The following is a 288,358-nucleotide window of genomic DNA, read 5'->3' on the forward strand; positions in this document are numbered from 1 at the left end:
TTTGTTTACACACGGCACCTGCATGCTAGTAAAACTTTCTCTTCCCTAAAGAGATTGTTTTGTTTTGTTTTGTTTTGTCTTGAGCAGGTTGGGGGCATCTTTAATATCAAACCTTGAATGTATGGTTCAAGACCTTACTACAAGCACTTTAACCACTGACAGATGAGGAGTAAAATCCACAAGTGGATTGTTTCACAGTACGACACAAAACACAAATGCTAGGGGAACCATGGGGCTACTGCTTTGTGTTAGTATATCTAAGAAAAAGAGGGTTTATTTCCAAAATCTGTTCTCTCTTTACTGTGACGTCCTTCAGCTAATGCAGAAGTTACTGCTGCTTGTGGAAAACAGAACAAGATTATTTTTTTTTAATTCTTTTCAAGTATGGCCCTATCTCATTCATTTTGTTTCAGGAACTGAAGTCAACAGCCTGTCTCCAGCAGGAATTTATATGAGAATACATGACTGTAAGCATTTGTCAAGGTTAGCTAAGGTGAGGTGAAGGCTTCCTCTCCTGGCCTGAGGGGAGGGTTGTATTTTTGCAGTGGGCAGGACTACCTGCAATCTTGCAGCTGATCTAAAATTAACCAGGATTCAACCCTGTTCCTGCCTGCTGCAGCCTACTCCAGTTCAATACACTGGTAGGACTGGTGCACCAGCTGGTGTTGGAGGCACAGCCCACTGTTGCAGGCAGATCTGATAAGGATTCCCTCTCCTGGTGCATAATTTTGGGAGCCTGCAAATACCAGGTGAGATCAAGGTAGAGGGAAAGACACTCTTGGAAACAGCAGGCTTTGTGACTGATGGGCAAGTGGGTGACTGTTGTATTCCTAAGCTTTGCTTGTTGCAGAGCACTGGAAAAGAGAGCTGGAGTCTGTTCATAGGGCTTATGATCAGTGCAGGGATTCAAGCAGAACTTGATGCATAGGCCTGTCCTCTTCAGAAGGGTGAATGTTGCTTGGTGGTAGAGTTTATGCCTTAAGCTGTTCTGTTCTGTTATCACACAGACACTGCGGGTATTGCTCACAACGAAAATTCAGTGTCGTATCTTGAACAAGCAAGTCACTGAGACTGAAGCTGCCACAGCAGTGAGGATAAATGCTGGCTAAGTGCAGCATTTCTAAATACTCTAGAAATAATGTGGCATGCAAAATTAAGCACAGGGAGATTTATGCATCAAGCATTCCCCCCTGTTTAACAAGGATGCAGTGAAAATCCATGGCACTGCAGTTAGGATTACATGACTGGTTATGATACAAATGGAGAAAACTTCAGCAGAGGGACTGAGAACTGTTTTGTTTCCTGAAGCTGAACAATGGATCAGTGGAAATGTAACAGGCCTACTGTGGCCAGGAAACGAGGGTTGCAGAGGAAACTTCTTCTGTAGATGTGCTTTACAAATCTTTTTCAAATTCTTAGAGCAGAAAGAAACTTATTCTCTCCTGTTGTTATGGGAGAAAATGAATTCCCTGAGTTAGATCCTGAAGTTCTTTTTGTTTACTATCTGCCTGAGGAAAGGCTAAGTGAAAAAGGGGTATTAGGACAGTAGGATTTTACCCAAGTTTCAATAAAGCAATGTTGAGGATCATCATAACTGTCTGAAAAAATTCTTGCCTACCTTGGTCTGGGACAGGCAGCTAAACAAATGGCACTGGCACCAGAATTTATGTCCTCTTTTCAAGGTCCTCGGGGAACAGGTACATATGCTCTTACGCATTTCCTGAAAAAGTGCATTCCTGGGTGCGCTTCTGACTAATGGCTCCAGAAAGACCACCGGGGTCTCCACAAAACTCATCTGACGTGACTCAGGCTGCCCACCTGACTTAGACTGCTATCGTCTCCTCTGCGGTGCTGTGCTCCTGCAGCCTGACCTGCCAGTGTAGCCTCAGAGGGCATATCCGTGCTTGTTCTGTGCTAGCCCTACCCCGCTTCTCCTGTTTTATGGTGGGTTGGCTATTCGGCAAGGGCAGTTAAGCAAGGCGGTATTTCTGCAAAATAGTATTGCTCCAAAGATACCATATTTTACTCTTGCTTCAAGCCACATTTTCAATATTGTCCTTGATGCACACAGTTCCACCACCATGCCTGAAGGAACCTCTGTCTTGACCTCCTTTGTAGTGCAAGGCTGTGGGGAACAGACACGTAGCATGCTGAATATAGTTCCTTAAGGCTAACACATTGGTAGGGTTACTGGACTCCCCAGTCTTCTGCAGTTAAAGAAATGCAAAAACTCACACAGTTTTGTTGTGTTTTGGCTCCACTTCTGCAACAGATGTGTAATTGAATTGTATTCCCGGTGTGTCGGATTGCTCCAGCTCTCTGCCATAAGATATCTTAAGGTTTTCTAAGTACCTGAGATAGACATCTTAGATGATCTTTCCACAGACAGCCTAAATCAGGCCTGCAGAAATAGTTTTCTAAGTCCTGTGTCATAGCAGGGTACTGGAGTTTATAATAGGTAGAGACTAGTGGGACAGGAGCAAGCCGTTACCTCGTCTGTGTTAGGCTATTTTCAAACAGCTGGGATGCTGGCTTTTTAAGGGCTGCCAAATTTTGTTCTTCTTAGAACTGACCTTTCAGCCTGCAGTAAGGAAAATGGAGATGGTCCTTATTCCTGCCTTGGGCAGCACTGCGTCTCTTCAGGGCTGGGTCCTGCTGGAGGGGAAGCCGGGCACCAGCTCTGCGCCCCTTAATTTTCCCTTGTTCCCACATAGAGTGTTACAGAGGAACACAGCTGCCTGTGAAGCACTATTTTTACAATGCTGCAATCAACAAGGTACTTTGAAGCTGGGAAAAAGCAGTCACCCCTGGCTTCCCATTGTTCCTTGGGCCTTGTGCTTTGCCCAACGGGTTACTTTGTGATTTTGCACTGTTTCTTGACAAAATGTACTAAACACCTTAATAAGGAGCAGACAGACCATCTCTTTTTGAAGGGCTTTTATTCCTACTGTTGTAGCGGCAGCACAGTTATCAAAGTGCAGTTCTTGCTGCTGTCTCGGACACTTAGTGCACTGCAGCATCGTTACAATGTGGTCTGTATTTTAGGGTAGGAGATATTGACAGAGCATCAGTTGCAGGGGAACGCAGTGAAAGGACAATATCCTGTTCAAAATTAGGTTTGTTTGTACAACACAAGGAAAAAGAACCATTAAAAAAATAATAAGCACAGCTGGTGCTGAACCACTCTGGCGTGCGTCTTTCTCTCTTTCTTCTGGAAACTGCTCTTTTTAGTGAGCCGCAGTGCAGTGACACTCTGCGCTGCTATGCCCTTCTCCTTGTGCAGATGCACACGTATGTCAAGCCCTCACTGCCGCCGTGCAGAACAGAGGCAGTGCTGACCTCTTCTCTTCCTTCTGTCTTGCTGCAGCACTTCGGTTTTCCTTGTTTTCAAGACTTTTGCCCTGTTCCTTTTCTGTCTTTTCATGCTTCCAACACTGCAACCTGTTTCAGGATCTCCTGGTTTCAGCTTCCTCATCTGATTGTTCCTTTTAACATTATCTTCTCTGCAGAAAAGGTTGAATTCTGTTCATCTTGTTTTAAAGACTGCCACCATTCCCTCTCGTCCCGAGGATCACATCTCCCTTCTCTGCTCAGCCTTCCCCCTTTATTGTCTTCCAGCATCCTTCCATCAAAGAGGAGTGGCTCTGGCCTCCTCTCCGTTTCTCAGTCCCACCACTTTTATTTTCTTCCTAGCATCAGGTTTAAAACATAGCTACTGAAGCCAGTGCCTTGTTTTTTTTTAAATTTAGCCATCTATGCAGAGAAATCCAACAAAAAAATAAAATCATCCTGGTTGTTTCCTCCTCCTCTTATTTTCCCTGGGGCATGTAAAAAACTATTTCTATAACTTTGTGCTACAATGGAACCTGGCTTTTTTCTGAAAGAGTAAAATGTGTGGATGCCTGTGCCACAGGCTGAGCCTGGAGATATGGAACACAATCAAGTCCTTAAGGACATAAACCTTTGAGGCAATCTGATTGTAGCTTTTATTTCTCAGCCTTTTCTTTTCTCTTTTCTTTTCTTTTCTTTTCTTTTCTTTTCTTTTCTTTTCTTTTCTTTTCTTTTCTTTTCTTTTCTTTTCTTTTCTTTTCTTTTCTTTTCTTTTCTTTTCTTTTCTTTTCTTTTCTTTTCTTTTCTTTTCTTTTCTTTTCTTTTCTCTTTTCTTTTCTTTTCTTTTCTTTTCTTTTCTTTTCTTTTCTTTTCTTTTCTTTTCTTTTTAAAATTGTCTGCAGGTGTTTTATCCTTATTCCTAAGTGGTAAAGAAATGTTGAAAATCTATCTTTATAGCGAAACAAAAATGCTGATAGATCACATCTACCCTAGCTCTCAAAAGCAAAGTAGCAATAGTGGAACAAGATTATTTTTTAACCCCATCTTTCTGCTGCATTTATAAATCAGAGCAATATTACTGCTTCTGCAGCTAGAGAAAGGCATTACAAGATTGTTTTCCTCTCTGCTTGATCACACACTTTGGTGCTGAACAAATTGTAATGAGCAAACTACCCAGTGAAAGCAGTCTTTTGTTCAGTTTGCAAATGATGTATGCACTGGCTTACATTCTGACAGATTGTTTTGTTCAGAAGAGTTTGAAATACACTTTGTAGACATATATAAGTTCATGATTTGCCTGCAAACAGTTTGCTTCAACTGTCTGTAGGTTGATCATCCCTTACTAGTGGATCAGCAGAAAAAATGCAGACAAATAATTTGTTTTCTTATTCAGAAAGCAGGAAAGAATAGCAACCATACACAGTACTGCTTAAATATCCAGGTATCCATGAATACAGCTATGAAAGGCCACTTCCAAAAAACCATAAGCTGTGTAGAAAAGTGAATGTCACAGAACCATTGTGTAATTCAAGATTTAAGAAAATCCTCATGAATAATTATGCCTTCTCTTTTTCACCCTGTTTTAGTGTACATGACACTACCTTTCCTCTGATCTGCTGACCATCTCTGCTGGACCTCCCTGGTAAGCCCTGCAGGATGGCGTTCTTGGATGGAGCACAGAAAAAGCCCTCTTTGAATAATAAAAACAATGTGAGGGAGTCATTTATTGGATTGGCATGTTGTCGTTTTTGCTGCTTGAATGGCAGATTTACAGGCCTTTGCTGTGTAGGTATTTATTGCTGAGATGGGGGAGGAAACAGAATCATAAACATCTCAGTGACTTTGAATAAAAGCTAAAGAAGTGCTGAGGTCATTCTAGCAGCTTATGTTTGCAGAGTGCAACAGAAGGTGTTCAGCAGTAGACAAATACTTGCCTCAGCCAGCTACGCTAGAAATCTGCTCAATTCACATTATTAGCTCTTATTTTTTTCTATAGATGAGGTACAGAAAAACAGTGCTCTTCTCAGTAAGCTACTTCACCTGCAATTTACTCTTCCCAGAAAGATCCTTGTGATTACAATATTGAAAAAATGTGGTGGCCAAAGTGTAATTGAGACCTTGTCCCACTACCCAGCCAAAAATGTTATTTTGTATAATTAAGTCGCATTTTGAGAGCTATAAAAATCCCTATATTATGTTGCTTACCCACTCCAAATACTAGTGTAGGAGGTGGGATTAGGACAGGAATGAAAGGAAGCCCATTGAAGTCAGAAGCCGCTCTGCACGTCAGGCTTGTGTGTGCCTTCTTGGGGCACCCTCCTTGCCCACCAAGACGTGTCTCCCAAGAGACTGCTGCACTAAAAGCAGAGCACAAACCTTTCTTCCAGGCTGAATGAGGAGGCTGGGGAAAAGGCTAAGGATTTTGATGCAGTATTAGCCCTACATGAAATAGGAACAGCTGCTTAGAAAATGGTTTAAAATCTACAGGTAGCTAATACATCTAACTGTAGGAAACTAGGTATTTTGCCAGCAAACATAAACACCTCCAAATATTCTTCTATGTTTCTACCAGGAAGATAACAAAGTTGAGGGCTACACGTTACACTTGGACTCTCAGAGCCTTCACAGCAGAACTTATTATCATCTTATGACAGCAAATGTTATCACCAGAGAAAAAAAAAATTAAAAATTACAAGAATGTTCATTTTTGCTTACATTTTTAAAATTGTGATGCCCTCACATACACGCATCTCAACTAGCTTTAGTAAGTGCATTAGCACAAATACTCACACAAATACTGGCAAATAATGTGATGTGGGCCCATCACCGAACCATGTTTTATGCACTAAGGAGAATACCCCTCCCTGCAAACACAGGTCAGAAAGATGCTTTGCATAACTTAAGAAATTACTCAAGCTTGTATTTATTCAGAAGTTGGTGTACAGTATGCTCATTTTGTACTTACTGTCTGACCAATGTTCACCTTTAGCCCTTCCTCCTCCTGATGTAAACCTGATATAATCCTATGTAAGGATTATAATTTCAGTACATTCAGTAGCTTCAGTTTCCCATAGCTCCCCTACAATAGTGATAACATATTCAGTTTCTGCAAAACACCACATGAAGTCCATTCCTGCAGAACCCAATCTTCCACTGGTTTTGTGTGAAGGTTCTGTATCCCAGCACTTCCCACACTTGTACCGATATAGGAGAGCAAATACAACTTTCAAATACAGGATTTTTTTGCGGCTATGCTGAAAGTCTATTTCTACCTTTGTCCCATTCCTCACTGATGTTGCAAAATTAACCTTTCCATGCTGAATTCACTGGGGCATGGCAGCCATGTGTCCCCATCACATCACCAAGGATAAGACTCACACACCAGAAGACAAGAAGATTCCACAAAGATGGTATCTTAGGGTTCCCACGCCTGATTTCAACTCACCTTAAAATCCAGTACGTGTGCAGCCTTGACTACTAGTAAAGTACCTGACGAAACCTGATTCGTGAAGCTCTCATCCTCTCTTGGTGGCTGACACCTGATGTGTATGAACTGCCATCTCAGCCAACTTGTTCTTTCAGATTGGAGTATCTTTGCAATAGCCCTGCTTTGAGCAGGGTCTGGACCAGATGACTTCCAAAGGCGCCTTCCAGTCTAGAATTTGCATAGCAGTCCAAGGGAAATGCCAAGTTCTTGTGATATGCAGTGTTACGGTACCACACTACTCTTCTCCCACCTGTGTGTCACCATAGTAGCCTAAACTGACATAGCTACCCTGAAACCAGCAGCAGTAGGGAGTTTTAACCATGTAACTCAAGTGCCTTCTGTTCACTCTAGGAAAGAAATAATTTATTTAATTAAGTCCTCCTTCCAAGGAGCACCCCATGCTGTGTTGGGGGGGGGGGGGGGGGGGGCGGAGCTATCATTTATTGATCAGCAATGGCATCTATGGCCTCCCTGAAACCAGTATATCATTAAAGGATGGACCTGTCAAGATTTGCAGGAACCGCCTGTTGCGTGTGATAGGTAATCCGCATTTGCCGTAATGACTTTGAGGAAGCCTGTTCAGCAGCTGCTGTGTGACAGTCATGTAAGAGAAAAGAAAGCAAGGAGAGAATTCTCCCCATTGCTCCCATCTCCAATCAGCCCTCTCAAATCCCCAACTGTCTAAAACAAGAAAGTGTCAACCTGAGTTGCTTTCGGAGCCCTGGGGATCTGAGTTTGCCTGCTGGAGAGATAATTTGTTCTCCTCCAGGCAGAATGTATCACTCACACTTTGCAGTACAAGTGGTTTTTTAACCTCTTTTTAAGGGAAAAATATACCAATTAGCTCAGTTTGTGGTTTGCCAGGTCTTAATCCATGAGTGGAGACAGGTAGCTCAATGCCTGTAAAAGCTGATTTATTACATAAAAAGCTGTATGCTGGACTCAGAATCACGTATTAAGGTTCTCGGGCTCTATCCACAGATTTGCTACTGTGTCCCAGGAAACATCTCTTGTCCCTGCTTCTGAGATAAAAATAATCCCGGTACCGACTCCTGAGGTGTTGTTGAGACTTGAGGAGTGAATTTCTATAGAAGCGCCTCTCTTGACCGTAAAACTTGTTGTGCTCAAACCAAGCTGAAAGAGGGTGCAGCAACCACAGGAGGAGCACAAGTGCACCATTACTACACCACATGTCCAGCAGGATTGTCCCCAAGAGCAGACACGTGCTTATACCACCACAAATGTGTGTGTCCTGAGCTAAAGCCAGCCTACCACTCCCACACCACACCAGCTGCCTCCGGGCACGTAGTGATGAGTCATGGTGTTGTGCTGCTGCACCAGGCATAGGGGTTGAGTCTCACTCTGGATTTGTGCCCATGGAGCTCCCAGTCCCCACCACAAATCCAACTGGCCCAACTTTAAGATGTCTGAGGTATAGATACAGTGTTTCCCCTTTTGCTTTTGTAGAGTCTGACCTGTCTTACTCGATGCTGGCTTGGTGTCCTGTCTCTCATGTCTATGGAAAGAGTTAGGTTTCCTGGCACCAACCCTGCAGGACTCTTGCTCCTCTTCAGAAGGACACTCCTGAGAATCTGAAGTTTTGCCAGGCAATTCAATCTGGAGATAACTGAGGTGACACTTGGTCATTCTCAGTCTCCAAAAAAGCCTGACACCAGGCAAGTACCAACCCAGGCATTCTTGTTCTAATATTTCTTGGCCCACAGCATGTGGAAGCTCACCATCGTCCTGCCTTTCCATTTTCTCTGACACATACAGAGCAGCTGCCAGCCTTACAAAGCTGTAACTCCTTAATGCAAACTTCTCCCATGGGGACTCATCTGTACAGAAACTCACTGTGCAAGTGCATGTACTCCCATTGCTACTTCTGTAATCTTGGTGTCCTTTCAAAAAAAAAAAAGAAAAAAAAAAAGAGGAAGAAAAGAGGACCACTGGGGAAGCTGTTTAAACTTCACTGAAAGAATTCATATGATTTGTGTCAGACATTCTCTTTGGGTGGCAGACAGTTATATGGCGGTGAAGTCCCTACAAATATTTTGTGTTTTGAAGGCCATGGCCTTCATCTAGAATACAGGAGGCCACGTTCAATTCCTCCATCTACTGAAATGGACTTGAAAGAGGTTGTCATGGAGAGTGTAAGTATATGCTCTAGCTAAAGATTGCCCTTTGAGAACACATCTCTCCATTGCGAGAGAGTAGATGGAAAAAGGTATGAAAATCATGGACTTCTGACTTAATGTGAAAGAAAACTAAATGAGGGCAGCTGACTAAAACTGATGAACAATGCTGCATCTGATATTTACATCCACAGCTATTTCGAAGGGTGCGATCAAAAGAGGTGTTGTTATTCAGTGGTATATCTAGCAGAATTGCTCCACCGCAGCTACTGCCCATTTGGAGCAGCAGATCCAGATATGCCATGGGAACAACCTATGCCATGTCTGCTGCAAACCGCTAACCCAGAGCACCCAGGGGCAACTGCAGAAAGACAGAATGAGAAAGGCACTGGGATAAGACCTCTTGCCACATGCTATAGCTTGGCACAGTGGGTCACACAGGCAGGGCTGGCTCGTCTGGTGGCTAGCCGCCTGCTACCCATTGATCTGGTGTCCTTCAAATGCCCTCTAGTGGCTGTGGCTCTGCCTGGGGGCCATGTCCCTGTGGCGCAGCTGGAGCAAACGAAGCACTTTGCATGAACATGCAAAGCATCACCTGAAGGCACATGTCTGGAAAACGTTTGGTGCTCAATGAAAGACCCCAGCTCCCCCACTTCTGGTGGTGCTGTACACAAGGTAGCGTCCAACAGCGCAGCTTTCTGCTTTGCCAAGCAGAAGAGCCAGGCTGGGAGGGAACTGGCATGCTAACAGTGGTAGATGCTCAGCAGGCTCTCCTTGCGTTTGCACAAGATGCAGTGTTGTTTTAAAGAACGCTGTCTGAGGGTAAATTGTCTCTTCTGAATCTCTGCTTAAATGGATATGTAGCACTCCAGGCACCCGGGAAGGAGTTGAGGCTCCATGTCATCCCCTGAGACAACATGGTAAGAGGGCGATGAGTAAAGAAACCTAACATAAACATCTGTGGGGTCTGCCACAGACTCAGAAGAGTCTTTGGACAGTGAGGGTCTATTGCTGAAGGTCCTAAAGGGTAACTGGGGGATCTTATGCAAGAGGTGCAAGCTGGTGAAGGAATTCAAGGCGCACTGCAGATTTACTGTTTATCATTCCTTAAGGGAATGACAAGCCCCTTTCCCTGTCATCATGGAGCACAGTGCTGGTTTCTGAGGTCTCCAATATGGCTGTCCAGTCTCCACTTTCAGGCAGGGGCTCTGTCTGACCTGCATCTGAATGTTTTAAAGGAGAAGAGCATCTTGGCTTGGCTTCTGCTGCAGAAGATCATGAGAAGTCAAATTGCTGTGACAGTGAGAGTCAAAACAATTGACAGGGAAGCCAACTGGAAATCCCTCTCACATTATCTCTTGATTTTTTTTTAAGACTTTTGTCCTCTTATTATTATAGAGCTGCTATTTTTATCTTGCAGACCAGTATTCACTGCCTGCTCCTTGGTTGCCCCTTGCTTAGATAATGTTCGGGAGCAACACAGCTCTTGCTTCGGTGTGTCTGTGACTGCAGGGTGGCTTTGTAATGCTGGGTTTGGTATTGCTAACTTCTCACACCTGCTGCAGACCTCCATATATGATTTTAATCAAGTCATTTCAAACAGTTGCGCGGTCTGTGTGTGAAGTGGCAGAGTTAAAGAAATACTGTCTCCCACCCTGGTTCTCTGCAGCTGTATAGAAAGTGTAAGCTATTTGGGGCAGGGATCACCTTTTAGGGCATTTGTGCAGCACCTACCACAATGAGGTCCAGGAGATCTAATATTTTCCTGCCCAGAAAAGTAGAAAAGATGAAAATAAGGCACTGCATCCTCATGTGAAGACTGCCCTGATCTATGCTGTGTGTGGATGTGTAAATTACAACAGATGATGCACTTAGCAATTATGTTCTTTGCATACATAAGCAGGAACAACAGCTCCCAAACTGCCAATATCTCTCTCGATTCTCACTGAACGGCTGTGTGTCACACGGTCACACAGCAAGGGGGCTCAAGGAAATGAGAGAAAAGAATGACAGAGGAAGAAGCTTCAAATGGGGAGATACATCCCTCTCCAACAGGGAAATGAACAACAGCATCTTTTTTTAAAGAGACTGAAATTCACCTTCATTTCAAGCCCTCTCTTGTTTCAGGGAGTTTGGTGTGAGCAAGAGACATTTTAAACTAGCTTTGAAAGCAGAAAAGTGTCTTCAGCTAACCATGCTGCAGTGTGCACAGCCTGAGGCTGTTTGTGTGGTGGGCTGCCTTTTTGATCAGCTCTGTTTTCTGCTCTTCCTTGTGTGTCTGCTGGATCTTCACTTAAAAAACCCCCCCAAAACAAACAAACAAAAAACCAACCACCACACAAAACCCCAAAACCAACCCAAACAAAAGGGAACAACTCTGCCTTTTCTTTTCTTCTGGTAGACCACTCCACTTCTGAGAATTTCTGCGCTTCATCCCCTACAGTGAGCTGCACCATGCAAGACAGTAAGCACTAGTGCAGAAGAGGTTACCCTTCCCATCCATACTCATTATCTATTGACCTCTTCCTGCAAGCTCCCAGAAAGTTGGAGAAGGAGTACAGGAGCTGTGTGTGCCTTAGGACTCCCAGGCTGGCTTCTCTTAGTAAAGGGTTACTCCAGCCTTCACACTGACATGCTGATGAAGGAAGACTGCAGTTTCTACAAATGTGTTGATAACCAAATAATGTTTTACATCACCTGACAATGTTTTACATCACCTGACACACAGCCTTCCCTGAATCATGGTGTCTGCTGTGTTTTCAGCTTTCCTGCAGGCTTCAGGAGAAAGAAACTCGGCTTCGCCTGCATGTGAAAATAGGTTGAGACCTCCAAACTCAGACATTTGGAAGATGACATAATTCGACACGAGTCAGCACGATTGGCAGGTCAAAGCATAATGCTGGCTCTTGCAGCATAAAAGCATGTGATAAATTGGCAGACCTGTGAAGCTCACTGTGCCACAGCCTATGTGGTGCATCTCTTGATATTCCCTCTCTACATATACCCAGAACAGTTATTTGATAGTTCATATGATTCAGACCACATCAGGGCTCAGAAAGGGAGCAAGAAGACAGAAATGCAGGTGACCTGAGCCTGTGACAGGTAGCCAGTGAAGCAATAACCCCAGGTGCGAAGTTGCTTAGGGCAAGCTTTTGAAATGACACAGCCTGAGCTGTGTTGAGCTGAGCTCTGTTTAAAAACTGGGCCAGAATTATTGCAATGGAAACAGCTGGATACTGAGGGATTTTAAAAATCTGGCTCTTGTTTAGCTGCCTCCATGGGAACTGAGCTAAATTGAAAACCTGGCCCTGACTGGGCATGCTGAGCACTTTAAAATTGGACCTTCTGCTCTTTGGAAATTTCAGCCGATGTTGTGTTCTGCCAGGAGTTGAGATTTCCTTGTTTTCAACGGGAAACTTTCTGAAATATTACTATTCTTTGTTCTACATTTTTTGTTGCTGCTTTCTTTTTCAGCTGACACAAACATCCGTGCCTGTCAAGTTCAGAGTCTGTTCCAGGCTCTGTATGCCAGCGTGGTTACAGCCTGCTAATTCCTTTGCTTACATACCAGAAGGCAGAAGTAGCTATCTGTCACCTTGCTATTTGTTGCCTTTGAATCCTAGCCTGAACGAGTGTGTGCATCTTTCAGCCTGAGTCCAGAATAATGCTAAAATTCAAGCCTTATCTGCGGGTGGAACTGTCTCCACTCTCATGCAGTGTTGTACTCACTGTTGTGCAAATAAAGCCTGTATGTTCTCTGCAGAGTAAACAGACCATATTGACATGGAGCAGCAGGAGAAACAGAAGGTATGAAGTGTTGAAGCAACTTAGATAAGGGTGCACAAAGCATGGACAGCCAAGATGAGAACAATACTTAGATCAAATTGATACCCTTGTGTTTCACAAACACAGCTGGACAAGTGTGTTTGCTGCATACCATCAGCTTTCAGCAACCAGTGAAGGGTTATTAACAATTCGCGATAAAAACAAGATGGGGGATTTCAAACATAGGCAGAGGAGCATACGATAAAAGTATTTGATAGGGCTGCACTCAGTTATTTAGCATGGGTGGCTGCCAGTTGACAAGTGAGCTCTTTTGACAGCATGCTGTGATGCTCTTGTGGGAATGGCAGAGGTGTCAGGACAGAATACGTCCATCACCTGTGTCAGCTGCACACTGCCGGGAAATGGTGATCGGTCCTGTGTAGTACATTAGTACATTTGGATGCTCTTGCCTCCAGCACAGGGATATGAAGGTACCAGCAGTGCTGGCTACGTGATTATGATGTGACTTTGGGGCATAGTATAAAATCCATGGAAACACGCTGTTGAGTATTTTCAGCAATCTGAATCCAAAGGGCCAAGGTAATGCAGCAGGCAGCAGGCTAAATCTGTCTTCCCACAAAGCCCTGGTCTTTGTATGGGCAAGGAATCATTTACTGCTTCTCTGAAGCTGAGGAGTGACGGTAAATAGAGACCTGACGCCAGCTGGAGAGTATACAGATGTTTCTGCTTTCATATAAAAGGTACAAGGCTGGTCTGAACCGCTTGACTGTCTGGGTAGGAGACAAATCTCTCTGCTGCTAACTCCCTGTTGGCTTCCTGAATCTGAAAATATCTCCTACTGGGCAGTAAAGTCAAAGCTAAGAGTTTGGCAAAAGCAGGAGTGATACTCCTCCTGCTCTCACTGAATCTGTGAACCTCTCACTGTACCACTCGGATCTGCTCAGAAGAGAGCAGCCAGCTTCTCCTCGCCCCATACCTCAACAGACTTCATTCCTGTGGTAACACTGTCTTTGCATTTGCATGCAAAGTATGATTTGCACTGCACTGAACACTATTTAGATTGGCTATTATGTGATAAAATCATTCCGGTGGGGTGGGGGGTAGGGGAGGGAAATCTCATCTTGTTGTTTTGCTTCTGTTGTCTGAGTCCTGAATAGGTTTCCAAAAAAAAAATCATGACAGAAAGAGGAGAGGGAGGACCAGCATTGATTGCTGCTAGGGACAAGAGCCTTTTGTTGGATAAACTTCATCATGAGTTACACACTCTTCTTCTATTAAAGCCCATACTGCCTTTTGATCTTGTGCCTGTGACCACAAAGTTGAGTGCAGGAGAGGATGTCTCTCTCTCTCCTTTGCAAGAGCTGCCTCTCATGGCGCAGGGTCTGTTCTTTCTCCTCTCTCTGGGTGGTAGCGAGGACAGGCTGCACCCTCTGCAGGGCAGATGGTGTCTGAGTGTCTTTTGGGGATCTGCACTGTGCCCACTGTCGGGAGTCGAGCCTAATACTTAAAAATGGAGCACTTTTTGTATGAGACACTAAATTCACTGTCTCCTTGATATTATAGTCTTACTACATGTCTTGTTTGTGACTGAATCCTAATAAAAGCCTGACATAGATTAGAAGCTGGGCTCCAATACTGGGCATTGTTAATAGCCCCGTTCTGATGAAAGCTTTGCTGTGTGTAGCTTGGTTCCAGTTTGAAGGAGATTTCCCCTTCTGTTTCTTCAGTATCTCCAGGGCAGGGGAGGAATGTGCTCCCCAATGTGCATTCTTTCCCACTGCTATTTCTGGCTGTGCACAGTCCGCTGCTTCACAGTGACTGGACCAGGGCGTTTAGTTAGTGAATAGTCTGTTATGGGAGATTAAACAGATTTCCCTACAGTGAGAGAACAATAATCTTGTGATCGTTCAGTGGTTGGTTGTTGTTTTTTTTGGTTTGTTGTTTTTTTTTTTTTGTCCTGAGCAGTTACATGCTACTAGAGTTACATGTATGTTAAGCAAAGAGAGATCCATAAAGTTCAAAACATGCTTCTGGTTTTGTGCAACTTTCTGTTACAGCAAGAGGTCCACTTGGGAAGATGGAAATACAGAGGTTTGCTGCATATGCTGTGGAGAAACAGGGCAATGTGACATGAAACGCAGAATCCAAGCTAGGGAAGGAAATCTCTCAGGCACAAACATTGGCCTTATGCTTCATCTTCATGCCTTCCTGTACTTAGGTGGTAGCCATTAGATGTGTACACATGGGACCTGAGAGCCTACCCTATAGATTTCAGTAGGATAGATGCAAGAATGAGCCTTGGGGGACTGAGAGGTAGCAAACCTCCCCCAGAAATGATAGGAAGCCATGAAACAAAGGATGGAAAAATGAATCCCTTCATCTTGAGAACATTTGCCACTCCCGCTCTTGCGGTGGCTGATAATGAAATTTTGTTTGTCCCCCTCATTTTGCTTTTCCACCTACCGTTTTGTGCATGTGAAAAAAATGGCCATCTGAAAACCCTCCGAGGCACAGTTGTTTCCACTGATCCACATTCAGCACTGCTTCTGCAGTGAACCCTCCCATCAACACACTAAGTAAGGCGCCTTCTGCTCTCAGACGACTGCTCCTGGGACAAGAAAGGTGGCAGAGCCTGTATGCCTCTTCAGCCTGCACGCTGCTGACAGAGCATGCTGTTGAACACCACATGAGCAATCATCAGTGTGAGGTGAAGGCCTGTCCCGCAGAATCCCCAGAAGCTCCTTTCATGCCCCCCTCCCCGAGCTGTCCTCATGCACGCACACACACGCTGCTGCTGTTTCATCCCAGTTAAACAGGCACCGGTGCTATAAAGCCAGACTCAAACCAGACCTGGCAGTATCCAACAGTCAGTGAGGAGGATGACTCATGGATGATGGCAGGTCTGCAACTTAAAAGCTTCATCTAAAAAACAGTTGTTAAGACAGTTCTTAATCAGCTGCAAAAGCATCCTCATGAGGACTGTGGCAATCAGGAATTAATCTTTCTTTGAAAGAGGAAAATATTTTCCACCAACGCATCAAAACCTGCATGTAAACTAGGCAGTAGGTGGAGAGACTTATTTTAATGACCTCTCTGTTGCTGTTTGCTCTTCTCAGGATATAGCTAGCACCAAAGAAAATCATGAATCCATGAATCAGCCAACTCACTGCTATTACAGAAATTAAAATCTCCTGTCTCTACGGTGCAAGCAAATTAGGGGGTGAAGTGCATAATCCAGGGTCTTCACTCCAAATTATATGAGGGTATTAGAAATGATATCGCCAAATCATTGGGATCCGGAGACACACAAGAGCAGTCACCACAGTAGATCTCACAGATTAATAATCTTTCTGTACCTAGCTGAGACGCAATATAACAGCAAGAACATAGCTTCATGGATAAATAAAATGGTAACAAATATGTCCATGCGATGAATTAACAGGGAAAATGAGGTTTGTGCATATGCAGTAAAATAGGCATACGTTGCAAATTTGTCTCTCTACACTCTGTTACTGCCCAGAGAAATGTACTTATATTTAATCCAGCTCTGGTGCACATGACAGGAATTCTGCAGCTGTCAGTGATGTTATGTACTGCAAACTCCACACATCCATTGTAAAACCATGCCCTTTATAAGAAGTAAAATATGGTACCTCAATCTTAACTGAAGTATTAATAATGAAAATGGATTACATGCATCCTGTTTACTGAACAATTATTCCAGGGAAGGGATTGATTTTAGCTTTTGCCTCACTGACTGAATGGCAGAACAGGTATTTGCATGCAGTGTCTCTGACCTGGAGAAAATGTCAGAAACTTTACAAGCTTTAAGGAGAAATGCAAGTTTTTTTGGTTTTTTTGCTTTAGCTATGTGCAAGTAAAACTTCATTCTCTGTGTTATTTCTCAGAAAAAAGAAGCTCAGAAAAAAAATATATAACTTATTTAATCAGAAGCCTGCATAATCATAAAATTCTCTACACTGGAACATGATCCATTTTCAAAAGTGTATCATTGAAGCTTTGTTGACAGGGCTGTTAATGAGAACCCTGATTCTGTGTAATGAGCACACATTTAGGTGATGCAGTAGTGTTTAATTTAACTGCAAGCTTCAGTTGTAGGCTGCTTGAATCACTTAAAAAAGCCCATGGTTCCTGCTTAGCTGTTCTATGTGCAGAAAATGTGTGAAACACTTCACTCTTACCTGTGGGCAATTCTGGGCCTCTATCTATGTCCCAGCCATCGGCACTGTGCACAGGACATGCTCTGTGCAAATCCCGGTGCAGGCAGGCTGATTTCTTCAGCCTCTCCTTTGAAGACCCGTCTTGCCTAAACAAGAATATTGAAATAGTGCATCCTCCTACCTGGGAATCATGCTGAATCAGGACAAAGAGCATCTTTACTATACAGTTTCAAGGGGAATGTACCCTGAAGCCTTGAAAGTTATCCCTTCAAAGGAAACTAGCCTGCTTTAAAAAGCAGGAAATATAAAAGCCAAAACCTCATGACAATAGCTGATTGCAAGGATCCCCTATTGCACCCCACGAGAGCCAGAATCTACCCAAATTCATTGCTGGCATTTCTTGTTGTGGAAGTTGTTTTGGATTTTTTCTAAACTTAACCCCAATTGTTTTTTGAATCAGAATCCTTTCACACAGGGTCAGGAAAAGTGCGAGGACTTTCCTTCTGTTCACACTTTCCTGGTCTGAAGCCACAACTGCAGAGCAGCAGCATGCTCCTTGAAAAGGACCATTCGCATCTGAAGGAGCAAAACCTTTGAAAGCGGGAAGGAGAAGCGCCGTTCCAGTGCTCGCTGCCTCCCAGGTAGGGAGGACAGGGCTGGCAGCGGAGCGTGTGCCCGTCCCTCCTGCGGTCAGTGTCTCCGGATGCGCCCCGCGCCGCCTGCCAGCAGGCTGCCTTATCCATGGCCATAGGCACCTCAGCCACCAACTCTTCAACACATAAAAAAGGGAATTACATTATTTCATACTTGATGTGATGACTGTCTGGTTGGACAGTTACAGCCAATAAATAATAAGCTTGAGGTCAGGTATTTCTTGGCAGCTAATGGCCACCTGTGCTAAAAGCTGTTGGCTCCTGCAGTAATTCATTAAGCAACAGGAAATGGCCTCTACATCAGTCATTATGGCACCAAAGAAAAGTTTTGTTTCAAACGTAATCAGCTTTATGACACTAATGCCATTTCTAAGTGAAAACAGGAGTAGCCTAGTACGTCGAGAAATGCTGTGGACACAGCCAAACTTGCGTTCTTGCAGGGAAGAGACCCAGCTTGTGTGAAGTGTGTTAACGTGTTAGAGCCAAAAGCAGAAGTTTGAAAGGGAGAACTACTATTATCTTTCTAGATAGAAAGCACTACATGTCCTTTACAACTTACACTTTTTCTGGGGAGCCAGGGGAAGAGGGAAACACAGGACCTCTCTTCAACACTTACCACATTAATTCCACTTTTATGAAACTATGGATAAAGTATAGTTCTTATCAGGGTGTGAGAAGTCGTAAAAAAGCAAAAGCCTTTCTGGCAGCCAGTGCATGATGCTGATAAAAACACATGTATGAAGTTCTAGTCAAAAAACATTAAAATGACAAAAGTCGTATAAGTTTTCACATTTGCCTGAACCGTATTTTTCTGGGTGCACAATTTGTAGTGATAACATCCGCTGAGAGCCCCAAACTTGGTACACATCAAAAGGAATCTATTTTCAAATTTTAGTACATGCCTAATCTTTGCTCTCACTTGCAAGCTATAAACAACAATTGATTTGTACGTGGATGAGAATTTGTAATAAAGAAGGCAGGAAGATGGTAATCCTCTGTCCTCTTTCTTCTCCAAAACCCTTTCTTCTGCCTTGATGAGGAAAACACTGCACTTAAATGGAGCTGTAGACTAAACATAGGCACTGTGTGGTGCAACTCTTAGGCCGAGGCTAGCCAGGAGGTCAGAAAAGAGGATCGTAACAGACTCTCCAGCAACTTTAAAATCTGTGTGTTGACTGTTGGTGTCGAATTCAGAAGCTACTCATCCCTCAAAACCCATGCAAAGTGGACCAGATACCAGGGGGCAGAGCAATTCATGCCACCTCTATAGCTGTTTGGATTAACAGGCAATTGCACAGCTGACAAAGTTAATGGGAGCCATCGCATCTGGCATGTCTGGATGGTACCTGACCTGAGTGCTGGAGGAGGCCCCCCTGACTAGGGCAGCCAATGTTTTCCAGCTGCAGCTTCCAAAGGGACACTGCCACCCAGAAACATCCAGGCTCAAGCAGGCTGCATCCCCAGGGGTGGACAGCAGCAAAGCAGGGCACAACTGGGCAGATGCGCTGTATAAAGGAAATAGAAAGACAATTCACTCGTTTCTCATTTGTCTTTTTCTGCTCCCCTTCAAAAAAAGCTCACAGAGGTACTTTTCTGCAAATAGAAATAGTGCTGATTATTTATGTTGAGTAGCCAGTGTCCTCAGGAAACAACTGAAGGGCACAGAATTCAATGGGAATTTTATCCCTAATCCCAGCTGCCTGGGATGCTACCAGTGTGTCCCACCTGCATAGCATAATGTTTATCATTGACATGCACATGTGAAAGGAAAAAGGAGGTCCAGCAAGGATAAGAGTCATGAAGGACCAGGAAAACAATCACATTTGCACTATTACTTGACCTCAGGCTTCTTTCTTTAGTTCTATTACCTTTTTTTATCATTTGAATCAATGGAAAAGCTTTCACCCTTGTTGCCAAAGGTGAAATATCAGGCAAAACTCTCACTCCCTGAAAGTTTTGCAGCAGCAAAGGAGGGATCTTTACTTTTAAATACAGAATGGCAGGATGGAAAAAAATAGGGATGATCATGCAAGAAAGAAAAGCAGCAGAACAATGAGGTAGCCACACTGGCAAATGGAAAAGAGTAGGTAATTTGAAAAGAATTACATTACACAAGGTAAATTAAAAGATTGAACTTGCAAACAGAAGCCAATGGAATGACAGTGTAGAAAGAATTAGAGAAAAATTAAAAGACAGAGGTGGAAGGTGGTAAAATATTTCTTTAATCTCCTAGTGCAAAACGTGTATTAATGTTTCAATAAAGGCACAAAGGGTGGAAGCATTACCATAACTTTGAATGAATCAGGGAGCTCTTACAGTGAATTAATATCTATTTTGTGTATGTGTATGTAACAAATATGTGTAAATTCACCCCCATTGCAGAAATTCCTGTCAGATTTACCTGCTTTGCAGAATTGTTTCAAAGTCTGTCCTGTCTTTACTACCAACGATGTTTCTAGTGCTCATAGTTTCTAGGATGAAAATGAAAAGGTGAACAGTACATGAATCACAATGTCTTTCAAAGTTTGCTGACAGCCTGAAAAGACACTGAAAAGATGTGAACTTCCTGAATTCTGAAATCTGAAGTTAATAGTCTGCACCTTATTGAAAATAAGAACATCATAAAATTAAATAAAATACCCCATTATTATGAGATTTACTGAATGCATTATTACTCTACTGCAGCATTTCTCTATCTTCCACAGTGTTTTGCAAACTCCAAAAGAGCCTCTATGAAGACAGAACTGGTTGCAAGTGGAGCACATTGAGACCTGGCTGTTTAGCAGACAAAGGTTGGCAATTTTTGTCATTGTGCAAGGTAGTGCCTAGTTACACTCACTGAAAACTGTGACCTTGAGAAGGGTCACATATCTGCAAACTCACGCTCCTTGTCTCCTTCAAGATGATGCACCAGATACTTTTGCAGGGACTTTAAAATACAGAGAAAACCTACTCCGACTTGACATTTGTTTTTGTTTCCTTCACAAAAAAAAGGGACTTCAAAGGTCATCTAATGGAGGGACATGTCATCCCACCAACAAAGAAAATGACTGAAGCAAATTATAACAGTTATTACAACAGTATGAGGTCAAGAAGTGCCAATGTTGTGGAAATGACGTATGTGTGAGTCATTCAAAGCGAAAAGTTTGACTGAAAAAGGAACTATGGAAGGAACATAAAATGTCAGGTTTCTGAAACCCTTAAGACCTATTTATTTTTAGGCACAGATTAGGATTAATGTTTTAAATGCAAGAAGGAATACACAGTTTTCGTCTCCAATTTTTGTTCAAGGGAAACCACTGAAAAATAAGGTAGCCATTGATTTTAAAGCAAAATGGTGCTCCACACAAACTCAGTGTATGGAATCATATCTTTTTCTAAGTGCTTAGTGGTAACTGGGATTTATCCACCTCTGAAACAGACAAAGCTCAGCCCATGGAAAAGTCCTTCTCATGAACATCCTACAAACGAACATATCCAAGGAGAAGAAAATGAGTGCATCTGCAAAAAATTATTATTGCGGATTAGGCACTTGGGTTAATTTCATGTGAAGACAAGGGTGGTGGGGCCATCTGTGCTCTGCAAATAAAAATTAATCCTAAAGCAGATTAATCCTCCAGCACCTTTAAAAAGGGAAGTATTTTTTCATGTTTTGGAGTTCAAAACCGGGCTCAAGCTGTATTACCTAATGGGCATTATGCACTACCTAGTAGCCAAAAATGCGATTAAGTCTGAAATCCCCCAAGTCTCTGTGCATTGTTTTTAGTGGCAAGAACATCCTCCCTCTCTCATATCACTGATAGCACCAATTTCACAAAGAAAAGTAAGTAACGAGTCATTTTGAACAGCAGGTAATGACAGTATTGGTCTTTATTCTCACTTGTGCCAAAACCCCTTTCACACCAACTCAGGAGACTAGAATCCTAAAAGCAGCACTTTACCAGGTGTTGAGCAACCTTAATGAACATGAAAATCAAACCCATTACTTGAGAGAGGGTATGATAAAGTGTCTGGCTGCCAATAACCCCCACACAGGTACCTCACTCACTGGGAGACAGAGAAAGAAACACATCAAAGTAACTAGGAAGGGAAATTATTCCATTAGCTGCACAAGTCAGGGAAAACCACTTCCAAGTCAGGTGGCACTGTGGCCTTGGAAGGAGGGAGAGCCTCTCTCCCACTCCGCAGTTGGTTTTACAGATAGTAAAAGATGGAGGAAAAAAAAAAAGGAAAGAAGAGGTCTTTCTACAGCTTTCTACAGCTTGAACACTGGTCATCTGAAGCATCTACTAACTCTGCAAGATAGTGCACTGAGCAGACAGATGCAGCTAAAGATGCCTGGAGGGACAGGAGAGGAAAAGAGAAAAGAGAAAAAGAGAAGACAAAAGCTGAGAAAATATTACTAGAGGAAACTTAGAGGGAGGAAAGAATCAACAGTAAAAGGGAGAAAAAGGAAAAAAAAACCCAAACCAAAACACCAAACAAATAACCCTCCAAACTCAAAACAGATGTGTCTAATAGGAGTCTGGGCTGCCAATACAGTACAAGTCTGAGCCTAAGAGAAAACACAAAACAAGACACAAGGGGATAATTTTTCTTCCAATTTGTCCTTATTTGTTACATGTCCTGATTTTACTTCTAAAAAGGGAAACTCTCTGGCTGAGAAAAAGCCTCACCTTTTCTCTGCTGTTGCCACTTAACGTTCTCATCTCCTAACCCCATTATTGGAGTTTTTTCCCTTTGACTATTGACATTTTCTCTATCAACAAGCAGCTGCATCCAGAGTGCCTCACCTGAGTACAGCCGGATTTGGGGGATGGCACTGGGGAGAAAAGGGTGGTAGTGACACTCAAACCCCACAGTGGTCTCAGAGGGATACTTCCCATGAGAAAGGCATGCAGGCATCATGCACCAGCATGGAGACCACCAAAGAACAGGGGTAGAAAAGGTGCTGATTTCAGTTGCACTGGAACTTTTCGTGGATGTGCCTTACACCCAGGGCATAGAGGCAGTAACCCTGGGTAACTTTAGCAACGCTTTAGCAACCTGGTGCAGCACAGCACCCCTGAATCTCTGCTGTTCTCCGCAGCCTCCGTGGCACCAAGCCTGGCCCTGGTGGTGTTTCAACACCCTGCTCCACCGCCCTGCTTTGCCTACAGAGGGCAAGGGGAGTTCGGTCCTGCAGGGTCCTCCAGGTTGCCCCAGCCTCTGTCACTGGAAACCCTCTGAGTCTGACCTTGGAAAATGTGCAGCACTCTTCTCCTCTGCAGGTTTCCCAGCTGTGGGGGTGGCCTGAGGCCGTGGTTTTTACTGTGTGAGTAATATTCCCCACACTTGTAAAGGACAAGCATTTAATGGACCATCTGTCTATGGTCTTCTCATGGTCTACTGTGTTCCTGGCAAAACCATGTCTCCCATTACGTTTTTAGCTCCCTTTCCCTCAGATTCATTAAAGCACTACGTGTGTGATGTCAAAATCTTGATGCAATAGGATGGGATAGAAATGGCTGCAAACTGAAAGGAATTATACATATTTCTGAAATGGAAGCAGCTATTGCTTTGCATAATGCCTACCCAACCCCAAATCGATGCGGCAGATGGAGGAAGGGAAAACAGGTTACATGCCTGCAGTGTTAGTGTACTGACAGGCTTTGCCCTGCCAACTAGCTTGCCATGCCTCTGTTAGAGTGGTTTCTAAGAGGATGTGAAATTGCAGTTTAGATTGTAATTTATGAGTGCTTTTCATGTCAGAAGAGTGTGTTAAAGCACAAGTTTAGCTGCAGGTATCAGCCCTTGGGTTAGAAAATAATTATTTTGTAAAAGGCAAAATATTTATCATTTGCATATAGAGAGCAAACAGTAAGCCTCGATCTGAATCTCCTAATATGAAGCACCTTGAAAAATCCCATTATTTGTTATAATCATGTTATTTGTCACTCTGTGACTTTAAAACAAAGAAAATTCAAATCAAAATTGCTCACTTTTATTGGCCTCCAAACTAATGTTGCCGTTTGCTATTTTATGACTTCATATGCTGATCCGTTCTGAGCTTTCACACCAGCACACACAAGACTGGGCTATCTTAATTGCGCTAACTACATACTTAAAATCAGATCTAGGAACTTAGGAAACTAGGTGTTGAGTTCCTCCAAATACAGATCCCTTAAGGACTGCCCTGGGAACACTGAATCGTTTACTCTGAACAGTCAGCAGTCAATGCGGTTTTCAGTCCTACTATGAATACTGGGCTGGATTTGAAGAAACTACATGTAAGAGCTGCATAGTTTACTACCAAAGCCAGATTTTTGTGTAACTTATGCATGACCCATGGATCTGTACCTATGTTTCACTGCGGGCTGCACATAAAAATAATTTCTACAGTATCTAATGAGAAATTATATTTCCCATTACACAGCAATAATTACTTCAGCAGACTTTTTCATTTCAAAGGCAGGTATGAGAGAAGATAACTCATGGCTGAAGCTGTGTGAAACAGGCTGAGGTTCAGAGTTCACAGAATATTGGCCTAATATATGTTGGTTTATACCTGACAGAGTCTGTAGCTAAGCATGTACAACTAACACAATTTAAAGGTGTGAAGCTCTGACTAGCCAGGAGCCAAGCTGTTTTAAAATCGTCTTGATGAATGCATTTTCTAAAAAAAAAACCCCACCGGTATTCAAACCTAGACAACTCTATGTATGGCTAATTTAGGCAAGAAGAAGAAAATGTTTTTGTCCCACCTTGAATTTCTGCTTACCAAGAATCAGTTTCTTTCCAGTGTCCTTGACTGTAATCATACCTACACTCTTCATCCCAGGGCTGTGAAGCCTGTCCTCGCTGACAACTGCAATGCACTATCAGGCAGGGGGTGCCACGTCCCCATCGAAGCAGTGGGAACTCAGGCACAGGGATGCAGCTGCAGCACCTGGGAAAGCTTTTCAGACCCTAGATGCATGTCCTGGTGAGGTGTCTATTTCTTGGGGAATGCCGTCATCCCATACCACCACGGTTTTCACAGAAAAGAAACTGAGATGAGAGGGCCTGAAAGGAAACAGTCTGTTCAGACCTGGACAATGAAGGATCAGGCCTTCAAGGCTCTTTGAGGTATGTACCCAGTACCCACCACCCAGTGCAGATGTGTCCAGAGAGACCAAACACATGCTGATGCCACATAGCGCTGAAGTGTTCACGTTAGCTCCAACCCCTGTTGTCACACCTGCCTGTTATCGCCCAGAACAAGGACTTGCAAGCTCCATGATGAACATGATGAGGGCCCTTGTCTGAGTTAATAAGATTTTTCCTGCTTCTGATAGTGCAAGCAGCATAATAAGTAAAGGGGCTCCACATCCCATCCCAAGACATGCACATCAGCATGTTCACACAGGAGCTGTGCGATGGAGCAAGGAACTGAAGGTTGGTTCAACTTGTCTTAATAAGTTGCAGTTCTGGTGCATTTTGGATGTAGCAGAACTGCTCGTACCTCTTTGACCTGCACCTGAAGTAATCTGCAGTTCATTTAATGATGCAGTCCTTTTGTGAGATGATTTGAACCAGCATTACAAAGAAGCTTGTGCTTGTCTGAGGTCTAAATCACTCGCTAGTACTAGAATGGGGTTTTGGTATGTACCACTGCCTGCCTCACTGCTGTATGCCCACAATAGCCTTGCCACAGCAACATGACTCAAGGACTCAGCGCCTTCCTGCCTGCTTGCCCGGTCACAAACCCACAATCACCATCTCCTTCTCCTCCAGCATTTCTAGATTTCTGCTGCCGCTCCACACAACCTGACAGTAAAGATGACAAACTGTCACCGTGGGACCAAGGTTCAGAAATTTCATCCAGGGTAGTAATATACCGTGGCCTCTCCCCAGTCTCTGGTATTTCCCTCTCATTACTGTTGCCTTCACTGATCCTTTCCATGTCTGCCCTTTCATCTGCATCATTGTCAGCCTTCGGTGACACGGTACCAGCCGCAGTCCCTTGCAAAGCCAGTGCACCGGCTGACTGTAACCTTTCCTCTCCTGATGTACCCTTTGTCCTTGTCAGGGATTTTAAATTCAAATTAAGTATACCTTCATCAGCTTTCCCACCTTTGAGGGGATACTAGCAAGTGCTGTGGCACCAGCCAGGGGGTAGGTAGACAATTATGGGGAAGCAATGCGTCCTAACTCTGATCCCTTGGAAACACTGCTTCTCTTTGCACTGTGTGTCACATTTAGCTCCTTTGTGTGTGTTTCGAAGACCTCCCCCTAAATTAAAAAAAATAAACCCACTGGGATTAAAGCATCCTGCTTTTGCAGACCTCTGGCTGCTGTACTGCCACTGCAAATCAGTAAGTCACACTTCTTTATTCCCACACATTAACTCAGCAGCAACAATGGAACCAAATGAAGCTTTTCTACTCATTTGGTTTCTGTGGTCTAATACCTGCCAAGCGTTTGACCACAGCTCTTTGGCTTGCATCTACAGCCTCCAGGATCCTGAGCTGGCTTGCATCCAGCTACTGGCTGAGCCTGCAACAGCTTAGCTGCCATGGGCAGCACAGGCAGTGTGCATTTGATTCCCTGAGGCCGTAGGCACATTACATTCAGGCTGGATCTCCAGCTCTCAACAGGTCTTGGGGGAAAAGGGAATCCATTTGGGGATTGGTTTGTTTTTGCAGAGATACATAACAGCTCTTTTTTCATTTCTGTTGCCTTTCCCGCATAATGATGATTTCTTTTAGGGACATTCATAAAAACACTGGCATACTCGAAGGTGCTTTTGGAAACCGGGAGACCTAGCATAGACAGTTTAACAGGCACACCAATGCACCAAAGGTATTGAACTGTGAAAGAGTAAAATTTTTTAAACTGATTTTAAATAGTTTCCAAGTCAGTGGAGCATACTGCAAACAGAAATATGAAAAAGCAACAGAGCAAGAATGGACTTTTTGTCTTGCGGAAACCAGTGGTTTTTTGGCTGCATCCACATCAGCCCTTTAGTTTGGATCAGAAGTATGCAGTTCTCCATCACTCCCGCTTTGGTTTGCATCACAGAGCATGGATCAGACTCTCCTTCGATGAAGCCAAACTGGAAGCTGAACACCAAGAGTGCAGCTAATACACTCCTGCGCCAAATGTATCAGAGCAGAGCAAGTCCAAAGCAAAAAAACCCCACCACCCTGAAATATGCATGTTGTGTATGTGGGTCCTTGGCACCAGCTGTTTCACACTGTGGAATCTCTCCTAAAGCATTAGAAGCAGTCCACACCACTTTATAATACAAACATAGGCTATCACAACCTCTTCTGTAAAACTGGAAAGCTGAGAGTATAAACTGAGCAGTGCAGGAGTAACCTGTAGCATCTGCTATCCATGTGGGAAGATACAGCTAGCTCACCGCTGGCATTCCAATATTATTACTACCATGTATCAGAGTAGCACCTAGAGGCCCTTGACAGCGATTAGGCCACTATTACAGGCACTGCTCGGACTTAATAAAGTAGTCCCTATCCCAAACAACATGAATAGAATAAATATACTGACTTACAGTCTATTTGTAAGGGGAGCAAGACAGAGTGGTTACTGCTGCAGCTATATACTTCTCCAGACTAGGCATAAATGGGCTCACAAGTGAAAAATTACGTTGGTCTCATCCTCAGATTCGAGCTCACCACCAAACTGCAAATAATCTGGCACAATTAGTCAGCTCATCTCAGCTGAGGCCAGCCCTGAGAATGCAGAAATGCTGGAGGTCGGGAGCAAGGTGGCATGGCCAAACGGGGCAGGGAAACCTCCTGCAGCCTCTCTCTGCCAGCTGCTGGCTCTGAAAGCCTCTGCCAGGAGACCTGTGCCTTCCTAAGCACTAAATCCACCCCTGACAGCAACTGAAAGTCTTTGATTTGTATGAATAAATTTCAAAATGTCCTATGATTACAGCTTCATAATATTCTGGAAGCAGATGGCAGGCACAGCTGACAGTCACAGTAGCTGTAAGTGCAAATAGGAGGTGGCAGAGAGGAGGGGGGAGATACCGAGCTGGCTTAGGAAAACGGTGTCAGAAAAGGAACTCTTATTTTGAAGAAGCAACCGAATGATGAAAGCAGGTAGGGAGGATTCAATTGCCACTGGGAGAAAAACATCCAGCTCTGTTTCTTGAGCATAGTACAGTGTGTGCTTAAACGCCTTACTAAACAGACAAGAGAGGGACAGAGAGAGAGAGAAAAAGACATTAATACATTCAACTGCACTTGACCCTTAGGAGTGCCACTCTGCTCTCCTAGGAAATAAACAGCAGTAGGCATTTCAGAAACTAACACTCAGCGCCTGGATAAACACACACAATAAATCCCAGCTCCCCCAGGACACCTTCTTACTTCTGGGTCAGGTGATAAAGTTCACTAGTCTGAGATAAAGCTCTTACTTCTATAAATCATGTCAGGAAACAAAGTAGCCTGCATTTATCAGCTGATCCTACCAATGCTTTAAAAATCATTAATCCGTCACTGCAATCCTTGAGGTGATGCTTACTTCATTAAGATGCAAGAGGGAATCTGAAACCATCCATGGTGCAAGATGAAGTTCTTACAATGTCTCTTCAGAATACACCCATTCTCACTCCAGGTAACAAGGGGAGATTATTTCCTTCCTTCTATCATCTAAAGAGTTAAGCAATAGAGAGGAAATCTCAAGGAAGACAGTCAGTGCACCTTTTTCCTCTCCCCCTCCACCCTGGCTTTTTTTAAACATAGCATACATCAAAGTGAAAACTGACATGCGGTGCCCTGAAGCTCTCTGAAGCATGCTTTTAGGTTTTGGAAATTTCATTTTCTACCTTATGATGATTACATGAGAGCGGATGAAATGCTTGCTTTGAGGTTCATCTTAGACAAGGATGTAATAAATGTTGTGGCTTCACACTGCAATGGAACAAATTCTTTTGTAGACGGTCAGGGGGAGAGTATGTGGTTTAGTTTATATTTGAGCACTTGGATATGGGTGGAGATGCCATATGGGGAGTATTTGGAAGAGCAGGAAGGGGGAGAAAGAGAAGAAAAAGAGGGATTGGTGGCTTAGCCAGTGAAGTACTCACTTTTGCTCTAAATGCAGTCCACCCTAGTTGAAAATTAGTTTCTCAGTCCCCACTGAACTGCAGCTGTCCATACACACACACAAATAAAATCCCAACCCTATAATAAATAATTAATCATATTTTACAGTTTCTCCTCAGCTAACTCCCAAGAGTGAGACAGCATGAAGACTGAATTACACCTGCCTTGTAACAAAAAGTTTGTTCCTCCAGGTACCCAAGATGGAGATCATTTTAATCATGCCATTCTGTGCTGGATTACTTATTTGCTTTTTGTCTTTGTGGGCTGCTGTTTTTCAGAAGGGACCACAATGAGGCCAATAAATTCACCTTACTTCCAGCTGCTAAGTAGGAAAATATAGCTTTGTGTTGCCCTGATGTTCCTTTCATGAGGTTTATAAAAATTCCTAAGTGCATCCTAAAAAAGAGAAGGCCATCTGGTCAAAATCGCTGACTTAGACATGTTTTCACACTGATCCCTGAGTGAAAGATCCTGCTCAGGTTTATTTATCAACAACATCCAGTGTTTTGGCTCTCCTTTAAAAATATCTTTTAAATTACTTTGGTGTCTCGACATGTAGGTTCACCCAGTGCATGAATAGCCTTCCTCTGCCCCATCAGAGTGGGGAGGCATTAATCCCAGAGGTGCTGGGGCAGAGCCTGCCTGAGAGCACAGTGAGGTCTGGGATGGGGCTGGGACCAGGACACTCCTCTCCTGGTCTGGGACAGGGCTGGGACCAGGACATTCCTCTCCTGGTCTGGGACAGGGCTGGGACCAGGACATTCCTCTCCTGGGCAGTGCCACTCGTTACCCTCCATCATGCTCCTCACTTGCTCTGGCTTACCCAGTTAGCCCAGTTAGCCAACAAAAATGCCACTAGACCACTGACAGTGCAGAAAGCAGACACCTGGACTACAGTTGCTCTGTCCCCAAATGTGCTGAAGATCAGAGCAGCTCAACCACTGAGAGCAGTGTGCAAATTGAGGGACAGGGTACAGCAAGGCTGAGCAGGGCAAGCCTGTCTAGGTAGGGATGACATGGAAAAGTAACTTGTCTGGTTCTCTTTCAAAGCCATAAGCTGTAGGATTCATGACAGGCTCATTCTGAGTACCAAAACCTGGCATTGATGCTGAGCTCCAAAGTGGGCACTCAGCTAGATCCACCGCACCTAGGTCTGATGAGCATCTGTGTGGGCATTAGCAAGGTATCATGGTGACAAGTATGGGTTAGCCTCCCACCTTGTCCATTTCATATGACCCATGATCTTTTGGGAATTTAGTGATACTGCTCGAGTGTCTTTGTAGCAGACATGTGGCACTTGCATTGTATAGGCTGGTTGGTCTGCAAGACTGGAGCCCCTAAATGTGCTGTTTAGCTTGGCTGATGGCCACTGCAACCTGTGCTCTGGTGCTATGGGCCACCTATCTTGGCATTTTGCCCATCTCTGTGCAGGATTTGGGTTATGGTGGATTGATTTCATTTTTTTCAGTTTATATCCCAGCTTTGACCTTTGGCTGTTGGCAAATTGATCCCTTCCCAATAGCTCTGTTCATCCAGCATTTAGACTTACATCCTGGCAGTAAAGGTTAGGGACCTCTTCTTTCAGCTACTCGTACAAATAAATAGCAGTATCGTAAGGTGGCAAGAGCACACTGAAAAAACTTGAATCAACCCTGAATGCAGCCAAGCGTTTCACACAGCGAGGCCTACTTCCATCAGAGCTGAACACAGCCTTAGCCAGTGAAAAGCCCCTTCATTTCACCTCCACTTCTCCAGCTTCTCTAGCATCCTCAGTCACACCTTGGGAGTGGGGGGAAGAAAGAGATAAAGCCCATTTCAGAATGGATGTATTTGTATGATTTTAGCAGCTACAGAGCTGGCAAATTTGAGGAAGATTCACACGTGGCCCTTCTATAACGTTGGAAAAATGTTGTCAAGCACCAGACTGTCAGAGCCAAGGGGTTATTTGAATATGAATTGTCCCCTTTATCAGTTCAGCTGGGGACTGCTGTATCACCTTCTGAACAATCGGCAATGTCACCTACACTGATTATAGCAGGGAGTTGAAACTGGGGCTTCTACTTGAACAGTTGTACTGAAACAGAGAAAAAGGGATAGCTTCTGGATATGAGGACATCACTAGGCTTTAACCTGTGACCCAAGAGCTGTTTGGTGCATATTAGGGAAAGTATTGAGTGTACCGTACCTTTGCCACATGAAGGCTTAGGCTACTTCTGAAACACCTATTTCAGTTCAATTTGTCCTGGAAATAAAAGGTTGTGAAGTAGTTAGCATTCTACCTCAAGATAATTGCACTGTAGCTGCTAGTGATTCAGGAGCTATTTTACACACAGCTGAGCTGTCCATGGGGAAGGAAGGGGATGGTTAGCTGAAGAAGGTCATCTTATCAGCTCTCCCATCAATAAATTCACCTTACACAGGTCATCCTTAGCCATACACTTTTTGCTTTCCAATGTCATTTTTTCAGTTAGGACTATGATTTTCCTACAAAAACAGTTTGGTCAGTGCAACTGCTATGTGAATGTCTTTTCCACACCATATGGCCTAATAACTACTTGGGCTGAAGCAGCTTAATAAACTAAGTTTTATGTATAAGCACTGCCTTTTTGAGGCCTGACAAAGCCTTATGAATAGAAAGATTCCTCAAGTGCAAGCAGGGCCATGGCCTAGGCAGTCCTGAGGAGTGGTGTCAGCCTAAACACTTTAGGGAATCCAGACCTCAGTCTAGTTATCATTTTAAAAATGTATATCTCCATTTCCTGCTACTTCTGCATCTCTTTACAGGTGCAGAAAAGCTTTCAAGAGTTTATAATTCAGCCAACATGAATGCCGTAATGTCCTCAACTGCCTATTTCTTTGCTTTCAATGACAACTTAATCTGTGAATTCTAAAGCTCTTCCTTTGCTTTTCAGAATGTCTTTTGTGCTCTTTCCCTAAGACTTTATTTGGGGCATATTATGAGTAAATGTGGGGAGAAGAAGAGAAATTAACTGTGGAAGTTAATCCTCTGTCTCTTCCACCCTGCCTCAATGTCTGTCTCCTCTACCTGGGCACAGCAGCCTGGATTTCTCCTGGTTTATTTCAGGTATGTAGGCTGGCCTTACATTCATATGTAAATCAGCGTTGTTAATGTAGCATTAGAATATATATGCCTGGTTTAGCAGAAGAGTTTACCTCTAAAAACTTAAATGTTACAAAAGCAGTAAAACTTCAATATTAAAACCCCACAGCATACTGCCTAGTTAGAAAGGTAAAATCTTATGCTGGTTAGTGTGAGTGTACACGAATAATAGTCATATCCCCTTTACTCTGACACCTTGTTGGAGTTATAATGGGAATTGACAAAATAAGGAGCCTCTTCTTGTTTGCCACAGCAGAACAGCAGTATCACTATCTTTTTTCATGCACTCCCTATACATTGTATAAGGCAAATGGTAGACTAACAGGAAGGAAATAATGACTAATAATTTCATGTTTCATTAGAGGATTATCTGCCTTGAATGACTTGCCAATAAAGTAGAATGGAAGCTCTTATGTGAAATTTTATCTCTGTCAGGAATAAATGAATAAACAAAACAACTTTTGCATGAGCAGAAGATGGGCACCTTCAACACCAAGAGAAATGTCAGGTGGTTCACTGTACGAATATTTTACTGTCTATCAAAAATTAATCCAGAGTCTTTATTCAAAGTTATAAAGTATTAGGGCTCAGTCTAAGATATCAGCTGATGTCTCTACTTGTCAGCTAGGTGAATCCTCCAATGTATCCTTTGTACCCTCAGCCACATTATATGCTCCCGTATGCGTATGAGCACACACCCATGTGTGCTTTGGACTGCCTGGTTTAGATTAATTTCTTAATGTTCTAATTGTTAACAGAAGAGCCAGCTTAGTCTATTTTTTCATGTTTGCTGGTGACACCATGTGTCATACAATGTTCTTATGTTGAAAGGAGTTCTTACTCATAATAATGGGCTTGTGAGGTTTTCTGCTGCCCTTCTTGCATGGTACTCCTGTGTCTAACAGCGAGAATTTAATCACGAGGTTTTACATCAAGGTAAGAAAACCACAAAGAGCTGGGCTAAGCTGAGTAGAGTCAAGCTCAACCATTTTAGACGATTCCTACTAGACATACCAGGCCTTAGCCTTGAATTAAATCACCTCAATGGCATAAGTATAGCCTGAAAAAGATATTATTATAAGGAGTATATTAACATATTCCCCATGCAGGTATGTGATTTTTGTATTCTGTTATTTCGGAGCCCCACAAAGCCAAAACGACATTAAAAATATATTGGACTGAAATGATGTAAATACAAATCAATGCCAGAGCCCTGATCTATTTAAATAGAAAACCAAGTTAATTTTAAAATAGAGGGGGAATCCATCATTTAGGATATTTTGCAGTGTCACTTCTTATTTTGTCACAAGTTCTCACTAGAATCATCACTAACAAAGATCTCTTAAAACACACCTTCTGTACGCAAGAAGCCATGCCAAAAAACCAAAGCCTTGAAGCACAGTCCTTAGAGGAACTCTCTTTGGATTGTGTAGCTGACCACAGCGAGCAACATGGACCTTGCAAAAAAAGGGAACAGTCTCAGCTTCCTCATTTGAAAGTGAGCTGTAGCTCTGGAGAACCAGAGGAGCTGTTCATTTCAGATGTCTGTATATGGAGAGCAATTTAGTATCAAGGCCTCAAAAACATCTGACTGAGGCCATGTATAAATTGGTTCTGAAGAAAAAGTGACAGTAATATCAAAAAAAGGTCAGGAATGTAATTTTCTTGTTCCTTTCATGATAGGAACTTCCATGCCTTTTTATTTCAAATTCAGAAGGAAACACATCTTGGGCTGCAGGTTATTCCCTCTGCCACATTCCTCCCAAAACAGTGTGGGCTTTCAGGGACACGCCACACTCCTTTGCAGATGTTTTCAAAAACACTTTCACCTTTAACACCTAGGCAAGGTGGCCTGAGTGGCTTCGTCCACACATTGTTCCCACAATAAGCAAATAATCACCAATGCACTCATTGCTAAAGTGCTCTTTATGAATTAAGTCCCTACCAATGATTGTGATGCTACGTCATGCTGTTTCCAGCGATGAAAGAGATACAAGCCCTTACCCCAAACATTTTAACCGTTCGACTCTCATTTACCTGCAACGTTAAGAAATCTCGATAGCTCACCCAGGTAGCTGGGATAGGCGAGGGTGCTCAGCATACTCATTGCTATGCAAAGCATACTGAACAGCGATGGTCATCACCAGTTTGGTAATTATTCCTCCATTTTGTCATTTCAATATGCCTCTGATGTTGCACGGAAAGCTCTGCTTCTCAACTATATTTATGGGTATTCTCAGCTGTTTGCAGTTATTGTGTAGCTCTGATTAATACTTCCTCCTCTCTGACACAGAAGGAGCTGCATTCTAATACTGTCTTTATTATTTTCCATCAGATTCCATACTTGTGCATTAAAAAAAAAAAAGTGTAAATCAAGGAAGTAGTGTTGGAGGTCCATAAAATGTGAGACCATGAAAATGTCATCATTGTACACTTTATTTTCCTGTCTACTCTGAATCTCCCAAATGTTGTTAGTTTATTTATGGCTGCATTGTTAATTTGAGATACCTTATTCTTAAGAGGTAGTCTGGCCCAGACCTCCAGCTCCACTTTCATGGTTTAGGTTGTATTTGGAATGGTTATTTCAGCTTCCCTCTTCATATGCAAGCTCATGTCCATCCGTCAGTCCCTGTGGTAAGCTTAGAGCATGCATTGACTATTGTTAATTGTGTTTTTCTCAAATCTAGCAAAATCATTATACCTTGGTCACGGTATTTCTATGTATTTTAATTTTTTTCAATGACCTATGCTATCTTTCCTTTGACCAGAGCAAGCACTAAACAGGCTTCATAGAAGACCTTGGCAATGAAAATCACATTGTACAATTTATTTCAGTCCAGCCTTGTGTGAATGATTTGTATGAATCAGCTTGCCTTGCAAAAAGGTGGAACAGCTATCACCTGGGTCTTTATTTTCTTTTATAATAAAATTTGTATTAATTAATGGCCAGGGAATTTTAGTCTCCCCTTAATGCGAAGTTGCAGCCTAGTTCTACATTGGCCTTCTCCTGTTGAATCAGAGTGCAATCAATACAAGCATAACTTTTGATTTAGCCTGCAAAAAATAATGGCAATTATATCAGTGCATTTCAGTAATGAAAGAATTGCTTTTTCTCTTATTCTGTGGCCCTCAGCTTAATAACAGCCTGTAGGACTTATAATTTCTGACTGCGAGTCCTTTACAGGCTGAAGGAAATAATCCAGATGAAATTTAACAGTTCTGTGATGCCTCCATGACTAAAACGCTGCTTTCAATATTATATTAAGACAAAATCTTTTCAGATGTACGTTATTGTGTACTGCAAGGTTATAACTCACCTTCTTTAACAGGAATTGCCACAGATTTATTATAATTTATCTGAAAGAAGGAAAAAGTGTTCTTGTCCAGCAGCTGAGGAATGCTCTGCATGTGTGTGCATGTGTGTGTGTAAAATATGTCTTTTTCTACATTTCTGTGACAGAGGGGAGAATGAAGGGAACGATTAAATCAGACAGAAGGTAGTTCCATCAGGGTGCTCTTCAAGAGGTGGACAGAGCCTTTGCCAAAGCATTCTGAGTGACTCTTCCAAACCCATCTATTGTGATAGCCAAGACAAATATCACAGCTTAGATCTAACATCTGAAATGTCAGGCCAAATAAAATGATGGAATAGTGAGGCCATGGAAACAATAGTAGAGAGAAATTGAAATATAATGATGCCAGAGCCAATCCAGTTTGCAGAAAACGAAGCTGGAATGGAAACAGCACGAAAGCTTATCATAGATTCTCCAAATGGGGAAAAAAGATTCATCGTGCTGTTTAACATAAGTATTAGTGTTTCATCAGTTCTTTGTTGGTGAATGCAGTGCTATCTAGATTTTTATCTTCAGACAATTTGAGCTTTCGTTTGTTATCTGTACTGTAACTTGTATTTTGGGAATAACCCATGAAACAACAAACAATGTAGTATGCACCACTGTAACTATTGGTAATTATATTCAGCATGCATATATTTTCCTTCCTTATTGTGGATATGATAAACTTAATCCAGTACTTTCTGCATGAACTGCTATAATACTCAAAGCAAAAGTACAATACATTCTCAAGCATAAGTGTGCTGACAGAAAATCTGGCATTGCAGAGTTCATTTATCAGAATATGTCACCTGGTGGGTGGTATAAATACAGAAGCAATTGTGACAAAGGCACTTGTCACACTGTCAGAGTTATGTCTGATCCAACACACTACATTTTGAAATGCAAGGAGTATATAGTAACGATGAGTCACCTTATGTAATGTGTAATAGAAAGGATATCATCAGAAAAGATTTATACTATTACCATAAAAAATAAAAAGTGTCTTATTATTCATACTGTGTCTTCAAATCCTATCTTGACATTTTACAATGCATGATGCAATAATGACTAAGGAGGAAGAAGCAGTGATTAAAACAAAAATCACAAGGCAGCAGCCAGGTAACGTTCAGATGCAGAGGATGGGAGGAGGATGTGCAGATGGAGAGAATGGGAGGGGGCATGCCCATGAGCCAGCCCCCACGCTTCGCCCACCCTGGAAGGAGAAGCACAGGCAGGACAGCAGACATGAGCAGGCTTGCTCCCAGCACCCGTTCTCTTTCCAGGAACAATGCTGTTGGTCAGCCTGGCAAAAACTCAAGACTCCAAGACACCCACGCTATTGTCTGAAAAATTAAAGCTTTGTACAGCCTTATGTGGACTGGTCTGTGGCATGAACATGTTCAGTCCTTCCGGATCACGTAAAGGAAACAGCTCACCTAGGCTAATGCATGCTACAGGCTCACACTTTTTCGTTCAAGTATGGTGGAGGTTAGTCTAAATCGACATCTTAGCACTACCTTACAAATAAAATGCATTTGCTGAGCATGCCTGGGCAAAAAGCACAATGAAGTCTATGCTGAATTCATAGCATGGATGTACCTTAGGTCAAAGTGCACGATGCTACACCCTTTTCAGTGCCAGCTTTCAGTGCCTGAAGCCAGTTATGCTTCAGTTACATCTGAAGCACTGATGAGAACAAGTGTATTTCATCTTGTTTTTTCAGTAATTCTAACCTTGCATGGAGGAGGAAGCACCTTCTTCATGGCAGTGCAATGGTCACAAGTACACAACATTGCTTGGAAGCCCTGAAGAAATCTGACAGACATTGATCCCCTTTCCTGGTGATTCAAATTGCTCCATGGGACTCCCTTATACCCCTACCAGACCTGCCAACGGGCTAACCTTGTCCATAAACATCTACTGAAACATCCAAAAAACATGGAAAACATTTCTATTGTGATTCTCCACATCTCTTTCATGCATCCTAACAATAAACAAACAAACAAACAAATAAATAGCCTGGGAAGGCAAGTTCTTTTCTGTCATGGCATTTACAAGCACAGCAAGGGCCAAAATACCTATTTTTTAAGATGACATCCTGTCCTGGTTTCAGCTGAGATTGAGTTAATTTTCTTTAGAGTGGCTGGTATGGGGCTATGTTTTGGATTTGTGCTGAAAACAGCGTTGATAATACAGAGATGTTTTAGTTGTTGCTGCACTAGCCAAGGACTTTTCAGCTTCCCATGCTCTGCCAGGTGCAGAAGAAGCTGGGAGGGGACACAGCCAGGATAGTTGATCCAAACTGACCAAAGGGCTATTCCATACCACATGACGTCATGCTCAGTATATAAAGCTGGGGAAGAAGAAGGAAGGGGGGGACATTTGGAGTGATGGCGTTTGTCTTCCCAAGTAACCATTACGCATGATGGAGCCCTGCTTTCCTGGAGATGGCTGAACACCTGCCTGCCCATGGGAAGGAGTGAAGGAATTCCTTGCTTTGCTTTGCTTGCGTGCGCGGCTTTTGCTTTCCCTATTAAACTGTCTTTATCTCAACCCTTGAGTTTTCTTACTTTTGCTCTTCCGATTCTCTCCCCCATCCCACCAGGGGGGAGTGAGCGAGCGGCTGCGTGGTGCTTAGTTCCTGGCTGGGGCTAAACCACGACACATCCTTAAAGCTATTGCCGTCTTAGCTTCTATTGCATCATCAGTTTAGCAGCTTTCTTCACAGTTGTTAGAATTAGTGATAGAGGTCTTAGCCCAAATGAGCACATGCTTTAAGTCTCACTGAGTGCTGGAGGATTTAAGCACATACTTACAGTTAAACACATGCTTATGTCTTTTCACAGTGCCACATCCATCACTTCTGTAAGCAGGTATGTCTTCATTAGAAAAAAATAGATTTGCTTTCAACAGAGAGGATTTGAAGTTGCTCTTCTGAGTTTTTATACCAGCATTGATTCCTAGCTTAAGATGCTTTATCAAGAGTGACTGGTAAAAGCATCATATGTCACAACTGAGTGGGAGGGGACAGAAAGAGTAAGCAAGTAATCAGGAAAATGTGATTTTATAGATTTACAGGCTGCTGTGACAGGGAAGTGAGACCAAAGTTGAAAACTCTTTCTCAGCATCTCCACCTCTTATGAACTGGAGTAGATTGAATGTAAGTTTGTCAGCTGAGCTCAGCTGACACAGGAAGGCACAGAAGGAGATGCATCTTGCAAGTGAGAGATCATGGATCATTTTTATCTTGGCAAGTCAAGACAGAAAACTCTAACTTCATCACAAGTTCGTAACCAAGTTCAATTCTGAACCCCTAACTAAAACCAGTGCAGGATCTGCTGAACAACATGCAGCTTGGTCCTGATTGCTTTTGCATATTCTGATCTTGAATGCAATCACAAAACCCATACAGCATCACTGGTTTATGCTATAATTCATTTACCTGTCGTTTAACTGCACTATTGTCCCAAGGTTATGTCTAATACTGTCTGGTAAGTGACAGCCATGTCCAAGTAACCCTAATTCACCATATGAAAGTAATCACTGATATTAACAGATCTGTGTTTGCCGCTCCGAAGAGGTATTTCCCATGCTTAGTATCTGTAGTCTTTGGTAAACTATTAATATCCTATCTCTTCTCAATAGTATTGAAATGTTTATTTACTGACATATATATGCCAGTATTATCTGCATTCAAATGCCAGCTTGACAGAATGTTGGCTAAAGCACGTTAATTGAAGCAGAATAAGGGTAAGGTGATATCTCAGCTTTCCCAAGTAGGAAATATTTACATTTCAGTATTTTCTGTGATAGCGCAACCAAGGTAAGGTATTAGTGGCTTTGTAACACACTAATGTAAGCAGTTACTGGGAAATGTTTCTTATACAGTGCTATACTATGACCTGATTGCCATTACTGAAACCTGGTGGGACAAATCCCATGACTGGAGTGTGGCTATCGATGGCTACAGGCTATTCAGAAGGGACAGGTGGGGAAGGAGGGACAGAGGTGTTGCCATCTATATCAAGAAATGGATAGAGCGTGAAGAGCGGTCCCTGAAGAATAGCCACGAGCAAGTTGAAAGCTTATGGGTTAGAATTAGGGACCAAGGCAACAAAGGGAACCTTGTGGTTGGTGTCTACTACAGGCCGCCTGATCAAGGAGAGCCTACTGATGAAGCCTTCTTCCCCCAGCTACAGGAGGCTCCACTCTCGCAAGCTCTTGTCCTACTGGGGGACTTCAACCACCTGGGGGACTTCAACCGCTACTGGGGGACTTCAACCATCTGCTGGAAAAGTAGCACAGTGAGCTGTAGGCAATCCAGGAGACTCCTGGAGTACATTGAGGATAACTTCTTAACCCAGGTAATAGACACCCCTACCTGAGGGGATGCGATACTGGACGTGATGGTCACCAATGCAAGTGAGCTTATCAGTGACATGAAGATTGGAGGCAGCCTAGGCTGCAGTGATCACGCATTGGTGGAGTTCACAGTCCTGAGGGGACAGGCGAGGAGTATAGTCAGGACCTCAAATTTTAGGAAAGCAAACTTCCAGCTCTTCAAGGAGTTAGTCAGTAGGAACCCCTAGGAAACGGTCCTCAGGGACAGGGGAGCAGAACAGAGCTGGCAGACCTTTAAGGATGCTTTCCATAAAGCACAAGAGCTCTCAGTCCCCAGGTGTAGGAAATCAGGCAAGGAAGGGAAGAGACGAGCATGGCTGAGTCGAGATCTGCTGGTCAAACTGAAGAGCGAGAGGGAACTGCACAGGCAGTGGAAGCAGGGACAGGTAACCCGGGAAGAGTACAGGGACGCTGCCCGCTTGTGTAGGGATGAGGTCAGGAAGGCCAAGGCGCAGCTGGAGCTGAACTTGGCAAGGGATGCAAAGAATAACAAGAAGGGCTTCTACAGGTATACCAACCAGAAAAGGAAAGTTAAAGAAAGCGTACCTCCACTGATGAACAAGAATGGTGACCTAGTATCAACAGACGAGGAGAAGGCTGAGGTACTCAACAACTTTTTTGCTTCAGTCTTCTCTGGCAACCGCTCTCCTCACCCCTCCCAAGTCAATGGACAACATGTTGGGGACCAGGGGGGTAAAGCCCCTTCCACTGTAAGGGAAGATCAGGTTCATGACCACCTGAGGAACCTGAACATACATAAGTCTATGGGACCTGATGAGATGCATCCCAGAGTCCTGAGGGAATTGGCTGATGTAGCTGCCAAGCCACTCTCCATGATATTTGAAAAGTCCTGGCAGTCAGGTGGTCTGTGGTGACTGGAAGAAGGGAAACATTGTGCTCATTTTTAAAAAGGGTAGAGAGGAGGACCCTGGGAACTACTGACCTGTCAGCCTCACCTCTGTGCCTGGGAAGATCATGGAACAGGTCCTCCTAGAAGCTATGCTAAGGCACATGGAGGACAGGGAGGTGATTCAAGACAGCCAGCTTGGTTTTACCAAGGGCAAGTCCTGCCTGACCAACCTCGTGGCTTTCTACGATGGAGTTTCCATATCAGTGGATAAGGGAAGAACTACGGATGTCATCTATCTGGACTTCTGTAAAGCCTTTGACATGGTCCCCCACAACATCCTTCTCTCTAAATTGGAGAGATACGGATTTGATGGGTGGACTGTTTAGTGGATAAGGAATTGGTTGGAGGGTTGCATCCAGAGGGTAATGGTCAATGGCTCAATGTCCAGATGGAGACCAGTGACAAGTGGTGTCCCTCAGGGGTCCATACTGGGACCAGTGCTGTTCAATATTTTCATCAATGACACTGACAGCGAGATCGAGTGCACCGTCAGCAAGTTTGCAGATGACACCAAGCTGAGTGGTGCCGTTGACACACCAGAAGGATGGGATGTCATTCAGAGGGACCTGGACAAGCTGGAGAAGTGGGCCTGTGTGAACCTCATGAGGTTCAACAAGGCCAAGTGCAGGGTCCTACACCTGGATCGGGGCAATCCTCGGTTTCAATACAGGCTGGGGGACGAAGGGATTGAGAGAAGCCCTGCAGAAAAGGACTTGGGGGTACTGATGGATGAAAAGCTGCACATGAGACAACAATGTGCGCTTGCAGCCCAGAAGGACAACCGTATCCTGGGCTGCATCAAGAGAAGCGTGGCCAGCAGGTCGAGGAAGGTGATTCTGCCCCTCTACTCTGCTCTGGTGAGACCCCACCTGGAGTCCTGCGTCCAGCTCTGGGGTCCTCAGCACAGGAAGGCCATGGAGCTGTTGGAGTGGGTCCAGAGGAGGGCCATGAAAATGATCTGAGCGCTGGAGCACCTCTCCTGTGACGACAGGCTGAGAGAGTTGGGGTTGTTCAGCCTGGAGAAGAGAAGGCTGTGGGGAGACCTTATAGCAGCCTTCCAGTACTTAAAGGGGGCCTATAGGAAAGACGGGGACAGACTTTTTAGCAAGGCCTGTTGTAACAGGACAAGAAGCAATGGTTTTAAACTAAGGGACGGCAGATTTAGACTCGATTTAAGAAAGAAATTTTTTACAATGAGGGTGGTGAGGCACTGGAACAGGTTGCCCAGAGAGGTAGTGGAGGCCCCATCCCTGGAAACATTCAAGGTCAGGTTGGATGGGGCTCTGAGCAACCTGATGTAGTTAAAGATGTCCCTGCTCTTGCAGGGGGGGATGGACTAGATGACCTGTAAAGGTCCCTTCCAATCCAAAGCATTCTATGATTCTATGATTCTATGATACTACAGCAGTATTGCAGTGTAGATATTGCTGGCTTCTCTACAGAACTGGAAAAGTGCAGTTAAATTCCAGTATTTGCTCAAGTTCAGCATTGAAGTTTTCTAATAAATTATAATGAAAATCTTTTATTTAAAGCCAAGTTAGTTTTGTCCATTGTTGATACATGGTCCTTTTGTCCAGGAAGAAGAAAATATTAAAAGCCTTTAACAATGTAGATGTCTTGATGCCTTTTGAGATATCAGTCCTTTAGACATACAGCTGTTAAAAAATGCTGTCATTATAGAGATACTGGTCACAATTCAATAGACAAGGTTTCAAATAAGACTCTCTTCTGGGGAGAAAAGAGTGAAATCAGTACTGATGGCTACATGAAAATCAGAAAGCATCTGTATAAAAGTAGTTCTATAGATACACCAACGAAGATTTGCCAGTTGTCACAAAATTGGTTTGGCTGAATATTATAGGACTCCTCTGTGCCATCTTCCCTCTCAGAAGGCTCAATGACTCTTTTCTGTTTTGGGGCCTTACTCAATAAACGCTTTTGCCATTAGTAACTTTATGTGTGTGAGTGAAAATCAGCTTGTGTGTGAGCTCTGTCTGGCATGTGCCACAGATTACTAGTACTTTAGGCAGGATGTGTTGTGGGTTAACCCTGGTCAGCAGCTCAGCCCCACCCAGCCACTTGATCACTCCACCCATCGTGGTGGGATGAGGGAGAGAGTAGGAAGAACAAAAGCAAGAAAACTCAGGGGTTGAGATAAATAGTTCAATAAGTGAAGGAAAGAGGAAGAAAGAAAACAATGAAACAAAAAACCCAAGTGATGCAAGGGCAGTCACTCACCTGCCACAAGCAGACTGATACCCAGCTAGTCTCCAAGCAATGGCTACCTTCAAATAAAAAAAAAAAAAAAAAACAAACCTCAATTTTTATTGCTGATCATGACGTTATATGGCATGAGATATCCCTTTGGTCAGTTTGGGTCAGGTGTCCTGGTTACGTCCTCTCCCAGCTTCTCATGCTCACCCAACCTACCTGCTGGGGAGGCAGAGCTGGGAAAAGAGAAAGCCCTGACGCCATGCAAGCACTGCTCAGCAACAACCACAACACTGGTGTGTCATCACCACTGCTTTAGTCACAAATCCAAAATACAGCACCATCCAGAAGTAAATTAACGCCATCCCAGCCAGACCCAGTATAATACGTTTACCTTAGTATCTGTGCTTCCCATATTTAATCCTTTGCAAGTATGGGACTTGACCCTGCAGTCAGAACATGCAGAGCGGAGCTGCACTGCCTTCAAGGAAAGTGCATCAGAGCAGCTTCTTACTGCAGGATCAGATCCTTGGGGTGTGAACATCATATAAATAACATTTCCTACTTCCTTAATCAGCTCTTTATGGGCGTGGCACTTCCCTCCAAAAAATTATTTTTTCCCCAGCTAAACAGAGCAAATATTTTGAGTATTTGATATTCAAAATGATGGTTATTACAGTTTTCCCCACATTTCCATCTTTCTCTTACAAAGGAATGCAACTCTTCCATGAAACGGGAAAACCACAGATGGGCAGTAAAATTTTTTTAGGTGGGAAAGAACACAATGGGTTTGAAACAAGCAAGCAAACTGCTATTAGCAGCCCTCATCCCTCTTGACAGATGTCTTGTCAAGGTGACTGCAGTTTAAATGCTGTCTTGTCAGTCACCACCATTAACTAATGAAAGACAAGGAAGAGAAGCCAAGGACTGGAGGGAATCAGTGGTGCTGCTTCACTCACACTATGCTCTCCAGACAATGTGGGGAATTTCTGTGCCTGTTTAATGCTCCCTGCATCCATGGGCTTTATAGCATAAAACTGTGATCCTCGAAAAGATTCAACTCCATTAGTCCATGGGTTTTAGGCACACACCTAAAGCGCTGTCCTGTAAACTGGTATTTACACGAGTTACATGAAAACACTATTGTGGGTTAACCCCAGTAGGCACCTAAGCACCACACAGGCACTTGCTCACTTCCCCACAACCAACCCCAGTGGTATGGGGAAAGATAAAAAGAAAGAGTAAACCCAAGAAAACTCATGGGTCAAGGTAAAAATAGTTTAACAGGTAAAGGAGAAGTGGAAGAAGAAATAAAGAAAACAAAACAAAGCAATTGATGCAAAGACAATCACCCACAACGTCCCATGCTAGACCAATGCCCTGCCAGTTCCCGAGTGAAAGGCTAACCTGCCTAAACCCCCCTCTCCTCCCGTTTTATTGCTGAACATGACACTGTATGGCACCAAAAATCTCTTTGGTAAGCTTGGGTCATCTGCCTGGTTACGTCCCCTCCCAACCTCTCGTGCACCCCAATCTATTCACTGGGGGGCAGAGTGAGCTGAGAAGGCTTTGACGCTGTGAAAACACTGTTCAGCAGTACCTGAAACATTGGTGTGTTACCAGCACCACAGGAGCTGCTGTGGAGAAAACGATCTCCATCCCAGCCAGACCCAGTACAAATGCTTTAAATCAGTAACTGCCCACTGGCAGATGAACCTAACTCTGGCCTACCTGGCAAAGGCACGAGTCCTTTCAGTCTGCCCTTTGGCAGTCCCGTGCTTTCCACTGTTATCATATGTTACGTTTTCAAAACAAAGACAAATGCCACTCTTCTCTCCATGTAGTTACTGTAAGACAAATTGCTTTTGCAACGAACAGATGTAAATTGCTTGAAATTAATTTTTCTAATACAGCCTGATCCTGCTTTCCTGGATGGGATCTTCTGTTTCTAATGGAAGCTCTCTGTAGGGATTTACCTGTAGTGGAGCCATGTCCAACATTCACGTCTTAATAAAACAGTAAAATTAGATTGATTTCCTGTCTTCAGTTCACTTACCATAGCTATGACAAATAGGTCTAACTTGTCCAGTTAAATTCTACCCAAAAGCTTCTCCGTAAGTAATTTGCATTTGATGGGAATTATTTCACTGACACTGAAATGGTAACTTCAGTGAGGGTGACAGTGGGACAAACTCCTTTGAAGTCACTGGAGTCGCAGTTGCTCACATCAGACTTAGTGCAACCCCTAATGTTTACTGGAACTTGCAAAGCTTCAGTAGCTCTGGGCAATGCGATGGCTCAGGGTCTTGGGTTGCTATCTGTCTATTTATAAAGTGTCAGTTGCCATGGTATCTGAGCACCACTGGAAAGGCAGCTTGTTGCTGCAGGCCTACAAACAGCATCCAGCCTGGCTGAGCTCTTAAAAGCACTACCATGCCAGGGCTGTTCAACAGCATGTATGCACTGGCCTGAATATAAAATGAGTTAATTTGAACTTGGGTTTGCTGAAAGCTGTTATTTTGAACTTCCCGAAATTGCCAAAACCCAAGAAGCTGGGTTCCTCGTTTGCTGGGCAAGTCCTGTTGCAAAAAAAAGATGGATGTTACCTGGACTGCCAGCCATGTTTAAGAATGAAAATGACCACAGCCGCTCTCTTTTGGGATGATTCATTGACAGTATACATTCAGGTGCATGATATAAACACAGTCACAGCACTGGATCCCTTTGGAGTTGTAGGCACAGCACCACTTATCGAAGAAGCTCTGAACAGGCTCAGGCATGACCTGGAAAGCAGAGTGCTCAGACCTGTCAGGCCAGCTGCAGCCTAGGCATGGAGAGGTACCTAGAGTACCTTATGACGAAAACTCAGGTGTCTATGCGCTTGGATGGGTCTATGTACAAACTGGACATACATGAGTCCACCACACAGGGGGGCTACACACAGGGGGCTGAACAGCTGAGGAACAGCTTGTCAGAAAAGGTGCTGGAGGTCCTGGCAGACAATGAGTTGACCATGAGCCAGCAGTTTACCCTTGTGGAAAAAAAGGCCAATGGTATCCTGGGCTGCATGAGGAAGAGCATTGCCAACAGGTGAAGGGATGTGATTCTTCCTGTCTGCTCAGCACTGGTGATGTACGTGCAGATGCTGAGTCCAGGTCTAGGCCACCATGAACATCCTGGAGTGAGTTCAACTCACAAATGTGATGAAGGGACTGGAGCACCCTTTCACAGAAAGAGAGGCTGAGAGAGCTGGGACTGTTCTGCCTGGAGAAGAGAAGGCTCGGGGGGGTCTTATAAGTGTGCATAAATACTCAATGGGAGACAATAAAGAAGGTGGAGTCAGACTCTTCTCAGTAATATCCAGTGAAGGGAGAAGAGGCAGTGGGCACAAACCAAATTAAAAGACATTCCATTTAACCACAAGAAAAAAAGAAATTTACTGTGAGGGTGATCAAACACTGGAACGGGTTGTCCTGTTGCGTAGTCTCCATCCCTGGAGATACTCAAAACCAACCAGACACAGCCCTGAGCAACCTGCTGTACCTGACTCTGCTAGAAGTGCCCACCAGCCTCAGTGACTGTGGTTCTGTTACCCTCATGGATTGCATGCTTTCATTTAGCTCTACGTGCCTAAACTCTTCCATGTTAAGAGACTTAGCTATTCTGTCCTGACTGCCAACCTGCAAAACAAGGGCAATACTTGCTTATTTTATAAAAATTAAAGGGAAAGGGCAAAAATGCTAGTTAATATCATATTTATCCCAATCTGTGAGTGAAATTTTACTGCGGAACAAAATTAATATTATGGTTGAACATTTGCAAAAGTTAATGAAATAACTGCTCAGCATACAAAACAAGATGTAGCACAGAGTTGTACTATGTCACATGATCAAAGAGACACTGTAAGCTGGATATACTTTCTATAAGGAAAGCTCGCAACAGAAAAAGTTGAACAGTACCTGAAGCAAATTCTCACTTTTCAACATTACAAGAAAAAGAACCTTTTGAAAATCTGAGGACTGTGGAAAAAAATCATCCCAGCAGTGGTGAAGAACTTCTAGGGAAGGAGAAAAGGCAGGGTTTCAGCTAAATTTAGCTAACACATTTCAATTAACCCAACCTAAAGAACATACTCCCCCTATTGAAAGTGCAAGTTAGCACATTTTATTTCATTTTCACTGGGTACAGGCTAATCTTTAGAGAAAGCATAACAAGTCCGGCACCTCTATCACTTCTCCTTTCAAAAACCTTAGACAACTTGTGTAACAACTCTAAGATGAGCACCTAGAAGGGTTGTTTTTCTCTGTTGAGAAAGCACTTCAGCATGATGCATGCCCAATTTTCAGCACTTGCAGACTTGCCAGTATTTTACCTTAGAGCTTGTTTATACATGCACCTTCCTCCAAGCACCACCGAATCTGTCATAAACAATGGAAATAAGATGAAAGTCTGCTTGTTTTCATCTACACAGTTTGCCAGCGCAATTTAAATCACTCTGTGGGAGGGAAACCTTAAACAGCCAGTGAAAAGGGGAACATGTGAGTTCTGGTCAGCTTTGAATTTGCTCCCAAAGCTTCGCACGAAACTGTGCTTCTAAGCCCAAGTATCTCCCTGGTGGCTGAAGAACGTGAAATGAGACATTTGAAAGATTTGTCAGCATCTATGAAAGGATCACTTTTAGAAACATTATGAATAATGTAACTGGAGCTGTAAAAATCCTGGTTAGCCATTCAGCAGCAAGGAAGTCTGAGGATTATTACCACTGGTAGGTCATGGCATAGGTACGCTATTTTTAAAAGTAGTTTTTGCCTCATTAGGTTGCTTCTCTGGAAATGAGAAATTTGCTTTAACTACATTGTTTTGAATTGCTGGGGGAAGAATCTATCAACCACAAGGTGCCCTGCTGCTGAACTCAGCCAAAAACTGTTAATAACTCCAGCAGATGTTTCTGCTTTTTAGGCAACAGGACTCCCATTCTCCCACTGCTCTCTTTTTCAAAAGCAGACACCATTATGACTGAATTCCAGCATCCTCCACAGCTACCGCTAAAGCAAAATCCAATGTTAGGCAGTCAGCGGTGACAAAACTTCTGTGCACAAAGTCAGTGTGAGAGCAAAATTTGGTCTCAGTACATTTACTATGTTGAGCACTGTTAGTGTAGCCAAGAAAACTTTCCTAGCGAGAAAGATTGTAAGATTAGGCCCTGTATTTCCATGACTAATAGTTTGCACTTTTAAAAATGTTGACCTTGATTATCAGTATTAAGAAGCTGGCCTTACTTATTTATTTAGGCATTGTCTATTGTTGAGCATGTGGTCGCTCATTCAACAACTTTCTTACAAAAGAGAACGGGCTCTGTTAGATGCTCAGCACACTATTGCTTCCATTCTTTTATTTCCAGATGGTTTTTCATGCTCTGGCCTTCAGGGCTTTGCAGTACTGGGAATATATTTTATAAACACTACTACATCTCTGTGCTGTACTTAAGCAAGCCTTGGCACTGAAGTGCTCAGACACTTATTGTCAGCATCTTCGTACTGTTGTGAACCTAAAATCTTAAACTAAGTATCTGTTGTATGCTTTTTCTAATGAGAAGGAAAAATGATATAAGAAGTATCTCTCTGTTTCCTTCTTCTTGGAGTACGGAGTTTAATAGACATTCTCAAAGCAAGATGTAGTGGCCAAGGAAATACAGGTGTCAACATATTAATGGGAAAAACATATTGCATACTTCATATCCATAAACAAGGAAGCAGTGTCTGGATGTTTCAAGAAGGGCAAAATGAATGACTGATTCCTGACTCAGTATGCATTCTGCTGTTATTTAATTAAAAAATAACAATGGTCTGGGCTCAGTAGCACATCATCATTCACCAACCGTACTACTTGGACACAAAAGTGCTCATCTTATAATATCTTATCAGAGGTAAGAACTGTTAGGTTTTTTTGGATTCTCTTTCATACTCATTTTCAAAACTGATTGCCAAACTAAGTAAGGACCATGATTCTGTCAGAAAAGATACTAAACCACAGAACAGTACTTCTGGTGGTTGAAGCTGTGGGAGTAGTAGTCTCTGTCTCATAAAATGACTTTGTTGTCTTTTTTCAGAGATTTCTGCTGAGCACCTTGTATTCAGATGGTGCTCAATGTCATTAATACTCACAGTTTCATGCAAATCAGTGTTCTTTGCTGTAGTCATACCACGTTACAATTCCAATCATAAAGCTCAAAAAGGAAAAAAACATGTGCACAGCTATAAAAACTTCCGTTTCTTGTCCAATGGCAGGTGTATCAGAAAAAACTAAATTACATAGTGGATCAAAACCTATTGTTTTAGGCATATTCAGTTCTCCCCTTCATTCGCAATGCTTAGGAAAATGTGAGAAAAATGCTAAGAAATGACTGAGATTAGGGAAAAATAGCATAGATCACATTCTAATTATATTTGGAGGTGTCATATCTGGAAGCTGAAAAAATCTTCTTTTCTAAAAACATCTTCAAGCTTTGAGAAACACACAGAACAACATCTTACAATTTCTCTTACAAGAGTGCAAATCCAACTTTTGAAGAAGATGGAATTACAGTTTCTGGACAAAACGTGAACCCATTATGGGCAAACCACTTACACCAGCTGTGAAGCATTACAGTTATTTACACTAAAGAACTACTTCCAAGCCATTGTGGGAAACCAGCAGTAGCCTTATTTTATCAGTACACTACCTTACACCACTTCAGTGATACACAGAATATGCTGAACCACCAAAACGCTAAAGTAGTCGGAAGGAATAACTTCCGCCTGCAACCAAACCTGTCATAAGGTGAAGAAACCAGAAATACAAAAGGGTTTGTAGCTCAGCTATGAATATTTAATATATAAATCCAGTTCCAGGAGGGTTCGAAAAGCTATATGAGCACCTGCTATATATCGGAAGCTTCTTTGACTTTCTGCTTGCATTTAAAGCATGCCTTGCTGTTTTTCTTATTTCAAACCATCATGAAGATTAAAACAGACAGATTTCAGCACTTCTTTCAAACTCCAACTATTTCTAGTATTTGCAGCATATTACCTGGGAATGTCTGAACTACAGGAAGTTTCAGGAATGGCTAGGTGACTAGACTGAAGAACTATCAATGAATTAAATAATTGTAGCATGCTGGAAAGAATAAATTACGTTTAGAATTGATTATTTTATGCTAATATTGTTATTAACGTCATATCAAGACTGGCATCAGTTCCTACATCATGTTACATAAATGCAGTTCCTAAGATTGTATAGCATCTAGGTAACTTAAAAGAATACTGTGCTTTGATTCAAGCTATAGAGACTGCTTTTTACATCAACGTGATTTATAAAAGAATGATAAACAAGCACTTCTGCCGTAACTTTACTAAGAAATCATGGGAATTTTCCCAAGCAATTTCCCATGCATTGTCTGACTGTGGTTTGTAAGCTAGCACAAAGAATGTTCTTGTTTGGGGACAGGATCATGCCGTTCCTGTCACTTCTATGAGCTAGAAAGATGGGTCTGAAGTATCAATTTCTTTACTCTTATTCTTAGAGAAATTGCGAGAGAATACTGTACAAGCAGATGAATGAAAGGAGAATACTACAAACAACTAGACTACCCTTTTGGAGAACAGCAGGCATTGCCAGCAGAAAAAAAATTGTTTGGATGGTGCTAAATTCCATTTTTTCTAGCAGGTCAAATACAATTTTAGCCTCAGAGAAAAACGTTTTTGATGCATTTCTGGTATATATACTTCACATTCATCAGGTATGATTCTTCATTGCAGAATGCAGAGCAGAAACAATTTTATTAGGGATTTCAGGGTCTCTTCTCTTTACTATGTATGATGCAAGGAACTTATCTGCATGCATTCTGTAACGTGCAATAAATCAATCTATCTGCCACAGATTACAGCAACCCCACCACTATGATGTCAGTGGTACCATGACACCTGCTCTCATTCATGTCAAAGGCGTCATCTCATTTCCTAACAGCTCTTTATACATCCTCATTATTCCTGGCTGCAATCTGCATATCAGGGGAATCTTCTCAAACGAACAGCATATAAAAGGGGTGTTAATAAGAGACTGAAGAATATTTCTCAAAGCACTTGTCCGAAACCAGACCATTTGAGAATTATGGCCCTATGTCATTAATACACATCTTCTTAAGCATTCCTTTGTATTAAAAAATGCTGGCAATTTATGGGTGAAACTGTAGACTCAGCTTTGCAAGACAATTATTTTTATTTGGAATCAGGTGAAGAGGAATCTGGTTTGGGCAAACTCGGTGCAGAATGGGCTTCACCTCCAAGCTAGTAGCTGTGAGGACTGCAAGATAGGAGAGGATGAACTGCTGAGAGGGAAGCAAGGAGGTGTGCTGCATATGATCATCCCCATGACACATTCTCCCAGCAAAATGGAGAACGTTCTCTTGGCAATTAATAGACTTTGTTTAAAACATGATAAAGAAAAGCCAATCACGCTTGAAGGGAAGGAACCTTTATAATCAGACCCTGGGTTCACCCATATTCCCTACTGAGCATACAACAAAGAGCAGATCACTCCTCCAAGGAGGATCGCTGTGGGGAGATCCTTCATCAGTGGACTTGTAGAGAAGCTGTCCTAGTAAGAAGTTGACTGTCTGCGTGTATGGCACACTGGAGTTTATAGTAGTAGCTTAGTGCAAATTTCTGTCCTTAATGGTTGTACTTGGAGGAGTTCTTAGACAAGTTATACCAGGAAGACATGGAGCGTAACTCAGCTCCAGCTGTTGTAAAAGGAAACAACAGTTATTTCTACTGAAGAAACATAAGTACAGTAGTGAAAAGCAAATTTATATTTTTCCAAAATAATAGTGTTAAGATATTTTGTAAACCTACTACAGCAAGACATCCCACATTCTAAAATTTCTACAACTTCAAAACTGAGTTGCAAAACTCTACAGATATTTTGTAAACTTATACATAAATATTTGCTGAATAACATGATTTGACTTCCATGACAGAGAATCATACAACCCTGTTGACTCCCTGTCCTGGTTTCAGCTGAGATAGAGTTAATTTTCTTTATAGTGGCTGGTGTGGGGCTATGTTTTGGATTTGTGCTGAAAACAGTGTTGATAATACAGAGATGTTTTAGGTGTTGCTGCACTAGTCAAGGACTTTTCAGCTTCCCGTGCTCTGCCAGGTGCACAAGAAGCTGGGAGGGGACACAGCCAGGAGAGTTGATCCAAACTGACCAAAGGGCTATTCCATACCACATGACATCATGCTCAGTATATAAAGCTGGGGAAGAAGAAGGAAGGGGGGGACATTAGGAGTGATGGTGTTTGTCTTCCCAAGTAACCACTATGCGTGATGGAGCCCTGCTTTCCTGGAGATGGCTGAACACCTGCCTGCCCATGGGAAGTAGCGAATGAATTCCTTGCTTTGCTTTGCTTGCGTGTGTGGCTTTTGCTTTCCCTATTAAACTGTCTTTATCTCAACCCTCGAGTTTTCTTACTTTTGCTTTTCCGATTCTCTCCCCCATTCCACCAGGGGGGAGTGAGCGAGCAGCTGCGTGGTGCTTAGTTGCCAGCTGGGGCTAAACCACGATACTCCCTTAATGACTCTTCTTAATAGGTATCTATCCCTACTGAAGCTTCTTCCAGTTTAGGAGAGAATGACCTCGTCCAGCAGTATTAAAAACTGCGGTCTGTGTGTTATACAGACAGTTACATGCTACGTACTCAAACAAGTTTTTAAAAAGCTCAGTCAGCTGAGTTAATTCTCTAATCATACACCTGCTTCACTTAGGCTCCAAGTTGGAAATCTGTAATTGTCATGAGTGTTACGTACTGCAAGCAATCCTACTGAAGTCACAAGGACTGTCTTGCGTGAGCAGCAGTTCTACATGGGCTCAAGTCTGAGGCCATAAGACTGCTTCCACTTGCAAATTTGGGTGCTTGGTGTAGTCTAGGATAAGATAATTCAAACTGCAACAGTGTGCTGGTTTTGACTAGGATAGAGTTAATTTTCTTCATAGCAGCTAGTATGGGGCTATGTTTTGGATTTGTGCTGAAAATGGTGTTGAAAATACAGGGATGTTTTAGTTACTGCTGAGCAGTGCTTACACAGAGTCAAGGCCTTTTCTGCTTCTCAACCCACCCCACCAGCGAGGAGGCTGGGGGTGCACACGGAGTTGGGAGGGGACACAGCTGGGACAGCTGACCTCAACTTACCAAAGGCATGTTCCATACCATACAATGTCATGCTCAGCATATAAAGCTGGGGAAGAAGGAGGAAGGGGGGGATGTTCGGAGTGATGGTGTTTGTCTTCCCAAGTAACCATTATGTGTGATGGAGCCCTGCTTTCCTGGAGATGGCTGAACACCTGCCTGCCCATGGCAAGGAGTGAATGAATTCCTTGTTTTGCTTGCATGTGCAGCTTTTGCTTTCCCTATTAAACTGTCTTTATCTCAACCCACAAGTTTTCTCACTTTTACCCTTCCCATTCTCTCCCCCATCGCACTGGGGGGGGAGGGGGGGGAGTGAGCAAGCAGCTGCCTGGGGCTTAGTTGCCAGCTGGGGTTAAACCACAACAAACAGAAATATCTGGAAATGAGAATTTCAAATATCGTTTAAATGTAAGCTGTTGACTTCAGATGACAGTTTTGTTTCTCAGGACAGGGGTAGGTCCATGATTTTAATACGCAGTACCTGTTTTAGTTATGTCAAAGACCATCACTAATGGGAAGCAGAATTTTGCGTTATATTTCAACCTTGACAAAATTTGTCAGATTCAAGCCAAAGACAAGCTCCTTTAAATTCACACTTAAAAAAAATTCCAGCAAAAACTATTGCACTTTCTAATCCCATGATCAGAAAAATAACATAGCACATCTTGTTGCTAGATCAGGCCTCCAAGTACCTGCGCAACAGGAAGGAAGACAATGCCTCCTTTCCCTCAGTTCAGTGGGACTTCTCAGACACAGCACTTCTGAAAATTAGACTGCTATTCAAATAATGGACAAAGAATTCCAAAGCCTTATTTTAGAGAATGATGTCCTCTTCAGTGACAGGCAGTAACTGAAATGTATTTTTAATACTGAATCACATTAGCCCTAGCTGTATCTAGACACATGAAACTGGCTATTGGCTCAGCCTTACTTTGGGTCAACCTACCCAAAAAATTTTGCTGGGGCAAATGTTTGTAAAATTAAAGAATTTGGAATGGAGTCATTATAAGCAAATAATTTATTAAAAATAACTTTTTTGAATAATATTGAAGAATATTTGGAAGCAAGTGAGGGATTCTCACTTTTTTTGTTTTAGAAGATGAAAAACTACTTTCAGAACAAATAGTCTAGTGAAATAACTAAAAAATCCTTGCACCAAACATAACATTTATTTTCATCTATTTTGACTCACCAATAGAGTTCCAACACATAAGCACTTTCAAAAGAAAATATTTCAGGAAGGTCATTTTTTTGTGGGTTTGTTGGACTTTGAGAAGAACGTGTTCTAAAGTGTAGTCGAAGCTTTGAAAAATTAAAAAGAAAAGAAAAAAGCTTGTTGGTATTCACCTAGCTTTAGAGTACCAGCAAATTAAGCAACCTTGGAAACGTGTAGAACACTACAAGAAAGTGGATTTAAGTATAAGGATGTTTGTCACTACAGGATTTCACCCGAAATATGAGGAGATTTAAACCTTTTCCTCTTCATTAGATCTGTGAATGTTGCTCTTCAGATGGATCTGCAGCCGACTGTGCCACCAGTAAAAATCACTGCTGGAGCTGCTATGACAGACAAGCCAGTCTCTTGGAAAGATTTTATTAGTTTTGTGCTCTTGGCTGAGTAAGAGGCATTACAAGTGTTAAAGCAGAGTAGTCATTAAGATTGCAGTTGAGACATGATTATCTCCCCTCTGTCACCTCTGCTTCTCCATCACCCTTCCTTCTGACCTGTTTCTATTCCTCTTCCCCTAGCACTCTCTGGGCCAGGTCCTCATTGGTGACATCAGTGATGCTGAGATCAGAAATTGGCTCCTTGCCCCTATTTTTCCCTTGCCTTCCCTTTAATTTGCCTTTTCCCTTCAAAGACTCTTCACTGCAGCTCCCAGTGTTTTGCAGGTAACCTTGACTACAGCTCACATTCCCCTATCTCCAGCCAGCTGGAGCAGCTCCCTGGCATGATATAATCCAGATCAAAGGCAGGTGGCCAATCAGCAAACGAGCAACTTGTTGGCACACAACAGAAGTGACTCAGCCACTATTTGGTCCCCTCTTTTCAGTCTTAAATTTGGCTAAAAAGTAGTTGTGGGTGGTGGATCTTGAAGACAGTGGATTGCAAGTCATGGTGAGCTGTACCAATTAAAAACAAAAAATGGCTCTTCTGGAACTGGATGTAGTCACAGACTTACCCAATCAGCAATCCAGCTGCAAGGCAAAACCAGCACAGCCTGATACACAGCAGATTTGTAATGTGCTTTTTGGAGATGGCACCAAAATAACTTTGCAATGCAAAAATCTATAATCAGATGGATAGCAGAATTTCTATGGGATTGGAAAGAAAATTGCAAAGTATCTTAACAAACCTTTAAAGATGTTAATTGCATAATACTGTAACTGTAGCATGAGGTTTGTACTCCATTTATATATAACCCATCTGGAGTAGGTTCTAGGCGCAAACAAAGCCGCTATGTGCACAGCGATTTCAATGTGTTTACAAAGCCCTGCTTGTATTTGAAATCAAAGTACATCCTCCTACAAACATTTCCACCCCATGAAGTTACTCAGCAAGTTGTTACAAGGATAAGTCACTATTTATTTTCACTATCTATTCTTGGAAGGCTTGTTTTTTTAAAGATTTTTTTACTGAATGGAAACCAAATTTAAAACCACAAGTTTTTAAACCTACCTGTTGTAATTCGTGTTGACAGTGGTAGTTTCACAGAATGCCTTCAAAATATCCCTTTTCTTCCCATCAAGGAATTAATGCAATTTATTGAGCTGCAAGGGGAAATTCACCACATCAACAAAGATTCAACATTTCTACCAGTTAGGTCACTGGATAAAGACTTGACCTCTGTGTGCTGTCCATATCTCTGCCACTAGTTTATTCTTTCTTTCAGGGAAATTGCATGCTTTCAAAGTGGGGATTGTCTATCTTGCAAGAATTTTGGGTGCCTGGCCAAATTACATTTGCAACATAAGAATATTATTCTCCACAGTACACTTGCAGACATAAGGAAGCACTGGGGGAGAAAATTCACGACCGTGGCATGCTGAGCCAGAACTTCTACCATCATGTGTCGACATGGTTCCATATGCCAGGAGTACATAATAAGAAGGCCAGTGCTAGGGATCTGAACAGGAGTGTTGATACAGTTTACTAACTCGGTTTAGCATCGAATGCAAATTAACGCTGCTTTCTTTAACCCAAGGTACAAAATAAATGAAAGCAGTATTTCTCCGGAAGAGAAAAGTGTGGTAGCTTTGTGCAGTATAGTTCCAGAACACTTTGGCAGCAATTCATTTGCTGTTATTTAAGTTAAAAATGAAAGAATTTCCGAAGAGGGACAAACCAGATCACACACGTGTACTTTCAGGAACAAAGCAGGAAAGGTTCCAGCCATGACATCGAGTCCCATCTGCACTAACGTCTTTGCCAATTCTTGAAACCAGTGCCTTGTTTTTCCAGAGGGTCTCTGTCAAAGCCTGGTCATTAGACACAAAACCCAATATAGCTGCAGAGCTCCATTCCTGACTGTTTGATCTGTGGCTTGTGGAAACTATCACAGGCCTTTTCACAACAAATTTTCTGCTCAGCAGTGCCTGCTAATAGCCAGAATGTTTCTTGAGTAAAATTACCCAACAATGTAAAAGAAACAATCTACCTACATGTTGAATAATCTGGCCTGGAAAATGGCACTTTCGTAGTGACTGGAATTTGAGATCTTCTCTGAAGGCTGACTTCCTTACTCCTCAGTTCAGCAGTAACTTCTCCACAATCGCAGCAGTGTTCCTTAAATTAGTTACCACTGCTTTAACTGTAACAGAAAATAACGAAGTGTATGTGAGCCAAGGTAGCATGTTAAGGGGGTCACTTGTTTACAATCTCTATGTGGTCTACTTTGTCTCTGAGATCATCTTCTAACCAACTACGATCACAATTGCTTCCGTATGAAGTTGCTTATGCAGGATGTTCCAAAAACACCTATCAGATGAAACAATGCATAGAAATTAGTTTTGAAGTTATACACCAGATACCAGCAAAAGCTGTAGCAGCGATGAGGAGGCAAAAGAACTGTCTCAGTCAAACGTGCTTCCCACTAGCTGCCAGGAACCTCCATTTCACATTCCTTGGCCTGAATTTCTTCCCATGGGTTAGTTTTAGCCCTGCTTGTTTCTCGTTTCCATTATGGCCTCTCGCTCATCATTACCTCCTCTTGTGCTTCCTCTGATCCTCACTGCCTTTCCTCTGGCTACTCCCTCAAATAAACAGAAGTCCATTTTCTTTCCAGACAGACCATGCATACCAGCTAGGAACACAGAAGTAAGCTAACAGGTTTCATATACAACTGCACATTTGAAGGCAGATTTACCAAAAAAAAGAAAAAGAGAACACAGGAATTAGGTACAGGAAAGAGAATGGGTATTTAGGAAGAGCAACATTCTCTATTGGGATCCTTCATTTTCCAGAATGGCCAAAATTTTGCTTGTTTGGTGGGCGACAGAACAGGGAGCAGTGAATAGCTATAGATATATTAACGATGCTGATAATGGAGCCTCATCTCTAGATTTGGCAGGGTAATACAGTACCACACCCTGTGAATGTTATTCTCTGCGGGTGCTGACTACATAGCAGTGAGACCCACTGTCTCCAGTCTATCTGGCTTGTTCCTCAACAGTTCATGAGTTTTTGATAACAACTTTACTGTCAAGTTGCCCATGGGCTAAAATGAGATCTTGCTGCTATTGCTCTTACTCATGCGTATGGTCCCATTCCTTTCTTCCAAAGTTCTTCATGTGGTGACAAACACAGGTTTACAGGGCTGCTGGGCAGACCAACTTGCCAGGCAACATGAATAGCTAGAAGTCTGCCCACCCAGGCAATCTGTTTTCAAGTGGGCAATTTCTATTTAACTTTTGGGATAGTTTCAGAATCTAACATGCTGCTGGTACATTTAGGGTTAACCTTCCAGTTTGGATCTGTCCTGTGCAAGGATTTGTGCCACACCTTTGCACTCACAGCTGTTTGGGAAAGTCCTCAATGTAGCAGCTTCAGAAGCAACCATGGTTTTGCATTCTCTATTTGGATTACTCTGAATTTAGCTCTTTCCTAGGTTCTAAAATGCAGCCTGTTCACACTCTTGCAAGTGAAAGGGACTAGCTTTTGGCCCAGGCAAAGTAGGCAGCAACTTAGAACAGCAGACTACTGGCTTTGTCTGGGCTAAAACAGCAATAATCAGTTGCTTTAGCAGCCTATACAACCTGAAGAGTCAGTTTACCTCCTACTTGCATAACCTTGGCTTCTGAGGAAAAAGTAGAGGGATGCAAGGCAGCAGCAGAAACAAACACGAGCAACAAAAGGAGCAAGTCCTTTTCTTCCCCTCACTGTCCTACACAATGACAGAAGTAGCAAGCTTAGTCCCTTCTCAGCAGCCTAATAGGCAGGACAGTAGCTGGCGGTAGCGGGAGGGATGTGGGAAGAAGAGCTGAAAGAGGGAAGACATATACCTCTAATCATTACTTCAAATCATTTTTTCCTGTTGCAAGAACCTTTATCACCCCCCCCGCCGCAACAAGAGAAGGTTCTGATCATAAATCCCAATTTATTAATCAACAGTAATATACCAATAATGTATCTTTTCTAAGTACAAACAAAATAGCTCCATTTGTTTTCAGTGGTGCAGGATAACGAACGCTTTGCAAGAGAATGCTAGAGATTTCCATGTCTTTCATACCTGTTTCAGGCCTTACACAACTGCATCTCCAATTACACTGTTGCTAGCTTGCTTTATTTTGTCATTACATCCCTTACAAATAGGGCTATATCAGCATATTTTTTGTAACTGATCATATTTGTTTCTTTGTTCTTGGGGATCTCTTACACAAGAGTCCAGTACTTGTTTCCAGTTATCATTTAAATGTGACCTTATTTGGTTACTGTGGGTATGGTTGTCTTATTCCTCTTCTATCTCAGACTGCTTGCATCTACCCACTCATGAATTTGTTTTCTTCCTTTCTAATTATTCTTAATGTATCCAGTCTTAGCAGAGGTTCAGAACTTCACCAGCAAAATGCAGGTTCTCTGTGCTTTTTGAAAAGCTTCTGAGCAAGTTTAATATAATCATGCATCTGTGCTGCTTACCAGTCTGTATACCACACATAGTAACATACAGCATTAAATGCTGCTAACACACATGAACTGAAACTTCAGCATACACTTATACCCAGGCATAATCTTTCATAAAAATCTTAGTGGCTTCCACAAGCACCCAGCCTGCAAGCTTCCTCTGCTTGATGATTTGTTCACAGTGCTGGGTCGAGTGAGAAGGCAGATGGCAGTCAGAGGCAAAAGGTGCACAGCCATAGTTCTTAATGTTATCATGAGCACATACCAGAATGGATGGAGGCAGGGGATTGTACCCCTGACATCCCCAGAATAATCAATTTGTCCTGCTAAATAGGAGGCAAACACAAAAGGCCAATAAATACAGAAAACAATTAACAAAATTATGGACATTATTGACAAAATAATAATGACACATCTACCCAGTTTCATCCTCCAAGATATTAATATCAGGCTCTTTGTAACTAAGGAGTGTAAGTTTACCTAGCCCATCGGCTTCCCTGGAGTGGAATCACTCTGCTTTCGAAAACTTCTAACCAGAGATGATCCACTTAAATGCATCCCTTTATATTTACTGAAATTAGCAAGTGCGCTACAGTGAAATCCCTGCTAGACAAACACCTCTCCAGCACAAACCTACAGCCGCCTGATGGTCTATTTTCCTTGATACTTTCATATTTTACCCTGAACAAATGAATTCTGAGGTTTTAAACTTCAGGTTTTAAACTTAACATACTAATATCTGGGAGAAGGTAGGTAAGATTGTGTGGCATCTTTCACCTCAAGATCTTATAGCAATACTGTTTCAAGTATTTTCTGGTCATTTAAGACTCTTTATGACTCTGACAACTACCTCAGATGACAAAAGTCAAATTGACTTTCCCAGTTTTCCCCACCCTGACCCAGGGAGTGACCTGACATCTAAGGTTCTTTGCTTTATTTTGTTATTGCTCTTAGCAGGTCATTCTATACACGTTTTATAGAGGAAAAAGTCCTCATTAAAGTAATTTCACAGAAAAGTCCTAGGTATTTTCAGGAAGTGGTAAATTGTCAGAAATTAAGGAGGGTTGGTTAACTGCATATGTTTTATACAGTCTAGAGGAAGTGAAAGAAAGAAAATAGTTTCTGTTTCTTGACAGTTGTTAACAGAAGTATTTGAAAACCATTGATATCAGCCTGTTACACAGAAGTTAACTCCTCTGAGTATCTTCTTATCAGAAATGGGTTATTTTCACGTTGTTCAAAACCAGTGTCCAATTCTGCTCCTTTAGCCACAAAAAGCATTAAAAAAAATCAAGTTTGTAACCCTATTAACAGTTTTTTCATTAAAATATAGTTCTGATTATTCTCAGGAAAAAGGCATGAGGCTAGATACATCTATGTTTAAGACACAGTTAGAGGCTTTCAGACTGATAAAGGCTTTTAAAAGTCCTAAAAATCAAACAGGTGGACCAGAATGCAATGTTTTGAATGTGATAACGGTCTCATATATTACATTCCACCTGAGCATTAAAGAGTGCTTGGAAAGAGATGTAGGGCTCCGACTCATAAGCATTGCAGCAAACTGCTGCAGCAGTTAAAGACATTACTAACACACAGACTGTTCTGCCTTCTGCCAGCCAGGACAACGGAATGTCCTAGCCACCATGATGTGAAGTCGCTTCAGCAGGCTTTATTTTTACTTCAACAAAACAGCAGGGTGACTTTGTGAAATGGGCAGTAACAGAATCTCTTTTTTCCTTTGGGTCAGGCACCACTACACTTTAGTGGTCTCTTAGAAGAATAATTTTGCCTTTGAAGCTTCCATGTTTACTAATTTTCCCTTTCTAAGCCTTCAGCATATACATCCAGTTCCATCCTACACCTTCTCAACTGGAAAGCTATTTAACTCCAAGGAAGTCAGATCGCCAACTGATCCTCAGAACAAGCTGCTCTTCCACATCTTTCCAAGAGCACTGCATCCTGTTCCACATCCTAGACATCCACAAAGCCCCATGGCAAAAATCATCACTTTATGGTTCTGGCTCAGAAGCAGTGCCATGTCCATACCTCAGCTATCACAGGTTACACTGGAACACTGCAGCCAAGCCTCTGGCCAGTAGTTTATCCCCACAAACATTTAAGAACCTAGTAGGCCAATTCCAGGAACATGCTCTTTTCTCCTGGCCCTACATCAAGGGCTGGCAATGTGGCTGATGGGAGAGGAATCCTACCCATGGAGCAGTGTCCTATTAAAATATTTTACATGAATCTATTAGAATTTGTGTCAGAGCTGTAATAAGAGGAGCACTACTTGAGCCTACTGGAACCTAGAAGAGCTTAGTAATTTCTCATAGGAGGTCTCTTGTAAAGCTGGGGAGAACAGCTTTCATCGCCGAGTCCCACAATTTAACCTACTGCCTTTTTTTCTGCATTTATACCCAAGTTTCTGGAATTAACAACACTAGATTTTCCAAGCTATGAAGACAGTATGTAGCTACAGCTGTTCTGAGAACTTTCTTAGCTAAGGGCAGTTAGCCTGAGGCTCAGTTAGCCCAAGGCTATCTCAGCTACCTAAGTTAACATTCGTTGCACAAGACAAACTGGACAGTAAGTATCATTATCACTATCCCACCCTGAAGCTTTCAAGCACTTCATCATGACTTACACAAGTACAGGACTCAGGTAGATTAAAACAACACTTCAGTGTTTTTAAGTTTAACATGTACAGGTCACTGAACAAGATGGTAAAGGGTGAACAGGCTCTAATTCTGAGACAGAGAGGAGGCAAAGGCAGTGCAACAATGAACACAAAACCTACGCTAAGGTAGCAGAATTTACGTGTGATACAGTAGAAAACATGTATAAAGGCCGATCAACTCATTAGGGTTTCCAAAAGCAGCACACAGATCTTTTTAACACAGAAGTGTCCCTGACTTAGAATATGTGAATTTAAAATCATTTAACTGAATCACTAATCCCTTGTATGAATTCCTGTTCATGGATGGATGTCCATTTCTGGATTCAGATGTTTTGTTGGATTAAATGTCTTCACCCATCACTGCATTTCTTGTGAAGAATGAAGTCCCCTGTAATATGTTGAAAACAGTCTGTAGCAGCATTACTTTGGCAAAATCTGATGGAGTGGCTCACACCATTTACCTTAAAAGCCAAAACTAGCCTGATTTATCTGAATTTCTGGTATTAGAGATTGGTCACATGAATTGCTGTGTTGGCAGATCACTGCAGGCAATGACTATTGTAAACTGCGGTGGCAGACAGCCGACATCTACTTCTTTCATTAGCATAGCTGAATCTAGGGGTGTCCTGTACATATGGTCCCACAGTGAATGATTTATTTTGGCTTCAAGATCAATTGACTAAAGCCAAACAGAAGCAAACTATTCTTATACCCTAACCAGGGTGTGAACACTATATTAGGAAAAGTCTGCATATTGACAAGGCTAGTATATTCTAGCTGAAATAAAAACTCCACACCTTAAATTACATACCTTTCTTATCAAGCAGCTGTATTTCATGTTCATGCATCTGATTTAGTGAGGAACAAGTATAAATATAAAATATCTCCAGAATCCTACTCACCTATAACTTTACAATGAGGTCATAAGCGAACATTAACAGAACAAGGCTGTATCTTGCCATTATTCTACAAGTTGAATGGCAGCAGAGATGGCCCCAATTTATCCAGGTGTTTGACAGCATCTGGAAAAACTTACACATCCCAGATCTGCTATTTGCCTTTGGCCTTTCTGATCAAATTCTGTAACGGAGCAGATAGCTGTCACTTACCTGGGGAAGTTGCGTTATAGTACACATGACAAAACTGCCCTTGCATGCTGAAGGTATGTTTAACAAAATACTGAAAGAGATCTCTTTTCTAACCCAACTTCATACTGCAAACTAGAACTGATTCTGTAATATATGCCATTCTTTGAGTAGTAGCCTGGCTTGAGTTGAGTGTTATCAGAAGAAAACAACATGGCCCTCTACACTTGTTTTTCACTTTCACTAAATTGATTCACCATAATCTTCATTATACAAAAAAGAATGTATTTTTTTCCCAATCTAGTACATTCACAACCTTTGCTGCTTATAGGATCAAAATTCTACAATGGTCTTTCCTCATGTATTCCCCCACTGCCCTGCAATTAGCACAAACCTAATACCAGGAACAGCAGAATAAGTAAATCACCATAGATTTTACTGCTGTTTCTTGTACTTAGAGACAAACTCGGAGACTGTTTAAAGATGCATAAATTCACGTTTGCAGTAGAAGCACTATTAACCACAAGAAGAACAGCAAAAGGGACTCTCCAAGAACTACTGGCACCAGTTCAGAATTCTGGGTTTGTCCCACTGAGCAAAAGTTGTTTGACCACTTCCAGCAGGCAGTTTAACAGGCCAGTAATAGCCAAAACTAGGAAACAGATTATCCTACCAAAACCATACAAAAAGATAACTGGCTGCCAGAACTGGAACAGGTCAGCACCCAGGAATGAATGCTTAATAACTGAGGACACCTCAGAGTCCCAGAGAAATCCATTCTGGGCATGGTTCTATGCAATATTCTTTTTAATTGCTTCAGTGATGAGTTTTGTTTATAAAATCTGCAGCTGACACAAAGCCAGTGGGATTTGGTGAGCACCTTAGAAGAGAGGATTAGAACTGAAAATGATGTTCAGAAATTGCAGAGAAGCTCAGAAACCATTAAGATAAAATTCAATAAAATCAAGTGTAAAATGATACTCTTGCAAAAACACAGACACAAAATGGGACCACCTGGTTAGGAAGCAAAATGTCAGCCTGAAAAAACACAAGGAGAGAAAAAGATCAACACCACAGTGTCCTCTCCCTGAAAATATGACATCAAACCAAACTCTGGAATTTTGTGGACTACAAAATAAATAGGAACACTAACACACTATCACTGCAAGCCAACCCACCTTTCTCACACACAGACTTAATTTTGGAATGCATTCAGAAAGGCTGTTTAGACAAAGGAGATAATTATTCCCCTCTACTTAGCCTTGAGAAGATCTCAGCTGAATACTATCTTTTCGACATCACACTCACAAACACACCTTGAGAATTCAGAGAAAATGAAGCTACTTTGAAAGAGGCTCTATCCTTTAAACCTATGAAGACAGCTGGATGAGCATGTAAGTCTCCAGAAAAAAAAAAGGCTGAAGGGAAAAGTGCATGAGTACCAAGCACATTCATGAAAGTTGTATTAGAACAGAAATTTTACTTTTAAATTATAAAACAGTTACATCTTCCATGAGAGAGGGAAAAACTCTAACCAGCTCTAATAATTACTTTGTTGCCAGTCATATCAGGCTGAGATGCACCATGTCAATGGATTATAGCACACTCATAATATTACATACTGTGGATCAATAGATAGGTAGGTAAAGAGTTATCCTTCCCACTAGGATCACATAATTCAGGAAAAGCACTATTCCCAATACAAAATGGATAGGGCATGAGAAAACTTTTGTGGGGAGTACCAGCAAAACAGACACTTTCAGGGTTTCTTATCTCAATGATTTACTCCATCATCACAGGGTTTGCTTTCACTGCTTAACAACAACAACAAGCCTGCTTTTTCTATGTTAGCTACCCAAGACACATGAACTATCTTGGTGTAAAAGATAAGACACTTCCACCTTACTGCAGCAAACTCATGGAGGCCAGACTTAATTCTCCATCTGATGATGACATCAATGAACTTAGCTCACTGTAAAGCTGAAGTATCTTGCCTTCACCCATTTTCACCTTTGAAGGCTTTGATTAAAGTTCAAACAAGTATGCTTTTCCTCTTTGCTTTTTGGGGCAAACACTATCCACCAAAGCAGCAGACATAAGCAAAAACTTTATGCATTTCTGTAATGCAAGTTTGCTCACTTATGACTTTCCTGGTTATGTAAAAAATTCTTTTTGTTCTGTTTTGTTATTTATATCTAAACCTGAGCATGAAGCCACCTTCATGGAATGTTCCAGCTTAAACCCCTTTTTCACTGACCACCTAACCTAAGCAGCTGGACTTTGCTAGGAACTGGCTGAGGCACTAAAAAATACTCCTTTCTGCCATTTCTGCTGCAGTGGCTGCAACCTCTGGCAGTTGCAGCCAGCTGATAGCAAACAGAGTTGATATCAACCTCTGGCAGTTGATAGCAAACAGAGAAATACCACCACAAACTGTAACAGCAGGCATTTCGAGGTGGTAGTGGTGAGGCTGCTGTTATAATCTGCAACTCCTTGATGGTAATGACCTTCTTTTGGTATAAGAGTGTCCCTGCAACAGTTCCACCGATATATTGGTTTCTAAATAGTTTTAATTATATTGGTATCATTCCAAACAAGCTTTAGTTCCGCAGTGACACTCTAGCTAGTCAAAACGGTACCTCTTCTCATTGTGGTACTTCACCTACTTTGAAAATTTTATGTACAATTTTACTGTTGTCCGCAGCATCCAAAGCAATTCAGTAAAGGGCCCTCATCTTTTTTCCTTTTGCTAAGCTAGACAAATCAATCAGGGGAAAACTAATTTGTCCTTTAGCATGTGATTATTCACCATGTTTGCATATTGACTATGTACGAAGCTTCAGCCACCCAAGTCTCATATAGTGAACCCTCATTAATCCTACCAATTTCAGTAAAGATTTTCACATCAGTTGAATGTGCCTGCCTTGACAAAAAACATGTTTTCCAACCCCTCAATACACATTACAATGAGATTAAATGATACTTCATCAAAATACAAAACAAAAAAGCCTTCACATTGACATCAGCAACATGCCCATTCCACTGGAGTTTTTGTTGCCCTAAAATGAAATTGGCTGCTGCAGCCTTCCCAAAATAAACATAGCTGTTAACTAAACATAGGTGCATTTATCCCAAAGGCAACTGAACATTTTTTCTTTTGCCTGAAAGATTAATTTTATATTCCTTTTCTTCTCTGTATGCTTTCTACCAAAAAGAATGGCTTGACCTGGTTTAGAATGGTTTGAGTGCTGCCGAGTCCAATGAGCAGTTGAGCTGTCTTGCAAGGAAGCTTCCCCTCCATCATTTAAGGCTTCTTTTCTCTTCTGGAGAGAGAAAAGGCAAAGGGCCCTCAAATTTACTCTGGGGAATGGAGGAGGAAAAAAAAAAGACTGCCTAATGAAAGTTACAATAGGGTATGAAGAAAAAGGAAGAACCCCTTTACCTTTTTCATTTCCATTAGCATGATTTTCCAAAAATGTGAACTACATTCTTTTATGTCTAAGACATCAGTTACAACTCATAGTTTAAGACAAAGCTAAAACCAAAATTATAAATTGCTTGTGGATCAAAAGTTTTATATAATGATATTGAATATTTTGCATACACAGACTGGAATATTTCCATTTCTTTGATTTTGTTCCCAAGTAAATATTTTTCACGCAGACAACAGTGAACTGAAAATATAGTCTTTTTTTTCTATTGGATACTTAGTGCTGTCCAGTAAGCGTGTAAGAATTAGTGCTAATGTTTCAGCATTTTGGTAGTCACTTTACATAACCAGTATGATGAAGCTAACGATTAACACTTTGAAAAACTACAGGAACAGTAGTAATTAGCCCTGTATAGCCAACATTGTGATGGTGATTACTGCTCCTATTCAACCAATAAAAAGAGCCCCAAACTAAACACCACGTAAACAATAGCTGTCACTTAGTGACTGTAAGGTGCATTTGGTGTCCCCAGCATTGCTTCAGGTCCTTAACTACTCCACCTGGCCACAGCAGAGGAACTCCATGTTAAATACTCTCACCTGAGCATCTGTAGTAGCTACTGATTTTAATACTGAAGTTCCTCTTAACTTTTTTACTCCGTAGCACAAAGTGAAATCCACAGCAAGAAAGTTACACTAGCTTCAGAATGGCAAATACCTCCCATATGACAAGATAAAAAAATAATTACATATAACACCACGTATGGTAGTTGGGCTATATTTTTTTTTTTTAAAGTTGACTCTACAACTGGTGTTCAAAAAAAACCCCTCAGACTGGCGGGCTCATTACTTTAATGAATTACTTAGACGTTTGTTCCATAAACAGGTATAGCTTCTGCAAACAACGCCAGAGCTCTGCAGCGCTTGGCTGCACATCAGGGAAACGATCTACAGCATAAAAAGAAAAATACAGCACCAGCACGCGGAGTTGAGCCGTGTACGTCCAAACCGTTAAAAAGCCAAAAGGACGGAAGCAAGCAAGACGGAACAAACGCAACCGCGCTATTTACGCTCCCTATCCCTAAGAAACAAGAGATCCACCTCCGCTCTCCACACGGCCTTATGTATCTGGCGACTACTTCAACAGCCGCCTCCAGACCTGCGACGCGCAGCAGCCAGGTCCTCCGAGAGGGCACGTCGTAAATAACCGCCCGCCAGCCCCGGCGGCCGCTGGGAGCGGGAGCCCGCCTGACAGGCCGGTTCCGCTGGACTGTTCTCCGCAGCCTCCTCCCGTCCACGACGGCACCCTCTCCCATCGGAGACCGGGCACGGGATGTAAGTTTCGACACCAATGGCAACGCTCTTCCACTCCCCCCCCCCCCCCTTTTTTTTTTAAAGGCAGGGGCGCAGCCGGCGCCCCCCCGCCCCCCACCGCCAGGTACAGAGACCCCAACGCCTGTCAGGCTGGCTTCTCCCCGCCCCCCTCGCCAGCGGCGGCGGGCTCGCCCCGGCAGGCTGGGGCAGCGGCACGGCGGAGTTCCAGCACCTTCTTCAGCTCTCCCCAAACTACTCCCGCGAGTACCGCCGCCGCCCGCGCCCTGCCGCCGCCTCCTCCCGGAGGGCACTCCCATCCCTCTCTCCCCTCAGCTCATGCGAACTGGGGAGAGGTGAAGGGGGGCGGAGGAACCTCGAGCGGCAGCCCAGGCTGCCCCGCCGTTGCGCGGCAGGCACACGAGCGGGACCCTCGGCGTGCGCGCACACGCTCTCTCGCACACTCACAACACTCCCCGCCCGCCACGCTCCTGCACACCTCCTCCCCAGCCTCTCACTTGAGCGACAGTTAGCCGACGCCAATAGAGCCGCCCTTTCTGCGCAGGGGGGCGGGCACTCCCTCGCCGGCGGGCCAATGGGAACGCCGCTTCCTGAGCGGTGGCGTCGGTGAGGGGAGGCGGCGGGGGGGCCGGAGGAGGGGCAGGAGTTTAGGAAGAGGAGGGAATGGCTGTCATCAATGAAGTCATGTTCATAATCTAGTCCCTCGCTCCGGTTCCGGACCCGGGTGACTCACCGAGGGGGAGAGGAGCGACATCCAGCACGGCGCTCCTGCCGGGCGGAAGGTAAATGTAACTTACGGCTCGGTCCGCCCCCCGCCCCGCTCGCCGTCCCTGGCACGGCCGTGCCTGCGCCGTCCTTTATTGTTAGCGATCGCGCCGGCACGCACCGTGCCCACCTTCCCTCCCCTTCCCCAGGCACGTCCCCGCTGGCCCCGGGCGCCGTCGTGCCACCTGCTTCCTCTCCCCACCTTCTCCGGCGCCCGGCCCTCCCAAATATTTATATCCCCCAGTGGGTGGAGAGAAGAAAGTTTTGATCCGGTATTTCTGGAATAATCACGATGCAAATCTCCGGGGTGGGAGGTGTGAGGGAAAAAACCCCCAAGGCGTCGCTGGTGGCTGACGTGTGAGTCAGCGGCACCCGCGGGAGGGGCGGGGGAGCGGCGGGGCGCCGTGCCCGCGCGTCTGTAGCCGCCGTGCCGCGGTGTGCGGCGGGGCGGCTGGCGTTTTTCACCGGCGCGGCCGGCGGGGTCGCACGGCAACAGCCAGCAGCTCGTGGCACCCCTTGGTCTTGCCGCCAAACGAGCGTGTCACAGGCTCCGGGCGACGCGACCGGGAGAGAAGCAGATCCGGCGGAGCGACAGCCCACCCACACCCCCCCACCCCTCCGGGGCAGCTCGGCAGGCCGGGGGCGGCCTCGCCTGCTGCCCCCCCTGGTGTGGGCCGCCTGCTGGGCTGCGTTTCGGCGGCTGCCGGCGGTCGCAGGGTGAAGTTCACGGTGTCCGGCGGCGGGAGAGTGTGTTGCGGTGGGGTTGTTTCTCCGCTGTGGCACACGCTCGCGTAGACCGGGCCGAGGAAAGGGAAGTGGGGAGGCATGAGCAGGGAGAAAGATGGTGCGTGGGGGAGCGGTCTTGCCTGTGAGAGTAGCGGCGTTAGCCGGCAGAGCCAGGGAGGCCATGATCCGGATAATCGCCCTGCCTGCCTGTCACAAGCACTACACACACCGGGGAGGGGGAGGAGGTGGGGGCTGGGACTTCGCCCGACAGGCTGCGGCTCCTGTTGCTTTTCAGTCTCTGTTTTTAACTGAGCAGTCAGTCACTCCTGCTGTAAAGGTGTCGCGGTTTACTTCCCAAAATAGCTTGTCTCCCCCTACCCCCCCGTTTTCCCTGCAGAAATCATACCTCCGCCTCACCCCCCACCCCCCCCGCCTTGCAGCAGTCGGCGAAGTGGAGTAGCACAAAACATGCGCTTGCAATTTTGTAATCGCCTTCCAAGCAAAAAGCATTTTAGTTCCGGTGTGCGCGGAAATTTTTTTTTTTTTGATCGGGTCGGGCGGGAGCGAGGATGCATACACACGCGGATGCTCAGGTAGGCGCGTCTCGTCTGCCCCGTCGGGAGAGGGGGACAGCGGTGGTCGGCGCCTGGAAAAGTTCTCTCCCCTGCCGGAGGCGGGGGCAGGCAGCGGGCCGGTGCCGCAGCTAGCTCCCGGGCGGGGCAGGAGGGCAGCGGAGCCCGTCCCCGGGCCTCCGCGGGGGAGAGGGAGGAGGTGGCAAGCGCCGGTGGCGGCGGGGGTGGCCTTTCCCGTCCCTCTGCCTCTGCCTGTGCGAGCGGCGGCGGCGGAGGATCAGGAAGTCACCGCCGCCACACACAGGCGCACAGACATGTTTGGTCGGCGCGACATGGTGGCGGAGGGAAGGAGCGGCGGGGAGACGGGCCCAGCCCAGCCCTGAGGCATGCCCCGGCTGCTCGCCCGCCTGCCGCCGCCGAGGCCCCCCCCCGCCGTCGAGGTACGGGGCCCTGCGCGGCCCGCCGCCGGGAGCGGCGCAGCCATTGCTTCGTGGAGGGGAGGGGGAAGGAGGCAGCGGGGCTGGATCTCCAGTCAGGGACGTTTCAGAGCCCGTCGGCCGGGGCGAAAACTTTCCTGAAAGGCCGGAGGAGGAGAATGGGGCCCTGCTGGTTGTGCGCGCCCGCCCCGGCGCCTTTGCGGGGGGAGGCGGCGGGCGGCGCGGCGGCAAGGCCTACGCGCCGCCCGGCAGGGCCGGAAGACCCGCGCGGCGCAGCCGAGGCCGAGAGCGCTGCCGCGGCGGGAGCGGGCGGCCTGGGCCGAGCCTCCGCCGCTGCTCCCTGGCGTGCGCCCGTCTGTGTGCCCGCGCGAACACATGGTGCCGTGTCACCCCCACGACCGCGTTTCATTGAGCCCGTGGTGCGGGGAGGAATGGAGTTTCTTATTTTGTCCCGTCCGCCCCCCCCCCCGTCCCGTGTACCCGCCGTCCCCCCGATTTATGATGGTGGAACTACAAACTGCACGCGGCTCGGAAAGTTACAGCTCTTCTAAACTCGAACTGAAGTTACAGTTAACCGATTGGGTTGGGGTTTTTTTCCCCCTAAGTGTGCATTATGGTCAAATCGAGAGAGTGGTTAAGTGTCAGCATGACTACATAGATCGCACCGAAGGTGGTTTTCCTTGGTATCTGCTGCTTATGTTTGATATTTAGACTTTCAAACTTTAGGTTAACGCTGTTCTTTTTAAGATGTCTTTCGATGAATATTTTAGATAGGTAAGTAAGTAACCAACTGAAGAATTTAAGCTATAAAGATTTTTTACTTTTACCATTTTAAGTATTCTGCATGCTTTCTGTAAAAAAATTGTTATGGGATCTATGACACAGCATTGTTCAGCTTGCATTCTTTCCTGTTTTGCTTTAGATTTCTTCAGTGTTACTTTGTTTTAACCACAGCCCCTAAGACCCAGACAATAAACATTGTACTGGAATTTAATTCCTTTAGTAGTATACCAGTTATATGTTCGGGGTGGGGCAGTCTCTTCTGTGTAAGTTAGTATTGTTGTGCAAATAGAGGCACACTTTCACTTTGGGAACTTAATTGCCCTATTACTGACTTTGACTTTGTTTCTTTTGTCCTTTTGTTATTCTAAGGAAAAAAGTGGTGTACCAGAAGGATAGGATTGGAGGCAGATTTTTTTGCCCATATAGATCAGTAATAGAGAGCAAAAAAGTGTATGGATAATGAACATTTAAAAATAAATCTACAGTTAAGTGTATCATACAGCATATGTAGACTTGACAGAGGTGAGGGTAAAGCTTCATTAAATACAGTATTTCTCTCATGAGTTATGTTTCAGCTTTAGGACTGGTATTTCTGTGGTGTTTCACAGAACATGCGCCAGAAGAGTGTGTTCAAAGCAGTCTTAGATCTTTTGTTCATTTCTGAAGTGGTCTGTGAGCGTTTCTTGTCAAGTTTGAAAAATGCTTTCAGCAACACCTGAGGCTTGAAAACTGACAAGAAAAAAAGTGTTCCAGCTAGCATTCTTATATTAAATATATTCTTGACAAAGGTCTATATGAAATTAATATCTGCAGATATATTTTCTCAATTTTTGTTGGACTTTTGAAGTTGATGTCAGAATGTGCACCATAGCAACTTTAAAAAATGTCTGCGCTTTTACCTCCAATTTTCATGGTCCTGATTAGTAATATTTCTGTGAACTAGTGATCCTTTTCAGAAGGAGACTTTTCATTCTTCGTATGACTGAGAACATTTTTGCAAATTACTCATTAAAATGCCTATTATATTTTTTGTGTTTTCTGCTGCAGTTGAAGTTCTCTGTGTATAAAGAGTGTTTCCTGGACTTCCACCTCTTTTGAACTTTATCTGTTTAGGTTTTTATTTGTTTGATCCTCTAGTGGAGTAGTAATCACAACGTTATGACATAAAGATCACTTATGAAAATGGCAGCAGATTTGAACACAGCTTTGGTAGTTTGCAAATATAGCAGAATAAGAAGACACTGAAAATTGTTTTATATGTTTCTGACATATGTGAAGTCATCTCTTCTTAGGTGTAAACATTTTCCTGTTTGTCTCCACTTGGTAGAGAATATTTCCTATGTATCACTGCAGGGTTTGGGCACCCAGGTGGATCATTTAGAGCTGGGACCTTTGGGAAAAATGTTAAAAATAAGTTTGTTCTTACAGAAACAATACCTTTTTCATATCTTCACTGATATTTTACCCTAAGTAACTTTTATTTAAAACTATCTTCTCCCTCCTTCTTCCTCTTCTTCCCTGTTTAAGTAAAGACAAGGCCTGTCAGTAATATAGCGAATTCATTTCGTTCTGCCTACCTCTCATGGCTTTTGTTTTTCAGAATCTAATGTGAAGATCATGTTCAGTAACTCTGATTAATACCTGTAGTAAAGGTCATGGTATGGAAACTTAATCCGTAACCAGTCAGTGCTGTCATGAGTCAGTCCTCTGTGTCTGAAACATACAGTGAAATCTACATATGTTGCAAACATGGACTTGATCTTGGGCATTGTCTGCCGTGACTGTGGCTGTGGTGTTAAAAGGCAATTAAAGTTCTGACTGCAGCTATCTGCCCTCCTCTTTTCCTGAAGGCTACTGCCTTCTGCAGCAGTGTCATACATCTGCAGAACGGATCATACGTCTATGCTGTCGCCTCTGCATTGAAAAGTCTGGTGGCATAGCTTAGCCAAACTTGTGTGAACTGTGACTTGTGATGACGCCTTTTGACTGTTTGTAGTACATCCAACGCCCAGCTGTTAGCCAGTCATTTCTTGGTGCTGATTTTCATTTTTCATAAGAGGGTATGCTGTAGGTTAGAGTAGTTGAGAAGTTGCTTTATGAAAAACTGAAACAGCCACACAGTGGGAATAAGAATTTCTACAAGAATATTTGTAAGGGGTTGAAGATAGGGGAGTATTAGGAGTATCATCCTACAGTAAACTGTCTCGGCATGTGAAAAGGAGCCTTACGCTACATGATTCTACAATGAAGTTTCTGGTGTAAGCACACCACCCATTCTGCTAGCTCTGCTGGGGTGCATGCAGACAGTCTTTGGTAGAAGCTAGACAAGCGGCTAAAACAGTGTTCAGAGGTTTTTGTCTCTGGCCTGTGTCTGGATAAGCAATTAAGGTGCAGCATTTCTGATCCTGTGGTTTGTAGTTTAAACTGCAAATTCCCTTCCAGAAGGTTTTGAATGTACAGTGAGGTTACATACATGAGTATGCAAAGGCAGAATCTCTCAGCTGTTAGTGTGTTTGGCTTCTCTTATGTGAACTGCTTTATGTTAGTTGAAGATTTGACTCTTCTCCTTCCTGATTTTTGTTGTTTCATGTAAACCTGTTTATTGATTGAATCACTGTTTGATGAAATGACAATAGTTAAATCCTAATAAATATTAATGCAGTGTCCTGTGGCATTGTACAATACAAAACACTGATTTGCTTCTAAGTATTGTAAGTTACTTGTTCCAATTATGATGAGCTGCTGTCATTATTAATCAGTTCTTAAACTTTGAACATCTTCATTTACTTATGGTTAGCAGATTAAGCAAATACTACGAATCACTGACAGTATAATTTGATGTTTTCTGTGGTAGTGTAATAAAGATAACTCCTTTAGGCCTGTAGTGTATCACAATTTCACAGTATATCTTTTCAAAGCCACCTGTGAATCATGACTTCAGTTGGAGATGTGTGGGGAGAAGTAGAGTGTAATTATTTTTCTGTGAAAGCAAAGTTACAGTCTGGTTTGCAGTGTGTATGTAACTGTTGCGTGGGTCCACATTTCCTTCTTATCAGATCTAAGTGGTGCAGTTTCCTTACTTTCTACTACCTATCCAAGGCAGGGGTTGTGGCCAAAACGTCCTGGCTGAAGTTCAATTTAGGTTGACTCAGTTATGGAAAGGCAGAAGTTATATTGGATGGTGAAGGGAAACAGCTAGAATTATAAATACTTACTGCTCCATCTGTTCTTAGACTTGGTGTGTGCCCTGTGTCAAAGCAGTCTATAATCTCTGGATCTTTTTGGGTTTCCAGCTGGTCTTGAATTCCAAAGTAATGTGGGTGGTTTGTTACCTGCCGTGTTTTAGTTTCGGACCTACTAATATAGCATGCTTTCTTCATGTGAAGGAAATCCATGCCTTCGTTACGTTTGGGTTTGTGGCAGGTTTATGCCAAAATATGTGTGATGTGCTTGGATGCTGTGCGTCCTGAAACATTGAGCTGATGGACACCCTGTTGTACAATGAATTAGCTGTATGTACAAAACCTTCTAGGTGCGTATAAAGTGGTAGTACAGAAACATTTATGCTCAGGGAATATTCCCTCAAATTCTTTGTAATGTAGGTATTCACTGTCCTAAACCATTTGATCTAGAAATAGTTGAGCAGAGGTCCTAAGTCTTTCTCTTCAGCTTCAGCTCTTGGTTTTGTGTCTCTTCTTGTATTTGGATGTGGCTAAAGTTACCTTGACAATGATAGATTTTCCCTCTCTCTCTCTCAGCTCTGGTGTGTCCAGCAGAGGTGGAGAGATTCTCTGAGACCACAGGAAGAACTGCATGATTCACCACAAGTAATTCAATCCCTAGTTCTATTTGGGGCTGTTCACAAAAGAGATTTGGTCATGTTGATGTAAATAAACCTAAGAAGTGATAAGGGATTACAGTTCAAGAAGAGATATGTCTTACTTGAAGTCACGTGAATAACACTACTCCCATGAGGGTTTTGAGGAAATTTTAAGATTGGACACTTGAGAAACAATTAGACAGTATGTAATGCATTTGAGAATCAGGGCCAGCAACCTTATTATTTGGGACAATGAGGTGGAAATTTGTTTTTTCATTTTATTAAAGTCCTTATAATGTTAGAAGCATTTCCTTTTTTTTCCCCCTCCCCCTCCCCCTCGCTTTATAATTCTGACAGGCACTACTCATTAAAAAGCAGTCCAAACAAATGGGTCAACACTGGCTTTGGCAGGGAATTGGCTTCATTTTGCTTCTTTCATTATAAGCACCAGAATTTACCCAAACTAATACTAATGTTATCTAGATAGAGCCTGGCCACTGTTGCACCTGTTGTTTCTTTGTAGATTTTTGCTTTGACTTTAATGAGACTTTTATAAGTACCTAGAGAAATTAGGTATCTAGCTCTTACTGAATTTTAATGAAAGCAGCGTGCCTAATTTCTGTGGGTTTTTTATACAATATCAGTCTTAGTAAACTAAGCTATTTTTGAAACATGTTAAATCATAAGCTTTTTAGCAGTGCTGTTCTGTGAACAGATCCTTAGTTGGGAAGGCCGTGTATAATGTGTTCTGGTTTATGGCAGTGGCTGGTTTTTTAATTTTGTGGACTGCTATTGCCAGAGAAAATTGCTTTGTCTCTTTATGTCCATGGGTATCTTTGGACAGGATTCATTAGATTTGCATTCAGGCAGTATTTTCCAATATTTTATGGAACTAAAAGTCTTCTAAATTACTTTTTTTTTTTTTTTTGCATAGAAGTATGTTCTCTGACATACAAAAATCTCTGAATACAAATCTGTTTAAGGCAATTCACGATTATGTAAGATTGGGTGAGTTTATCTGCTCTTAAAGAAAGATAATGAAGGGACTTGGTGTGGTGTAAGGTGTGCAACATTCCCCCCTGGTAGTTATTGTTTTTCACAGGTTGGGTACTTGCTAGTCCATTAAAAAGAATTTTAAATTTTCCAAACCTGTATGCAGGACATGTTTAATGTATATGTGAATTACAGTGTAACTAGTGGAGCTGAGACTGGACCCAGTTAATTTTTATGAGAACTGCAAGTTGAATTTGAAATAGAGGTGAATAGAGGGGGGGATTTTGATACCCATTTTAATGCATAAGTGTAGGTAGAAGTCTTTTGTGAAATAGGGTATTTGGGGATACTGTATACCAATAGTAGTTTTGTAATTGATTGCATTGTGGTTCTGTATACATTTTTCTGGATAGTGGTGGTGGTGCTAGGTTCTGCCTTGTTAAGTGGACTGAATTTGCCTTATAATGTGCAGAGAGAGTCAGCTGTGAGAGTGTCAGTCATATTTTGCAATGTAATGACAGACTCGTATAAAAACTCTTTGTTGTGTGGAAATGTGTGTTGTCCTTCATACAGCCAAACTGTAGGCCTCTTATAGGAAGCTATAGCATGGTGTATGCAGTTGTGAACATTTGATAACTTGATTTCTTTTGTGGTAATGTCGTGGGGTTGTAGGGAACTAATTAGTGACTGTAGTGTTTTGTTTTGAACAGAGAAGCTTCGTAGGCATCTCCCTGTTTTACCTTGCAAGGAAATAGGATCCCAAGGTACTTATTTCAGGTGAGGATATTTTATTTTAAATGAGTTAAGCATTGTTCTAGTTTGTTGCCTTTAATCTGAAGAGAGTAGTAGCTATTAAAACATGACAAAAGGGAATTTATAAGCAAAAGCTATTAAGCTGGTTTTGATCCTCACAGAACGATTAGGTAGTTGGGGGGTAAATAAGTGAAAATGGTCTTGATATAGTAGCATTTTATCTTCTGTGTCGGTTCTGATAAGTAAAGACTCTTGCTCTTAAAAGAGGAAAGATGATCAATTCTGTAAGCTTTGAATTCCCTGATAGCTAGCAGTAAGCACCAGTCCACTTTTTTTCTGACATGTCTTGCAGGAGGGCCTTGTTTCTGCTTTGTTGGGAACCTTGGGAGGGTACTTTGTTTTTCTTGAGTGTCTGTTTCTTAATTTGACTACAAGCCAGGGTGTTTGCAGTGTTACAGTGTGGCTTTATATAAGCAGTGTCATAACAGGGTTACACCACTTACTCATGTTAGAAAGTAATTACTGCTAACTATGGACAGTGATAAACCCGGATTTGGAAGGTGGAACACTCTTCTGTAATAAATTCTATAAGCAGAGAGGCTGGAGCAGAGAGTTGTCTTTGGCCTTGTAATGTACCATTACATTGTAATTACCTTGTAAGGTACCAAATTAGGATGCTTTTTAGTAAGACTCATTTTTCATTGTATTGGCTTTATTATTATGGGACAAGTAATCATGGGCAGGTAACCTTACTATAAAACTACACCGAAAGTAAATAAAGGGAACAGGCTAAGCCCATCTAATGGTCAGCTACTACTGAAAGTGGTGATCATACTTGCTTCCTTGTGCTGGCATCTGTCCTTTCAGAACATCAGTTCAGTAACTTGAATCACTAGATGGTTTGGGGGGTTTGGTTTTTTTTTTTTTTTAATGTAGGGTTACTTTTGTGCTGGCTTAACTACTCAAATAAGGAGATCACTGTGTGATCAAACACATGAAAATGGTGCTGTTGGGAGTGCGGAATACCAAGAAACATGACTGATCTCGTTGGCGGCAACCGACCATCAGTTTTGTAAAAATATGGCAGCTACATCACTGCATTAAAATACTCTGACATTAGTAAACAAAAAGTTCCCGATATTAGACATTGATAAAAGTTCTTGGAAAACTGAAGAATAGTGATAAAAGTTCTCGGAAAACTGAGGAAGGTTTCAAGCCTGTAGCCTGCATCAATTTGTTCTACTAAGAACATGGAAATAAAAATATAGTAATAGTTGGTTTTTCAGCCTGTAAAAGCTTGTCATTTGTTCTCGGGGCACTTTTAAGCCACTTGAACTGCACTCTTCTGGTTTGTGACATCGGCAGAACCCCTCAAGTGGATTATAACTCTTCAGTCCAAAGTAATTGTTGTCTGTTCCATTTGCTATTATGATTGCATACAGATATAAACCAGAGAGGCCCTACATTAATATCTACCTTTAAAAAAAAAGTCAGAAAATAGTCTTAATAATCCTTCTTATACTTGTTTTGCTGTATTACCATGAATTTTATAAGTATGAATTTCAGTGCAGTCACATCTGTTTAGGGAGAGATTTTGGAGCACACATGTTAGAGAAGTGCTCAACTATCTTCCCTGCCTTCAGTAGTACTGTGCTTGACCCCACGTGGTACATCCAATGGTAGCAAGTCAATTCAACTACCATTGTCTCTGGTAGATGTTTCTCACAGTGTACGAGTTGCTTTGTTCTGTGAGTAACATATAAACATCCAGAAATTGGCTGAACTATCAGGATCCTTAGCCTTCTAGTTGGCTTTTAGAAGAATGATCAAACTAGTGTGCAACATTAAGGATCATTTAAGCATTTTCTGCTGATGACAGCTTGCATGAGTATGTGTGTGTGTGTAACGATTTCCAGTAGATTTTATTACATTTTTTTCAATGCCCCTAATGTCACATAGAAATTCTGTTTTTGTTTTTGTTTTGTTTTGTTTTTGTTATTAGAGCTATTCTGCTAATTGAAAAGGAGACAGAAAATAGATGTCCACGCCTACAGACCCTGGCGCCATGCCTCATCCTGGTCCTTCCCCTGGACCAGGACCTTCACCTGGACCGATTCTAGGACCTAGCCCAGGACCAGGACCATCTCCTGGCTCAGTTCACAGCATGATGGGGCCAAGTCCTGGCCCGCCCAGTGTCCCACATCCAATGCCGACAATGGGGCCTACTGATTATCCACAGGAAGGCATGCACCAAATGCATAAGGTAATAGTTTATTACAAGTGAACCTTTTTTTCCTAGAGTTCTCTCCACTGATTAAAAAACCTACTTACACGACATGTAGACCTGCATAACTGCTATTACACATCATGTATCACCTGCAAAACTGCAGCTACACTTCTGCTTCTGTCTTTATTACTCAGGATGATGCATATATCAGATTAAACACAGTTTCCTTGTTCTTAGTAGGCTGCTTTGAACTATAGAGTTAGTAGTTTCCAAATCTTCATTTGTAAACTGTACTTTTCAGTAAGATAGACGTTACTAGGGAAAAAAATTTGAATTATAGTGTTAAAACCTTATGGTAAACCATTGTAACCACCCTTTTTTTTCTTCTTTTTTCCTTCTTGTCTGTTTGGACATATCTTGAGTTTTTCTGGGGTGGTTTTTAGTTTTGCATGATTTTTTTTTTAATTAATATTTTTAACTTTTAAAGGGCTTGTGCTTACAAATTTTTTACTCTTCCACGTGCATGAAAAACCTGGTTTCCAGGTTATTTTATAAAGGATCCATCTTACTAAGGAATTTAAAACTTTAAAACATGTGAATAATTGGACTTCAGTGGTTGTTGTCATACACTTAAAATTACGTGTGTGCCTAGACTATCATTAAGGTCTTTTGCTTTGAGGAAATATTTGCTTGTGTGGAATTTCTTTGTGAGAACAATCTCTTTATGTATTGTCATTTCTATTTGGTTGTGTACCAGAGAATCAGAGCTTAGGATAATTTCAATTTCAGTGATGTTCTACTCTCAGAAATATGCAGTAACAGCTTACAGAGCCAAGATATTGAAAACATTTTGGTAACTACTGTTGATTCCACTTGGAATTGTTATATGCACATAGAAAAATACTAAATTTATAATAAAAATTTAGTTTTAAAGTAATGTAAACATATTTTAATTTTCCTCATGAATTGGCAAGTTCTTCATGTTGCCATTTTCACATATGGATCAGTTTCATTCATTAAAACAGTTAAAACAGTGTGCAGTCAGTAGGGACATGACACTACCATGTTTTGCATGAAGAACTGTATCATTAAAATTTCTAGTAGCACAAAGACAGCTGAAGTGAAGGAGGCTATGATCCAGTTGCCCGTTTCTACTGAACTGTTGTAATTTCTGAGAGGTCAGTACATTCAGTAACTAAAACTTTTGCATTTGAATCTTGAAGCATGTAATTTAGCTATTAGCCAGATTAGACATGTGCAATTGGCATTTCCTTGTTTGTGAGGTCATTTACAGCCCAAGCTTCCAGTGCTCTGGTGAATGCCCCAAACTTCACAGACAGCCAGGGTTTGTACATCCTTCAGTGCTCTTGTTTCTTTCTGATTTGAAGAAATTCTGTATCTGCAGAAGAAGAGGGTGGCACCAGGAATTTTCCATCAGAACAGTTGAATGCTCCGCACATGATGTTTTTAACTGCTATATCCTGTTTCACTTTGTGTGTTCGTCAGACATTTAATGCTATGTTAGTGTTAGAAACAAACCAACAAATGTCATCCCACAAAGTTCTTTCAGAGACTTTAGAAGCATCTCAAAAGTTCTGTGAGACAGAAAAGAAATTCTCTCATTGAGGTGGCATTGAAATGTTTTGAAAAATGCACCATGAATGTGAAGAGTCTGGATAGCTAATTCAAAGATGACCAGTTACTATAGTTATAGTAAAATTACTTTCCCTTTTCTGTACCTTGATTCTGATAATGGAACAAAGGCTGTAATTTCACAAGTCTTTATTTTAGTAGCAACAGCCTTGCTGTCTTCTAGGTTGCCACTTTGCAAGTTCCGGCATGCCTTCATGTGTGTATGACTAAGCTAGAAAATGGGTCTATTGAACTGATCCAGGTGAAAAAAAAAATTCTTGGTTAATTTTTCAGTCTAGATTAGTTTTCTGGTTTGTTTTCCTGTGTAACCCCAGAAATAGTGTATTATGACAACTGAGGGAAGTGTCTTTTTAAGAAATGCTGTGAAAGGGTGTCTCTAGACTATTTAGCAAATATTACCTGAGTGTTATTCCATGTAATTAAAAAACTGGTCAGCCACCTGCAGTTTGACGAAGTAAACATTTTCTTTCTGCTTAATGTTGTGTGAAGCAGTTTGACTTTCAAGTCGTGATGTAACATAATTCATTTTTTTTCCTAATGAAATGCAGTAAAAGTGAGAGATTGCACAAAAAGTGTCCCAGTTACACAATTGCTTGTGGGGTACACATCCCATGTATGCAATGGGATGTGGTTCTTTCTTTTAAAATTCACTAACTAAGTAGCGAAACACCATCATTCTGTGTTAGATCTGTGACTAGCTTACAAATAATAATATAATGCATAAAAAATGAAAATATCCAAAGTATCCAACAATAGAGAAAACACTGATTGATACAAATTGATATTAATAAATCATAATTACTAATGTATGTTTACTTAACAACAGTTAATATTAAAGACTGTATATTCACTTAGTAACCAGAAAACCCTTCCACAGGAAAATTTACTATTGATTTACATAATGCAGTTTTGACAGAAATGATAAATTAGCTATCTTTCTTGCTACTTTCTTAAGTAATCTTTAGACTATCGATCAAATTGCCAGGGAAATACTTACAGTTCCAAATTTTACTGAAGTGTATCTTGGATGCAAGACAGCTACATTTAAGGAGAAATACTTGGAAGTCTGTCGGCAGGGGGTACTGCTAAATGGACAAACTGTAACAGCCTCAGAGAGTCTCATGAGGTGAAAATACTTGGCAGCTGGGAAGATATTAAAGGAAAGCATTGTTACATGGTTGCCCTCATCTTACTTTTCCTCGGCATCCACATACAAGCTCCTCTGGAGGCAGAACATAAGCTTAGATGGTTTTAGTCTGAACTGATACAGCCTTCTGTATGCTCTTACACACCAGCTGGGCCACATGATTTTCATAGAATAGCATCATAGAATCATAGAATGGTTTGGGTTGGAAGGGACCTTTAAAGGTCATCTAGTCCAACCCCCCTGCAGTGAGCAGGAACAAGATCAGGTTGCTCAGAGCCCTGTCCAACCTGACTTTGAATGTTTCCAGGGATGGGGCATCTACCACCTCTCTGGGCAACCTGTTCCAGTGTTTCACCACCCTCATTGTAAAAAATTTCTTCCTTATATCTAGTCTGAATCTACCCTCCTTTAGTTTAAAACCATTACCCCTTGTCCTATTGCAATAGGCCCTGCTAAAATGTCTGTCCCCGTCTTTCATAAGCCCCCTTTAAGTACCGAAAGGCCGCAATAAGGTCTCCTCAGAGCCTTCTCTGCTCCAGGCTGTATAACCCCAATTCTCTCAGCCTTTCTTCATAGGAGAGGTGCTCCAGCCCTCTGATCATTTTTGTGGCCCTCCTCTGGACATGCTCCAACAAGGTTAACTGCTTAACTCTTAGTTATGGCAACAGAATATCTATTTAATTTGCATGGTTCTCACTTGAGGGATGGGAAGAGTACTGTGAGCTCTTGGTTTATTTTCTCTTCCATTTAATTGTAACCTGATGCATAATCACTTCTTTTGTGAATTCGTAATGAGGTATACTGTAGGTGATTACTGCCTGTGGAAAAATTATTATGATATCACGGGTAATATTACTAGTTTTGGTGAGTGAGAGAAAAAGTGAGTGACAGAAAAAATTATGTTCCTACAAAAATGGTATTTTTACTAAGTATATTATTTGTTCACTCAGATGTTCCACTAAAACAGAAGGCAAATGGTTTCCCTTTTCAAATATTGTTGGCTAACAGATCTGTGCACATTAGACATTCTGAGAACCTTAAAATTCTGTCATGGTCCTGGAAGTAATGCCTTTTTATTCAGCAGGCATGTTCCCTGCATTATTTTTGTTGTATGTGTTTATTTTAGTGAAAAAAGAAAGTATTGTGGTCAACCTTGAAAAATCAGCAGAGACCTTGTGTAAAATGGTGTTTTAGTGATTTATAAGAAATTAACAGAATTGTTGGCCAAGTCCCTACTGCAAGGACAACCACAGTCAGTCTGGTTGTCCATCAGCAATGCATTCAGTTGTGCTGTGCAGTTACGTGACAACATGTTGCTGTTTGTTCTATGTAATTTTTGTGGGAATAGAGGATGCATGTTTTGGAAGAAATCTAGTTTGATACTCGACCTTAGCCTCTGATGTCAAGGCTGGTGTTTCGTTTGTTTGTTTGTTTTAAGAAGGTGGAAATAAACAAAAAAAGACACCATAATCTGACAGTTTACCTGGAAATAGGTCAAACTGTCATGCAATGCTGTCTGTGAGAAGGCCTTAGTTACTATATTCAGAGTAAAAGCAGTGTAGGCAAAATGTTCCTTATGCGTTAGGCATTATGTAAAGTCTGTAAGTCTGCCAAGTCCGTAGGTGTGGGCTTGCATACAGTTGAAGCTCATCCCTCATTATCTTTTCTGGAAGCACTGTTTATGTATCTGGCCTGTTCTGTGCTTGTTCTTACTTACAGGGACCAATGAAAATAGTAATGTGTACTCAAAGTTGAATATGTCTCCACTTCCTGTTTCCCTTCTGTTCTGTCATATTAAAAGAGTAAAAAAAAAAGTACCTCAGCGTGGTTATAGTGTTTTATTGGTAGCATAGGTTACATTTCTCATGCCAACAATGTCATTGTGAAAGATACCTTTAATAATTTATACAGGACTGAAGAATTTACAGAAATTACGTTGTATGTAAGATCCTTTCTGTAATTTTTAACCTGTTACATAGATTTAAAGTTATCATCTAACTCTGTAACTACATAGTGATTCAAAGAAGTTACGAAAAATAACTATTTTTCAGTTCTTGTAGTCCTCTGCTGAATTGTCTCCCTTATTTTATAGGGTTTTTGCATAGACAGTAGAGGTGCTTTTAGGTGAAAAATATTCTTGGAAATACAAGTCTCTTTGCATAAATTAGCAGTATTGTGATCATTAAAACTAATTTTGTCTTCAAGAAGTTTATGCCTTCTTCATCTTTTGTAGCTTTGCTAGAGAAAAAACTGATTAATGAGTTCTACCTTTCCTAGTCTGTTTCTAATGAATTTCACTTTAAGTTTTGTCACAGCATAATTTCTGCAAACACACAGAAGCAAACCCCTTTCTTGTTATATTTAGGCTCCTTTCTATTAGACTTGAAGCATTTCAGTTTGCTACAGGTTTTGTTTTTTTGTTTAAATATTTATCTTACAAAAACCTGCTCTTTTGATCAATTCTTTCCATAGAGGCATTCCTTCAATTGATGTTCTCTTGTATGGTCACGTCTTTACCTTTCTGTTCCTGTTTGATTTTTTTTAAATTCTCTTTTTGAAAGGCCACGTATTTGTTTTCCTCTTCACTGCTTCTTTTTGTTAATGCCGGCTCCTTTCCCCATCTTCTATATGCTGGTACTTCTGACGCCCTGGGTATGCATGCTGTGTCCCATCTTAGTCCTGTCAGAGCTGCCTGCATTCACAGAGGTTTCACAGTTGCTACCCATTAGTGCAGTGAGTCCCATCCCTGCAGTCAGACCACAGATGCGTACAGCTAGAGTCCTATATTCTGGAAATCACACCCAATTTCCTGTGCAGTCTCCTCCTCCTCTTGGCGGCCCTAAAGATTTAGTCCTCAACACATACCATGATAAAATAGGAATGGACCCAGCTTTACCAGTGTTTCAGTTTCTGTAGTCTTCAGCTTCTGCGGGCAGAATGTGAACTGAGCATTCTCTTCCACGTTGGTTATCTTTGTAAGTAGGAATGAAGGGAGAAGGAGGGATCTTCATGCCTCAGAAAAGGGCATTGGGATTTACTTGGTTAGCACAGTGGAACTATTTTTAATGTGTCAGTCATCTATCTCTACATTTCTACTACATATCCCAAGTTCTTGTAATCAAAAGTAACTTCTCGAGTAACAGGTATTTTTCTGATACAAGTTCTTTTCACAAATATTTTTGTACTGTCATGACAACTAAACAATTTGATGAAACAAAAAATCCATTTTACTTCTCCTTTTCTATAACTTTTCTCCTTGTAACCCATAGTATCTGATAAGGAAAAATGATAGTGAAATCCTACAAAAAAGCTGATAAAAAACCCCCCACGTGTTTAAAGATACTTTCAATCAAATTGGATTACTGCAATGGAAAGTGGAAAATTTATATGAAGCCTTTACAAATTAAAATTTAGAATTATTTTTTTTCCTTTGTAGAAAGGATGACCTGTATTTAGTTCTGCTTAAATTGATTCATGTGCAACAAATTGCTCGAGAAGAAGAAATGTGACAGTGTCTTTTTTTCTGTGACTTGATGTAGCTTTTTGCACACTCTTTTAGTTAAGTGCCTGTATTTTCCACTGGAGTAAGTTTTCTTAACTCTCTTTTTAAAAAGAATTCTCAATAAATAGGTGTGCATTTAGATAAAACAGATCACAAGATCTTAATTCACTGTAGGGTTTGCAAGAACAGTATTTAGTGTGCATGCATGCATGTGTTACAGAGCTGGGCAGAACTGCATATTTCTGTAGAGAGAAGATAAGTAAGTGATGCCAACCTGTTCTTTCCTAATACAAAGCCTTGCAGAGCCCTAAGTTAGAAGTTAATGAGCATAATCTTTTCCCTAGTTAGGGACCTGCTGTAATTTTTGCCTTCAGGTAAAACTTTCTATTTTTCTTAAGACAACTTCCTTCTGATGTTATTTTCCCCCTATTTTCACAATCAGAGTCCTTCAGTTTGTATTATGGAGCCTTTTCCAGTGACCTGCGTGCCTTCAGCATGTTTTTCTGACCCCAGGCTGTCTTCTCTTTGCTTTCTGAAGAAGGCACTTGGCCCCCTTTTGCATTTCAAGTATGTCGGGAACTGTAGTTTTTGAGGACTGAATGAGGTGACAGGAACTGTAGGAAGCACAAATATTTGAGTAGGACTATGTCTTCCCTTCCTTGACTGTGTATCCGTGTTTTTGCCTGCAAAGAAGAGGTTACCTCCTGCAATGTCATTTGTTTGTTTTTGAAGGGAGACAGTGCTTGGGGCATTCCAGTAGAGCAGTGACTGAAAGGGCAAAGTTTGGGCTAAAAATAACTCGAGGTAAGCCACAGGCTGTACTTTCATAAGTTGGTGTGTGTTACACTGCTTTGTAATATGAGGCCAGTACAGTTTGTGTGTTTGTGTTTGGACAGTTTGCCTCCCTGGCATTGCCAAACAGTTCATAAGGTAAAAAAAAGGCAAAAAGGAAACGGAGGGGACAAGCAGTCCAATGGTGCTCTGTACTTCCCCAGATGTCTGATTTCAGGGGTAAAGGTTCCCATTATTTTGAATGACTGCTAAGGGAAGTTTGTACTCTTTATGTATTTGTTTAGATTTTAAGTTAAAGTCCTTTGGATTTTTATAGTGAACTTATATACTACCTTTATATAAATACTTATTTTGTTTTCACAGTCTATTGATGGCTTGCACGAAAAAGGAATGGTTGAAGATGTTCATTGTGGCTCCATGAAGAGTATGCGACCTCCTCACCCTGGAATGGGCCCACCTCAGAGTCCAATGGACCAGCATAGTCAAGGTTTATACATACTGTGCATGCTGTATGATTTTGGGGCCCCTTTGTTCCACAAAGAGTCGGTAGTTCCACATAACAGATTTTGAATTACTTCCTTTCAGCTTTGTTTGGAAAGGCTGAACTGATAGCACAAGGCAAGGTGAATAACTGAATCCCCTTGCTTTCTGGAGTGTCCATCAGTCACGTATTGGAAAAAAGCTAGGGTTCAAGTCTGTGGCTGGGGCAAGTAGTTGGACTATTACAGATTTCAGTTCACATCTCTAAAAAGAACCCACCTCGTTCTTTCCAATCTTATGTGGCTACTGTAAATGTAAATGCATTAGAACATGATTTATTTTAATCCTGTGGTGAAGGAATGACAAGAGAGAAGAATCCAAGCAAACCTGGAGAAACCTTCTTTAATATCTATAATGTTTGGTCAAAGGCTGATCAAAGTTCTTTCCAAAATTTTTTATGCCAGAAAATAGAAACTCTTTTTACCACATTGCTACATGCCTTCTTTGTGTCCTTTAGTTTGCAGCATAAGAGGACATGCATTCTATAAGGAGCTCATTATGTTGGAGATTTAACTGGTAACACCTGCTAGTATTAATGAGTTCAGCAGATAAGGCTTTGTATATTGCATAATTAATTGTATTACAGCAACACCTGAAGAATCCCAACTGAAATTAGGGTCCTGGTTTGACACACTCTGTACAAATCTGTTAAGAGATGGTTCTTGTTTGGTGTATTTACATGTTTATTGCATAGGATAAGAGAAATGCTGGAAGGAGAAAACAGGTACAGATCAGCAAAATGACTTAGCCTGAACTGCTTTGTGACTTTCCAGTGGGCTGTGACAAACCCTAGTCTGTAATTTGTCAGCTGAATCCCTATCTGGCACCTTGAACATTACAAAGGACTGGTTTTCCATTACACCTTTCAATATCAGTTAAGTAAAATAGAACTGACTTCCAGGGACGAATTCTCCATCAGTTAAAACTTTTCTGCTGATTTCAATGAGATGCAGGCATGATCACCCGGGAGCAAAATTTTACCTGACTTTGCATTCAGAGACACTCTTTTGCTTGTAATGAACTTGTTCCTTAAAATGAAGAGAGTGTTTAGTGTGAAGATGAAGATGTGTCTAATTCAAACATAATGTGATCAAAATACAAGAGCATAAGTTGCAAATGCTTCAAATACAAGTAGCTCTAAGTTGTTTTCTTCTTTCCTGTGCTGGCTGAGATCAGACTTCCAGGTTGTGTTGCTCTGCAAAAAGATGATTGTATTAGTAGCGGCTGCGGCAGGCTAAAGAGTACAGATCCCTACTCTCTTTTTGGTGTATGTTGGAAACTGTTGCAAGGTAAACAGAGAAGACTGGAGTTCTAATGTAAGAAGGCTTTTTAAAGAAATGGTTAACACCTGCACCGCCCCCTTCTAATATTTTACTCGACATTATCGAGGAGTGTTTTAGCTTTCTTTGCCTCTATGTCTCCTTTTTTTATTCTTACACAGTTATCTTTTCACAGAAAATGGTGATGGCATTTGAGGCTATTCTGGTACATGTTGGGGAAAGTCCCATTTGCTAACCTTGTACTTTCTTCCCATTAGTGTACATATCCAAGATAGAAAACCAGATTTCCTAGTAGCCTTTCAACCTATTGGATACTTTCAGTCTGATTTACCACGAGATTAGAGTCCTGTAAGGCAGTTGTGTTTCTACAAGTTTTGTGGAAATAGGCCATGTGGTGAAAGAGTGAGCTTACCCACGCTCACACTCATGGGAAGAGGACAGTATAAGTTCTCTTGAGAATCCATGGAAAGATGCATGGTAAATCTTCTAATCCTGACAAAATCTTCAGTTGCATTTGGTACATTGTTAGAAACCAAGACTTACCATAAGGTTCTCTTCCTTGTAGATTCTTGGATGTCTTATAGTTGAGCGTACGTTGCAGTTGTGTACAATTTTTAATGATATGCATGTCAAATAGAAATTGCACCTCATTCGTTCTAGGTCTGTTTTTTTCATGGCTTATTGTTTGTAGGCCTCAAATTGAAGTAAATAAATATATGTGCTAATTAATGTTATTATTTCCAGACAGTTGGTGTAAAATAGCTGAAGAAGTTCAAAACCCCAGGGAATGGATGACCCTAAACTTCTGCCATTAGTTTGAAAGCATAAGTAGAATGGCCGTGTAACAGTTAAATGTCATTTAGTCTAGTGCTGGTTCTAGGTAAAATCAAACAACATTGTCTATCTTTTAATTCCATATGACCTTGTGTATAATTCAGGCTATTGAGAATAGTTTTATGGAAAAATCATAGCATCATAGAATCATAGTATGGTTTGGGTTGGAAGGGACCTTTAAAGTTCATCTAGTCCAACCTCCTTGCAAAGAGCAGGGACATCTTTAACTAGATCAGGTTGCTCAGAGGCCTTTCCAACCTGACCTTGAATGCTTCCAGGGGTGGGGTGTCTACCACCTCTGTGGGCAACCTGTTCCAGTGTTTCACCACCCGCATCATAAGAAATGTCTTCCTTATATCTAGTCTGAATCTACCCTCTTTTAGTTTAAAACCATTACCCCTTGTCCTATCACTACAAGCTCTATTAAAAAGTCTCTCTCCATCTTTCTTCTAAGCCCCCTTTAAGTACTGAAAGGCTGCCATAAGGTCTCCCCACAGCCTTCTCTTCTCCAGGCTGAATAACCCCACCTCTCTCAGCCTTTCTTCATAGGAGAGGTGTTCCATCTCTGATCATTTTTGTGGCTCTCCTGGGCCTGCCCCAACAGGTCCATGTCTTGTACTGAGGACCCCAGAGCTGGACGCAGGACTCCAGGTGGGGTCTCACCAGAGCAGAGCAGAGGGGCAGAATCACCTCCCTCAACCTGGTCGCCACACTTCTTTTAATGCAGCCCAGGATACAGTTGGCTTTCTGGGCTGCAAGCGCACATTGTCAGCTCATGTGCAGCTTTTCATCCACCAGTACCCCTAAGTCCTTCACCACAGGGCTGCTCTCAATTGTTCATCCCCCATCCTGTATTGGTACCAGGGGTTGCCCTGACCCAGATGTAGGACCTTGCCCTTGGCCTTGTTGAACCTCATGAGGTTCACATGGACCCACTTCTCAAGCTTGTCCAGGTCCCTCTGAATGGCATAAAGTCAGCCTTGTCAAACAAATTTACTATTCTTTTTATGGAGATCATAAGCTAAATTGATTTATTAACGTGTAAACAGGTGTGGTACAGTACTTAGTGCAGTACCGTATTTGTACAGTCATCAGGAAAATGGATCCTGGCCCATGTATGGGGTTTCTCTATGCATCACTAGAGCCAGTAGTAGTAATGGGAGACACAACTTCATCTGCCTGATAGAGTTATAAAAGGTGCTTGGCTTGTTACTGTACAACATTCTGATTTAGGAGAAAGATAGCACTAAATAAAATCAATATAACCTATATTAAACATATTAAGCTAGTTAAATGACATTACAAAAGTAACTGTAAATAGAAGATGATCATCCCATTGTGGATTTTTCTAGTTAGTCTTGTAGGACTCTTATTTTGGTTCAGTGCTGTTCAATGCATTTCTCAGTGATCTGGAAAAAAGTGTAAAATCAGCACTGATAGAATTTGCAGATAGCACAGAGGTTTAGCAGTAAATAATGAACAAGTTGGTTACAATGCCTGATCAGGAAGCTCAGTAGAATGTGCTTATTTCTCTAGCATGGATTTTAGCACAGCCAACAGCATTGTATGTCTAGGAGCAAAGTAGTTTATTGTGTAGGTGGTATGAGTCTGTATCATACAAAGCAGAAAGGCTGAAAAGAGTTTTGGTTATTCTGGCAGACTTAAATGTGTATTGCCATGCACAGTGTTTGCAGCCATGAGGTGGAATGTACTACCTGCATACAGAAGCAGGGGCATATTAATTGAGGAATTGTACCACCTTTTCTAATGAATTAGCTGAAGGCTGTATCGTAGTAGTGTATTCCATTCTAGTATCTACAGTTCAGGAAGATGTTGAGAAATGCTTAAGGTAGTGTCAAATGTTTGAAGCATCTTTTGTATGAGGAGAGGCTGAGTGAACTGAAACTGCACAGCCTGAAAAAGAGAAGGCTCGCAAGTACCTGATGGGACAGAGTAATGAAGAGGGAGCCAGACTCTTTGCAGTGATTATCAGTGACAGAAGAGAAGGCAATTGGCACAAACTGAAACACATGAAATTCCATCAGAACATAAGAAAACATGCTTTTACTGTAAACATGGCTGAACAGTACAGTAGGTTGCCCCAAGAGGTTGTCTAGTTGCCATCCATGGAGACAGTCAAAACTTGACATGTTGCTGGGCAGCCTGCCGTAGCTGACCCTGTTTGAGCAGGGGGTTGGGCTAGATGATCTTGAGAAGTCCCTTCCAACCTTAATGATTCTGTGATTCTGTGAAATTGTGCCTTATTTAGAAAACAAATAAAGGAATGATTTGAAACTTGGAAGACTTGTTTTTTTGCTTAGAGAACATTAAACTCCACTTTTTATTCTCTGACTTGATCAGTCTCCACATTCCCAGGTGGTAGAAAGGCTTGTAATAGATGGATCCTTTATCTTTAAAAAAAAAAAAAAAAGTATGCAGTGAATTTTTATATCTGCAAATTTAAATTAGGTGAATTCAGACTGTTAAATATCTGCATCTTACTTAATAAAGATAATTAACCTTTGGGACAAGGATTACCCAAGTATTTGTGGTAGGTTTTGTGTCAAATGAAGTTTAAGTCAACACTGGATGTCTTTCTCATCTGTTCCATAGACCAAAGGGAGGAGATCGTTTGGAATGTAAGAGTCTTTTTTAGACAAGTCTGTTTTAGACAAGTTAGGTAGACTGTTGTAGCTGTAATGGTCCCTTATTGCCAGAAGTCTTTGAACCTGTAAACAGGCTCCAAGATTCTGAGGAGAACTGGTAAGCTAGAGGAGGAAAAAATGTTTTTAATTCTTTGAGAATGGGAAGATGGATAGTCTTCCTAAAATGCTGCTGTTCTTAGAGCTCTGAGTAGAACAGTTGTGGTAAATGCATAGGCAGTAGTCCTTCTGTATGCAATTTACAGTTGGAACTGATCACAAAATGTGATTTCATTTAAATGTTAAATGTTCCAATAGCAGTCTTTTTAGTAATTTCTTTAAAGAAGTAGGTCTTGCAAAAGAGTGCAACACTCTTTTGGGTCTCTAAGTACAAAAGCAGGAATTTTTATAAAATACATGCTTACTAATGTGGGTAATAAATTAGAAATAAATTGGTGAACTGCACATGCAGTTGCAGATATAATTTATGTAAATCAAATGTGCAGTTGTGAATGAAGAATCTTGAAATAAAGACCACTGAACTTACAAAGAGCAAGTCAATACAAAATTTTGCAAGTAATGATTCTTACATTCTGTGTTAAGAAATAATTAACTGACCCTTTTTTAGGTGGGATGACTTACTTCGATGAGCAAATCAGAGACATTTGTAAGCTAAGTCTGCAAGAACTTTGTCATTTTGTTCATAATTGTGTATTCACTGTTTGAATAGCAGTTACTGTTCTGAGATTTTTGCATTTTTTAACTAACAATAATTACTAAAATAAGGTACGCAACTTTATTATTTAGATTCTGGATTTTTTTTTTTCTCAGTGCTCAGTGGGATGCTAGTCATGCAGAAACAAGCTGTTACTAGCTCAGACAGATTGTCACATTTTTATTGCAGTGATACTGCAATAGGATGGTTTTCAGAAGTCTGACATTAATTTATGGGGAAAAATACTCTGAATTGGTATCTTTTTCCTTAACCGTTACTCCTTTCCACTCTTACTGCCTGCCAAATTGGAGAAAGGGTAACATTCCTGACTATTTCTGGTGACCAATTTTCTTTTCCTGAACTTATGCGCAATGATGTCCCTGTTTAGTCTTAATACCTTTCTTTTAATGCTAATAGGTTAAATGAAAGCAAAATCCATTACTTCAACTTCATATTTAGCTGTTTAAATAGTAATCTCACTACACTTAACTGAATTTGAATTATGTTAGAAATGGCCTTCAGCATCTGTGAATGAACTATGCTGAAAAACACAGTATTTATATTAGAAGTATGAAATTTACTGTAAATTGTTAAACTGCTAAACAGAGTTATCCAGAAGATGAAAATTATGTTTAGATTTAACTTCGTAAGAGGAATGGGGAGAAATTGCAAATGCAACCCAAATATTTATATAAAATAAAATATTTTTATTAGAAAGAATTCATAAAAAGATATAAATGGGCTGAAACAAACACTTTCTGTGTTTTTCTGGAATTTGGAACAAATTTAATGCAGTTACTGTGATACAGCAGTGAAATACAGACCAATTTGAACAGTTCGGCTGTCTTTGCTTGCTATGTGTAAGTTGAAACATAAGCACTGCAGGGATTTAAGGTTCTGGGACTTGATCTGTGTATATTTTTAATTATCATGCAGTATTTGTTGAACTTCTTATAAAGATACACCAATTAAGTTTAACTTAGAGAATTCACTAAGTTCACAAAAAACATTCATTGTCCCTGCTGTTCTTAAATTAGCTGCACTTCCTTTTCTGATTTTTTCAGGCTTTTAAAGATGAGAAAAGATCTGTCACCTTATCCATCTGCCTGCCAGCATAAGACCTCTCAACAGAGTATTTCTGCGGTCCTAGTTTTAAATGACTTGCACACGTGGCCTCTTTTTCTCTTTGTTGAGAGTTTCACAAGAACTAGTGTTAACCCTGGCCACACTACCGACAGGGAAATGTTGTATTTTGCTTACCTTAAGAAAGTTTGTAGCCTCAGTCCAACATGAACATATTTTCCACTGTGTTCCAAGATGTTATGCTTTGTTTATGTGTATTGTGGGCATGTACTTGATTCCTTTTTTTTTTTAAAAACTAACTTTAATTGATGGTCGAAGTGATAGTTAACATAAATGAGTTACACAACTAAATTTCTTCAATCCTATCTATATTGTCCTAGTCCAAAAACTCTCTTACAGACACATTTTTGAGTAAAAATACACCCTTGCTATCAGCTTTAGCAGAAAGATTTGACATATATGATCCTCAGACACTTTCATCATTTAAGTCTTCTTAATTTTTAGTGGGAAGTCAAGACCTCTGTTGAATATTCCAGTGTTTGGACTGGTAAAACCATGACTCTTTCTATCTAATATTTGTTACCAGAGTTTAGAATTCATGTGTTCTCCTCTGTTTAATTATAGCATTAAAAGTGGAGAAAAAAGATCTCTCAGTTTTTAGCCCTCTGGTTCTTCAGCTTTAAAATAGATGAGGAAGGTGTTCTTTGCTTTGTAAAGTGAAATTAAAAGCAATTAGAGCAGAAATTTTTTATACTGTCTGCCCTCCAAAAATACTTGTGTTTTGTAAAGTGTTAAAACTAGGATTTCTTCCAGTGTCAATACTGTAAAGAATATACATTGTTTATGACATGTTGTGATATATTTCTGGCAAATAAGTTGATACCAAAGTGGGATGAAAAGAGTGTTGCTAATTATGCATACAGTTAAGAAAGCAGTGTTTTTTAACTACTGAAAACTTGAGAAAGATTTCTGTTCTAGCCTCTTCTACAACCCATTGAAGGATTATGGAGAAGACAGAACCAAACTCTCCTCAGAGGTGTATAGCAAAAGCACAAAAAGTAATGTTCACAAGTTATGTAAGTGAAATTCTGATGGGACTTAAGGGAAAGAAAATTCACTGTGGAAGTGATTAAGAACACCATCACTGGAGATTTTCAGAACTTACCTAGATAAGACCTGGGGAAACCTGATAAAGCTTTGGAGTTACCACAGCTTTAAATGATGGGTTGGGCTGTTTAGCCTCCCTTTCCTGGTGTTGAGTGTCTTCTACTCCATATATTTTTCAGAACTAAAGATTATCTGTTGTCCTTTGCCAGCACATAGAACTCTTCTGTTGCGAGTGTTCTGCAACCTTATTGTACAGTGCTTTTACCATCTTCCATTCTGAAGGTTAAATTAAACAGAAAGGTTTATGCAGAATAGAAAACAAAATTTTCTGTGGAAAATCTAGAGGAAGGGGTACTTGGCAGTTCAGCAAGTAGCAATTAATGAACTAGGTATTTAAAAACCTGCGGAATACTTACTGTGGAAATTCCTGTATGCCACGTAAAAATGCACTTGAAGTACTTCATAGCAGATGAAAGCATGTTTGCAAGGTTCAAAAAGGTGTCTGCCTTTGCCTGTATGTTAAACATTCCTATGGACTGTGTCTTTAATTTTTTTTTTTTTTTTTTGTGACATATGCTGATTAAACTCAGTCTTCATGAGTCTTCATGTGTCCTTATTCAGAGCCCATGTGTGCATGATCACCTGTATTAGAGTATGTGTAATAAGGTAGGAAAAAAGCAAATGGTATAGAGACTTTATTAGGACAGGCTTGTGACTGCGTGTATTGTCACACCGCTAAATCTTCTGAAAGTTTTCAAACTTAAAAAGGAAAATTTCCATATAGCATCACAAAATTTAAGTTCTGTAAATGCCACATTTTAGAGCATTTACAAGAAGTCTGGAAGGCTTTTATTCTTTCTTGAGATATTTTATTGGAATTTGGTTTTCATTCTTACTCTTCATCAAGCCTAGTTTCCTATTGCCAGGAATCCTGGTGCATAGAACTTTGAGGGAGAGAGGAAGTGTAAGTAATACATGTCTAGAAAGCTCAAAAAATGCCTGCTTCTAAAAACTCCTCTGTGCAAAACATAGTCACAGACTTGCAGCTGGAACTGTCAGGACTGAAAACAAGTGCTCAGTATCTTACACCACAGTTTTAGATTTTTATAGTCCAGATGGATTTCAAGAGCCTGGCTGTGAAATCTGTCAGTGATTAAGGAATATATAATTCGGACAATATAACTTGAGGGGGAGAAAGAAACCTTTATTTGAAAAGCAGTTTTGAAAACAATGTAATTCGAAGTAGGTGCTATTTAAAGTAAATTCTGAGATTTAGAAATGGATAAGCATTGCAATAAACCTCATTTTATAGTATAAAACAACAATGCCGTTGTATATTTTGGGTTTTGTTGTGGCATAGTGGTTGTTCTTCTAAAGCAGTGTGCTCAGCAAGAGGGATTTGTAGCTTCCCCTCTTAAAAAAAAAAAGATTGAGGCAAAAGTAAGTTAGTGGAAGAAAATGAGTAAGTGGAGTAGACTTATGGTTATTTATCATAGCTTTTATCACCACCAGTGGATGTATAAACAATTTTTATATTGACCTGATAAATAACTTCAGTAATTTTAACTTTTAAAAGTCTCTTTCTCCCTTTTCCTTCAACTCTTCACCTCACTTCCCTATTTCTCTCTTGAACTGCTTAATTTTTCTTATTCTCACTAGAGTCTTCTTCCTTTCCTGTCATCATCTTCTTTAGTTACAAGATTGAACTCAGTCTGTTTCTGTCTTGTCTTACCTGGTCTTTTCCCATAACCAAACCATTTTTTCCCTACTGTACTTTTACCTCATTTTCCTTTTTTGGAAGAGCTGAAATCCTCTCTTCTTTGTCCTTTATCTCAGACATTTACAACCTTTATTGTAGAATATATTCATCCTCAGACCTCAGCATTGATGGACTTTCAGTTCTTTAGCACTCTTACCTATCTACTTGTATAAGCTCTAGTGACTTACAGCTGCTGTCACCTCAGAAAAGTTGAGACTACTTTGAGATTTTGCCTATGTTGCCCTTACTGAAGGGCGAGTAAGAACTGTGAAGCTAAAGAGAGGCCAAAATTACTTGCTACTGTGATCTAGACTATGTATAGATTAAATTGGTGTAGTTTCACTTTAAAGTGTCAGGAAGAGTGGAGGAAGAGTAGATTTGGTGTCACAGAACCATGAACTGTGGCATGAACTTTGGACTTCAGTGGTCCATGGCTTGCTAAAGAATATGGAAGTGAGCCAGAAGATTTCTTGATTTTTTTTTTAAGTTTTTTTAGGCTTTTCAAATTGATAAGAGCATTATTTATGCTCCATAATACCAGAGTGAAGTGGGTAAATATACCTCTTTTTCACTCTTGGTGGACATCTCTAAAATCTAGCTGTCTGTTGTGCATTACCTGAAGGATCGCTCTTCATATTTTTTCTCTGAAATGCCACGTATTCTTGGAAATCTCACCAAAAATCTATGCCATCTCTTTTCGTGGATGCATTGTGAAGCTCGAGGAAATATATATTAAGTGTAATTAAAATTCAAACTTAAAACCACTGCATTCACAAGTGCTATAATAAGAGACAAGCACTGTTCACTTCAGAACTGTGCTTGCTCTCCTGGAACTTTATAGTCTAATACAGTCTTCAGCAGCTTCTTCAGAAGGTAATTTTTGTACTTGCAGTTGATATTCCAAGTTCTCGAGCACCCAGATGGTAAAAGGTATTGAATGTTCTTTGTCTGTCTCAAACCTTTAATCTATATAAATTAAAGAGCAATTGTATAGAAATTGAATACCATCTGTTTCTGTTTCTGTATGTTGGTGAGTTTTGGCAAAGAGGGCCTGTAGCAGTGAATGGGTATACCTTGATGTGTGTGCTTCAAAATAAACGTAAAATATTAAGCTGTGAAATAGGCAGACTTCACTGCATGTGTTCCACATTTAAATATTCGTCCAACATTCTAGCGAAACAGTACCACATCCTGATGCTTCTGTATTGTATTTCATGTTTTAGTTTGTCTTATTCCAAATGTGAGGCTAATAGTTATTTTTTTGAATTATTGGACTATATAACCATAGTTCTTCTCAAAGAATAGCTCGTGAGGCTATCTTGATACCCCAGGGAACTTCAGATTGCACTTGTGTTCTTGCAGAACATACTACAGCTATCCTGACTTGAGAGAGACATTTTTATACTCTATGTACTGTTAAAGAAATTTGATGGAATTTAGATTTGACTAACCAGAGAGGTAAGTTTGTGATCCTCTTACCTGTTCTAGGTTATATGTCTCCACACCCATCTCCACTAGGAGCACCAGAGCATGTGTCCAGTCCAATGTCTGGAGGAGGTCCAACGCCACCCCAGATGACTCCCAGCCAGCCAGGACCCATTATACCAGGAGACCCACAAGTTATGAATCAGCCTAACAGAGGTCCTTCCCCTTTCAGCCCTGTACAGCTGCATCAGCTGCGGGCTCAGATTCTAGCATACAAAATGTTAGCTAGAGGTCAGCCTTTACCAGAAAACCTCCAGCTTGCTGTTCAGGGCAAGAGGACCCTGCCTGGCATTCAACAGCAGCAGCCTCCCAGTGCCTTCAACAGACAGTCTGGTAAGTGAATCTAGGCGTTGTGTCATTGTGCAGGTACTTATTGAAGTTCTACCTGTGGAAAATTAAGAAACGGGTGCTGTGCAGGGCTATAATTTGGGACTGGATTCTGGCATCTAAGTGAACAGCAGCCTTTGGTTTTAAGCTTGAGCAAGTGCATAAAACACATCTATTATTAAAAGGATATTGTCAAAACGGAAGTAAAAGTTACTTCACTGTGCAGTACTATGTCCGTCCTGATAATGCTTGACATTTTTTGAATGTTAATCATAACTTTACTGATGGCAATTTTACTGTTTTTGTTAGAGTGAATTTTCAGTCTCCTGTTGCTATGCAGAAAAGTAGATAAAAAAAATCTGGAGCAAGTTGACTGGTTATTTAGGTTGTTGAAAGTAAAACAAACCATGTATAGTGTGCTGTCAAGTGAAAAACATAAGGAAGAGAAAATGTTCTTACCTTTTCCTCCTAATGATAATAGATGTTACAGTGCAGTAAGTAAGCACATTTTGGTCCTAAGAAAACTGTTGTTATATTAAACGCCCTGCACCTGTTAGTTTCTGAATGCTTCCATTACTGCATTTGCATTAGAAATCCAGGGTCAAGATTATACTATTTTTAGTAATGATTTTATTAATCTCACTGGTCACTTCATTTCAGTGGATATGGCTTTGCTACCGAGTAAGGGGTTTTTTTAGGACACATGATTTTAATATGCTTCATTACATATATTTTTTCACAATAAAATCTACTTAAATCCACATTTAATGAAGAAAAATACTACTTGCCTGAATAGACTAGCATGCCAGAAAGCAAAATGATTTTTGAATACTTGGAAATGCTTTGTATCTTAGCAAGTTTCTTTCCTCTGTCAAATTGCAGGTATTGGGTTACATACAATGAGTGGTGCTGCAACTGGACCAGGACCTGCTCCAGGGATGCCTGGACATACAGCTGCCATTACCCCTAAAACTTGGACTGAAGGTATAGCAGAGTATAATGCTAATTTTATGTCATATACAGAGTAATGGTTAAACAGTGTAGGTAGAGTATGGGGAAAAGATGCAGGGGGGAAAAAAGGGGCAGGTAAAAAGGCATGCAGAAAAAATAGTGTAACCTTTATGGTGCCTAGGACTTGAATCAAGGAGAGTCAAACCATTTATTCATCCCTGAATGACTTGACCACATGAAATTACTGCAGTTGTTAGGCAGCCTGAACATGCAGCACCTTTTTACAATCAGAATGAAATATGTAAGCTGCCTGAGGGACACCCATAAAATCTACTTAATAAGTTATGTTCTGAGCATGCTTAATTGCAGCAAGCTTGTCTTTCAGCTATAGTCTTTGCTACTGTAAACAAAAGTTTTCAAACCATGGTAGAATTAGGCTGCTCTTTTTCTTTTTTTTTTAATTTGATTGCTTTGAAAGTTCAGTGTAGTCTTTGAGATCTAATGAACAGTGTAACCTTTTTTCCCTTGCGTGATAATTGGGTTTTGAACCCAATCATTCAGATTTGGGTTTACAGGCTGATCTTATTGTTTGACAGTAGAGTGGAAGAAGTACTGTTTTGAAAAGAATTAGAAATCCCTCGTGATATATATTGTTTGAAGTTTTGGTGTATTTTTTAGAGAGATTAAAAAATAAATATAATATTGCAGGCTTGCGAATAACACAGGCTTCTCGTACGGTAGAAATGTTATGCTGTGTTGTTGCCTGTGGGTAAATCTGGGGACAGTGATGACTCTGTGATAGTTGATGTCATAAAAAATTCTCTGTCATTAGTCAGCTACTTAGGGCAATATAAAAAGAAAATGAAATACTAGTATGTAATCGGATGTAGAATTGCTTTTCTTTGAATACTCCCAATGAAAACTTACAATTTGAATAGGATAATAAAGAGGGGAAAAGTGTTTCTTGAGAGGTTGTATATATGAGTTTACCAGGCACAGTGCCTTCTAGCTCAAATGCTGCTACTAAAAAATGCTGGCAGGTATACAGAATTGCTAGATGGATAATTTTATCTAAATAATCCCATACATCATGATAATATGTCTGTCCTGTTTAACTATAAGCTGCTTACTGTTTGTCTTTTTTCATTGCTGTTTTTTTAGTAAGAAAAAATTAGTCTGTCCTTGCTGTATCTGTTTGGAGGTTTTATTTGATGTATTTTTAAGGATTGTGCTTATTTCTTTAAATTTGATTTTCATTAATTATGCAGTCATTTGTGGTAGTGTTTGTTTTACAGTTCAATTTGCATGATTCCCTGAAAACTGAGACTACACAGAGGCTTTTGGTGGGCTTGCTTTCTTTTCTTATTTTTTATAAGCTGAAATGCAGCGTTGCTCAATACAGAATCTACAGCTTGTGCTTAAGTTCCTTTTCTGGAGTTTGATGCAGATGTGTGAATAACAAATGGTGATTTCTGAAGGAATCTTTTTATCTAGATTTCAGGATGTTGGGTTTGAACTAAGGTTGATTACAAGATTGCAGGTGTACTTTGTAGTTGCTTTTCCTAGCATTAAGTTACTATGACTCCTCAGATAATTAAGTGACATCTTTATTGTTGCGATGTCTGTTGTCAGTGACAATTTTTGAACATCTGGATGCATGGGTGACTTGTTGTCATGATGGCATACTGAAATCTATGACCTTTAGTGTCTATAAATGGCAGGTACTATTTTCATGTTAATTGAGGTATTAATTTGCAAGATGATTAGAATGCTGTAAGATAGAACAGTAATCGAATTCCTGGTATTTGGAGTGCTTACATACAACTAGTAGGAGATCGTAACAAAACAAAGGCTATTTATATACGACAGGTACTTCTAAGTGCAGTTGTAAAAATTTTAATATGACTATCTAGTTATGATAGAGCTCTAAAAGCAGACCTACTTGTGCTTGTTGTCAGGTTGTGATTATAGATGTCTTCTAAGTGGTGCAAGGATAGTGAACAAGAGGCAGAATTAGGTCCTACACTTGCATGAAATCAGCTCTACAGCTGTTTTACTTCTTCTAATGCTAGAATTAAAAGTCAGCAGGAATGGGAAGAGAAATGGCATTCATCATAAAGTTTCAGGTGTTTTGTTTTTCTCTGGACCACTTCCTGCAATGTATGGTATACTTGCATTTTAGTATGCTTTTTTAAATATGGAGTGTAGTCTATCTCAGTGTGCTTTTTCTGGTAATTTTGAATGTTTACCTTAGCTTCACATTCTGTCTTCAGAAACCATTTCGATTTTCTTCCTGTGTTCCATATTTCATGTTACGAATAAGTACTTTTTATGATTCAGGCCAAGCCCCAGATATGAGTGTCTCCAATGCGCAGCAAAAGCTTCCCGCACCACCCCCTAGTGGGAGGCCTTCTCCTGCCCCCCCTGCTGCCCAGCCTGCTGCCGCCATGCCTGGGCCTTCTGTACCACAGCCACCACCTGGACAGCCTTCACCCATTGTTCAGCTGCAGCAAAAGCAGAATCGCATCAGCCCTATCCAGAAGCCCCAAGGACTGGATCCCGTTGAAATACTCCAAGAACGTGAATATAGGTAAAAGCAAATAACAAGATTCAAATGCATATGCAGATTGTTGGCTTTCACTTTCCCAGCTGAAACACCTTGCAATCAACTACTGTAGTGACAATAGTATAAACTATTGAGTTTCCAGAGAGAGACCGAGTCAAAGAGAAGTATGGAAATGTCACACCAAACAATGATTTAATTCTGCCCCAAGTTATGAACTAGTAAAGCATACTGGCAGTATAGCTGCAAACCAGATAAGTTTAAAACAGGCTCAAGGACTCTACTGCATTAGTGTATTACTTGGATGCTGCAAACACTGAAAGTTAGGAAATCAAAATCCTTGTAGTCTACAGAGAGACCAATTCAGTGCAGAAAGTTTTCAGAATTATGAACAAAAGGGAAGTTAGAAGAGAACAGTGGAGGTCAAAAGGCTGATGAGTTAGCGGCCACAGCAAACCCAAATTTTATTAGTGATGATGGGGTTGGCTGGACTGCCAAAGAGTAGAGAGAATATTAAGGAGGTCACAGGCAAGATTAAAAAAAAAGGTTACCAGGAAACATGATCTTTAAAAGTTGCCTCCTGAGTGCCCTAATTAGGTGGTGAATTATATTCATTACAAAGTATAGAGGATGACATTTCTTGTTGAGTTAGAAAGAGACTTCTTCCGTCCTCCCATCAACAAGGCTATTAAACAATTGACCTTGAGAATCTGTCAGGCAGAAGGATCTTCGCCTGCATCTAAAATATGTTCCTGATCAGTGTCAGTCAGAGGAAAGAAACTGCACTTAACATATTTGCTTGTTTTGGACTGATGATGCATCTTCCAGTTGCTATAACAATGGGTTTGTAGGGGAAGGTAGCCAAAAGGGGTGGTGGTCTCACTGAAGACTGGTTTAACGACTCTCACTTTACGAAGGTAGAACACCATGAAGTGTTTTAGGTTGTGGTGCCATGCCCAGAATCCAGGCCTTGGTCCCAGAAAAGCTCTTACTTTTCACGTAAGGTAATGCTTAAGTAATTTGTTGGCATGTTGTTGTGGTCATTCTGTCAGCCTTACCCTTTTTACCTTAGGACTGAATGGCCATAGCTGTTTCAGCATGAGCAATCGCTATTTTCTAACATATTTTTCAGAAAGCTTGTAGAACACACCATTATACAGTTTCACAGTTGTTCTGAGTGAAGAATTGTAGCACTAACCTGAGCCAAGAATCATGTGGCCAGTATAATGTAATCTTTTCTGCATCAGTTAACCTCAAATTGTTACTCCTTCTGTCTTTCCAGCCCTGCTCCATTGCACTATTTGTGCCAAACTATTGTGTCTTAGTATGCATACCTGGAGGAGAGTAAGGAGTGACAGAAAATAGCGCTGTTGCATTTACTAATGTGGAGAACCAGTTGCAGTTATACCATATTCATTAGGTTCTAAGTACCCTGATGTTCTTGGCAGAGTAAGTGAGGTGGAAGTTTGATAGGGATTCTGCAGCAGAAGAGTTTTATTTTTTATTGTAGCATATAGGTAATGATCCGTGCTTTTTTAATGTTGAACTGCTGGAATTTGTTCTTTCTTTGCATACCAGAATGCTTAGAACTTCTGGAAGTCTTTTCATTATTTAAAACTGTATAAGTAACATCAGACAAAAGCTTTGAAAAAAGCAGTTTAACAGCTTTTGTGCTTTGGACAGTGCTAGATTTACCTTTAGTATAGGCAAGTTTAATACAGAAACATGATGTATTCACACTTTCTTCATAAAAAGGGAGTAGAAAAAAGACAATATAAACATTTTTATCCTGAAACCAGTGAAGTTAGCGAAAGCTTTATGAAACAGTTGTCTCTTGAGATCTCTCAGTAGTTAACTTTTTTAATAAAGGGGTGTTATACTTTGAAATACTTAGAGAACTGTTTGAATTACTCATTTTCATGAAAAGACAGAATTAGCATATAAGTATTTTAGGGATTCGTATTTCAACCATATAGATAGACCCAAAAGGTAAAATTTTGGGAAAGTGTGAGCTTTGAATCTGATTAAGTTAGGAATTCTTGAAAATTACGGATCAGGTTTACGCAGTGACTTTGCTGGTTTTGGCTGGGATAGAGTTAATTTTCTTCATAGTAGCTAGTATGGGGCTGTGTTTTGGATTTGTGCTGAAAACACTGTTGATAATACGGGGATATTTTTGTTATTGCTGATCAGTGCTTACACAGAGTCAAGGCCTTTTCTGTTCCTCACACAGCCCCGCCAGCGAGTAGGCTGGGGGTGCTCAAGAAGTTGGGAGGGGACATGGCTGGGACAGCTGACCCCAACTGACCAAAGGCATGTTCCATGCCATGTGATGTCATCATGCTCAGCAATAAAACTTGGGGGGAGGTTGACAGCAGCCTGCTGCTTGGGAACTGTCTGGGCATCGGTCTGTTGGTGGTAAGCAATTGTTTTCATTTGCATCGCTTGTCTGTCTTGGGTTTTATTTTTCTCTCTCTTTGATATTTTTTTCTTTCTTTTCTATACAATTTTTTTTTTAAAGATTGTTTTTAATTATTAAACTTTTAAAGTCAACCCCTGAGTTTCTTTCTCACTTTTAGCCTTCTGATTCTCCCCCCATCCCACCGGGGGGCGGGGGGGGTGGGGGGGGCAGGGGGAAGTGAGGGAGCGGCTGTGTGGTGCTTAGTTGCTGGCCAGGATTAAACCATGATAGTAACCTTGAAAATGGTGTTTCTGGACTAAAGGTGTGAAGTGTGCTGCTGGGGAGACAGTAATTTAGTGCTAATTCATGAGCTGCATGATAAAAAGTTAATTGCTGAGGTGTTTGACCATTTCTCCTGTTGTATACACCCCTCTAAAGTGTGTAACAGCAGACTTTTGGGGAAGAATACATGCTACTGCATACACATTTCTGTTTCTTAATGGATCATGTACATGATTTATGTATTAGAGCATGTCTTACAGAACAATATTGTAGACGTGAAACACTTTAGTTTTTGCTGTTACAAAATTACATCTAATTATTTTTTTTTCAGTGATAGCAATTCTTTTTTCCTTTCCTTGTTACTAGGAAGTTATGTAGTTTGTTTCATCAAACAATTAATCAAATAGGCACTTAGAAGTACAGTATAGCGTTCCTATTCATTAACCACGTGTTAAATAGACCAGTACAGATAGAGAAGCAGTAATGCACCTATTAACATACTGCGGGACTGAAAAAGCTTTGAATCTAATGAAACATCAGCAGAATGCTTTTTCTCCCTGAAAAGCCTTGATCTGATTATAAAAAAGGCTCCAGCATGTATTAACAAAGAGAAGGAAAATTGAGAGTTAATGTTGCTGTCAAATTCATATCATTGTGCTGAGAAGCTATTTGCAGCATATGTTGATTTGAGATGAGGTTACATGATAATTGTTGTTAATCTCTGTGTGACTAAAGGTGGATAAAAAGAAACTTAGTTATTTAAAATCCTTATCAATATAAGAAGTTTAAATTATTCGTATGTGGAGAGCTGTTAAACTTGTTGTGTTCCTTGAAATCTGGCCAGAATGAAAAATTCATATTATGCTTTTCTAAAACTCTCCTTAGCACTTTCTTCAAAATAAAGTGCTGCTTTTTAATCTCACTGAATAGATCTCTTAAAGCTAATAATGTGTGTAATTTAAAGTTGTTCTATTATGTGGAAGGGCTTTTTTCCACCTTCTTATTGCTAATTAAAAAAAATACAGTTGCTAGTGTCCTGTAGATTGTCTGTGGTTTCTTTCTGTTACCTGCAAAGTCTCTTCTTATGTAGCTTCATGGCTTACTGCATGGCATCCATGCCAGACAGGTTTGTGCAAGCGTAACCTCTGCTGTTGCTCCCCAGTTAATGAGGAAGAGGTGTGTATCACTTGTTTTGCAAAGAGATCTCTGTGTAGGTGCACTAGCCACTTTCTGCATGGATGAAGGTAAATTACTGAACTGGAAAGATTAATTAAATATATCCTTTAAACAGTGAGATTATATCCTTGTATGCTTGTAAAAAGCATCTAGGAAACTTTTTTCTTTGGATTCTGTTTACCTAATAGCTATTAGTATTTTTCCATGAAGATGGCAATAGTCCCAACAAACTGCGGTCATTCTCTTTAAAGACTAGAAGATGGCTGTGGTGAGAAACAGCTCACGTAGTTGTTGCATTCACTTAAGTTGGGATGTCTGTCATGAAATGCTTTTAAAAATCCTACTGACTACTCAAGAAAGTACTACTACTATTACCACTACTGTTAGTACCCTAGACAATATAATTAGTACTTCTAGGAAAGTCTGAAATAAAACTTCAAAATATTTTCCTTTTCTTTGTTTTATATGTAACACATCTGGCTGTCATTTTTCATTATTCTTCCATATGTGTGCTGTAGATTTTCATTAGTATCTAAACTTTTTTGGCCAGGACTTTATTTTAGTAGAGAACAGACCTGAGTTTCAGTGAGAGTTTTTTGAGGTAGTATCTGTACCACCTTAGAAATACTGATTTTTTTTCCTATTCCTTCCCTCTGGCCGGATTATAAAAGGAGGGTAATCACCCACAAAAGCGTAGAAGTGTCATTGTTTGTAGCTCAGTGCAGACCTCTGTTTTTGCAGTCATTTCAACATATGGAGGAAAAAAATTGGAGGAAAAGTTATCCTGGAAATACTGATCTGCCTTATAATTTAATGATAAAATTTCATGTGCATTTATTTCTGATCAGCCTTTTTATAAACCTGAGTTGAGAAAAACAAAGAAAATGATTAGCAGTGTGAAGAGTCTTTTATATGGGGTGGACTGCTTACTATGATGATGGGACATAATAGGCACAGCCTATAAGCTTGCGTTATGTTTAGTCATATCTCAAGAAAGTTGTATATTCGTTTTTTTATTAATAATTTAGAAGGCAGAAATATAAACCCCAACCCAACTTTGGCTATTGCTTGAATTTCTACTGTGTAAACTTGTACATCAGCAGGCGCTTTCACCTATTTTATACCTGGAGTTAAAGTAACAAGCCAATTCTGGCAGAACTAATAAGTGAACATTTCACTTCATGTTTGTTTACGAAGTGACTCATCCATTTAGTTACTCTAAAACTATCAGCTATGTTAGGAAGAACCTAGATTAATTTTTTGTGCTCATCCTCTTGTATAGTACAAGCATTTTGTTAGCACTCAATGCTAACAAAAAAGGAAAAAAAATTGAAAATATGTTCAGTATTCAGCTGCCTTACTAAGTTCACAGCTCAAAAGAGAAGTTTGGAAAGGTTGTGACTGCTCCCCTAAAGTTTCATTAAAGTCAGTGAAACTGGGAAATGGCTGTAACTGTTTTGTAGGTGATGGTTTCAGGAGAAGCATTGCAGCTATTTGGGAGTGAAATAGAGTAGTAAATCATAGTTGTGATACATGATTATATCCATGTGTGAATAAGCAAGAGGCAGAGCATCAGTGATTTAGAACAGTATTCTCTTATACATCTTGGCTTCTTTTTTGTATGGTTGTACAATAGTACATCTAATCTCCAAGAAAACCACTTAATTCTCAAGATTTTGCATCCTTAGGTGCACTAAAATCTCTTCTTAATAACTGGAATGCCCAGTGACAGGTGAAGTTGTACAAAATGTAGACTGTTTTTAGTGTAGTACATACACTTGAAAGGACAAAATAAACCAGTGTCATTTTCTGAATGAATAATTTTCCTGTGGGAATCATGAACTTCTCTGGGCCTGGACAAATACCTGTAGCTTTTAATGGAACTTTCTCTTATGAGGAAGTAACCCTTCTTGATTTACTTTTCAGTCTGTATGAAAAACTTAACTAACCTAATTCTGCTTCAATTTTTTGCTCTCTTGAGGACACTAAGTTAGTCTTCTGCAGTAATGCAGCATTATCTCCTTTTTGTTGTTCCAGGAACTTCAGAAGTCTTTTGGTAATATAAAATAATGCATAGTCTTAGGAAGTGTAGGAGTTTAAGGAAGGAGTACTATTACAGAAGAGATATTGTCTGCAACTGTACAAGTGATTCCAGTTGTTTTTCAGATTATACATAAGTCATGATGCATGCAGTTACTGTGAGATACTACTATTTTGATTTGTTCTGACTCCGTATATCAGGTGCAGCCATTTTGCCTGATGTGTGATCTACTTTCCAGCTATGAGGCTGACATGCCGAGTGTATGAGAGTTGATGCCACCATGCTAATATGAGGGGGCGAAAGGGCAGGGGAAGAACAATCACTATATGCAAAGAAGCCCTATAGAAAGTGTTTTCTTTCTCTTTTCATGGCAGTTCCAAAGTCTTCATTTCAGGAAAACAGCAGCAGACACCTTTCCCTAATGTAATCTGATGTTTTGTGCTTTGTGAAAGTAAAGAAAAGGGTAATCTTGGGACTCCTGTGCAGTACAGGGAGATGTGATACCTTCCTGTTCCTGGGGCTTTAGTTTTTTGATTTTGGGAGAGAGAGGACTGTCTGGTTTGGGGGGGGGGGGGGGCAGTGTTTGGTTTTGGTTGGGGGTTTTTTGGTTTTGGGTTTTTTTTTTTTTCTAAAGCATGTGGGAAATGGAGGGCACTAATTTAGTTGAACTTAGATGTAGCTTTTAGATAACTTAAAATTTTGGGGTCTGTTATTTTAGTGCCTTGGCAAAATTTGCAGTTCACAAAAGTACTTGTAAATAAAAACACAGAAACTATGTAACTGTTAGCTCTGTGATCTTGGTTTTCAATGTAAAAAATAGAAAAAAACAAGTTCTGTCTGGCTTGTCCATTATTCTCTCTTTCTCTCTCTCTTGAATTTGCAAATGAATGCAAAAGGAGCTTGTAAAGGAAGAGTGAAATAGAATCTGATTTACAGTGTAACAGCTATGTAAGTGTGAATACTTTACTAATGAACTTTTCATTTGTCAATAAAATAAGCAAGTAGAATTCCAGATATTAAAGAAAGTTCTGTCTGTGTCATCACTGACTACACTGTGCATAAAACAATACCCATCAAAGAAGCTTGAAAACAGAATCCTGTATAGTATGAGTAAAATAAAATTCCCAAGTTTCTTTTCACGCATATACTTTTAGTCAAAATTAAAAGAAGGGCTAAGGGATGTTTTCATTATTTGACAATTTATTTTCAAAGTGGAAAAGGATACCTAATGTCATCTCTGCAAAAGCCTGTTAGTTGAGAAGCAATTAGTAAAAGCCAAATAAATGCCTGAGATAAATTGCCTATTTTTACTGTATAATTCTGATAACCACTTAAAGATTTCTCTTGGTGTCTTATCCAATTTTCTATTTACTTAGGCTTCAGGCTCGAATTGCTCACAGAATCCAGGAACTGGAGAACTTGCCTGGTTCTCTGCCCCCTGATCTGCGAACCAAAGCTACAGTAGAGTTGAAGGCACTTAGGTTACTGAACTTCCAGCGCCAGGTAATGCCTTTTGCTTCAGGAAAATTCTCATAGAGGTCACAGTCAAATGTGTTCACGTAGCAACAAGTAAACTGGCAAGAGATTTTGCAGCAGCACTGAGCCTAAGCAGGAGATTGTGCATGAGAGCAAACTTGACCGATAAGCAAGTAACAGAAATGTTTAACTTAGATTTTATTTTCTTTTGTTAATAAAAATGTGGAAGCATTCTTTTCGCTTCCTGTTTTATCTTCCAGCCTGAAGTGTAACGATAGAACTGTGTCTTTCATAATGAACATGACATTGGCACAAAGACAGAACAAGAGCTGAACAGGCTGCGAGCTGATTTTCAACACAAATCCCAATAGACACCTCTTTCTGGACACACTTCATATTTGTCATGGGTCCCCTTGTTTTAGAAAGAGTTGTATGTTGGTGTTGTGTGTGGTACTTCTCTGTGATCTGTTTTTAGGATGTCCACTGTGGCACACAGACTTTGCAAATTAAGCATAACAAGTTCATACCTAGTATCAGCAAATGAATTTCAGAAAAGGAATCACACGGACAGACTCTTATGGGCCTCTTGCCATTGGCTTTTCCAGCTAGTTTGGAAGAGCGAAGATGTGATTTGGCAGGTCAAGCAAAAATACTTCCTGACAGAAGCCTTGGCAGTAGTTGTATCATGATGTCCAAGTCTTTTTTCCCTCTACCTGTGACACTCCTTTGTAATGAAGTTTTGTCAGAGGTCAGATGAAAAGCAGCAGGCTCTCCTCGTTGTACTGCTGGGACTGTGGCAATACTGTTCCAAGCCCTTAGCTTTTACTTCTCCCTACTGTCTCCTGTGCAGCTGGCAACAAAATGAGTTGTCAGCTATGTTCAGGTCCAGCTGTAGACAGTATGTTATGTATGTTGTTCATTCATGTTTTACTTTGATGGTGTAACATCTTGGCTAGCCCCTTTCATTGCAGCAGGACAGTCATTTGCAGCATCTTGTAAAGAAAGAAGAAATTATGATTAAGAGTGATTAAGACTTTTGGCCATCCTGTGGAGACTTAAGATTTGTTTAGAGATACAGACATAGCTGCTGCAACTGTAGATGCTGGATCTTTTCAGAACTGTAATGGAAAGGGAAGAGGAGGCTGGGACATCTTCTGGGCTGTTACTGTTTTACTCTGCCTTACCAGTGTTTAAAGTTGTTCCTCCATGTATTAAAAATGATTTTTTTTTTTTTAAGTGTTTCTTTTTTCCCACTGGTAGCTAAGACAAGAGGTAGTAGCCTGCATGCGTCGTGACACAACACTGGAGACAGCGCTGAACTCCAAAGCCTACAAACGAAGCAAGCGCCAGACTTTAAGGGAGGCCCGTATGACAGAAAAGCTTGAGAAACAGCAGAAGATAGAACAGGAGAGGAAGCGTAGGCAAAAGCATCAGGTATTTTAACTTATTAGCTGTTTGCCCCACTACAGAAATGCACTTTGGTTTGCTGTGTGGGTCTTCTTTATTACATATTTTATTTACTTTTGGAGTTTCTAAGATTAAAAAAACGCCAAATCATGTGAAAGCAATTGGAAAACAGTAAGATTAGAACTTCTGTGTTCCTGATTTCAAATCCTGTGCTTTGTCCAAGTGTCTGCACTGACTTGTTTCTCTTTCTAGGAATACCTGAATAGCATATTGCAGCATGCTAAAGATTTTAAAGAGTACCATCGGTCAGTCGCTGGGAAAATTCAGAAACTTTCTAAAGCTGTGGCAACTTGGCATGCCAACACTGAGCGTGAGCAGAAAAAAGAAACTGAGAGGATTGAGAAAGAAAGAATGAGGAGACTAATGGTAAGGAGTAGAGGAAGGAATATGGTTATTTTAGCTAAAATTACGTACTGTATCCTTTTAATATTTCATATACAGCCTCAGCTGCACCCATGTATCTCCTTTGCAGAATAAAGCCTCTGTAACGCAAAAAGTATAAATCTAAAACTGCTGCAGTTTGATTATGTGTGTTTCTGATGATGGTAGTGAATGTGACACTGTTCATTTTAACCTATAGCTACTTCTTTTTTAAGGATTTTGATAAGAATAATTGTTTTTTCTACCAGCATGAAAACTTAGCACAGCCACTTCTGTATACCATCACTTAATCTCATTAACTTCATATACTAACACTGTTATATAATTGCAGGGATATCAGTCCATTACATAAATACAGGACTATGTTTTATTTCTAAGTTTATAGTTTTGAAGATTCCATATGATTAACTTGTTCATTGTATTACTCTGCAACTTTTACATAAAGCCGATTTCACATGTGAAAATACGTAACCAACAGCAGTAATGCATGTGTCTTGAGAATTAGTAGCAGTCAGTTCTACCCATTAATGCTCCAGGACCATATTCCTTCTTCCTATTTCGTATTTCATACTTTCCCCTTCCTTGCACCTGCACAATATCAGTTGTATCATTCTTAGGACAGAGTAGAATGGGTTTATGTATAACCATGTCTTTTCAGAACGCTGTGCAACCAATCAGTGGGCTGCCTACATTTCAAGAGTTAAAATAATTCTGGAATTTAAAGTGTAGACAGATTAATGTGTATGTACAAGTATGTTAGCAACTGGGGTTGGAAAAAGTTCTTCAAGACATTGGTTAGCTCTTTTTTAACACTTTATTAACACTTTACCAACATAGAATTGAATGAGAATTGACATGCTTACTTTGAAACACGCTGTTAAAAAACATTAAGTACCTAATATGGGTGCAGATGTAATGCAAAACTTTAGTCCCTGTCCAGAATCTATTCCTACCATGGATAAGGACTGAACAGTTTAGTTTTAAAAATCACAAGACGAAATGTAGAAATAATTAAATATAAAAATGATAAAAACTTAGAAATAAAAGTACATGTGAAATGTGAATGAAGGACTTGCATAAGAGGATAACAAATATTTGGGCCCTAGAGCATTTCTTAAAATTACATAGTAATCAGCATTATAGAGCTTTTTTATAATTAGAGATAATTGCCAGCAGTCCATTTAACCAAACTCATAAAATGTTAATTATTAGAGAAAAAAGAGCTGACTAAAAAAAAGATCGTCTTGGTATTTTAGAAATATTTTTGTACATCGTGAGGCTGAGCTTATGTCAGTCTAACATGTAGTGTGGTAAATAATAAAGATGTCTACTGCTGAAAAATATGAAGTAGATTTGAATGTCCAGAAATGGCACAGGATACCAATGCTTCCAGAATATCTGCTTTCTCCTAAGACTCCTTCACCAAGGCTGTGGTTAAGCTCCTACCATAGATACAGCATTTCATAGGCATTTTCAGTTTGGGGCTTTGCACTCAGAAGTCTTTGCCCCTGCTGCTCAATTAAATCCTTCTGCAAAAGCAAACTGTGTGTTATGTTAGTGGGGTTATTTTGCCTACTTAGTTTTAGTCGTGATAAATTTTGAATTTGCAGATACGTACTAGGGGTTTTTACAAAGGTCTTCTCTCAGATGCTTGGTGTGGTCTAGGAAAATGTGCTGTGTCTAAAACTCTTCACGTATCTTTTCAGGAATGTTGAATTAATTCCACAGATTGTCCTTCATTGACTATGATTAGAAATGGTGATTATGTCACAGCTCATTAATACTAGCATATATCACATGCAGGAATGTGGCATTGATATGATTTTAAAAGATACTGACAAGTCAAGACGAGCTTGAATGCATAAAAGAAGTACCTTGGCTAGATTACAATGACTGTGTATTCAGTGATGATGATGATGATGATGATGATGATAATAATAATAATAATAAATTCTAAAAACTTAGGTTTTGAATGCTGTAGTTTAGATGGCTTGAACATTACAACTGAATTTTACAAGCAATTCTACAAACTTGATTTGAACATTACAGCTGTTCTTGCCAACTTTCTGCAGTTGTGGTGTCTCTCCAGAAAGGCAGAATTTTTTTTGTATCTCCCAGAGTGCTATCTTTTAAAGCAATCATCTTTAAACTATTTCTTACTTGTGCTTGGTTTTTGTAAGGCATTGTATACTTCCTTTATTTGTTGTTTTAGCCAAAATTGATAAAGGTGACTCTGCTGCTTTCCTTGTATTTTTCTGACATGCTCAAATGCTGCATTATATCTTCACAGCACATGAAAATAATATTTCCTGGTATGTCTTACCCCTAACAACACACTTACACAGTGCCATAAGGATGCAGAAGTTGCCAGAGTGACTCAGAGCGCTTTATCTGGTGAATCCTGTCTCTGATAGTGACCTGTATCAGAGATGAAATAACACCAGTGTAGAAATATGATAGATAATCTGCCCAAAAGAAAACTTTTTTCTGCCACCTAAAAGAAAAAAATTTGTATTCATACTGGAAAAAGGACTAAACGCAAGTTGCATCCAGCTCCCATGTTCTTCCTCTGGGTATGGGCTACCTACACTTCATGACTTTGAAAAATCATCTCTGCAGGAGACTTACCAAGCATCTCTGTTGCGGGACATTGTAATCTGTTTAATGTGGCATTACGTGATTTTTTTTTTCCCCCTTACCTGTCATAACTGCAGTAGATTTTCCAGTCATTAGTCCATGCAAGTAGGAGATACTTGGAACCATAGAGTGACCCACAGTCACTCAGGCTGACAGGGAGCTCTGTAGTCCAACCACCTTCCCAAAGCAGTGTCAACGTCGGTTCAAAGCAGGTTGCCCAAGGCTTTTTTCAGTCGTGTCTTGAAAACCTCTAAGGTTAGAAATGGCACAACTTCTCTGCCTGTTCAGGTCCTCTGAAGTGCAGTCCAGCCCTTGAGCATATTGACTGGTATCCCCCAGTTTTGTGTCATCTGCAAACTTGATAGGGTGCCCTCCATCCCTTCCTCTGGGTCACTGATAGAGATGTTAAACACAACACGCCCCAGGATAGACCTCTGTGGTATCCCTCTTCTTACTGTCTCCAGATAGAGCATGACCCTCCGCAGCCCTGTGGAGAAGGACTTGAGGGTATTGTTGGATGAAAAGCTGGACATGAGCCGGCAATGTGTGCTCCCAGCCCAGAAAGCCAATCGCATGCTGCGCCGCATCAAAAGAAGTGTGGCCAGCAGGTCGAGGAAGGTGTTTCTCCCCCTCTACTCGCTTCTCGTGAGACACCCCCCCACCCCCCCGGAGTACTGTGACCAGCTCTGGGGCCCCCAGCATAAGAAAGACATGGACCTGTTGGAATGGGTCCAGAGGAGGACCACAAAGATGATTGGGGGTGGAGCACCTCCCCTGTGAGGACAGGCTGAGAGAGTTGGGGTTGTTCAGCCTGGAGAAGAGAAGGCTCCAGGGAAACCTTATAGCAGCCTTCCAGTACTTAAAGGGGGCCTACAGGAAAGATGCGGAGGGACTCTTTATCAGGGAGTGTAGCCATAGGATGAGAAGTAACAGTTTTAAACTGAAAGAGGGTAGATTTAGATTACCTATTAGGAAGAAATTGTTGACTATGAGGGTTGTGAGGCACTGGAACAGGTTGCCCAGAGAAGTTGTGGATGCTCCATCCCTGGAAGTGTTCCAGGCCAGGTTGGATGAGGCTTTTGAGCAACCTGGTCTAGTGGAAGGTGTCCATGCCTGTGGCAGAGGGGTTGGAACGAGATGATCTTTAAGGTCCCTTCCAACCCAAACCATTCTGTGACTCTGTGATTCTATGACCCCTTAACACAAATGTATGACCCTCTGGGCCTGATCGTCCAACGAGTTCTTTATGCATCTAATTGTCCCCCTATGTCCCCCTCCTTATAACGACCTAAGATAACACATTATTATTGACATAGGAGTTGGTTGGTGTTTCTTTGGAAGTATTTCTGTCATGGCTGATGTCTGTTTTGTATTGCTAGGCTGAAGATGAAGAAGGCTACCGTAAGCTGATTGACCAAAAGAAAGATAGACGCTTGGCCTACCTATTGCAGCAGACAGATGAGTATGTGGCTAATTTGACTAACCTGGTATGGGAGCATAAACAGGCACAAGCAGCCAAAGAGAAGAAGAAGAGAAGGAGAAGAAAGAAGGCAAGTAGTTACAGCTGGTATTTTTAGGCCATCTCTTCTTCAAATCCAATTTTAATGTTGATAAATGTAGTGATAACCAATTGTCACATGTATACCAGAGTATCTAAAATCATCTGCACTGCCAGATTCTTAACACTGAGGGAACTCACCTCTCTCCACTGAAATATATAAGAAATTTGCTATCATTAATTCCAAAGAAGGTGAGAAGGAGGCAGGATTAGAAAACTGTGGGGTGTTAACATTGATTTGCTGATAAACTTTCTACAGGCAAAATTGGGCCAGACACGTAAATTAGGATTAAAGTACCCAAAAAGGATGCAATGGATCCAAAATACATTGTGTGAAGAAGATGGAGAAAAGTCTGGTTTGTGTAGCTGTTTCATACAGGGTAACTTTTTTAGACCTCCACATTCTACACTTGGTTCAGTCCATTTTGTAGGACCATTGGAAGCAACTAGAGAGAAAGAACTTGAGGAGGTTTATTATAGTAAATGGGTATTCTGCCAGTAGAATTGTTCATTGTGCGTTCTTAACATTTAATTGAAGCTTTTCAAAATTACCTTTCTTTGTATGAAATATTTTACCCTATGAGAGAGACTCATGGAAGTCGAACAGTGCTATTTTCTAAAAAATAATTCTGTGTGTGAAATAATCATTAAGTAATGATTTGTCATTTTTGTGACCTCTGAGTACCTTTCATCTCTTGCAGGCTGGATAAGAGGATTTTTATAATCCATTTCCATGCCTGGTTTGCTACTAATTACTGATACAAACATAAACATTATATTTACATGGTTTACAAGCAGCACTCTAAATGTACTAGTAAATACCAGCATATAAAAAATTCTAATTTTGGAGATTAATGGCCTAAAAAATGCTCCATATTTTCTCCTGTCCCTCTCCAAAACCTCTGTACTTTTTGTTGAGAGGATGTTCTTAACATAGGAACAATCCCCTGCCTACAAAGTTAAGATGTAACTTGACCCAAAATACCCCTTCTAGTTAGTTGTCAGACCAAAAAAAATTGTGTACATACCCAAAATAAAAGTGCCTGCATGAATATACAATCTGTGGTGCCTGGTGACACCTCTGAAACTGAGATTAAAGCACTTTAGAGGAAATTAATAGTAAATCACATGAAAATTAATTACTATTTTATTTGTATTAGCACAGTGTGTAAGCAACTGAGCTCTAGGTCTGGACCAGAAATTCAGTAGGCCAGCCACTTCTTAGATGCAGATTTATTACAGTGACTAGAGGTGTTGTAGGTACCCTGTTCATACTAGTAAATGGTTTGTGTGTGTGGTAGTAACTCCGTGTCTATCTCTGCCTATATCCACCCAACACCTTAAATTACGTGCACCCCAGGCTATTCAGAAATAGAGTGAAAAATATTCATGGTCCAAAATGCTTACATCATATAAAGTATTCTCTTTATACTTGTAATCTGACTGTGATATTTTTCACTTCTTCATTTCTTGTAGAAGGCTGAAGAAAATGCAGAAGGAATGGCATCTGGTCTTGGTCCTGATGGAGAGGTATGAATTTTACAAGGTGGTTTTGTGTTGGTTTTTTTTTTAAACTTTCTAGTCATTGTTCTGTGTGCCATTGCTATAGCTTAGAAAAAATAATGACCACAAATGTTCTAAGAAGGGCTGTTGTTTATAACCAGGAATAAAAATTATCTAGATTAACATTTATGCTAGCCCGTTTCTCTTTAGAAGGTTGAAGACTAACGGAAAAATCTATAACTGAGTACGCTGAAGAGTCCCTCTCAGCTTTGCTATATGCTTAAAGTAAATGGTTTTCTTGCAGTCTGTGTGTAGACATAATTTGCTTTCTAAAATGAGGTTGTAAACACAATATATTCTAGCTTCTCATTTTTATAAAATGCATTGTTGACACTGCATGTAATTACCTTTCAGACACAGGACAGACTGTAATATTATGATGGCTTAAGACATCTGAAAGTTCTTTCTTCCTCAAAAGCAAAAGGAAATGAGTAATTTTTCTGTCATTCTTTGAATAATATTGTTCATTCAGTAGCAGAGTATGCTGCCTCATTAAGAGCTGTTCTGTTAATGCCATTTTTCTGTTCCATTTTATTTTTATATAAAGGCTTTAGCATTGTATTTATTGTTTTACTTTTGGTCTTTTTTATACTTGCAAGTGATATTTTTGCTGATGCAGTTGAAGAGTTATAGCAAAATCCTTTAATATAGTTATGGTTGCACAAGGAAAGTGCACATAACATTCCTGTAACTTCAGTATTTATGGAAATGGGGTAAGTTTTATACTTGTCAGTCACTGTATTTATAACTGTTCAGATTATTTTTTCTTGTACATTTATATATATTAGGAAAAGATTCTTCAGTAGAAGCAGTAGTAGAAGGCAAAAAGTTTTTAAAGTAGAAAATCTGTGTTTAAATGGGGCAAAGAAATAACAGAAGTAATTATGCTATTCTGGTTTTGTTAGAGCACCAAAATAAGTAAAGGGTTTTGTTGTTGCAGGTGCTTTATGAGCATAATTGAAGAAGTCAGGACAGCGAATCTTTAAAATAGGCCTTCTTTACTTAAAAAGTTAGCTAAATTGTTATGTCCCTGTTTCTCCATATAAGAGAAAAGGTCATAAGGTCAATGTATGCTTTTTTGTTACAGATGTCCATTGGTATAAATAACAGGATTAAATGCCTATAAGTGTACTTACCTTGTATCTTGTTTCACAGAAGCTAACAGTGTATTCTTTTCCATGCTGCCCTTGTTAATCTATTTGGAATACTGTGATACATTTGTGGATGTCACATAGAATATGTTAAACACAGAAATACTGTGTTTCAGTGTTTGCTTGATAACCATATGTGAAGGTGTGGCTTCTAATAACAAAACTTCACTACTTGTTCACATCTGCTATTAGTTATGTATGACAAGCATGAAATTCAGTTGCCTTATGGTATAAAATTTCATTTGAATTTTTAGCCCATAGATGAGAGCAGTCAGATGAGTGACCTTCCAGTCAAAGTGACTCACACTGAAACAGGCAAAGTTCTTCTTGGCCCAGAAGCACCAAAAGCAAGTCAGCTGGATGCTTGGCTGGAAATGAACCCTGGGTAAGTAGTTACCATACAGGTAGGCTGCTTTTTGTGTTTGCATTGATATTTTTCATGGGCTTCTCTTAGTTATTCTTTTTTACCTATTCTATTCTTCTTTTAATTTATTATGTGTAAGCTGAGTAGGAAATGTATTGAACCTAATCCCTCTTCTTGTTGTCTGTAATTCATAATCTTTCTGTTGTCTTCGTACAGCTATGAAGTTGCTCCCAGGTCAGACAGTGAAGATGAAAGTGGCTCTGAATATGAGGAGGAGGTATGTCTCTTTAAAAAAAATACTGTGACAAGTAATACAGTAAAAAACAAGTACTTATTCCAAGTGATATTTTCCTCTTTTTCATAAGGAAGGAAGGGAAAGCGATAGCAGATGTGTAGGTGTTTTAAGAATAACACAAACAGGAAAAGTAACTGGTTTTGTAATTCTTTTCAGTTCATAGCAGTTGCCCTTTATATATGCTGTAAATACCTAACTGATAACCAGGGTTAGGAAAAGTAAATATTTTACTCTGATTATTAATAATTGTGAACCAGAGAATAAGTAAGCAGGTTCCTATTTTAAAATATATGTCAGAAAAGGCTGTATTGTGGCTTTGTGCTGAATGAAGTTAACATCTTTAATGTTTATGCATTGGAGGTTTTATTCGCAATTCTGAATAACTCAGTTGTTATATATTATGTTTATTAAAAAGTTAGGTTCAGACTGTTCAGGGTAGGCTTATTTGATTCAGTGCTTTAATGGTGATTTAAATACTATTATTACAAAAATTCTAGAAAGGATCTTGAAATTAACACACACAAAGATCCCAGCCCTGCAGGGTCATAATATTAGATATTATGAATAATCAATAACGATTAATTATTGATAAATAATTATATATTAATTATTTATTGATTATAAAAAGCAAAATGCATACCATTTTTCAGACAAGTACTTTCTAAAGGAGAGGAAAACTGAGGATTAGAGAAGGACCATGCTCAATCAACAGGCTAGTAGCAGAACTAGGTATAGAATTCAGATCTCCTAAGTCTATCAGTCTTTACAATACTAGACCAAATGACCCCTGAAACTGACTGGACCATATGATGTTAAGGTACATGCCTTTGTAGGACTAATGGCTGCTACTGTAATTCTACAAGACTCTCAGTATTAAGAGAAGGGGAGGGCCTGATACCTGTCAGATTCTAGGAGGAATGTTAAAAGACATATGCCCACATTTTTATCACAGACTCTTTAGCAGCAGTGTTGTTTGGAGCTGGGGAAATCATTCTTAGGAGAATACACTTGCAGAACTTCTTTTGCAGAGCAGTGTTTTGTTCAGCTTCAGTAGTGAGATGTTAAGTTTTTGGTTATCTGTTGCAACTGTAGCCAGAAGACAAATTAAGTTATTTTAAAAAGAGTAAAAATGTGGTCTGTTTTTAAAAAGTTAAGAAACTAGAAGCCTAAACCAGCAGTTCTTGGTAGTTTTTTAAACTTTATTAGATTATCACACATCTGGAATATGATATAAACATATACATGGTATTGGAATCCTCTCCATGAACATGGTAGACAGAGTAAGGCTTTTAAAAGTAAGATCATTAAAGGGGAAAATACTTTTTATTTCAAAGTATCATGACTTCCTGTTGGTTAATGTATGGCAAAAATTATTTTCTTCTTATACTGCAGTGCAGTTCTGTTTTAGAATAGGTGTAAGTTGAACTTTGTGGTTCAAGTTTCTGTCATAAAGCATTGACTAATGAAAGCTACCAATATGTGAATGCCAATTGAAAGTATGACTTGGGAAGATGATGTACTTCCCACCATCCCTGTTCTTTTTCTGCATTCTGTAGGATGATGAAGAAGAATCAAGCAGATTAGAAGCAGATGAGAAGATACTCCTGGATCCTAACAGTGAGGAAGTTTCTGAGAAAGATGCAAAGCAAATCATTGAGTGAGTGTTCTTTAAGTGCTGTTTTTTGTTGTGATTTCTTACAGTGATGTTTCCCAAGAGTAGCTTGCTCTAGATCATAGTGAGTTGTGGTAGCTTCTCTGGCATGAACATCTACAGGAGAAGGAACATGAACATTTGGTATTAATGGTGTACTGTTTATAAAGTAGCTTGCACCCTTTGGTGTACTTGCCACAGTTGGGGATTTGCACTGTTTCTTTAGTGCATATGTGAGCTGTGGTCAAAAAACCTGTTTGTTTGTGGGAATTCACTTTAATTCTTTTTCTGCTTTCCAGGACAGCCAAACAAGATGTGGATGATGAATATAGCATGCAATATAGTGCTAGAGGGTCTCAGTCCTACTACACTGTTGCTCATGCAATCACAGAAAGGGTGGAAAAGCAGTCTTCTCTTCTTATTAATGGCACACTAAAACATTATCAGGTGAGAAATCATTAAAACATTAAAATAATTAAAACTTGGAACTCTGCTCGACATTTCAATGTGGTATTTCAAGTGTCAAACTGAAAATTTGTTAAGAAATACAAGATCTCTAGTAGGTTAGAATTTGGGAATTATATGGACAAAGCTATGACAGTTACCTATCACAGATAATGTTTCATACATACTGCTTGAGTAATAATATCAACTTTCTGCATACATCTGTAACTTTTTCATTGCAGACCAATAATATTTTGGTTTTGCTATCCTTCTCATTGGCCTGGAATTTCAATTCTGCTTAGTGTTTTCATTTGTGCTGTGTTAACAATATTTTTCTTCTTCCAATATTTAAAAGTTTAGGATTTTATTTTTTAATTAAGATCCTAATATTTCAGTGCAGTGATAGATAAAATTTGGAAACAAGAAAAATATTTTACTATGGAGGTTGATGTCTAATACTCTTTAAAGACATTCAGTGGATTTAGTAACTAGGAACTTCTGTATTCTGCCATAAGCTAGATTAATTTATGATTGAAAATGTCCTTGGTACATGTTTTCAACACTTCTGCTATTGTACAGCTTTCTAGGAAATTCCAAGAACCTGCATCTTTTCTGCGGTCAGAACATTATTTCTACATCCACATAAAATAAAGAATAATAGTTACTCACCAAGATGTCATAAAGATGTATATCTATTTATACTTGCAGAGAAACAGGAAGAAGACTGTTTCCTAAGTGTGCAAAGCATTATGATTACAGCCCCTGCTGCTTATGCTCCTCAGCACTGCCATCTATTACAGTAGCTTGTTTAAATAATTTAAAATTCAGGAGTTAAGCTGACTTTTCTCTTCAAAGCATTTTAGTATTTTTATATTGGGCTTCTCACTGTGGCACATGGTGGGAAAACAAGAGACAATGAACAAAAGCTGAAACGAGGGTTCAGACTTGGGTGTACAGAAGAGGACAGAGCCGCTGTGCAGCAGTGGCTCAGAGGTGCTTTACCTAGGAGGTTTTCAATTGCTGACCACTTAAAGCATTGAGCAACCTGGCCCCAAGGCTGGACCTGCTTTGGGCAGGGGATTGGCCTAGAGACTGCCTGAGGTCTGTTCCAAACTGAATAAACCCGTGACCTTACTTGTTCATAGCAAAACTCCATCAGAATTTGAATTCTGTTGTGAATCCTTAGCACTTCTAGGTGTCTCACTGTGAGCCCGCGACAAAAAGAGGAACACATCCTTCAGGGACTGATTTTGAACATGATAGGTTGAATAACTTTTCTGGCATTGCTGAGGAATGCTGTGACTAAGACAAGACAGAATCCAACCATACAGAGAAATATGCCACTTTCTCAGCTATGGTGCCCTCTTTATTTTTGCTGCTTCATTGTCAATATGTTGTCCAGCTTGTGCACCCAGTGAAGCAGGGAGCTAACAGATGAAGTCAGCAGCCTTCTTTGCTGCATAATCCTGATTCTTTGTCTGGGAAGGTTTACCTGATGTACTAAGTGAATAGTAGATAACAGTACTAATTTGATGGCCCTAAAGTGCTCATGGATGGGAAATTAAAATTTTGATAATTCCTTTACTTCCTGAATTGTAATTATTTATGGAACATGGAAGTATTCTTAAATTACGCAGATCTGTGTTTTGCAATACAATTTCCCTGTGTGGCATGAAGCAAAATAATTCAGTTTGTGGAGTTACACGGACACTCACAGGGATTGCCAATTAGAGCAGGTCCTTTAGCTGCTCAGTGTGATATCTAGCAATCGAATAAGTAGATTTGTTCTCTATGGCGTCTGTTCTATACAGTAATTGCACCAGAGGTAAGAGGCACACTTGTCTTAAGGAGCTTTATGTCAGGAGCCTTGAGGCTTGGCTTTGCTTCTAGCAAGAATGTTCTGAAGGGGACTGTTCTGCGACTCTCCCCTTCACTTGCTGTATTTCCCCATCCTCTAGATTTTACATGCTTTTTTCTTATCAACTTTTTTTCTGCTTTTCCATGTTTCCTACTGTCAAGTTTGGTCAGATTGTCTCTTCCTTCATATTGGTATATGTCAGTGGAGAAAGTTCAATGATGTAGAAAAGACAGTTTTCCTATTCTCAATTCTGAAGCTACTTTGTAAGTGGGACATACGGTTGCAGAACAAATTCTGATCAACTCTTGGTGGCCTGAGTATTTAATACCTAAATATAAATCAGTCAGCAGGTACATAAAGACAGTAAATTGGCAACATTATTTTGGATACTCTCTCGCAGGGACAACAGAAGGTTACTTTAAGCATGTAGTGTTTCCTCTCTGAACTTTCTCGGGCCTCTTAATTTACTTTTCTCTTCATGCATGAGACATATCAAAAGTCTGGATCTTAGAAGCAAAAACTTACTTTGCACTTGCATGAGTAATGTGATACACACATATGCGGAAGCCTGTGTGACAAGGGAATAATCTGACTCAGTGCTTTCTAGCAGTACTCCTTAGGGTGTGAAACTCCGTTATGTAGCTACAGCACTCTGGCTTCCTTCCAGCTCTGGGATTTGATACACAAGGCATAATTGGACAAAGGAGGCTTACTCTGACATGTGGAGGTATGGACAGCAGATGCTAAATGGACATGTGCTACAAGAGCTTTAGACAATGCATGAGAGTGATGCAGTTGGCAAGTGTTAGGCTTACATGTTTTGCGCAGACTTGATGGGTTTGGTTTTGAAAGATTTTAATTGACACAGGCAAATGGCATGAAATATACACAGAAAGTTTAACATTTGACAGTGTTGAAATTGAAGAACAAACGCTTGTAATGTTAAGTATTTATCAACCTTATGTGTGAGTGCCCATGTTGCTTTGTGTGCAATACAAAAAAACCTCCATGTATGACATCTGACTTCATATTATGGGCTCTGCTAAACAGGACCGATGATCTCCATGTGGCTGTTACCAGAAATTTGTCTTGTTTTGGTTTTTTTTTGTGGAGGGAGGGTGTTAAAATAGCCAGGGATCCCCGTGCATATAGTATTATTAAAGGAAATCCAATGTCTAAGTAGGCAGGGACATCAGAACCTTGATTCTGTAGTACAGGTGTTAATTATTTGTGTGGGTTTTAAATAACTGAAACTATTATTCTTCATTTCAGCTCCAGGGACTGGAATGGATGGTTTCACTCTATAATAACAATCTGAATGGAATTTTAGCTGATGAAATGGGACTAGGGAAGACAATACAGACTATTGCACTCATCACTTACCTGATGGAGCACAAAAGACTCAATGGCCCCTATCTCATCATTGTTCCCCTTTCGTAAGTAAAGGATCTCTTTCTGCTCTTACCATTCTAAGCATTGCAGATTGGTTTATTCGGAACACACGCTTGTTTTTCATGTAATGACAAGGTGAGGTGCACAGTGGTATTACACTGAGCATGTTTACAAAAAATGTTTACACAGAAAACATTCAGTGTTTTCTTTGATCATTTGTTCCCAGCTAATTTTCTGACATTGGAAGGGTGACCAGAAGGCTGATAAAGCACTTGATTCCATTAGTTTCACTGTCCAGTCTTTTGGCAGAGTAGTGAATTTACTGTAATTCACTCTTAAGCCACAAGAGGGGGATGGTATTTCTTCCATATTACATGCCTGCAGTTCCCCATTCAAGCTTTAACTGCTATTAGAAATCTGTTGCTTAATTCTTTAAACAACTGATGTGCCATCTAATACCAAGTAATCATGCCTTAATTCAGTTAGATGATCTTTTAAGAACTGTAAAATAGCCCTGGATGTAGCCTTGATGAGTAATATTCACACTTCGGTCAGGTGTCCAGATTATGATTGTTTATTGTGCTGCCCTTTTTGCTTTTCCTTAGCTTTCCAAGATGCTACTTGTTTTATACATTTCCTTTAATGCATTTTCCTTTCTCAAAAGGGTGAGGTGTGGGTTTTAGTGATTTGAAGTGCTGTGTTTTAAATAAAAACTGCCAGGCATTGTAAAACTGATGTAGGATACTAAGGAGTTATTTGCTTATTTTTGTGTGTAAGTAGCTTGATTGATGTGCAGAAGTTCCCTGGCCTTTGCATTAGATAATTTGTCCACTAATTGTGCTGAGCGTGCAAATGTGTTGTAGGATTGGGATAAATTCTATTTGTGGCCATCTCTTTTGATCTCTTTTGAGGTATCCTGTCTTCTGGCTGTGCTGCAGTAGTAACTGGTTGACTAACACAAATACCATAGCTGTGCCTAAGTGTATGAATACAAATGATGAGCTGTAGTGTGAAAAGAAATGGCTGGGAGACGATCTGTAAAGTAAAACAAAGTTAAAAATGAAGGGAGAGTGTTATTAATGTCAGATTTCAGACAGGCACAGTAAAAAAATCAGATTTCTTTTAAGTAATTATTTTTCTTATGTTTCTAAAAGATACAAGCTGAAATGTCTTTCTCGTATGCATTTTAAAAGCCACCTTTCCCTGCCTTTTCCTAAAGCTAGTACTGCTGCCATCACAGGTCCACTAAGGAGAAAAAAAAAAAAGGAAGCAACCAAAAAATCTCAAGGTTATTTTTTGCTGCTGTATCATGATAGCAACTAGCTTAGCCATAAAAACCTGTTTGTTGTGATCAAACAGCAGAAACACAGTGCAAAAATGGACCTGCATTGTGGCACTGGGTGGCGCTATGAGTCTTTCTACTCGAGTAGAACACAGATTAATTCTATTGTGAACTTCGTGAGGCTATATTTGAAAAGTTGTAATGTCAGTTTTTGGATGATAAACAGTATAAAAGAACTTACAAATCTATTTTTTGGTCAGGGTTATCTTTCTTGTCCTTAATATGCTCCAAAATACAAAGGTGTGTGTAAAATACTACTCTGAATTGGTTTCAGAGAGGCCCCTGAATGTGAGCTGAAAGAGGGTTTCACACTTTTTTCTGTTTACTCCCCTCTCAGAGATGCTTGTATTTTATTGCAGTATATAAAGTGCATTTTTGCAAATATACTGTTAATTATGGGGGTTGCTTACATGGAATGTGTTGAAAAGTTGACAACCACTTGGAAACATTTATAAAGTTTGACCTGCAAATGATGAAATATATTACTTTTCCTTTATAATCTCTATGATAGGACTCTATCCAATTGGACATACGAATTTGACAAATGGGCTCCTTCTGTGGTGAAGATATCTTACAAGGTTTGATTTGCTTTTTATGTGATTATAGAGTTGAAGGGATGAGAATAGTGCCAGTTTTTCCTCTGCCCCTGCATGCATTTCTAATCTGTTTGCTCATGAAGTTTTGTCATATACATCAGGTACTAAGCAGTGAGAGTTAATTATACTAAGAAGACTGTAATAAACTGTAATTACTTTCACATAGTGAAATGCAGAATAAAATTGTTAATTATCACATTGCAAGGCTTCTGATGAGAGTAATACAAATGGTAACTGCTTCACATTTTATACATAGCTGAATACTGTGCTGGTTGGCTACTGTAGTAGTGGTATGGCCAAGCAATTTGTAAGGAGACTAGACCGCTAACTGCATGTTTCCAGTGCCCCATAAACAGAGCTTTACAGTCTAGCAACCATTTAGGGAAAGCACTCTAAAGAAGTCTGTAATGCATTGATATATTGTTTGCAGTACTTTAGGACTGCAAGTTCATGTGGTTGCTCTGTGCCTGCTAATTCATAAAAATGATATATTTTCTTCATCAGAAGAAAGAGTAACTGCTCACTTCTCTCTCTCTCTTTTAGGGTACACCTGCAATGCGCCGCTCACTCGTTCCTCAGCTTCGAAGTGGAAAATTTAATGTTCTTTTAACTACTTATGAGTACATAATAAAGGACAAACATATCCTTGCTAAGGTAGTAATGCCTGTCATCTCTTAACAGCAAGACCTTCAAGACACCTTCAAATGGTGCACAGCACAAAACACATTTTTGTTTTATAGGGAAGTTCTCAGTTGTTGTTCTGTCCTTCAACAGAAGTTAAATCTTTCATTTACTTTTCTATTCCTCTGCTTATGATTGGACTTCTCAGTCACAGCTCTTCTCCCTGTAAACACCAGGATTTTCCTGAATGTGGCCAGGAGACTAATTCCTTTGTGCAGTTCTGTCAGTACTGTATACCTGCTGGTCCTTGGAAAAACATGACTTTTTTCCTCTCTGCTTAATGGCATTTAACCTACTCTGCAGTCCTGACTTTAATTTTTTTCCATTGTTTCTGACCTGATGCTCACTCTTATGAAAGCCTTTCCAGCTATGTGGTCACTTTTCCCCAAATGACTAAATAGTTACCTGTATCATGAATTAGGTATCCAGACTTTTTACGACACATGGCCCAGTTCTTAAAGGCCCACTGACTGTCAACATGTATACCTCAAATGTAATGAATTAATTTGAAAGCTACTGTACTGTAAGACTATTTCATGTATACACAAAGCAGACTAAGGAGATATTTTGCCATACAGAGAAACCATGTGGTCCTATTGTCCCTTTGTTGTTCATTTTCACTTTATTTCATTCTGTTACATACTGCATATCTAGATTATTCATTTTTCCTTGCTGATACAAAGGCAGTGTATTTTCTTAGCATAATTCTGAACACTTAAGAACAGTTTGAGACTGCAGAGTTTTCCTTCCCCTCTAGTTTTTGCCCACACTTGCTAAAAGATAGGAAGGACAGCACTATGCCATTCAACCTGCCCTGGAAAATGGAATTAGTTAGCACCTATGAAAGTACAAACCGAGGCCTTCCTAGTCATATGGTCAGTGTGGCACATGTGTTGACTGCCCATGTTGTCGTTCCGGTGGTTACAGAGAGCTTGAGCAACTTTCAACATCTGCTGTGACTGCATTTAAGTTTTCACATTAAGGAATAGAAACTTTATTTGAAGATACAGTAACTGAGATGAGATGATCGTAATTATGCTGCTTCGTTCTTGAGTAAAAACATAGGATTAGCTGAAACAAAACAAAGTTCAGGGTTGCTGTTGTTTGTGAGCATAGTTATTTTGTCTGAAAATGCTTTTGTCTCCTGTCAAGGTTCTTGTTGCAGACAGGTTTATTTGGAGTTTATGTGGTCTCTTTCTTCCCGTGGGAACTATATTCTGGCCTTGAAGAGGCAATCACCCTAATCTCTTTCCCAGAAACAGGAGGAATCCGCTGTTTGCTGTTGCAGTTCAAGTCAGGATTCAGCATCAGATTCAGCATACTTAGTGTTTGTTTATATTTTTGCTGCTTGTAAGGATAATGTTTGATTTGGCTTTTCTCATAAATGAGAATGACTTATGTCTCAGGCTTGAAATATTTTTGTTCTACACGTGTTGGGAGGAGTTTAACTAAGTCTGACCTGCTCTAACTTTGCCAACTTTTCTTCTTTTTCTTGCAGATTCGATGGAAATACATGATAGTAGATGAAGGCCATCGAATGAAGAACCATCACTGCAAGCTGACTCAGGTCTTGAATACTCACTATGTGGCCCCTAGGCGAATACTGCTGACTGGGACTCCATTGCAGAACAAATTGCCTGAACTTTGGGCTCTTCTCAATTTCCTCCTCCCAACCATTTTCAAGAGCTGCAGCACCTTTGAACAGTGGTTCAACGCTCCATTTGCCATGACTGGAGAAAGGGTACTGTGGCAGTTTTTTTTAAAACATCAGAAAAAAAACACTTTGATGAAAACAGAAAGGAGCTTATACAGAAGGATTAGTGTTTGAACTCTCCCTGGTACTTAGGGATTTAATGTAACTAAGAGCCACCTTTTTTATAATGCCAGAAAATTTTAATATCAGTGTCTTTTTTGACTCAGCATCAGTTTGGTTGTAACATGCAAGTAATTATTGCACATACTTAACCTTTCATATGAGAGAATACATTACTTAATATACTGAGTTGCCTTGTAGTGACTTTTATAAACTTCTGTAGGTGGACTTAAATGAGGAAGAAACTATTCTGATCATTCGTCGTCTCCATAAAGTGCTCCGACCCTTCTTGCTGAGAAGATTGAAGAAAGAGGTTGAGTCTCAACTGCCAGAAAAGGTTTGCAATGAGAGGAGTTGTGGAAGGGGTTTAATACTTTTTTAAAGCATTATGTAATGTTCCTTTTCCAGATTTATTTTACAGAAGAGGACTTCTGTAGCAGCTGTTATTGCTGCAGTTTATTTGTTTATAACTCTGCAAAGAAAGTTGGCCACTGAGGAAGCCTGAATGCCTAAAGTTTCTGCATTCTCAAGATTCCTCACCAGTCTTACAGCTTTAATTCTGTTTGTAGTCATCCATATAAGACATGCAACTTATTTCCATAATATCTGGTTTCAAATTGTGAGTGAGTCAGCCATACACTGAGGATTAAATTCTGTCCTGTCTCATCCTCCCTGCACTAGGTAGAATCTTTGCTCCCTTAGCTAGTTCACTGAAATTCCTAAAGGACTACTGGACTTGATAAAGCAGGCAGAATTTGTTCCTGCGTTAATATTCCAGGAGTTGTGTGAAGTGTCTTGTTGAAATTGCACAAATTTATTTTAACTTGTGGCTTTTTAATTCAGAACATAAAATTCTCTTCTGATTTGAAATATCATTGTTTTTATCTCTGGGCAACTCATCTTGCCCCATCCTGTCCTCTGCAGTCCTGCATCACTTTTGCCATTCACCCTTCCCAGAATAACAACAGCAGCTAAATAAAAAAGTAAATTTGAAGGTGTGTTAGGGAAAATTTGGTGCTAATGTCAACTGGATTAAAACCATACCAAAATTAATTTTTTCGAAGTTGTGTTATGAGCTGACTAACACTGTCTGAATGAATGAAGAGCTCTGTACAGATGCTTAGTGACAGTACTTAAAGGAAAGGCTTTTTTAAAATTTCTTTCTCATCTTTATAATGTTGTGAACATTACTAATGTTGTGACTTTCTGTTCCTTCAAATGTCAGATTCTCAGTATCCTCAGAAGCATTTATTTGAGAATGAAACATACTTACATTTAAAAATATTACTGAAATCTTTATTCAAATTTCTGCCAGTTAGAGCCACAGTATTTGGTAAATCCATTAATAACAATTGGAGGAGGATTTAGAAGTTGCATACACACTGGTACTCAGAGGACCATGTTTCTTTTTGTTTCCATTACTTTGTTTACGAAAAAAGTGGTTAGTCCAACCATGAGGACTGAACTTACCGACTGAAGCCTATTAATCAGTTTCATTTGATCTTATAAATCTTGGTAAAGAAGCCATTGAAGAAATAATCACTTCTCTTTAATGAGTTTATCCTCCTGTCTTTCTGAGAAGAAAATAACCTGATAATTTTTATTCCATTTATTTATTAAACGTTAGGAAACTTACACTTCTTCTTTTAGTCACCACTTGAAAGATTTCTAGCCAGTAGTATGCCTTTATTATGTGACTGGTTTTGGTTTACATAACTTATCAAAAACATAGTGACTGTAATCTGGAAATTGGGTAATAAAAAAAAAAAAGGGTTAAATTGAGGTATGAAGTCTTTGTATTACTGGATTTAAAGACAGTGCGCAAAAACTGCTGTAATAAATATAGTTTTACAAAGCTGAACAAGAAGTTGAACTGAATGTGGGGATCATACAGTACATGATTAATTCCCTGTGTTTTTAGTTGATGTTGAGAAAATGGCATATTTCTATGCCAACCTAGGTAAGCGTAATGCTAATTAGACACTATGAGGGATGCTTATTTGCTAGGTATACAATGATGATATTTATACAATGCTTTGCTTGATATTTTTATAATGTTTTACAGACATAATAAAGTCCACAGGTTATTAAATGTAAAATGTTTTTTTTTAATTACATGTTAAACATAAAGTAAAACAAAATTAATTCTTAGTTATTTTTTGAAATTGTTAAAATTACAGAATGAGAAAAAAATATGTTTGGCAATTCTGCAGTTACATTCTTAGGATCCAGCTGTCTCAGGAGTTGTGACTCCGATAATCTTTTGAGATAATCATTGCTGTGCTTGGTGTTGGATTGCTGCTCACTGAAATCATATGTGGTGTTAGGGTATGGGTAAAAGATTAGTAGATTTTTAGTTTGTGTTTTAGGATGACAACCTGCAGTTAGATCCTACTAAGGTTATTATGTCAGTGTGTTTATGGTTGTTGTTTTTTTTTTTTACACTAGGTGGAATATGTGATCAAATGTGATATGTCAGCTCTTCAGAAGATCCTGTACCGTCACATGCAAGCCAAGGGAATCCTTCTCACAGATGGTTCTGAAAAAGACAAGAAGGTACAAAGAAAGACTAAAACATGTAGGAAACAATGTATTCCGATTAAACATGTTAACAATATGATTTCTGTTTTATAAAATTAGTATGTAGGCTCTTACTGCAGGTATCTGTCATGGGAAAAGAAATCTCTATCAGACATGCTTTTGTTTTACAAGATTGCAGTTCATGCTGTCTATTCACAAGGAAAAGAAACTATTTGTATTCACTGTAGTTACAATGCCTTCCTGCAAACAGGCAATGTTTGAAAAAAACCAGCATTTCCCTTGGCTGTGTTTAATCCAATAATGTGCCTGAATAATTGTGGTTGTGGCAATGCTGGCTACAGAAGGTTATTAATCTTGTCTTTCAGAGCTATTCATTAAGTCTAAGTCTTATTTCAGCCAGCTAGGGCTGTATGCTTGTATTCATACTTCTAAGGTATGTTAATGACAAAGTTCCTTAAGAGAAGAGTAGGATTCAAAGTCACATAGTTGGATTTAGACTACGTATTAGTAAATGTTGATTATGCCATCATGGGACTTGATCCAGTTAATATAGAGTAATCAAGTTGCCATTCATCAGCTTATTTATGTATACACTTTTCACATTATAATAAATGTGAAATATCTTGAATAGACACTGCAGAACAGCTGGTGTGTAACAGTTTGTGTTTGCACCCTGTTATGTGTCTGTTACTGATGCAGTGCGATCACATACTGTCTTTCCACCATCCTTTTGCTGGTTTGCACTGGTACAATGGGTGACTTTTTTTATTCAGTATCTTATTTTACCCTCCTTGTTTCATGCAGTCAGATTGTTTTGTTTGCTGGTGCTTATTAAAATTCCAGACAAAGCTGGTTCTTATTGTTGGATATTGATACTCATCTTCATAGTTTGAGCACTTTGTAAACATTAATTTATGTTCCTCTGTTGTATTTTTAATGTAATTTTGTAGTTTGATGTCTTTACTTTTGTCCTACAATTTTCATTTTGTATCACAGTCTTCTACTTCCTTCCCTTTCTGGTCTGTTTCCTCTTTTTCACCAGCTCAGAATCTTCTGTCGATTTTCCCCTACTTGCTTCTCCACCCAGCTTTTTGCTTAACCCATTCAAATTGCCTTTGATGTCTTCTGAACACCTCCCTCTCCTTCCCCTCTCCCCAAGGGTCTGAAGTTTTTCCTTTCTTGCTACCCTCTCGTAATGAATTTTTTTCTTTAACTGCATCAGGCTCTCTTATCCATACTACCTGTTACCAGCAGAGGGAGGTGGTTGTTCAGAACACTTGGCTTCAGTGATCAGACAACTACTGTGTTAGGAAAAAATCCTGTCTTTCTGCAGCTGTGGCCTGGAACCAGCTCAGACTAGAGAGAATTCATTAAGCTGGAAAGCTCTAGCAAATGACTCTTAAAAGAAATACGAACTGCATTTTGGAGGAAATTTGAGAGGATTTTGAAAAGAACAAACCCAACTTTTCGATGTGTGGAGTAACCCCCTTCAAATGTAAAATATCTGCTCTAGGTGGAAATTACGATTTCACTGTACTTTCCAGGAAAGAGTAGAATGTTACTAGTATATAATATGATCCAATAGTATACTTTTCCCTAGTTTTACTATTGGAAATTGCTAAATTGTTTTGGCTGAGATTTTTAAAATAAATCTGAATTAGTCATACAGTAAGCTTGGAATATTGCAGCCACCCTGATTACATTTTCATAAAATTACAACAAAGCAAAGTGGCATCTGAAAGCCACGAATGTTTGGCAATGTTACTATGATATGATGTTCTCAAACTTGTATCCACCAGTTGCAATTAGGTTTTAATCATACAGTTTAGTCCAGCACAACCGACTATTGTGTGAAGTCTGTCCTCATGCTGAAAAAAATTCACTGTAGAGTAGGTTTTGAGAATATACTTTGTTAAATATTAAGATAACTCATGAGATTTGGTTATCTCTAGCTTTTTAGCTGCCTGTGGCCATGTGTTTTACTTGGCCTGGAAAGAGAAACCCATATATCCAATTAACAGACAAGAGGAGATACTGTAGAATTGGAAAGCATCCGGCTAGAATCGTTTCCTGTTAGAAGGTTCAGACCAGATAGAATTTGTATTGTTTCATAATAAACACTGTAAATAAACAGTATGCAGGACAGTAAATGCTCTGCTTCCCACTGTGAATACTGCAGGTAGGTACATAATGCACTTCATGGATTACTTCCAGGTCTTCCTTTTGTGTTATGGAGCATCCTTGTGATAGATGAATTTATACAGCTAGACAACTGCACAGTAGCTTCTGGGTTTTCGTTGGGTTTTGGTTGGGTTTTTTTTTTATTAGTGATGTGGTGTTCAGGTTTGGGGTAGAAATGTTTTTATGCCTGCATTTTAAAATATCTTTCAAAAGCTTCATTAATAAGCTAAGAAATTAGATGCATCATTTGATTTGCATTGTTTGTACCCATAGGGAAAAGGTGGAGCAAAAACTCTTATGAACACTATCATGCAATTGAGAAAGATATGCAATCACCCGTACATGTTTCAACACATTGAGGTAAGACTGACAGGTTTGATTTTGAGAGTTGTTTTTATTCAGATGGCTAGCATAAGAGAAAACTGCTCTTGAAGTTTATGTGTGTGGGAGAGGACATCTCTGTCCACATCATTTGTGCTGACAAGGACACATTTGAAAAACATGATAATTATGGTCCCTTATTTTTAGAAACAAATGGACCAACTGCCAGCTTTTTATAGGTAATCTGAAGTTTTAAAGCATTTCATCTTGTGGAGACACTGTCTTTAAAAAATGAAGTGGTTTTTTTTTAATTTAAGACGTTCCAGAGCAAGTTAATCTCTACTTAGACTTAATTTATGATGTAGAGACACTAGTTCAAAATGCTGTGTGTAGGATCTTTATAACTATCAGGCTGCTAATCTTTTACAATAGCAACCAAAATTGTCCTATTCTATCCACCTTGTTTTTTCGGCAAAAAGGTACTATCTATATAGCATCTCTCATTAGGACCCAAAGTACATAAATATAAGGTAAAAGATAGAAAGTGTCATAAATATCTGGAATGTAGCTATATTTGTGAATGAATAATTAAGTACCTACTGTGATGTATTACCATTGTAGTTTTCACTCTTTGTTCTCTTGTATGCTAATTAATTAGAGTAATTTGCAAATGGATCTTCCAGTAACTAGTATAAATTAATTAGGTTCTACTGTATTTGTAATCTGGTAAAATGTATGCTGACAGAAGTTACTTCTGCAAACCATGAATTTCAAATAATAGTAGTACAGGAAAACATTAAGCAGAGCGCTGTTGCTACAAGGTGGATTCCAAGAGTATGAACGTAGTGCAACTCAAACCTCAATACTCATATATTTAATTTAATTGATGTAAGAATGCATAATTTTGGGTTACTGTGTAGTTTGTAATAATCTGTTTATGGCTTATACCTCCGCAGGAGTCCTTCGCTGAACATTTAGGCTACTCAAATGGTGTCATCAACGGGTAACTCTTTCAGTTTTTCCTCCTGTTCATAACGTTGTATCAGAACTAATGTATCACATTCTTTCTCTAGAAGGTGCATACTAACAAACTTGAGCAGTTTATAGAAAGGCAGAGGAGGCACAGGGCACATAGCAGTACTAGAAGTGTTACAGGAGCTTTTTATGACTCTCCATCCCTTTCAGGAGGACAGTCAGAGAAGATTGTAAACTGATGTCTTCCTTTCCCCTTATTTTGAAGTAGCTTAGATACCATCTGAAATTCATTGGAATGACTCTTCAGGGATATCAGTTGGGATTTTCTTCTCCTTCTCGTTACTTTTGCATTCAGCTTTTCCCTCTTTACCATCTTTTTTCCAAATTAAAGTAGCATTTCTTCCATTATTTGAAATGAAATAGATTTAAATTTTTTTCTTGGCACTTCTTTGTGCAACTCTCTAGAAATGGATGCTTTCTAAAGGAAAGGTGTGTATCTTCCACCTGACCCCCTTCCTGTTCAGGTGTTAATGAGATTTTTTCTTTTTTCCTTAATTAGTGTACCAGACTATTTGTCTCCTTAACCAGTATACCAGACTACTTATCTCCTAAACAGTTTAATCTTTTGCTGATTACGTAGGTACGCATATCAGAAGGCCATGTATCTTGTGGACTTAAGTATACCATTGCTAATGATAAATCGTATTTTGAGAGTACAGACTCAAGGTTAGAAAAAGTTATATGAAATTTGTTTTTGTAAAGCATATCACTGTGATGCTGATTTAGACATCCTGTTTACTTTTACTCATTTTCTCAGTTATGACTTGAATTTCAGTGCTGAGAGTCTGTTTTGCAATTCATGGCATAGAAGACAGGAGAGCAGCTAATCAAAGCAACTAAACATTGTTCAGGACTACTAAGGTTATATGGCTAAAGAGTATATCCTCTGTCAGACTCCTCCCATTATCTCTGTATATTAGTTCAGTTTGGAATGTTTCACTTTTATGTGCCTAGTAGTTGAGTGGAAAGAGAATTGTTTCTAACATGTGCCTGATGAATACAACTTACAGCTGCAATAAATGCCAGTTGAAAGCAAAACTAGCAGGTGAATGTCTTAACTGATAAAATGTTTATCTAGCTGAGAAATAATGTTTGTTTCGATAAATAATGAAACAGAATTGAGTTTCATAAAGGAAGGTATTCTGTGTGGTTGAAAGTCCACACAGTTTTTATAATTGAAGAAAAATCCTTTCCAAACATGAATTCACATGGGTGTGTATTTTTTTATTTTAATCAACGTAAACAATTTTAAAGAGAGAAAAGTGTTATTAGTCTTGTTTCTCTTAAGTAAATTAATCTCTCTGTTATAGTCTGACATAATAATGACAAAAAACTTTTCTAAATGCAGGCTCATTCTGGCATTTACTGTGCTTTTTCTCTTCAACAGAGCTGAACTTTATCGGGCCTCAGGGAAGTTTGAGCTACTCGATCGTATTCTACCAAAGTTACGAGCTACTAACCATCGTGTGCTTCTTTTCTGTCAAATGACGTCACTCATGACCATTATGGAAGACTACTTTGCCTTTCGAAATTTCCTTTACCTGCGTCTCGATGGTAAGTTAAATGGAAAAAAAAAAAAAAAATGTTAGGAAGTAGTTTGGGCATGGGAGACCTAGGTTCTCTTCCTAGTGTCTTCCTAGCACACCAGTGCTGTGATGTGACTATACAAGACCGTAAACGGGTTCAAAAAAATATTTGACAAATCCATGAAGGAAGAGTCTGCAAGGGTATTTATCATGAAATAATGGCAGTAGACCCTTAAGCTGCAGCTTACTAGAATTTTCCCTGTTCTTACAGACAAGATATTGAGCAAGATGTAGTTTTGCCTCTCTTGGTAGAATTGATCTTAAGCAATTCTCTGTCTCCCTGGCTCTTTGACTATTTTCTTTTATCTGTTTAAGCTGCAAACCATTAGGTCAAGGGATTGTTTTGATGAACACTCAGGTCTGTTCCTGGATTGCAGATTATGTAGAGATTTGATGTTTAGGGGCTGATCTCGTTTTCAAACAAGATTTAAAATCTAGGGTCCTAATCAGTTGTCACTATCCAAGTTGCGTGAAAGTATTCTCATGATGAGAGATGATAATGCCAGTGTTTTGCCTAGATTCCAGTGGCATTAATTAATTTGTACCTGTTTAAAGTTTAACTAGTGTTCTCCACAGGATAGCTGAATTTCAGTGACAGGTAAAGTAGTACCTGTAGTTTTCTTCCTGAATTTCACAGGAAGGTCAGTAGCCTCAATTACTTTATGTGTAGATATGTTTTACTACCTTTGAATGAAAAGATGGTTTAGAAACATAGTGGAGTAATATTGAAAGGAAAATAACTAAAAATAGCATATCCCATCTGAGGCTGAAGCCTGTTTGAAAGCAGTTTCCATTTTGGCCTTCTTCGGTGTTGATGATCTCTGCCTCATACTGATCTTCTTAAATATTGATTATTTTTACTTAATGTTTTATCTCACACATTGTAGTATTACCTAGGGCCAGCAGCATTTGTCAGAATACTGTTTTAATAGAAAAGCAATGATTTAAGAAAAATACACAGAACAGCATGAATAAAGTAAGAGTTTAAGGTCCTCTTGAATATTCTTTTTACAGCATTTTAAGTTGACTCTTTGCTTCATGCTTTATTTGGAAGAAAAAGTAATGCTGAGAAGTATTCTTGTCCTTTACAAATATTAATGAACGTAAACTTGAAACACTGTTGTCCTCAAATGTAAAATGGGGCAATGAAACTGAGACATAAATGAGCTGTCTCACTGTGCCACAGGATGTGTTTGTCAAAACTGGCTGAAGAACATAGTACCATGCCAACAAAACCCTCCTTGCACCTCTGGCCTCTGGTTATTCAAGGAAGTTGAATTATATTACGTTTAAAATGTTTTAAATTACCTTACACTGTGTATTTTAAAATGAATTATTTTTGATGCTGGAATGTCTGTGGCAATATGCAGTATGGTAAATACAGCTCCTTGTTGTCTTTAAGGTTTTGCAGGTAATTCATTAAGTTAGTGAGATGAACCCTTTTTTCTTCTTTTCTGGTTTTGTGATGACAGATACCTTCCATGCTGGAATGTAAAATATATGTAGATTTCATCCAGCTGTCTTCCCACATAGAGTGTTTTCTACCCAAGTCATGTGCTTCTTAAGGGAATGGGTTTCTGTCAGCCAGCAGTTTGGTTGTGTGATTGTACTGGGTCTGGCTGGAATGAAGTTAACTTTCCTCCTAGCAGCCCATATAGTGCTGTGCTTTGCATTTGTGGCTGGGCAGGGTTGATAACACACCGATGATAACACTCCAGTGTTTTGGCTATTGCTGAGCAGCGCTTGCACAGTGTCAAGGCTTTCTCTCCAAACCACCCCTCCACCCCCAAGGCCAGTAGGCTGAGACTGAGCTGGGACCCAGCCGGGACAGCTGACCCAAACCGACCAAAGGGACGTCCTCAGCAATAAAAGCTGAGGGAAAGGAAGAGGATGCAGGGACATTCCTCACTACAGCATTTGCTTTCCCAAGCAATCATTACGGGTGCTGAGGCCCTGCTTTCCAGGAAGAGGCTGGACATCTGCCTGCTGATGGGAAGTAGTAAATAAATTCCTCTTTTTGCTTTGCTTGCATGCACAGCTTTTGCTTTTATTAAACTGCATTTATCTCAGCTCAGGAGCTTTTCCATCTTATTTTCTACCCCTGTACTGGGGGCGGGGGGGTGTCATCTGGCAGCCAGCTGGGGTCAACCCACCACAGTAACAAAAAAACTTCATCTTCTGTACGTGTATCGATACCTGAACAAAAATAGAAGACTTTATTTTGCTTTCAGTTACAGACAGAAGTGTAGAAAAGATAAGGCAAGCAGTGGACCAGGCTAAGGTGATCCGTACACACTGTTGTCAAAGTACATGAAATTCATCCAGTTGCCAGAGTGCACAGGGCTTGGTTTTTACTTAGAACTTTGTCTGTTTTCACCATGATTGAATTCCTTGCCAGCTCTCCCTCAGCGATTGTACACCATCACCCTCAAGATAGGACATTTTAAGAATTTTCATCCTTTCGTATTACTTATGACTCTGAAGGCCAACAGTGATTTTTCATAAATCTCTGTATAAGTAACTTTTAAAAATATTTAGGTGCTGTTGTGGCCAGAAGGAATTAATCAAAACTGGAGCTCTCTTCTGTTTGTGTATAGTAACTTCAATTGAAATTTATGTGAGTCATAAAAAGGTGTAACAATGTTAGTCAACATTTTAAAGTCCACTTTTAAAATGTCAAAAGAAATACTTAAAAGAGGTATTTAGAAATCCGCATCTTAGATATGATAGGCAGCTGACCAAAACATTCATGGCCAGTGTTTATTCTGTATTATGGAAAATGTGGCAGAGATGGCAAAGAGCAAGTGAGCTAAAATTTCCCTTCCGCATGTACCTCTAGCAACTGACATTGTATTTATATTATTTCAATTCATATGTTTGTTACAGGGTTGTTGTTTTTTTTATTTCTTTTCAGGCACAACAAAATCAGAGGATCGAGCTGCTCTGCTGAAGAAGTTCAATGAACCTGGGTCACAATACTTTATCTTCTTGCTGAGTACAAGGGCTGGAGGCCTAGGCTTAAATCTCCAGGCTGCTGACACTGTTATAATCTTTGATAGTGACTGGAATCCTCACCAGGTTATTTTTATTTACTTATCTTCATGAAATGTGCAAAGAATTCATGATGCTTTTTTGGGTTGCTTCTTTAAATTGGGGATATAGCCTGGGGTGAAAGGAATAGATCCAGGTAAGTAATAAAATGCTCCTTTGAGAGGAATTAGTGAGGCAAACTGCTACAACCAGGAAATATTTTGGTTTGAATCAGTGAAGTAATTCTGTGTCTGTGTCACAATTTTATCTGAGTCTCAGGAAGTCCTCAGAGCTAGGGGCCTTATAGACCTGCTTCATTTGTGTAACTGTACTCATTCTTTTAACCCTTAGGACATTAATAAGTAACTCCCATTTTGAGTCTTTGGTAGGTAGGTTGCAATATTTTAGTAAAGGCTGTGCAGAGCGCTGCCTGTCTCAGGAAATTAGTGGCCATATGAGTGCAGCAGTCTTGGCCTGAGACACTGAACTTACACTGTTGGTGTGGGTGGGTAGAAGTGAGTACAGATCACAAGGAAAGGAGGGTATCAGACTGCTTTGGCTTATTTAAAAAAGCCAGAAAAGGTAACTGAAGTCTGGCTTTGTCACTTAGTGCCTTTTTATTTTTAAGAACGTAAGTTAGATATGTCTGGAAGTACATAGCTATATGTGTGTTTTCAGCTATTGTGCAAATATATGCAAATCACATCACAGTCAATGGTCACATGCAAAAGTAAGGGAAGTGAGACTAAAAAGAGTTTTATATAGAACTTTCAAGGCAGCACTCCCATAGATGTCACAGTGATCAATTTAAAGCAAGCCTTAAGAAATTCGGAGCAATTATATTTAGAGCTTTTAAAAGCAGCTCAGAAAGCACTTCATTCTTTGTCTTTTTGGTTGTCTTTAGGTCACTTTCACAGATAAGTTTAATGCAGACTACTGTATATTTCAACGGCTGGATAGCAATAAATCCTTGCAGTATAGTAAAAATTACAGAATATTTTCTGGAGTATTCAATGGGCAGATTGCTAAATTACAAAATCGTAGAATCATTTAGGTTGTAAAAGACCCTTAAGATCATCAAGTCCAACCATAAACCAAACACTGCCAAGTCCACCACTAAACCATGTCCCTAAGCACCACATCTACACGTCTTTTAAATACCTCCAGGGATGGTGACTCAACCACTTCCCTGGGCAGCCTGGTCCAGTGCTTGATAACCCTTTTGGTGAAGAAATGTTTCCTAATATCAAATCTAAACCTCCCCTGGTGCATCTTGAGGCCATTTCTTCTTGTCCTATCACTTGTTAGCTGGGAGAAGAGACCAGCCCCCACCTCGCTACAGCCTCCTTTCAGGTAGTTGTAGAAAGCGAGAAGGTCTCCCCTCAGCCTCCTTTTCAATGCATGCAGTTTCTCTTCTGCTGCAGGTGAGAGTGATTTGTTCATTTTAATGTGCGCTAAAAGAGTATAGCAGGGGAAGGGCGGCAGGTAGCACTTTAACAGCGTATTTCCAGAAATAAAACCTTCTGTTTCCTTGCTTTACCATTTTCCTGTGCTTCTGAGAATGACTATGTAAACAAATTCATATTGTAGCTTCATCTTCACTGTTAATGCAAACTTCAAATACACCTTTAGGTTGCAGCAGCTGCATCCTATCTAGTGCTTCGGAAGGGAAAGGTAGGAGGGAAGAGCTAACAACAGTAGCAAAAGCAAGGTGCTGGACTGAAATAGGCAAACTCATTGCCTGTTTTCTTTTTTTCTTCTACATTAACATTTTTTTCTCTACGTTCCCTACATTTTCTACATTTCTGTACATTCTGTGTTGTGAGGTAGCACAAAACAGTGATAGCATTTTGAGGTTAGGTACCCTTCATTATCTGACTTTGCTGAAGTAGAAACACATCATTTATAAGAGTTAATGGATTTCTCTTTTCCCCAAAGAAAATAGGTAAGATTTTGAATTAATAAAATAAATTATTTACCTTTGACCTGCAGTGTACTTTTTACTTCCACCATTTCTAAGTGCAATCACCTGACCAAAAAATAGTTATATTGATTCACAGTCTTGTATATATGAACCTTCAATCAGGAAGATCATATTTAAGCTGTTTTAACACAAATATTCCAAGTTAAAAGCTGATGCAACAGATCAAATAATTTTTAGTTAACATATTTAAGAATTAGCAATGGCCTTCAGTAGATAAGTTTATGTATGTATTTCTTCCTAGTAATTTTGTTGCTTTCTTTTCCTGCAGTCAAGAGATATTTTACTTTAGGGATCATTCTGGCTTGGAAGGCCATGAGCTTTGAATAGAAGGGAAAAAATAAATACATCAGCCCTTCTCAGTCACTGCACATGCTTTCAAGAAGTTTTTGGCTTACTGCATTTACACTGTACAGAGCATGTCCATGTTTTTCCTTTCAGTTTTCTCCCTACCAGAGTCTGACGAAGTTTTGGAAAAGAAAACAATGAGGAATGAACCATGTGAATTGTGGTGGACTGTCATTTGAGTACTTCCTTTTTATACCAAAAAGAATTCAGCATTATAATGTCCTTTAAGCAGAGGACGATTTCTGTAGCACACTTACAATATAAACCATTCTCTGTGTTCTTTGCCTAATAGGACTTGCAGGCCCAAGATAGAGCTCACCGAATTGGTCAGCAGAATGAAGTTCGAGTCCTGCGACTGTGCACTGTGAACAGTGTGGAAGAGAAGATACTTGCTGCTGCGAAGTATAAGCTGAATGTAGATCAAAAAGTTATTCAGGCTGGAATGTTTGATCAGAAATCTTCGAGCCATGAAAGGAGAGCCTTCCTACAGGCTATATTGGAGCATGAAGAAGAAAATGAGGTATGGTAGTTAGAAATAATCAGTAGGAGGATGTTTCAGGAAGTACTGAGTCATTTTTTTCATCAGTTACAAAGATTGTAATCTCCTTTGAAATTAGAAATGTCATCATATTCTTATCATCCAGTCAAAGAAACAACTTCAGTTTTCTCTCTTTTTTTTGGTCACAGTAATAGGTTATAAGGTAATGGTTATGATGTAATAGTTATGATTAAATCTTAGTGTAGAATTAGGCATTGTAACTCAAACCCATTCCGCCCTTTCATAATTTTGACAAAAAATTGTATTCAAATAAAAGATTTTTTTTGCAAAACAGATCATAAAACAGTTCCTAAATCCAGTTTATGTGTTAAACTAGGTAATCTGATTTTCAGACTTGCTGAGCAACTGGCACTACCTAGGTTCAATCATTAAAGACCCTGCTTACTGTGCTTCTTTTGGATCCTGGGAAATAGTTAAGATCTGCTTTGATGTGCTTTGAGCTTAGGGTAAGCCAGCAAAATAACTTTCTGGTGCTGTGTCCAACCTGGACTTCTGGTTACAACTTCCTCTTCAAGAAAGAATTTGCTGTTTAAAACCAGCTGTCAAGTCTTTCCTTAAAATAGAGGGAAGTGAGGCTATAGAATCACTGGCGGTATGTACCTGTCTTTTCATTGTGTTCTTCTCTGGAATTGTGGTCGTGGAATGGTGAGCCCCTTCTTTTGCTTGTCACTGCAGACTCTTATCTTAATGTGAACAAAATTCAGCATTTGGATGAAAGCTGCATTTGGGAGAGAGTGTGTAAATGTACAAATTATAGTGAAGACACACACAAAAGAATCCCATTCTGCAATGACTTTTTCCCACCTCGAAAATATCCTGTACTGGTTAAAGATGCAGAGGTTTCAAGTGTAATTTTGCCTCTGAGTATGCCTTGTACGTCTGAATATGGTGCACACTGAACAAAAAGATTCTATGGTCTGTGTTTTACAGGCATCCTTCATTATGTGATGTAAAGTTTCAAAGACCAAGGAGTTCACTTCTTCAATAATTAACCCTTTTGTGTAAACTCTTTGTCTTGTTGTGCATTTAGAAAAAGCTAGAACATCATTAAGGCAGAATTTTGTATTGTTGTTCTAGCATTTTTCATAAGAAATGAAAGAAGAGTGAAAAACAGTTTTATCAGTAATTGTCTTTTATTTAGAGTCTGAATGCAGAAATCGGATAAGGTATATGTACCATTTTTTATTAAGTAAAACTGTAGTTCTCAAGCAGCCAACACCATCTATATGAGTAGATAGATTAACTTGAAACCAATAGAAATTTTCAGTAAGCCTGTGGATTTGTTTTTAAAATTGACATAATTTTGTTATGTTTTCAAAGCCCTAGAAATCATTTATCTGAAAATGTTTCCAAAGTCAGGACTGTAGTTCAGGCCTACTTGACATGCCTTATTTCATAGATGACTTCAGAGCAATCTGCTTCTTGTGTGTTGTTCAAATACACTTGGTCTGCTGTCCTGAAGCAAGCACAGATTTAACCAAGGTTTGCTTGCCGTAACCCAGCATCAGTCTTCAAAGCAAGCATTGGTATTGCAGTCTGACTGTTAGGAGTCAGACTGAAGCTGAAGCTTTCAAGTAAAATTTCTTTGTGAACAGAGACTATGCGAAACTTTGCCCAAACACTGAAACTGCTGAGGGAGTAAGAAGGATTGAATTTGCACTGTCCTTCACTGGTCAGCCATTGCTTCTTCATTGCAACAGCCTAGAAACAAAATTTGAGTATCAAATGGGAGATTGACAAGAAAAAGTAAATCTCTCAGTTAAAAGTTATTAATGTCAAAACAACTTTGACTTGCAAATACGGACTAGCACATCTAACAAAGAGATTGTTTAGTGACCACATAGTTAAATATTCCCATGCTAAGCATGCTTTAAACTTGCATATCAAAGCTTTTCACACTTGTATGTAGAGCACCATATTCTATTTGTACTTTCTTAGTAGTTTTCATAAATTCAACATCAAAAGTCCCGTTATTTTTCTTTCTTCTTTCCTCTCCTTTTTGCTGTGTTTTTTCTTTTAGCAGTACTAGATAAAGCAAAGAGATAATTTCTGGGTATTTAGAAAGATATATTAGAACAATAGGAATGTATGACAGGTGATTAGAAGTAACTTGTTCATGGAGGCATTTTTTGTTGGCACTGGTGTTTATAAATTTTTCTTCTGTCAAGTTTACCTGGTTGGCAACGGGATTATTCAGACTAACCACAGATGATGTGGGCACTGTTGTTACAGCTTCTGCTGTGGGATCCCTTATTTTTTTCAGGTCACAAGTTGCTCTGTTTGAGATGATAGGAAGCATGTGAAACTTTAATGATGTTCACATTCTTCACTGATCATGAAAGAAGGGATCTGTATTCTTTTTTTCTCTGTGTGTGTAACTATGTAACTTCCTTTTCTTGAATGTTGAAGGAGCTCTGACTAGAAGTGAGAAGAAGTAGCTCTCTATCATTTTCCCAGTTGCTTTCTTCATGTTAAAATTTAAATTATATGTACATTAAGGTACAGAGGTGTTTGTTGGAAATTGCATTAAGGACTGTATTTTTTTCTGAGGTGTAGAAATCTTGCCCGTGGAGGGAAAATAAGATGTGTGGCTGTAGATAAAGGCCTTTTCTGTTTATTTCTGTGAAAAAAAGAAAGCTACAGAATGTTAGGTTTTTTGGGTGCTGTATGCAGCATTCTATACTCCCATTTCACTGAATACAAAACATGAGTTTTCATGAAAAATTCTAGGTCTGCAGCATACTGTAACATAGGTTCAGTAAGCCTTATGTAGGAACCAGTCTGTAGTTTTATTGTTTTGCTTGACCTGTTGTCAGATTTGAAATGCCATGTGTTTTCAAAGTAATTCAGGGAGGGAGACTGATTGTGTTAAAATGGGTACCATAGCTGTTCAGCTTTAACATTTTTAGTTGAATTCTACAGTTCTAAATTGCTTTTCCAAGGACTGTTTCTGGTTTTATTAAATAATTCATTTTGTCTGAAATGAGAGGTTCACATCTCAATTTGTAAGCAGATAATGATGGTCAAGAGAAAGAGGGATTCAGCAGGTTTTTTTTCCAGTATAATGGCGTTTCCTTTCTTTCATTTAACCAGGACTTTTTCTTTTTCCTTGCTTTGACAGCAAAGACCTCATAATGCAGAATGATATTTCTGAGGAGTACTGTAGAACAGCAGAACGGAAATGCATATATTTTAACTGAAACACTAACTGTGCTTCTGACCCAGGAAAACCACAACCCAAAATTTCCTGGTTGCGTATTTGCTCATTTCCTCATTCTCAATTTATGAAGATGGTAATAAGTCCCAATCTTCTCTCAAATTATGTCTATTTTGTGTTACTTTGAATCGCTGAACACCTTAAAAAGTTTTAGTTTCATTTTGAGTGTTTCACACGTGTTGTGACAGAAGGAGGGTCAGCGCAACACTGACCTGATGGAGGCTGTTACTTCAAGTTGAATGTAGCTTCTTTCTAATACCCTTATTGATCTGTGTAACCAGGAGGAAGATGAAGTTCCTGATGATGAGACTCTGAATCAGATGATTGCTCGACGTGAAGAGGAATTTGATCTCTTTATGGTAAGAATGATATGATTGTAAGTAGGATGTCTTCTCTTGTGTTTTTAACAAAGGCCTTAACCTTTGTCATTAAAATTTTGGAAAACTTTGTTGGAGAAATAAGCTTTATTTACTTGCATTGTTTATCTGAGGAAAGCAGGGTAGTCTCCTTAAATACAGAGTTCCTCACGTGACAGAAAGACTTCAGAGATCCTTGCGGATGGTATAGTGGAACAGTGCCAATCTGGAGGAAGAGTCTGGCACGACCTGAGAAATTTACAGTGCAAAACTGATAGTCACAGTTTGGCTTGCTAATTCTACAACATACTTTTATTTTTCAACATTTCTTCTGACTTTTGGGCTATGATATTGGCAAGGACAACTACAGGAGCTTAACAAGATAGTAAATTAGTAGACTGACAGTGCTGTTTTCTTTGTGAGTTAACAGCTAACCAGTTAGCTGCATATCTGCTGCTACAGTTGTTGAACAGTTACCGAAGTAGAGCTAGTGACAGTGGTTCAGTGATGGAATAATTGGTCCAACAGGTCCAACACTGATGGAATAATTATTAAAATGTCAGTATAGGCATGGCTCTTGCCTTTTAGTGTGCATACAATGTGAGGATTGCTGGAGGACTTTTGACACAGCAACAGGAGAATACTTAAGTACTGAAGGCAAAGCACCATCCCCTCTAATTCTACAGAGGCTGCTTTGTTCTTCAAGGTGGAACAAGTCAGACACTCGTATGTGGATGAATGGAAGTGTATCACACTTGTAAATTAAAGTGTTATCCACAGGAGCAACCACTGATAGGACCACAGGTTTTTAATCCCCCACCATCTTCTGCTCCAGGATTCATCTGTAAAACTTCAGTTACACAAGTGTGCAAGGGCCCTTTTTACGTAAGTGACAGTTGTTCAGGGGCACAGTTGGCAAAGACCATATTCCCGCACATGGCTGTGCCTTTTATCATTGCTGACTTGCAAATTTAGTCCTTTTGTGCCAAGTTTCATTTAATGTTGTCTCAGAAGAACTGAAATTCCTAAAGCTAGGCTGCACAGAAAATGAATGCTTACAGACACCCGTCCTTTTAACTTTCTTTCAGTGATTTGGGTGTAAGGAGATTTACATGACAGAAACCAAGTGGTGTCCATTTGATCCAAAACTCAAACGGAATAATTTCAGCCAAATTATTGGCTGAAAGTACCCTGAGTTCTGTGAAAGTGGATTGGCTACTGGAAAAAGCTTCTCAGTACTTCTCCTTTAGACCCAGAAGGAAAGAACCAATCCATGGATTCAAAGTAGTTGATGAATTTATGTCTGTTTGCAGGAAATTTCTACAACTCATCTTTTTGGGTTAAGTTTGAAGGCTATTACCAGCCATTCAGTAAAACAGTTGAGGGGCCTAGAGTGAAGACAGTTTTAGCACTGTGTGGGCTGAATTTATGTTTTTCATATTAATTTACATGGAAGTTTTTAAGAGAGAGTAGAGAGTTTGTAGTAGGTAATAAAAATTTGAAGATGCAAAGCTAATATGCTTTGAAAGCTGGGGTTTTAAAATACTTAAGATAGAAACAGTGAAGTTAAATATTAATGGCTAAGAAATAATTTTAATTGTTAACAAAGAATTTGTTTTTCATTTTAGTAAACTTTTTAATTATAAAAGAAAAGTCTGAAAAACAAATTTGGCAGTCAGGGTTGTTTGTCTTCTTTTTATCAATATTTTAGGTCTTGCATAGTCAGATAAAGAATACAAAGATAGGTTTGTGTTCTCCTTACCTCAGTGATACCTGTGCTGCCTCATTCCCTCTTAAGGTTGTGCATATATAATCAGAATTCAGAAAACTGCAATATCCAAGACAAATGTATTTTGGTTTGTTCATTTAACTAGGCCTAGAGGTGTAAAAGCATGTATTTTGCTTATTTAAAGTGGGCAGTTCCAAAACAATAGGCAAGAGGGCAGATTGGTTCCTTGAGAAGCTCTTCTGTGGTTGCTTTTCAGGTTAGAAGTGTTCTTTGACATAGATCTGAGATGTAGCTGTAGAACTAAATGCACTGTTCAGAAAGAGGATGTGTACGAGTGGACCTTGCTCGCCTGACTTTTAGAGGCTCTGCATATATAACTATAGGTAAAAACTGTAGATAGCCTCAAACCTCACGCTGTCCTACTTTTGCATTCAGTGCAAATGGTGGCACTTCATTGCATAGTAAAAAAGTCTACGAAATATTCAGAGAAAAGTCAGCGTATCGATGTGATCTGTACAACTCTTGCCATTTCATAATAGTGTGCTTCAACAAGTGTTACTCTTCCTGGAAAAAATTTCAAGTTATTTTTAATGTTATATTTACTTAAAGATTCCTGATGTAAAAACTGCCTTTCAAGTGGAAGAGTGGCCTTTCGAGGAAGGCCTCTCACCAAAATGGATGCCAGTACTCCAGTTGTGCTAATAACAGTTTATCTCCTTGAATCCACAATGGCAATATAGCAGCAACTGAGTGTATAAATTATTGGTTTTACACTGAGTGGCTTGGATGGGTTTTTTTTAAGGACTATTTTAATTATAATTTGCAAAGTTTAAGATAACCATTCACAGTTCACAGGACAGCAGTGCTCTGTGTTTTTGCTAAACTGGAAGTTTTAGGCCTTGAGTGTACCAACACTTGAGTGTACCAAGTAAGTTCTTCACTTACTTGTAAGCATTGGTAGCGTAGGACTTCTTTATTTCCAGCATTTAGGCCTCATTGAGGACAGTGTAAATACAATTACTTTATTAGTTACAATAAAATAAGGTAGATCTGGTTTGGAAATACATGTTTTGGTAAGACATGGGAAGATAGGACCAGAGGTTTCCCGGAGATAAAAGTAGTTTGAGTAGTATCCTAAGAAAAAACAAATGGCTGCTTGTATCTCTTACATCTCAGATTAACTGAGAGTGTCTTTAATTTTCCTTCCCAAGTGCTTTTATTTCAGAAAACAGCTATTAAAATATACTACTTTAGTGTTCAGTCTTTGTCTTAGAGATGGAAACATGGTCATCAGGATAAAAAATGAAGTTTCAGCATTCACTTCATATACTTAATATCATTATAATATGATGTCCCTGACTTCACTGAAGTTCTCTGCTAAATAATAGAGAAATCTATCCCATCTATCCTGTTTGGGCCTTCTCTCAGTGCAGCTTGCTGGTTGCCAAGTAAACCAAGCCACATGTCTGGCTTGAATGAGACATTTTTTGAAATTAATTCAGATTGAATGAGATGTTGTTTAAAAGGTGAAATATGCAAGTGTGCTATAAAAAACTAAAGGCTACACAGCCCATTCATCATTGTCTGAGGTAATGAAGGATAGGGAAAACCCACATGTATTTATAGTTGCTTCTTGAATGTAGTTGGACCTGCAGACTGAAGACACACATCTTACATTCTGCTTTTCACTGAGTTTAGAAACCAGATAGGGCACCAGACAAGATGATGACGACCACTTCTAAGATGCTGTGCCTGAGGTAGTATTTTGGGAATGCTTGTATTTGAGAAGTGCCAAGATGAGAGAAGATTCAGCATATTCAACGGTGCCATCATTAAGCCTCAGTTAGTAAATCTGGCTGGATTTGAGCTGCACCTATAGATGGACAATACCTCTGAATTTATGCATGTCTGTGTCTTGGCTAGGGGTGTAAAAGGATAATACGTCTAGTTGGCATCCTGTATAAGTGCAGCATCATGCACAGAAAGGGAGGGGTCTGCACATAATTGAGAATGCTTTTTACAAATGTTTACTGGCCAAAGCAGTAGCTTGTTCTAATGCTACAGCCAATTTTGGTGCCGGTCTATTTATGTTATTTTTTCAGATATGAAAATTAAATGCTTGGTGGCCATCTGTTTGTTTTCTCTGCTTAGCAACTGATTACTGAGTGTTTAAGTACTGTATGACTCTTCAGAAGGCCTATTTGAAAAGGCTATTTATATTATCTGATTTGGGCTACTTTAAAAAATGCAAATGAGATTCACAGGACCATTGGAGCCTAGGTCAGCATGTAGTCAATAGACAGAGGTGGATGCTTCCCCAGGAGGATTAGAAAGCACCTCACTGATGAGTCTACAGTAGGTCATGGGAGTGTATCCTGAGTATCCCTATTTGTTTTCTGAGGTAATTGCTCACCACACTTGAAATTGATTTATATGATTATTTCAATTTCAGCTTAAAGTCTTAGCATTATCTTCTAATATTCTTAACACTTTACGTAATCTTACCTGGTATTTTTGTATGTGTTTTGATTTTGGCCTAGTACAGGAGTAAGATCAGGAAAAACTCAGTGGTTTACGCGTGTTGGCTTTCTGGCACTGTGTAGGCAAGCTTTTCTCTGAATTTCTTAAATCTATCTCTTGATTCCTTTTTTCTAATACCAGCTTTTAAATTTTCTTCTTCTGATATTCAGGCTCACAAAACTAGTGTGTTTTCAGTTATTCTTTTTAGTTACATAATAATAACACCTTATGGCAATGTTTTCAAGGAACAGTTAGTATTTGCAGATCACATTTATGAATACAAAGAAACCATAAAACCTGTGCAAAAAAGGAAGAGAGTTATTTAATTAACACAACACAACACAACAGTGTTCTTGTGATCTGCTTTGTATCACTTACCTGCTGTGTTGTCTCAGTTACTTCAGTAGAAGCTAGTTACAGAGTAGTGAACTTGACTGAAAATCAACCATCAAGTGTAGCTTCTTCTTTCTATAGTTGCATTTTAGAAGTATTTAGAAGTATCGTGGAAGGAAAATACCTGTAAAGGACTTGGTTTAAAGTTTCAAGTATCATTAGATAGCCAGAAATTTCCATGATTCACTTTATATTTGACCTTAAAACTGTTTTATCCTTTCCCAACTGCCATTGCAGCGCATGGACATGGACCGTCGCAGGGAGGATGCCAGAAACCCCAAGCGTAAGCCCCGCTTGATGGAGGAGGATGAATTACCATCCTGGATTATTAAGGATGATGCTGAAGTTGAAAGGCTTACCTGTGAAGAAGAAGAAGAGAAAATATTCGGAAGAGGATCCCGTCAACGCAGGGATGTGGACTACAGTGATGCTCTCACAGAGAAACAATGGCTGCGGGTAGGTTGTCCTTTTTTTTTTTTTTTTCTTTTTTTTACAGTTCACATTTATTAATTTGTGGTGGGGTTTTTTTCTTTTTGAAGGCTGCACAGTTGCACCAGGGAGAGCACAATGTAGTGGTTAAGGCAAAGATAGTCTTATTATCCAGCTTTTGCTGCTGTGTTGAAGACATAAGTAAGTTTTAAGCTGCATTGCTGAAACTTAAATTAGTGTTACTAAAAGATGAATTAGGACTATGAGAGCTTCTTATTGCAACTATTCTATTGCCATGGATCTCGACATATTTCTTACAACTTTAGACCCTTTCATAAGTGTCATCTTCAAGATACATGAAGAATTCTTTTACGGTGGAGAAGACCAGTGATCAGTCTATATTACAGCTTTGTGTGCTACAGAAGCTTAATTTTATTATTTTTTTAAATACCTGAATTTAACCCTTTTAAAAATTTGGGAACTTTCACATAAGTCTTCTTTCTGTTGTGCTGTTTCATTTCCAAGTCCTGAGCATTTTTTGGCTCCAATGCGATCAAAACCCTTGATAAATGGTATAAGAATTTCAGACCTGAAAGTAAAGATTCTAAACTTAACTCATACCAAATCTGTGATTTTGTTGTACTTGAGGATTCTTGCCGTTCTTCTGCAAAACACATCTAATGAATTCTAATGTATGTGCCTTTTCAGAATGCTAGTAACAGGGGTGGTAAGGAGGTGTGGATTGATTGTTGGAAAGTCTTTTCAAAATGAGGAAACTTGATAATGTTATGATTTCCAAAACATATAAAGTATTGTATATGTAAAACTAGTCTACATGGTTTGACAGAGTAAGTTTTGTCTTAGAATAATTACAGACTTAATGCCAACATGAATATACAGTATAGTTTTTGGGTATAATTTGCTAAAGATAGGTAGAAATCTTACCTACATCAGTTACAAACGTGATGTTTGTGAGAGTGCATTGTGCAATACTATGAATCCAGATTCTGCTGCTGTGCGTAAAGCTTAGGGGAGCAAAGGTTTGAATTGTACATCAGCTGTAAATCTAAGCAAGTTTGTGAAACACAGGAGTTTGATACTTGACATTTTCAAGTAGTCAGTGGAGAAGAAGGACCTAAAAACATAAACTCCCATCTGGATTCTTGAACATTTACCCTTCCCTACAGTGGAAGTGCTTGCAGTATAGTGTACATCTACTCAAGGTCATTTTAAGCTAATGATTTTTAATGATGGAATACTCTGGCTATGGCAACATAGAAGTTAACTTCGGCTTGCATGTTTTGTGTCTTGAGTTGGCTCTGCTATTTGTGCTTAGTGCTTTACTGTCAAAAATGGCAGCCCTAAAAAAATCATCTAATCCATCTTCCTACTCAGGGCAGAATTGGCCAGTCCTGTGTCATTTATAACAGATGTTCATCTGATCTGTTCTTCAAGGCCTTCCCTAGCAGTCAATTTAGAAGTCCACAGGGAAATGTGTTTAACTGTTTGGCTTTCCCTTATATTTTATCTGAATTTTCTTCTTGGATTTTAAACCAATTACTTCTTGTTCTAATCAGTCTGGTCATGCAAAACAGGCTGCTACCTTTCTTTTTTAACATTTCTTTATGTCATAGAAGAGGTGTTGCCCTGTTCAGTCAATTCTCAAGGTTAACAACCACTGCTCATTCTGTCTTTTCCCATAGTTCCTGTTTTCTAGATCTCTTGATTGTTTTCACTAATTTCCCCCAGCTGTTCTACGTTGACTGACATCTTTCTGCAAGTTTGGTCAAAAGCTAGACATCAAAATTCCAGGTGCAGTCTCATGTGAATAAGGAGGAGTTCTTTTGCATAACTTCTAGGATACTTAAACCTCACTATCCAGTATTTATTTTTCTTAACAGTAAAGCTATTGATTTGTGTTAAATTTTTGATCCAGTATATGCCCTTAATCCTTTTCTCTGGATCTACTTCCTGGCCAGTTTTTCAGAATCATGTTTTGTGTAGTCGATCTTTCCTTCCTGGTAAGAAGATTTAGCATATGCCCTTGTTGAATGATATCCAAGTTTTCTTCACCAAAATTATTCTGAATTTTAAGACTGTCCTCAGGTGAACTTCTGATCAGCTTGGTGTTATTTGGAGATTTAGTAGGCATACTTTCTATTCTGTCTTCCTAAAGACACTAAAAATGCTGAAAAACACTGGACCATTTGATAAAGAGCCATTAAGGACTATTCTGAAAGCAATTTCTTACCAGCTCTCCATTTACTTGGTAGTAATTGTTTCCATTGTTTGCTTCTGAGACTGTTGTGTGAGGCCAGGTCAGAAACCTTGCTAGTCAAGATGGTATATATACTACCCCTTTTTCAACATGGCTTGTTATTCTGTTGAGAAAATTAGTCTCCCTCCTCCTCCCTATTGAGTTGTTAAGCATGTTCTCAAATTAGCTAAGTTAAAGCTGTCAGATTGCTTCACCATGCATTGCAGTCACTACTGTGACTCTTGTATACATATTTTAACTTACGCTTTCACATGGACTTGAGAGTGTGTTGAAACAAATGCAAGTGTAGGAACTACTAATACTTTTTAGACTCTTTGTTCAGAGGAATTCTATTTGCAGTCTAACACTGCTTATGCAGGTTCAGAATAAAAACTCCTCTCCATTGGGTGGAGACTGAAGTCTAAGTCAAGTTTTCTGAGTTTTTTCATTATCTTATTTTCCACGTGTGTGTGTAAAACAGAGTTCTTTGTCACACCCATTGGCCTCCCACCACCATCACTTTTATGTCTTCTTTGAGAATTTAAGTGTTCATCTTTTTCTGTAATGACATCTCTGGAAGACTGTAGAAAAAGCATAATAATTTTGTACAACATTTTCAAGGAAATCTCTAACTATATAAACAGATAAAATTGTGGTAGATAGTTTAGAAGCATTTGTATCTTGTGGCTTTGTCACTGTAACTTGTAACAGTATTGTGCATATTGCATGAAAACTTTGAATTAATCATTTCATGTTAACTTGGATGCAGTGAACTACTTATATCAGTGAAACTGGAAAAAACAGAAGAGCCAGTAAGTTCTGAATTAGGAATGGTACTTTAATTCATAAGACATCCTTTTACCCATGTTCCGTATCATGGCACCCTCCAAAAGCAACTATAGATACTCCTACTTTTATTGCAGTGTTACAGAAGAATGAGATTTATTTACCAGCAGCAAGGGATGCCCCTCATTTTTTCTCTTGCTGTGGCTGCTGTTGTGGCTTTATAGCTATCTTCTCATGGGGTTTTCTGGAGTAAAACTTTGCATTTCCGACTATTAAGTTGGTTTCATAATATGAATATCTAGTCCACATCTGTCTCTTTTTCTTTATGTGTCTTGGGGAAGTTGACTAGATCTCTTCTTTTCCAAGGAGTTTTGCCTCAATCAGCAGTCACAACTCAGACTGTGGAGATCAGCTACCTGCTCCTTTTCAGTTAGACCCTGACCCCTCTGCTGATACACCCAGTGCTGAAGAGTCTAATTAAGGTCATGGCAAATCCCCCCAGGATCTGCCGTATACCTCAAGGTCTGTATGGATGCATGTATAGTGACCAAGTATGTCACCTCCCTCCTTACTAGGAGGTCAGGTACCTGAGTTTGGAAGCAGGAGACAAAATAATTACAGAAGCCAAACCTATGGACATACACAGTGCTTAGTGAGGTTGTGCTGCTGCCCTCAACAGCCTGTAATTCGATAACAGCCTCCCAGGGAAGCTGTAAGACACAAACAGGCTTCATCACTAGCTGTCGCTGCAGCCTGCTGTTCTGTAACTGTTGGCATGACAACCATATTTCCTAAAAAAAAAAAAAAAAAAAAACCAACAAAAAAACACCCCAGGAAGGAGGAGTTTGCTTCCTGATCCTACAAAGCATTTATATTCTGGAAGTATTTAATGCTCTAGCAGATTCTGTCCCTGCACCACTTCTAACAGATCTGCAAAATACTTTGCTGGATCCCATAGCAGATTATTTTCTAGAGGGGTCATCTACTAAGGACTCCATTGCTTACGGCAGGCTTCAAGAATCAAAAGATTTGTTTGAGTAGTTACAAGACTCTTAAGACAGTTGCACCTGGATTCAGCTTCTCATTCAATTTAATTGCTGGCTAGGTGACATGAATAAAGTTTTATTCCCTAGTTGTGCTGTTCATTTGAAATAGCTGTGCATGGTGGCCAGGGAAACATATCTGAGTCCAAAATGAGCAGTGTCTCGTTTACCTCATGTGGACATGCAAAAGTCAACTGTTGTGAACTACTTGTTTTGGTGATCTAAAAATTGTAAATGAAATTCAAGCATTTGGTCTGTAATTAGTCAATCTTATTTAAATTTACAGAAAACCAGTGCTGGCTTTCATACATACAGAATATCTGGTGAATACTGTTTAACATAATCATGACATAAATTTTATTTGCTTTTTTGTTTATGTTTACTAAGGTAAATATGTTGTATAATAAATCAAACTACCTAGCAGGAAAACGTTGGGCATGTTTTCAACTATTTTCTCATCAGCTGGAACTTTACATAACTTTTTGATTTTACACACTCTCTAACAGTCTGTTAAAAGTTAGGTCTGGCATCGGAGGTCGTAAAGTTGGACCAGCCTGTCACTACAACTTGACATAAATTACAAAAAGTTTTTCCGTTAGGTTTGTGTTTTCTGAGAGGGCTTCACTTTTATGTATACAACTTAAGAATCAATACCAAGGAGATATTTTAAGACATGGTTTTGTAAACTGTGATGGTGAAATTGATCTTAACAGTAGTCTTCGTTAGATACTGAAGCAGCTGTGTGGAAAATCAGCATTACATTCGATAACTGTTTTAGCTTCACTTTTCATCTACTGGTTGTTATTTTTAATTATAATGGAGGTTTTTTATGTAGTCTATATTGGAGGCTGAGATTCTGTGAAGGAGGAGAAAAGAAATAACCTTTTACTCAGTGCATAGTTTATCTGCGTAGTTCATGTACATGATAACCCTCCACCCCTGTTTTTCTCTCTTCCTTACTCCTCTATACTATTTCTGGTTACAATTGCAAGGTTTCCTGACTTGCTACTAAACCTTTTTAACCATTGAGGAAGTGACTATTTGCCCAGGGCATTTGAAGAAAATTGCATTCTGATCTAAACTCTGCTCTGTAGTACTGAATTGCAGATCCAATTGAGTTTGTTAAGCTGCAGGAGAAAACAAGTCACATTTAAAAGACTTTGTCACTGGAGGCTTAAGAAGTCCACCATCCCAGGGTGTTGTCTGTTTTGTGACCAGCAATCATCAGGATGCCCCAGGTACTTTTTTTAATGTGCAAGTTGAGGCTGATAAGTTTTATGCATGTGGAAGCTGATTTTTTGAAGTTGGACATGACTTTAAGGCCTCACAAAGCCAAGCCATTTTTATGTTCTGAGTCTTACTATCTGTCTTTCATGCTGTTTTCAGGAAATTCAGTTCAGAATCTATTTAAGAAAAGGAAAAAAATGGCTACTTTTAAGTTGCAGTGAAATTAAAACCAATGAAGCAGTTTAGATGAAAGGGGCTTTTCTTGGCTTTTGATGTATGAGAGGGAATTTAAATGCATCTACCTGATAGCTTTGGTTCTCTACTTTGGCAAGAGATGGGTTTGTTAGTTCATAAGTAAAAGAACCTGATTTACACTCTAGGTATCTTTCTCAGAATCTGGAGGCAGGATTGAGAGTATTAATTTTGGAAACTAACAAGGTACTTTGAAATCCGCATCAATATTGGAGAGAGATTCTCAGTAAGGCAATTTTTAGTGTTCCAGAAATATTTTTTCTATGAGAGAGACCTCAAGTCAGGAAATCTGAACAGTTGTTTCAGAGGAATACGTATCAGTAAAATATCTTGCCATATTTTCATAGGATTCTTTTTTTTTAGTCTGTGATTTTGCCCATATGATGTTACATGCAAAATACCATAACAAATATTAACACAGTTTCAGTTGGAATTGTACATATATTCTCCCCTAGAAAACATTATAGTAGTGTCACATAAGTGCCCTTCTGTATTTTTAAAAAATGTGAGTAGTATTGTTAACGTTAGACTAAAATAAACTGCGTTTTCTTTGAAATAGCTTGCCTTTTCTGACATATGAAGTTTATATAGCCTGGCAACCATGAGTTAAAACTCTGGGTTTCAGGCTTGGTTATATTATTATTGTTTCAATTGCAAAATTCTGCGTGAAAAAATTAGGCCCTGTGGTTAAGATGCCTGAAATACTCTTCATGCGGAAGGTCAAAATTCAAATCAAATTCCAAAACTGAAACACAAACAACTATTAAATACTTCACAAAATCCACAAAGCAAGAAAGTCCGCATTAAAAGTTTAAAACATTACTGTTGCTAGGGGCATTTAGCAATGGAAAGAGAAGCAGCAAACTTTTTAATACTTGGGTCCACTGCATTATTATGTCCTCTGACATGCCTTGACAATAATGATGATATGCAGTATCAAACTATCAAAGTTTTGAATAGAGGCAGTACATTTTACTATGTTGATTTGCATTTACGACGTGTAAGAAGTTACCCATACCTTTCCAGGCATATATTGTGACCAAAGTATTTGTTCACCCTGCAAAAAGGGAAGCACTTAATATTTTGCCTTGTCATCAGGAGCAATTGAGAGACCATTATTGTAAAGTGCCATCTTTTGAAGGCAGACCTGAGCAGGTGATGGGAAGCTTCACACTGATGTTTTCCATGCCGGAGGCATAACAGGCAAAAGTCATCCTTTTGATAGATCAGTGTACATACTCAGAGCTCTGCTGCTTCTGTAGAAACTTGCAACTTAAATGAAAGCAATTTGTCTCTTCTTGTGTGTAAACAAGTATGGAAGTACTAACTTAGCAAATATGGAAGAACAGAAAAGTTTCAGACTGAACTTCTCAAAAATTACTCAGCCTGTCCTTAGGCATGTAGTAAGTGGAAGACCTTAGGCAGTTAGCTTCCTGAGTAATCTTGAAGTACTCTGCTTGATTAATAGAATGGTGTACTTCCTTACACTAGCAGTGGAATTTTAACTTTAAAAAAGGAAAATCCTACAAAAGTTTTCCAGTAATCGTAACCCTGTAATTTCATTTCTGTACTCTGAAATTGTTGAGTTTAGAGTGTTACAAATTACAGTTTAATGGATATCCATTATCTATTCTTTTCAGTTGGATCTGACAATGTAGTAAAATATTTTTACCTGGATTTCAAACTTGGAACCAGAGGACTTTGTTGCTGTGTATAGCCTTGCTTTAGTTTTTCATACATGCACTTACACTATACTATACATTATTCTGTTGAGAAACTTCACTTCATCTTAAGCATCATTGCCTTTCCAGGAACCTTCTTTGTATTCTTCAGTTAGCCTTTGCTTAGGTAATATTTTTTGCTTGTCAGACTGTGATTTGCATTGCAGTTTATCTCAAAAGACCAAAAAGGCCTTCTAGGCAGATACTATTCATGTTAGATTTTTACTTTTAGGCTGTGATATGCATATTAAAGGGTCAAGCTCTACTCTAAGTCCTGCCACAGTCTGATAACTGCAGCTTTAAAAGCATCCTGAAAACACAGAACTCACTGCATCACTGCTAGAAGTTAGCCTCACAAAATATTGTTTTGGTATAAAATACGTAAAAGATACAGGTAACTTAGCTTTTCTCAGCAAGTTGTCCAAAGTTTGACATAGTTTCATTTCATGCTAGCTTCCTCCAAATTCTGCGAAGTTATTAAAAAACTATATTGGAATTGTCTTAAAGGGCTGCCTCCTACTGTTTATTCTTTAAACACAGTCTGTTTCTATGAGTAAAATTTTTCCTCTGTTGGCATAGGAAGTGAGTAGTCTAATCTCTTGCCATACATTTTCTCATATCATACTCTCTTAACATAGCATGCTTCCCATTCTTAATTGCCTCAGACTACCTGCATTAGTAGCGATAGATCTCTATAACCAATTTCTCATGTTATTGGAAAAATTCTTAAGCCATTTTCTGTGAATAAGTAGATACGAGAGATCCTATGAAAAATAACAAAGCTATAATGGTTTCCGAAAGCTGTTCTTTTTTTTTTCCACTATATTTGTTTTATGTAAGATATTTTATCTGTTTTGTTTTGAATTTATTTACTCCATTTTGCTCCCATTTGGGTATCTTCCACATTTTAAACTTGGAATAAAAAATGTCTGTTTGAGAATGTGTGAATATACTTAAATATAAGGGAGAAAGAGAACATATGAAAGAAAGTACTTAATGGTATGATTGTTGGCAGAAGCTGAGTTTACTTTGACATGCATAAAAGTGCCAGTTTAAGCTTTGTACTTTAAGCTTCTTATGTTGCATAATTAAGAATGGTAGTGTTTCAGGGCACACGTAAAATTTAATGCTCACCTGTAAAATAGAAGCCTTTTATTAGTCTTTTAGTCTGTTGATCAAAAAGAGAGAAAACACTTTTAATGTTTTTCTGAGCAATTAGAAGGCATCACTGGATATCTGTTCACTTGAGAGCCAAATAATTCACTTATTCTAAGGCTAGAGATTTGGCTCAAAAAGAGTGATTTCACACTGGAAATCTGCTAATCATCCCTTTGTGTTACAGTCCTCAGCTGTGTCGTTTCCATAGTAGATGAAAAGGCGGCTTGTTCTTTATAGGAAACTTTCTACTAAGATGTGTTATCCTGCTGTTGGGTGTGCTGCAGAATGAGAGCCGGTTCTGTCTACTTACCTTTATACAGTGCTTAGAATTGTCACATTTATTTTTACCATAGAAAAGATGTCTGTCACTGCAAATGTTAGCAAGGTTCACTGGAAGCAAATGTGGTCCCAGAAAGAGCCAAGACTGCAGTTTGTTTCAAAAGGACTCATCTGGTGAGGGTATAAACCGCCTTTATACCAGGTATCTTTCTGATGTAAGAGTCTGATGTAGAGTCTCAGAAGAAAAGGGAGGCAATGCTCTCTGACTGAAGAAAGGCTAAGCCCTGGAAAGCTTTTTAAAATAAATTTTAAAATAATCCATTAATTCACATTCTGAAGGATCGAATTTTGATCAATTTTCATAAGGAAAAAAATCAAACATAAGAGTTCTGTCTTCAGTTCTCAGCATTATGAGCTGCAAAATGTTAGCCACACTGCCAGTCTGCCAAGACATGTAACATTACAAAGTAAAGATTTCCTACCATTTTCCACAACAGAAGAATATAATGTCCATATAAAACCCTAAATGTCCATAAAAACAGCCCTATTATTCCAGGAAAAAAAGATAAATTAAGATTGTGTGGTATTAAGAAACCAAAGGCCTTTGGCAACTGCAACAGTGTTTTGTGAAAGACAAGGTAAAAAGCATCAGGATATACTAGTCTCAAGGCTGGGAAGAGAAGCCATCCTACATAACTGTTTATTAGTGGTCAGATATAAACATGTTTCTGATTGTTTTTTGTATTCATGATCTCCCTTGTAAAAGAAACAATGTCTTATCTGACTGGGAGACAGTAAATCCTTGAAATGTTGTAGAATTCCTGTTTTTCCTTGCTTTGGGATCTGATCTGTATTGTTGAGTATCTTCATGACTTCACTGCAGCTTGTTTACTCCTGCTGTGTGACATTTGTCTGTGAGCCTGAATGGAATGTAATTGTTACCAGAAATACTACCACATTGTCTTAAACTTTGTTCATAAGTTCTAAACTAATTAATCAACTGTGTTAGCAAATCATTAAAAATGGAAGAAAAAATTAATCTCAGAAGGACAATAAAATGGTATGTCCCTCCAGTAAAAGATTTATTTTAGACCAAAGAAGGAGGATCTGGAAGCAAAACCCACAGTCCAAACTAAGCCGTAACAACCTCGATTTTATTTTCCTTCTAAACTGTGAGATGCCAAGGAAAATAGAACATCTCCTGTTGTAGGACACAGAAGTGTTAGGCTGTTGACTAAATTGCATGCTTGTTATTCTAAAGGAATTTAGGAAAAAGTGAGAAAAGTAATCTCCCCCACCCCTCCTGACACCCCTCAGAAAAGGTAATTTTCTAATGCAATTAATTTTCCTTGCCCCCTCTCCTATGGAAGATAATGTACTTGGTCAAGAAAAAAGCATAACTGAAGTACCGATTATCTCACAATACCTTTGTCAGTATACTATCCTCTACACTGCTGAATAGGCTTTCCTGAGTTAGAATTCTGGATAAGTCAGGGAGAAAATGCTGATAAAAATAAAAAAGGAAACCTTCCCCTTCCACTCTTCCTCACTGAAAAAAACAGTCACTAAATGCTCCAGAATCCTGTCTATACAAGAAACATACACGTCTCCATCATACTGAACAAGATAAAGGGGAAAAAAATGAGGCATCTCTGTCATGTTAGATTTTACTTCAAGATGGATTGCTTGTGAATCTGAAGCCAGGAAACATGTATCTTCCATCAGATGTTTTTCTGTGCTGGTGAAAATTGTATGTAATAGATGATTCACAAATGGAAGGACTGCAGCAGGTACCAAGAAAGCCTTATTGGCAGTCAGAACCCTCTTTCCTAAACATGACCTTTCTGTGATTAGTGTGAAATAAAACGCTTCCTACTTGCTTTCCTGATAGTGGTTTTCTTGGATTTCCTGCTCATCCATTTTACTTCAGCAAGCCTTTGGCACCTGCAGTCATCAAAAAACCTCAGACTTTTGCTGTCCTTATCAAGTTTTTTGAGAGGTTCTTAGAATTCTTCATCTTTGGTTTTTGATCTGATTCACTTGTGGCAAGGGAGACTTGAAGAAATCAGGATGTTCTGTACACAAGAAAAAGTATAGTAACTCATGACTTAATAGTGTTATTTATAAATCTTGTAGACAAAAGTGAATGTACAAAGGTCAATTGCTGTTTTTATGCATCTCAATTATATCAACTGAATATTATCTTCATGTATGCACATTAAATAATTGATCATTTTCTCCAGACAACTTAAAAAGCAAGTATGTATTGAAAAATTTATATCATATTAACTTTAAAAAAACACATGCCATGGCTTTAATCATAATTATTTCCTGTTTTGTTGTCATTTAGTTATTTGAAGTTACAATTGCAAACTAAAATTAATTCAGCTAAATCAGTCTTGAAAGATAGCTTTAGTCACATTAAGTGTATTCCTTTACAACTGTGAGTCTGTAAAGATTATTATTTTTTCCCCCATAAATTTACCTGCAATATTTTCATAAGTGATAGTCTTGTAGTGTCTTAAGTTAGTTACACCTTGTTCAGTCTGTAAATTTTGCTTCTAATTATACTTCCAAAGATACCTGCAACTACTTCCTATGCCAGTGAGTTAACAATGGTTACTCTTTGAGTCATCAGTATGCTGTAAGATTCTGAGTAATCTGAAGGCAATCTGAAATATGCAGGATACCATCTAGTTCAGAATTGCTATTATAACATCCCTTTCAGAATATGTTTGTTTATCATCTGGCAGCTTTCATGCACAATATTTCACAAGTCCATTATATATTGTTCTCCAGTCTTGAATGAGAGAGTTTTTTCACCTTATTTAGAAACAGGCTATTACTCCAAGTGACAAAGAGTTGTTCAGCAGGTGATCTAGCTTTCTGAAAAGAAGGGGAGAAGATTTGGGAAAACAAACAAACAAACAACACCACCACAACAAAACAGTTCAGTGATAAAGAGTAAGAGGTTGATATCAATAGTTTCTGGTATATAATTTGTTTGGATCCCCCCCCCCCCTCTTTCTGCTGCTCCTAGGTTAGGCTGGCTTGGTCAAGAGGCTGTTCAAATTAAATCTCCTTAACAAGACATAAAGTACAGCTGTATGTCAAATGGGAGGGGTAAATCACACTTACTTTTGAAAACTGCACAAGACAACTAGAAATAGTTCTGTAGATCTTTTAAGAGTGTGGCTGAGTATCTGTAGACCACAGAATAGTGATGATTTTCAGTAGTTCCACATTCAGTGTCTTAATACAGTGAGTATGTATTTTCTCAATGCCGATTGGTTAAGCAATTGGTTAAGCAAAGCATCTTTATATAGTCAGCATGATACAGTTCTTCCTTTTTATCACCCAGTTCCTTCCCCCTGTTGGAGCACTTCCCTTGTGCTCCCTGAGCAGGCTGTGGATCCTGGTATCATCAGTAATTATTGTGCTCTTCAGTCTCTCTGTCCACAAAGTTTATGAAAAGCTTATAGGTGCAAAATCAGTTTGAGTGGTTCCATTTAAAATCATTGCTTGCCTTTTGGGGGAGGGACGAATGAGACTAATTACTGATTTATTTTTTTTAACTGGATTTCACTTTTGAATGGAAGAAAACTTATGTCCTTGCCAAGGTGGTTTGCCATAACTTGGAGCAAGTTTATCGGTGCTAGCTCTATGTGATGCTTTACTTTGTAATTGTCACATTAAAATTAAGGTTAAGCATTAAGATATTTTACATTAAGATTAAATATTAGGATATTTTATCTGAAATAGGTTTCTCAGACCAGAAGGAAAACACTGAAGATAAAAGCTTTGATCCTATAAATATTTTAAATAGATACCTTTTTTTTTTAATGTTATACTCTGTGGCTTTGGTTGAGACCATTTCTCTTGAAAGTTAAGTATGTTCTTGCATGATTCTATCAAGTCTTTTTGGCATCAGTCTTTAAATCAAAATGCAAGGAAAAACTATTTATAATTTGCATTACTGTTTTCCTTAATGTCTAATTAGAAATAGGCACCTGGAGTTTCTGTGCAAATAATTAAGCAGCTATTAATAGTTTGCAAATGCAAAACAGAAGACAATCTATCTTCTCCCGCTTCTCAAAAAGAAGCAAGTTTCAGCGATGTGAAGATGTGGAACCTGAGTGATGAACATATGGCTGAAGGACTCAGTTTCCTTATTTTGTGGAAGTTCAGCATATCTGAGAAGACCATATATTACAAATTTATGTGGTTTTGCAATAATTGCATTTTGTTTGCATTTTTAAAAAAAAATACTTTCATTTCTACTTACATGCTGGATGGAGACTTTTTGGAATATTCCTTATGTGGAAGGGAATGAATCAGGAGTGAAAGCAAGGAAAAACTGGACGTATTCACTAATTCTTTGCCTTTGGCAGATTTTAATCTATACTTTGTTGTAGTTCAGTCCCAGCAAAACTGGTCTGGTAAATGTGTTGTGCAATACTGTCCAGCAAGGAGAGGAAATTAAGTTAAAATAACTCTTCATCAATCCTTATAATTATCTTCAGGTATTTAGTCATTGCACTCTTGATAGAGTATTTTATGCCCTTTCAGCTAATCGTCAAGTATTATGACCTTCTTCACAGTCTTTATGTGTAGTATACTGACCTCTATGCTGTAGCATAGCAAGAGATAATTAGTTACAATGTAAGGGAACTTGCTCTAGAGAGCCAAGAAATAATTACAATGTGTGGAAATTAGGAACAGTCCCAGACATCAGGAATGTCACTGTTGAGAAACTAAGCAGGAGAACTGGATTTTGAAGAGATCTCTTGGAGAAGATTAACTTCAGGTTGGAAAGCTGAATTCTTCATCATTTGTCAGATACAATCTGAGAACAAAAATGTAAAATAAAGAGGGGTAGGATTTCAAATAGAGCAAGATGGGAAAAAAAAGTGGAATTTCTCTTGGAATATTAGTATAGGACTTGAAGGATTATGCTGAAGAGAGAAATTGGTAGGGGCAGGTAGATAACATTTTAGTGCTTTTGACATTTGTTATTAGCCTTCTGTAGGGTTCTTTTACTTCTTTCTTCTCTTCCAAATTTGTAAATGGGAACTTCAATTTGCAAAGCAGTCATCTGTTGTTCATTACTGCATTACTGACATGTTTTTTGGTTTTAAGTGCTTAACAGCCCTTAAGCTTGGTGCCTCTTGGCCAGTAGTCAGAACAATGCCCAGGTAAGTTATTTGTTGTTCCCAGAAAAGCTTATTCTTTTGGTAACTTTGCATGATTGGGTTAGTATTTTATGTTCAGGGAGTTGGGAAGCTGACTTTTTTTTCTGTTCATCTATGGTTTATATGCTTTCTATGGAAACATGGAGGTTAATTAGCATGCTAGCAAATCTGTTCACATGGTAATATTAGTCACAAGAGCTCTCTTCTAACTTTGCAGGTTGGAGAGACGCAGGGCATTGATGTCTGAAGGGAAGGGGGCAAGCTATCTTAATGTTCATTTCGTTAAGATAAAATCAGAGGGGGATGCAGGAAGAGAATTTATGTTCTGTGCCCATTTTCCATTTAATCTGAACATATTTTCAGCATTATCAAGTGGACTTACTACATGGCTCCCTACCACTTTTGTTTTGTGTGTACAGTTTCTTTGACTATAAGTAGTAGCAATAGCTTTCACTATGCCTTAACTTTCTCATAACAATACTATAGTTATCTCCAATCAAAGGAAAAATAACTGCATCTTACAATGTTGTATCACCTAAATATTAGAGACAGGCCTTAGGCACCAAAACTGATTTTATGCTGAGCACCTCCATTGATTCGCTGTGTGACCCCACTTGAGTTAGCTGATTCCTGTAAAATGAATTTAGAACTATTATAAGACTAACATGATTGCTAGCTCACAGAAGGCAGTCGTGAAACAAAAGTCAGAGCTGTAGATATTAGTGCTTATTTGGGTCCGTAATTCTCAATTGAAAAGGTGTTCAGTCGTGGTGCTGTGTCATGCTCTCAAGAAGAAGTTGAGAATACATCCATAATGTCCTGCTCTTCAAATGGAGAAACAAAACAGTTTCCATTTGATCTTTACTTTGTTTCTGTGATGCTCCTGTAGCTGTATCCACGTTCACTAAGAATACTCTCACCTCAAAACAGCTATTTTCCTTTATGAAGAGGAAAATGTTATTGCGAGCAGCAAAAGGAAGGCCAACTGTCTCAGAAGTAACTTCTACTTGCCTTCTGAAAAATCCACTTTTGGGGTTTTTTGGGGGGAGAGGACACTTCTTCTTTTTGGAGGAAAGCAGTTTGGTTTCTTTAATCCATGGTCAGTATGTTCTTTCTTAAAATTCTGGTGCCCTGAGAAGCCTGTGTGCTCGTAGCTCTTTAGCAAGGAAATTGTTTTGTGTACATGGACCAGGATACAGCAAAAAGATTCAGAAAAGCAGGACGATTTTGTCAGTACTGGACTTAACATTGGGTCCTCACAGTTCCACTGCCGTCTCTGCCTTTCATGAGGTCCCCAACCCTTCGCAAAATCTGACATTAAATTTTTACAGCTTTCTTTCAAAAAATGAAGTCTCCAAACTTTATGGTACTCTTTTGTCCTGTTTCCTTAAGGGAAGGAAAGTGTTAAATTTTTATTTGTGTGCTATTTTCCTTGACTCCCTTGCTGTTCACCTCACTAATCCAGAGGCATTTGAGCATGGGAGATGTCTGTGCTATCTTGCGCTCTTGCGCAGCCCATCATCTGTCAGGAACTGGAGATTTGTGTCTGGGATTTGTGTCGTTATCGTACTGGTAAAGGTTTGGAAGGGCATTCTCTTCGGTGTGGCACTTCAGCCCTAGGATAGTAAGCCTTTCTAACAAAGAGCTCAGTCAGATTAATTAGTTTAATAAATATTTTGTTGCTCATACACACATGCATGGATCATATGTGTAGACATATGCACAGAGCGTTAATAACTCTGCTGATAACTGATTTATGTGATACAGTTTTGAGCCATCTTTTGAGGCAGCATAAATCATATAGGTTTAGTTTTAAATATTATTGTTTATGTACAAAATATAAATTTGCCACTTGAGAACTAATGTTAGGAGTCACAATAACATTTTTGGACTGCTGGTATTGTCACACTGATTTTCTAAAGTCTTAAATTAAGGAAAACTCTGCATTTATGTTCATGCGTCTAAATTTTGAAAGCTGAGTATAGTAATCGATACATTACTAGCTAAGTAGACAGTTTAATATTTGTTTGCAGATCTGTAGTATGCTAAGAATTAATTTGCTATCTGCTAGTCACTAATTTTAAGAGTGCAAGAGTATATGTTAGTTTACTTAGGTTTTATTTTTATTCTTTGTCTTTACTCCATTGCTAGATGTAATAATAAAAAAATCTTTTTACTTTTATCTTTTCTGTTTGTCCTGATTTTTTTTTTCCAAAATATTACCTACTCCAAGCAAGAATTTTATGCAGAATTCTAAAACGAGATGTTAGTAAACTCTGTGATGACAGCACCACTGTTATTTTTTTGGTGGTAGAAAATTTGTCAAGCAACCAAAAATATAAATACATTTTAGTTAAGTGAATATCTGAAGTTTTGTGAAGGACAACAAAATGTTACCAAAGTTAGCAAAATGATAATTTGGCTTGGTTTTTTAATTTCTTGTAAATCAGAATAGATTTTTTTGTCAGTTTCAATAACCAAAACCTGAACTGTTCACTGCAGAGCGATAGGAATACATTTTCTGTAATAAATGCATCTTTAAAATGCATGCAACCTATTTCAGTTTTAAAATCATACATGAAATTGTCTAATTGTGCTATTATGATTAAAATGCTAACAAGAATCAGCAGCTGCCCAGCTAAAAATCTAATTTGGATGCCTAGAATAATAAGGGAAGAAATATGATAAGTAGTTGTCAATATTAAAGCAGGCTGAAGGAGGAAGGCTTTGGGCCTTGTAGTAGGTAGAATGAAACAGCAGATTTGAGTATCCACAATCCTTTCAGTATTAAATTTTCAGTAAAATAAAATTACTTGTATATGAAAACATAGCCTTTCCCCAGCTTTCTTTTTTTTCCTGATCAGCTGATGAAGAGACTAGCAGCTCGCTGCTTTGCTGGCTTGTTAATTTTATCCCCACTAACTGTGATTTCCGATAGCCGGCCTGCTGATAGTGGTAAGGTAAATATCCTTTTTCGTTGCCGTCTTGAAGATTCAGTAGAACTACATCACAGGCATGTGTAGGTGTGTAACACATCAAAAGTCAGTGTTCTCTGTATTTCAGCATACAACTGAGTGCTTGAGGAGAGCAATGACATTAACTGTTGACAACCTTGCATGCTGTATTTATTATTAGCTTTTCTAGCTTCCAAGATATGCAGAGAAATTTCCTTTTCTTAATCTTCGTTAGCTGCAGTGGTTTTTTAGTGGGTGTCCTGCTTTAGCCAAATGAGTATTAATGAATTTGTGTGCAGATCATTATTTTTTTTTCCTTCTTTTTTCTTCCTAACTCATCAGATCTCAAGCTTCCTTCATAGGGGTTATCTGAACGCTGTGGAAGCATGATGTAAATTGTCTTTTGATTATTAAGGCCTAGTTTCAGGCTGTCCCTCAGGATTCTGTGTTCGTGTTTGTTCTGTGGATTTGCAAATCGGAGGATGCATAGGAAACAGATTTCAAAATCCCACTGGTGTTTTTAACACGCCAGGTTGTTTTGTGTTGTGCATCAGGTTTTGTTCACAAAACGTTTTTCAAGAGACATTGTACACAATTGAGAAAAATTATGTCTGGGCTGTAATCACTCTTTTTATATTGATTGTTATGCTCACATGATCATAAATATTAGCCATGTTTGGTGCTGTGGAGAAATGAAGGTAATTGCCTTATGATTAGAGCTCTTTCAGCTACGAGAAAGGATTGATTAGCATTTGCATGTACTCAAGGCAATATTGAGAGGCAAAAGGGACAAATATCAACATCAGTTATGTTCTGAGAAAGCATTAATCAGAAAGCCTAGTTTTAAGATTTTTTTTTCTTTTTTTTTTTATTATTATTATTTTTAATTTCAGTTCTCTTATGACCCAGTATTTTTATTTCTTTTCTTTTGTTGGCTTTCCCAAATCGAGAAAAGTTCAGCTTCTTGCTTTATCACATGGATCTGATAGACAGTGTGTAAACAGGTTCCCTTTATTCCTAGTTTGGTTTTTTGTAGTGATTTTTTAATCCCTCTGCAAAGTGCTGCTGGGTCTGGTTAAAAGCACACATCCAGGTAATTGAAACTAGTGTTCATTGTTTGTGACTGTGTGGGGGGTTTGGTGGGGTTTTTTTGGGTTTGCATCCCATGTTATGAGTGCTTTTTACAGTAAAACACTATACTGTCAGTGTTTCTGCCTATCTGTTGGTTACTATTCTAGAAGAAAATGACACATTTTAGAGATGGTTTTAACACTTAGGTGATTTGGAAGTTGCTTAAACTATTTGGAAGAGAAGTTGAGTCATTACTGCATAAAGTATTTGTGTGTTGTTTGTGTGCACATAGAACGGTGTGTGATCTGGCTTTGGGAGCTGAGCGCAGTTTAGACTGTCCCGTTTGAAAAGATGTGATATCGAAGTCTGTTTTGCATGGAGCTACATAAGCCAGAACTGCCACTGACTTGAACAAATGAATGTTTGTTTACACTTACTGACACAGTACCACAGGCCATTATTGTGTGTGAAACTGTGAGTTGGTGTGGAATTCAAGGTTCAGATAAACATGCATCGATTTAAATGATAGTGGGATTCTTAGAACAATTTAATGTTTAGTGTCTCTTTGATTGCCAGTAACTCAATTTGTTGTTGTACTCTTGTTTATAAATAAGCTGAACATTTTGAGTTGAGTTATCTGCATCCTGTGGGGTTGCGGTTTTTTTTGTTTTTAAATACAGTTTGTTATTTCCCTTTGCAATATCTCTTTTGTTTAAAAATCATACTTTTTGAATCCATGGTTGTCAGGCAATTGAAGACGGCAATTTGGAAGAAATGGAAGAGGAAGTCCGGCTTAAAAAACGGAAGAGACGAAGAAATGTGGATAAAGATTCTGGGAAGGAGGATGGAGAGAAAGCAAAGAAAAGAAGAGGCAGACCTCCAGCAGAGAAGTTGTCACCCAACCCACCCAAACTGACAAAACAAATGAATGCTATCATTGATACTGTGATAAACTACAAGGACAGGTGAGCTTGGAGATGGTCTCTCTCTGTTGCACATGCTCTCTCCCTCTCTCTCTTACATTTTTAAATGGCTTCGTTTTTGTTTTCAGTCTTTAGAAGGATTTGCTGACACAGCATTTCTGAAAAGTAATTCCACTTAGGGCCTGATCCTGTAAGTCTCACTCTTTGTAGAGGGTTTTTTAAAAACCCATCTGATAGGAAGTTGTTGAAAGACACATACAAAAAGTAGCCATAGAGCTCCTGCTTAGAAATTAAGTCATTCTGCTCAGGAGGTGTGCTTAAGAACATTTAGCTTGAGCAGGATTTTCCTTCCGTTTAGTGGTGCAGAGTGTGTTAAGATTAATCTTTTCAAATACATGGCTACAGATTTATTAATGCAAGTTAACATGGCCTGAAAGACTGCCCAGAAAATGTGGGGCTTGCATCATGAGCCTCTGAGCTGACAAAGGAAAAACTGTAGAAATACTAAGCATAATATGTTGTCCGCAGCTGAGATGGAAGTCTGTTTGTCAAGAAATCCCTATTTTCAGCATAAGAAAATGCTAAATAGCTGGACCTTAGGAAAAAATATTGCTTCTAATCTGGAATGTCATTTGAAGACTTCTGTTTTGTAGGTTTCAAACTGAAAATCATCTATGCTTCGTGAGGAAGAAATTCAGAATTAGTTAATAGCATTTTTGAATCAGACTTGTTAGAGAAAGTTGCATTTTTTAACTCAACTTCTATTTGCCAAAAATCAGTAAAGCCTTCTTGTGTACTTATCCCTTCTTTGCTGTACATCGAATTACTTAAGTCATATAAGGAGCAATTATAAGCTAAATAAATAAAAAATGTATTCAGAGAAAATCAAGACGTATTTGCATTAGGTGACCCGCACAAGTGTAACAATATAATTTTTGCACATAAACAGCTTTCAGTCTGTGACTTAAAAGGGCAAGTTGCACTTCTTCCTTTTTGGGAGCTGCTATTCTGGGTCTGCCTGTACAAGGTTAACTTGGGCAGTATCTGGTGAAGCAGACAGAGTTGTGATGCCTGACTTTTTTGGCACGTAAGTGTTGAAATGAAGCATTTTGTGATCTGTGGGCTCTCTCTAAAGTACATTGAAAAGTTTATTGCATCAGAACAGGATTCACAGCAATGAACACGACAAGCAGGAAGCTGACTACAAAGTCTAGTTTATTCAGCTTGCTGTAACTCTCAACTAACAGAATAGCTGAGAAGGGAGAAGTGTCTAAAGTTCAGGTATTCCAGTCAGGGCTGCAAGGAAGCATCTCTTCATTTTGGATCCCTGGCCTTCAGCCTTCTCCTGAAGCCAAGTGCTTCTGATCAGGACGCCTACTGCTCATTTTTAAAACAGGAAGCAAAGTTATTTCTGCTAGCCTCCAATAGGGGATGGCTACTGATAGTAACTGATAGTTACTGGAGAAGTTAAAGATTTTTGCCTGTCACTTGTGCCCCAGGAAGTTCATATCTGATCTCTGTCAAACAAGTTAACCACTGTGCTGTTATGTAGTGACAAGGCATACTATTCTCTCTCCCAGGAGCCCACATTTATGCAAGACAGAGTTGGTTCCCACTTTAAAAAGTGTATGGAGCTCTATTCTGTTAGGAATTAAAAATGCCTGTTAAACTGAGCTCAGTGCAATGAGCTATGCAGAAGAGTTCCAAGTTCCTGTATTCTGGGTTTTTTTGTGAGCTAGCATCAAACCACCCAATCCTACGAAAGTTGGGACAGAACAGAATTGCAAATTTAGGCATCAGGAAACTTTAATATCTTAAAATCTTTGGGGTTAAGGTTGTTCTAGAGTTTGATGAATGCTTTCAGGATTTGCAGCTTTAGAATTAAGTAGGTTTTAGGTATTGGAACCCTTCAGCTTTGTTGGGGGTTCCTGTTTGTTCAGCTCTGGGCTTTTGTGTGTGTGAAGGCAATTGGGACAAGTATAGAGGGACAGGTTAATTGGAAGAAAAGTAGGCCATGAGCTTCATCTGGGGAAAAAAAAGGTTTTTCATTTATTTAGTATTTGAATGCTTGATATCACCTTTGTCTTTAGCTTAAATTTTCAGTGCTAATAGATGTTTCATCTCTACTTTATGAAAGTCCAGAGGGCTGATCTGGACCATGGAGAGCTGATTGTATCCCAAAAGGTGGTCAGGTGATACCCATCCAAAATCTTACTGACTTTGGCCTGAGTTACTTTGTCAAAACCAATTCTACAATCTTTAAGTTTTGTGCAGTTAATAAGCCAGCAGGCAAAATAATCAAGAGAATGCATTGCTAATAAATCCCTGTGTGCTTTACCTCATTTCCCCTTGCTTTTGAGAAGAGCTCCTTGTACATACAGAACCACTTCTCTGTTCTTGTTAAAATCTTTCTTTTTAAAAAAACATTTTTCCATGGTGCCCACAAAAATCTAGAGTTCCAGTTGGCTGCTTTTGTGTGCGGATTCTGTATAATGTTGATGCAAGGAAGGAGTTTCCAAATACTTTCCTAACTGTCTTGTATTTGACTTCCGTTGTAGGCATTTGGGGACAAGTACAATCCTTTCCTTCCTCATCTAAAAAGCATCCAACACAGTAAGCTGGGTTTGCTACATCTAGCAAAGCTAGAGGCTACAATAATACAAGCAATAAGCTGTAGTAAACTGAAGTTTGAGCTACACAATTACTATGTAAAGGTCAAAATAAGGTTAAACAGACAAATTAGCAACATTTGAGGTAAATGTTCAGTGTAGAGAAATGCAGTGTATGATTCTTTGAAAAGGAAATTCAGAGGTAGATATCCAGCTACTTGCAAACCCGTTAAAGAACTCCATGCAAGACAGTGGAAGTTAGCATTGAGGTTAAATTATTGTTTATCTCTGTCATGTTCTCAGTGCAAATGCAAGCTTTTTCTTTAGATTTTCTTCTTTTATGCAGTACTGTATAGCAACTCTTATATTTCCTTTTATTCCCATCCCACATCCCAACATGATACTGATTTTAATGAAACATTCCCTTAACAATAACTTTAGTAGTTCTTACAGAGCAATTTATACCAACAAGCTGAGTTTCTTTGGATCTTTCTGGAGAACTAGGAACACTGAAGGAGAGAAAACTTCAGTGTTCATGCTGAGATTTGACTTGACTGGCAGCCTAACTGCTTAGTTTCCTGGAATTCTGGTACCTGAGGTGTCTCCCATGTAATAAAGGAGAAAAAGGACAGAAATGTGAGGCACTGTGAAAATGTTCAACTCAGACTGTTTGGACTCCTTTGGTGTGAGAGCTGTTGAGGTCCTTGTCAAGTTGACAGTACTTGGTTCTTGCAGGCTGCTGTGCTTTGGATTTCAGTACTAGGTGATGTGCTTTAAGCTTTTCTTTGTGTAGATAGGCATTTCTTTATCATATCTTTGTATTTATCTTTGTTAATCTTTAAACAAATAGTTGTACCTCAATTCAAAGAACTGTGGGGTAAGTGCCTCAAATCGTTAAGAAGTAAAAATGCTTGTTGAATTCACTGCTGCCTTTTAAACTGCACCTGTGTTCTTATTACTCAGCTTTAAGTATCAAACCATAAAACGTGTTGCCAACTGTAGGTACAGAGCATTACTGTAGATACAGAGCAGTACTACAGGTGCAGAGCCTTTTTTTCCTCTTCTACACTGCTTTGCCATCATAGGTGAAGCTGAGTTAATCTAAGTTTCACCTATAATGGCTTAGAATGGAGAATAAATCTGTAATGAAGCAAAAGTAAGATAGAAGGTCAGAATCCTCTGACTTCTAGTCACCTGATCTAGTGGAAGATGTCCCTGCTCACCCACAGCAGGGAAGTTGTACTAGATAATCTTCAAAAGTCCCTTCTGAGCCAAACCATTCTATGCTTTTAGTAAAGCATTTGTTAGGGTACCACAGGAAAATTATGAGCGAATATGAAAAGAGGAGGAGATCTAATGAGTAAGCTCTCTAATCTGAGTGAAAACAAGGGAAAAAAATCTATCTGAAGGCGCTGTTAAAAAAAGAACTATTAAACTGGAAAGCAGATACCACGAAAGTTCTTGAAGAATTGATGTTGGCATAGATTGTAATATATTACTATATTACTATATAAATTATTACTATATAATATACCAGAATATATACACTACTATATAATATATCATAACATCTTAAAAAATGAGGAGTGTCCTAGCCAAAATATAAAGTTTTAAAATATCAGTATTAGGATGGTATTCATGAAGGACTGGACACAGTTAAGTCTGGAGAAAAGAACTGGCATGAAATACAGTACCTCAGAGTTCATTTTAAGGTACTTACAAACTAAAAATAACAAACTTCTTTTGAGTTGAAAGCTCATCATGTGGAACTGGCAGAAAAAGAATGACCCGGGCAAAGAAATTATTGATCAAAGCTAACTATGAGCCATCGATACTGTCCAGCCATAAGAAAATAGGACCCTGGCCCTGACACTATTGCCTGTGTGGATGAGGAAATACTCATTATATGTGTATGCCATTATATGTGATGCCATTAATGCTTCTGAGTTGCTGTATATAGTATTTGAATACATTTTCCATTCAAGAAAGATTAGTTTACACTGAGACAAGTGTAAATAATTATTTCAATGATAAGCAACATAGGAGAGTCTTGCAAGTGGAAACAGGTTGGTTTGTTTATCTAAACACAGCACAGTCTGGGAGGGGAAGATGATTGCTCTCAGTAAATTCACCTGGGAAAGAAGGAAAGCATAAACACAGGGACAGTGTAGAAGTATGTAAAATACAGAATGGTGATCACAAGGTTATATGAGTGCAAACATTCATGAATACATTCAAGTTGTTAAATAAGAGTTCTGGAACCTTTCCATATGGAATAGTGGGGCAGAAATACCTAGATAGATTTAGGCTTTGTTCCTTGACTAAAAAGCTTTTATATGATTACTTACAATACCAAGGCCCTTGATTCAAGGACCTGGAAACACCTTTCCAGTTACACAGTTGATCCTGATTCTCCATTGTAAAGTATATGCATCATCTTTGCAGACTTCATTTGCAATAATACATTTTAATCTGGGCTTTCATTGCAATTAGTTCTTAAACTAAGATTTAGGTGCCTTTGCAGCAGTGTACCTTGTTCTAATCTTGCAGTGTAAACCACCTGTTTAGAAGAGAGCAAGTTGAAATGCATCAGTCCAGCATTATTGTTACACTTTTTTCCAGTTCTGATGCTTTTAACATATCTTTCCTTCCCTCTAAAATTAGGAATTCCCATAGAAATGGATAATTATAGAATCATGTGTAATATATATGTTATGTTTTCAGAAAGCAAAATTAGTTTGTATGTCCAGTTTAAATGCTTTAGTCTTTTGAAAGCAGGGACAATTTTACTGGAGATAGATTTTCTTTTCAGAATAAGGAATTTGTATGCCAAATTTGAGCCCCAGCTGCTGATTTTGCGTCACGCACATGCAGGCTTAGTCCCTCAAACTATCTTTTTCTTCTTTTGAAGATTTTCCTTTATTTTTTATTTCAAAGGAAGACAAGCTCTAAGTGTAGTTTCCCTTTCCTTATTGTTAAAATTAAGTGCAGAAAAAGAATGATACTTCATACCTTGTAATCCTTCAGTTTCCCCTACAAATCCACTATCCTCTTCTGCCTTGCATCAGTGTTTGATGTTTCCTGTCTAAGTGCCAGTTTCATGCTACTGCTAGTTTGTATTAGCTTTGTTTAGATAGCAACAGCTGACTCCAAGAGTCCCAGGTCGCCAATAGCTCTATTACATACAGTGATTTTCATTTGTGATCTGCTTGCTCTCTGCTCTGTTCGTGAGACTTAAAGTAAGGACTTGCATGGTGTACCAGTTAACTTCACAAAGCCTCCTCCCCATAGCAGGTGGCTGTTGACCATATTTTAATAAAGCTGGTAAGAAAATTGGAGGGTGGGGTTGTTGTGCCCTGTCCATGTTTCCTGCTTGGCAAGAGACTTCCCTTGTCTGTGGTGCTTAGCATTTTGATCACTGCATTGTTAAAGCCAAAATGTTTAAATCTGTGCCCATAATATTCTGATTTTGACAGGACATAGCTCAGGGAGAAAGTATTTTTCTCTGTATGTGAAATGGATTTTATTCAGACTATTTCCAGCTGTTTTCTCAAGTTGCCAGTTTTTAACTGTTGTAAAATGGTGAGTAATGTAATTAGCCATTACTAATTTAACTAGTAATTAATTATGCCAACTGGTACTCTTGAGTATTCAAAGATGCAAAGCAAATAATTCTTATTTATAGCCAAGCCAAAGTTATGGAGTACATAGCCATATGTTAAAACCAGGAATTATATTTTTAAGTATTCACCCACTTCCATTTCAATGATGGGGACAGGTCCACCATGTATTACTGCAGTCAGCTCCAAAAAGGAATAATAATTGAATACATTTAATGAAAATGAATCACCTCCCTACATAGCTGGGTTACTGTTGGAAGTTGTTAAATACAGAGGAACCACATCACTATGTAAGCTCTTTTAATTCCTCTCCCACACACGCTTTTTTTTAAAGACCATCCTTGTAAGTTGCATTTGATTAGCATTTGTAATTTGCATGCTGTGGTTCTGGTTGTGAGTGCTCTGACTAGGGTGAGCGTGCAGGACTCTTCATTCTACCCACTCTAAATTGAATTTCAGTATTTGTTAAAGTGTGAAATTTGCCAGAAATATGAGAACTATCTTGCCGTTTCAGCTTCATAGTTGTCTCTTCTTTTGATTTCAAAGGAGAAGGCGTCTTGATAGGAGTAATACTTTTGAACAGGTCAGTGGTGGCTTGCTTCTGGCCACATACTGCCAAGGAAAACAAATACAATAGAAGCCTTGTACAAATGAGGCCTAATTGTTCCTGCATTTAATTCTACTGAAGATAACCCTGACTAAATGGGTGGAAATATATGCTTGTATGCACTTGTAAGTAGTTTGACAAAAATGAGAGAAAATCAGAAACATTGAGCACAAATATTTTTCTAAGTAAAAATATTTTTAAAATGAGCAGTATTTCTTAATGATTTTTAACTCGCACAACATGCAAGTATTTTTTTATGTGGGCACGCATAGGACTAGCGTGTTGGGCTGATGCAGTAGCAGTGAACTGTCACTCACAGTTCTTTCACAGTTGGGTCTTTTAATTTATTCTGGTCCTTCTTCCCTTCAGCACGTATCCTTCTAGTTGCTAGGCAACCGTAAGTGATTTTTACTGCGCATGATTTTTATGTGGTAGCTGTTGTGGTTATTATTTTCTAATTACAAAAGTGGGGACAGGGATTAAAATCAGAGTTGCATTAATAATTACTAATTTTCTCCTGTTGTATCCGCAACACAGCCATTTGAGATTATGTAAGAAGAGATCACATTAATTTACAGTATAGATGCACATATACAAAGGGAGCAGAAGATAATATTTCTTTGTTCTATCATTTTTATGGAACCTCCTCTCACAGAGTAAGCTGTTATTGATCTGAGTAGACAAAATCGGGCACTAGTCTTCTGTCTGTTGCATATTTTATGCCCTTAATGCTTTTTCTTTCATTGCCTTAAATGATTCTCAGTAATTAATTAGATCAAGCAAAAGCTTGAAGGTTTTCTATGGCATTCTTAGTTTAATAGAATGTGTGAACAAATCACAGTTGGCTAGACTTGTATCTTGAAAATAGGATATTGCTGTTTAATAATTTACTACTGTTATATTTTTAATATAAAATACAATATAAGGGTGGGGGTGTGTATCTAAAAAGAGAAAAAAAATTATATACCCATGAGATAAAAAGCTCTATAATCATCAGGAGCTTTTTTAATAGGACAGATACGATAAACATGTTTTAAAATTTGATCAAAATTAGGTTATTAGTAGCTGTTACCTTTATACTTAAATCATTCTATTTGTTGTTAGACTCTGAAGTGTAGTTGAAGCAACACCAGCATCAGTGGTTTAGTACTTTTTCTCAAACAGATATTTCTGCTAAAAGAAAGCTGCTGAAGTTTAAAACATAGCAATGATAACTTAGTCGGTCTGCATAGCAAATCCAGATTCATACTACACAAAGTTTTGAAAGCAACTTTTCACACTTTTTAAAGGATTAGCTTACATCTATATCATATGTCAGTATATTGCACAGATTTATTAAAATAAAAATTATGTATTAAAATAAATCTGTGATTTATTGTGAAGTCAAGCACACAGAAAAATAGGATATAACAGAAAAAAAGGTGGAAACCTAATGTGAATCCCTCAGGAAGGTACATTACAGTATGGTGTGTAATGGCACGACAGTGTACTACTTTGCTTTGCTTTGCTTTTCGACAGGACCACTGCCTTGCATATACAAGGTGGGCACTGATCACTTATGAATGGCTGAATTCCCCCTGGGCTTCTTTATAATGTTCATAAGGAGTCTGAATGTTTTGCAGATACATAACTTCTTTCACAACATTTTATTCTTATTTTACAAATAAGGAATAGAAACTTAAGTTTTAAGACACCATTTGGGCAGCAGACATCTGGTTTCTCAAGAGTGCTTAAGTGTTCTATAGGTTCAGAACAAATTTCATTGATCTCAGTTGCAGCTGTGAGTACTCGACACTTCTCTTTATTAACAAAAAAAAAATACAGTCCTGAGTGTGCAAAGTAGAAGCACACGTTAGTTTAGTCAGTTGTGTAGTGTGTACTACTTAATGCATTGCTTTTCTTTGTATTGCTTCCAGTTTCTCTTTGAGAGGGTAGTCTGAGATGAAGACAAGTTCTGTCATGTGGCACGACATAGTCATTCACATAGATCATTAACAAGATTGGTACCTTTAAATCCATCATATAAACACCTCCCACTTTGACAGGAGAATTATGAAAGAAATGAATTTTTCTTAACAGGGTGCTAAATAAATTAGATCTGTGAAATTGCTAGTAACTGCCTGGAGTGTGAGATGCAGGTGGTCTGTTGGTGTATCTACCCCAACACCTTTATGACATAGATCGACTTCACTCTCAGCTTCCCTGGACAGAGATGCACAGTACACTGCCTTGTCTCACAGTGCAGCAGCAGCACCCAGAAGTGCGTTCATGCATGTGCCATAATCTTGCCGTAAACTAGGAGGCAGCCTGGCAGTTACTGCTAAGCAGGCAAGGGGAACGGCTTCTGCTGCTGCAAGTCAGACAAAAGTTGTCAGGATGAGACAGAGACTTTTGGTTTCTAGGTTTGTATTGAATGGAAAAATACTCTAGCTGCCAGTTGGTGCCTCAGGTATTGGTTGAACAACACTGATTAGCCAGCTGCAATTAGAACGTTTACATTATTGTCCTCTGAGGCAAGGTATATAAGGACAGCAACGTCCGAGGACTAAACTGAGAACAGTAAGAAATCTTTGATTAGGTGAGCAACAGTTACTTAGGAAATGAGGAAATTCTGTTTATTCCTATTTGTTCATTGGTCTCTCAGGTCCATAAGAAAAATAGTATCTCCTCAAATTCTGTTGCTATTTCAAGCATTAAGAAATGGCTACGATATAACAGGCATTCATGACTTTCATAAAGGGCAGAGCTGTTCAGTGCTTTTTATCATCCTTATCCTCCATGGAGGATACCATCCATCCTTATCCTTAGTTAACCTTCGATTTAGTATTAGTTTAATGTGCCTGATAAGATCCCACACTCCTGTGGAGGGTGACTGCAAGAAAGAAGCTCAGGTGGAGACCAGGACTTGGCAGCCTTCTTGCCCAACTCCTGGGAAGGTTGGGTATCCCTGCATTACCATCCGAAGATGCAAATGAGAAAACAGGGCCTTTTTGGAGTATCTGTGAGAGAAGGAAGCATGTGAATGCGGGCTGGGAAATGCTTGTGAATGCTATGTGCAGTGAATTACAGTTCCTCTCAGCAGAGCTTTTTTTCTGCTACTTTGTGAGAAAAATGACACGCACAGAGGAAAAAAAAAAAAAGGCTAAGCCAGTAAGTGCCATCTACACATTTCCTCTCCAGGCGACTTATAGCCATGTATTATTTGGGAAACCACAAATAAGAAGATTAAAAAAACCCCTCAATTTGGAAGTGTTAAAATAGCTATTAATAAAGGATGAACAATGGGAAATCTGGAAATCTTAGAAATTCTGAACACCTGTAAGTGATAGGTAATGTTCCTAGAGTATGAAAGGTTTTTAGATAACCCATCACTTTATTTCAGATGACTGAAGAAGTACAAATGGCAGTAGTGATTTTCAATACAGTTACAATGATCTTCCCAGAAACCTAACAGTCATTCATAGAAGTTAATAATTTTTTTTTGTTGTAACATCTAGTTAGTCTGATAGCAGTCAGCATCTGGTATAATGGAAGTCAGTATGAACAAATAATTTGCTATGATGAGGAAGTACAAAACAGCTATAAAATGACCAAGAAGAAGATAAACTTACAGTGACAGGAGGGAGACTTGCTAAAAATTATAAAACAAAACTGAAAAAAGGATAAGAGTGTACTTAGCAAACCACTATGGAATTCAGATTCAAATCCTCATCCTGCTTCAATAAAGCCTCCTACACGTATGATCCTATAATGATGGTGATATGTTAGTACAGCAGCACAAAGGATATGTTTTAAATTGTAAATTAATTATCTGTACCAAATTAAAAAATCAGAGCAAGGTTCAATTTCTAATTCTTGGAAAGAAAAAATTGTGATTTTTTTAATTATTATTTTTTTCTTACGATTAGATTGTATGTGTGTGTGTGGTTTTTGTGAGAAAGTTGTAGTAATTCTTCGCATTATGGGTTTGTTTTCTCAACAGTTCAGGACGGCAGCTAAGTGAAGTTTTCATTCAGCTCCCATCTAGGAAAGAATTACCGGAATATTATGAATTGATTAGGAAACCAGTGGACTTCAAAAAGATAAAGGTAAGAACCTTTTTTGGAAGCGGAGATTCTTTCATTTCTTTTTGTTATACAGAAGGGTGAGCATGAAGTTGTCATTAAAATTACAACAACATTAATATTGCATGTACCTGTATTTGTGGCTTAGATTTTACACATTGTTACACACCTTGTTAGGAATTTTGTTTAGTGTATATTGCAGTATATCAGTGTAATTTCAAAGTCAAATCAAAATGTAGCAGTGTGACATGAATGACACTTTCAGAGATGACATCTCAGTGTCTTCTTTGCAAAGACCTAATTGTGAATCTGTAAGCACATCTTTGGTAAAAACACAGTGTTTGCAAAGGTCTCATGGTTCTAGGGGAATATAGTCATCCCTAAACTAGCATCACATCTTGGAACAGCCAGGTCAGAGCCAAACACAGTTTGGCAGATGGGGTTTAGGCAGCTTGTTGCACGTTAGGTGATGTCATAACTCTATGACTGTCATTTGTGTCATAGTTTATTTTGTTTCTGTGCTAGAAAGAAGAAACTGGAACTCCTTTTACCAAAAGAGCTCTGTTTCTCTTGGTTTTGTCCCTTCCAGTTCACACAGCAATTGCTTAATTTTTACTCTATTACCCTGGTGTGTTTTTTTGAGTAATATGTTAACAATACATTTTAAGACTCTGTTTGTTCATTTTAAACAGATACTTGTCTTGATGCTTAGGTAAAATTTTTAAAGAGAAAGCTTTTAATGCATTGGAATCAAATATTAATTCAATGTCCTGTCTGCTGTTTTTCTTTCTGCACCACTGCCCATCCACACTTCTCTTCATTTCCTCAACAAATGCAACAGGAAAGGATTCGCAACCATAAGTATCGGAGTCTTGGAGACTTGGAGAAAGATGTCATGTTGTTGTGTCACAATGCTCAGACATTCAATTTGGAGGGATCACAGGTCTGAATGAACCACTTTGTGTTAAACGTACAGGTTTCCCCTACCTAATGTTTTCAGTGCTTATGGATTATTATATTATGTATATAAACCTGTGTTTTAATTCTTACTTTGAATAGAGAAAAATTCCCAGATTCTTAGAATCATCCAGAATTCACTGGACACAGCTACAGTGTGTCCATGCAGGTTTTGACTCTAATTCTGAGATCATTTTTTTCTGATTTGTGTGTAGTTTAGAGCTGCTGTAAGACTATTTGAATCTATGGTGAAAGGCAGTGCGTGCAGAGTGATACATCAGCTTGGGTTTATCACAGTGGATGATAGAAGGAGCAGATGTAACAGTATGGCTTAGGATGGGATGTTGAGGAAATTTTTTGTAGTGAACTCTTCAGTTCTGCTAATGGAAGATACAAATTCAAAGCCTGTCCAGCAGTAAAGCTTTGCGTATGAATCTTTATACTCTCTGAACCCTCTTTTTTTTTTTAATGTTGAAAGATCAGTGTCCATTTTAAGAGACAGTAATAATAAAACCCAGATGAGTCTCAGAGGTTCAAGAGGCAAAATCTCTCATCTCAAACATGTTTCACACACACGATGTGCTCAGTGCTGTGAATTCAGAACAGGAAACTGACACAAAAGAGAGACTGCAAAATCTGGATGACAGCTAAGAAAGTTGTTGCACAATACAGTGAAACACAGTCTTGGATTCTTATTTTTATAGATGAGGTCCAAATAGTGTGATGCAAACACAATATTAAATTGAAACAGAGAACATGAAGACAACTCCTGTAATGTGCACGAGGAAAAAAAATTATGTTAAAAGAAACCTAAGTAAAAGTAAGCTGAAGGCTGATGCTGCCAATACTAATGCATCCTTCATATTGCTAAACACTACTGATGACCCTTAGGTAAACGGGGGAGTTTATATTAAAAGTTGAGAATTAAAAAATAAAATGAGCATGCAATTAATTATGAAGGATTGTTGAATACAGCTCATAATTTTGTGATTATTTTTGCTATCTAGAGACACAAAATGTTTTCTTCAACATGTATGCGTGGTATGATTACTGTCTTCAGTTATATGGAAACAACCTATACACAAATCAGCTAAAAAATGTTTTAATAAGAAAATTAATGATGATAGGAAGTGTGGGACAAAATTTTGCTACGTGTCCAAATGTAAATTGCCAGTTTACTGCTTAGTCACATAGCAGTAGAACAGCTATAAATACCTAATGATATAAAATGCAAAAAAAAAAAAGAGTGAAGGAGAGCTAATACCAAAAGGTATCACTGAGACTTTAGAAAATGGTAAAATTTGGTAGAGGAGGTAAAAAGAGGCAACGAAAAAATCAGTAGCTAAATGGGAAAAATAATGAAATTGTTCTCATCAAAATGACTCAAGTTGCTAATGGGAGACTGGTCTCTTGTTAGGCAGAGGTGGTAGAATTGACAGGAATAATCCTGAGTGGGCAGAAATGTTCAGTAGATATTGCTGCTTTGTTTGGAAATAACACAACCTGTATCAAGCACTGAATAATACTGTATCAGCAGTATTAATTTTCATTCCAATGTACCAACATTAATTACCAGCGCTAGTATTACTTTTTATAGCATGAAGCCCAAATAGCTCGTATCTAAGATTTTTTTAAGTTTCTTTCTGGTAAGTTCCCATACCATTAATTTTGATTTCCAGTGAATTGTGGGACACTTCTGCAGCAGTCCTCCATTTTTTAAGACTACCTCATGTTCTTTGTAATAGTTTGGGTCCACCGTTGCTCTGACATACCAGTTCACTTCAGTAAACTAGATTATTTGCATGTGCACCCAAAACCAAAAGGCTAATTCAGGCAGTTGTTTAAGTACACAGTGACTTCAAGTGAAATTCTACGTGTTTGTTCTGTTAGTATGATGTATGCTGCTTTTCCTTGGAGCAAAGCAGTTCTGTCTGAGCTGGAACCTTATGAGGGGTTTTCAGGGAGGGACAGACTTTGTGTTTTGAGGCTTTTGTCCTCAATGCAACCTCAGCAATTTGAAAGGTTTTTCATGTTGTAATGGTCAAATGAAACACAGACATGTAAGAGGTTAAAAATAGTATGTGTCTATTGAAACAGAAGATTTGTCATGAATGTTATCATTGTCATGAAGTTCTGTTGTCATTGATTCTCCCTTTTTGAAGGAAGTTCTGCTGTCATTGGTGCTTTGTTTTTTTGAAACCTGTTGGAATTGGATTTTGGTCAAAACAAGAAAACTTTTATTTGCACAGCTTTACCTGAAGCAGCCCCAGCTTTTTTCTGGATCAAAATAGATACTGAATATTACACATAATTCCACATTAAGAAGGTTAAATAATTTTTAAAAACCCTTTCTTTCCCTAGGAAATTCTGTTTAAAAGTCTGGGTCACAGTGATACCTTAAATATGTAGTGACAGGCATAAAAAATATATATATAATGTTGTATGCGTCCTTAATTCTTTTTGTCTTAGGAAAGTGTTTGGTCTGAGAAAGGACAGCAAGGTTAGTTGAAAGAGCCATTCCTAAGAACAATGGAATATGCTAGGCCTATGCATAAGAAAAATAAATGGTCCTCAGGAGGAATTCAGGGGCTTCTATCGATAGCTGACTTGAAAAGAAGTAGATATAAGAGAAAGTCAATAATCATTTGACTTTGAGGAAGGAAGCTGTGGGGTCTCACAGCCCATTAATGTAAGAGAATAGGAGAAAAGCCTTTTCAAAACATTCATTATCATTACATATATGTCAAGAAATTTTACCATGGTCAAGAGCATGGTCAAACATGTCATAACAAGAAGCACAGCGGTACTTACAGAATGGGGAACAATCTGCAGTGAGAGGTGGTTTTTCTAAAAAGGACTTGGTCAAGTGAAAAAAGACAGATTGTGTATTTCATGTGAATTATTCTGAACAAAGTTTTTCTAATTTGTTTTGTTGAACCTGCGAAGTATTATAGCAGTTTTATCAGTTTTAACATACAGATTGTATAATGGCAGCCAAAAATCCTTCCATTGTCTTTCTTGCAAATACCCAGTGTCCTTTTATACAAGAAAGCCTGTAATTTAGCCAAAGGAGTATTATGACAGCCAAGGTAGTTCAAGTGATGATGATGATAAAAACAAATACAATCTATGACTCTTGTACACTTCTATTAACTATTCTTAATTATCTAGTGCTGAATTGTCCAGTGCTTGGCTTCTGACATTTTACAAAACAAAATGTGTAAGTCCCTTTCTTGAGGTGATTATGAAGTCCCACATACTCAGCAAGACAACAAGATTTTTATTGTGTTAATCTGAGAAATGTGTTACAAGCCAAACATAGTCTTCTCACTCTTGAGAGTCCGCTCATGCTTGAGGTTAAAGAGAAAATACGGTGTACTCAAGATACTTAGCAAGCTACAGAGCAGGTGCTAAGTTTAGAACAAGCACTGATTCGCCCGCCCCCACCCCCCCCCCCCAGTCTTTTTAGATCTGGGAGGAAGGAAGGAATGAGCTGCTTGATGTAAATTATTTTCCTTGTAGCCACTTTGGATTTCAGAAAAAACTAAGGATAATTAGCATGAGGGTTAGCCATTTGTCATTATCAACTATATTGCTAGACTATAACCCATTTTTTAATTAAGGTGCTTACTGCTGAAGTCTGCAGAAACTGCTGTGGCAGTTTTTCAAGTCTGTTACGATCTAATGAAAATACACAATAGTTCTTGTAGTAATAAAAATAATAAGAAAAACTCTCTAACTGGATATTTTATATATAATATATTTCAAGAGTTGTATTTTTGTGGCTCACTATTGACAAATTTCTTCATTTAGAGCATGAAAAATTAATGTTGGCATTTCTTGTAAATTTCATGCAACAAGCATTGTTACTCAGTATTTGAAAAGGCCATATACTCTCTGGGTTTGCACTGGAAATTAAAGTCTATGCTGTGAATTTTTGATATTGCTTGACTTTACAGTTCTGACGCAGGTTTTATTCATACTGTAGATCTATGAGGATTCCATTGTTCTTCAGTCTGTGTTCAAAAGTGCACGACAGAAGATTGCCAAAGAAGAAGAAAGCGAGGATGAAAGCAATGATGACGAAGATGATGATGAAGAAGAAGAATCAGAATCAGAATGTGAGTCCCCTGCTAAATACTGAAAAGAAAGTACATCTGGGGATGGAAGGGGAGGTTTTCGAGTTTCTGCATGGAAACTGGTTATAAGGTTCCATTTTCTGTTGGTGAAAGTAACTTCTTATTAAGTTTGCTGCTTTGGGTGAACATTCAGCTTAAGTCTTTTGGCTGTATGTTCTGGCTATACCTCTTAGAGTGTAGTAAGCTATTTTTAAGCCAGAAACAAATCACAGAGGTGCTTTGTGGAAGCAGATCTGACTGGCCATGAGTGTTTATAAACCTTTCTGGTCCTGTTCATGTTATTTGTAAATAGAAGTGCCTGGAGAGGCTAGAGACAGTCTTTATCTATGGGTGGTCAGCCTCCAGGCATGGTGTGACATAAAACTCATCACCTGGTTAAGAACCAGAAGATATTGCAAATATTTTTCAGTGCGACAAGGACTAAGTGAAACTCTGATTGTTTCAGAAGTAGGAGGTGACACTCATTCAGTCCCTGCAGACTTGGAAATATGATACAGTGGAAAAGGAAGGATCCCTTCATTCCACTTTCTGCCACCCAATACATCTACTCATATTCTCCAGCTACCCCACCTGTCTGGTTACAGGAACTGTAGTACTGGGCCCTGAGCTACTCTGCAAAGTACATCATGCAGGTGTGCAAAGCATGCAAATTTAGCAGTTCATTTGGAAATAAGTGGATATACTGGAATGAGGAATTTAACCTGTTCTTCAGAAAGGTGTTAACTCAAAATTTGCCAGTCACCTCCACATAGCATTTCTGTAGTTTAAAATAAAAAAAATTGTCTGGTTGTACAAAGGATAAACATTTCTATGTGCAAGGAAGAAAATATTTTTAGATATGTATGTTCTCACAAGACCATATACTACGTGTAGACACCATGCATTCTGAGAATGGAAAGTATTCTTTATAGTTCAATACAAGTTATTGTTAAAACTATCAAGAAGTAGAGAAATAAAAGCAAATACCTCTGCTTCGTTGTTCCACAGTCCAGATAAAGAACAGGCAGGAATATCTTTTCAGGCTGCTACCCGGGGTGAATTTCTGTGAACAGAGACAGCATTTAAAAGCTGATAAATGAAAGTTACATTCATGTATGCTGTTAAACTTTTTGCAGCAAAATCAGTGAAAGTCAAAATCAAGCTAAATAAGAAGGATGAAAAAAGTCGGGAGAAAGGAAAAGGCAAGAAGAGGCAAAGCCGAGCAAAAGCCAAGCCTGTCGTGAGTGATGATGATAGTGATGAGGATCAAGATGAAAATGTAAGTTTTGTTCACTGAGACTGTGGAATTGGTTGCAGTGATTGCATCTCTACCCTGTCCTGCTTGCTGTCAGAATTCTCAACTATTCATGCTTAAGCACATTTTTAATCTGTATTGATCATCTTGAGAGAATTGGGCGGGGGTGTTAACTGTGTCTGGGTGTGTTTGAGATCTGGTCCCAGTGCTGAAAGACAAGAAGTCTAAGAAGTTTGGAGCTTATTTCTGGGAGCTGTTCCTACTTTCATTGAACCTTTAAACCTCATGGTCTGTTTGCTTTTGTCCACAGATGAAAAACTCTTAGCTTGATATATATTTTTTTTTAATGGGTGCTTCTACTATTGCAACAAATGAAAACAGACCTCTTCCCAGTTGTTTTGAAATGTCTGGGTAGAAAGGTCTGGTGCCTCCTGACTCTGTGTCTTTCCTTCTCTAAGAAGTCTACAGCAATTAAATGAAATGTCATGAAAGAAATACTAGATAACATAGTATCTTTCTTAAGGCTATCTTGATTTGTCAGCTTAATTGTCATTTTTCTTCCTTTCTTTTTTTTTTCCTTCTTTAACAAATTCCACAGAATAGCTGGCAAAGAATTTCTGACTTGTCTTGTGTCTCTTACCTCTAGGACCAGTCGGAAGCAAGCGGAAGTGATGATGAGTGATCCATAGGGTTTATTTTCTTGGCAGAACTGACCCCTTCCCCTTCTCTTCTCCCTTCTCCTATTTTACACCCAGTGAATTCATTTTGTCGAATAGACATTGGGTTGTTTCTGTATTCTCATTCTCTATAAATTAGCTTTAGGATAGTGACAGACAAACATATGATATCATGGTGTAAAAAAGGAAAAAAATGTAACATATTGTGACCAAATGGGCCTCAAAAGATTTAAAAACAAAGCAACAAAAAAAAAGAGCTTTTGATGGAAAATGTGGGTTGATAGTATATTTCTATGGGCTGGTTTTAACTCGGTAATGGTTTGATTATGCCTGAATTTATCATTTGATAGGATGTTTTTCAGTGGCATCAGAAAGACAAAAAAAAAAAAAGTCTTTTGTAGCATTGATAACCAGGAGAAGCCATTAAAAGCCACTGGTTATTTTATTTTTCATCAGGCAGTTTTCAAAGTTTTTATTTGTTCTGTATTGTTTTTTTACACTGTGGTACATATATGCAACTTTGTTTAATAGCTTATAAATGTACAGTAGTTAGCCTTCATCCACCTTGTCCCATGTACGTTTTTCCACTTTACGCTTGACGATCTTCAGAAAAATGCTTTTTGAATTGTATCAAATTTATGTCTACTGTAAACTTTGCTTAACTTTTCTTTTCTCAATTAAAAAAGTTGGGTTAAAAAAATGCTATTGAATATTGCAATCTATATAGTGTAATGGATGGCTTCTTTCATCAGACTGATCTTCTATGTTACCAATGTGGATTATCACCTTTTCCCTAAAGTGTACTTAATCTTTGCTTTCTTTGCACAATGTCTTTGGTTGCAAGTCATAAGCCTGAGGCAAATAAAATTCCAGTAATTTTGAAGACTGTGGTGTTGGTGCTTTCCTAATAAAGACATAATTTAGCTCAATAGGTGCGGCCTTGTGTTATAAGTTTCACACAAAATCTTTTTATAGTAGAGATGAGAGGGCAGGAATGTCTCCTGTAGAGGGGTCCACTGTGGTCTGTCCTGAACGTAAAATAAGAATTCATTCAAATACCATAGAAGTATCTTCAGAGATGGAGAGAGAAGATATGCAGTACATGCTAAAATATGAATAATAAAATTGAAGTAGTAAAATAATACCTTGAAGTAGAAGTGTAGGTCGTTACCTAATTACAATCAAGTGATTAAGCAATAAAATAAACATTTCTTTTTCTTTCAGGAAATCTATGTCCATAGGCCTCAGTGGGCATGAATACAATTAGTTAAGCAGGCAGTCAGCCCACCTTTAAGTCAGTGTGTTTTAAGTGTTATGTTGAGGTATCAGGGTTGTGATGCACTAAGGTGTGGTAGTGCAAAAATTTGAACTACATATCTATAGTTAATGTTGCTACTCTGGAAAATCAAAACTTCTTAGATTTGAACATATATTGAGTAGAAAATGTGCAAGCCTAGGAGTTGATTTGTAAACAGAACATTTCTTTGTTATCTGAACCATGTGTTTCTCAGTATGTGTCTACATCACACCTCTTTATACTGCCTTGCAGTATGTTAACTGCTTCAGATTTTTCTAGCTCAGTTGGAAAGCAATTTATAAGTTTGTCTGGTGCCCATTTGTGTGTATTAGCCCTGCACTGAGATAAGTCAGCTTTGCTTAGTTTTAGCAATTTCAAACATTTCATTCCTGGTGTGTGCCCCATCTGGATGGAAGACCCTGTATTTCACAGAGAGATACCCTTGATCTCAGAGGGAGACATTGATGAGACCAGTGTCTGAAGCAGCTTTGCAGCTTTGGTGGTCCTGGTGGACACCATGTTGAACATGAGTCAACAATGCACTCTTGTGGCAAAGACGGTTAACAGTATCCTGGACTGCATTAGGAGGAGCGTTGCCAGCAGGTCCAGTGAGGTGGTCCTTCCCCTCTACTCAGCACTGGTGAGATATATCTGGAGTGCTTTGTCCAGCAGTGCCTCTTGCAGTACAAGAGAGACGTGGACATACTGGAGCAAGTCCAGTAAAGGGCCACTAAGGTGGTTAAAGGACTGGAGCATGTAACGTACAAAGGGAGGCTGAGAGAGCTGGGACTGTTCAGCATGAAGAAGAGAAGGCTTAAAGGCACCTGATCGATGTGAATTAGTATCTGAAGGGAGGGTGCAAAGAAGGCAGAGCTGTGCTCTTTTCAGTGGTGCCCAATGACAGGACCAAAGGTGATGGGCACAGACTGAAATACAGGATGTTCCCTCTGAACATCAGGAAACACTTTTTTACTGTGAGGGTGACCAACCACTGGCATGGGTTGCCCAGGGTGGTTGTGGAGTCTCCCTTCTTGGAGATACGCAAAAGCCATCTGGACATGGTCCTGAGCCCTAGGTGGCTGACATGGCTCTAGGTGGCCCTGCTTGAGCAGAGGGGTTGGAACAGATGACCTCCAGAGGACCCTGCCAACCTCAGCTATTCTGTCATTCTGTGATATGGGATAGTTTGGTTTGCAGAAGCCATTCCGTCTTCAGTGACAGTTTCACAAGACCATATATAAATGCTATTTTTTCACTGCAAAATGAACTAAGTCTACCAACCCATTATGCATGACAAGAAACATCTGGCTGTAGGCTTCAGTCACTGCTGGCCTAGACTGGATTTAAACTGGCAACTTAGATGTAAAAGGCACAGTATCACGTTACCCATCCCCAGAGTGCCCGATGACTTTGCAGTGACCCAATTTGATTTATTTTTCAAGAACTCATTATTTACGGATGAGTGTTCAGCTGGAGAATAAAAATGAACTAAGAAGACCCAACATTTCTGTTAAAAATGAAAGTAACTTTTTTTTTTCGTCAATAACTGTGAGCCATATGAGGATATCAGTGAAGAAATACATTTGAATTCTTAGCTGCAGGTTTTGTTTTATCAGGTTTAAGTAATTCAAAATATTTTCCCTCTGAGTTTCAAGAAAAACTGCAATTATTTTTATTATTAGATTAAAATTGATTTAGGACTGTTGCCTATGCCTCCACTGCAGTTGGTCCTGTTATTTTGCTTAGGATTTGAATTTGTTTCTACCCAGAGAAATTTTTTGTTATCTTGCTCTTTCTCTGTATGAATTTACTGCAAACCTCAAGAGGAGTTTTTTTTCCTGGTAGTCGCAGCGCATCACTATATGAAGAAAAAGGTTCTGGGTAAATTCTTGTCATATGTAACCTTCCAAATTCTTTACAAAAAAAGAGGAGGAAATATTTTTTTAAGGTATGTGCAAATCCATGTTAAAGATGGAAGCACACTTTCTCTTTTACAGGATTCCCGTTCTAGTACAAATTGACATGCAAAGCACTTGGAATACCTTTTGGACAATACACAAATAAAAGCACAATGCTACAATCCATATTGAGGGAAATTAACTCATTTCCTATCTTAATTTCAGAAAATTGCCTAGTAAAATCGGAAATGTGGAAATGTGTAGCTTGGGCACTGAGGAAAATAAGCAAAGTGAAGTAAATAGTGGCAGGTTTTCTTGTTGCATGTGCTTCTCCTGGGAAGTAGGCAGCAGTGTAAGTGGGCCAGATGAATAACACTTAACAGCTTTTATACATTTCAGGTGCTATTAATATTCATTCTTTTCCCCTCACACACCTTCTGAAAGCCACAAAATGCAAAACCTTTTACTCATTAATATAAATGGCTTCCTGCTTAAATGTGTCTCGTCCTCAGTGCAAAGTATTGCACAGGCTATGTTTTCAGACCCACATATATTTTTGTTTTCCTTGCCATGTATACTGCTTTTAGACTAGAAGTGTCAGGGTGTTCCCCCACCACCACGTCTCTGGCCCTGGAGGTGTACTCTTCATTCACTCAGCTCATGAATAAAGCTGGCGATTCAGGGATTGCTGAGGCAGAGAGACATGGCAGGGTGTGTCATGGCAAATACTGCCACAGCTGCTGTGCACCGTAAGAGAAAGGCACAGCTGATGCAGTAGTAAGCCTCAAAGTAGCATGCAATTATTAAGCTGTTGGTACGTGCTCAGTCCTGTCAGCTACCCAGGGAGGTTGTTAATAGCTCTATTAATAACACACAATCTACTGTCTTTTTCATTAAAATGCTTGGACAACAGGGTTTACTGAAAGTATTGTCTAGCCTAGAAAACAGGCCACAACATGTTAAAAACAAAATGAGAAGTTTTTATAAAGGTTTTTTTAGACTGGTCTCTTACTTTCCCCTCTGCTCATCCTCTGAAAAGCCTCTGAAATATTTTGAAATTCCTGCAAAAAAATCCATTTTCATTTTTGAATAGGGGCTTGAACTAAGCTGAAACATGACTGTAAATCAAGTTCTGTAGGTTCACAAAAAGGGCTAGCAAAGGTAGTTTATGTGTGTGTGTGTTGACCATAAGGAAGAAGGGGAAGTAGGTTCAGGGCAGGCAAAGAGGTGAACGATACACAGTTTTGACTCCTGCACAGTAAAATTGTGTATCATTTTAGGACTCCCCACCCTGAATCTTGCTGTACTCAACAAGGGATAGAAGATAGATGAGACAGATAGATAAGCACAGGATGTGAAACAAGTTACCAGTCAGCATTTACCTAGTCCTGTTTTACTGAAACTGGGCATCCCATTCAGTGGGGACAGAACTTTGTACTTTGGGACTGTGCAGTCATACATTTTAAGTGTTTAAACATCAAGGACCATGTTTATGCTTAGGGTACTATGTTAATTAAAATGAAAACCAAAAATGGCATGAAGGATTATCCAGATGCAGCCTGCTAATTCATTCTCTGTGAGGAAAGTCAGAAAGTCAGATTTTATCCAACAATTATTTAAACATGACATAAAAGAAAAGTTAGCTGGAGGTTGCAGCACTGCTCTCTAATTTCCCCTTAACAACCAAGAGCTCACCCTCTCCTCAAATGAGAGAAGGTTGGTGCAGGCATCTCTACTTCTTTCTCACGTGGAGGTCACACCTGCTTTCCAGACTCTAGTCCTTGTCTCTCTGTTTGCTTTTCTTGTGAGGGTTGTGAACGTGGCAATGTTTACCATACTTTTGACTCTACGTTCACACAGAGAGATGGGTGCGCTGAAGAACATGTTGAACTCTCTGCCTTGATACGACACTGTTATGAGGTAAAATATTCCCCTGCCTCTATTATAAGGAGCTTGTATTTCAATTCCTATGGTATTTTACTTCTCCCTTATTTTCATGACCACAGCAGACATAGTAAGAACAAAATTCTTCTCCAATTAGATGATGACAGCTTGTGTTTTCTCCCCATGTATGCCAAGTTGCTGTCAAAGGCTGAATCACAACAAATAACTGCAACATGAAGTTCTTGCATTTTCGAAGTGACCAGAAGACTTGTATTGGAAATTATACGTGAGACAAGGACCATTTTTATGACAGCTTCCCGCTTGGGCAGCTGCTTCCTGAGTTTGTGCTTGGTATTCAGTGTTGTATTTTCATGCACAGTCCATTGCTGTGGTGACATACGCTGATGCTTCATTACATTGAACGCTTTTGATGGCACTGACGGTTTTAAGCTATGTATTGCATAATCTGCCGCCTGTGAATACAACTGTTACATAGGCTACTCTCACACCAGGAGATGGAGATAAAAATAAAGAGAAGACCCCAATACTAAGACATGAATTCACTGCAAATGAAAGAGAACTATCTATATGCCAAACATCATTCTCTGAAACAGCCACAGTTTCTGGTGGAGGTAAATTTATATCTGCTAGTGTTATTTGTATTATGGTTTATATCCCATTTTACTGTAGTAGTATCTATTATGTGCATGGTCCCTCTGGGCTTCCAGCATAGTTGCTCTTCTGTGAATCACCTTCCATTGAAATCAATTTTATATGCACTTGGATGCCTTACAGACTTGAAGCAGTTACTGCTTCATTGTGCAGCATTACTTCCCATCTCCTTTGTCCTTCTAACATGAAATGAGGGAGAGAAGGAGGAAAAAGGCATTGTCCTACCATTCACTTAGGGCTTCTCATTTTCTGAGACCAGGACACCTTGTTGCTATTAGTCCCATTGTCTGTTGGTGCAACCCTAGGGACACGTCAGTGCTCCTGCAGTTCTTGAAGTTTCTTTGAGCAGTTCTTAAGGTCAAGGAACAAAGCAGTGAAGCTGAGCATGTCTGACATTCTGCAGATGCACAAAAGACGGTAAGTATTCCGTGTCGGTGCACTCAAGCACTTAGAAGCAGTAATTAAAATAGGTATTTAAAACTTCACAATTCATGTAACTACTTAAGGGGCAGTCTTATCAAAATAAGAGCATTTTACTTCTGCTTTGAAAACCCTTATTAGACCAGCTTCCATTGCTGCACCACTGGATGTAACTTTTTGTGCCATTTTTTCAGGCCATGCTTATATCCTACTGTTTCTGTGTGACAGTCAGGATTTAAACACTGGACATCCTGAGTGCTTATAGGAAAATCATTTACCCTGCATCATTGATCAAATTTTTCACTACTTCTTGGGAATCTGGAAGATACAGAGACGCTGTGTAGCAGGGCCCATACCAGAATCTAGGTACATCACAGTGATGATTTCCCTGAGAAGGACAGGGTTTTTTTTTTTAAAAAAAAAGCGTGTCCTATATCTGGCAAGTTGATTATTTCTGCTTAGGAGTAAACGAATCGAAAAGGATATTACTGTCTCTTTCTCCTATGTCACTCAGACTCACTTCAAAGCCTCCTCCTCATTCCCAGAACATAAATGCCAGGTTCAGCCCACTTGAGACCTAGCCACCAAGCTGTAGGTTAAAGGGAAAAGCTTGAGTTTATTCTTCATAAGCACTCAAGTGATGCATTTTTTCTTAGGAGTTGCCATGCAGTTATTCTGTCATTCTGACTACGTCTGGGGCTGGTGCTCTCAGCCTTTCCAACTGTGCCAGGTCCTATTGCAAGTTAGCACCTGAGACACTGCTGCTACAGCCCCTGGAGTAGAAACTAATTCAAAGCAGCTCTTCCACGTGAATGTGTTTCCCTGGATGGTGCACAGCATTAATAAAGGAGGCAAACTTTCGGTAGGCCCAACTGTGTGAGTGGGCAGCTCATCACCTCTCAGAGCTCAGGGCAGCTCAGCAACCATCTCAGCCCTGCCTGTGACATCCCTGCTGAATTCAGCAAGGAGCCTTGCTGCCTATTCTGCCTTGTGTCACTGTTCCTCTGATCACAGAGTGCTGCTTCCTTCCCTGAGACTGCTTGTTTTAATCGCCTAACATCTGTCTGATAAGAGATTTCTGGCCTTTGGGAACAATCCTGTTACCTGTCTGGTGACAGGCAGTCGTGGCTGGCTTTCTCACCGCTTTCCAGGAGTTCATGGCATTCTCCCTGGAGACGTCCGCATCGCTGCTTTCCTTTCTACATGCTTGCTGCTGTAGTCTCCTTTAATGTAACTCGGGGATCAACCAGAGTAACGTTAGGTAGGTAAAGTGAAGCACAGACACTAATCCTACAAAATAACAAAGGCATCGTGTACACTGCGTAATGGTGTGTCCTTCACCTCCAGCCACCTCACCTGCCTGAGGCCCATCAAGTGGTCCGTCCAGAGCTGTTCAGCCTTTGGAGTCACTGAGCAGAAAGTGATTTCTAGTTATTTTTAAACTAAATGAGCTTGCACAGAGAAGTATTTTTTAACTTGTCCCAGAACTGTTTCTGTCCAGACACAGGAAAACAAATACAGTGCCAGACAATGACAGCTTCCTGAAAAAATCATTTTAAACTCCAAAATATACCTACCATACAGAATTCACACAATTATCTTTTTTAAAAAAAGAGATTCTTCATATGAGACAACTTCACACTTTGCCACTCAAAAAGAGAGCAAAAGGTTCCCTGAGGACTTCCCAGAAGACAGTCTCCAACACATCATGCCTCCTAACCTCTTGTCATCCCTTTCAGCCATCGGCCCCCACCTCAGTCTTACCGTATACTTCGGTAATAAGCACTGGGACCCATCAGATGGCAGCCCTGTTTGAGTAAGGCTGGTCTTTATTCATCTGTCCGGGTCAAACTGCGGCGCAGGGCGCACGCTCTTCAGCAAGCACAAGGTCTGACAGTACACCATGTGATGTCACTATTGGACTTGACTACAGCATGCAGTCCTGAAAAATGCTGCAAAGATAAACATGACATTTCAGTACATGTTTTTTAACCTTAGTCATACAGAAAGCTGCAGAAAATACTCTTCTGTGAAGGCTGCAGTCACTGCAGGTGTAAACATTTTCAGGAAGGTCACGTATGTATTGCCTTTTTGCATGTTCACTGGTGGGGCCTATTTTCCCTTCTAGTTTTGCCAGAAAATACTCTCTGTGTCACATAAATGTATCAGCTGCCTTCTGATAGCCTTTACACCTAGTAGTCAGTGTCAAGGTTTACACTGGACTCAATTGTGTCAAAGGCAGTAACCTATCGACTGTGTATTGAACGATTCCTCTTTGCAGAGGATTGTATTTTGCCTTTAAGATTTTAGATAGTAAGGACAATTTGGCTTTCCTAAGGCCAAATCCTCAGGGACTTTTAAAAGAAAATGAAACTCAGCAAGTGAGGAATGAGTGGGAAGTTTAAAAAATACCGACTTTCATGACCGAGAAAGTAATTTTTGAGATCTCTATGGAAGCATCTCTTGCTCTGTAACACAGAAATGAATTTCAGCCTGATGACAGGTCTTGCAGGCATGTCTTCAGAGGGCTGTGAGGAACCATGTTAGTCCATGGAGTCTCTGAAGGCTATCTCTGGCCACGTGGTCTTTCCATTCCAGCAAGGAGCTTCTTCATCGCTGCAGGGGAGGAAGGGGAGGAGAGCCCAGGGAAATCTGCTTTCTCAAGCAACAGACCTCAAACAGGCAGGTCAAGCAGCCTATGCCTGGGCGACTCCAGGCTGGGAGGCAAGCAGGTAGAATTAATACTAAATGAAATCTCTGGTCCTATTTATGTAAGTATTAATGCTTGCAGAGATTATTACAAATTGGCAACAAAATGTTTGTTGTAGGAGATACACAGCTGAATTTGGGAGACAGTCCTCAAGGGCAAAGGGGTCCAGGAAGGCTGGGCATTCTTTAAGAAGGAAGTCTTAAAGGCGCAGGAGCAGGCTGTCCCCAGGTGCTGGAAGACTAACCAGCGGGGAACATGACTGGCCTGGCTGAACAGGGAGATTTTGCTGGAACTCAGGGAAAAAAGGAGAATTTACCACTTTTGGAAGAAGGGGCAGGCAACTCAAGAAGAGTACAGTGGTGTCGTCAAGTCAAGCAGAGAGAAGATAAGAAAGGCAAAAGCCCAGCTAGAACTCAGGCTGGCCACTGTTGTAAGAGATAATTAAAAACATTTTTACAAATACATTAACATCAAAAAGAGCCCAGGAGAATCTCCCTCCTTTATTGGATGCGGGGGGGACATTGCCACCAGGGATGAAGAAAAGGCTGAGGTACTTAATGCCTTCTTTGCCTCAGCCTTTAATAGTCAGACCAGTTATCCCCAGGGTATTCAGCCCCCTGAGCTGGAAGACAGGGACAGAGAGCAGGATAAACCCCCATAATCCAGGAGGAAGCGGTTAGTGACCTCCTACACCACCTGGACACTCACAAGTCTGTGTGGCCGGATGGGATCCACCCGAGAGTATGGAGGGAGCTGGCAGGGGAGCTTGCCAAGCCACTCTCCATCCTTTATCAGCAGTCCTGGTTAACAGGGGAGGTCCCAGGTGACTGGAGATTAGCAAATGAGACACCCAGCTACAAGAAGGGCCGGAAGGAGGATCTGCGGAACTACAGGCCTGTCAGGCTGACCTTGGTACCGGGGAAAATTATGGAGCAGTTCATCTTGAGTGCGCTCAACAGACATGTGCAGGCCAACCAGGGCATCAGGACTGGCCAGCATGGGTTCATGAAAGGCAGGTCCTGCTTGACAAACCTGATCTCCTTCTACGACCAAGTGACCCACCTAGTGGATGAAGGAAAGGCCGTAGATGTTATCTACCTGACTTCAGTAAAGCCTTTGACACAGTTTCCCACAGCATTCTCCTGGAGAAACTGGCTGCTCATGGCTTGGACGGGTGTACTCTTCGCTGGGTAAAGAACTGGCTGGATGGCCAGGCCCAAAGAGTGGTGGTGAACGGAGTTTACTCCAGTTGGCGGCCGGTCACAAGCGGTGTCCCCCAGGGCTCAGTTTTGGGGCCAGTTCTGTTTAATATCTTTATCAATGATCTGAATGAGGAGATCAAGTACACCCTCAGTAAGTTTGCAGACAACACCAAGTTGTGCAGGAGTGTTGATCTGCTTGAGGGTAGGAAGGCTCTACAGAGAGACCTGGACAGGCTGGATTGATGGGCCGAGGTCAATTGTATGAGGTTCAACAAGGCCAAGTGCCGGGTCCTGCACTTGGGTCACAACAACCCCATGCAACGCTACAGGCTTGGGGAAGAGTGGCTGGAAAGCTCTCTGGCAGAGAAGGGACCTGGGGGTATTGGTTGACAGCTGCCTGAATATGAGCCAGCAGTGTGCCCAGGTGGCCAAGAAGGCCAATAGCATCCTGGCTTGTATCAGGAATAGTGTGGCCACCACGAGTAGGGAAGTGATCGTGCCCTTGTACTCGGCACTGGTGAGGCCGCACCTCGAATACTGTGTTCAGTTTTGGGCCCCTCACTACAGGAAAGACATTGAGGTACTGGAGCCTGTCCAGAGAAGGGCAACGAAGCTGGTGAAGGGTCTGGAGCACAAGTCTGATGAAGAGCGGCTGAGGGAACTGGGGTTGTTTAGCCTGGAGAAAAGGAGGCTGAGGGGGGACCTCATTGCTCTCTACAACTACCTGAAAGGAGGTTGTAGCGAGGTGGGGGTCGGACTCTTCTCCCAAGTAACAAGTGATAGGACAAGAGGAAATGGCCTCAAGTTGCACCAGGGGAGGTTTAGACTGGATATTAGGAAATTTTACTTCACTGAAAGGGTTGTGAAGCATTGGAACAGGCTGCCCAGGGAAGTGGTTGAGTCGCCATCCCTGGAGGTATTTAAAAGACGTTTGGATGAGGTGCTTAGGGACGTGGTCTAGTGGTGGTCTTGGTAGTGTTAGGTTTACGGTTGGACTCGATGATCTTAAAGGTCTTTTCCAACCTATATGATTCTGTGATTCTGTGATTCTTTATCCTCTACATGCCATGTGATGGCACTCAGGATGAGCTGCTCCATCAGCTTTCCCGGTACCGAGGTCAGGCTGACAGGCCTGTAGTTCCCCAGGTCCTCCTTCCGGCCCTTCTTGTAGATGGGCGTCACATTTGCTAATCTCCAGTCAGCAGGGACCTCCCCAGTTAGCCAGGACTGCTGGTAAATGATGGAAAGGGGCTTGGTGAGCACATCTGCCAGTTCCTTCAGTACTCTCGGGTGGATCTCATCAGGCCCCATAGACTTGTGAGTGTCTAAGTGGTGTAGCAGGTCACTAACCATTTCCCCCTGGATTATGGGGGCTCCATTCTGGTCCCCGTCCCTGTTTTCTGACTCGGGGGGGCTGGGTACCCAGAGAACAATTGGCCCTTCTATTAAAGACTGAGGCAAAGAAGGCGTTAAGTACCTCAGCCTTTTCCTCATCCTTTGGTCATGGACAAACACTTCAGCAAAGCTGTCCCTCGACCTGGCACTCACTGAAATCCTGATGTATAAGAGTGAATTACAGCTAACTTGAAGAGAAGCTTATATTATGTGTACCATTCTGCGCTTTTGTCTTTCCTCTGTGTTGTTTGTGGACTCACACAACAGCTTTGGAAGGCAATTGTCTATAGTGGGGATTTAAGTTTGGTTTGGGCTTGGGACATACGCTGTCCCGAGGCAGATAAGCGTTGTGCTCTTGCTAGCGCTCCTTCTTCAGCAGAGTTCCACTCCCAAAACTCCTATCTGAAGTATGCCAAGGTTTGAAAATGAATATGGCAAAGATATAGGAGAAATGGGGAAAAAAGTAGCCCATTTGAAAAACACTAGAAAAAGCAATCTCTTAGGATCTTTACTGAAAGACATGAAAAATATGTGTTGCTACAATTGGAAATAGCAATTTACATGCATGTATAAACCCCATTACAGAATCATCCTGCTCCACCCTGGATACCAGATTTACGTCCTTTCCTTCCCTCTGTTCATGTTTTTGCTAAATGCCATGTGATTTAATTTCCCTTCTCAGGCTCCTGCAAACTTTTACAGACCGCAAAATCTTGACTGATCCTACACATTGACCTCCTTTTCTCCCAAAGCATCAGAAAGCAGTTGTAGCATGGTGCTAGTCCAATATGTAAGGCTTTCCTAAGTGGTCAGAAATCCTTTGCTGCTCCAGCTCCAGACTCCACATATTCTGACACAACACAGACTGTTCTGTTTTTCACTGAAAAAGAAAGCTTTCACTGAAAGCTGTGGAGTTGACTTATTCTGTGATATACATGCTGGGGAAAAAAAGTACCAAAAACCTAAAACAAACAAAAAACCCAACCAAACCCAACCAAACCAAACCAACTAAACAAAACCAACCAAACGAAAGAATTATAGCAGAACAGCCAGAAACATGAAGACAATGAACATGAGGACATGCAAACTAAGACACAGGTGGCATCACTAGATGCTAGAAAAGATACTTACCTTTTGCTTTAGAAGCACTTAATTGAAAGTTTTAAAAAGTAGTTAAAAAGCCCATTTGATCAGTTGTTAGCTTCAATGTTTTGCTTATGTTTCATTGCTTTCCACTGTCATAGAATAGAATAGAATAGAATAGAATAGAATAGAATAGAATAGAACAGAATAGAATAGAATAGAGTATTTCAGTTGGAAGGGACCTGCAACGATCATCTAGTCCAACTGCGTGACCACTTCGGGGCTGACCAAAAGTTAAAGCATGTTGTTAAGGGCATTGTCCAAATGCCTCTTAAACACTGACAGGCTTGGGGCATCAACCACCCCTCTAGGAAGCCTGTTCCAGGGTTTGACCTCCCTCTTGGTAAAGAAATGCATCTGTTTCTTCTCTGGACTTTAATAGACCAAAGAAGAGGAAGCATTTCTCCAAGAATCTCTGTACAGACCTGGTGTATCTCAAGCGTGATGGGAATCTTTGGCTTATATCAAAATGCAAACATTACCAAAGAAAATTGATTTAACCAAACAAACCAAAAAACCTTTAGGGATATAAGTTCTTAGCTTTCTTGGGTTTCAGTGGGAGAAATATGCTTTGCAGTAATACTTCCTTAAGCAATCCATCAGCTTCTTGGTTTTATGACAGAGGTGATCCTGAGTTTAAACACATACATAGCAATGGAGTATTTTCATGCCATCTCAGCATGTTGGAAAAGTAACCCAGGCTTTGGTATGTTGCAGCAACCAAAAACATTAGCAAACTTAAAAGGTGGTTATATAAAACAAAGACTACTGCATGAGGAAGGCATTTGATTAATGACCATGTACTTCAGGCTCTTTAATTATTTTTTTCTCCTTGTAAATTAATGCAGCTGTAAGGTATTACAGGTAGAAATTAAGGCATGATTTGAAGTCTCCGGGACAGACAATGTTCCTGGGCCACAGGAATAGGCCTGTCAGGGAGGGAAAAGGAAGAGCAGGGCAAGGGCAGAGGAGCTGGGAGCTATAGGTGGTGGCAGGGCAGGCCCTTGGCAAAGACCAGGGCCTGGCCACAGGGTCCGGGACATGGCCAAGGTCATGCTCAGACATCAGCTCAGTGGGGCCCATGGCCAGGCAGGGCCCACTGGTGACACAGCTCAGGCAGGGACCAAAAGCAAGAGCCCAGCTTAAAAACAGGTCCCAGGACGGGTGGGGGGATCTCCCTTGCTAAGGGTTCGACAGCTCAGGGTCTTCCAGTTTACCAAACCTTTGTTTTGGGGTTTTTTTTTCCCTTTGCAAATAGAAAAGAAGTAATTGCTCATGTTCTTTCACCTTGTCCAGAGGACCTGAGAAGATGCCAGCAGGGCTTCGCTGTGTGAAGAACAAACCATGAGAGAGCACTGATCAGTCCCCACTGCATCCACAGCGCTGCCTCGCTGCCATGCTGGCACAGGGTGGAGCGGTCTGACGGTGCACATGATGCTCGAGCTCCCAGCTACCGTGAGGCATGGAGGGTGGCACCGGTTTCCTAGGGCTCGGAGGGAACCCTGGCCACGGGCGAAAGTTCGTGACTTGCTTCTAGTGCCAGGTAGCAGGAGGGAGAAATCAACTCCAAGGTTGTCTTCTCTGTCTTCACCTTCCATGCTTTGTCACTACTAAAATATTTTGCTGGCACAAAACTTTTCATAATATCTCCTCTTGAACTCTCTCAATCACAGTCTTATCCTGGTCTGCTTAGGATGTTTATAATTAGAAGCCTAAAGTGAAGGAAAACAACAGAGTTTAATAAATTAAACTGTACCACTGAGGCTAGGGGGGAATAATCTTAATTTCTGAAGAGCTCTACCCTGCGAACTCATGCACTGACGAGTCAATGTCAATAATTTATACTGATGAAGCAGTGAAGTGAGATGCAATTGTGCATTCTCTGAACAAACCCCCACTGGCTGGTCACACTTTGAGGTAGTAAATGTCCTTAACAGCCAACTGAGAATAGCCTTTTTGAAACAAACCCTTCTGTGGGTGGCAGATGTGTGTAAAACCAGGCTGATTGCTGTAGTCCAAAATTTTACATCTCTGTGGGCAGATGGACTGTGTAGACAGAGTTTGCTGTTCAACTAGTACCCTTCTGCATAAACAGGTACCAAGAGGTGGGTTTTCTTTAAATGTCAGTTTTTAGAGCCTGCTTCCTTGTTTTCATGAATACAGTGTCTGTTTCCATGGAAATAAACCTTTAGCAGAGAGCAAAAGCCCAAAGTATCAAAAACCTAATCAACAGGGAAGTGCACAAGTCCCCAGGGTCAGTGTATGGCTAGAAATCAAATTTAGGGTCTCTTATTTGCAAACTTTTCAGCTTGTGTTAGTCTTGGGCTCTTCCTGGTTACTTTCTCTCTTCTCTCTGTTGCTTGTCCTCAGGTCTGGAAGGAGAAAGTTTTTCTCATTGCGGTCTTCTCTTGCACCAGTGGGACAGCAATGGTAATTGTAATGCAAAAGCCAGCCTGTGAAATATATTTAATTGTTAACCAAGATAGTAACTTCAGATGACCATGATTTCTCATTGGAGCAGACTTCTTCCTTTTAATATGTAGCATACAGAATGTAAACCTCGACTTCCTTTCCAAGAAACTCAAAGCTGGTTTACTATATCAACCCAAAGAAATAAAAAGTCATTTCTTTCCTTACTTACAGGTCAAAACAAGCTGAAATATTCCCTCCACAACAGAATTGCAGCTGGCGGTTGATCAAGGAATAGCACAGCAAAGGTGGCCATCGTAACCTGCAGAGATTTTGAATCTTTTGATGGTACAGAAATCTGAATATCTCAGACAAGAAGCAGAAAGGCGACCTTTTTCTGCTTCTTCTTTTTCTGCTTCTGCTTTTCCTGCTTACGTTCTCTACAGAATGTAAGAAGATAAAATCCCTGAGGACATCTCTGCCCAGGACCAGCAGCCTGCATGTGGATGTGGGTCACCATCAGCCCTGGAGTCTCACCCCGTGTGACTTGGTACAGTCTGTTGAATCCTGTGATGGGATCCCACTGCTTGAGGAAAGCTTCATTCTGCCTGTGTCTTAATTAGTTGGCATAATAAAGTTAGCTGACATTCAGATCTTGGAAGAGCCTGCTCAGGCTGAAAGAGGTTCCTTCCTGTCCAATTGACCTCGAGTCTGGAAAGAAGTAGATCTGCTGTTTCCTTTTTCTTTTCTGGCTGCAGCAAATCACTGCAATAAAGTGCTTTGTTTGTGGCAGTGTTTTTGTCCCTTAGTGGCAACTAAAGCCTTTCTGGGAGTTTTCTCCTGTATAAAGTTGGATTTCTTGAATATTTATGTTTAGAGCTGTATATATAAACTAATTAAGAAAATAAATTAAGTTCATACAAACCACTTCTGTTAGGCGCCACAATAGCCCTGAATTTTTACTATGTGTTTCTGCCCAAGTTTGGTCAGAGGTCTTGGTTTTCTTTTTTGTAAGAGTTCAGCTGAGTTGTTTAGTCGGGCATTATAAGCAGGTGTCTTTCTTTCTCCTTTTTTCCCCCTTATGCTTCCTTTCAGCCTACCATTTCTCCTGCTCTGACCTCTTCTCCCAGTTTCCCAAGAAGTGGCTTTGGGAATTAACTCATTTATTTTGGCACCTTCGGTCAGCATCACAGCCTGGGGCCAAGCAGGCTTAGTGCTAAGTCCTTGGAGCATACACTAAACATCACCACCAGACTGTGACCCATTGAAAGGCATCGTTGCATACAGGCCCCTTGTTGGTCCTGCAAGAGGGAATTGTACCTCTAACGCAGCAAATTATCAGACAGCCTTGCTTTTGCCATATCCCTGTGTTTAGGCATTTTCATTTGTAGCACAGATCTTACAATTTTCTTTCTTTGCTGTGCAGAGGAATTGGCAGTGCCTGAAAGAATGTTTTTTAGCAGTTAATGAATAAAATGGCAGGAGTATCCAGCCCATACTTCCTTCCTGGCCCTTCACCCAGCTTTTCCGTACCTATTCAATTCAGTTTAATAAAGAATTTCATTCCCAGTAGAATTGCATATGATGGTTCAGTAACCTACAGCATACTGTTGAGCTTCTGGTTTCTATCTCCAATAAGGCCTTCTCTAAGGAAGTGGCAGCTCTTTTCTGCCGATGAAGGCATGCAAGTTAGAGGAAGGATAACTGTTAAAGAAATTTAATCTTTAAGTTAAGTAGTATTTTTGGCCAGTTTAAAAAAGTAAAACTAAGGTTTAGACCCTGTGTCAGATTGTCAGACTGATCAGATGTCATGCTTTGTATACACATTCTGACAACTGATGTATACCTTTTCATTACTGTTTCACAAATCCTGACATTGACTTCCAGACTTCAGTGCCATTACTGTTTGCACTGAGAAGCACTGACCAAATTCTCTTTTCTCTCCATACCTCCTGGCCATTCTAAAATTTCTCCTCAGTTTTGCCGACTTATTTGTTAAAGCTATCAATTTTTTTGTTTGTTTTTTGTAGGTGCCTCTGTCCTAGATTCCAGTCCATATGCCATATGGATGCCTTAATTCTTCTGACTACCCTGTGTCTGTAGTGCATTTTTGTACCAAATCTATTGGTTCACCTAGTTCACAGCCAACCAGATTGAATTAAAAAGCTGAGTTTATTGTGGAATGTGCTCTCAAGAGAACCCTACACTATCTCTATGGCAAAGTTAAGCAAAATAAGTCCTAGAGTTGTTGTTTGCAACACAGAGGACAGAGAGGTTCAAAATGGTAGCTGCCATGAGTGTTACAAGACTGGCATGAAGAGATTGACTTCTAAGGAAAATGGATGACCGAACGTCATCCTACAGCTGATGAAGAGCTTGGATGATGACAAAAGCAGCTAACAGAGGGAGCCAATGGAGAGCAGAGGTTTGTGCAGAAGAGTACACAAGATGGTCCAAGAGCTTTTTTCAGAACAGCATAGCTGTGTCACTACAATGGCAGGGACACTGACATGAGCCTGCGTCTATGAAGTAACAAGCTATTCTCTCCAAAAGGAAGTGTTCTTTACCTATGGTGTTTTTGCAGCAATAGACTTGATGTTCATGACATTCCCAATGTAAGAATAAACAACAGGTTCCCAATATAGGTGATCAAGGAGCCAAGGAGCAGAGGTGCTCTGCTGGACCTGATACTTACAAACAAGGAGGAATTGGTCAGGGATGTGAAGATCAGGGACAAGCTTGGGTGCAGGGACCATGAGATGGTGGAGATGAGGAACCTGAGTGGATGGAATGGGGCAAGCAGCAGGATCACAACCCTGGACTTCTGGAGAGCAAAATTCTCCTGTTCAGAGATCTGCTTGGAAGAATCCCGTAGGATATGGCTTTGGAGAGAAGAGAAGTCTGGGACAGCTGGTGGATATTCAAGGCTCACCTCCTCCAAGCTCAGGAATGGTCCATCCCAACAGGCAGAAATGAAGCAAAGGGAGCAGGAGGCCTGCATGCATGAGCAAGGAGCTCCCAGCTAAACGCAGACATTAAAAGGAGGTGGAAGGAGGGACAGGTGGCCCACGAGGAATATAGAGATGCTGTCTGACCATGGAGGGATGGGATTAGGAAAGCCAAAGCTCACCTGGAGTTGAATCTGGCAAGAGGTGTGAACAGCAACAAGAAAGGTTTCCACAGGGACATGAGCAGCAAAAGAAAGACTAGGGAAAACATGGCCCCACTGCTAAACTGGCAGGGGGCCTTGTAACAAAGGACACAAAGGTGGCTGAGGTATTCAATGTCTTCTTCATCTCTGTGTTTACTGGTAAGACTTGCCCTCAGTAATCTCACACACCAGTGGGAAAGCCCAGGGCAAAGTAGATTTACTCTCAGTGGAGGACGATCAGGTTAGGGAACACATAAATAAACTGGACCTACAGACATCCATGGGCCTCATGCAATGCACCCACAAGTGCTGGGGGAGCTGGCCTGTGTCATTACGGGCTGCTTGCAATCATCTTTAAAGGGTATGGAGGAGAGGGGCGTGACTGGGGAGAGATGCTGAGGACTGGAAGGAAGCAAGTCTCCAAAAAGGGGAAGTCTTGCTTCCTTCCCTCCTGTCTCCAAAAAGGGGAAGGAGGATCCAAGGAACTATAGGCTGCTCAGCCGCACCTTGATCCCTGGGAAGGTGGTGGAGCAGCTAATCCTAGAAACCATTTCTAGACATCATGCAGGACAAGGAGGTGACTGCAAGTAGTTGGCATGGATTTATGAAGGGGAAACCATGCCTGACCAACCTGATGGCCTTCCTCAATGAGTTGACTGGCTTGGTGTATGTATGTACAATAGGAAAGAAAGACTGGGCAATAATTACTCAGAGCAATGACCAGAGAAAAACTAGGTTCCCGCTCTATGTAATAGATTCAAGAAATGTTTACTTAGCATAAATTTGGATGCCTGTCTGTTGGGTAATTTTTATACTAGCTCTGACAGCTGCTTGCTGTAGCAGATGAAAGTACAACGCTGCTGCCCTCTTTGTGTTTCTTCCTTATTCTGGTGCTGAGTCTCCATTAGCATTTCTGGAGGAGTAAATACATTGATTGAGAAAAGATGGCTTTCTTTTAAATATTTGACATGAGATCGTTATGGAGACATCAAGAGGAAAATGCGAAGATAAAGGAGGAGCTGTTTTGTCAGTGTCTGCGTCTTCAAACGCCCACCACGACAAGCAAATCTTCTTTATTTTTAGGAAGAACCATAATGGAGCTGACTGCCACCAAGTGACGTCTCTTTTATGAGGGGACTGTTTTCAGTAACGGAGGTGCTTTTTGCTGTAAGAGTTGAGGAAATGTTCTTCACCTTTGACCACCTCCTTTTCCTCTTTGGTCACTGTCCCTGCCTAACAAAGAAAGGGAAAAACATGAGTAAAAACTAGTAAACTAGCCACAAACAGCCAGAGTGGGTTGGACCTGTCCTGCTTCTGTCTCTGTTTCTGACAGAAGCTAGTATTAGATGTCTTAGAAGAACATGCAAGAAAGGCTTGTCACTAACTACTCAGCCCAATGGGGAAGGCTTTTATTATTTTTATCCCTCTCATAGTGATGGCACAATGATTTTTCGATTGTAATTAGTCTTCATCAGCCTCCTGTAGCAGGATGCCATGCTGCCAATATCTGTTATTCAGTCCTTCCATAATCCTCCTAAATTATTGGTTTCACTTTTAATTTGTGGCAATAGGTTCCATATGGGCTTGTTATCTGTATCAAATTGTTTCCTGGTATTGATCTAAAATGCTTTTCCTTTCAGTTTGTCCCTGTTCCATTACAAAGGCCAAATAAATAGGGAACTTTCCCCAGGCTCATCATTAATATTTTACCTTTGTGTGGATCCCTCTTGTTCATCATGGGTGAAATCCTGCCTAGGGAGAATTACTACAGTAACTTCTTTGGGCCAAAACCACATATCTTTTTCCTTCAATTCTTGAGCTACTGACTTCTGCTTGGAAAGAAACTTTGCTTAACATCCCATTGCTCTGACACTCCTTTTGTTCTTGTATTACTGCTATACCTGTCTTGAGCTACAGTGAGCAAAATCAAATGTTTTTTTATAGACCGTACCATCACCGTGGTTAACTGTATTATTTACTTGGAATAGAAAAAGCTGAGTGTGCCTGAGTGGGAAGAAAAAAAAAGATAGACTATCAGGTGAGATATATTAGGAATTGTCTAAAAAGACTAGTATTTTCAAGTCCACCCTTTGATTTTCAGTGGATTTCTGAGGTTTTAACTTTATATGCACCTAACGGTGCAGAGAGGCAGTTTCCATGATTTCTTTCAAAAGTTTAGTCTGTGCAGAAGCCCAGCAAGGTCAGATGTTTCTGACAAATCTCAGTAGGTATGGGATTTCACTACAGATGCCCAGATAACGTGCAGCATTTCTGACTTACCGGTGAGCACCAGCAAAGGCGCAAATGCTGGCAGTGCTCTGAGAGCTGCAGGTGTCTCACGCTTTCGAAAGTCATGCCGCAGCTTTTCCAAGTCAGGCCATGGGAAACAAAGGAATCAGTGTACCAGCAGCCTTTGCCTGGAAATATGCTGTTAAAAGATATCCTCAGGAGTTGTTTTTCTTTGCATGATGTTGCCTTTGTGAAACCAAACTCCCAGATGACTGGCACTCATCTTTCTCTCACCTATGTTGTCATGATGAAGGACACCTGCCACTGGAAAAAGATGATAACTTGATTTGTAGGTGGTTTCGGTCCAATTAACAAAGTAGGTTAATTCAGATTCTGGTGAATGCATTTATCTTTGTGACACATCCAGGCAACCTAAGTAGGACAAGGAAACTAATATACTTCTCTATTTTTTTACCCTGGTCCTGAGGTGACACTTTAGCCATTACATGCTTACCTACCACTATCTAGTCAAGCAGTAACAACATGTTTGGCCTTAACTGAACATCAATAAAACAGTGTTTCTGATGTGACTAGCTTGAAGTCTTCAAAACAGACACAGATAAAATTCACAGGATGACTTAGGGAAATCTTTCTCGAATTTTTCCATGGGGCTCTTTCTCTCCTCTTATGCAGTGCAGTGGTAGAGAAGACATTTGGCAGACAGAGGACCGCAGCTGTGAAAGAAGGGAATTTCAGTAAACATCTGAGGGCATGACCTTGTTACACAGTATGAAGGACAACCATTTTTTATGATCTAGGCTTTCTTAATGAGGATACGCTGTGTTCCTCAGGCTACAAGATAAAGAAACAGGAGGCTACTGGGAAGGACCTCCTTTGTGTGTGCTGCTTGAGAAGCCCCTGTCCTGATTGACGTGAGTGATGTTCTGTTTGCTCTGTTGATGATAATCTAACGAGGAGGGAGCAGGAGCACAGTGTTTCAGGATTAGAAAGTTATGTGTTGTAGCAAGGACATTGGTGGGGGGGTTGTATGGCTGTCATTGTGAGTGTAAGAAAGAGATAGCAGAGCAGTAAAAGAACAAACAATTAGGCAGTGCAGGTAGTTTACGCAGTGTCCTGATAAGAATTAGATTAACTTCTGGCTGTAATACTGTCATACAAGTAGTATTACTCCACAAGTGTGAGGTCGTTCACCTGGTGTGCGAGACACCAATATGCACACAGGGCAGAGGTATTTTATTTCATGCCTGCGCAGATATGGGTGCTAGGTGGTAGCTCCACAAAGCTAGCACAAAGTTCAGTCATACAGGTACGGTATATATACAGTCCAGTTATGCATATGCATAAGTAATTATACAAAGCAGTTTTCAATTGGTCTACATTTCTCTGATTTCAACTTAAAGCTACAGCGCTACTTTAATATTCTGCGCATGCTCAAAGGTGAGGGTTCTCCAGCTCAAGGAGGATAATGAGGATAGTTTGCGTGAGGGTGCTTCTTATCACACTTCTACTAGATGTTTCAGATGGTTCCCAAAACATTTTAATTAGCTTACATATTTCTTCAGGATGTGCTTCTCTCCCAAGGACAGTAATTCTTGTTTAGACATTCCGCTTTCCAGCCTGAATCCTCCTTATCAGCTTTACATAAGCCCTGGCCTCCCACCAGCTCCTGTTAGACTGCACTGTTAGACCACAGTAGTGGGGTAAAGGCCTGAATAAAACAAAATGAAAGTCATTGACAAATGTGTATCTTTATTTACAGCTTTGTCTCCTAGACTACTTCCTTTCTTGGGAATTTATCTCATATGCTGTGTTTAAGTCACGGTCATCTTAGACACAGATTCCTGTTGGAATCTTTTGTTTTGTTGATCAGGTGCACAAAACAGTATTTAGTTTTAGGGTTTTGTTGTTTTTTTTTTAATTTAGGGGAAATCTCAATCCAAAGGGATTTCATCCTATGCAGTGTAATGCAGCTGGGGTTTGTTACCTGCTTTTAATAGACCTTAAGCTCAGAAGGCACTACTAGGTCACTTGCAGTGAGCTGTTGCTTGATTCACACCATACAGTTCTGCCCAGCTACTCACCTGGAGTCTTGCAATTTGTGTCTAATGAAAGCATTGCCTCCAGGAAAAAGAATCCATTCTTGATCAGGAGAAAGCAAGAAATAAAGAACCCACCTTTTCTTAATAGTTGATTCTGGTAGTTAACCGTCACACTAATTGCAGCAGCTTTACTTTTACCTTCATAAAACAAGCAAAAAGGAATCCCATGTCAATGACCTTACAAATTCCGTTTTGCATGAAACTTCAAGCAACACCATTACAGGGTAAATGTGTATGATCTGAAAGCATTAGGCTGGATTCGCTCTTGGAGTATAGCTCTGCTGAACCCCGCTGAGCAACACTGTTAATGTAACAGCCTCACAGACACACACTGCCTCATCTCTTGTCAGAACAAGGTTTACCCCAAGACTTTAATTCACACTAACCCAGTTTAAGTTTGGCACAGCTGTGCAATAGTCCTTAGCTGTTGCCCAGTCAATCAGGCTGTCACTCTGTTTCTGCAGCATAACCTTGTTGATTAAAACCCCAGTTTGTGTTAGCACATATCCAATGTATATATCTTGTGATTTTGCCTTTAGAAAATTGATCTATTGATGCATCTGTACCAGTTGAAAACTAAGTCTTTCCCTTCTGATGTGTGGAGGCAGGGAAGGGAAGAAAGGATAATAGCACTAACATCCCTCAGAAAAATTATTAACGTACAAAAACAATTGTGGAGAAATAAAGTTAAACAAAACGTAGTATTATCACAGGCCTTGTGTCTTGTGCATTGCAGATAAACATTACACCTTTCCTTTTGCACTCATCTAACACTGGGGAAACATTATGCTGTGCTAACAGACTGTTGTGTTAACATTCTCCCCTGATTATGTCCACAGACACTTATAACAACATGCCAAACACAGAAAAGACTTGTACAATGTTTTTTTTTACTTCATTTCAGCTGTTTAGTGTTAGACTCACTTTTCAAATTAAGGCAGGTAGACCAGTCCTGCTCTCATTAAGCTTAAGGATAATTTAAACATTGATTTCAAAGTAAGCAGTACTGGACTTCCATGGAACATTAAATCTAAGACAAAAATTGATGATGAAGTAAGCCTCTCATTCTGTCCTGCCAGTCTGTGCAGTGCATGTATGAATAGAAGGCAGGTTATAATATGCTTGTCGCTAGGGAGAGAAAATGATGCACATCCACTTTCTTGTTTGATTTCACACACATCCTTTATGACATTTTTCGATAACACATGAAAAGATCCTGGCCCACATCCTCTACTTATGTAATAGGTGTAAAACTGATGAATTCCAAAGAACTGTTCTAGCACAATATTCTCCAGGTGAGGATACAGGCTGAGAGGTATGTTACACTACAGACGAATAAGCATTGTTGTCCTTATAAGTAACAAGCTATGTGCTTTTTTTATATAGGATTAATTTTGTTGAAAGCAACACAGCTTTTCACAGAGTCACAGAATGGCTGAGGCTGGAAGGGGCCTCTGGAGGTCATCTGGTCCAACCCCTCTGCTCAAGCAGGGCCACCTGGAGCTGGCTGCCCAGCACCATCTTCAGACAGCTTTGCTCCCTTCAGGTATTTATACACACTGATAAGATGCCCCCTTTAGATGCGTGTGCTTCACTGAACAGTTTGCTGTGTGGATGATGTATGATGCTTTTGTTCTTGTGTATTTCCTGGCAAGCCAGTGCTAACACCTACTGGTACGGACTTAATAATTAAATTAGAAAAGCATTAAATAAGCTGTGGGTTGTAACTTGGAACATCCCACATGCAGATATTTCAACACTGCAATCTGAGTAAAAAGACTGATTCACAGGATGTCTTCCACAGACAAATTCTAAAGTGCTACCATCTTTTGTGAAGAATTCACTCTCAATTTCGGCTGTCTTGTTGTAAGCCCAAAATAAGCAAGCTGATCCATTCCTTGCTTTTCTCACAGCAATTCTGTTTAAGAAGCTAAATGCTCATATAAGAGCCAAGCCCTGATTTATGTGCTAATTGCTATTATGACAGAGAGATGCACTATTCGAGGGTCCTGTCCTACCTTCCAACACATGAATGAAATTTTTCTTTGAAGTCAAGATACTGCTTTTTTGATGCCTGTCTATGAGCAGGCTCAGAGACAGTGCCCTTTCCAGGGGATTCTCCAGAAGGAAAGGCACTGCAAATGACATGGGGACTTGACAGCGGTTTTCCTAAATGCCTAAAGCTGGTCCTCGTAGCTCCATCTTACCCCTAAGACAGCATTGCAAACAGGTGCCTTGTACTTGGGTTCTGACAGCAGAGTGCATCAAGGCCGAGTGGCGTAAAGTGTTGCCAGAATTTCTTTCCTGGCCTCCGTCTCTTCTGTCAGTCCCATTAGGCTAGATTGCCTGGAAATGTTACAGTGATGCAAGCTTGGCAAACCCCCCCACCTTGGCAAACAACCTCTCTGGTTGCTGTTAGAGCTCTCAGAGGTCCCCTTTCCAGGCACGGGTATTCAGTTAATTAATTGGAGAGATTTAAATACATCATCGGACTGCATGAAAGGGGAAAGCCCACAGGACAACCCAAGGGTGGGTACAGATTGCAAAAGGAGCCCCGGTAATTAAGTTCTTCAGGGCAAGCAGTGCTGTGGTTTAACCCCTTGCTAGTACGGGTGGACTGAGAACTGTTCCCAGAGCTTTAATGTGCAAGCAGCTCGTGTAAAGCAAGGCTGAAACTGGCGGATAAACCCTTCTTTCTCGAGCTGAGCAGCTGCTGCGCTGCTGCTGCACCTGGTCCGGCCCCCCCGCACCTTCCGCGCCCAGCCGTCCGCCGCCGCCCCGCTGTCCCCGAGGGCTTTGTGGCTCTCAGTCCCAAAGAGGGCACCAAAGAACATCGCATCTGGGTAGCTCCCGGGCCTGCTCACCCCAGCCGCACACGTAACTGGCATTTTAGCGGAAAAGATAACTGTTACGGGCGGGGGAGTGTTCAAAGCGCGGCACAGGGGCTCGACAAGAGGAAACAAACTAAACCCTGAATTGCTAAAGCCTGCAGGCACTGTGCCTTTCGTAAATACCAGACAGCTAGCATGGTAAGGAGCCTTTGAGGGCCACAAGGGTTATCCCAGGAAACACCCAATTACCATAAGAAGAAATGAAGCGGGGTGGTGGGGGGGTGTGGTTCCTGAAGCAATAGTGAGACAGGGGACACAAGGCACACGGTGTGTGCCACCTGTTAGATGAGAGTGAAAGCTGGATCCTGGAATCACCGCTTCTAACTCATTTTCAGCGCTTAACAGTGTTAAGCCCAGTTTGTCGTCCTGTCCCTGGCAGGATGCCATCTGATATTCTCCTTCAGTTATTGTCCAGAAATACGATACATTTCTGTCAGCTGCTGTCATGTGTTGTTTCCTGAGGTGGTGGTATTCTGTTGTGAGTTATGGTATAAAAATCAATCTTTACCACAACTCTCTCATAAGGTACTATTTTTGATGGCTACCCAGGGCCAGTGTATGATGTAATGTCCTTGGCATGGTAACACTCTACTACCACAGCTGAAAGCTGCTAGGAGGTCTTATTACATTACAAATCCTGTGTAGACTACAATAAGCATAGTGTATATTAAAATACAATAGTTTTCTTCATAAATTACTGGATACAGAGAGACTGAATGTAGGAAGTTGATGAGTACCTTAGATGATCAACTAATATTGTTTCAATAACTGCTGTTTTGTAAGTTATTTTCTATGCCACTTTATTGATCTATTTCCTTTTGTAGTATAAGCCTCTGTATTTGGCTCTAAGCTCTTTACTGATATTGTTGTGATAGGCAAGAAAGAAATTACAGCAATCTGTAAAGAATGTTTAAAATGCTGAGGGCCAGCAATTGAGGGCAAAATCTAGTTATTTTGGATTTGACCGCAATCCTGTTACCACTAAGGTTTCTTCAGAATAATTTGCATCACATTATTCATCAAGTAAATTGCATCAAAGGTTAGAAGAACTCCTATGTGTAGGTATAAAAATCTCTGAATGCCTATGTGGAAAAAAATGCCCTTTTTTTCTTATCAAATGTCATTTAAATTCCACTTGTACTGTAGTCTTGTGCTACTGCGAACTAGCAAGTCTCTATTTTCAAATGAAAAATAAATGGTGTGGCCCTTAATGCATGCCGCAGAAGGAAACAGACCTGCTTCAGTGAATATTTGATTCAATATAAGAATGGAGCCCATTTCAAGAACTTCTTTGTCCTGGGCAGGGTGCTTACGCCTAGGGAAGCTTTCTCTTTGATGTCACAGCGACTTGTTTTCAAAGCCAAACCGAACCAGGTTAATTTCCCCTGCTCTTGTTAGCGAGGTTCCTTTGTTACATCGTGGAAACAAAAAGAGAATAGTGCAACAGGAAGGTGTTACCGCTTGCTTTTTCTGGTGCGAGGACACTGATGGGACTGTCTGAGACCTGGTGACGTGATTGTAGAACAAATTGCCACCGTTACATTTTGAGATCTCTACAGAAAACACTCTATCGCCTTCCTCTAGCAGTCTGTTTCTCATTGATGCTGAAGAACTGACCCTGCAAGGCTGAGCGACCGCGATGATTCATGTGAGACTGCAGACTCCCGGCCAGCAACGCAGGGCGCCTGTCCCCAGGCGCCTGCTGCTTTCGTGCTGGTGTAGCTCCGCTGCCAGGAGCACCCTTTCCCTTCTTTGTGCCAGCAGGAGCCAGTGAAAGCTCAGGCCTGACACACCTACCGCCTCACATAGCAGGCCAAATAGTGTTAATTACATTAATCAAAGAATCCTCTTGGAGCATAAGATGATGTTTTGACATTGTGGAGATGATGAAGCTACTTAACATTCAGGCTGCCATCCCACAGTCCTTCCCCACCCACAGAAATCCTTGAGTGTGAGCTTCGGTTTGAACACATACTATGTTGCATGGACTTACGTGTCCTGCTGTGTAGACAATTAAGTTTATGTTTAAACAGGATGGGTAAGTTTGATCTCCCCTGCTTACTCACACTAGCCTCTGAAGTTGAAGACCTGCTTTTGCAAGCAATCTGCAAGGAGCAGGGGGAGGTTGAGGTGCAGGCAGCTCTTACAGCCCATTCAGTTTGTTGGCAGTAGGGTAGTTTTGGTACCCCTTCAGATGCAGATTTTTTACGCTCCTCTCCTGAAGTCTGGTATTGTGATGGCCACAGTTTCCTGGTGAAAGCTACAGCACGGCAAAGCCTGATCTAGCTGTCTCTGATCTAGACACGACTGACCTAATTATTCCAGGCGTCTGTGCATCTTGAAGCTCTGCTGGTCACAAGTGGTAAGTAATGTAGTGTGCAAATGAAACTGGCTCTCTATCCCCTTACTGTTTTTTCAGGCAGCTCTTACCATGGCATCTCCACTCTCTCACCCTCTTCCCCAGCACGCACCCTAGTCTGTGGCTGCCATAGCCCCTCTCATTCTGTATTTTGGTGCTTTCTTATTGCATGGCTACTTTTAAAATGCTTAGAAACACAGAGTAACTTCCCCTCCATTTGAGTTTCACAGCCTTCTCACTGTCCGCTGCTATAGCTGTTAAAATAACTGTGTTGTGAAAGTCATACTCCTGAGCTGTGGGATTTGAGGAAGTGGTTTCTTCATTGAATGATGTATTTTTGCACATCTCAATACTGTTTGCATAAACGGGTCCGACATAGGGTAGTGGGCAACAGGCACATCACCAGTGAAACAGTTTCTCTTATTAAGGGCTGCACTTGCCTAGGGTATGTGAGACCAAGGTTCAGCATCTTCCTCTGATCCAGGAGATTGCTACAGAAATTCTGTGATAAAATCACTATGATATTGGTGGAGCTGGGACACAAACCCTCATATTCTGTGTCCTAGTGTCCTAACCACTTGCACGCTGCTGCTTGATAAGTAACTAAAGGTGCGACACGAAGTGGGAGGACTCCCAGCAGAGGAGAACAGCCCCACCACCCCTGCAAGAGCCCTGCCTCAAAACCGGAAAAGTATGCAGGGGTGTGAGGAAGCAGGGCACTGAACATGGGTCCCTTGTCCTCAGTGGTTAGAAAGAAGGGAGACCTTGCTTCTCTGCTGTTCTGCTCACCCTTGAGCTTAGTGCTGTTTACTCTGCTTTTGTTACACAGGCTGCAAAATCAGACATTTTGTTTTGGCTGGAATGAAAAGTCTTTTTGGTACAAAAGGGAATTTTTCACGTTTCCACTTAACTGGTAAGAATAAATGATCAAGTGAAGAATGAAATGGTGGGACAGGCTGCCAAGTTAAGGACGAGCAATTGCAGTGCCCGTTCAGCGATCCGACTCCTCACGCTCCCTCCTCCCCTGAACCCTGCTGCAGAATCATTCTGCAGCCTGCGGTGGCCACCTCTCCCCACTCACCTTCCTTGTTGTCCTAGCCCGTGGAAATGTGCTAGCATCAGCTGCCATTTCACAGCATCCCTCCTTCTCTCTCCCTGTGCTGGTTCTCCATCTCTCGGTTTGCTGCTTTACCCTCAACTCACTTTCAGATCTCATTTTTCTTCCTAGAAAGGTGCATTGCTGGACGCCCTCGCAGGTGAGCTCTGGGAGCAAAATGGGGGATATAGGTCAAGTCACCCACCCAGTTCCCTTCCTCCTACCCCCATAAGAAGCAAGTGTGAAGCAGCTGCGGACTAAAGCTAGGAATTATGTTTTTGCTTTGTGATTTTTTTGTGATTGCTTTGTGATCAGTATTTGCTCTGTGATTTGATTTTTTTCTTTGGTCTCATTTCCTAACACCGACAGTTGCTCCCTCTTTTCTGTGTCTGGCATGTTAAACATTCTTCTGGAAAAAAACCGGGAGTGTCCACAAAAACATTTAACCACCTGCTTCATGGATTTCACCTTTTTTTTTTCCCATTTTTTTTTTACTGTTTTTGTTTTATCATTCTAGCTTCTTTCTTTCCCAACATGCACCACTTGTGACCACGCTCCCACGCACCACAGTTGCCAGCTTACCACCACACCATGCCTTCAAGCTTTTGGGTTCTGAAAGTGGCAATACCCAGAACTAAGCAATCGCAGGAGAATTTCGGGAGTTGGTTTGTTTATTTGTGCAACTATCAAGTTTCTGGCACACATGCTGCAGGGCAAGCACTGAAGTCCTCACCCAGGCTAAGGCTCAAAACCAAAAAAACCCTAAGTTTAAAATAACAGAAAATAGACATCTGTATTTTTTAAAAATCTAGTGAAAAATGTGTTTGTGGAGGACCTGACTTAAGTTTTATACCTGGGTCCAGCAGTATTATATAAAACAAGCAGATCCTTTTTTCTTCCCCAATTACTATATCATCCTTTTCTTTGTTTAGACATTTTGAACTGAAATTGAACTAAAATAATCTGAAGATCTTGACATGAAGAATAAGGTAAGCCTCCTAAGGATATCATTAATAAATGCCATGGAGTCACAATATATATCTGAAAAGTTTCTGGATTCATTCTCCACTTCCTCTTTTCCTCCCTTTTCTTTCCTTGTGTCCCAGAGGCAGATAACTGCAAATTGAGATTTTCAAAGTGGTGCAGAGGATTGATTTTAATGGCAGATGCGTGGCTAATCCCATGCAATGCTTTCAGATCTCAACCCCCACTTCTTAGTAACTGGCTGGAAAAGGCTGCAGAGTTAATCTGGGAGCTAATGCACATGTCTGCTAAGCATTTCTTTTCAGCACAGACGTCTGGGCACTGTGTACTTGTGGCCCAGGAGGGCTGGGGATCTATGAGACACAGGGCTCCTGTGGGTCTGGCTGCAGCATCTCTGCACCCCTCTGCAAAGCCCTTTGGCTGGGGCTGGGGAAAGCCTCTGTCTCCAGGCTCCCAGGCTTTGGGGCTGGGATGGTGTGCACCCCGACTCTATGTGTGTGCATCAGTGCAGTCATGCTCCCTGGACAAAACCACAGTTGCTGTTAAAGGAAGGTCTGTGATGGGCCCCATCAGGGTCCCAAAACGCCTACAGCAATCTGAGTCCTCAAAGAGCTCCTTTTTTTTCCCACCATCAGCTCTGCACTGGGCTGCTTGTCCACCACATGCTGCAGCAAGCCTCCTCAAGCAGCCTGTATCCCCTTCAGCTTGTGGCCCCTCCGTTGCTACAATTTTGGCAGCAGTGCCTTTAGCTGGCATGTGCAGGTTCCACCATAAGCTGCCCCTCTCCCAGTCACTGTGTCTGTCAGAGCTCAGGAGCACCCTGGGTCCTGATCCTCTAAAAATGAGCCTTTGCTGAATTATCCTTAGAGGATGTTTGTGGGCCGGTGGGGAGTGCTGGAGTCAAGAAGAGGGCTCCGAGTCCTTGCACGCCCTGCCACAGTGATTTAAAGCTGCAAGGCAAAGTCACTGTTAGAAGCAAAGCAGCAGGAGGACAGTCTTGTGATGAAATAGGAGTTTATGTTGCCTGTTTTCAAGCATGACATTTAATTGTTACTAATAATGCCATGAATCATAATTATGTCTATTGTAGAGAGGTTTGTCTCTGATAAAGAAAAGCAACAAATGGTATTAGCTGTGGGGATATTACAGCGCACATTAATCTTGTCTTTGCAGTCTGGCTGGTGTGCAGGTGACGAGGGGTGCAAGGAGCAACCTGGGCTCCAGGGAGGGCACCTGAGCCCCAAGGGAAGTGCCAGGAGAGACCCGACGGAGGGAAATGGCTGGGGAGGGTCCTCCCTGGTGCTGCCAGGGTGACCGCCCTGCCTGCTTGCCCCTGCAGTGGCTGTGCCCCCCCAGCTCCCAGGGCAGCCCTTGGAGCAGGGCGCTGGGGCGGCTGCTGAGATGGTGGGACTGCAGGCAGTGGGTGGGCATGCAAACCTGTTCATGGGTTAGCTTTCCCAGGGAGCTCACAGGTTGCAAGGAGAGGTGAATCGAAATGAAATGCTCTCAAGGGTCACTGCAACAGTGGTTGGATCCATGTCCCCAGGGTCTTCTCCTCACCTCTTGCAGTGGGCAGCAGAAGACCCTAGACTTGAACTTGTGGGCCTCCTGTGGGGCCAGAGGAGACAGCCTCAGGGTCCTCAGGAGCAAGTTGGAGTCCCCACCTGGTGACCTGCTGGGATGCACAGGGCCATCGGACACAGCACAGGTGGCAGAGGAAGCGGGGAAAACCTGGTGTCTGTTTCCTACCCAGCTCCCAGTGCTCAGCACGCGTGTAAAAGCATCTGTGTCCTTGAGGTTCCCATCTCCTCATTCAGATGTGTTTGAATTCTGCCAGAAGGCAGAAAGTTACTGCAGGAGAGGGATTATTCACAGGCAGAAACAGCTGGATCCCCCTCAGGACTTATTTCCTTAGGACCCAGGCTTAAAATATGCAATTTTCAGCATCTGCACCTTTTTTCAGATTAAAGGGAGCAGCTATAAAGCTGTCATGGGTAGAGCACAGTTGACTGCCTCAGCAATCTGCCTCCCTATGAAATGAAACACCAGCCACCTCGGAGATGACCCTAAAGCAGGTGTGGCGGCTTGCCGATGTCTTTTTTGCATATTTTTTCACCACTGAGGGGCCACAAGTGATGCACGTTGTGGTGCAAGGACAAGCTCAGCTGCTACCATAGCTTTATCTTTTTTGTTTGGTTGGTTGGTTGGTTTTTTTTCCTGGACACTTTTTTCAGCTGTATGGATGTATGAGAGACATTTCTCTTCTCTCACATGCCCAGCTGATGGGAGTTTTTGCATGGACGGAGCACAAGATACATAAAGTGCTACAGCCAGAATTGGACAGACTCATTATCTGAGGAACAGATAACTTGCAAATTACCTTTACCCCCTTAAAATATGTTTAAGAGCAGGGAAATGACTGTATGAGTGATTCTCAAACTGCATGACAAAAGCCTCAGTATAATCTTGGAATGTTTTTTCCTGATAGTTGTCAGATGCTAATTAGGGAGACAAACAGACATTCACCAAAGATGTCTATATTTATTTCAGACTTAAATATGCTAACCTAGAAACAGGAATGGACAATCATCCAGCGGCTACCCTTCAGCTTGTTGCTCAGCTGGCAGCAGATAACTACACTGCAGTGCATTATGTAGGAATCAGAACCATCAACTCAGGCTTTCTCTTTGGTATTTTTTTTCTTCTTTATGGAGAAATTCTACCTCAGAGTTTGGAGGAGGCATGTAATCACTCACTGCAAGACAAGAAATTATTTTACAAGAACAAATGCTGGTTGCCATGGTTTCTGAGAGGCAGAAACTCCAAGGTCATTCCCTGAAAATTCTTCACAGCCCGAGCCAGCAGCAAGGATACTTTCTCACCTTGTCGTGTAACCCTCCCTTGCCTATAGATACAGTCCTTCTGTCTCCGCTGGTATGCAGCCTCCTGTTCAAGCCGCAATAACACCGATAAGAACATGATGTGAAAAACCTGCAAAGTGTCTGAAAACAAACAAAGTCAAGCCTAGATTTACAAGCCTGTGGGTTTTCCTGGTTGGCTGTTTTCTGACTCCTCTGCACGTCTGCTGGATAACCTGACCCACCTGCTGTGTTTGCCAAGCAGGGAGTTGCAGGTGCAACTGCGAAACTTTCACCTGAAGGAAATGCCAGAGTAGCCCTGCACGGAAGGGCTGACACATGGACTAGCAAATGGAAAAAGCACCAAAGATGGGACCATGCATTTGCAGTTATGTTAGAAAAAAAAAGTCAAAAGCTACATTTCATGGGTTTCTCCTCTGGGTCTGAAGTATAAGGAAAAATATGTTTATTTCTGTGACTGAGGTGTATGGCATCATTACTGCTCCTGAATGCCTCAGTACTGACCTATGTGCTAGTGACTGTAAAAAAGACGTCTTCAAACAGGCGTGCAAAATCCAGCTCTGTGACCCTTCAGCTAAATGCTAGCAGCCTTTACCCTGCTGAAATACTAACCTGCCAACACAGTGACTAGATTAAGTCTTCCCTTACACTGGAACTGCCAGGGCAAATTAATTAACAGATAATACTATTCAGCCATTTGTTTAAAACCACAAATTTTCATTCTGGCGTGAATTTACGGGGGAAGGCACATAAGCCTTTTGCTCATGTTTGTACAAATGCACAAAATTGTGTGCACATTATGCCATAACAAACTACAGTTTACTAAATTTGGCTCACGTGAAAACAAAATGCATCCTCTAAGATGTGTTCAAAGCCTTATTAGTGTAGCAAGCATATTTCTTTGCATGATGGGGTGTGTATACGGTGCCTCAGTCACCAGTGCCATAAAATCAATGACCCTTGAGTACTTACTAATTTCCATTTCTGTCAATTTAAAACCAGAAAAAATGTATCAAAGATTAGAAGTGACTCAGGAAACAGCTCCATTTAAGTGATAGAAATAACATTTTGCAGTGGATCAGTAGCTGCACTGTGTTCACAACTAAACTCTCAACCTGCCAAGCCATCATCTCAGCAAATGAACATCTTGTGCAGAGGGAAAAATCTTTGTTATTAGAGCACTGGAAAGTGTATAGGCTGTCAATGCAACAAACTCCTTTCTGATGAGATTCCTGAAGCCAGATAGGCAGGAAGTCTGTGAGTGCAACTAGACCTTCTGCTACTAGCTTCTATTCAAATCAGAAGAGATCGATGTGCAAGTTTATTACAGGGAAAGAGAAGCACAGATGGAGATTCAAGGGCTGAATTTTACAAAGGAGTTAAGGACCCGAGCTCTGCTTAAGTCCTGCTTTCAGCATCTAAATTCCCAACGACCTTCCTAACACTTCAGCACGACTGCCACCTCTACTGGAAGCCTGTTACCACCATGGCACTGCAGTTTTGCCATAAATCTGCCTAAATCCACAGAGCTGTGTAGCTGCATTTGTGTACTCTTGCTTCAGTGTAAACAGCTCTTTAATTCACTAATTCGTAACTCTGCTTGGTTATTGAGATGCCTGAGCCTGGCTCTGGGTCTTTGGAGGCTTTTATCAGAAGTGCAAATAGAAATTCCACAACTGGTAAATAATTAGAGATGCTCATCATCTGATACTGGCAAGGGAGTTGGTGCACCCAATAGCTGTGACCCTGGTCTGGAAATCTGAACACCACCACTCTGTGTTGGTCCACCTCTGACTCATTATCTGTCCTTGAAGGAATCATGTTGACCTCTCTGTGCCCTGATTTTCCCAGCTTTGAAATAACAATGACATGTTCCCACACTGAAGCTATGTGGTTGGAAAGTGCTAACAATTATTTCTCTGTGACCCCTTTGTGAAAGCCAGATGGACCTCTTCTATGGGAGTTCAGATACTGACCCCTCTTAATTTCCTCACAAAAGCTTCTTTTGATCTGTCTTATCGTCATTTTCAGGCTCAGGTCAAAGTTGTTGAGTGAGTCAGATATATGGGTTTTGACCTGTTGTATCCCCCAAAATGATTTTTAGTGGGGAAATCCACTTTATATAGGTATAGGTACTTTAACTGAATGTATGTATTCATAACATCTGTACAGGACTTATTATTTCAAAAATAGAAAAAAAGAAAAAGAAAAGGAAAAAAGAAAGAGTGAAACGATAACTGTATTCAAAAGATGTTACTGAGATATTTTTGGGTTTAGTTATGTTACCTCTGTCTGTGGGTGTGAAATACTTGAAAATCTGCTCCTCTGTCTAAAACCGAATGAATCAATATTGAAGACTAGATTATATTGTTCAGCAGTACCATAAGCATTCACATAATTTAGAAATCCTAAGAAACAAAGAAGAGCACAGTCTCAGGCTGTCCATGTAATAAACCAACAGATTATTGTAATCTAAGTATACAGAAATTACTATTTCAGCATAAACTTCCCTTTCCAAACTTTGAAACAAGCACATTTGATTTCCTTGAGGAGTCTGCAGGGAGTCTGTGTTAGGCATTGTTATGGTACCCACTATGCCAGCAGAACGGGTAATTTCCCTCCCTCTCCTGGTACACAAGTCCAAGGTGAAATTCCTGCAGTTTTGCCTTGCTACATTTAAGATTCATATCACTTTTCTGCTCAATAAATCATAACTTTTCCTATGTCTCACAGTCTGACAGAAGCTGAGCTGAGAAGGGGAGGGGCACATACAGAGGCCATCATCACAATGTAATGTTGCCACTTAATGTTTAAAATACCATTTAGGCTGTCTCTGTCTTTCCCTTCCGCCTTGTTCCTATACCAGTTCTCATTTTCAAAATCTTTATTTTCCCTTCTTCCATCACGTTTGTCATCTTTCCCTTTTTTGTTCTTTTAAAAAGCTCTCCATTTCACAGCTTAATCTTTCCCCTTGGTTCAGTCTCTCTCTGGTGGCATCTTCTCATTGCAATAGTCCCCCTCCCAGTATGTGCATGTGCATAACCCATGGCACTCCCTGTGCCTTTCTCTCTGCTTATTTTCTCACTGTAGCTCCAACTTTTCCCTCTCCTTGTCCTCAAGGCCGCTCCACTCTGCCCTGCCTGCCCAGCAGCATCTCTCCTCTCTCCTCCAAACCCCCAGCCTCTCTGCTGATGCTCGCCTGCTCACGGGAAGAGGGCTCCTGGGAAGATGTTGAAGAAAAATATGTGCCCACAAGGCTCTCTTGTCTTGTCTTCTCTGACTCCAGTATAACCCAGCCAGCTTCCTCCCACATCTCACCTGAGTTGTAGCACAACAAACTCTTGGACAGTTTTTCATCACCAATTATTTTTGGTGTAGTCTGAACTGATGAAGAGGCGTTTTTGGTTCATTTGAAATTAAGCATGTAAGTGATTTACTTTATCTGACTTAACTAACTGAGGATATTCCGAGTCCAATACTCATCTGATATCTTGTTTGGGTATGTAACTGATTTTTCTCTGGGGAGGACGGGAAGAGAGCAGTGATACAAAAAAGCAAAAATACCCCAACCAAAACCAACCAACCAAAAAAACCTTTCCAAAGCAAAAATTAAACCCTGTCCAGGTAAAGATTTATGTGTGTATATAATACGAAAAATATATGCATGTATACATACAAATAAGTAAATTTTGCAAAGAGATATATATGTATATACATACTTCTAATATTTTCCATCTTACCTCTGCCCAGTCATCATTTGCTTACCATCTATACACACTAATTTTCTTGTACAGTTTACAGCTGTTTGCTAAAATTACTCTACTATCTAGTAAACAACCATCAGTATGGCAGTTACATGATTAAAAAGAAATTGTCTCCCACAGTTCACAATAAAAATAACAGACTACATCTCCCAGCATAGGTTACGAGCAGGAAATAAGATTCTCTCTCGCCAGCCAGCCTCTCAGCATGCACTACAGAAACAAATGTGTTTTTCTCCATCCCACTAATTTACTCTTGTTCTCCGTGATGGAATAGAAGAGAATTCTCCAGATGCAAATATCTTGAGCTTAACTTCAGGAAGGTTTTATGATGCTGTCATTTTCATTCTTTAGGGTATGAGATTTTAGTAATTTAGATGCCAATGTAACTCATGCCTTCTCTGACCCTACTTTCCTCCCCTGGTGGTGGCTCTGCAGAGATGTTAGCACATGCATGTACACAATGTGCATGTGGGGAAGATGGTTTTGTGAATTTATCTGTGTTACATCTGAAAGTAAAATCAAAGGGCATGAGAGACCAGCTGGGTCTGCCAATGTTATTGTACAGGTAGTTCACCTATTCTTGTGGGGAAGGCTGGCAAAATGCCATGAAACAGCCTTGTACTAATAAATATCGTCTTATGTAATAAATAGGGAAATGTGTTTTCAGTTCCTGCTTCCTACATCAGAAAGACACATCATGTGGACCAAATCAAATTATATATAAAGACAAGGGAAGAGGAAAGAGCCAAGTCTATCTGCTTTATGTCATCCCATAACAAAGGAGAAATTCCCCCATTCCTCATCAATAAAAGTTAATTCAGATTAGTATATCATATTAATAAAATCATAATTCCCCATAGTTATTAGTTTAATCTTTTTGTCTTTGTTTCCAAACTACAGTTTTGTTCAACCCAACTTCAGCTGATTTTAGAGTCAAAAGACAAAATCCTTTTCTGCATTACACAGAAGCATTTTGGGAGTATTGGTAAGGAAGTCAGTGGAGTTACCTGGGTGTAAAGCAACAGCAAAAGGGGAGCCTATCTGTAGCCATCTCCTGTCACATCTCACGTGAAGCTTAGCCTGGCAAAGAAGGGCTGCTTCTGTGATCCAGGCCCTGAGCACTGCTGTAGATGTATGGGAACATCTTCTCTTGATATGACTTGATGACCTCATGTCAGACCTCAAAAGCATATTCTACCATTTTATCCCAGGTGGTGAATTTCTGGGATGTTGTAAAGATTCACTCTCGCACTGGTGTTTCAGTCAGCCTCTGTTGCTTCCTCTAGTAGTAGCTGGCCTTTTAAAATTATCCTTCCTGCCCTGTTGGCTATGAATACACGTGATTCTGGGGCTAGGATCCAGGAAGACAGTGGTCATGGGGGAAGGAGCAAATCTAAATCTCTGCTGTACTATTCCAGCTGCCTGGGCAGGTCTGAGGGGATGTGAACCTCTGAAGGGGAACTTGGCTGTGCCCACCAGTGTCAAATTAATTACTGCCTGTGAGGTGTAAAGAACAGCTGTAAAAGGCTGGACGGCCCAGATGCTCTTGGAGGGCATTGGCAGGGGCAACAGGAGGAAGCTGTGGAATGATTAGGAGCCTCTGGAATATGAGCAAGGACAAGGAAAAGACACTGTTTAAAACCTGTAGGTCTAGGGGTACGTGAGGCCTTCTGCTGGTTATACAGGTCTGCGGAGCCCAGGGAGTCCCCAGGTTTTCCCAAGCAGGAGAGTAGGACCCCATGGCGGATGATGGATGCCCTTCCATCAGCAGCGGGAGACAGGAAGGGGCAGGAGGCTGCATAGCAGCTGTTTGGGAGAGGCTCAGGTGATGCTAGGGTTTGGATCACAGGCTGATCAGGGCTTTAGTGGTCTACAGCTAGAAGAGGTGAAGGTAGTAACCAGCGTGGTTACTCTCCCCAGCGTGGGCATTGTGAGCAGCAGTGCGGTCCCCAAGGGTGCCTGGGCTGCGAGCTGCTTCTCTGAGCTGGGCAGCTGTGGGCAGCGGGTCTCTGGAGAAGCCAGGTGAAGAGGTCTGCTGTATGGTTCCCTTCTTTCCAGACTTGTCCTTTATGCTGAACATGTACAGAAAGGCTGCTAAGAGCGACGCTACCCTCTGGGTGCCTCCTGGGAATCCCACCCCACTGCCACATTTCACTGCTCTATGGCCTATTGCTTAGGGGTACAAAGCAGAGCTCATGGCCCAGACAATATCCTCTTGTCTTGCCCTTCTACAGGCAGCTGTTCTCCTCTTGGCTTGCAGAGCACTTAAGCTGGCATTTATCCTCCATAACAAAACAAGAAATGTGTCCACCTTGGCCTCTGTCCAGCATTTTGTCCAGTAGCAGTGAAGGGATCTGTGGTGGGTACGGCTGGAGGTCAGGCAGTGATGATGGGGAGAAAGGCCATTTCTAAAACACAAATTATACTGTATGCGACTCCCTCAGTGCCTCTGTCTTTCATGCCTGTATTTCTGAAAGGCCATAACCATCTTACTGTTTCCAACTCTACAGCAATTCCATTCTTTCTCTTGCTCTTTCTTTAGCACTTAACTGATCCACAAGCTAGAAGTTATTTGGCCTTTAGTGCTCCCTTGGAAGCGCTATTTGGTTAATGCTTCATCAGAATTAGAGGCACTGTACTTGATTTTATACAGTTTGCGTTTTTTCTCCATCTGACCTGCTTTCTTCCAGAACAAAGCCTCAACCTGAAATGCCAGAACTGGAAGGACACAAAGACCTGATGCAAATGGAGATAGTATGAGGCTGATGAAGCGGAAACAAAACCAAACACTGATCATCGTTGTCCTGGTGGTCACCCCTTCCTTGTTCTTGCAAATTACAAATTTGCCTCCTGTAACTTTTCTGCTTTTCTGCTGTCTTTACTCTTGCCAGTTCAAAAGACAATTGCCTGTCATTTGGGGAAAAAATGTTTTGACATAAATGCTGGATATGCACCCCTTGCTGCCACTATATCAAACTTCTTGTCTCAGACAGAAGCCAGAGAATAGGTTTGTATCACATGTATCTCACATCTATCTTTTGCTGTGTATACCTCCTCTGATTTCTGCCTGCAGCCTGCCATGGCTATGCAGGCCCCTATGACAGCTTAACCTCACAACCACAAAGAGACACTTCAAATTATGGGCATGGGTGTCTACAGTTCTCCACTGGACCGGCTTATCCTGAGCTGACTAAATGAGTGTTCATCATCTATGTCCCCTCAGACCACTAAGCTTTGAAATGACAATAGGTTTTGCTAAGAAGATGTACGATTCCTCAAGACACTCTGTCTTGGCTTGAAACAGAAAGCAAAGGGAGTTGAATAACTAATGTTGGCCTGTAGATCCATGTGAGGCTAGAGAGATAGGGCTGAGTGTGGAAAATCATGTCACTCTGTATAAACATTAACAGCTCTGTCATATCTGTTGGAACAAGTTCACTGAGGTCATGGATTAACTCACAAGGTTTTCCTATTCCATAATGAAGTTTTATTTAACAAGACTGTGGGTACGCATGTGTGTTTCCAGGCCAAAAAATACGTAATCTCCAGATTAAGAAATTGGAAACTCGGGAAATTAGAACCTTTGTTCTTGGACCTTTCTTACAGCATCAAACAGATGATTCCTTCTACTCTAACTTGCCAGAACCTCTTATGCAATCTTGACTCATCTATAGTCCAGTGCTTTGTCTATAAATCTTTGTCTGCAAAACCGCTGTCTAGAAAATGAGCCCAATTTTCTGGAAAATTATGTATAATATCATGAACATCCTTGGGCAAATGATCAAGAAACTGAGGGTTCCTGGGCGGAGCATTGCTCTGAGGCCAAGTGCAAATACCAAACAAGAATGCCTGTGCATTCTTAATAGCGCATGTAAACAAGGTTAGCACTTGCACCCATATTACCATTCCAGGTAAGCTTTCAATTAATACAGGTGCCTTTTTACATTGAAATCCCTAAGACAACTCTCCAGGAAAGGGTCTGTTCCTACATTCAGGTTCCCTCCTTAGTTACTGTAATGACTCTGGATTAAGACGTTATGAATCCGAAATGTCAGTGAAGTTGTCAAGCAGCCAGTTTGGGATACATTAGTGAATTTGGGTATGAATAAAACTGTTTAACTTAAAATCCCACATGCTGGGAAGAGGGTGAAAACATAGCAAATCTGCCATGCAAGAAATCCATTCCACTGTGTTACTGCGCAGAAAGAACTGAGTGCATGTTTATCAGTTTCCCTCTAAATATTAGGTCTGTTTAATTTAATATTTTTCTATGGCCTAATCCCTTTTAGAAGCCACCACTTGGTTCTGCTTTATTACTATTGATTAAATATGACTGTTGCAGCAGTCTGGAACAAGGTGTGAAGCTAGCAACGTGCCTGGAGGATGGGGACATAGTACCAGTAGCTGGAATGAATGACCACTTCCCATAGAGAATCTGCAAAAGAGGAGCTCTGTCGCAGCCCTGTAAGGTGGACTGGAGAGGTTGTCATTCAAAAGGGCCCTATCTCAAAATGTCCTGTAAATTGATACTGGCTTGTGTAAAGCATTTCACCTACAACTGCAGCACGGAAGTGAAACATGATGAAAAGCCTCAAGGGAGTGCAGGAGGGACCCTACTGCCCCTGGGACAGCAACTCAACGCACAATTGAAGTACGGCTCGGTTTCCCACACCAAACCACCTTCGCTCCAGCACCATGGGGAAGTTGCCTCTGGGAACTGAAGAGGACTATTTTTTCAGGGATTGATCTCAGTGAGTCTTCAGGTTAAGCTTGTCTGATCAGTCTGAAAATCAGGATTTTTTCAGAAAGAACATAACCTGAAAATGCAACTATGCTATAATGAGCCCCATGTGCTGTTCTTGCATCTCTTGTTGTTTGAAGGAATCAAGAGGTTTTGTGATGTATATCTAAAATTTAGCCATTACTTCAACAAAGGTCAGGTGTGTATTTACTTCGTATGCAAAGTATATGCTTTTCTGTCACCTTTCATAATAAAGGCTGAAGGGGAAGTTCTGAGTTAGGCACTTAAAAATGTCCACTCGGACTTCAGCATCAAGTTCATCATTGACACAAGCACATCACTCCATGGTTTTAGGGTGCTGTTGGTATGCTGTGTAGTTTGGTATGTGCCCAGTTCCAAACAGAGAAGCCCCAACTTCCCTGGCTGCTGGTGGAAGCTGAGTTGATACTAGTGAGTGTGCGTAGTTTTTGTACGAGTCTTGCTAGACCCATGCCTAAGAACAGTTTTATCTGCATTATGAATAGAGGAGGAGGGGAAAACGCAGCCTGTCAATTTGATGCAGCTGTGTTGTATAGGAGTCTGATTTGCCTTTGTGCAGATGAATTATACAGCCAAGGAGTTTCCAGCTCTTGACATGGGCTGCTAAAGCATGGATAAACTTAGCATTTCTTTGCTCCCAGCAAGGACCAAGGGACAACTGTCCCATCTTCAGAAGCTGGAAAAATCCAATGCACAGGGGGGACCAAAGCCTGCCCATAAGGCTAACTCACAGATTGGAACTGATTCTCCCAAAAAAGGAGAGAAATCCTGTTAACACCAAGCAATTAGCTCTCCTCCAAGAATGGTGCCCATTGCAGTCGACTAGTCTTTATGCCTCGGGCAGGAGATGTGGAGTCTGCTTCACACTGATTTTCTAGTTCACCTGTGACTTGAACTAAGACAAATACTTTTAAGCACCTTCAGTAAACTTGTGTTTTGCTAAATATTTGAGGGCAATGGCTAGCTCAATGAAGAAGCTTCATCAAAATCTACCTGTCAAAGCCTATGTATTTTGGCTGAAGTCAGTGTTTCCCTGAGAATATACTGGCTGTGTCTCCCATAAGCAGTGCAGCCTGCACATTCAGGGTGTCATACAGTGGAGGGAAAAGGCAGCTCAGTCTTGCTTGTCAGGATGTGTTCTGCTTAGCCTGCGCCATGCTTCGGACAAAGGAAAGACTGCACTGTCACCTAAAACCTTAAAGGTTGCAGAAAAATACCTGTGGACAAATCCAGAATAATTCAGCCAGTCTTGGAATTTATTATCCTCAATTTGATCTGTTATATCTGCTTCATAGATTTGAGTACCGTGCGTGAGGTTAAAGTATGTGTCACCTGTGCTGATGTCTAGATTGCAAAGGAAAAATTAATTGCAGCACACTCACAGAGAACAAAACCTCTCTGGCTCATTGATGTCAGCAGCAACTTGAATGTTGTTTGTTCTATCTGCAGGGATTTTTTTTGCCTTTTTTTTCTCTGTTAAAGGGGCCCCATGTTGAATACATCTCCTGCTGATGATGCAGATAAAGAAAAGCATCTTGTATCTTAACACAGCCTGAATTCCCAGGAAGATATTTAGATCTTGGATGACTAGGATGTTTTGTTGAAAAAGTCACACTAACACACTAATGCATGCTAACAATCCAATGAGTTCATAAAGTTTGACAAAGCACTAACAAAGGACAGATGATGCAAGACAGGAAAAAAAAAGGAGTCATTTGTTTTTCTCAATATAGTTGACAGACATTTGGAAATTAAACATTAAGTACTTGCTGGAAGCCAAAATCTTCCATTGTCCTGCTGATTTCTCCCTCTGTTTGCTTCCTCTTCATTATTATAAATTAAATGTTGGATGAATTGGTATACTTAATAACTTACTGTTGTGTTACTGTTCTACTGAAATCTTAGAAGAGTTTCAAATTCCTTTTTTTGCCTGTTGAGGATCAGGCCATGACATGCATGTGGAAGAGGGGGCAGAAAGGGGGGCAGAAAAGCATGCACTCACCAGCACCACTGAATGAGTACAGAGGTGTTTTCCAAATCCTTCTCTTTCACCCAAGACTACTAAAGCCTTCACAGGAGCATCCTTACAGAAGGCAAGAAGCCTGGCACGAGGTAGGGATTGGCTCTGCACTACATTGCTTTAGTATATGCCAGGATGAAAATTAATTTAGCAATAGGGCTTGGGACAGCTGATTGGGTTACAGATGCCTCCTCCCTGCCACTTTATTTCTTAAGGCTGCAACTGTTTCCCTTTTGGAGGCTAAGTTGGTAGAAAGTCAACAGGTGGAGTTTGCCGAGCAAACTCCCTCTTCTAAGAGAAGCATTGATTGTGTGGAAATTGTGGATTGGATTCTTTTTTTTTTCCCCCAGAAATAGGGAAGGGTTCAAATTAAACAGATTCAGCTTGAAAATTGAGTTCAGTAGATGGAAATAATGACTGAGTCAGAAATGTTACTCTAGATCAACTCAGTTATTTTTATTCAAAAAAATCTAGCTGCAGGATGCATTATGAAATAGAGTAAGAGTTGTCACAGTCCACCTAAAGAGATGAAACACACATCTAGACTAGTTTAGGGCCTCAGCCAGTTCTGACAGTGTTTAGGAAGAAACAGCATAATTTAAAACTCCTGACAAACACCAATGTCCCAAGCAGCTTGTCTATGTTGTGTGGCTTTTAAATATTGCTCCATGACTCTATACTGGTAAATAGAAGTCTGCCCTGTTCTGGCCAAAGCCTTTATAATTGATATCTTAGTGCAAAAACTCCTAACCAGGCTGCATGCTTCAGAGGCAGGACCCACAGGAGCTCATGGCTACCTATTGCAGGGCAGCATCATAGGAGGCAGCACTCTGCAGGTGACCTTCCATGGTGTAATCTCTGTAACTGCTTGCTGGTCTACATTCCCTTCTCTTAGGTAGCTGGCTTACTGGGACCAAACCTCTGTTCATTACTTGCTTTTTTCTTTTCTTCCTGATGATTAAAATCCATACACAGGACACTCAGCAGTGAAGAGTTAAGCTAGGCATCTAGTTGAGCTGCAGTCTAATTCCACCTGCCCTGCAGGAGGCTTGCAATGTATCTGGGCGAGATCAGGGAAGGGGACCTAACAGTCTTGCGTCCCAGTCCCATGGCTGCACGATGCAGTCCTTCCGTTCTTCTGTCTATACCTCCTTGGTTATCTACTTGGATCTAAGAGCTTTGACATAAACATGCTAATTGTTTAACATGGGAACATTCTGGAAGGCTGTTTTAATGGCTGCCGACTTAAGACTTGGCAGCAGACTTTCTCTATAACACAGTATACAAACCAGTAAATCTTTGAATCCATTATCCTATCCATGAGTCCTCCCATATGTCCCTTATTCCCTTTTCACCCTTTGTATGATTAACTCTTTGTTATAATTCAAGTGGTTATTTGTTGGTGGGTTATAAATCCCCACTGAGTATCCTTGCTTAAATATATGAATACGGATGTTGATGTATACAGGCAGCAGATGCTAAACTTTTTTTTTTAACTTCATGAGTCTCTGGCTGGAAATACAATGCAATACATTCAGGGCAACAAAAACTGTGCCTCTTGTGCAGAGCAAAACCTGTCTAGAAGGAGCTGCTCTTCTTCTGATGCTATTTTATTCTGCTGATTTGTTCAGCTACTCACCTCAGGACAGGACTAGATTATTTATTTTAATGATGAACATTAACATGGAAGACCATTTTGCCTTCTCACAGGAGGGACTCACTGGTCATAGCCAAGTTTTTCACTGTTCCTCACAATTACCAAAAATAATGATAAAATAAGACAGTACTCTACCTATGACTCTAGTCATTAAGTGAGTGGTGAAGGACATACACTGTATATCTGACTTAAATGGATGCCTGGACCACAGTGTTGTATGGAAAGGGTTAGAGGATATGAGGGAAATGTTTACTGAAGTTAGTGAAGTTATAGCAGAGTGGCTAAATGACCTCTGGAGCTGGAATCTATGGCAATATGGGAATGGCTCTAACTTTAGCAGAGAGTAACTTGCAACGTAAATCTCATGCACGCTACCTAGTCAAATATTTAGGGTTCATACATGAAGAGGACCAGCATAACATGTTCTCTCTTTTTCTGGCAGAAAGCAGTCAGTTCATGCTAAGCAATGTCTGTGCCAGTGAAATAAACACCAGCATTTCACATAAAGCTATGTCTAAGATCCCACTCTTGTTCACTTAAGTAGTGGGGGTATTAAAGAGTACAGAGAAGCACAGTTAAAAGGTCAGTACACTGCAGAAGCTGCTGTAGGGGCTGAACCTGTCAAGGTCTGTGCACACAGTCACAGTGCCTTTGGAGGGGGAGCTATCATGAGAAAGGTCTCTCAAGCCCTTTGGGTGACCCTTCTGGTTTCTGTGGCTTTGCTTCTCAATATTACTTAGAGGAAATATGTTTTAACAGCTTATAAAGCCACTGTTCTGTTGCTTCTTGGACATGGTGTAGAAATATGTTTTCTGCTACCATTAGCTAATATCAAATACTTAAAGTCATATAATCCTCATCAAATTAATCAAGTGTAAGTTGTCCATAATGTACAGCAGTTTCTGTGCATGTTGTTACCTGTGGTTGATTCCATGGTTTACCACTGAGCATTTATTCAGATCTTCTGAATGCCTCCTGAAGACACCTATCTTTCACTAATAAAACCAAGATCTATGGCCATATTTAGAGGTCATAAACTCTCCCTGGAAAGCTAAAGACGTCTTGAAAATGGGACTCAGACCCATACTAATAGACATGTGTGACTGGCAGTGCTTAGGAACCACCAAAATAGTTTTTTAAAGGTGGGCTTGCTGCTTGTTTCTGTCTAAGAATTTCACTAGAACATGTTTTTTCCCATGCTAGTCTGGTGCTTTACTCTCAGGATTTTTTCACAGAGCGGAAAAACAATCTATACAAATTTTATTGTGAAGATGAATACAACTTTATCCAAAATGTCAAAACTGGACCTTTCTGTGGGACAAAACTAAAAAGATCAAAATTATGATTATGGATTAGGATAAAATAAACTGGATTTAAGTATCTTTGAAATATTAAATAACTCTGCAAGTTAATGTCATATTTCAAAGTAGTTAGGGGGCCCTAGAAAGAAGTCCAGGGCCTCTGATTTCTACACAAAAAGCAGAAAGGAGGTTGCTGGGGTAGATAATCCTCTTATTACATTGCCAAAATTATTTCAGGGATTGTTCTGTGGAAAAATTTGACCTGGATTTATCCATGTGAAAGGCCTTCCATTGCTGTCTGGCTCTATCCAATTGCAGATAGTGAGATATCAAAGATGGAGAAAAGAATATAGTCTTGCATGGATTTGCTACTAATCTGCAATCAGCCATTTATTTTGCAAGCAACTGATAACATAGATGAAATGTGTAGTAACTTTGTCACTACCTCCAGAAAGGTTAATGTACAACAAACTCTGCAGAACCATGAACATTTAATAGGAAAGGAAAATATTCCAGGATATGTTAAACAACGAATCATAATCAACCTGGACCTGATAACTGTCAGAGAAGCTGCAGCACACAGGCTTTGCTGACACAGGGACATCACTAAGACATCTGGGAAACATTGCAGTGCTTAGCCATAGCAACCACAAGGTATCTATGAAATAAATAAACTATGTGGTCATTTAAAGTAAGGCTACAGCGAATAGGACATTGAAGACTGTCTCCTACCTTTACCAAATTCTCTTTCAGGGGGACACATTACTGTTAAGCAACAAGAATTTGGCCTTAAGGACTCTACAAATAAAGGCTAATTTAGAACTAGCTTGTTCTCCATGCTTTATTAATGTGTGTTAGTTGCTCTAAAGAAAACCTCCTTCTTTTGCTACTGTTGATGATTTTTCTTTTAAAATTAGGTTGATAGAACTTATTACCCTCTGTCCTCTGAGTGCCAGCATTACAACGTGTAAGTCAAGGCACTCTAATCTGACCTACTTCGGTGATCTTTGTTTGCATTAGTACTGGTCTGAAAGGCATTCCCCTCTTCTTCTTCACATGTTATACAATTATCACAGATTTATTCTTTCTCTGTAGTCTCAACCATTCATTTTTAAAGACTGCCTGAACTTATTTTGCAGACATACCTTTTCTGCACAGGTGTGTTTTTTTCTTTCTCTCCCCAGTGGTCCTGCACTTCCGTGGAGTACTGAGCTGCAAACAACCTCCAGTGAACAGATAATTATAGAGAATGGCTTACTTTAATCCTTATTACCATCTCTTTTGTTTGATGCAGTTCCTGTTACAGTGGTTTGCTCAGGTTCTTCCTGAATAGCCTATTAAATTTTTTGTCTATGTCTTCATGATCACAATGAACATACCTTTCCTCATATTTTGAGGCAGAACATGTTTAAACATGCCTCCAACATACTGCAGTTATGTGCTAGTTCTGCTCAAGGGGGCAATTTCATAGCACAAGGCCAGAGCAGCCTTTTCACACTCCATGCAAGAGAAAACCTAAACAATCAGTGCTGTCTGTTCTGAGAAGCAATAACTAACAAACAGAAATCTCCATCCACAGATGTTCATAGAATCATAGAACTCTTTGGATTGGAAGGGGCCTTTACAGGTCATCTAGGCCAACACCCCTGCAAGAGCAGGGACATCTTTAACTAGACCAGGTTGCTCAGAGCCCCATCCAACCTGACCTTGAATGTTTCCAGGGACGGGGCCTCCACTACCTCTCTGGCAACCTGTTCCAGTGCCTCACCACCCTCATTGTAAAAAGTTTCTTTTTTAAATCCAGTCTAAATCTGCCCTCCCTTAGTTTAAAACCATTGCTCCTTATCCTGTCACAACAGGCCTTGCTAAAAAGTCTGTCCCCGTCTTTCCTATAGGCCCCCTTTAAGTACTGGAAGGCTGCCATAAGGTCTTCCCGCAACCTTCTCTTCTCCAGGCTGAACAACCCCACTCTCTCAGCCTGTCCTTGTAACAGAGGTGTTCCATCCCTCTGATCATTTTTGTGGCCCTCCTCTGGACCCACTCCAACAGCTCCATGTCCTTCTTGTGCTGAGGACCCCAGAGCTGGACGCATTACTCCAGGTGGGGTCTCACCAGAGCAGAGTAGAGGGGCAGAATCACCTCCCTTGACCTGCTGGCCACGCTTCTCTTGATGCAGCCCAGGATATGGTTGTCCTTCTGGGCTGCAAGCGCACATTGTTGGCTCATGTGCAGTTTTTCATCCATCAGTAGCCCCAGGTCATTTTCCCCAGGGCTGCTCTCAATCCCTTCGTCCCCCAGCCTGTACTGAAATGAGGATTGCCCTGACCCAGGTGCAGGACCCTGCACGTGGCCTTGTTGAACCTCATGAGGTTCACACAGGGCCACTTCTCCAGCTTGTCCAGGTCCCTCTGGATGACATCCTGTCCTTCTGGTGTGTGTTGTGTTCTGACAGTTTTCCTCTAGGAGCTAGTACATAGAAATATGTCTGGAGGTCACTCACTCCAACCTCCTTGTTGAAGCATCAGTCAGGTCAGCTGCGGATTTGTCTGGCTGGGTCCTTAAAACCTCCAAGGGTGGAGGAGGGCAAAAGGATCACTTGCAGAAACTTGGCATAGCCTATTGGACTGGCATGCAAGACTGATGAGAGAAGTGGCAACTGTCGTTGCAAGAGCACTTGCTACCATCTTTAATAGGTTTCTGAGCTCTAGGCTGCTGTTTCTCAAATCACAAGGTTTAAAGTTGAGTTCCACAGCCTAAAGTGAGCTTGCTAGCAAGTCTGACACAAAAATGCAAGAGATTAGACGTAAAATCAGATTATAGTAAAACATATTTTAAGGTAAACATCCTGATGGCTTCATCTGTGATAGTTTTATCAGGGGAATTCTGTGAAAGCTGACACAGCACACACAGCTGTTGGGGTGTGACAGGGGACGTCATCAGTAGTGAATGAAAAGGATAGTTTTCCAGCTGCTGGAATACAGACAGTGGTAAAGATGGGCTAGGAAACATACCAGCAACCCTTCTGCTTTGATTCTGCCTCTGTTGCACAACGTAGCTGCCCAATCTTAAGGTGAGTGGATGTAGCTCAAGAAGTTGAAGGTTCCCTAGGGGTAGCTTAAAACTGCCTTTTAAAATGAAAGCATGGGACTTTGTTCACTCTCAACATATGTATGCTGGGGAAAACGACCGTGTGCAAAAGCCAAAAGGAAGGAAGAACATACCCATGAAATGTAAAGAGAAATAACAACATATTTCAGACTGGAGTAAGAGTTCTGGTTGATTTAATATTACAGGCATCAGGCATACCAGATACTTAGGCAATATGTCAATATGTTAACTAATGCAATGGCCGACAAACCTAACTGTGTGTTGTGATCGCTTTTGTGCTGAAGTAGGCAGTAGAGAGCTTTATGCAACTGGTGGATATGCTGCAACATAAATACAGATAAGCAAGTTGCTGGTTTTAGTAGTGCTAAAGTAGTGCTTTTAGTACTTACACACTTAGCAAAGCAATCTGAAAATGGAGACGAGTATGTCTAACAGGAGAATTTAAATCCACACCAGAACTCCATCAGTGCGAATGCTGGGTTGCCCCATCCTCTCTTCAAGGGGTCAGAACAGAGCAACATGCTGATAATTTGACTTTATGTTTGAGGGGTTCTGAATTAATTTCAAGAGTAAGAATGTTAAAGTTTATTTCCTGTCCATGTTTCTTCATTGGGAATTATATGGAGTTAGTCTTCTCTTTTGGTATTTAAAATGGCTGGCAGGAGATGTGAAGTCCCACCACTTCTGTGGGTCTGTCATTCTTCAGAACAGAACGACACACAAACACCACCATTTCATTTCAGTGTTCACCTCACAGATGTATTTGATAATGATACAGTGTAACCACTCTGTTACCTCTAATAGTTCAGTTACACCTATAATAAAACAGTATTTTTATCCTGAAATTCTTTGAACCTAGTAGAAAAAGTAAGAAAAGGTCAGCATGTCCCAGTTTGGTGTGGACATCCAACCTGAAACATTACAAGTGCGCCTCTACCTGGACTATCTGGAACACAGCAAAAAGAAGACTAAATTGGACTTTAAAAAGTTGAATATTAGTTGCAGGAATAATGGTTGACAAGACAAAGTCTGGATAAGCTTTGTTAAAATCTGGATAAATTGTTAAAATGGGCTGGTAACATGAAGCTATACAGTGTGTGTTTGTGATCAGACAAGCAATGTTATAGAAATATCCTATCTTTTCTTTTATCTTCAAAATATTTCATCTACTTTTTATTACTACATCTGAAAACACTAGTACCAAAAGGATTAAAGGATCTCATGCTTCATTGGGAGTACAAATATGAATGTCAAAAAATGCAAGCAGAATTACTTGGATCAAGAACACCTTGGTACTAGGACTACATACACTATACTTGTATTTTTTGCTTTTTGTATTATCTATTGATGGAACCTTTGATGGAAAAAAACAGGAACATCATAACTTTGGTCTGTCATCTGTCTCTCCTTTCTCTTCTTAAAGATGGGATAACTGCACCTTTCTTTCCTGAAAGACTGACATGCTGGAGGTTATAATTAAAGACTAACAAGAAGAAATGCTCCATCTAAGTTGACTTGCACAACCCATCCAGCTGACCTTGGCAGAAAGCACGGAGATCCTCTGCACTCATGGAAGATAACACAAGATGTGCAATGTGGCCAGACAATGTAGTCAGAAATTTTTAATTCACAAAGCGTCTTCATTTGACTATATTTCATACAAACATCTGTAATTCACAGAAGTGCTTTGGTCAACACAGAAATAAGATCATCTACTCAATTTGATGTATCCCCAGATGAAAATCCCTGGCTTTGTAAAAGTGAACTGAACAGTCTCAAACATCCCACACACTATCTGCATGTAAAGTTCAAGCTAAGAGTTACAAAACTTCCTTTCCTTTTCAATTTAGTCATCTAGTTTGAAATAAATCTGGACAATGCAAAGCCAAAATGCAAATTCTTGTGTGCTGGCTTCCAGCTCCACTGCACTCCAAGAGGAAATTCCATGTTCTAAGGAAAATCTTTTCCAAAGTCTTGGATTAGAAGTCCTCTAGAAAGAAGCATAGAGCTGTTTAAATTACAAAACAAGGAAAGCAGCTCTGCAAAACAATCTCTGCACTGTTTTTCATTTCCTGAATGCAATTGTTCTACAATGACATTTTCTTCCCTTAATTTGAATTTAGAAACATAGAATTATAGAATATCTCAAGTTGGAAGGTAGCCATAAGATCATCAAGTCCAACTTGAGTCCAACTCCATCGAGTCCAACTCCACTTTCCATGAAGTAGTGTAATCTGGCATCAAATGGACTTTATCTGCTAGGTCCCTGTCAGTTCTTAGGAAGTTCTGCCAGCTGTTTAAATTGGATGCAGTGCAAATAAGTACTAAAACTCCTGAAACATTTCTGTTTGACTTTTATAGAGAAATAAGATGCTTCTCCAGGTGCACAACTTTGTACCAAAACTGTATTAGGACTCTGTTTTTAAAAACTGTTAGCTATTAAACTTCACTTTGGTCTATAAATATCTTCTAGAAACTGACACACTTGTCCTTATTCACAGAAGGGCTAATTCTGCACTCCTGATACCTGTTTTTACTGATGTAAAGATGTTCTCATCTGCTTGCTCAATCATGCTTGCTGCTTTCCCCAACCTTTAAACTCTTCTTGCAGAAATGACTACAGCACTCAGGTAATATTAAAAGACAATAGCCAGGGGTACTTCAACTGAAGCATTTAAGTTACCCATCTCCCAGAGAAAGAGATGAAATGTATTTTGTTGAAAACACTGTCATGCTCCATGACAGTGAATCTCATTGCTATGGAGGAGGTACTAGTCAGGAGAGCTGGAGGACAGACCTCCTGTCAGAGTATGGGGAAGTATTAGGGTGGTGACTGCAGCTACCTGGCTGTTTTCAGTCATATTCTTGGTTATATAAGTTAGTATGTCAGAGGAGAAGGCTAAGCATGGATGGATCTTAAAGAACTTGACTAATCTGTTAAAAGAACAGCATGCATGAAATGCACCTTTTCCTCAGCTCTGACGCCACTGATAAATCTGTGGCTCTGTGAAACCAAGTCATGAGGGACTTTACTAGTTTTGTCATGGGATAACTCTGTCCTGTTAAAGAGACAACACAGATTTGATCCTTTACATGGCCAGCACCTAGCCAGCACCAAGCAGTATCAGTTTCTTGATTGTATATATTGTAACCTGTAGCTAGTTTTAATTTCCAGAAGTCCAGAAAAAATGTTTCTATGCTTTGGTTTCTATGCATTTCCCATCTCCATATAAATTCCATAATGCATACCGAGAGCTGGCTGAAAGCGCAATAAACAGGGAGAGAATGGACCCACTTCAGCATGGTGGTGGCTGAATTATGCTCCCATGAGATCTTACATGTACAATCAACCAACTTCTGAAGCATTTCCTATAGCTGACAGCTTCAGCCTTAACACTGTAGCAGGCAGGTAGTTAACATAGATAAACAGGCCACTCCTTACTGTCCCAAGTTTTTCCAGGAGCAGTGTAATTTTGTTTTATTTCCATACCAGCCTTGAATAGTAAAGACTTAACACAGAGGTCACCCTTATCTTCCATCTGTTCTTTTTTCACTGCCTTCTACTTACTTTCTGCTGCATGAAAACACTACGTCTATTTAAATAAACAAGTAAAAATAGTAATTCTACATTTTTCATTTATTAACCAAATAATTTATTAATAAAATAAAATTTGTTGCTAAAATATTTTAAGTTGTCAAACTATTGAACAAATCAAATGTATCAGTACATACATTTTGCTGCAAGTTTGAATACACTGGACTTAACTGGAGCTGAGAAAACTGAAACTGTGATTAACTTTTCTATGCTAAAGAACTTACTTGCTTGGAAAAGGGTTTAGATTTCAACTCTTTTGTTGAGCATGTGTAGTAATACAGAACCACTTCACAGTTATACAGTTCTTTAAACTTAGCAAGTGTCACCTTCTGTGTAAGAACAGGCACAGAATTGATTGTACTTTATAGCAGGAGTTGACAACATGCCAAAGGAGCAAGAAGACTTGGAAATCTGGTAAAAATGGAGAACAAAATACTTCCTGAAGGCTTGCTGGGCAGCAAAAGCTGCATTGTCATCTGCAGCCCTCATGATTCAGGGCGTTTCAGCCAACGGGATGAAAGATTTTTTTGTAAGACCATACTAGCAAGGACTGTTCCCCAAGCAGCTGTTTCTAGTGTCACAGGGCTGGATCTATTTTACAGCATTAAGACCACCCTGTAAGCCTACAGCAATAGCACTGTAAATGTTGATTTCCTGATGGCTTGTGGGATGCACTAGAGCATTCCTATCTCCCCTTTTCTGCACTCATGTTCCTTTCTCCTTTTCCTCCTCCAGCCAGGGCCTTGGAGAGCCATAAGGAACCTTTCAGTAAGTCAAGAGAGCAGACCTAATGATGGTAAAAGGGCAATGTCCCATCCCACATGGTGGTTCTGCACTCACTGAAATAAAAAGAAGACCTCGTCCCCTATCCCCAGTAAACTTGCTTCTTAAATACAGATTGGCAGACAAAACGTTCTTAGAATCTCACCATTTTGGTTTATAAACAAAACAGTCACATGATCCCCCCTGCCTCTCCTGAAAAGCCCCAAACCAAAACCAAGCAAATCTCTTTGACTATTAATGTAAGATTAAAATTATGTAGGGAGTAGAACAAGAATTAATACCATTTCACAGACCATCACTGTATAATAACATCTTTCACGGATGCACTATAAAAGTCTTCCTCGCAGCAGAGTTACTAGCACAAAAAGCAAACAAACCTAATGCAAACAGCAAATTAAATGTAGTAAAAAGAGATGGCAAATTAACATAGTAAAAACGTAAGTTTAAGGCCCATGTCATTGGGTATAGATTCACAAATCTGTGCAGTAAACATCTTTCAGAAATGCGAAGTTGCATTTATGTTTTTCTGTAATTCATAGTCCAGCAGAATATATGTCTTGCTCCTAAAATAGACAACTTGCTGACAAACTGAACTGTCATTCCACTGCTTGATGGAGTGGAAGAACTGACATCTGTGCCAATTTCATTTGAGGAATAAGTCACTGTAATCCTCAGCCCTGTATCCAAGCCTATATATTCCTGATTTGTGCAGTAAGCAAAAACTAGAGATGTGTGTTTCAGGTTGAGGCCAGCATTTACCCAGTTAGCAAAAACCTACATCTATGAAGCTACAAGCTATTATCTCCAAAAGGAAGTGTTCTTTACTTACTTTCTTTTCAGCAATAAACCTGATATTCAAGACATTTCCAATGCAAGAGTAAACAACAACTTCCTGAATCAGGTGATCAAGGAGCCAAGAAAAGAGGTGCTCGGTGGCCCAGACACTTACAAACCAGGAGGAACTAGCTGGGGATATGACGATCGGTGGCAGCCTTGACTGCAGTGACCATGAGATGGTAGAGGTCAGGATCCTGAGAGACAGCAGCAGAGCAAATAGCAGGATCACAACCCTGGCCTTCTGGAGAGCAGACTGTAACCCCTTCAGTGATCTGCTTGGAAAAATCCCATGGGAGACAGCCCTGGAGAGAAGAGGAGTCCAGGAGAGCTGGTTGATTTTCAAGGATCACCTCCTCCAAGCTCAAGAACGGTCCATGCTAACAAGCAGAGACCAAGCAAAGGGGGCAGGAGGCCTGCATGGACGAGCAAGGAGCTCCCGACTAGACTCAGACATAAAAAGGAGGTGTACAGGAGGTGGAAGCAGGGGCAGGTGACCCAGGAGGAATATAGAGATGCTGTCTGACCATGGAAGGATGGGTTCAGGAAAGCCAAGGATCACCTGGAGTTGAATATGGCAAGAGATGTGAACAGCAAGAAGAAAGATTTCTACAGGAACATCAGCAGCAAAAGAAAGACTAGGGAAAACATGGCCCCACTGCTAAATAGGGCAGGGCCCTTGGTGAAAGATGTGGAGAAGGCTGAGGTTGTCAATGCCCTCCTCCTCTCTTTCTTTACAGGTACAACACCCTCAGGTATTCCAGGCTCCTAAAACCAGTGGTAAAATCCAGAGTGACATAGACTCACCCTCAGTGGAGGACAATCAGGTTAGGAAACATTTTTTAAAAAGTGGACGTACACTTTGTCCATGATATGATGGATCAAGTAATCCTATAAACCATTTACAGACAAGAAGGTGACTGGGAGTACTCGGCATGGATTTATGGAGGGGAAATTATGCCAGGCCAACCTGATGGCTTTCTACAATGAGGTGACTTGCTCGATGGACATGGAAAGTGGATAGTGTTATTCTGGACTTTGGCAACATGTCTGCTGCTGTATCCCATAACAACCTCATAGACAAACTGGTGAAGTGTGGGTTAGATAAGTGAATGATGAGGTGGATTGAAAACTGTCTGAATGGGCAGACCTAAAGGGCTGTGGTCCGTGGCATAATGCCCACTTGGAGGACAGTCACAAGAGTTGCCCTCCATGGCAATAATGGGTCCAATCCTGTTTACCATCTTCATTAATGACAAGGAAGATGGGGCAGAGTGCATCCTCAGCATGTCTGCAGATGATATAAAAATGTGAGGAGAGGCTGATGCACTAGGTGGATGTGCTGCCAGTCAGAGGGACCTAGACAAGCTGGAGAAATGGGCTGACAGGAACCTTATGAAGTTCAACAAAGAAAAATGCCAAACTGTGCATCTGGTGAGGAATAACCCCATGAACCAGTACATGCTGGGGTCAACAAGCTGGAGAGCAGCTCTGCAGAGGACGTGGGGGTTCTGGTGGATCAGAAGTTGACCATGAGCTAGCAATGCGCCCTTGCGGCAAAGAATGCCAATAGCATCCTGGGCTGCATTAGAGCATTGCCAACATGTGGAGTGAGGTGCTCTTTCCTCTCTACTTAGCCCTGTTGAGGTACATGTGGGTTCTGCATGCAGTCCTGGGCTCCCCAGTGAAGGAGACACATGGACATACTGGAGTGAGTGCAGTGAATGCCACAAAGAGTGCTGGGTGTGTTCAGCCTGCAGAGGAAAAGGCTCAGGGGGATCTTAACTATATGTATAAATACCTGATGGGGCGGAGGGAGGGCGGGTAGAAGGTAAAGAGGAAGGAGCCAGACTCTTCTTGCTAGTATCCAGTGAAGGAACAAGAGGCAATGGGCACAAACTGAAATACATGAAACTCCACTGAAACATGAGAAAACACTTTTTTTCCCATTACTGTGGTCAAACACTGGAACAAGTTGCCCAGAGAGGTTGTGGAGTCTCCATCCTTGGAGATATTCAAACTTTACTTGGCACAGCTCTGAGCAACCTGCTGTGGCTGACCTGCTCTGAGAAGGGGATTGGACTGGATGATCTCTGGAGATCTCAACCTCAACAGTTCTGTGTTTCTTTAAACAGGATAACATGTTTATAAACCTGTGATAAGATCTAAACTCAGTGAAGGTTATTCTTCAGACCTTGCTTCAACCAATAAAATGTATGTGATATCTACTTCCCTGGAAGCTTTCTCTTTGTCTCAGAGAAAGGTGTCAAAAGCAACATTGTAAGAAACCTAGTGGAGGACAGTGGGTTGTGACAGATGTCCTGAACTCAGAGGCTTCTCATTTTCCAGCTCCCAGTGACTTTGACTAAAATCTTCCCAGGACTCATTTGATCACTTAATGAAAAGCCATGTAAGCAGCTGCTGCTAATCACAGCGGATAAAGTAAAAAATGTAAGTCTTGCAGAATCAGGGCTATACAATATTACTTGGGCCTGTAATACAGCTACTTGTCTGCTTGCAAGCTGGAAATGATTTCTGACCTGGCAAGGATAGCCTGTTACCCACAGATGAAACCCCACGTGAGTGCAAAGCAATGCTGTGCTCTGGCACGTTTCCTGTTTTTTTTCAAAAGTGTTATGGATATAATGTCAACAGAATTTCATACAGGGGTCAATTTCTGTTTTATCCATAGGAAATGTCTTCCATCCTCTTCAATTATAATATTTCACCTTACTTTTTCTAGCCCTTATATTAAAAAGGCCTGTCTGATCTCTCTTTGCAGTCTGTGGCCTAGAGGACAAAGCATTTGTTGGTCAAGGCACACATAGTCTTCACTTAATTTTGGCTATCGGCCTGCTGTGTGGCTTTGGGCAAGTTATTTCATCATCTGAATTGCCTTTGTAAAATGGGGACAGTGACACTAGCATCCTTTTGAAAGAGCTTTCAAATGTACTCCATGTAGACCCAGTGAGTAAGAACGGAACATGCTGTGCTTTAGTGCCAAAGATGCAGCTCCTCTGTGCCTGGGGAGATCAAAAACTCTCTGACGCGTGAATCAATTCCAGTAGAGATAAGAACATATTAATGTCATTATACAAGGCATTGGCAACATTTCCCCAGCACACTGTGCAAGTTTCTCGTTGCCCATTCTTAGGAAAGATTTACCTAAACTGAAAAAGGTATAGGACAGGATTAGCAAAATTATTAGGAAGAGGGGACATAAACAACTTTGACTTGCTTAGCATAGTAAAACCTTTGTTTTGTTAGAGGTTATGACTTCTCTAGAGAAATACACAAGAAAGAAGGAGGTGATCTGAGAAAAAAAAAAGAGGGAGAAGAAATCAATTAACCAACGTTGGCATGGGAACAAATGGGCAGTGCCTGCAGAACTAAACCAGAAATGAAAGGGTTCTCCCTTCCAGACAAGTGAGGTTGTGTGTGCTTAGGCTAATAGCGGAACGAGACCACGCGGAAGTGCCTGGTCGCTTTATAAACAGTATTGCATGATGTGGTTACTGGTGATACCTGGGACAGGTCTCAGTGACAGGAGAAAATGTGTTACGGGACTGTATTTTCTGTCTCCCTGCTTCTCCTGTTTGCTATTCCTTCTCACTCCCCACATCCACACCAGCCTCCTACCTTCACCTGGTGGCAGTAATGACACTGACCTGAGCAAAGGTAAAATGGGGGCATCCAGACCCATGCTGTATTAAAGACCACTATGTGGTAATGTTTTTTAATAGCCTGCTCTAAAAATGACTTGGGCAAGGAAGGCACAGAACTACTTGAATGAAGCTTGTAAGCACTATAATGTCTTGGAATAAATGGTGAAAGCTTTTAACTGTAATTAAATCCACTGGAAATGTAATTTTTAAATGTCTCATCCAGAAGGAAAGACATTTATGTGTATGTTTTTTCAGTGCTGAATTATTTGCACTAATCCTTATAAAACAGTCTTGTGTGATGACTAGGATTTTACTTTCCCAGTTGATAAAATAAAAAGCAGATGGGATAAATGTAGCTGCCACAGATGTGGCTGCTATTTCTCCATAATCTGCCTGCCTTTGAGCAAACTGTAACATAGATGGTGAGATGCTGGATCCTGTTCAATAATGAAAAACTCTCCTCAAAGCTTCAGTATGCTTTCAAGCTGCAAATGTAGTCTGGGCTCTGAAAAACCTGCTTTCACAACCTTGTTTAACTCTGTCACTGCTGGCTTTACAGTACTCAAGGTCTGTGACACATATGGAGAGAAATATGTATTTCCCTGTGCCCTCACCCCAAACAGCCAGGGCATTGGGCATCATGGCAGTTACGTGAAGCAGTGTCTGAGGAGCCTATTCACGTAACCCATGTGCTGTGGGAGACCCAGAAGCTCACAACTCCATCCCTGCCCAAAAAGACAAGAAGGTAATGAGAAGATGAGAGACTGGAGAGTGAGGGGATAGAGCAAAGGAAGCATGTTGGACATATTTGTATAAATTCAACAATAAAATGGGAAGGACAGTGAATGACAGGGGGGGCATTTTCCTTTCCAGCTTCATACAAAAACTAGAAAATATAGGAAAACTTCTTGCATACTTTCAAATTTGAAACAAACTCAGTTTATACTTTTTTTTTTTTTTCAGATGACACTTAAAGGTTTGCCTATAGAATAATCAGTCTTTAAACCTGGATTAAAATTAACAAAGGTATTTTGATATTTCCTGCACTTTATAAATTAGCAGATTAGCACCTCAGCATCCTTTCTCTAGCTGAATGCCAGCACCCAGTTGTGGGGTGCTTCAAAGGAAAGTGCAGAAGCCCTAGTAACTGGTAATTATGGAGCAAGCTGCCCAGTGGGGAAGTTTCTTCTTCACTCCTGTCAGTTAATAGTTGGGTTACGCTCCTAAGCACAGGTGCTTATATACAAAGAGCTTGATGTATCTCTGCTTCCACGGGCTGTGCCAGAAATTCAGAGAATTTATTTTCTTAACCTTGTTGAATGCTCTTCACTATCTTCTTCTTTATCAGACCTCCCTGACTTCAGTCATGATGGAAATGGTGTGGAAGAAGCCTAGCGCAGCAGCCCTGCCTGACGGAAACTTGCTTTCTCCTATTAAGCCAGCTGTGGCAGGGCTGGAGCTCTGAGCAGCTGGAGCACTGTTTACTCTGTCTCTACAGGATCACAGAATAGTTGAAGATGGAAGGGACCTTGTCTAGAGGACACCTAGTCCACCCTCCCTGCTCAAAGCAGGGTCAGCTCAAGCAGGTTGCTGAGAGCTGCATCCAGTAGGATTTTGCATTCCTCCACTGGTGGAGACTCCACAACCAACGACAGACAGCTCCCTCAGGTCTCAGTGCATCCCATCAGATCCTATGGATTTCTGTAAGTCCAGTTTGTTTAATGCTTCCTAACTTGATCGTCCTCCAGCAAGGGCAAGTCTGCATCACCCTGGACTTTCCCTTTGGTCTCAGGGACCTGTGATTCCTGAAGGCTGAGGCAAAGAAGGCACAGAGTAACTTGGCCTTTTCTGTATTCTTTGCCATCAAATCCCTGCTCCATGTAGTCACAGGCCCACATTTTGTCTAGGATGCCCTTTACTCCTGATGACCCTGTAGAAATCTTTATTTTTTACCTTCATATCCCCTGCTAGATTAAATCTGAGGTGATCCTTGGCTTTCATGAACCCATCCTTCCATGGTCAGACAGCATCTCTATATTCCTCCTGGGTCACCTGCCCCTGCTTCCACCTCCTGTACACCTCCTTTTTATGTCTGAGTCTAGTCGGGAGCTCCTTGCTCGTCCATGCAGGCCTCCTGCCCCCTTTGCTTGGTCTCTGCTTGATAGCATGGACCGTTCTTGAGCTTGGAGGAGGTGACCCTTGAAAATCAACCAGCTCTCCTGGACTCCTCTTCTCTCCAGGGCTGTCTCCCATGGGATTTTTCCAAGCAGATCTCTGAAGGGGTTACAGTCTGCTCTCCAGAAGGCCAGGGTTGTGATCCTGCTATTTGCTCTGCTGCTGTCTCTCAGGATCCTGACCTCTGCCATCTCATGGTCACTGCAGTCAAGGCTGCCCTGATCTTTTCAATACCCAAATCTTAAATGAAATCCTGCTGCAGGCATAAATTAAAGCTCATGTCTATGGTTCTGTATAAAGAAAATGTGCAGTTAGCCTGGATTTTTTTGCCACTGCTAGATAGCCTTAGAAAACAAATATGAAGTCTAAACAAGGGAAAGAAAAAGCAATACTGGCATTATCCGAATATTTAAAATTTGTTTTATGTGATTAAAGCAGCCATGCAATCCTGGAAGGGGTCTTCCATTTTAATGTCTCCCAGAGGATATGCGATAAGAGGTATCAAGATGGCAGCTTAAGATTATTTTATGAACTACACAATGAAGACTTTTGAGTGACTGTGAGACTAAACTGGCCCTTAAACATGCATCTACAGAGCATGAGGCACTGAATGAATGAGATCTGGCTGCGGCACTACTATCAGCACCCATGTTACTGTACCCTGCAGGCAAACGCAGCAAAGCTCCCATTCCTTTGCTTGCTGTATTTGGACTGCTGCTTCTTGCCGTTGCTTTGCACAGACATTTCTAAACCACACACCAAGACCTTCTCTCTTGCAAATAGCTGCCTCAGGGTTACAACAACGTGTAAAGTGATGGCACCTGCCTCACCTGTGATCCCCTGCATCCCTTTGCTGAAGGGAAGGGGACAAACACTCGTTGCAAGAGTCTTCACTCTCCAGGACTTAACCCTTTTACTGAGCTAGTATCCAGTTCTTTGAAAGGCTCAGCCCTGAAATAAGTGCCTATCTGTCTGGCTTCTTGTCACATGCTGTGTCATCACATGCCTTTGCAGCTGGTCAGGTGAGATAAGAGATATATAGCTACAAAAAACAATTCATCCCGCTGCACTAATTTGTTTCTCTGTCCATCTGTGATGTAGATTAACAGCCATAACAACTAAAATGGTTTGGGAAAATCTTCTGCATAGCAGAAGACTTCAAAAAGTCACTTGAATTTTTGCACTTTTGAAGGATGAGGGGCCATGAAGTTCTCCCTACCATGTCAGCTGCCAGCACTCTCCATCCTAATTTCACTGACTTTTAGCATGTTGTCACATCCTCCTTCAGATGTGTCTTTGGAGCCAGTGCATATTCACAATTAACATGCTGGGTGTAAAGAGGGACTTGCTGTTTCCAATCTCAGTTACATTTCTGTGTGTCACAATCTAGACATCACTGACTTTGTATGCTTCACTTGGACTACATCTTGTCAGCCCTGGGCCTTCCCCTTCTCACATTCAGGATGCACTGATGCTGTGGTACCAGCCGGCAGCTAGGAGCTGGTTGAGTCCTGACTGCCACCCTGCACCAGCACCAGTGATAAGCTTTCTGGCCGGTAGTATTTCAGGTTGTTCTAGACAAGTGTGTTTGTGTGTCACCAGCACTTACTCACTGGGCTGTAGTTCAACAGCAGAAATAACCTGAAGACAGACCTCTTTTAGTTTGTCACGGATTTTTTAAAGCTTAATCCCCAAATCCTTTTTTTCCTCTGAAAGTCTCAAAGCCTCTGTACATCTACCCAGAAACTAGTTCAGGATAAAAATGGCAGAGACAAATTCATGAAAACTTTTTTTTTCCCCACAGACAGTTGGTACTATTGAGTCAAAATCAGACACACTGTCACCTTGGCACTCACACCCAAACAAGGCTACAGAGATAATCAGCGCACAACAAAACCTTGTGGGAGGGATGGTTTACAAGGTCCGACATTGCTGCTCAATGTTACCCAGTGGCTTTCAAACAATAAAATATTGTGGCTTCAAACAGTTTACGAGTTTGCTGTAAGCACAATAATCTCTCTACTAACATCTTTAGGCATAAAAAGAAGGAAGAACAACTTCGATGGCTTTTTCTTGTTAAGAACTTACAGCAAAAGGTTAGTGTTTAAAAATACACTATCAGCAGCCGACCAGCAGTAGCTAGAAGACCAGGATGTTTGACTCCTCTCTGTCTTGCAGTCACTGCTCTGTGCAGTGTATTTCTGGTCACACAGAGGAATCAGTGCTGTTGATTTGCAGGCAGCTCCGGGGGTAATAAATGGGTTCTGCAACAGCCAGCATGTGGTCGGCACCAAATTGCCGTCTCTTGGAAAGACAGAGGCCCACCCCAAGACCCATCAAAGTTTGGTGAAAGTTGTTCCAATGATAGCAGCCAGAACCACGAGCCTGAACCTTTTTTTGAATTAAAGTATTTTTGGCCTGCTAGGGTTGTTAATACAAGAGACAGCCAGAGCCAGGACTCAAATTAATCGCAGACAAGGTTGGTTTAACATGCCAGAGAAGTGACAGAAGCAAGGAGTTTTCTCTCCCTCTCTCACCATGATCCCACAGAGCCGTGAGATGCACACTAAAACATCATCTGCTGGATTACCTGATGAGTCCAGCCCTCTTTGCTCGGAAACAAAGACAGGGAGATGTTTGTGTTTGTGTAATGGTAAAGCACTGCATGTATTTAAATAACGGAACTCTTTCTGTTTCTGCTGGTCTAGGGGTGGGGAGAGTGGCAGATGTGTTAAATTTCATCTGGTTTTGCCCAGTGCTACTCACAGCACTCCAAGACAGACTGGGTAAGAAAAGGAGTGTGAGGAGGCTTATTACTGCTCACCTCTTCTTGGAGACAGCTTTTAGTCAGCATATATTAACATGGCTACACCCTTAAAGCCACATAGGGTAGAAGGCCAAAATGAAATATTGCTTCTCCTGGAAACTCAGGATAAATTTAATCTTCTTAATGAAATAATGTATTTTCAAAGTATTTCTACCATACAAGAACTGGTTGCTTCCCACAAGTTTATGACCCATATCCTTCCATTCATGTAAGAGTTATATCCTCTCACAAGTTTATGAAAGAAGAATGCTTCTTTATGGGAGTTTGCTGTGCACTTTGAACCTGCTTTGCCTGCTGCATCCTCTGTCACAGCAGATCCAGCTCTGCAGGTACCAAAGTCGTGATCAGTTTCGCTGCTGGCTTCGCTGGGAGACGAGTTAAGCTCAGTGTCCTGAAAAACCTTTCGCAGAGCCACCAGCCCATCTGAGCTGGGAAGATGTGTGGGGTTGTAACCACGTACAGAGGGCCTCGTTAACTCTTTTGAAAAGCATGGGTGGTCTGCCCTGCTCCATGGTGGTGTGGTTCCCCCAGTGCTACCAGTGTGGGGGTGCTGTGGGGCTGCCCGAACTTCCCCAGAAGCAGGTGACATCCAGGGGCAACTGGGTGGGACACAGCACTGCAGCCACCAGTGGGAAGCTGAACACAGAGAAAAATAAAGCCACGGGGAACAGCATGTCGGTAGCAAATCCAAAGTGACTAAGTATGTACAACAAAAGCCAAGCTGAAGCAAATGGCAAAACTGCCCCAGATTTCTGCAGAATGGAGCCCTGGCAGGGAGGATGCTCTTCGCTGGGGTGGTGGTGATCAAGGCGTCCCTTACAGCTGGGGCTGCAGGGAGGTGCTGAGCGGAGGGAGGGGTCCAGCTGCAGTGGGAGCCCGGCTTTCAGCCTGTGCCATGTGGGAAGGGTGCGGACACCGGGGCTTGATATCAGTGAGGCCTGCCAGAAATGATTAGAAAAAAAATTTTTGTAAAGGTCACAGGAGTGGCGTTTCCCTACCCCCTCCCCCAGCCCCTCTGTGAAACGCTAACCACAGCATTCAGACATGAGCCTTATTGCAGGAGACATTATTTGCCATGAGCAGCTCCCGGGAACATGCTGACCTCCTCTGGCACAGGGGCACTTTCTAGGACTTCACAGTTTCAGAGCAAGATGCAATTGTCCTTTTACTGAACTATCAGGCCATCCCATCCTGAACAGAATTTTGTTCAGGGCAGAATAAATTCAGCATCATGAACTGTGTATAGACAGAGTTGTAAATAGCTCACGGAACAGAAAGTAGAGAGCATCCTGAATGTTTGGGGATTACACAGACAACAGATTTTTTTATTCAAAGCATAAGGATCAGAATATTTGTCTCTACCCTTTCAAATTTTCTTTTAAAGAATTTTACAACAAGAAGTAAAGCAGTTGGAAAGCCCTAAAGATGCAAGTCAGAACATATCTTGTAAGTATTTCATTTGGGCAACCAGCAGTACTTTGTCACTTCTGGTGTTAGCAGTGTTTTTGGGGAGTTTATTTAACAGGACTGAAAAAGGTTTATATGAATATATAATGCATAATGCATTATTATATGAAGATATAATGCATAATGCAGATATAATGCATCAGCAGAACATAAATGTATTCAGCTATGCTAGATAATTTAAAATGAGGCAAGCATCTCAGTGTTTGCTTTCTAAGAAAAGAAATGAAACTGTGTACAACTCCTGCCTAAGGTGGAAGAAAAATTCCCACTTTTTCCTCCATTCGCCAGTGATATATTCAGAAGAACCTGCAACAGCTAACAGGAAACTGTAAAAAAGAAAGAGAAAAATAAAACCTTCCCAGGACTTGAATGGTATGTTTGAATGTTTTTAGTATCTTTTCTGCCCACATTTGATAATACAAATTCCTACATACCTAATATGTAATACCCAATACCTGATTTTAGGCCTACAGGTTTGCTTGGCTTCAGGGTAAGTGATCTCTGTCTTTGCCTCTCACTCCCAATAAAAGAATGGTAAAAGTTCATAAAAAAATCTGGAAGTCGCTGTCTGCAGTTTCAGTCGCAGTATCGTACTTCACTTTATGTTCTCAGTGGAAAGGTGGCATTAAAGAATGCAGCTAAAATTGCGTCAGGCACACATCTGCCCAGCAGTATCATGAAGGGGCAGCCAGATCAGCATGTGTGCCGGGAGCAATATCCTGCTGGGGATGTCCTGCTACTGCTTGGACAAGCAGTAGCACTAATCCATGCTTTTATCAAGCTTGTCTGATTTACAGTTTTTGTAAGTACAGTGCCTTGTCTTGAAGACTACTGAAAATTTTACAGACTTCTGTGTACTAAATATTTATGTATACCTAACACATACATTTTGCCGTTGTGTAGATGAGCCATCCTGGACACGTACTTGAGGACAGAGTTAATACCTTCAGCTGTACCCTGTTTGCTGTCTTGTCATGCTACCCATGGGGATCATGCAGAATCACATCCTCCAGAGTGGATGATGTTTTAAAGTGGAAAGTGTGCGTGTGGTGCAGTAAATCCACTTTATTTTCCTGTTTTTCTGGGTGGTGTGCTAGGAGGACTGACCTTCCAGAACCGCTTCTTTCTGGTCATAAACAATTGCAGACTGCAAGTATCAACAATCAGAAGTTCCCACGGAGGCTGTGGCCACCTGTTAACTATCCACTGGGAGTGATATCTCTTTCCCTAGGCTTCCAGAAATGTCTATAAACCTGGGTACAGCAAGTGTCTCTTCTGTGTTGTCCTAACAATTGCAAAATTAACAATGGCACTGCAGTATAAACAAAACCCATTCTAGCAACATTTTCAATGTCTTAATAGTGATCTGCTTGTTTCTAATCCAACTGATTTCATGGCAGGTAGTAACAAATTCATCTTCAAATTCCTCCCTAAAATCAGGAGATTCTTCCCCTTTCACAGTAGAGAACCGCATCAGGAGATTAAGCAATTTCTTAGAAGTCAGTCGGAAAAGCAATGAAAAAGAAAGAGCCCAGACGTCTAAAATCTTAATCCAGATCATGAATCACAGACTTATCCTTCATTTCCTCTCACAATAGACAACTGGTGTGGTCCTCTGGATTATCATTGCATGGGTTTATTGTTTAGAGAAAGTAAATATCTTAAGAGATGGATGTAGCAGGGTCTTGACTTTTAAAGCAACTTAGATACCAACTGTTGTGTCATCTGAAAATATTTTAATGACTCGGTGAGTATTAACAAATTAGGCACCTAGTCTACCTTCATACTTTCCCTACTGCCACTGGGAACTGGATTAAAAACCTGCTGATGTGCATTTTCTCTATCATCAGATATAAAGTCCCTGAAACTTGTAGATGTTAAAAGTGATGCATTTTCCCATACATTGCCAACAGTGGGAGCTATACCAGGCAGTCTCTCTGGTAGACAAAGCTATGCCAGCCTTATGTTTAATACGGAGACAGCTCAATCTGCAATGGCTACACTGCGTGTTGTGATCTGCTGGATAAACAGACCACTCAGCACAGCTGACAGTACAAAACCAGCCTGTCCACAACCATGCAAAGTGCAGCTGCACCTTTAACTATAGCATGCATGGACTTCACCACCAATAGACTGAAGAGCGCAACCAATTTAAGGTTTGCTGTATCAGCAATCCCTTCCAGCCAGCAAACTTGTTCACTAGAACTATTTATCAAAAAGGTAAACAAAGAGAAAGAAAATACTGTTGACAACCATCCATTTAAAAATGGAAATAAATATTGCAGAACATTTTGCTGCTGTGTTTACCCTGTGCCGAGCAGGACCATCAAATTAATTTGAAGATTAAATGTTCTGGAAAGCTTTGCCAATCAGGCATAATCCTCAATATAGCTGCAGGGAATAGACCAGTTTCAGTGTTCTCCAGCTCTTCTGAGAAATGCATACTTATGTTTCATGGTCTGCCTAAGCAAATTCTGACAGCAAAACACCAGCTTTAAGGGTCTGATTCAAAAGCTATTGAAAATGAACGGGAATCTCTCCATTGACCTCAATGGGTTTTGGATCACAGCCTGAATTGTTTCAATGCAACTAAATCTGGACTGAAGCACCCTAAGCTGTACACTTTTCCAGAGATTTGTGTTATTCTAGGAGGATAAAGTATGACAGTGAAGATTTTAAGATACTTCTTGCTCTAGACTGCCCAGGTTCTCCCTGAAATGTTGCTGTAGAGACTGTCACATAATCTAAGCAAGCTGTTTGATTTCCGTCTTTATGAGAAATCTTAAAACTTCCAATTGCCCTCCAGTCACCAGCCAGGTTGATCACATCTCAAAACTAGATCACTAAGGTATATTCCCTAAAGCTTCTGAAAAATTGATAATGCAAGGATTTTTTTATTTAAAGAGATCTAAATGGGAAATTTATGATTACTGCTTGATTTGTCCTCAACCATCATTAAGGATTTGCTGTCTCGCCAACACAGAGAATCATGATGGTAAAAAACCTCATAGAATCACAGAATCATAGAATCGTATAAGTTGGAAAAGACATTTAAGATCATCGAGTCCAACCGTAAACCTAACGCTACCAAGGCCACCACTAAACTACGTCCCTAAGCACCTCATCCAAACGTCTTTTAAATACCTCCAGGGATGGTGACTCAACCACTTCCCTGGGCAGCCTGTTCCAATGCTTCACAACCCTTTCAGTGAAGTAAAATTTCCTAATATCCAGTCTAAACCTCCCCTGGTGCAACTTGAGGCCATTTCCTCTTGTCCTATCACTTGTTACATGGGAGAAGAGACCGACCCCCACCTCTCTACAGCCTCCTTTCAGGTAGTTGTAGAGAGCGATAAGGTCCCCCCTCAGCCTCCTTTTCTCCAGGCTAAACAACCCCAGTTCCCTCAGCCACTCCTCATCAGACTTGTGCTCCAGACCCTTCACCAGCTTCGTTGCCCTTCTCTGGACACGCTCCAGCACCTCAATGTCTCTCTTGTAGTGAGGGGCCCAAAACTGAACACAGTATTCGAGGTGCGGCCTCACCAGTGCTGAGTACAGGGGAACGATCACTTCCCTACTCCTGCTGGCCACGCTATTGCTGATACAAGCCAGGATGCCATTGGCTTTCTTGGCCACCTGGGCACTCTGCTGGCTCATATTCAGGCAGCTGTCAACCAACACGCCCAGGTCCTTTTCCACTGGGCAGCTTTCCAGCCACTCTTCCCCAAGCCTGTAGCGTTGCATGGGGTTGTTGTGACCCAGGTGCAGGACCTGGCACTTGGCCTTGTTGAACCTCATACAATTGACCTCGGCCCATCGATCCAGCCTGTCCAGGTCCCTCTGTAGAGCCTTCCTACCCTCAAGCAGATCAATACTCCCGCACAACTTGGTGTTGTCTGCAAACTTACCGAGGGTGCACTCGGTCCCTTCGTCCAGATCATTGATAAAGATATTAAACAGAACTGGTCCCAGTACTGAGCCCTGGGGAACACCACTTGTGACCAGCCGCCAACTGGAGTAAACTCCATTCACCACCACTCTTTGGGCCTGGCCATCCAGCCAGTTTTTTACCCAGCGAAGAGTACACCCGTCCAAGCCATGAGCAGCCAGTTTCTCCAGGAGAATGCTGTGGGAAACCGTGTCAAAGGCTTTACTGAAGTCTAGACAGACAACATCCACAGCCTTTCCCTCATCCACCAAGTGGGTCACCTTGTCATAGAAGGAGATCAGGTTGGTCAAGCAGGACCTGCCTTTCCTGAACCCATGCTGGCTGGGCTTTATCCCTTGGTTACCCTCTACATGCCGTGTGATGGCACTCAGGATGATCTGCTCCATCAGCTTTCCCGGTACCGAGGTCAGGCTGACAGGCCTGTAGTTCCCCGGATCCTCCTTCCGGCCCTTCTTGTAGATGGGCGTCACATTTGCTAATCTCCAGTCAGCAGGGACCTCCCCAGTTAGCCAGGACTGCTGGTAAGTGATGGAAAGGGGCTTGGTGAGCACATCTGCCAGTTCCTTCAGTACTCTCGGGTGGATCTCATCAGGCCCCATAGACCTGTGAGTGTCTTAGTGGTGTAGCAGGTCACTAACCATTTCCCCCTGGATTATGGGGGCTCCATTCTGGTCCCCATCCCTATCTTCCAACTTAGGGGGCTGGGTACCCAGCTATGGTCTATACCATGTGTACACCTAAACTAAGAACTTGTGTACCCCTCTCTTTACAAAGATTTCCAGGGAACTTTGTAATTACAATTTTCTCCTCTATAAATTTTACTTTATTTCTACTTTTCCTTCTTGCCATATTGTACAATGCTTATTATTGTATAAAACAGTTTGTCAAAATACCTTTGAGAAAAGATGTATAGTTATAAATCTCTGAAAACTGCTAGACCTTTGATGAGAAAGCAATTACCCTTATCCCGATATCTCTTAATGAATAAGGATTCAGTGCCTCCACAGCACAAGTTTCCCTTTATCTTACTACTTCCGCTTTGCTTTCTATGGCAGGAAGTTCCATTCAGTCTACATGGCTGTAACAAAACTGCCACTTTCTACTCACCTCACAGCACATGAAATGCTGTTGGAGGAAGTTATGTTTATTCCAGGACCAAAGTAAATGCTATGTTGTATTATGCAGCAAGAGCAAGGAAACAGACAGATCCAGGAGAAATCAGTTGTAAATACTAGATCATGTCCTTTTCCTTTCACTGGATCATCCTGTCTCATTATCCAGTGAACACCCTTTACACCACCACTTTGTAAAGCAGAAAGTATTATTATTGTGGTCTGTCTTACACTCTTAGCAGCTTGAGTGTAGTTTTAGTGTAATTACAATTATTTAAAAAAAATATCACAGTCCTTTAGAATATAAGCTATTGGCACATGACAATACTTGAAAGAAAATTGAATCATGTGGTCTAAAGTGTTTCCTTGGAGACTAAATAGCAATGGCAAACAAATACATAAACAAGAGCACTGGTTGAACTGTGGATCTTTGGATCATACATCCAAAGTAATGGAAAGATCAGGGAGAAGGCAAAAGGGAGATCTCCGTGTGGATTGAGGAAAAGCCAAGTGAAGTTTTAAACTGAATGCTGGCTGAAAGACATTTATGGCTGGAAGCAAGAAAATGGTCCCCTGTAATTTCATGACTTGTGCTCCAAAATTGTGAATGGCATACACTTTTCACTTAGGTAAACACGGTATCAGATATACCTGATCACCACGCAGCATTGATTCCTTCTCTCCCTCTGGGAAAAGATATGAGAATTATGAACTTTGAACTCACCAAATCAAAAATGGTATGGAGAAAAATAAATTGGCATCCTTCTGGAGTTCTACAAAAATAGACTCCACGTCTTCCCACTTTCCAGACCTGTGTTTAGCACTGGCGTCCTTTCAGAGTCTGGAAGTCTTATTCAAATCATATATGGACCATCTTCAAAACTGATTTGAGTAGCTCACAAAGCATCGTGAGCTTTGTTCTAAAGTATCTCATAAAACCACAAGAATACTTTTTGCATGCTATTTCATAAAGCCTCAGAAATACATACATACTAAGATAAGTGAGAGTCTAGTGTGCTCTGTTTTTAAAAAGATCAACACTTTAGCTTCATGGTGGAGCTATTTTTCAAGTAAGAAACAGGGAAAATGAAGTCATTAAATATTCAAGGCTAGTGAAAAAACTTAAAGGTAACATACATTTTGACAGCATCCTTTTAAGTAATTTTTCTGGTTTTCCTTGAACTACTTCATCAGTTATTTATAAGCCATATCACAAAAATCATAAAGCATATGAAGGAGCAATTTACAAGCAATGAAAACTGTATTAACATCTGAAAAAGTATGTTTTCTAAAATATCAAGACAGAAAAATGTGCAGTGCATTCTTTTAAGATTTCCTGCTCCTCCCTCTCCCTCCCCACTGCCCTCCTTGAGATAAGGGAAGAAACATTCATAGAAAATTTTCACTACAAGCCCGGTTCTTCAAAGTGCTGATTGTCCTGTGATTTTCAGATTGACTCTCTGTACGGTGTCCCTTACTACACAAACCAGCAGATGTTCCCTGTGCATACAAAGAGATTTAGGAAACAGTTGCCTGTGCTTTTGCTGATGTATACTTCTTAGCTTTAAGGGACAAAGTCCTTGGGACTTCAGTGCCTGCAGTCTCTTGCACCTACTGGAGTCAATGCAGCCCCACAGCACGACATAATTCTGTCTGCAGGATCGGATAGAAATCCATCTGCATTAAAAGAGACATGCGACAACAACTATGAATCCTCCACAAAATTAATCAGTGATAACATGGAGTGATTGCCTTTTGAGCTTGGAGGATGCTTCGTGGTCCTTAACTACTCATTTAGTAGTGCCCTTGTTGTAACTGGCAGAAGAGATGCTACTGTATCTCTTCTACTATGTCTACTGCATCTCTGCTACTGAAGAGATGCTCTGTATTGCCACCTCGCTGAAACAAAGATGCTAATTATTACTGCATTTTTCTTATCAAGGAACCAAAGTATCAGATGTTAATTTTTATACTCCATCAACCTTAATAAGGAAGTTTTCTGAGAAATATTTTACTGAGCCAACACTGGTCATATAGCAGAGTAGTTCTATACTAAAGGGAAATTTGCTTTCTTTGTCTTTCTGTTGTTAAAAAAAAAAAGGAGGCGAGGAAGGCAGTAGTTATTTGGCTTTCAGTGAGACTGGCACTTGCAAAACCCTCAGTCTTGTTTGTGCCAGTTGGGCAGAGTTATATGCCAGAAGACTGGTGCATAGCTCTGTTGTAAGCCTGTAAATCTTATGGTCAAGTACAAAGCTGACAACACAAGTCAGAGGACAAAGCCTACTGCTTGGCTGGTTGAAGAAAACGTTTGAAGCAGAGCAGTGCCTTGGCAGGCGGTAAGACACATAGAGATGACTCTTCCCTTTTGCCACACAGCTAACAGAGTAACAAAAGCTGTAGGGAACAAGGTCTTTAGAAATACAAATTATTCAGCATTGTGCTCTCTGCTGAGCTGCTGCTAATACCAAGCTTGTAGGAAAATGTTGTTTTATGCATGAAGAAAATCACTGAGGGATCCCCCCACCCTCATATTTTAGGAGCACAAAATAATTATATGGATTGCCACATGCAGAGGGCATTGATTGTATTATAGCATATGGCTATCTAGTTTGAAGACATGAAATAGAAATGGCCTTCACCCTTCTGGATTGCAGTGAGTAATATTTTTCCATTAGATGCTGAAGAATTGCTGTCATCTCGCTAATTATCCAAGGCATAATTCAACCTGACAAAATGAAGGTTTCTTTTTCTGCACTTTTTCTCCTTAATTGTGATAGGGGTGCTGTATGATGAGGAACAGCTGCTATGCCGAGAGCTATTACTCCAACTCTGACCACCAGTACCAACACTGTGACACAGGGGAAAGCAAAGCACCCAGTCTACCCCACTCTCCAAGAATACTGGTATTCATTTAAGGGTGCAAGTAAACCTTTAAAATACTATATCAATCACAGTGAATTGCTTTGGTTCTGTGCATGAAATGAGAATGATTGTCTTGGCTTATTAATATTTCACTAAACAATACACAGAATTCACTTGCATCTCTCAAAATACAAAAGACAAAGCTAGAACAAGGGAAAACTGCTGTGAAATTAATACTAGGCTCCTAGGAAAGTCAAAAGGCAAAGTTAGATCAATACTGGTGAAACCTTAAACTCTTTTTTTCTTGTGTCCATTAATTTTACATGGGTTGGTCTGTGAGATGTTGAACAACCATGTTGAACAACCCATAGAGTGTATAAAATATATTTTCAATTAAATATCTTCCTGACTGGTGTGGAAACAACATCTGACATCATAATCTAAAGCATCAGCCTTGAGGCTACAATGCTACAAAAATGCATATTTGCAACCAATGAAATTATTTCACTAGCCTATTATATTCCAAACAGTCAGATGTATTTAAAAGATGAATTTTCCTCTTGGCTGAATGTGGCAATATGCTCTCAAAACTGTTTCATTACATCTCAAATCTAATGTGTATGGAAGCACAGCTGTAATGCAGTGATTCTTCCTGTGGAACTATTCCTGGACTTCTTGAATTCATGTAGCTATAATATGATGGCTTACTTGCCATTAGGCAAAACATTGGGATAGGAGTGGAGTGGCAGCTTTATCCTCCACAAAAACCTTGGGGCTGAGCAGTTGAGCACTATAGAAGCATTTCCAGTTCAAAGATCTGACAGACCAGTTCTTGACAGCTTAAAATATTTGGGGGAATATCTGTTCTCCAGGATTAGAAGTTGTCTGACCTCATTTTACTCTGTCACTCTAATGAATGGCAGGAAAGGGAGGATGATCCTACAAAAATTTGTGCCTAATTTGGTCTAACCCACACCTGACATAAAGTCCTGTAACACAAGACCAGAACAGTAGTACCTGCAAGCCACACATGTTATGTCCGCACTAACAAAAGCAAGTTCTTCTGCTAGGCCACAGCTGTACCTTGCCCCTTTCATATTCCTTTCACTTTTCTATTTGTCTCAGATTCAGAAATTGTGCTTCAAAGTACGTCAGGAGCACATACCAGCTTCTGTAAGTACCTTCCTCTTCCCATGGCACTGTATGTTACAACCGCCTCTCTCCTTTCCTCTTGCACAGCAAATCTCAGTAACAAGTCAGCTGGGTTAGTTGCAAGAGTAACAGTAAGCTTCAGTGCATCTTTGAGCTACTGAAACTGAACTTAACTAGCTGATATAAGTATCATAGAAAAATAAAAACCACTGATATTTCAAGCAGATGTTTAACAAGAAAGAGGGAAGAGCTTATGACCTCATCTTCTTTGAACTTGTCTTCAAATGAACTTGTTTTTCTACATTGTTCAGTCTCATGTACAAGATGGTGTTGTAAGGGAACAAGCCACTTGGGAATGATGTAGCAAACTCAACCATGATTACTGCAATTCAGGAGGGAGTCAGCTGGATGGTTTCTATTAGCAACCATTAGATAGCTTAAAAGAAAAGCAATAGTCCTCTCCCCTGCCCCAAATCCTCCAGAAAACCCAAACTCATTTAGGGGCTCCAAGCAAATAGGAAGAATGTATGTGAAGCCAGTATTTTAAATCATCAATGTTGTGGGAAATATCTTCTCTAGTAGCAATAGATCTTCCTATTAAAATAAACTGTATGGTTGTAAAATCGATCATTGGTCCTTCAAGCAGGACTCACTAGGAAGTGCTAGCAGGTTGCTGCTGGCCTATGTCAACAGAAAGTCATGCCATTTTTTGTATCATCTTGGTCAGACTGGTAACTCTCGCATAGAGGAGAATATAAAATCACTACTCCAAATGTCAGAGGTGATGCATAGGCAGAAATTCTCCTGTGCCTAGTGGAGAAACCAAAGTACCTCAACTGACTGTAAAACGAGCATTTAATTGTAGGCTTTTAGTCCAGGACAATTTAACACCAAATCCCATCTTTCATTCATGGACTTCAAGGAGTTTAACTGAAGGAAGGGTAACAACCATCCATCACCATCTGTTCACACCAAGTGTCAGTCAGGATCCACCAACCAGCATGACCAAGAGCCCTTCCAGCACACCACATCCCAGAGAATAAAAAGAAAGGCCTTCTGAAGTCATGCTGTTATAAGGAGCTGTTCTCTGCTTCTGTTTAAGCTGATGGCAGGACTTCCACTCTGACAGTTGTGAATGGGTTTAGATATCACCTGGGAAATCTCCTTGACTGGTGGGAGTCACTGGAGTGCTGAGCAGCTCCTTCTCCCCACGCCACGACTGCACTGCACACCATTTCATAAACCGAGAGTTGAAAACAATTCAGTGGCTTATGCAATTTCCAAATATAGAGCTGTTTTAAAATCTGGCTTGTACATCTGCCAAAAGTTCAATTCACTAATTCAAACACCATGCTGTCTTTCAGAGTACTAGCAGTATCAGGTAGCTGTGTCAGGTTGAAATAACTGAAAAACACAGAAGACCTATGCCAAATGCATGACTCGTGCGACTGCTTGTCAGACAAGAGCATCCAAAAGGAGAACTTCTGTACCAAAGCCGCTTCACACAGATTCCTAACTTCTGTTGCAGGTTGTACTTTAACACAGCCTGAAACCAGGAATGTTGGCACACGGCTTTTCTCTAGGCACTATTCTGACATTGGTCCATCCTGCATCTTTGCCCAATGTTGTCTGATCCCAGCAAAATGTGAACAGACAGACATCAATACTGACAGACAGGGGACTTTACCTCCAAGCACTCAAGTCAGATTTATAGCACTCAAGTCAGAGTCTTTCAGCCTAATTTCACTTTTCAGTGTGAAGTCTGCTTCTCTTTAAGGTTTAAATATAAGGAAGTTCTAGAGTATCTTTCCTCTCTCTAACAGGCATTAGCGAGAAGCATGGCATGTTACAGGGAGTCTGTCCACGTGGTACAAGTGATCTGCCTCATTCTGTCACGAGACTGCTGACCTTTACACAAAAAAGTCCTTGGCTCACTGTTCAATAGTGCAAGTGCCATACACGTAAAGGAGATTTTACCGAGTCAGTGTATTGATGGTGTATCCAGTCCTGTGGCTCTACAATACAAGGATTCAATCCAGAAACCTTACTGCTAGGCATAAGTTTCATCATCATAACAGATGTTCCCAGGCAGTTCAAAGTTTCAGCTCTTGTTTGCTAGTTCCTGGTACAAGCTCACTCCATCTTGATAACAAACCTGTTATTCTTCATATATAATCTGGGAAAAAAGTGTTTGAACTTCTCAGCTTTTAACACCTTTTTTAGAAAGCGCATGCTCAGCTATTTAAAGACTGTTAGTAAATGTAGCTTGATTGCTAGGAAACCATTTATTGCATTAAAATGCTAAACAACATCCACAGGCTGCTTTTAGTGTCTCATCTGCAATTTCTATTATTTAATGTCTGTGTTAGCATACCCATCAGGCACTGATCTCATCCATTGTCAAAAACAGAGCGAAGCTTAACTTGTTCTTTAATGAGTGATTCTCCAGGAGAACAAAATACAGGACTTTACAAGACAGCAATCTCTCAGGAGATGGCATTCTATTATGAAAGGCTATTCTATTATTAAATGGAGTAAATCTATGGCTACTGAACCTCTTGGCATGAGAAAATATGAAAGGGTCCAGTTCATGAAAAAGATAACACACTGATAATTAAATACATGCTTAGAGAATACACAACCACCTGAGCAAGAACTGAGTAAGGCCCAAGGAATGAAGCCTGATATAGTCATAATAGGTGGAGATTTAATATTTAAGGAAGAAATCCTCAAGGTTTGAGCTATGCAATAATATTATTTCCCAGGAGGTTGGTGGCAAATGCACAGAAAGCAGAAGCATTCTGCTGACTGGAGTTTCTTCTGCCTCATTATCACCCTCTTATTTCAGGTTAGTTGAACTATAGCTTATCTGAGCCAATCTTTGTCAGAGACTGAGACATTCAAGAGCAAAAATCTTAACCGCGTCAGAGACTTAACAGCAAAAAACCTTGCTGCTTCTCTTGTTCTGTTTTCAGATGTCGTACCACAACCTTAGATCCAATCATTATTTGTCCTAGCTTGCTCTGAAGCCAGGCCATTGGTGTATGCCACAGTAAAATGAAGCCCAGATGGATAAGAAATGTAGACTTATTTATGTTGGTGGTTTATATTTTGTATGTTAGAAAGGATTAGTCCTTTAATATGGAAATTCACACCTTATGGGGAATAGTACAAGTCCTGGTAAACAAGTTTTGATAAGGAAGAGTCACACTGTTTCAGTATGAACAGGATTATTATTAACATTTCTGAACACAGTTAAAGTTCAAAGTTGCTTACAAAATTAAGTCCTAATATCTCCTGCTTTCTTCACTGTCTCAGGCCTTCTTACCTCTTTTCCTTCAAACAGCTCTCTTCAAAGCAGTTGCTGATCTGGATATGAGTCTTGCTTTGCATTGCATTTGCAGGGTGCACCCTTCTGGGTTTAACACACTAAGAAAATTACTTATGCAAGCCTGAAGCAAAAAACAGCAGAGCACTGATTCACTTCTGTGCTCAGCTTCTCAGCAGTGGTCAGGGTCTGTGTCACATATTTTCTTTTCAATATGACTTTATCAAAACATTCCTGAATTTTTAAGAAAGGAGATACACTTCCAGTCCACAAAAGTCAGCCTTGTTCCAGGCACTGGCACTTTAAAGGTTTCAAAACTAAGCATGAATTCTGTGGCATGAATATTAACATTGATTTCATGACTGGACCTTAATATATTTATATAAAACAGCAGCATGTCCTTGAGATGTTTTAGGAGCTCAAGGGAAGGGCTTCATTGCCCACACTACTCTCCAAGAGCAGAAACATTACAGGTTTTAGATTTGATGTGTAATGCTAGGTTTTCTTCTGTAAGAAGTTGACAGCAGGGCTAGAAGCTGTACGCAGGAGTCAGACCACCATTCCTGTCACTACTGTACAGTCCCTAGCAAGCACTCTAATACAAAAGTGGGAGTGACAAGTAGGTCCTGCTTTCTGTATGCAAGGCAGAGACACAGCAGTTTGTCAAAGCTCACAATCAGACAGTGCCAAAGCTGACCCCACTGTCATGTTGTACTAGCCCAGTATGTAGCCACAAGACTCCTTCTTCCCATGAAAGAAAAAGCCTGTAGGAAAATGCCTTCCTTTGGATCAGGGTGTGTACTGGCGAAGTCTTCACAGAAACATGAACAGTGCATTTACAGGCTGTGTGCTTCTAAGGCAATCCAACTAAAACCAGAAAATTAGGAAGGCAATTTGCCCACCTGACTTGAAATACCTATTTTGTTCACTGCTTTAATTTAAACACTTACAGCCTTCTTGTCAGTAACCACCTCCACAGCTATTATTTGGACAGCAGTGAACTTGACATTGCTCATCTGCCCAGTGCTCTTGTAGTGAAGGTCATTCTGCAGCTCAGAGTACTGTGCAAGGAAGGGCTAACAGTATGCTTATCCTCCTCCGTCCCTGTCTGTAGGAAAGTTTATCACAGCTGGAGGCATAAACCATTCACTAAGATACCAGTTGTTTGTGGTAGGGCAGACAAAGGGAAAGCAGTCTTCCTGATTCAGTGTTATAAAAAAAAAAAGTGGCTATCAGAGTGGCTAAAAGTGGCTATCAGAGCTAGCTTGATCTGATGCCCAATTGCAAATCACTGCATGAGAATGGCACATTTCAAAATTGGTGATTAAATCGAAGCCAGACTCTTGCCACATCCCACACTTTGTTAATTCAAGACTTTGCAGTATGCCTGCTCTTCAGCCTGGCACCCTGAGAGTCATCTCTGCTCTGGATATAAAAGGTACAGCATGCTAAACCTTGACACCAGCAATCATCTGTACGTTTAACGTTGCATGAGCTATCAAGAAGCACAGATGAGCTAAGTCCACGGAGGACTGAGTCCTGATACAATTATTTTCCTGGCAGTAGAATGGTGGGTTAAGTGTCTAAGGAGAAAGAGATAAGCCACTGAATTGCTCAGCATGTCCCCCCTCAGAGGTACCCTAAGACTATGGGTTGCTGACATATATAACGTGTAGGAATGCATATAACACAAGATTATATTAATTGTTATGAACTCAGATGTTTGTATAAGCATTAAGGTCTACTCTGCTGGCAGATAACATGTACACCTGCCATGATTTTCAACATGTTCAGAAAACCACGTTGTTCTGGACCATCATAGTTCCCTGTAAGAGACACATTTACAAAACCAGTGATTAACTGAGGTGTGCAGCCTGTAACATTTAAATTGTGGTTAAAGCAAGTAGCTTTCTCAGATCAAGTACATTACAAGTCTCATGGTTTATTTTCAGTCCTGATCTCAGAAGACATCTCTTGAAATTGCCTGGTTACATTTAAGAATAGTGTGTAGGTATCATGTAAAGGTAAATACCCTATCCTGTTCCTGCTGAGCAGCTAGATACGGATATACCAACTATTGCTGGACATTTCTCTTCATTGCAGAGGAACACAACTGGTTTTAGGGCTGACTTTTAGTTCCATAAAAGATTAGCAAATTTTGCAGAGTTTTTGGACGTGTCATCTTCCAGTTTTCCCTTCCCATTATCTTTCTCCTTCCATGCCTGTACACTATTGTATGTATTGTTATATAGCCAACAAAATATATGTCAAGGAGAATGCAGGACCTTGTAAGATATCCATCACTGCAGAAGGGTTGGGAGGGGGGAGGTTTTAAGCTTACCACCTTTCACCACATCTATGTTGAGTCCAATCCAAAAGAAGAGAGTCCTTATAATCTCTGCAGACTGTTGCTTGTATTTGCTTTTTTGCTGTCAAACAAACGACCATGAACTGAACTTTGACTCTTGCCATAGGAGGCTGGCCAGAGGATTGCTCTGTAAGAGCAGTTCTTGATTTTGCCTAGAGCAGGGAGTTTTAGAGTTCAGAACTCAAGATGCTATTTTAGAAGCAAGAGAAGTACTGCAGGACAAACCAGGCATTTGTATGCAGCATAGTATCTTCCTTTTATCTTAAAAAAACGAAACCAAACTTTTGCGTGCTTTGCAGCAAAGCATGCAAGCTTCTCTCTTGCTGTGGACATGTATAATCCTAGAGACAGATCTGAAAAACTTTGGCTAAAATGATTTAATATGACAAGCTATAATGAGAAGAGCGGGAAAGACCCATAGCAACCAATTCCAGTGAATTTTAGTGTGTTTTCTGAGCAAGGGGAATACATTAACAATACTGGCTGGTTCTGAAAGACAGTGGTTGATACATCTACGAATAAAGCCCGTTTGGACTACAGGGCTTTATTTTGGGCACCAGAAGAAAGTACTAAAGACTATTTTCTACAAAAACCCAAGAATTACCTCACCTAAAACAACCTATAAAGCAGTGTGTATGCAATGACATCCTAGAAATTACCCCGGAGCACAGCATTGTCCTGATGGTTATAAAGACAGGCAAGAGAGGGCATCTGCTTTTCTCCTGGCAGCAGTCTTTCCAAGCCAGGACCATATAAGCACCACAGTTTTTCATAACAAGGTTAGACAAATTGCACCTTGACAGAAGTGCACACTATGGACTGGAGGGTAAGGACACATGTCCTTGATACCGCTAGTTTTTATCTCTGCATAGAGGCTTTCAAAGGGCCAGATTAAGCAGAAAAGCCTTGTGCACTGTGCAACATTTCAACTGAGGCAGAGGCCATACCTGTTTTTAGAAGTAGGAATCATCACCAGGAGATTAAATAACCAAAGGGAAGAGAGTGTATCAGGGACAGGATCTAATGATAAATCCCTTATTCTAAGTCAAAGGCCTAGACCATGGTCTCCCCTTACCTACTGACCTCTGAACCTGCAAGGGCAGTCCTTGTTTGGCTTTTCAGTTGGGGTGCCTGAATTTGGATCAGGCAACCATGGAGGACAGACCTTACAGCAGCCCAGGCAGTATTTCCTGCAGTTGAAAACTGATTTTGAGACCTCCTTCCCACTTCCAAAAAGAAAACATATAAATTGATGAGGGGGACCAAAATCAGCCACAGGCTTTCAAAGCTGGAGCTGAAGCTACATCCTTTCACACTCACAACAGTATCCTGTTTGAACGTGGGAAAAGCATGTGGGTACCTGCTTTTCCACAGACTTTCTGCTTTCCTGCATAAATGACATGGGTCAGTGAGCCCACAGGTCAGCTCAGCATGTTCATACAACTCCTTGCCCACCCAAGGGCCTTTGTCAGAGCTGAAATAACACAGCTGAACATAAAAAGATGCAATATAAATGCAAAGTATGTGTGTGGGGAGTGGGTGGTAAAGATGGGAACAAAAGACATTTATCTAGAAATCCTTTTACAGACAAGATGCTGTTTCTTGGAATGACTATTTTTCTACTACAGTTTACCTACCACAGCAGACTCCCAAGAACACCCCTGGAGTAGTATCTGTAGACATAATGTTCTATACATTATTATTATTATTACTACCTTGGCAAAGGTTATTACAGCAAAGATTGCTCCTGGCCCAACTGCAGAGAAACATTATTCTTTCCCCTGCAAAGAGTGCAGTGTTTGCTTTGTCTGTAGGACAAGGCAGCAAGAGCACTTCCACCCCCTAGAAGCCCAGTTCTGGCTTTGGAGAGCTGACCAGTTCTTACAACATAGCATTTCCCCACACAAAATGAAAAGAAGCCATCCTGAATAAGCAGCTGCCTTGAAACTAGGGAGCAAAATATCCTGATGAGAAGTTGTTCTGTCTTTAAAGTACTATCCAGGGAGATGAAGAGAGGAATTAATTCCAGCCCTTTTGGTAATGAAACTTTTCAAATTAATAGTCAATTGCTTTGGAATAAACCTGCCAAACTAGACAAGGTGCTTTTGTAGCAAAGATCACCCCCCAGATTTGCCTCCAAGATTTCCAGGGATGACAGGATTTCAAATGCTTCACATTCAGAAACAGCATGAGGCTTTCTGGAGTTGCTGGAAAACATAGGGAGCTAAGTCTTGCAGTCATCTAACTAGTCCATGGCCAGGAAGACCAGTTTTCACTGCTGACCTCTGGCAAAGGCAGACTCTTTGCAAGGTTACATGCAGACTCACACGCTGAACAGGCAAAACCAAAGTCTTGCATGCAAGAAATGGTGTCGCAATACTGCAGCAGCCAAGGAGCAAATGTCAATGTGAGACCTTAAAGGGGGGCAAGGGTGAGGGGTTTTTAAAATAAAACTGAAGCAAAAGTGATTCTACTCTCTTATATCCACTTACTTATGATCAGCAAGACAATCGTAGCAGAGTGGCCTGCCCAGCAGTCAGGCACTGAAGTGCTTGTATCCCAGTGTCTGCCAAGAACTCCTTAAAATGACATGGAGGATGAGGGACACCCACTATTGAGTCCTCTTCCTGTACCCTGGATTCCTCTGAGTTTGGAAACCATTGTGCCAGTCTTTGGTCTGCTCTTCTGTACCTGTTGCAAGCTGATAGTCCGTCTCTCCAACGATTCCACCTCTGTGGATCATTAGGATTTGCTCTCCATCCTTCCTATTTAGCTGGTTGTCTTATGGTTCCTACTCTGTTTTCTGCCTTTTGCCATGATCTTTAAATGTCTTGGGTCTTTAATCTAGCCTAGAAGTAGGTCTTTCTTCTTCTAGGCTGTCCTTCGCACACTGTGTGCCCTGAGAAGCTGCACATAGTGGTGCTAGGGTCCCAATGACATGCCAATCTAGGTGCCATCAACCAACATATGCCATTAATATAGCCCTTCTCCTGCTGTTCGTTCCTGCTGCTGCTCCCAGAACCACACATGCCTATTCATGTCAGTCTTAAAATTTCTATCACAATAATCACACAGATTTGTTTCAGTAGTGCTACCAACCTTAAAGTGGTCTTCTGGGTGTCTGGGAGGGAAGAAAAATACTTTCTCTTTGCTTAAGGACTTTGAGAGCCTGTTTTTGGCACTCTCCAAAATTTTTAAGCTTGACTGAAATCTGTGCCTTAATTCCCTGCTGTGTAAATAAAGATGATAATCAGTTTATCTTCTATCTCTATTCACTGTAAATGCTTGCGAACACAGATTGTCTTGGTAGTGTGTGACACGGCGCTGGGCACAAGGTGGCACCGATTTTAGCAGGCATGTCTCAGTGTTACAGATATACTGAGCTCTTGCAGATAGGCAGGGACACCTTTGGGGTGGGGATACACAAACTACACAGACCCAACTATTCTCTTTCAAGGGACTATTTCTATCATAAATGTTTAGGTATGTAAATATCGGCAAACCATGATTACGGTTCCTATGCAAACACAGCTTGCTATCCTAATATTTTTTCTTAAGTACAGAAGCAGCAATTACCAGCTTATGCAGTTCCTTGATTTTTTGTGCCATTTCTCACTGTACGTGCAAGCTAGGATATTTGAAGCAGGGTGGTTTTTCTTCTTTTTTCCTCGCCTTTTAACTGAATGTAGTGTCTGAAAGAAGTGTTTGAAACAAGAGAAGAGACAGGTCTTCTATATTCTCTCCTCACTGCACATCTCATTCCTGACCTAAATGAGCAGCCTTCAAAGCATCGACGCAGCATCTGTGTTCTCCACTCTAAAGCCTTGAAGTCTGCTTATGGGTTAATCTCCATGGTGGTCATTTTATTCACAAACCATTTAGTCACAAGGAATAGGGTAACAGTACTTGATTGTTTCTGTCTGGCTACTGAAAAGCCATCATCAGGAATGACTTTCTACCACTGTCAATAGAGGCTGGAGATTAACCATTGGATGTTGAGGTTATGCCAGGTTCAATCCCTTTAGTCACTGGGTCCCATTAAAGACAAGTTAGAGGCACAAGCACTCTGCTCACCAGAGATGGATGACCATCTGCACCTTGCTGGTTTTCACCCACAGTTCAAGTGTAAAGGGGAGGGAGGAAGCAGAGAAAGGAGCAGCAAACAGAAGCAGCAAAGTACTGAAAAAGCTGGGTTTTTTTTCTAGGATGCCTAAGATATTAAAACTTCCGATATTTCTCTGTATTTCTTAATTTTTACTGCATTCGAGCATTTTTCTCCACTTGAAGTATTTCAGAATTATTGCCCATTCCATATTAGGTATTTACTACAATGCACCAACACAAGAACCCTGCTTTTATGCAGCCAGAAGTAAATGCTGAGATTCTTACTCATGTTTTGTTCCACTTAGAATTGTTCACAAAAGCTCAGACTTCAATTAGCATTTGCATGCAGGAGACTCTCTGTAACTGTATTGAAATTCTACAGCCTAGCACACTCTTACTAAATCTTCCAGGAAGGGAGCCTAGCTTGTATCTGCATGAGCAAGTAGATACAAAAAACAAACGTTAAGAAACAGTGAAGAATATTGCACAAAAGCATTGACATGGATTGCTCATCCTCTTTTTGATATCTGGAAGCATATCCAATTTGAGACTATGACAATTAACTATCGGAAGATCTGAAAGGAAGCTATCTGAGTGCCCTTAGGGACATATAGGATATTCAAAGTGTCAGTATAAGGTATGGGGATTCTGTATAGCTTATTTGTAGTTATTCTAAATTATAGAATTTTCTTCACAGACTTGTAAAAGTGCATGCATTCTTCTTAACATGAGAAATTTGTTTGCAAAGTTATCATGCAAAGGTAGTTTCACATGCAAAGCTGACTTTGCATGTAACCTCACGTACAGAGGTAGCCAAAATCCTCTCTCTTTATCTAACTGTAATCATAATGTTGATGTGTTGACAATATTTGCATAGAAGAATGTGCAAAAATCACAGTTTATGAAGAAAACTCAGTCATGCTGTCCTATATTCAGAGCAGTTTCCATACTGTTATTGCCATAGAAGTTTGTTTCATTTTGTCTATATTTCATTAAATCCACATTATCTTAGGGAAAATTCAACTGATCCAGTTAAGATTTTCTCATTTTAACTTGAAAGAACTATTCATTTTTTTCAAATTAAACTGTTGTGTAGAGCCGTCATTGGTCTGTTTATTTAAGACTTATAAAAGCAATACATAATACAATTGTTTTTAAGAAAAACAACTTTGTGTTTTCTCAGATATTCCCGGATCGATTACCCATGAATACTAAGATGCCCTTACACTGCTTGGAACAATTCAAGAATCCTGCAAAGACATTGGGAATTAGGTCCAGGTATATTTTGGTTTTTCCAGCCATACCAGTACAGAATTATGGGTTGCCAGTTTAGTATATTTGGGTGTTTCTTTCTGTGATCAAGTGATCCAGTAGTGCAGCTGAAACAGAGCAGATTCTTCCACACATTTGCTACACATTGACAAGCCTACTGAAAAGGAAAAAAAAAAAAAAGTTGCTTTTGGGTGGTATTTTTCATCATTGCCTACTCCGCTAATATCTTTGCATATCTGTTACCAGGGAGAATTAGATTCAGCCCATTTTGCAGCAACCATCTACAGAATCTGACAAGGCACGTGCACAGCGGGAGTTGCCGGTGATGCATTTTTCAGTACTTTTTCCATTTGATTGAATTAATCTCAACCTTTCTTTACAGGAATCAATGGGGTATTTGACTTAATTGATCTTTCTCAATAAATATGCACACAAGGAGTACAGTGTGCTTTTGCAAGTTCCAGTTCAACCTCCTAAATTCTGTCAGAAATGCATCCATCTCCCGTTACACCATTTTTACAGATCAGAACACAGAGAAATTGAATGATAAACACCTGAATCAATGTTACCCTTCTCTGCCAAGCTGCTTACAGGTAACATGGCTTTAATAGCAAAAGACCTCCCAGCATGGTTTCAAATGACAAAAATCACAACCTATGCTGTTCAGTGCTGGGCTATCTCAACATCCACTGCCTACGCCTTCGAGTTCAGTAGTCTCACTGTATTTTGATGAGGCACTGCACTTACACCTGCCCTCAGGTGTAAATAGGAAAGCAACATCACACAGCATAAGCGCAACACACATGAATTGTTCCTATTCCTTCTTTAGCTCAAGTTTTCACCCTGGGCCGTATTAAAGGTCTTGTTTTTTTCTCTCTAATGCTTTTGTTACTGTTAATGTGGCTAGGTTTTTTTAAAGGAGGATTATAGAAAGGGTTAAGTCTTAATATATTTTATAGTCAAGAGTTTGCTTATCAGATCCAGTTTTCTGTTTCGTGGGAAATCTCTTCTGGAAAACCTTAAAGCATCTTTGAGCAGAGACAGTAAAGGGCACCAGATATAAAAACCTAATGCCATCTTATTGTCCAATATTTTTGGCACTGATTTGTATAATCCACTTTATGGTTATTTTAGAGTAAGTGTAAAAAAGAAACTGAGTTTCCTCATTATATTTTGCCTTCCTGAAGATGATTTAATAAGCCTACCCTTCCTATTAATTTACAGGAACATAAATGACATTCATTGGCTTGATACTTAACCTGCATCATTGTAAAATTTGGTGGTTGTATTAATTCCCTGAAAAGTGAAGTGTCCCTGTCTTGCTACAGAAATGATCTCGTTAGTAAGCAAAGGCCTGGCCAAAGGGGTAAACTCTGCACAAGTGATCACTGGCAACTCCAGCTTCCTGGCAACCCTGATTGCTCAGATCAGAAGACAGAACACACCCTTGCGCCAAAACCCAGCTTTAATATTCATGCTTCACTCCAGCACAAGCTATGCCTTAAGGCTAAAATATACCTGTGTGCAAAGACCGAGCACAAGGTTTACAAGCCACTTACATCTTCAAAGTGATTTGAGAAGAGCCCTGGCCTTGTGGAGTCTCTCTCTGCAGAGTGGAGTATGGTAAGCACTGAACAGTGTAGCAAAATGACGGGCTGAAAGTTACTTTGATGATTTCCCTTCTCTCTTCCATCTTCCCATGAAATTCACAGCATTTTCCTTTAAAAGCTATCTCCCTCTGCCAAACTGTTTTGGGATCAGTACGAATTGTGTTGTCACAATAGGATGCATATTCTATTGAACAATTGTCTGTAAAAATCACATTTCTTTATCACAGCAGCGGGATGTAGTGGGGAACTAACAGAACACTTCTTGGCAGAACAGTACTTTCACTTAACTCCCCAGTAATAGATTTTGGCTAGTGTTCCTAGACTTGAAGAACTCCTGTTGTCTGACAGTGCAAATACATCAGCAGATACATTCCTCTATTCTCCACTGTGCCAAAACTCATTGACTCTTCCCAAACCATCTCCCCCCATCATTAGAATTTCCTTTTCTCTGAGCTTTCTAGCTTCTCCTAACTCACTCTCTTCCTTCACATTCAATTTTCCACCCCCCAAACTAACCCTTATAGACATTCAGCTACTCACAATCTCCTTTCCTTTTCCCATCTCTCTTACTTACATCTGTTATTCGCCCTACACAAGCTCCCGTCTCACCGCTAATCTCTCCTTCCATCAGCACCTCAGCTTGTTTCACTCCCTTCATCTTCCTGCTACTCCATCATGTCAGCATGTGGTCCCCAGACCAAGGATTCCACCCACCACTTACACCTGTCACCCTCAGGTTTCCTTTGCCCTTCTGCAACATACTCTGAGGATGTGCATGCAGCACAAAAAAAAAAGTCACACACAATCATAAATGGCCTCATTCCTAGGGGAGATATATTATAAAAGATAGAACAAGGTATGGGGAACGTTCAGACTGTTTCAGAAGCCCTTCTACTGGGATCCAGCAGGTATCTCCAGTTAAACCTGTAGAGAGGCTCAAGATCATTTTTTAATTAATGTATATATGAGAAACTGTGTGCAATAGAGTTGTAGGTGTGGTAGATGCCATTAAAACAAGAAGAGAAATAATCCCACTAAACCTATAATTTCAAATTTCTTTTGGTTGGTATTCCATTACTTCAAAAGCCAACAAATCATGCTCAAGACCACTGTCCTAGTCAAACACCAGCCCATAAACACACCAGTGTAACCAACTCAACACAAAAATTAATTTGAACTTCAAAAGAGTTTGCTGACTCTCAGTCACAGGTTACAACTTTCTCTTCTGTAGGAAGCGCAGTTTACTTTTGCAGGTCTCCCCAGAATGCAGATGCAGACATTTCTGAGATGCCTATGTCTGATTTATAAAATCAGCAAATGGTCCATTCACTCCTTTGATGTGGATTTCAATGCCTTATCAGTTTCTGCGGGGTCAGCCTGCAATGTCAGGTGTGAAAGTGTTAGTCTACCGAAACATCTAGTGCCATTAAAACCAACTAACTACCACCCTTCATGTTGCCTGCTCCTAGGACAGACTTCCATTGGCCATAACAGATCTCACCTAGAGACATTCTTATTGTGTCAGAAATTACAAAGCGCTCTACACAGACACAGGTTTGGAAATGAGTACTGTCAAATGGATTGTGAATTGAAAAAAGAAATGCAAACCCAAGATAATTACCTATGTAAGTGCATTTGTCTTCTGAAGACCTATAGAGACAGATGTAGCAGGAAGCATGTGAGACCCAGCACCTGGTGTAACATTTGCATTATAGGCTGGAAGAGAAATGAAAGGACGTACACAGCTGATACTAGTATTCATCACATCTATCAATTCAGTGAGAGTGAAGGAAATAGAAAACAATGCCAGAAACTAAAGCAGAAAGTACAATGAGATCTTGTTCAAAACAATGCATGTTAAGAAGCACGTGTTGAATAGGAAGTAGCTCAAAATCTTTCAGAGTAACTCCCTGAGGCTGACCATGGTGGCTTAAGCATGGGTTTGCTGCCAGAGAGAATGGAAAAAAGATATTGTGCAACTTGGAGATGCATTGTCTCTTACGACAGCATTTCCATAGGGCTAAGAGCACAATTCTTCTTGATACCAGTTCACAGCCACATCTTCCAGCTGCCAGGAGAAAGTGCTAACTGGTTTGGTCTAGTATAAGTGAGGGAGAAGATACCCTCAACATTTCATGCTGTAACTAACTAACTGTGCCACTCGGTGTGTTATGAAAAAAAGTCATGACACTGGGAAAAGATCCTAGGACAAATGCATTGATCCCTCATTTGCTGTGCAGGCTGTTAGGCCATCCAGTAAAGGTGGGTTCAACAGAGGTGGATAGGATATCAAATATGCATGCTGTCTATTGTGTGGCTATTTGCTGTCTCTGTGTGGCTCCAAGATGAATATGCACCACTATTCATCAATATCCCATGCAGGCACAAGGAGCATAGGCACCTTGCTCCTGGTCCCAGACTGCAGGACCTCAGATCAGTGCCAAGGTCCCTGGGACTCCAGAAGAGGAGTTTAGATCTTGTTGTCTCAATGACACAGGTGTTCAAAGGGGGAATGAAATCTAGAGAGCAACAAAGCATATTCAGAGCCTAGGTGACCTCCACTACAGGAATGAGATGAAAAACCTCCATCTTTTGACTCCTTTAAGTATGAGCTAGGGAAAAAAACTAACAATAAAAAGACATCAGAGGAAACAATCCTGCATAATGCTGGCTTATTTAACTGAAAGTGGTATCCATTTCTAATCCACCAGGTAGCATGTCATTTCAGGCCTTTTATATCTGAGCAGGATTCCTCCACAGCAGGAGACACGCTCATTTGGAACTAACTGAAAAAGTAGGGGTTTTTTTTCTTTTGGAAAAGCCCACTTACATTCCTGTAAGCCTTCCTCGAGTACCTCAAGAGCCCTCAAGATCACTCCAACTGGAGGAACGAAAGCAACATTCAAGGTTTACAGTAATCCTTTTCCTCAAGAGTAGGAGAAAACATCAGATGTGGCTGCAGCTTTCAATGCATTATTAATACAAACCACTTGGCAGCATTTGTTTCTGTGAGATAAATTTGATCTGTGAACACAAAAGAAAGAGAAGGAAGACAGCTGGTCAGACTGGTCACAGGAATACCTGGTGAGCCCAACCAAAAGCCAATATTTTTGCACAGGGACCCGTGAAATATGGGCATAAAACAAAGTGTAAAGAGTAGTAAATACTTGAAGAAAATGTATTCAGTTACCAGTCTCAAAGAACAATTGTAATGCAAACTACAGCAGCAGTTCAGCAACAATGCAGACTAATTAAAGATATTAAACCATGTAAACAAACCTCTTATCAAATAAAGCAGGCACTAAAGGAGATCCTGAGGCATTTACTGTGCCACTGGGTTTTCTGCAGGAGTTTTCAATCTGTGAATGACTAAGTGCTTCCCAGGGAAGACGGACAACTTGCACAGCAAGATTGATCCTCCTGCCAGCAGGCTGCCCTGACTTACCTACCTTATGTGGACCATGTGGATGTAATTTCTAGACTTACAGGACTGGGATACACACACACAAAAAAAAAGGGGGGGGAAACCTCTGCTTTGGTGGCTCAAGGCACCAAAATAGAGAACAATTACTTGTGCAAAAAGGGTGCAGTTGCAGGCCTGCAATCGGCCCACTGCCATAGCTCCATTAATCTGCTGGGGGCTGGACTCAAGAGAATGGGAAATCTGTGACATGACATGTAACAGCAGCTAGGCAGAACAGTAAAATGAACCAGATGAGAAGGTCACACCAAGCTCTTGCATTCAAAATGTGAGTTTTCATGTCAAAAAGGTCCCTGTGCCAGCTCAGAACCGACTACTCCCAGACTCCTGCAGAATGATTTGACATGGGGACAGGGACTAAAGGTGAAAACTGAGATGCAACCAAGTGCCTGACGCAGGCACCCAAACTAAGCAGGTGACACAGGGGTTCTTGTTTGCCTTTTAAAAATGCATCACTACCAAAAATAATAACAAAAAAACTCAACCAGACTTCTTTGTGGCATTTAGCGTGGGTTTGCCACACAAGGACTGTAGAAGTACATCAATTCAAAGCATAAATTAAGATCATTAACCCTTCACCCTGTGTGAGGACTCCCATTCACTCCTGTACAGTTGTTGTTCAATCACAGTAAATTATCCTTCCCCTGAGTAGGAGAAAGCTGCTGCAATCTAATAATGTTACATCTGAATGGGAGCTTCCACAGCACTATAACATGGTTTAATTCAACACTTCATCTTCACACCCTTAGTTGATTTGCCTTAGCTTTCCTGAGAAGGAATTACTTTAGGGAGTGAATTGGTCAATGCAGTAGCCTGCTTTACCAGATAAAATAGGTGATGCCTATGTCTGTGGAGGGAAGAAAGATGGTGGCTAGGAAAAGAAGTGGATCACAGAGTCTGGAAGCAGGTGTGCAGCTTTCTTCCAGCCTCATGGAGAGGCCCCATGAAAAGATATGAAGGCCTCGGGCTCCGCTATCTCATGGCAGCACACCCTGTCCATCCCCACGCAGGCTCAGGGAGCAGCACTGCTGGTGCAGTGATAGGGGATTCTGTTTGGCTCACTAGGTCAGGGTGAACTGTATGAGGGCAGCTAGAGTATCTTCAAAGCCTGAGGAGATCTGTGGCACTTTGCAGTGTGCTTTTTCAAAAAACAGCTCCATGACTTCACAGGGAAGTAGGGAGGGAGGAAATGACCTTAAAAACTCAGCACACTAGGACTCTGTATTTTCCTTTCCCTTACAGAAGGGGGGAAATCCAGGTCTGTCTACTCTATACTGAGCATCTTTTTTGGTAGCTGCAACTAAACTTACATCACTTAGCTTATACCCTTGGTCATTCAACTGTTCTTCAAGAGTAGTAATTTATTTTATGCAGCTGACATCCTCCTTCACTTTACCCCTTCCCCCACCCCAGATTTCTGGGAGAAAGCATCACTCTTATATACCATCCTACTCACACAGAACTTCTGTAAGCAAAATTTACATAATCACCAAATGACCTATTCATTCCTGATAGACCTAAGTCTTTCTTTAATTCAGTCTATAGTTCCTCCATCATGTCTTCCTTGTTAAGCAGGACAGACTTATCTTGAAATGTCAAGAGCCACTGTGAGTAATTAATTATTCTACCTTATCAGTCTTTTAAGAATGACTTCAAAAATCACTGAAGATTCCACTTTGAAACCATATTATCAACCAAGAAAGAAAAAAATTAGCATGCAAAAGAATTGAAATAAGAAAAAATCTTATTCAGTGCAGAAAGTTCATTCGGCCCAAGAAATAGCATCCAGTAGCATATCATCAGCTTCACATACTTTACATGGTTTTGCTCCCAAAGAATCTTGCTTTGTTGTTTGTGGTTTGCCATGTCCTACCTTGACCAGCGTAAATACATACTTACATAAACACTCTGAACAGAGAACAACCTTGTCAAGAACAACTGGCAGAGCTTCTTTCTCTCTGAAAGGAGGCATCCTTTTCTACATCTTTCCAAATCTTTCCCAGTCCCATAGGGTTTTTTTCCACCTCCCCCTTTCCGGTTTAGGAAGTATGCCATATGCTTTGATCATCAGTCCAAAAAACCCTTCATAATCTCAGTGTTATTAAGAGCAATCAGACTCTGAATGGGATAAAAATAACCAATGCATTTGTACACTTCTTTCTTTTCAAACTAGTGTAATTCACTAACACAGTGGCTACATGCAAAAGCTGCATTTGTTTAACCACACTAAAGACAACCCATTGCTTGAGTTGTAATGGTGAAAATGCCCATTTATGCCTCCTCTCTGTCTCAAGGATTGAGCAAATGCAAAGACTGTCATGAATTAGGGTTTTAGCTATGCTTACTAATGTTTGGCAAAGATTTCCAACCAGAGAGTGTCTTACAAAAGAATCAGTTGAAGAAAATATACTGTCCCTTAACTGATTTCCACAGGAGTCCAGCCAGACCATGTTGTGGGTTAACACGTATGTCCTACTGAACATACTCAGAGCTATTCAAGATGCTTAAAATAAATGCCATAGCCTTTAGCAGATGTTAGCGTATTTGCATTAACTTTTCTATTTCTTAATTATCCATACAACAGGTTCTTTTGTATCGATTATCTTCTGTTGACTCTTACTGTAACACTGAGCATTGCTGTGTTAGACATTATGGATAATTAAAAATAACTCAACTCCTCTACAAAATAAAGCAAGTGGAACTAAAGGAAGAATGTCAAAAACCTGACAATTTGTTTGTTTGTCATATGTACCCATCTATCATTCTAATTGTTTTATGCTGACATTATTTTCTTTCGTAATTCTGTAACGCAATAATTCTTACAAAGCACGCATTATCTTCTATACAGAGGGATCTCATATAGTTTTTGTGGAACTGAACTAGAAAGATACTACCTAAAGTACACATGTGCATCTGACTATAGTGTAAAATGGAAAACACTTTGTTTAATTTCCTCTTCTTCTCATCCCATTACTTTTAAGGTGAGAATTGACCCTTGTTATTTTTTCCACATTTGCAAAATGCAAAAGCCTGTTTTTAGAACCCCAAGAGGTTTTTTTGCTGGAAAGCCACACTGCACACTTAGGATGTTTCTGCTGCCTGCTATAGGAAGCATCTGCATGCAGAATAAAACAATGCCCCTTTTCCAAGCATTCTGGAATGGCACAAATCAATACACTGTGTTAAAATCATCATATTTGTTTCATATCTTTAGTTCACTGTTTGCAGCTAGAAGAAGATGAACAAATGCCGCGCTCTCAGCAAGAAGAATAGACAGCGTTTCTTCAAAATACACTGATTGGTTTGTTAAATGTTTGAGAAAGGATTTGATGTATTTAATTGAAAAGGCATTCCCCTTACTATACTGGTTTGCTGCATGAGGTTATGAGAATTTTTTTGTGCAAACCTTTAGCAACCCAATTTTGTTACAGAAATAGCTTAATTTCTATGATTAAGCCTGTGTGTACCACCCCCTTCTTTGTCCAGCTGCAAAGGCTGGCTAATAAAGCCATTATTGCTCAGAAATGAGGTAAGCCACCTCTGGCTCTACACTCCCAAACCCTCTATGGCAAAAGGGGAAGCAGTACATGCCAGAGCTGCTGTTTTCATTCCCAGGGCTTCGATTAAGGGCAGAAAATGGTGCCTCTCAGAGCAGAGGAAATGGCTGTCCAGTAAATACATGCTGAAAAACAACATACTGTGATAGAGGCTGATAGCAATGAACACAATGCACACAGCAACAGCAGCAGCCTAACAGTGGTCTGGACATACACAGGACTCCCCCTGGACCTCCACAGGCTGACCAAGGAGAGCAGCTACTGGGGGACTGAAAGATGAATGGTGAGTGGCAAGCACTTATGGAAGAAGACACTTTAGAGGAGTTGGGAGAGAGTCTGCACAGCCTTGATGTGCAGGACGGAAAATTATCTTACAGCCTGTAATACTGGATTTACTAGTGGTTTTCCACAAGCTGTGTCAGGGTAGGGATAGAGATGCTCAGCCCCTGGAGCAGCCCCAACAGGAGTGAGTCAGGCATTAATAGCCTTAGCTCTCCTCCTTTCCTCGGGGGAACATCAATTTGCTGCTGGCTGTTACTATCTTCTCATCTCCGTGCAGATGACCAACAGCTTGCCTGGGAACATAACCCAGATTTTGAGCAATGTAACTGTCATGTAGGCAGATACTGTCCTTGTGCGCAAAGACCAAAAGACGGGTCCCAGAGGGAGCATTGCTTCAGGCCTTTCAATAATGGAGATAACAGGACCTATGGCTACTGCCAGCAAACACTAAAAGTCTGTTCGCCACCAGTGATGTCCCTCGGGGCATCAGTATGCCTCCAAGGAGGATCTCAAGAAGAGCCAGTATGGCTGAATTAGTGCTGATCAGGGAGTAGAAATCCTTTGAAGAACTAGCTGAACAACTGGCCTTATCCTCCATACAGCATCTCTCACAATGCATCAAGTTAAGCCCTCAGGATATTTGTACTAAGCCTGGAAGAAGGCCTTTTATCACCTCCAGCTGAGCAGGAGTCATCCCTTCTCCCCAGATAAGCAATGGTCACAATGACCCAGGCATGATCACTTCTGAGCTGGATTACTCCAATTCACTCTATTGAAGACTCGATGCAGGCCATGCCAAACTTCTCTGTTTCTCAGGCTGTGATGAGTAAATGAAGGCCCTGCTCAGTTTTATCCACTGAACCCCATCGTTTTCAGAAGATAGCTTACAGCTTTGCTCCTTGTACTCCACACAGCTAATGTGTGGATGAAACAATTTGTAAACCGTCAATATGCCTAAGAAACCAGTTTTCAGCCCACCACATGCCTAGAGACTTCCCTAGGGGCAATGCAGCTCCATGCGGGCATATGATAGCCAAAACCAGAAGATGCTCAAATGAGAGGACCAGGTCTAGCACAAGGCACTACAAAAATACAGATAAATGCAGAGTCTCACAGTTTTTAGGACATTTTTTAAAATTTGGAAAAAAAACTTCTCTGCTCTGGTGGTGCTGGGGATATTGTGTGTAAATGAACAGCACCTTATCCTCAGAGATTTCATAGCCTTTTCCAAAGTTTGTGTGGATTTGCCCACACAATGGCAGACACCTCTGAACTTGGAAAGGGAATTCTTTTGCATGAGTGATACAAGAAGGATTTTTTTTTAAGGAAGAAAAACCTTGCTTTTTGAAACTCCAGGGCAGATTTTCATAGGTAGGAATGCAGCAGTCTGAAGTGGGGCCACAGCTCTTCTCCCACATAACCCAGTGCCAGTCGATGGGTGCTGTGATCCCCAAGGCAAGGGCACTCGGCGCCTGACAGAACCTGCCCATGACTAGTCCTGAGCCGTTGGCCTCATGCAATAGATTTTCTGGTTTCTTTGGAACGAGCCCCAAGATCTCCATTAGCTGTGCAGTTTATAATGGAGTCAGAAGTTTATCCATAAAAATCATCTCCCTTGGCTACTGTGCCTGGAGGACATCTTCGTGTGTGCAAGTATCAAACACTGCATTACAAGGGCATGAGGCAGAATAATACACGAGCTGAGAACATTATCTTTAAAGGTGTTGTGGATGGTTTCCAAGCAGATAACCAATCTCTCTCCAAGTCCAGAAGACCAATTTGGTTTCAAACCTCATCTTTTGCTTGAGATGAAATTAAGATGTTGCAAAAGCATCTCTTACTGTGTCAAGCTCTCATTCTTGCAAAGGGTATCACTTACATAGCAAGGACTTAGGGTAGCACTTCTGAACAGTATAGTGCTTGCTACCTGCATATATTACCTTCCACAATTTCTTTTCTTTCTTTAAATGTAGTGAGTACTTTCTCCTGTTGCCTTTAAAACTCCCACGGTTACTCCCATGTAAGTAACCTATGGCCTTTTCAGGTTTTCCTCTTCTTTCTCTCTCCCCATTTCAACTGTTTTAGACACCTGTCCTGTGAATGTTCTTTGCACATTTCAGAAAGAAGGTAAAAACCCTGCAGCAAGTCAACAGCAGATACTACTAAATGGACATACTTGTTCCACACAATAACAATATGCCACAAGCAAGCAGCAAAGCTTTTTCCTGTACCCAGGCTCTTACTTGGTCTATGTGGGGGACCTCAGTGGGGAGGCTTGAACTAAGGGGCACAATACCCTGTGATTGTGAGGACTGGAGTTGTGCTGATTTGGGGGAAAGAGAAGGATCAGAGAAGATTGTGGTTATGAGATGTTTCAAGTCATTAGAGGGTGTTATAAGAAGGTAATTGTGTTGCTGTGGTACAACAAGAAAGCGAAGTGTGAAACGCACTGGAGATACTACTTCCTCCACCATGTGCTTTGGAGTTTAGTATCAATAATTAATATAACTAATTCTATCCTTCAGTTTAATTAAAGAGGAAGTGGACTTTCAGGTACATCTCCTCCTGTACAGTCACGAATACCCAACAAACAATACCTAATTTTGACAAATTGTCTGCCTAACAAATGAATGTAGCTAAACTAGAAGCAAAGCAGATCCTGATAGATGTAGCTGAGTTGTAGTCCCTCCACAAGGACATTCAAACCTCAGATATGTTGTTATCCCATTCCCAAAGGAAATTAACAACATTTACAGCTAACCAGTTAACCAGTGCTATTACTTATGCAGTTAGCAAGCAACTTTATGGGCTATAGCTTGAAGAGAATGAACAGCCCAAGTTCCCTGAGCAGCTTAACGTTCAAGTTGCTGGTACACAGGAGAGTGCGTGCCTCTGGGTGTGCCTTGCTTCTTTTATCTATGCTATCTCAAACTATCTGGCACAGATAAACCAGCACAACACCGTAACAGCACCTTCATTCAGCTGCAGGGAGACACCCTTCAGTAAGTGGTAAGCACCACCTCTCTTTCTTTACAGAAGTAAAAAGCTTAATAATAGCAAAGGCCATTCCTAGATTTCTGCTTATTTTGACAACCTTTCTGTCTATATTCTTTTCCATTACTGAAATCAGAATGGATCTTTCCTATGGAAAATCAAAAATCATAGGAAAATCATTTCCTATGGAAAACCCTCTACATGGGCTACAGCTTTTCTTAGCAAAGTAGTTGTTACTACTGCTGTCACTACTGTTAAGCAAAGTTTATGGGTAAGAATCAGGGGGAAGGCCAACAAGGCAAATATCATGGTGTGAGTCTGTTACAGACCACCCAACTGGGATGAAGAAGCAGACCAAATATTCTATAAGCAGCTGGCAGAAGTCTCACAATTGCTAGCCCTTATCCTCATGGGGGACTTCAACCTACCAGGTGTCTGCCGGAAATACAACACAGTAGAGAGGAAACAGTCTAGGAGGTTCCTGGAGTGTGTGGCAGATAACTTCCTGACACAGCTGGTGAGGGAGCCAACTAGGGAAGGTGCCCCGCTGGACCTCTTGTTCACGAACAGAGAAGGACTTGTGGGTGATGTGATGGTTGGAGGCTGTCTCGGGCACAGCGATCACGAAATGATAGGGTTTTTGATTCTTGGGGAAGTGAGGAGGGGGGTCAGCAGAACTGCCACCTTGGACTTCTGGAGGGCAGACTTTGGCCTGGTTAGGAGACTGGCTGACAGAGTCCCTGGGAAAGCAGTCATGAAGGGCAAAGGAGTCAGGAAGGCTGGGCATTCTTCAAGAAGGAAACCTTAAAGGGGCAGGAGCAGGCCGTCCACATGCGCCGAAAGATGAGCTGGCAGGGAAGAAGACCGGCCTGGCTGAACAGAGAGCTTTGGGTGGAACTCAGGAAAAAAAGGAGAGTTTATGATCTTTGGAAGAAGGGGCAGGCAACTCAAGAGGACTACAAAGATGTAGTAAGGTTATGCAGGGAGAAAATTAGAAGGACCAAAGCCCAACTAGAACTTGATCTGTCTACTGCCATAAAAGACAATTAAAAATGTTTCTATAAATACATTAGCAACAAAAGGAGGCCTAAGGAGAATCTCCATCCTTTATTGGATGTGGGGGGAAAGAGAGTGACAAAGGATGAGGAAAAGGCTGAGGTACTTAATGCCTTCTTTGCCTCAGTCTTTAATAGTCAGACCACTTATCCCCAGGGTATTCAGCCCCCTGAGCTGGAAGACAGGGACGGAGAGCAGGATAAACCCCCAGAATCCAAGGGGATTATTAGCAACCTGCTACACCACTTAGACGCGCACAAGTCTATGGGGCCAGATGGGATCCACCCGAAAGTACTGAGGGAGCAGGCCAAAGTGCTCACCAAGCCACTTTCCATCATTTACCAGCAGTCCTGGCTAACTGGGGAGGTCCCTGCTGACTGGAGATTAGCAAATGTGATGCCCGTCTACAAGAAGACCTGGAAGGAGGACCCGGGGAACTACAGGCCTGTCAGCCTGACCTCGGTGCTGGGGAAGGGTATGGAGCAGATCATCTTGAGTGCCATCACACAGCACATACAGGACAACCAGGCGATCAGGCCCAGTCAGCATGGGCTTATGAAAGGCAGGTCCTGCTTGACCAACCTGATCTCCTTCTATGACAAGGTGACCCACTTGGTGGATGAGGGAAAGGCTGTGGATGTTGTCTGTCTAGACTTCAGTAAAGCCTTTGACACGGTTTCCCACAGCATTCTCCTGGAGAAACTGGCTGCTCATGGCTTGGACGGGTGTACTCTTCGCTGGGTAAAAAACTGGCTGGATGGCCGGGCCCAAAGAGTGGTGGTGAATGGAGTTTACTCCAGTTGGCGGCTGGTCACAAGTGGTGTTCCCCAGGGCTCAGTACTGGGACCAGTTCTGTTTAATATCTTTATCAATGATCTGGACGAGGGGATCAAGTACACCCTCAGTAACTCTGCAGACAACACCAAGTGGGGTGGGAATGTTGATCTGCTTGAGGGTAGGAAGGCTCTGCAGAGGGATCTGGACAGGCTGGATCCATGGGCCCAGGCCAATTGTATGAGGTTCAACACGGCCAAGTGCCAGGTCCTGCACCTTGGTCACAACAACCCCATGCAACGCTACAGGCTTGGGGAAGAGTGGCTGGAAAGCTCTCTGGCAGAAAAGGGACCTGGGGGTATTGGTCGACAGCTGCCTGAATATGAGCCAGCAGTGTGCCCAGGTGGCCAAGAAGGCCAATAGCATCCTGGCTTGTATCAGGAATAGCGTGGCCAGCAGGACTAGGGAAGTGATTGTCCCCTTGTACTCGGCACTGGTGAGGCTGCACCTTGAATACTGTGTTCAGTTTTGGGCCCCTCACTACAGGAAAGACATTGAGGTGCTGGAGCGTGTCCAGAGAAGGGCAACGAAGCTGGTGAAGGGTCTGGAGCACAAGTCTGATGAGGAGTGGCTGAGGGAACTGGGGTTGTTTAGCCTGGAGAAAAGGAGGCTGAGGGGAGACCTTATTGCTCTCTACAACTACCTGAAAGGAGATTGCAGTGAGGTGGGTGTTGGTCTCTTCTCCCAGGTAACAAGTGATAGGACAAGAGGAAATGGCCTCAAGTTGCGCCAGGGGAGGTTTAGAGTGGATATTAGGAAAAACTTCTTCACTGAAAGGGTTATGAAGCATTGGACCAGGCTGCCCAGGGAAGTGGTTGAGTCGCCATCCCTGGAAGTATTTAAAAGACGTTTGGATGTGGTGCTTCGGGACATGGTGTAGTGGTGGTCTTGGTAGTGTTAGGTTTACGGTTGGACTTGATGATCTTAAATGTCTTTTCCAACCTAAACGATGCTATGATTCTATGATTGTATGCCTCACCAGTCAGCCGCACTTTAAATCCTTGGGCTGAAGAGGTCTCGAGTGGCTGGTGGTCTCAGAGGTATAAATTAGTGGGGTGAGGATCCTGGCTGCTTAAAGTGCTGGAAACACCACTTCCCTTTGCAGCATTAGAGGAATAAAAATTAAATCTAAAGACCAAAGTATTCACTGAGTAGCATCTCCTATCAATAGGGGCCTTGAAGCCTGTCTAAATCAGATCCAGAATAACTGCTGTCTCCAGAATTCCTTGGATCTAAGGTCTGTAGCTAGAGAATTGAACACAAAGTCCCTAAAAATGCAAGAAGCCAGTAAGGTTCGTCAATCATTCTTGACAGCTTTCTCAGCTGCTTTTTGGGTATCCATTGAAGATACCTAGCAGCAAAGGCTGTATAGTGTAGGCACTGAGCCATGCTCTGGTTGATTAGACGTGCCAGTACATGAGACAAATGCAGATGCTATGACTTGATCGGCACTAATTTGAACCATATATTTTGGGAATACCAATAGGTCCATTTGTTTCGGAGAGGCACTTAATTACTGAATTACTAATTTTTCCTGTTAGTTTGAATTATATTACAAGCTATCTATGTAATGTAAACCTTACAAAATGGAAACGGAATAACTACATTTTGGCTCACGCTAGCACTAATCATTGTCTGTGACTGCTTTAACAGGCCGGCCATCACAAAATAGATTGTATATCACAACAAAAAAGCCCCAGATAAAGATCTGAAGATAAAGAGTGTCTTTTCAAAGTATTTGAATAAACTTATTTGCTCTCTGATTCTCCTCTCAAGTACACTAATCTGTTGCTCTGTAGCTCAGCTGTTGGTACACTTAAGCAGAACAGCCCCAGATGCAGCTGTGGTTTCCTTGGGGTACCCAGGAGGACAGCAGAGTAAAGGATAAATTCCCCCCTCTGTTTTACTCCTTCTCCATCCAGACTGCTGGTGGAGTTGTCCTTAGCTCTTGGCACAGGTGAGAGAAGACCTAATGCTTTTTCAGTTTCAGCAGCATCATCTGCCAGCTCTGAAGCATCCAGGTATACTCTTGTTCAAGGGTTTCCTGTCCTGATAATGCCATTTTTTTAAAATAGCTGGATCACAAAAGAAAGCACAAAAAAGAAGACAGGTCTAAGAAATTTACCCAAAAAGGTCTGTTTGATAAACAGTAGCATAAAAGACACCTAAGAAACAAAGCTCTGCACAGGTCTTATGGCCTCTGGCTAGTGGCCTGTGTAAGTTGTCTCGGCACAGTCCTTTTCCACCACACATTTTAAATCATTTTTAAATCATTGAGAAGTTAATAATTTATAGCTCCTAATGCTGAAGGCTTGCAGTGCATCATCTGAGAAGATGAAAATTTTATAGCCAAATGAGGAGGATAAAGGTATTTTCATAATCAGTTTCTGGTCAATTCCCTACAACTATGGCTAATACTAGAACTGAGGAATCTGTGGTGCATTTAATTACTTTAGTGTAGTGCAATAGAGAGACTCTGTAATCTATACTTCAAAAATTTGGTGAAGGTTGTAATAAAGCCTAAGCTGTTTGTTTTACACTGTTTTTAGACTCTGTTGTTAGCCCTCTGCTGTTCTTTGAGGGTTCTCAAAGAACTGAGGGGACTGATAGAGGGTTCTCACAGCTCATCAGCAGCTATTAAGTACAAAAGCAATGGTTGCTCTTCTGATTGTGGAGTCTTCTCCACATTAGGTCAAGGAAGCCCAGGATCTGGTCTGAGAAGCTAGGAGTGAAGAGGCTGGAGTTGCATGATGGCACTGTTATTTTATAGCTTACCACACTCAGAAACACACAGGCTATATCTTGTATCACCTAATGCATAAGTCACATTTTCCTACAGTTCTAAAAGTGATGTGTGCCATTAGTATAGGTGCCTTACAGGCTTACATTTGACTACTGCTTGTCAGAGTCTCCAGTGCCAGTCCAGCTACCTCTCCTATAAAACATAAAGGTAGCCTTTGATTTTTGTTCTGCTACTGTTGGCATCCCTAATAAGTGGTCCTCAAAAAAAGAACATTTGACATAGCAATTGTAGATAAACGAAGTCTGCAGCACTCTGCACATAACATCTATCTCAAAATCCTCAAGAAAATAGCTATAAATAGCGCATTGACATGATGGAGTTTTGTTTGCAAGTGGTGAT

The 288,358-nt window shown here is 40.6% G+C and overlaps 1 protein-coding gene and 1 long non-coding RNA gene across 10 annotated transcripts; one reads left to right on the forward strand and one right to left on the reverse strand.

The window, feature by feature from the left end:
• Positions 1-54,041: 54,041 nt before the first annotated feature.
• On the reverse strand, positions 54,042-67,506 carry LOC140650546 (uncharacterized). The gene is made up of 4 exons (XR_012042066.1): positions 67,289-67,506; positions 56,538-56,686; positions 55,555-55,646; positions 54,042-54,176 (listed from the first exon to the last, which is right to left on the reverse strand). It is a non-coding gene; the product is annotated as an uncharacterized lncRNA (long non-coding RNA).
• A 663-nt stretch (positions 67,507-68,169) lies between these two features.
• Positions 68,170-187,440, forward strand: SMARCA2 (SWI/SNF related BAF chromatin remodeling complex subunit ATPase 2). 9 transcript variants are annotated; one of them, XM_072858980.1, is made up of 36 exons: positions 68,183-68,301; positions 74,561-74,629; positions 76,326-76,392; positions 78,371-78,631; positions 86,053-86,176; positions 97,138-97,467; positions 98,344-98,445; positions 100,753-101,002; positions 108,252-108,378; positions 109,612-109,785; positions 110,011-110,184; positions 114,216-114,386; positions 115,871-115,924; positions 117,363-117,493; positions 117,689-117,749; positions 119,324-119,424; positions 119,718-119,865; positions 122,993-123,156; positions 124,966-125,032; positions 125,594-125,704; positions 127,230-127,472; positions 127,768-127,881; positions 129,993-130,100; positions 132,540-132,626; positions 133,544-133,590; positions 135,010-135,176; positions 138,123-138,286; positions 140,860-141,087; positions 144,625-144,702; positions 149,579-149,797; positions 168,458-168,675; positions 179,452-179,557; positions 180,375-180,476; positions 184,479-184,611; positions 185,745-185,887; positions 186,510-187,440. In XM_072858980.1, the coding sequence occupies exons 4-36, from the start codon at positions 78,407-78,409 to the stop codon at positions 186,543-186,545; spliced, it is 4,707 nt and encodes a 1,568-aa protein (XP_072715081.1). In that variant the 5' UTR covers positions 68,183-68,301; positions 74,561-74,629; positions 76,326-76,392; positions 78,371-78,406; the 3' UTR covers positions 186,546-187,440. The 9 variants fall into 9 exon arrangements, with proteins under 9 accessions (XP_072715083.1, XP_072715081.1, XP_072715085.1 ...); XM_072858979.1 differs by lacking the exon at positions 68,183-68,301 and adding an exon at positions 69,760-70,022; XM_072858981.1 differs by lacking the exon at positions 68,183-68,301 and adding an exon at positions 70,776-70,793.
• Positions 187,441-288,358: the final 100,918 nt, after the last annotated feature.

This window comes from Ciconia boyciana, chromosome 4, assembly GCF_034638445.1.
Source record: "Ciconia boyciana chromosome 4, ASM3463844v1, whole genome shotgun sequence".
Lineage (NCBI taxonomy): Eukaryota > Metazoa > Chordata > Aves > Ciconiiformes > Ciconiidae > Ciconia > Ciconia boyciana.

Excerpts from the sequence above, each read along its gene's own strand:
- SMARCA2 (XM_072858982.1), top strand. The coding sequence starts at position 78,407 with ATGTCCACGCCTACAGACCCTGGCGCCATGCCTCATCCTGGTCCTTCC. Across the intron at positions 108,379-109,611 it reads TACTGAACTTCCAGCGCCAG|CTAAGACAAGAGGTAGTAGC; the intron begins GTAATGCCTTTT and ends TCCCACTGGTAG. Across the intron at positions 117,750-119,323 it reads GCTCTGAATATGAGGAGGAG|GATGATGAAGAAGAATCAAG; the intron begins GTATGTCTCTTT and ends TGCATTCTGTAG.